Source organism: Epinephelus lanceolatus, chromosome 3, assembly GCF_041903045.1.
Source record: "Epinephelus lanceolatus isolate andai-2023 chromosome 3, ASM4190304v1, whole genome shotgun sequence".
Lineage (NCBI taxonomy): Eukaryota > Metazoa > Chordata > Actinopteri > Perciformes > Serranidae > Epinephelus > Epinephelus lanceolatus.
Window position 1 is genome coordinate 36,323,813 of NC_135736.1, and position 229,806 is coordinate 36,553,618.

Here is a 229,806-nt window from a genome sequence, read left to right on the forward strand (position 1 = left end):
TAGTGGTGTTTATTTATACACAAAAACTTTTGTATGTATTCTGTATTAGTCTAAGAAAGCCTACAACATATCTACACAGAAGATTAGTGGGAGTCATTGTAGTTTACTTAAAGGGAAACATTGACACCTTTAATGTGGATGTGCCAAACAGGTGAATTATGTCTATTGAAGCAATAAAACCCTCAGTGTGTGCTATATTAACTGAAAAATGCTGAGCCATCCTGCTCATGGAGCCATGCTGGCAGTGCCTACATGTACCAGGATTCATTGCGTGTAACCCTCTGGCGCCCATAGCTATTAGCCTATTAGCCTATAGCTATTACTTTGTTAGCCAAAGCAGTGTTTCCAGGGTTTTAAGCTGCAGCTACACTTCTGCCAGTGATCAAATAAAAACACAGAGGCTCTGAACCAGCGTGATTTAAGATGGCAACACTCTTAATTATTATTTTTCACATTGTCCAAGGTGCTGCATTACCACTCCTTTACTTACTTCTTTACCTTTCACAATAAAAGCCCAACTTCACTAACAAAGACCACGCCAATGGAGTTATAGATTGCAATTAGTTTATTACGTATAATGAATGATGGAGATGAAGGATGAGCGATAGAGGGATGAGAGTCAAGAGATGTGGGATGAAGGGATGAGGGTCAAAGGGATGGAAGGATGAGGGGATGTAGAGACAGAGAAGTAAGGAAGGTGGGGGGAATGATGGGAGAAATTAGGGTCGCAGACAGGTGGAGGATAGAATCGATGGCTGTTCGGTGTCGGCTGAAGGGGAAGAGTGCAACAAACCAGGGAAGTTGAGATAGAGTGGGGGAGTTATCTCTTCGGATAGAGACCCCTGGTGAGTCCTGTATTGTGTGAAAAGAGAGAGATAAGGGAGAGATAATAGCGAAAAGAAAAACAAAGGAAAGGGGTTTTGGGGGTGAGGGATGTGAGAATGGAGTCAAAGGTTAGGGAAACAGATAAGGTTTGCTTAAGGTTTGCTTAAATACTTTTGGTGCGGATATGGATGAGATTAAGGCATGGTCTTTGTTCCTGAACGTAGTTATAAACCTTCATGTAAAGAGCATTTTGCTGAGAGGCAACTCAACAAAATAATTTGCAACAGCATTAAGTGACAAAAGTATTCAGTCTGTGGTCACCTGTCCTCTCAACCCAGCTGGTCTTGGTTGTCTCTTCCAGTTTATTTTCGGGCTCCTGAAGAAGGTCTCCAGTTGCCTGATATCAAACAAAACTGTCAACGTGTTACACTCTGTTCCCATCCTCAGTGTGACATTGTGTCCACCCTATCTGATTGACGTGTGGGAAGGGGGTTCAACTCCCTGACCAATCTAGACACCAACTTATAAGGCTGAATCTAACATCATTTTTTAAGTCCACACTGATGCATAGCCATGTCGACATACCAGTCTTGCGAGAGTTTTAAGAGTGAGGCAGAGCGAAACTACGATGTTAGGCAATATTGTGAAGACATTTTTTATTTAGAACAGCCCTGATAGCAGCTGTGGTGACTTTTTAACCAAACAAAATGTCTTAACAGGCCACTGAGGGGCGAACAGGTGAACTTGTTCCGGATGTGTGTTCGGGGCTAAGAATAAACCAATGTCCAGTGCATGTTATCCATCTGGATTTGGCGATCCATTTATTCTCAATACAATATACACATGCTCACAGCAAGTGACAGCATATGTCCATATGTAATAATCATTGCATTCAGCAAATTCATTATAACATGCTAACACTTAAACGTGCAATATGTAATTTTCTGCTGCTAGGGGTCTCAAACCAAAACAATAACAGAAGACGTAGTTGATGTCACGAAGTAGCGTGGGATCATGGGAGTTGTAGTCATATAACAGATACAGATCTGACGTTCCTCACTCTGTGAAACCGAAACCGACTGTGGCAGTTTTTTTGGCAGAGCGAGCTACTTACTTTAGCTGAGCGGTTAGCAATCTGCTAGTTATTTGAGCAAACTGCTAGTTACTTAGCTTTACAGTTAGCGATGGCTTCTCCCTCTCTGCTGCTCTCTCTTGCTCAGTGCGTCTTATGTTTAGCTATTCCTCTGCCTCTTTTATAAATGCAGTTCATTTACCGGCATCAGCTCAGCATTATAGAAACCTATCGTTAGATGTTGTGGTTAGCCAGCCTCCGCTCCACACTGCTCCGCAGCGGAGGCCGCCAGCTGGAGCGCTGGTGCCCCGGCGGGCAGCAGTGCTTGCAATACACTGGTGGAAATGATTAATATTTCAATAACATCAGCCAGATGTTTGCTCACCTGTCTAGTAGAACACACACGAGGCCGGCGTCGAATTGTAGTCCTAGATTTTCACAAAGCTCTCTCCATCTCGGAAAGGTCACACCAATATTTATCCTGGATTTAGCTCTCTTCTTATCCCAAATTCTTCTGGGATCGCTTGGTTGACCTGTACGTTTGCGTTTTACCAGCTTGTTTACCTTCGGTGTCAGAAGGTGCAGCAACCGTCAATGCATAATCATGCTCCATGACGAGTTAGCTTAGCCTAGCAACAGTAACGTTCATTCTCTGACGTCTCATCCGGTCTGCTTCTTCTTCTTCTCCTTCATTTAATGGCTATGGTAACTGGAGTTACGTCGCCATTGACATGCGACCTAATGACACGGTCCGTAACTTTTATTAATATTTAATATTTATCTGGGTCTGAAAAATTGTTGGAAACATTTCTGATAATCAAAGTACACAACTAAACAAAATATATAATATTGGTTTAGTCGTTTTTAGACATTTTTATGTGGAAAAACTACATATTATACCTTTAATTGTTTTTGACATGCTTCCATAAACTGTTTAATAACTGCTTGTGTATATTTATATTTACCTTGTGTTAAGATAAGGATAAAATAAACAAAGACTATATCCTCCAGAGACCCGAACTTTTGTTTGGTTCACATTTTTAATTTCTCCTAGCTATTTGGGACCAGTAGGCTCCTATATGCATAAAAACCTAAACACTGACAACAATAATTAAGCCCTCATGTCCTCAAATGAGATGGCAATAAAGTCCCAGTGTCAGTACTTCCTAATTAACAGCATCTTGTCTTAATTCTGTTGCTAAAATTGGTCAAATTTGTCGCCGTATCAAACAACAAATGTTATTAATCATAAATAAACAAGTTTCAACCGTCAAAATGTGATCAGGTTTTGGACCTTGTCCACTTTCATGTCAGGATCGGCTGCAGACTGACTTAGCAGAGATGGCTGCCATCTTGTTTTTACATGGATTATTGCATTGTGCTCTTACTACCACTAGGTGGCACAAAAAAAGCGTCCACAAATGAGGACAACAGGCCTAAGTGAAGCAGAATGAAGTATAAGGTCCAATAAACCCAACATGTGATGTCCACCTATGAGGACACAGGGTCTCAGGAAGATATTATGGCTCCAACGGCAGCATTTATCTGCTCTCCACTGTTGGTGTTAGTCCTTATTGGTTCCAGCACACCACTTCACTACAGCTTGATAAAGGCGTTACTCCCGCAATTTGCACTGATTGGCTAATCAGTCTTCCCTCTGCTCTCACTGGATCATTTTGTATTGTAAATGAGAAACAGCTGTTTTGTGTCATGATGCTAGACAAATCACTGTAGTTGTTGGAGTGGACGGATTCCTGGCACGTCCAGCACACCTCTGTGAGGAGTAAAATTTTCATGCATAGTAACACACACACTCTCACAGCGTCTGTGATAGCATCCAACAAAAACTGCCCACACTGAAATTCATTGAATAAATGATTTAGTTTCTTTTTGTTGGCATCAGAGGGCAATGTGGGCAAAGGTACCGCCAGTCAGTGTTTGCTCTCGGCAGCTCAGGTTGTCAAGAGTCCCCGCTGTGCAGCCATGGCCTCGAATAAATACAGCTGAACATCCGAGCCAGCTAAAACACTTTCAAACATCCATAAAATCCTTTGCACTCATATTCTAGGATGCCATTTCAATGTTAAAAATGTAGCTAGTTTGCAGTGCAAGTAAGGAGAATAAGGAAATGCTGTTTTTGAGCGACACCTTGAGCACACCCACTGGCTACTGGAGGAAAAATCCAACCTGTAGTCCTTCCTGCTTCCAACTATGTCACTGTCACCACAATTGATGATATAGTAAGCACACTTTGCAGCTGCTGAACTCGCATTAAGGATTTCATCACATTTACCATCAGCACCGACTGGACATCCACATAAAAGGTGGCAAATGTTCCCTTTAAAGTACCAAAGTGGTGTTATTACACTTGGCTTATACATAGCAGCTATTGCTTTCCATTAAGTTCAGCACAGTTTAAAAGTCAACATGCACAGACCTGAACCCAGTGTAATGTATCACTGAATAGTTTTTCCATTATGTGTAACAGAAGTTAGTCAGAAAACACACAATAAGATAACATCAATGTGGTGAAGAGGAGAAATTAGAGTGTGAAATTAAGTTACTTAAGAAGCTGCTGTGGCCAAAGTTTTTTTTTTTCATGTACAGAAATACAGATTCTTATATAAACAGTGACGTGTGCAGCGCTCAGGTGTATTAACGAAACAGGAGTGGAGCGAAAGAGTGTTTAAAAAGGGAGGAGGAGGTGTGAAGGAAGTGGGAGGAGGCAGGAGGGCAGGTACAACAAGCTGGGTAAAACCTATAATTATTATCCTACGGAGTTTACTTAGCCTTTGACTCTCCCTCTGTCGCTAGTGCAGTGTTTGTAGAGACTGATAAGCTGAAGGGGAGAGAGAGAGAGAGAGAGAGAGAGAGAGAGAGACAGACAGAGGGAGGGAGGGAGGGAGGGAAAACAGCCCTGCTACAAGCGTGAAAACACACACAGGGGTGAGAAAGCCTATGTGATTGTGTTACAGAGAGCAGATAGGTGCATGAACACACAGAGAAGGACAGAAAAAAAAAGACTTAGAGAAGAAGATTCAGTCAGACATAGAGAGAAGAGAGAGAAAGAGAAGAAAGGGAGAGAGGTAAAGTCAGAAGGAGGAAGTGTGAGGGGTTTTGCTGCTGTGCTGGGATCATGTCTCTGAATGGGAAGGTGGCTCTGGTGACCGGGGGGGCTCAGGGCATTGGGAGAGCTGTGGTCCAGTCACTGCTTCAGAGCTCAGCCAAGGTCAGTACTGCTCAGTCTGATTACGCAAGTTTACGAGTGTGAGAGGGTTTTTTTTTTGCTTTGCAAGTTTACAAAAGTTTAACAAGAAGAACATGACTATACAGAAGAGATAGAACATAACTTTTTTATTGCTTTGACAGTTGCTTTATCACTTGAGTTACGTCTCCATTATTTATTTATTTATTTTTCTTCAAATTAAATACAAGTGCTTTTGCTTTTGTTTTTTGGCTGAATTCACTGCCACATGCTCTGTGATCCAACTCAAACTCTTGTTTGCTGACATGACTGTTATCTCCACTGCTCAAACACAAGCTGGACTGAACTGCTGTGGTTTAGTGATTCAACTAGGATGGGTTGACTTCACACTTTACTGTGACTGTTTTAACACCATGGAAATGTATGTTAAACATTTTATCTTTACTGTTTTATCACATTTTTTAAAAACGAATCTGTCATTGTTCCTGCACTCCTGCTTTTAGAGTTTTCTAAGGTACATACGTTGAAACAGAGCTAGTGATGACTTGTCTTAGATGATGAGTCTAAAAAGAATAGGGTAATGTTTTGAGATTAGCCAAGAGGCATTGCATGTTTAAACTATTATTTAGACAGTGAAGGAAACATGCATACCTTTTTCTAAGAGGCAAAATAGTTTCTGAGAACTTCCTGAGAACTGAAACTTGGCTATTTGCAGAACAGGGCTGTGTCATCAGTGTAGTATATTGTGACCCATATTTACTGACACTTGTCAAACCACAGACCTAACAGATGTAGCCGTTTACCAAAGTATGATCTACATTGACTCAGCACTCTGTTCTGCAGAGTTGGATTCAATTTTTAGCACCGAACTTCCTCCGCCTCTGCTGTGTGTGTGAATTTAAAAAAGTCCAACTCACAACCAGAGTCTGGTCCCCCAGGTGGCCGTGGTCGACCTGAACAAGACCTGTGGTGAAGAGTGCAAGGCACAGCTGGACGCCGAGTTTGGAGAAGGCAACTGCTGTTTTATCCCGTGTGATGTGTCCAATGGAGAAGCGCTGAGAGGTAAGACTGTCTGTGGGACTGTTGGACAATGCCTGTCCTTACTATTCGTTGAGTGACGCAGTGTGAAGACTTTAGATAAGATCAGGTATTCAGTTATCCAGGTCATTGCATAACACAATAGCCACTTATTATGACTCTTTATGCAGCCTGCAGAACATGGCTGTTCACTACAGGGTTGAACTCATTTTCAGCGTGCACATGATGAATGAGGAAGTGACTTTAAAATAACCTAAAACCTGTAGAGACTATTTCTTGGACAGAGTTGCTGTTCCTGCGCACTGAGGTGATAGCTGCTTTCAGCGCGCTCAGTCAAACAGACATTTGTAAAAACAGCAAAGTCTGCTCACTCAGGTGTATCTCACCACCAGCTGCACTCATGGTCCAGTTAAGACTGAGCTTGCCTGGTCTTGCTTTGTAGTCACACGATCATTTGTTTTAGTCTATTTCAGATTAGATGTCAAAATGCCTGCTCGTAGCTCCACGTGAGCAGAATACTGCTCTGAACTGACTTAACCTTTTGCTTTTCTGCAGATGTTTCAGTGTGTGTGTGTGTGTGTGCGCATGGGCGTGTCTGGGTGAGAAAGAGAAGACGCAGAGAATTAAAGCGTGTGTAAGTGAATAAGTAAGCGGGAAAGAGGAACAAGGTTTCATTGTCTGACATTGAAAAAGTAAATCCCTGCAGGCCTACGGCTGTGGAATGCTGTTTGGTGTTGCTCCTTACTGTGTGATAGTAGTTTGATGTGGACACACACTGTAAGCCTGCGTGGAGCTAATGAAACTGTGTGCCTGTATGTATGTGTGTGTGTGTGTGCAGTAAGAAGGGATTAATTGTGTTTACATGGATGCATGCATCTTTGCAAGTATGCACACTGCGTGCATTTGTTAGCTGTGCATGTTTGCATGTGTGTTTTTTCGTGTAAGCGTCTTCAGAACATGCGACTCATTTGTGCACGTGTGTGTGTGTGTGTGTGTGTGTGTGTGTGTTTGATAGGTAAATTAGTCTGTTAAAAGCAGGTATGTTTACTTCTAATTGTGGGGTATCCAAGTGTGGAATGCGGCAGGCAATGACACATGCCGGCTTTACCACCTCAGGTGTCTCCTTTCAGCTGTTTATCTGTCTGCTCACGTAGGAAAATAAACAACCTGCTAGTGGCTCATTGTGTAAACGCCTAATGTATGGCACCTTCACAGTGTCTCTCTGTGAATATTTAATTAACATATCTGAAGTCAGTTTGGCAACATACACAAAGAAACAAAACAAGCAGGCTGAAACTCTGCAGTGAAGAGATTCCTCATTTGTGTTGACAGAGGAATGGAAAAACACACGTTCTTTCATGCAGACATTTCAGTTGAGATTTTCCTCTCAGGATGTGTATGATGCAATTTTTTGCAAGTTTATCTAGTACTCAAACATCCTAAGAGGAGACTGTCCTCCAAAATGTGTTGTTTGTACAAGCAGCAACTGCGATCCATATTTATATTTATTGATAGGCAGCGACAGCCCTGCGATAGTCTGGCGACCTGTCCAGGGTGTACCCTGCCTCTCGCCCGATGTCAGCTGGGATAGGCTCCAGCCCCCCCGCGACCCTCAAGAGGATGAAGCGGTTAGAAGATGAATGAATGAATGAATGAATGAATGAGGATAGGCAGCGACCTCTAGTGGTCTATAAATATGACGGGAGCAAAGAAGGAAGCCGACGTAGTATGAAGAGCAACAAAGTCTGGTTAGTGTGTGAGGTAACAAACACAGGACTTTCATGCAGAGGACCAGTGTTTGTGTCCTGTGTTGAAGCAAAAGTCTACATTGAGTTATTTTACCAACGTAACATAATGTGTCGAAGTAATGTAACGCCACGTTTCGTTAGTAGTTTTCCGGTGTGGGTGAGCTGAAGCTGAAAGAAGTAATTCACTGATGGCTTTTTGTTTCTGTGGCATAGATGCGTTCCAGAGCACCGTGGACCTGTTTGGTCGTCTGGACATCGTCATCAACAACGCTGGCATCAACAACGAAAAGAACTGGGAGAAGACCATACAAGTCAACCTGGTAAGATGAAACAATGAAGACTTTCAGTCAGGTCAAGTCAGTCGTATTCATAAAGCTGAAAATAATGACTCACAAACGTGTGATTTGTGAGCTTTTCAATCTGTACAACATAAAAATCTTTTGTTCCTTGACCTGGGTATTAGATATGTGGGGAGGAAGGACTGTTTGTACGAGCAGCAGTATCTGCTTTGTATGAGGCTCTCAGTGACTCAAGACCATGTCCCCTGCGGGTAGTAAATGTGTTTGCCCGGCTGTGAGCCTGAAATGATGCCGTAATTGTTGGCTACTGTTTTAAATAGTATTGCCGGTGAAAGTGAAAGCCGGCCCAGGTTCATTCTCATTTCTGAAAGAATTTTGTCCGCTTGGCATTTCGCCTCGCTTCCATTTTTTTCTCTGGTGTGTGCGGGTTTTCGTAGCTTCCTTCTGGATGCGTACTGCTTAAGGTTTGGCACCTGGTCGCTACTTTTTTGTAAAGTCTCGACTTCACCTGTGCACTGTCCCCAAGAACATCCCAAACATGTCAAAATAATAATAAAAGATTTAAAAAAAAATAAGCGCCTTGGAGGGAGCCAGCATCGCCAGCATCATCACAGCCATCACTCATCACCAGTTACAATGAATGACTCATGTCAAATAGTATTTCGTTTTATGCACATTGGCACTGGCCATTTAAATGACATGATCTTATCTGTCTGTCTGTCTGTATTTGTTTGTTTTGGGCTTTGATGACATTCAGAGGAGGATATTCCTCCTCATCAAAAGATGTTATCAGCTGTGCGGGTCCCTCAGGGCGCTAGCATTTTATCTAAGTATCAGAATGATGAGGACTAAACATTTGTATGACTAACCGCATATTACCAAGAGAGCATGTGCAATCAAAAAAGATAAAGTCTGATAAGAATTTACTGCACTAATATATTTCTTCTAACTAATCCAACTAATCTAAAGAGCAAGCTTACATGAAATTTACTTAGCACATTGGTATAGCATCAGTAACTCTAACAGTATCTCCAGTGTAGTGTGTTTTTCTTTGTTCTGTCCAACATCTTTTTTGTATTGTGCAATATAATTGTTGCATTTTAGACCTTTTGTCTTGAGATTTTTGTCATATTCATTTATTTATTTCCTCCATCATCTTTTCCAGTAGCTCTTTTCTTCTCGGTGTGACAGCTTCCAGATAATCCTCCTTGATTAATGTATTTGTCGGTTTGGGTTTGTTTTCCCTCCACAGCACTGCTTCTCTGTCCTTGAACCTTACTGTGGGAGCTTGACCACTATGGAGTGAAGCCCGTCAGATTTTTTTGTTATCAGGCCTTGTACTTTGTTGGCGTCAGCCTGGGCAGCAAGCCTAGTGGATTCTTTTCCTGTGTGATGGGCCCTTTCGATCTCTATCTGAGTAAGGTCAAAATCCAGCTTTTCCCTGAAACTGAAACTTCCCTGGACTGACCCTCAGACTCCACAGAGATGAGAGATTCAGCCAATCTCTTCATGTCCTGGTCAGATGATCTGCAATCTGATGAAAGCCTGCTGCACGCCTTTTTGAGTTGATCTTTCTGTGTTTACTGGAGGCTGCTTTTCATGTTCTACACATCTTTGAAAATACTGTCCAGTCGTCTGATTATGGTGTGAACACAGCTCTTGTAACTGCTGTTGCAAAGATATGGCTTCCATGATGACACAGCAGCAGGCAGTTAGTGGACGCTACATATTATATGTCACTACACAGGGTTTCTCTGTTGGGTTTCCACATAGAGAACTGTCCAAACAGATGCCCTCAGTGAAACACAATGATTACAGCTTTACTTATCAGTATATTGGCACGTTCTTTATAGTTTCATTTCCTGTTTATGTGCTGCTGTGCTTGTCTGCTGTAAAGATTACCACAGTGAACGTGCTGTCTCTTTATCTGTTACAGACCTCTGTGATCAAAGGGACCTACTTGGCCCTGGAGCACATGAGTAAAGAGTACGGCAAGGACGGAGGTACCATTATCAATGTATCCTCTATGGCAGGTAACACGCACACACACACACACACACACACACACATATATACATTCCACTGCAGGGATGATGCTGTGATGCGTTCAAACACCCATACCATCATACTAGTTTGTATGCCACAAAAAGTTTAAGTATTGTGACATAGTATGCCAAATGTAGTGTGTCAAAAACACCAGGATGTCCTACTGCATCCAGTCGCATGTTGCAGTGTGCAAGCCAGCATGTTTTTCTGGCTATTCTGACCCACAATCCTCTGCACAGCACAAGATATGTAACATCAGTTGATCCACAAACAGATGATAGCTCATTAACAGCTGACAGAAGTCGCAGTGACAGATGACAAAGACGCGTTCAAGTGACTGATGATCAGTCAAATAGATAAAAATAATAAGAATGAAAAATAAATGCGATGACTTATCTTTTATCTCCAAAGTAACATTAAAGGATACCTTTAACTGATTTTCAACAAGCTGTATCGTAACAATGTGGGTAGTGTATGTAAATAAATGAACAATGTTAAAATTCCCTTCATCTTACCAGCGCCCAGATCTCCCTGCGCAGCTCTGGCTTCAAGGCAGTGGTTTCCAGCTAATGGGTCATGGGTCCATTCTGAATGGACTGCAAGTGACTCACAAAATTGTCAAGTTTGTAACAAAAAAAACCACATTATTTTGAAGTACAGTGACAGTGATTTCCTGTTGTAGAGTCAGTGACTAACTGACAGCTACTTGACAGAGACGGCAAACTAATTTAACCACATGGCCAAACGCAGGTATGATTTCGAATATATTAAACTATTTGGACCTTGAACTAATGATCAAAAAGAAATCTGGACCCTTTGGCTGGACCAGTTGGGAACCACTGCTCTAGGGCTGTTGTTGAAACTACAGATTGTAGTTCCACATTTTCATACGCCCACCACCACTGACACATGATGTGTAGAAGCAGATCGAAAGCAAGACCCACCCTTCTCTCTTTCTCTCTCCCCTTCAAACTCAGACCAAGCTAATAAACCAAGATTCAGTTACTGTATTGTTTATTTCTCGCTAAAAATGTCTTCCGAAACATGTTTTAGTGCACTGTTTGGCTGTAGTATGAGAATCTGTGAGCAAGAATTGGGCATAATACCGTTTCCTGTATTGAATGGAGGTGGAAAAACTGACATCAAACGGAAGCAGTGCTGATCAAATATGGACCAAGATTCTGTCACTGTGTTGCCTATTACTTGTCTCTGATGTTTTCAGAAACATGTTTTTACTGTAACAAAAGATAGTTTGTCACCAGCCGGCCACAATATTGTTTCCTGTGGACGAAACGACCGAGCTCGCATTATGTCACCCACCAACAGGGGTCTTTTTTATTTTTGTATTAGTCTGATTCAGTGCAGTGCGTTCTAGTAGTTGTAGATGTTTTACTTCTTGAGCAAACATGAATGCCACAGGCCTTTTCCTCTGTTTTCTCTGGTCATGTAGCACCAGTTTCAAAAGTATTTGCCTCTTTCTACTGCATAGAGAGCCCAATGTTATGATAAGAGCATCTTCTTTGGACCAAATATTTCTTTAATAACATTGAAATTTGCTGTGTTCCACATCGCATACTCGTTCTTTTAACTTCAAATTTCATACTACGCACTGCGACAGATGTATGAGCAAAAGGGTCAAAGTTTGTGGCGCATTATGACTAAGTGGTACGTCCAAATGTAAGCATACTCCATGCAACAGTATGTACTTTGAAAGGTCAGCTCTTGTATACGTATTGAAAGTAAAAAGAAAATTTGATTCAGATGGCAGGGATCATGCTGTCACTAGGAATGGTTGAAATGTGGATTATGTAATACTGCAGAGTTCTGAGGAACACAAAGGATGGAGAAAAACATGACTGTAGATTGACCCTGAGGACTGACCTTGTTGGATGGTGGGATGGAAAATGTGCTTTCAATTCTGAGTCAACATCTGGAACCTTGCTGCATTGTGGCCTTTTGAATAGTCTCCAGTCACAGAGTGGAGAATATGAGTCAATCCATCTGATTTAACGTGTGCAATAGATTTGCAAGATAAAAACATCAGCAGAGAAACTGAAATTTCAGTGACACCTCAGTTCAGTTCAGAAGCGTTAAACCCACGGCTCCCCAAACATTCTCCTTTATTTATGTCAGAATGTCACAGATGATGAATATCTCACGTCTCTGAAGGAATGAAAACAGTTCTTCTCTTCCTCCAGTGTGTGTGTGTGTTACAGTAAAGCCACCATGACAGGTTTGCAGAGAGCCCCTAGAACTGAAATCTGGAATTTGGATCATTCTGCGCCTCTGTCTCCGTCATGGAAAAGCTCACACTCCTCCAAAATCCTCTCCTCATCTGTTTGCTCTCTACAAACCCACACCCTCACTCACTTACACACACACACAAACACAGATTTTACAAGTTAATTCCTGCTCTTTTATGGTTTTACATTGTTCTGAAGGGCCAATATATATATCCCAAGCCAGGTTTGTAAAAGCTACAATCTTATTCACACTCAGAAAACACAAATCCTGCAAGAAGCACCCAATGACATCATGTAAACATACCCTGATAAAGCAAACACTGCATGACCTTTTCATGTGACTGGAAGTAGTTATTAATTCGTAGGTAATATGTTCCTAATTAAAGGAGCAGTGAGTGGGACGTAGTGACAGCTAGCGGTGCAACCCGGTCTCACTCCAAAGTCATTGAAATCCAGCGCTTGGGCAGTGACTTGCGGCGTTGGACACAGATGAAAAAGTCGTTCTTTAATGTCAACATGAACACAGCTGGTTGCCATCATAGTCTAACGTTCAGTGGCATTCAGTGGCGTTAGGGAGGAAAGGCAGCGGGGCAAGAACGAAAGTTAATGAGTGATTCCTACTAACTCCACGCCAACTAACATTACTACTGTGACCTAACTTGTTTCATGACTCTGGGATCCAAAGTTAGCTCCTCTCTGAAAACATTTTCCCACCTGGATCAGTTTTCCTTTGTCTTGCTGGTCTTGTTCTCCTGAGAGGCCTCGGCTCTGAGCAGAGAAGGTCCAGCAGGTGTTAGTTTGGGGTCAAGGATCCTCCAACAAGCAGCTGATGGTGCTGCTCCTGTTCTATGGTGTGGTAGTTCCAGTAAAACTGTACATAAAGTGTAGTTTTTATCATGTTTGTGTGTGGACACTGTTCCTCCTGGTTGTGATCCGACATGTAAACTGTATGCAGCTCAGGAAACCAAGGGTTCATCTGTGAAAACAGGTGAAAAAGAAGTTTTGGCAGGTGATAGAATATCATCAAATAGGGGTCCACACTTTGTTATATACCAGTCTTTTCTCAGATGAAAAAAACCAAACTTTTTCACCTGTCGTTAAAGCTACAGTTGGTAACTTTTATGTACATATCTTTGTGTCATATTTTCACACTAAAAACAACCAATCAGAGCTGAAGAGTCTGTAACGCAGCTGTCAATCATGTCAATCACTGCTTAACTGCGGTTAAACTTAGTATCACTGATCAAATGAGCCAGATCTCATTCCGAAGCGGTCGAAATCCGGCACTTGGGCAGTGACTTGCGGCGTTAGAAACCAACGAAAAAAGGCATCCTTTAACATCGGCATGATACACGATTGGCTGCCGTTATAGTAGCATCAGGGGAAACACGGCAGGAAAAGGATGAAAGTCCGACTGGGTAGGTGGGAGTAATGGTGGATGGGTCCAAGTCAAACCCTGTTTGACCCGTCTTTCCTAAACCTAAGCACGTGCTTTTGTTGCCTAAACTCAACCACGTGCGTTAGTTGTTGGAGGGGGAAAAAAACGTCAATTCTCTGACATAGTGTGGTTATTTTGAAATAGACTGCATGCAGACCTGTTGTCCTGTGAAAACAGAAGTGTATTTTGAAAGAAGACAATGCATGTAACAGGCAAAATTTGACACAATGTCCCAGAATGTCAACAACCAACACACATAGGGGTACCTGTCACGTCATGTGTGGACATGGAAAGTCCATGACCAGACGTGTTGATCAAATATGACTCACAAGTCTGTTACTGCACTGCCTATTCCTCACCTCAAATGTTTTAGAAATATGTTTTAGTGCACTGTTCAAATGCAGTAATGCCATTATAAGCACTACAAGGCAACAGAGTAGGCAGAGGAATATGAATGCTCTCAGAGATTATTAATGCTGTGTGAATATTGAGACAGTTCCAGCAAATATGGAAAGGTATTTTCTTATAAAAGTTGCCAACTACAAATTCAAGTGACACACAGAAGAGACGAAACATCTTAGATCAGACTTAATTCACCAGATTTTTTTTTTCTCACTTGCTTTCACAGTCTGTGGTCGTGACAGACATCACAAACCACAGTCAGTGTTTCTCAGGACATGCTGACACACTCAGTCAGTTACAACTTTATGTTACACATATTATAGACTCGCTCCTTATGGCAGAAAAAGTCCACAACCCCCACTCTGAGAAACTCTGAGCTATAAGAGGCAAAAAACATCAGAGTGCATTTTTGACCTCTGAGGGTAACTCACTTAAAGACTGTTTGAATTGGGCTGAGTATGTTTACTTTTCATGTAGGCATTTCTCCGCATCACTCTGCTCCATCTGCTGTTTTGTCTAAACGTGTGTTGTTCTTGTGATGCTAGTAGACCTGAATCTGATTGCAGGCTGCTCTTGTCTGGTCAGTCGACTTTATCTAGTTGAGCCAGAGTTGCCTTTAAATGTAATATTTGGTCAAGTTTATGTGCTTGCATGATTCTTGCAATTTCTGAGTTGCATCCACATGGTTGAACGCACTTACTGTAAGTTGCATGTTTTGTAATGTAATGATAAATGCATGGCGTATGCACTCCAGGTGAGTTTTGTGTCTGTTACGAATGAAGTTTTCTTCTGTTAGTTTCAGCTGTATTCATCGACTCTTTCCACTAAAGTTTGCAGGTTTTTGCAGCTGCATGTTTCCAGATGTTTCTGTATGTTTTAATAAGATTCCAGAGGATGTTCTCGGTGCTTGTAGTCGGACACATCATCTCGTAGATCTCGAACACTTCAGCCTCCAGCAGAGGCAGAGGCGTAGTAATCATTTCTCACTTATCTCACTTGTGATAACATCTATGTGTTGTGTGTGTGTGTGTGTGTGTGTGTGTGGTATGTGTGTGCACTTACCACTGCAAACATAGACTTGTCCAAACATGGTCAAGCATACTACTCCGAGCACATTGTTTTGGGGAGAAAGAATGAAACAGAGTGTGTTAGTGTGTGTGTGTGTGTGTGTGTGTGTGTGTGTGTGTGTGTGTGTGTAGATGTATGTGTTTTTAATGACATCCATTATCGATACCTTCTGAACGTTGATTCAAACCAACTGTTTACAGTTTACTGTTTGTTTTGCTATTATTACTCCTGCTGTAAAAACGTTCATATCTTAAGACTCACATGTTGTGCTGCAGATGCAATTTGGTGTTGCATACATAGGTGTACATTTTGGGGGGGATGCAGGAGACACCCAAAATTTAGAACATGGGCATTTGTTCACCTCAATAAAAAGAATGAAAGTTACAGAGGGCTTTTATTCTGACAAAATCAAAGACATTTCCACCTTAAATTGATGCATAATATTTCACCAGAATTTATAAAATTAGGTGTTTGACAGTCATAATGTCCTGGAGGAGGATCAATAAAGTATTATTCATTGCTCAAAGTGACTTTTTGAAAGAAAGAGAAACAGTATTTTTGATGCTCTTCATTGTGGGAAAATATAAACAGCAGATTGAGACGTTGTGGTGCAGCTGTGAGAAATAAGGGCCGAGCCTTATCTCACTGATCCTGGATCAAGTGACCCTCCAGGGGTTAAAACGAGTAGTTGCTGTTCAGAAGCAGATGCAGCTGTGTTTGGGAGCAGCCCTGATGTGTCCCCCTCAAAGAGCAAACACCCTATTATTCTACTGACATACTGTAGCCTGCATGTTTAAAACTCACCGTATGGAGGGAAGCTCATAGTGAAAACACTGAGTGTAAGTGACACCATGTTTTCACCAACAATGGCAACTCCAAGAATTCGGCTCATGAATGAAAACAGGGTCACTGATTGTTCTGCTGGTAACAAGTTTGTCCTTGTGTCTCCTCTTGTTCTTTGTAATTCAGCCTTTCTGCATTCACCTCATCAGCCTGTCTACACTGCTACTAAACATGGAGTCATTGGCTTCACCAGAGCTATGGCGGTAAGACACACAAGTAAATAAGACAAGCATAAAAGGTTATTTTTATTTATCGTAGAATAGGATGTTCTCACGGTAACTCAAAGCTTGAGATGTGACTCACATGTTCTTGCAGGACGCGTCCTCTCAGGGCGACTACGGTGTCCGTATCAACGTCCTGTGTCCGGCCTTCGTCGACACTCCCCTGCTGCACACGGTGGAACATGAGGACAACATGGGCAAGTTCGTCAAGTTCAAGGATGATTTTAAACTCAGGATGAGCAAGTTTGGAGTTTTACAGTAAGTTAGCTCACACAAGTGTCACCGTTGTCATTAAAATTCTCCTTCTTTGTGAAGCTGATCCATTTATCTGAGATCAGTTTCACATATGCAGCATACAGTGAATTTATTGTTGAGATATGCAAGTGGAAACTAACTTCCTGCAGCTTTTGTGAACATTAATATACACTTCAGGGTGGTTGTGGCTCAGGAGATAGAGCAGGTTGTCTACTAGTTGGACGATCAAGAGTTTGATCCCTGGAAACATCCTTGAGCAAGATACTGAACCTCATATTGCTCGTGACGGCTGTTCCATTAGTGTGTGAGTGTTTTAAAAGCTGTGTAGCAGGTGGCACCTTGTACGGAAGCCTCAGCCACCAGTGTGTGAATGGGTGAACATGACTCGAAGTGTAAAAAGTGCTTTGAGTGGTCAGACGACTAATAAGGCGCGATACAAGTGCAGGTCCATTTAGCATTTTTATTAATATGTTTTTTGAGACAGCAAAGGTTTAAATTATCTTGTAGTAATCAGTCATTTTCATTCTTAGTCCCACGCTCTAGATTCAAGCTCAGGGGTGGTCGTGCTTTTGCTGTGTCTGTCCCCAAACTGTGGAACAGCATCCCCCTCCCAATCAGTGCCGCCCCCAGCACTGACTTGTTTAAGTCCAGGCTCAAAACTTACTTTCATTCATTAGTGTTTGAGTCCCCCTGATGTGGTTTTCTCTGACGCGTGCCTGTGTGTGTTGTGTCTCTAAATGTTGGTGCTGTGTGCCCGACAGTTATGGTGCCTCTCATAGCATTTTATTCCTTTTGTACAGCATTTCAACCTGAGTTGTAAATAAATTTGAGCTGAGTGAGAGCTGAGTTGAGTAAACATGATGAAGTCTAGCACTGGTTCCTGGAAGTGCAGCCTGAGTGTTGATGGTTGGACAGATTATCTCCAGCTGCCAGGAGACATCTGATTGAGGGTAAAACATTTACAAGAAATTGATAAATGTTGGGGTTTACTCTTGAGCAAAGGAGAATGTTTGGAACTTGTAATTCTCAGTTTAATGGATGACACAAAGTTTAAATCAGCCAAAATCATTAAACAAAATCATTAACATTAACTCCTCCCTCTGATGATCGGACTCATTTGGCTATTTATAAAACAAAACACACAATATAATTACTCATTCTTATTTCATTTATAACGCTACAACCATTTCATTGTATATTGTATATATTTCAGATTGTCTACTTTACTATTTTATTATTTATTTTATTTTATTTTAATGTCTACTTTAATATTTTATTTTATTTTATTTTAATGTCTACTTTAATATTTTATTTTATTTATTTCATTGTCTATTTTAGTATCTTATTTATATCTTCATCTTTGTCTCTTGTTTCCATTCATGCTGTATTTCTATTTCTACTTTGCACGGAGCATTGGAACAAAAACAATTTCCCCCCGGGGATTAATAAAGTATTCTGAATCTGAATCTGAATCTGAATTTACAGCTTAGTTGGGCTTAATGTCTTTAATTGAGAAATTTTGTTTGCAGCCAAGCTTCACAATAGTAAGATTAGAATATTTAAGACAATTTTTAGAATTTTTTTAAACACCTGTAAACACCAAACTGAAGCACAGGTAGGTAACGTAGCTTAATGGGATAAACTTGTTTTGAGAAAATGTAAATACTCTTCATGAAACAGGGAGATGTGAAATGTTACTGAGTGCAGATAACACTCTGAATCATAACTGGATACATTCTGTTGTTAGAAAATATTTACAGTTTTTTTCTCATTGCTTAGATACTATCTTTGAAACTGCAAGATCATTTTGAAAAACAAAACACACTAATCTCAAAACGTTACACCATCAAGTCCATTTTTTTTTTTTTAAATGCAGCCCAGATAAGATAGTGTGAAATGATAATGTGAAGGTCTCTTGGGATGAGCTGCTTCTCATGTCATATGGGTTATTAAAAACATACAAACGCAACTGTTTATCTTTCAGTGAGAAAGTACTCAACTTTCCACTGCTCACTAAAGGTGACGTTCCTAGTTGCCTTTGCGCTTATGCTGTAGCAGAAGATATCTGCTGTTAGGTAACTGTTCTGTTTGTGGGTGGTGTTCCCCCTGCGTAGTTCCAACATAGTGTGGCAGGCGTCATATAGTATATTTTGACAGACAAACTGAGGGCCGTTTAAAACACCAAACCAGCAAACCATCTCATGCAAAAGCAAACCATCATTTGAGTAAGCTCATGAAGCAACGAATACGTGTGAACTGTAGAGACAAAACCAAGAAAAAGAATTTAAGAGTTTTGCAAGAACTGTTTGCTTTTGCAAGAGATGTACAATGTCTTGCTGGTTTGCGTTAAGGGTTTGTGGTTAGTGTGTAAGACACAAGCTTCCCTCACTAACATGGTTTGCAAAATTCTGGAGGCTGTCTAAAAGGTTGACATGTTGTAATTTTTGCCATTCATTGCTATATTGCTGACCTTTGTTATCATGAATCATGCACAAAATTAGACTACTTATTTATGATTCATGTATGACGGTGATTCATTGCATTAACCCTTTGAAACCTGGAGCAATATCACTTTTCTTGTGCTGCTTTGAGACACATTTTGCAATTATTTAAACTTTTGAAACCTGAGCAAATTAGTGTGATTCCTTTAAAAAAAAAAAAAACATGGGGGAAAAAAAGCCAGTGAGCAACTTGGGAAGAAATGTCCCACAAATTGCAAAAAATAAAAATAAATAATAATAAAATAATAATAATAATTTAGAAAATTATTTAAAAAATAGGGGGAAAAGAAAAAAGCCAGCGAAAACTTTATTTGTAGTAGTAGTAATAATAATAATAATAATGATAATAGTTATTGTAATTTTTAATCACTCTTTCCAGGTCATTTATTTGTTTGTTTGTTGTTAACTTTTTTTTGTTTTTTTTACTATTTTTTTTTTGTTTTTAATTTTCCCTTTTTACTGATTTCTTGCTATTTTTTGGGGTCATTACCTTCTTCCCACATTTTTAAAAGAAATCAAGCCAGTTTGCTCAGGTTTCAAAGGGTTAGTAAAGATACTGGCATGCTATTTTTGCCATCACCATTATAGTGTGGCATTGCTATATCAGAAACATCACTCACAATAACACAAGTATCAGAAAAAAGGTCTAAGTGGGGCGTCTTCTCGCTCAACAGGTAGAGTTTATGCCACGTAAAGTCCATTTCATGCATGTCATCCCCATTCTCTCTGTCTCTTTCCTGCTGTCCTGTAATAAAGCCCCTGAAAAAATAACCTTAAAAAAAGAAAAGGGTTTGTAAACTTGCAGCTTGAGAGGCTTGCAGTCTCACTTTGAGGCACATTCAGGCGGTTGCCATGTCAACAAAAAATCTCCCTGAAAGCCAAGGTACAGTTTGGACACTGTGCACATGTGTTACACTCAGGAGACGTTGAACAAACTGTTGAGCCGTATCTACTAATGTACTGACAAATGACACTTTCCACTTCATACGTGAGATGTGGTGATTTTCTATTTGTGAAGTGATTTGCCATTTGGCTCTCTCCAAACAGCTACAGTTAAAATGTACGGTGCTGAAAACACTCAGAGCCACTCAGCCTCTTTCTGGCCTGTTTCTGTCTGCGTTCTGATTACATTCTTATTTCATACAAGTGGCCCAGAGTCCACTTGGCAGCTGAATGACACTTTATCTCTCAGGAAACATGACAAGTGTTTATTTGGAGCCGCTCTGAGTGGGACTGAACCAAAGCGCAGACATAAATGCTCTTGTGCTTCACATACCAGGACAGCTATGAAAGATCAGATGTAATGTGCCAACAGGCCCTCCGTCAGCTCACTATGGGGGTTCATTACAGTTAATGATAAGAATCGATCTGAGCTGTTATCGCTCCATCTGATGTCAGAAAACTTTGCAGTTCAGAGACAAGCAGCAGGAGGGAAGTGTTTAGCGTTACAGGAAGTTGAGGCTAGATGACTTCCTGATCACACTCACCACACAAACACACGGCCTCTCTAAGTGAGGGCAGTACAGAAGGTTTATTTTTTATATTTTTAAGATGGTCTGCACAGAAAATACATCACTAATTATCAGCCATCCTCTGAATGTGTGTGAGCGTGTGTCTCTATCTTTTATTTCTCTTATTTCTTTTAATCTCGTCTAATCTGCCATTTCCTCTCTGTGTCAATTATCTCCAGGCCATCCTTGATAGCGGAGGGCATGATGAGGTTGATTACGGACACCAGTCTGCACGGAGCGGTGATGAAGATCACCTGCTCCAAGGGAATCCACTTCCACACCTATGAGCCTCTGTCCGCTTGAGCCTTGTTACACTGAACTGCTTGTGCTGCTGCTGAGGAGGAGAATCATGCAGTGCTTTATCCTGTCTGAAATTAACACACCAGACTCCGGTTCAGGACACGTGGCTGCTGCTGGACTTTGTATCAGAACTGTGTCAGAGCATCATTCAGATTCTACAGGGAAACTGACCTGATTGTGTATATAGGCCTGTCTGAATGAACACATGAATGCTATGTAAATAACAGTAATATTCTAATGTCTGATTAATAAGGGGTGAAGTCAGGTAAATTGGGACAAATAAGGTTTTACATCTCGGGCTCTTTAAATATTAGCGGTAAATCTCGGAACATGTTATTGCATCGTTACAACTAATGTGCTTTCCATGAAACAATCATGTCAACTGGTCTGAGACGGGCACAGCAAAGACTCAAAAAAAAAAAAAAAAGAAAATCACTCGCCCTAAATCTTGCAAGGTGTGACACTATGTGGCATGTTGAGTTTTTGGTAACAAGAGTGCTGCAGCTAAAACAGTATAGCAATGAAAATGTTTGCAGGATGTTGCATTTTATTAATTGTCTGACTTATAATCAGAGGTGGGACCAGTCATTGTTTTGCAGATCGCATGTAATTCTCAAGTCTTTGCACTCAAGTCCCAGTCAAGACTAACAAGTCTCAAGTTCAAAACTTTGAGTTTCAAATCTTAACAAGTCTTAAGTTAAGTCAAAAAAAATTATGCTTATTTTGAATTAGCAAAAAAAAAAAATGACTGGCTTTTATTGTTTTCATGTATTTGCTAAAACGAGTTTGTTAAAAAGTTACTTAGCTGTGAAGCTAATGTTAGCTAAGCATCAGCTTGCTAACTATGTGTCAATCAGGAGAGACTCCTTCTGAGGGAAATTAATATTTATTTACATCTGCACACAAATATGAGAAATGTGAAAAGTCTTTGGTGATTAGACCCCATCTAAAGTTGGTCAATCTTTTTTCAATGAATAGCTAAGTTACATTTATGATTTAATAAATTAATGACTGAACTTAATAAAAATAAAATTTACCAAAAAGTGTCCAAACATACCAGACTTCACCCTGTGTTAGTAATATTATACTAATGATGGTAATTGAAAGTAGAGAGTCTAGTGTTCTCAGTGCTAACCAAATTTACAGGTCTGTCTTTTTCATCAAGCTTTCTATGTGTTACAGGATATAAATAACCGTAAGTGTCATCAAACCTCAGGCACGACTGATATTGCAGCTTATTTGATTAAACAGTGTTATTTCACAACAACTGTAACAATTATTATTTAACAGCTGTTTTATTTGATTTGTGTAAAAATAAAAAATAATGGAATAGTTTAATATGGGAGATATGGAGCTCATTTATTGATACATGAAACTACCTCACGCCATCTTCTGAGGTATGCACATGTTATCTCTCCTACCAAAGTGTATGCACTCAGTCCAAAAATTAGATGTTGTTTACTGTGATTACTTTGTCCAAATACTGTTGCTTTACCACTGTAGCAGGCACAGGTAACAGCCGATCCTCACAAAATGGCACGCCCGTACAAAACATTTAACAAGGTGAGACGTCAACCTCACATTCTCTACTCGGCTAAAGTTTAAGTACACAGTGTGCACTCAGCAGCTGTATACATTCTATGAAATGAAAATAAGTCAACTACGTCTAAAAATGATAAGGCCAAGTTGACCCACATAGAACTTAAACCCTTGTATTCTGGTGAAAGTCTTGTGTGTGACCTATCCTCCCTCTTACATCAGCTTTGTCGCTCTTTATACCATGTCATCTGACTCACTGACAGAAAACCCTGAAGGAAAACTTCTTTCATGTGTGTGTGCAAAAGCAGCTTGGATAAAGAGTTTAGGTTCTAACAAACACCACAGGCTTACAACAATGAGACAGGAATATCATTTACATGTAAATATACATGAATGGGATAAACATGTATTTATGTTTTTAAAAAATGGCCGTCCCGTAATTGGCCGACAAATCTTTGAACGTGGAGTGGACGTCACCGTGTGGCCGTCTGATCACAACCATATGAACTGTCAAATGCCATAAGAAAAGGACACGTCCATTTTCTTCTTTCATAGCAGTAATATGATCAATATTTCCTGTAAAAGAGGGTTTAAATGGATCATTATTGGACATGACGTCACAATCACTACCACTGTTATGATACCTTTCATTGGTAGTTTAATGAATGTCTTGTGGGTGTGGTTTAGGCAGGTGGTAGCTGCTATTAGCTGCACCTGGAGGGAGAGCTGGAGAGGCCTTTGAGCTGAGCGGAGAGGGAGATGCCGTAGGCAGGACATTCTGAAGACAAAGAGACTGAGAAAGCATTTGACATGCCACGCACCAATTATCCATGTAATTACACATTCACTCTGAACAGTGACAAAGACACTGGTCTGACAGCACCTGAAGGGTGTCCAGCAGAATCGTCTGGTCAGAGGGAGCTGGTCACGAGGAGCAAGAGCGGTGGCCTGGTGGTGAGTCAGGGAAATCCAGGCACATTTCTCACATCTCATGCTACACTTAGGGATAGGCCCTAAGTTACAGGCTTGCTAGCCTTAGCTGATGCAGTTTAACGAGCCAGGTTTAGCATAGCAGTGTAACAACCATAAATACTAATTGCAGACGTTTTCAGATGCTCAGCGACACAGTGGTTAGAGTCCAAAGACATGTCACCACACCTCATGGGAACCACCCAAAGTAGGATGTATTTACAAAATAAAAGTCCCAAAATATAGGAGACTCTTAATTATTCTTCTTCCATACACTCTTTGGTCGTAGACGACTACTGCTGCTTGCTTTCACCTACAGAAACCATTCAAATGTCAAAACTTTATGCTCCTTAAGAACAACTTTTTTCTACCTTTAACACGTTTTAAAATACAAACGATATTGTCTTCCTGCCTTTTAATTAATCAATCAATCAATCAGTTTTATTTATAAAGCCCAATATCACAAATCACAATTTGCCTCACAGGGCTTTACAGCATACGACATCCCTCTGTCCTTTGGACCCTCACAGCGGATAAGGAAAAACTCCCCAAAAAAACCCCTTTAACAGGGGAAAAAAACGGTAGAAACCTCAGGAAGAGCAACTGAGGAGGGATCCTTCTTCCAGGACGGACAGACGTGCAATAGATGTTGTACAGAACAGATCAACATAATAAATTAACAGTAAACCGTATGACACAATGAGACAGAAAGAGAGAGAAACAGACAGAAAGAGATGCAGGATAGACGGTAATGGCAGTAGCTTACAACAACATTAATGAAAGTAATAATATTATAATTAATAATAATATATTAATATCTGATAGTATGCATGTGTGACAATAATCATATGTGTATAATAACAGTAGACAGTATCACTCTTGGCACTTAGCTTTCTAACAGTTTAGCTAGACATTTTTCTAGTGATGCATTTAATTTCTTAGCTTCTTTAGGTAATAAAGTTCTGCTTCTGCTTCTGCTGGATTCACTGATTGGTTTCAGTTTCTGAGTTTTTCAGCAGTGCAGTTCAATGCAGTTGGGCTTTAATGTTTTTCAGGCAATGCTTTTCACATTTCTGCATTTTCAGCAGCACTTTATTCAGCTGTCAGCATTCACACACATTTCATTTTTGATGTAAATATGATTTTAAAACAACATGGACAAGTCTTGTATAAATATGCAATGGTTGCTTTATTTCAGTATTTCTTTTTTTTTTTTACAACGATAGAAGAAAGTAGTTCAGATTTATACCCTGTATATACATACTCATATGTTGAGAAGTTGTTAACTGGAGAAAGGAGGGAATAAATTACATGGCGTTCAGTAAGAATCCCCCTTCACAACTGAAGCATGATGATTCTGTTGGCTATAAGTTCTCATCACATAACAGCTAACCAGTATGATTATCTATCATTACTATGAGTGAGTTTGAAACTGAATCATCCTCCGATTCAGAGATGTGTTGTTGTATTGGCTTTTTAAGTTATATAAGGAATACAGTTGGCCAGTTAGCTGGAGCACAGAAATGTTGTTTTCAGTCCAGTTGTCACTTTTCTTCCTTCCTTCCAAACTGTGAACCCTTTGTTTCGTCAATTGGTATGTCCTCTTTGTGTGTGTGTGTGTGTGTGTGTGTGTGTGTGTGTGTGTGTGTGTGCGTGTGTGTGTGCGTGTGTGTGTGTGTTAGAAGGGGTTGATGCGCAGTCCTGTTCCCAGAGGGGAGAAAGGGTTGACCTTTGCCCACATTAAAGCATCATTAAGAGAGATCGCTGATTTACCGTCCTCCAGCAAAAACACTGGACCCTGCACATAAAAAAAGAAAACATGAGAGAAGTCACAAGTTTTTCACGACATATTGGTGGAGATACAAACACACCAATAAAATAAAGAGGCACTCACCTGTATTCTGTGTCCAGTGAAACAGGACAGTTGAACATCTGAGTGGCTCGGCAGGTTGGAGCCTGTCACATAATCAGCACCGCACAAGACTAAAGCAGCTGAGAGAGAAAATATGTTTTACCAGTTAACAACTGCACATAATATGTATTCACTATCATCAGGTTTCATAGAAATAACGGCAACTGTCTCTGACTCCAGCTCCTGGGGCCGGTTGCACAGCGCCTGCACCGGATCCTTAGCTACATTGGTTTGAACTTAGTCTAACATAATATCTACGCTGGTTCGCACCATGTAGGCTTTAGCCTTCGCAATTCACAGTAAGGTCACTGCTCTTGTTGCTACTGATAATGTGAACCACATCCATCTGTGAGACATCACTCTCCCCCGGTGGCTGGTCCATACCAGCACCAACCAAATCAGTAAAAAAAAAAAAGGTGAATCCTTCCCAAAAATAACAACAGTGATGTTATTGATGTTTCAGGGGAGGAACCTGCCAGTTGGATGGATTTTTTCGCAGAAATGTCTCTCTTTGCCTTGCTCAGGGGGTCTTTCCACTTTCCTTCACACTGTTTCACGAGCAAACGCTGATCAACTCTGAACAACTATTGATGGCCTCCGTTATTTCTCTCCAAGTTCACTACTTGTAATGTTTGGGTGCTTGACAGTCTGCATATTGGTGTGCTGGTAGCAGCTCTGTTAACCTTCTTATCTCAATGTCTGTGAAATTGCCTTTTTTTTCCCTCCATAACATTGCTGCAAATTAGAAATGATTAGCATCAGCTACAAATTAGCAAGACAGCAATGATATTGTATCCTAGCAACACACACTGACGTGGCATTCACATAAAGTTTGGCTTAGTTAGGACTAGGTTCAATTTGGCTGATGCAACCGACGTAAAGTCCATTCTAAAGACTGGTCTTAACAAAGACTGCCTTAGCCGTTAGGACCAGACTCTTGATGCTGTTGTCACCCTCAGACCACTACCAGCATCAACACACCTTAGTCTTGGGCTTATGTTGCTGATCTAAAATGGTCTACACCAAAATCTTATATGAGTGGTGTTTTATTTCCATAAACTCTCTGATAAACTATGTCAAGAACCGTTTTTATACCTGAATCTGTTGGCTGGATTCTCCTCTCGAGGATGCTGAACTCTTCCCTTTGACTCTCTGATGGAGGACTGTTGAAAACACAGACAGAGACACAGTTGTGAAGCTGGGTTCATGCACATAAGCAGTGTAGAGGTATTATAGTGATAACAACAGTCACCTGCCAGTGACTTTAAACATATGGTAGTATGAACATGAGTAGATCTATATTTAATGTGTGACTGACATTTTCCCACTCAGAACAAAACATCCAGAGGGTAAGGTGGAGGCAATAATAACTCATACATCTCTGGTTCCATTAATTCAATGGGCAATCCTCAGTGTCAGTGATAATCAACTTACAACCCAGTAGGTGCCGGGGGGCCCACAGAGATATTAAATTGATCCAGACTGGATTTTTTGCATATATGGTGCCATAGTGCATTAAGAAGCATCAAAATAGTAGCCTTGCTTTATTTTCTCTGGCAGATACATCTGCACCCTCTCCTGTTCAAACAGATTTCCAGCCAACCAGGCCCAAAACTGGCCTATCACAGCCGTCTATCTAATACAGGTATGTTCTATATAGTGACTGATAACTGGCAGAGCCTTCACGCTCAAGGTAAACCTTGCAATTTTTAACCAGCTCTGTGTCATCACAGTGTGTGAAAACAACCAAGATGGCTGCAGCTGATGGTGGAACTTTATGTTCAAGTGCTAGTTTTCAATTCTGATGGCAAAGTTGGCAACACTCGTTGGACATATTGATACTACACTATCACAGCTCACCTCTGCACGCTGTAGTCTGTTTCCAGTTGTCTGACTGGTTGTTGGTTTATCCTATTGCATCCAGAGGCATTTGGATCTATGGCTGCTGATGACACCCGTTGGAAATTAAAAGTGAACTGAGAGGTTCCAGTCTGTTTTTCATCCAAAACTTTAGTCCGTTATAAAATTTTTCGGAACAGGTTAGATTTTCTGCATTTTTGGTATCTGTCAGAAGCCTTTAGAGACATTTGCCCAAGAATCAGTGAAGAAAATGTGGCAACAGGACACACATCGGGAACAGTTTGCAAGGTTTCTATGCGTAACGATTTTTCTCGGATGAAAAAAAACCTCAGTGTGCAAAATAACATTAAAAACGCTCAAAATAGAGCCTGTTTATCAAGAAATAAGTGTCAGGGTAGGTTCCCCCAACAGAAGTGCGGGCTAAGTCTCAAGTGTCCTCAAATGCTAAAAACTGGCCCCTGGCTTCCTGTCATTTTTTCAAAAGTGGCCCCTGGGTAAAGCAAGTTGAGCATCCCTGTGCTATACTTCTCTGACTATAGATGTACAGATCAACATTCTTCCTCTTTACCTATTTCAATGTGGCCACTTTTGCAGCAGTGGCGTCTGAACGCAGCCACAATGTTGCTGCCACCCTCTGCCTTATTTGTCTGACATCATATATACAAGGCCTCCAGGCTAACTGAAGTCATCCTACACACAAACCCAATGAAGTCTGATAGTAGTCTGTCAAGATGCTCTAGCTTCTGTGACTTCATTGAATTTAACAAAGCTGTGCAGCACTGTGAGCTCCTCCATGGTGCAGTTACCATGAGGCTCGATACTGTGTCCCTGTGTTGAGGAGTCCCTGACACCTCAGAAACATGTTTATCTTCAGTCACCAGATCTGTCAGTCAGCAGCAACCTAACCGTCTTTGTCATCACTCAGGACAACACATCTCTCTCCCCAGAGGTGATTCAGCTGCTCTTCATGTATCTCAAGTCCCTCCTCTCTTGTGTTGCCTTGGTAACGGGATTCATCGTAGCCTTAGCTTTTAGCTCCACTGGGCAGCTGAGACGAGGCATGATTATAATACTGAGTCATGACTGACAGCCTCCTCAGTGTTCCCATCCTTCACCATCCTCCCTTAAAGCCTCTGATAACACTTGATCTAATTGGTGTTAATTTGTACGCCTTCACAATTTGGTACTTCATAGTGTTATTAATAACATTCAATTAAATTCAATACCATTGTCTTTGTGTGTGTGTGTGTGTACGTGTAACCTACTTGCTGTTACTTTGTGTGCACGCCCGCCAGGCATCCAGCTCCACAGACAGCTGCTCAATCTTCAGAGGAACACACACCTCCCGCCGCTTCAACAACTGACTGGGAAACAGAATGAAGAACATGGCAGTCAGACTGACAGACAAATTGTTAATCCAATTTCAGCCTGATTATTGCAATTATTTATGAAATACAGAATATGCAGCTCGACACCAGGCATCAGATCATCACTGCAAAACACATTATTGCTGTTTACTCCTTTATTTTTCAAAGCACCCCACCTGCTTTACTTTAGTTAAATCCTTAAACTTTGTTAAACATGTTCATGAAGACTCGTGACTTATTTCACAAAATTTAGTAATGATCATGGCGGCACAGTGGTGCAGTGGTTAGCATTATCACGTCACAGGGAGAGAGTTCCAGGTTTGAACTTGGGGTGAAGGTTTGAACCATGGAGTGGGGAGTTTGCATATTCTCCCCATGTCAGCGTGGCTTTTCGCTGGGTACTCCAGCTTCCTCCCACAGTCCAAAGACATGCAGGTTAACTGGTGACTCAAAATTGCTCGTAAGTGTGAAAGTGAGGGTGAATAGTTGTCTGTCTCTATGTGTCTGCCTTGTGATAGTCTAGTGATCTGTCCCAATGTCAGCTGGGATAGGCTCCAGCCCCCCTAGCAACCGCTAACAGGATAAGCAGTTACAGAAAATGAATGATTGAACAGAAATAAGGAGGGAACTGTCAGAGTGTTACACCAAACAGAGCTACAGCCAATCGTAGAGGATAACAAGAAGTAAAATAAAGGTTTAATACTGAGAGTACAGATGTCACTTCATGACGTTAAAAGTTGTCAGGGTGAAAACTGGGTACACCTCAGGTAAATAATCACAGTTGATGAATCAGATAGGAAACTTATGCGTTGGAAATATTTTTAAGCAGCTCCACACCTTTTTGACACATGCAGAACACCACCAAAGTTTTGTTTTTCAAAGATTAAATAAAGAGTTTTTAACACCTGTGCACACACACACACAGAGTTGGTGTCTACCTGGTGTATTCGTAGAGTGCAGGTACAATGCTGGAGTACTGTCTTCTGATGGCCAGCAGACCTCCAATATAACCGCACAGGATCAACAGCTCACTGCGGCCTCTGCACACACACACACACGCACACCTGATTAGTGATCAGTCTGACAATGTATACGAAGTAACACATAATGGAAAATAATTCAAATAATAACTATTAATACTAATGTTGAAGTTAAAAAAATGTCTTACTCAGTCTGCTTGGTCGTGATGATGCAGTCCGTTCTGATGTAACTCATCAGGTCCAGGATTGGCTGAACACTATCCACCGTCCAATCAGATCCAGTCAGCTGTTCTGGTGGGGAGGAAAATTAATAAGGGTTTCTGATTACCGGTAATTAGTGCTCCATAAAGGCATACATTCACTGTGTTTTACACCAAATCAACTGGAAAGTGCAGATTTTAAGGGTCTTCACAAAAGTTGGTTTGGGAACTGGTCATTTATAAATTACACTTATAACTACACTAAACTGTGGGACAACCATGGAATAGCTTATTTTAGTTATGAATGCAGTTTAATGTTGATTTAAAAATATCTAAAATACAGTTTTACAGAATGAAATGGGATAACAGAACTGGAAAAACAATGAAACACGATAAAACTGAGTTGTCAATACCTTTGACGTGCTCTAGCCCGATAGACAGGGCGTTCTCAGGTTCAGAGCTCAGCAGGTGGAACTTAACTGCTAAAAACAAATCTCCTTCAGACATGGCTGCTTCTGCCAAGGCCTTACATTCCTCTAATGAAGGGAGACCGCACTTGAATGACAAACAACACATAATCGTAGTCACTATAATCATCATAAATGTTCATGAGATCATCAGCATCAGATATGGAGCCTTGATTTGGCTTCATCCAAAAACATGTCTTAGATTTAACTTAAAGCTGGGGTAGGCAGTTTTATTTCTGGCCTCTCTGAGCAAAAAACCTATAATAATGTTTGAGCATATTGTAAATCAAGTGGACTGAGGGGAAACTAGTCAGTGATGGGAGACTTTGGCAAATCACAGGTCATTTCAGAGAGAGGGTGTTCCTGTTGGCTGTTTTTCAAATGCAGATGCACATCACGTCAGTGAAAGCCTGATTCAATGGCAGGGAATCCTATACTGCAAAGCAACCAAATAAAGGAAGCTGGACTTATCAAAAAGAGAGTCTGATAATATTCCTTTTACGCCTGTGTCCGTGTGGTGGGAGGGGCTTAGGACAGAGAGATGAGAGCTGCAGGAGGATGGTGTGTTTTCAAATTCTGCCATTTTTTTCCTAGGTTTCTTCCTAAGTCAGCTTTAGTAATTGCTTACTCACCCTTCCATGAAACTGGTTGATCTCATCGGCACTTCCTGGGTAAAATGCACACAGCTTAGCCAGTAAAATGTGGTTGTCAGGGATCATTCGCAGAAGGTCAGCTGAGAGTTCCCTAAAGGTAAAAACGGTAGAGATAAACGTTCTGCTTTGCATGAACTATACCTTACTAGCAGCCAATCTAGGTGTGTGTGTAACTATAGCTCCCTGCCTGTCTACAGTCACTAATATTGATAAATGCAAAGGGGACTTTTGGCTGATTTATAAAGTAAAAACAGTTTGGCAGTATTCGCTACTGGTCGTCTATGTACTGTCTTCAAAACTCAGTGCCCTGCTTCACAGAGGTGAGAGGTGAGAACTAGGGTTTCAGTGCATAACCTTCACAATCAGGGACATGTGTCATGATGGGAAGTGAAACATAAACCATTTTGTTCAAATTTCATTATTGAACACCAAACCAAAAAGCCAAAACTGGGCCAGTGATAGTTTGGATTACTTCTAAGGTTTACAGAAGAATAACAGAGGTTACACTGTCACTGGACGTGTGTGAATGGTGAAATACCATGTGGGTGTTGTCATGTACTTCCTGGCCAAGAGTTCAAGACAGTATGCAGTGCTCTCACTGGCTGCCTCTCCGAGGACGATACCCACACATGCAGCCAACTCCAGCTCATTACCTCGGATTTGGCTCGACATGGCTAACTAAAAACAAACACATACACACACATTTTAGCCAATTTAAATAAGATTTCTTATTCTCATCATTGATCAGTTATAATAAAGGAGAGACATATGAAACTGCATGACATTCTCAGAAAATGCCCATATAAACAAATGAACAAATGCAAACATACTGTATGTTACTCATAATGATATGACTCTGGTGGGTACCTTGATGTTGTCCACAGCTAGGTGGCAGCATGCTGCCAGGACAGAACATCCGTCCTGGAAGTACCACTCAGCAAGTTCCTCACAAACCTTATGGAGGAGACTGGACAGAAAAGGGCAAATAAAGCCAGCAGATTATCATCTGACAAATGTTCTGGGATTAAAGGGTAACTTTAGTATTTACCCTTAATTCACCCAGTTACAGTTGAAAATATGCTGCTCTATACATACTTAAATACTGTTTATTTAAATGGAGTCTTTTGGCTTTGGGTCCAGGATAAACACAACTTGTGCGGTATAAACTAAGTCTCGTTTATCTCGTCATATGATCAGCACTTCCCAAACAGACAGTCTTCTGATGGGAAACTGAACAGAAAGTGGAACTTATCTCTTATCAACTTGTCTCTTCAGCCAGACTCCATTGATAAAAACAGTAATTTTACCTTGCTGAACACTGGAGCTGTTGGGCTATCACTGCCTCTATCTGTAGTTCTTTAGTGCCATTGTGTGAGTTTGGTGAATCCAAACTAACCTTTTAAAGGGCCAGTGTGTAAAATGGGTTGAAAACAGTGACATCAGTGGCCAAATTCTAGATTGCAGGGCTCACTCGCTCACCCCTCCCGTCGGGTAAATGATGGTGGGCTCGTAGGGACAAAAAGCCTTGCGCGCGAGCTTTTCAGGAGCAGGTCTATCTAGCGACGAGGTGAATGTTTATTTAGAAATCTAAACCATGTTACGATATTGTAATGAATCCCTCACGAGCAGGAGACCAGAGGAGCGTTTGGGAAAAAGGCCCGTTTATTTGAGCGCTCCAGAAACTCCGGTAACACTCCACGCCGTCCCAAACTCTGACTCTTCTAGCGTAACAGACACACTTCATAACTTTACACACATACTTGTTTACAATACCAAGTGGGGACCCCCCTCCCCTCTCTGCTCCGCCAATCTCCAGCCCACACACTGACTGACAGCGTAGCTGGTAAACGGTGCTCAGCTGTTTATTTAGCCTAGCAATATCTCCGGACTATAGTAGCTGCAATGGACGACTTTGAACACGATTTTGAAGAGTTTCTTGTAGCGGACACAGACCCAGAGCCATACCTGTTTGAGCCGGAGCATACAGATGAGGAACTCCATGTGTTTGATGCTGAGCGGGTGAGAAGACAGGCTGAATGCACAGAATGGGATTTGGTGCTACTGCTGCCATTGTTGGGGAGATATATCATCAGGAGGAAAAGCGCCGCAGAGAGTGCATCACAAGGAGTGAAGTTGCGTCTTCTTTTCCTCGCAGATGACGGTTCGGGTTCATTCTCTCCTGTTGCGTGGTAAGTGTGGTCCATTCGCAAACTTTATAACTAAAAAAACTTTTCACTACTCTCTATCGACGAACTACTAACACTCTCTGCTGTTTCCTCCTCCTTCTTCCTTCCTTCCGCTGTCTTCGTTGGTTTATTTATACACGCGAAACGCATTCTCTGGCTGGCTGGATTGTCCGCTCGGGCTGCCTTACATACATGGCGGCGCAAGATGGTGACCTCTCTAAAGCAAGGCCCTTGCTATATATATATATTATATAAAAGCATAATTATAAGGCTACGAAAACCAAACGAATTTTATTTTATAGCGATTATACACTTGTATAAACATATTAATGGGTAGAATATTCAGATTCAGATTCAGATTGACAATAAACCATGCCAAATATTACACACTGGCCCTTTAAAACACCAAAGTCACACAATAACAAACACAAACCTAATGATCGAGGCAGCAGTAGATCAGCAGCTCCCGTGTTCAGCAAGGTAAAATTAGTGTTTTTGTCAATGGAGTCTGGCTTTGAGGACGGCATAGATAAGTTTACTTCCAGTTCACATTCCCAGCAGACAGCACTTCCTGTTTGGGAAGTACTGAGCATATGACTGAGGAAATTAGACTTGGATCACTAAAATCAATAACAGCATGTTATCATTGGTGTTTGTTTTACCTCTGGTATTGTTGTCTGTTATCCACATCATTAGTCGTGTGGTTAACTGGAGAGGTTTGAGGTGCACGAATGTTCCCCTCACACGCTCCCTAAAAATAAAGAATATTGTTATGTCTTATTGTCACAACCATCCAATTCATTAGTACTTCCTTACCTCTCTGTCTTTGTCTCCCATTATTTATTTATCCACCCCTTTTCTTAATGCACCCATCTGTAAGCATTTATTCAACATCTACCATTCATGCAGCTCTAAGGAAAGATACTGTTTCCTGTCGTCTCATTACCAGTGTCTTTATCCCCCTCTCTGTACCTGTGCTATTATTAAGGCTTCTAGCAGTTGTCCTCTGCCAGTGAAGAAAGTCACAAGTTTCTTTATGTCTCCTGTGGCGACGCAGTATGGGATGGCATCATCATTATCCTCGGCCATCAGCTGGTCAGCTCTCCTGTAACATATATCAAAATTGGTAAAATTAAGAGGAGAAAATCAATTAGCACCCTTAAAATCAAGCTAAAAAAATTCAGCTCTAAATCATTTGCAGCACACATGTTCTGTGTTGTCTTTTTTTGACATTTACTGATGTATTCTTTCATCTATTCATTATCCGTAACCACTTAACCTTTTCAGGGTCGTCAGGGTACATCCTGGACAGGTCGCCAGACTCACAAGGCTGACACATTTCCTAATTTGCTGCATAATCAGCAGCCGTTTTTGTTATCACCCTCTTTTCCCTTTCGTGCTACAAAGCATATTCTGAGTTGTCCTTGCCACACAAGATCTGTGTTATTTCTTCAGAGCAAACAGAGTCCTGGGGGAACATGTTAATGTGCACAAACAGGAGATTTAGATTTAGATTCAGAATTATGACTGAAAAAAAAATGTGGTGAAAACAAACATAAGCTCTACTAAATTCATGAAGCATGCAGGGGGTGAACGCAATAGACATTTTATCAAATCAGACATGTTTACATGTTATAGCAGGAAAAGAACAGGTGTAAATGATAACATTAATCATAGCTGCAGTCTAGTTAAGTGTGCCAGTTTCAGGGCCCTGGTGTTGTACATGCTGGCTGACTGGCTCTGCTTACTGAACACCAAATGGAACAGAGCCATCATTAGTGTTGTTAATTATTCATTGTAATTAAAAAATGCTTTCCCTGATTATTCCACATTACAGCCTCAGACCCAGTCCATACCCATGGATGTATTGTCCAAGTATTTCTGAAAGTTGTGTTTTTCCGTCCGTCATTTATAAAAGAATATCTGTCCACACATGTACTGTTATAAAAAATCTATGTCATATCAAAATAAATGGAAAATACAATTGAAGCACTGTCAAAAGCATGTCAAACCATCAAGCAGTGATATACCCTAACCCTAAAGCCATGCAAAGAAGAAGAAGAAGGAGGAGATGCTGGTGAAACTGAAGCCTGACATGAAGCAGAAAGCTAACTGAAGCAGTGACCTCCTTAGCACAATCTGACGCCTCTGCTTCTTAATATAGTGAAAGAGTAACCGACATGTATATGTAAACGTGTAAAAAGTCATGTTAACAAGGTTACAACAGGCACTATTTTGGTCACGTCCACCATTGCACAAGATGTTGCTCATCTGTGAAGCCTCACAAAGGAGCTAAAAATCTTCAACCTGTAGTTTTACCAATGATCCATTTTCAGTGATCTAAAATGCAGTTTGCATGTGGACATGAGGCCAGAACACACAGACAGGGCTACATTTTGAAATGCGCTTATATTTTGTCAATTTCTGTTCATATGCATTACTATTTTTCACACACTGATACAGCCACGCCCCCCTCATCAAGACAACTCCACTCACCTGTGCTCATCAGCTCTCCCTGCATATAAGCAGCTGCTGCCTTTCCCTCAGTGCCAGATTGTTCTTCAACTCCATGCAATACATTCCAGCACTCATCCATGGCTTGATTCCCCAGTACCGACCCTGTTTGTTCCTGACCTGTCTACGTTGTCTGTTTGCCGGCAAACTCACCAGCCTTCTGTCCCTGACCACGAATTTCTGACTCTCTCGTCAGCTCTGCTGCTTCGCTGGACTGCTCCCCTAGTTCCGAATCCCTCCCCTCCTCAAACTACACCATCCGTACGCCCCTCTTTATTAACTCTGCCGGCTACCCAACTGAACTGCTCTGCCCAGTCCACTCCCTGGCCCCTGTACCTAAAGACTGTGTGTGAGCTCGGAGCCCTGAAGAATGAATATCTCCCGTCACCTCAAGTTTCTGGTAAATCTGTGTTTAAATAAAGGTCATTACCAACTGTCTGCCTCTGAGTGCTGCATTTGGGTTCAATCACATCTGTGACACGCTGAGACAGCACCTTATTTTCGGGAGCGAACATTTTTAACAATTATCCTAGCAGTTCTTCGCTGAGAAAACAAACTTTAAAGATGGTTTACCTCTGCATGAGTTTCTTCCAGTACTTCATGGAGACTCCTGGTGCCACAGATAATGCTTTCTCCCACTGTAAGAGAGATAATAATGCTCACTTTCCATTGGTTTAAGTTACATTGGCAATATACCCACTGTCTTTCTTTTCATTTCTGTCTTTTTCTGACAACAGAAACAGAGTCATTACAGTAGCTGTGACCAAATATACTTCAAGCTATGAACAGACAGTAGCTTTTGGGCTTTCACCCTGACAAGCAAAGCATTATACTGTTTTCACTGGGTTTATAGATATCAGTGACATTGTGTTTTGATAACACCTAGAAAACTTTGCTTGGTTTAGGTCCTTTGATTTTAGTGTAATAAACTTTGCATTTGACATGGTATAAAAGGATAAAAAAGGACTAAGGTGGAGCCAGCCAATGATTAAAAAAACATGTTGAATACTAAAACCTCCATACCTGTCCCAGCTCCACCATTAATTCACAGTATCGCTGAATCTGTCCCAGTCTCAGATGGATGTCTGCTGCTTCTTTCAGCCTCTCCTCTTTACTGGGAGCTCCAATACCGCCTCCAAATTTAGACATCTTGACAATGGTGAGCTCCTGGGCCTCAGACTGAGAGAAAATAACATATTAAATGGACTTTGGTGAAATTACACAGAGGAAATCTTAAAATAGTGGGGAAATAATTATGACTCATGGTCTGTAAATGAAATAATAAGATAAGGATTAGCTAGTTTATCTGCAGTTGTTGGGTAGGTAGTACAAAACAAGCAGGTTTGAATGATTGTAAATAAAGATCACCTGTGAGAAGTCAGGATATTTATTCTAGTAAAACTGAGCACCGTTAATGTACATCCACTAAAAGCACTTGTTTTTGCCACTGACAGACTCAGATTATTAGTGACTGACAATATTATGGAAAGGATCCCTGCAGCCCCAAAATCACTATCATCAAACCCACCAGACTCCATTTAAATAAACAGCAATTTAATCATTGTAAAACACACTTCATTCAAAGCCAACAGAAAGAAAATAAAACTCAAAGAGCTGCATTGGTTCGTCTCGCCACTGTTCCAACAATCACCAACTCTCGTTTGGTTTATATAAATCCTTAATTCACCCAGTTAGGTGTGAAAATATTCTGCCTCTATCCACACTAAAATAACCGTGTGTGTTTAGAAAAAAAGTGATTTCAGGGCTGTTTCTAGTTAACAAAAAATGATCTCACACCTTGCAATGAGGTCGACCTCTGTTGGGATCCTTTCCATCATATTTACAGACACATGATCATTGTGCTCAGGCATTTTGATGTGTCTAGATCTTTTTATGTGTGTGTTGTTGCAGCTGTTTGTACAGCAAGGAGCTTGTTATTAACTTATTGTTTACAGAGTGCCTATTTCCATATTTAGCAGCAGAAATTACTGTATTTATTTACATCTCCTTAACTGAAGCCCTCATCCAGGCCTCTCTGGGTTCCTGCACACATGGTGACCTTCCTATTCAAACAGTGACTCGGAGAATTACAGATACTCACCGTTTTAAACTTGAGCAGGTGCTTCATGTGCATCACTCCCTTGCTGTAGCTGGCTGGTAGCAGCGAGTCATCCTGGCCGTTAATGACTGATACCAAGTCCCACAGGTTACTGCTGCCTCCTGGAGGCTGGATACAGTACACACACATATATGTTCAGAAACACAGAGACACACATGCAGCATGCAAAAATATGTTCAGTTCAAAATATGTCTGCTGCTGTGTTCTGTGAGGCACAAGTTGAACCTGTTAGGTTGACTCTACATTCTGCAGCCTGTTAAAGGCATTTTAAATTACTTTTAATCTCAACAAAAATAAAAGGTGGGCCTCTCGTTCCATGTTGTTTCAGTAAAGAGAAGCTATATTAAGGTCTTTTTCTAATCTCTGTTTGATTTTCTTGAGTAAACACTGAATAAAGGATGTGCAGGAGAGAGCCTCTTGTTGACTCACCTTCCAACTGTATATCAAAGTCAAACAGTGAAATGAGCCTCATGCAGAATCAACACAGCTACACTCCTGGTTAAAACCGAGGACCTGAGCAGTGTGTGACATCACCTCTCAATGTTTATGGGCACAGTCTATATGAAGATAGTTTGTTCTTAGCTATGAAAGCTCCTCACATGAAAACATAAAGACAGCTGCTCTTCACTGTTACATCAAATACATGTAACCTTTTACAAGCTTTTGTGAATATTGTTGATCCATGACATATATCTGCAAAGTGATTTTTAAATACAAGCCTGAAATAGCACATAAAGGCCAGAGGAGGGAGACAAAACCAGAGCAGGAGCTATGGAAACTACATGGTCTACACTTCAATGCCCCAAATAGTCTTGAATATATGCAATATCACTTGGGCACAGAATATGTAACCAAATCACCAGAATAAATGTTAGCATTTTACGTTTCTGCAAACTACAGATATGTAATATTTGTATGTTATGATGTAGCGGATATGTTGAAGCTTTACATTTCAAGAACGCTGTAGTTCATGTGTGTTTATGTTTAGCCACAAAAACCACTTGGTTATGGTTGGAAAAAGATAATGTTTTGGCTTTAAATACCTGGTTTGGTGGCAAAAGTCCAGGTGGAAACATGTGGCAGAAAACATGTGGTTTCATTGTTTGTTGGTTTCAATCAATGTTCTGAAGTGGTATGCAGCTTAGCAGGCGTCTCCTTTATATTTGGGTTCACACTGCACGCAGAGACACCACAAAGTGTGCAGATTTTCAATAGAGCGCTGTTTGCTTGCTCTCTGTGTCCATGTTAACCGACTGGGCAATTCACACTGCATGCAGCGCGGTGCTGAGCGCCCAGGCAGGCTCGCAATATGTAGTGGTAATTTCAGCGTCTGGTCTATGTTTTCCGCAAGCCGTGAGCTGTGAGTGAATCTAGCAATAAAACACACTGAAAGTGTATTGGAAACGATATAAAGTGTATATTAAATATTCTATAAATAATCTGACAATGATGAATGATAGAATATGAGCCCCATCCTTCCACTTATTTGTCAGTCGTGTCTAAACAGAGAGGCAAAGAGAAGAGCAGAGCCAAACACACACACACACACAAGCAGACAGAGAGCTCTACATGTGATATAAACCGCAGAGAGAAGAATCACTTGCTGATCAGTGCGGAGAAATGTGCCTCTGGTGTGAACGGCCAGGCGACTGCTGACGGGTGGCTGAGCGGCATTACCAAATCGAGGCGATTCAAACACTGTTGGAAACCCAGTATTGTCTCAAATGCTTTTCGCAGCACTATCCTGGCAGGAAAATCAGCAACAGGTTGCTAAAAAACACCCAGATCTTGGGGCTAAAAATCCACTGAAAACACAGTGATGACTCCCTAAAGAAAACTGTTTTGTTTTTTCTTGGTCTCTAACAGTGGTTTGCAGCTTGTCACCCATCTCACATAGGTGTGACACCATCAACCATCCCCTTTACCTCCCATTGATAAAGTCAACTCATATACTATGTCACTGGAAATGTTGGTATGACATGTATGAAACATAAACATGTAGCGTATTCATGACTTGCAGTAATGTTGAATGCCAACATTTCTTCTGGTGACTGGGCTGCACACTGATTTAGGTGCCACATCATCACATATCATCACCAATAATAAATAAGCATTTAGCGTATAACTACCGAAAAGCACTCAGAGAACCAGCGGAGCTTCTTGGCCCTGATGTCACAGCTCAGTTTATCCAACTCCTGCTTGATGTCTCGAGACACTTTACCACAGAGCAGTGGCGGTGAGCCAGGAACCATAGCTGTGTCTGCAGACACACACAACCAGCATGGTTACAGGAGGTTTTAGAACAGAACACCATGAAACAGAGCAGAGCACGAGTCTGTTCCTACCTGTGTTTCCTATTATCTTTTCCCAAGGCTGGTTGGTGAGGATGTTCAGCAGCAGTGGAGAGATGAGCGGCGTGAGAGACCACAGCCTCACCGTGCTGTCTCTGCTACAGCTCGCCATGGTGAACGGACGATTCTGGTGACATGTTAAACCTACAGACACAGTTTATTAATGTCATGATAGAAATGGTGGGGCAGTGCGGTGGTGGTAGAGAGCTTAGCTTTAAAATTCTGTGATCCTAAATCCAATATGTACTTGACACACACATTATGTATCTGCAGTATTAATAGTCTAACAGATTTTTCCACCTATGGTTCAGTCTTACCGTAGACATCAGCTCCGTGGTCATAGACTGTATCCAGACATGTGCCATCTCTTGTGTCCCACACTCTGATTGTATAGTCCCAAGAACCTACAAAATAATACAATATTTTACAATTTAGCCTACTACTTGCAGCAATCGCTCATCTGTCAGCTAAATGGCTGCAGAGATTTTAAACAGGCACGGTTTAAAATCATAGAATGAGCTTCAAATGAACAATGAAAATTTTTCAACATCTAATGCAGAGATTATATTTCATTTGTTGGAAAGGTAAATTACCTTTGTTATCGGTAACATTAGCCATGTAAGCTATTTATTGCTGGTGCAACAGAAGAAATGTCTGCTGACTGAAGCATCACAATGACCAACATTTTACAGACATCAAGACATCCTCTCATTGTGCCTTGTCTCACCATCCATTTCTCAGTTTTTACAGGAGGTAAACACATAATGAAACTCTGAATGTGAGGCCAGTAACTTCATCTTTTGCTGCTAGTTTGAGCACCATGTCACTTGAGTTATTTTGTTCTCAGTACATGTGTGGACTGATGTGTTAAAACCGGGTAAAACAATATAGAAAATATTGTTAAGATATGAAGTTGCAGGTTATCTCAGCAGCACAATATGAGCTGTAAGTAACAAGTGGTAAATCTGAAATTTGTGAGTGAAATTCCAATGTATAATTTGCCAAAAACAGAGGTTTGCAGAGGACACATTTGCTAATGTTGTAGTTTCCTGTCACGGCCACCAGAGGATAGTAAAGAGCCATCATTTACTGTCAGAAACTTAAACATTACTAATGGTGCAAGTAGGGGTCATAATAGTGCAGCTTTTAAATCATTTCATCAACTGCTTGTTTCTCTGTCAATCGTACATGATATTTTATAGAGGTTACAACAGAGTATTTTAAACCTGGATCATTGTGACAAAAATCTTACTAAGTTTCTTGACAGCAAAGCTACTTGCTTACCAGTTGGTACTCCAAAAATAAACCCTCAAACATACTATCAGCATGTCCTCATAAACATGGAGGTCACTGTCCCTCTGCTGTATAACTTAAAATTGTGACAACTGTCATGTCACTAAAGAATCTCAATATATAATTATTTATTGCCATAAAAGTATGCTGGTTATGATTAGACAGTAAGAGGTTTTACATGCTGAGCAGAACAATATGTTGAAATCCAGCAGAAGCCTTTGGGGCTGAAAAATGAAGCCAACACAGAAGTGATGAAAACAGTGTTTACTCAAATGGCCGACTGAGGCTGGCTCCAAGAGCGAGTCAATCCCCATAGACCCCCATGTTAAAGTGCAGAACTTTACAGCAGAAATAAACATGTTTACAGCCTGGTACAAAAACAGTTATGGTGTTTATAGCTTATTTCAACATTCATGGCAACTGTGCAAGGGGTGAATTTGTATTTATCCCACCTATTTAAATGTTATTAAGGCTTAAAGTTATGCATAATTAAGAGCATGGTCGCCTCTAAAAAGTCAGATGTTCCGTTTTTCCAGTGAGTACATTTTATTTTAATGGTTTTAAGGCTGTTTTTCACTAGCGAAAATAGCATTAATATTATCACAGTTAACCACAGCTGTAAATACACCATGCTAAGCATGCTAGCAGCTATCGTTAGGGTTATCTCCACTCTATCATTAGAACATGGTCACTTCTGTCTCCGCAAATCCAAGACGACCACAACAAATCAAACAGTACTTTCAGTGACATTACCTGAAATGAGGAGGTAAGGAACCTCTGTGTTCCACATCAAGCCTCTGACAGGAGCTGTATGACCACTCAGCACATTGATACACGCGTCCTGTGTGTAGTCCCATATCCGAACAGTACTGCACACACAGACACACAGGGGTTTCTTTTATATTCAATGTCAAATGATTACTTAAAGGAACAGTTAACCTCAAAATAAAAACACCTATATTCCCTCTCACTATTTAATGTAATGGAACTAGATGGCACTTGAACTGTGGTCCTTGAAGCACCTTAAAAATACATATTACAGAAATCATGACCTGGTTACTCAAGATAATCCACAGACCTTGTTATGAGCAGCTTCATATAGGACCTATTTTTTCTCTACTGAACTACACCTGCAAATTGTATCACCACGCAGAGAAAGTGTACATCTACTGCTAGCTCACCTAGCACCACTGAGCTAGCTAATGTTACAGCTCAGAGGAGGATGCCATTAATGTTTACATGCTGTCACAAGCACAAGCCTTTCGTCCGTGAGTAGATGCAAACGTCCTTCTGCGCAGTGATACGGTTGGTGAAACTGCTCACAAGAAAGAGACCCTCAGCATCTCACACCAAAACAGTCTAGACTGATAAACAGCACTGCAGGTAAGAGGAAATATGTGTATTTAGTTTTGGAGTGAACTGTCCCATTAAAGGTTCATCTCATCAAAGAAAAACATTTTGAAGCATCGTCATTACCCCTCCCTCTCTGTGTCTGCACTCACCCATCATCTGATCCAGAACACAGTATTCCCTCTCTCAGTGGAGACCAGCGAACATGGAATACTTTAGCTAAGTGCCCTGTGAAGACCTTCAGAGGCTGATCAGAGCTGGTGGCCAGGTAGTACACACGGACATTTTTATCCTCACAGCCTGTTGCTATCATGTCCCTACAAAAAGAGAGAGAAGAGGATGTATGAGGAATAAAACAGCAGATGGCACAACACCTTTCTATGTGACAATATTAATGTGCTAGAACATCACGCTTGAAATGGTTGAAACAACTGACTGACTGACTGACAGTGATTTTGTACTGTCAAATTTAACTGCTTTTTGCTCTGCTGTAGGCTATAAGGTGTTTTCAAATACTGTCTTTCAGGTCCAGTCATATTTAAACTGTTTAAATAAGTGAAAGAAGTAAAGCAGTGATTAGGCCTAATAGGTCTGAATCACAGCCAACTGCAGCGTGACGTGACTCTAATGCATATTGCCTCCCCCACTGAGAACAATGGCAGATGGATCGAGGTCCTACTTGTTGTTCTGGCTCCAGTCACAACCAAACACAGCAGCAGGATGCTTGTACTTATGGAGGATTTTCCCATCGATGGTCCGGATGATACTGTTGTCAAAACAATATAAAACATGTAAGACATATTATGAAGGGCAAATATTTTCACAGTAGAGCAAACTGCTGTCAGAACAGAGGTATCAGGGTGGATGAGGACTTACCAGAATCCATCTCCACTGCAGGTAGCAATCCTCTTGGAGTCCTTATGGCTCCATGATATACAGAATATGCCGTTCTTACCATGCTGGAGGGAGACAAAGAGGCCGTCACTGCAGACACCATCATGCCATACATCATTTTTAATAAGCTGGAGTCACATGTTTCACTTAAGGGTAGTTGGCAGTTGACTAAGATAAGGGACACATTGGTGAGGTGGCTACAGGTATCAGACACTTGAATTTAATGCTTTTTTAAAGCCTTTTAAATACAATTTTTAACAAGTTTTAAGGCTAATTTTGACAAACCATCTTCTTATTCAAGCATTGCACGTAAGTATAAATGTAAGTATAAAATAAATTGTCCTGTGTAGAAGTTGGTTTTAAGTAGGAATAGGACTATTAAAGTGATTTAGGTTCATCTACATTTTGCCAACAGGTGAGTCCGATTATTAACATGAGAAATGTAGAATTCATCCAAAAGAGCTTCACTTATTTTGACAAAAACATATTAAAAGGTGGATCAATGAAATTAGATATTTGTGTCAGTTAAGACCTCACAAATTCACTTTTAAGGCCTCATATTTATAAAACTGAACTTAAGGCATGTAAAGATTTTTCAAGGACCTGCACATACTCTGATTAATGATACACAGATTCATAGTTTTGCACTGAAAGTTAAAGTAACCTCATTAAAGCGAGTGATGATCTTCCCTTTCCTGACGTCCCAGATGAACGCTCCATTACGAGACGTTGCGCCTGCAATGCAGTTCAGGTCTCCTTCAAAACACAAACAGACAGAAAGGTCACAAACTTTCACATGGGCAACAGACGACACACTCTACTGAGATATTGCTGTTGACACAGGAGTTGAACTTGTTTGTTCCATATACCTGACCTCTTTGTATGCACTTGTTGGCCTGGAATGTTTTTAGGGTGTGTTCATGTATGTTTGGATTGCAAGTGATTTTTCAAGTCAGTTTTTCCTGCCTGAGGTTTCACACATAGATTTTTGTTAAAAAAGAAGTAACCATCGTAACATTTCCACTGGCCTTCATGCTGCTTTCTACTGTTTACTAACCCTGTTTACTGGTGCATATGTGACATCAAACCTGAAACACCAGTTAAGACAAAAAAAACACAAAGGTGTACCTATCTACTGCAGAGCTACTGGCAATGGGAAAGGAGTCTTTCACCTATTTCCTGCATTTCAAAAACCTGCATATGTGCGCTAATTTTAGTGGGAAAGGGTATATATGTGTGGAGTTGATCTACCTGGAGCCCAGGACAGGGAGTAGACCACTCCTTCATTGCCAGGGGAGGTGTAAACAGCTGTCAGTGTATTTGTGTCCCAGATTTTGATGGTTCCATCAAAACTAGCTGTGGCCAGCAGGTTGGGATCATCTGGCTTAAACTTACAGTCGAAGATAGTCTCTACATGACCCTGAAAACAACACGAAAACAGAGAGAAAGACCAAATGATTCACAAGTCAAACAACACAGTACAAGGCATGTTGTTTTACTGGTTTGTTCATTCAGTCATGTGTAAGCATTTGTTTACTTTACAAAGGATGTTATAGAATACCAAGTCTCGTAGGAAGTCCCACTTCTTGGCCCCCATGTCATAGAGTCCCACCCCTCCATCCATGAAACAGCACACAGCATGGCCAGGGGGCAGAGAGAAGGACCGGTTCTGTGACAGGGTTGGGGGAGGAACAGCCTCACTGGTGGAACTGGTGTGCTGACTCTTACTGGGAGAACAAGAACTCTGAGCTGTAGAGAAAGTGGAGGAGGTCGGTTAAAGAAGAAAATACCTGTTGTGGTATTCTAGAAATCTTAAACAAGACAATGCTCCCATTTCTTAACAGTCAGACTGAACCAGATTTCAGCGCCAAAGAGCTGTTTATCTCATCAAATGAAGCCTCACAAGAGGAAACATCTACTGCTCAGTGTTTGAACAGCTGCTTTATACCCAGACAGCATAGATTTTAATACATATTATGAGATTTTCATTCTCATCTGTTGTGCTTTGGTGGTTAACACACACACAACTGTCCTCAAGAACCACAATAGTGAAGATGTGTTTTCTGTATAAAACTCTTAAGAATGTAAATTTGGCACAAGGTTTTGATACCAACCTAAAAATATAACCCCTGCAACTTGTAACAGCTGTGGTATATATATATGTATATATATATATACATATATATTATTGAGTTGATACCACATTTATAAGTTCAAAATGGTTTGTTCTGAATGTCACCTTTCTTGGCGAGAGGGGAGTTGAGGACATGCAAAGCATGAAATCCAGTCTTTTTCAGTTTGAAGCTGTCCAAAGGAGTTGAGCGAGACACATTCCACACCCTCAACACTCCGACCTGCGAGTCTGACAGACAGAGGAAAACAAATTAGTCAAAACATGTCAAAGGTCTCTTCCAAAATGCAAATGTGTTGGATGTTTTTGCTTGGTCTGTAAACTTGTCCTCTCATAATGCATGGGCATCTGCTTCCACTTTAATATGCAAAGATTGTTCATTTTGTCAGCTACTGTTTTATGTAGTCTTTACATGTAGATTTATGTAGATTTTATCATATTTAGTTTAGTATTTTTTTAGTATTTTTTGGTCAAGGTGTAGTCTGTGCATTTTAGTTTTATCTCAAACACAGCCATAACTATTTTATTATAGTTTTTGTCAATGAAAACTAATTAGTACTGTTTTAGTATTTTTGATGATGACATTATATCGAATGTTTCAGTTAGTCTGGTCTAGTCTGTCTCCTTGTTTCTTTCTCCCAAGGCCTGTTAGTATCATTGTTAACTTTAACTGAAGTAAATTAATCCGAGTTCTGACTGTAATATTTCATCTCCTCTTTTTTTGTCAACAAAAAAACAGAGGGATTTCAGTAGTTTTTTTTAACCGCAGTGCGGCCTCGTCATTTTTCATCAACACTATTGCATGTTTGTATAGCTACAGATTAACTGATGATGTCATCGTCTCATTGTAGTCTTGCAAAAATTAACAAGAAAGGTTGTTGACGAAATCAGGCTTAATGCTCAGTTCCAATTATTCCCCCAGTTAAAATCTGTCTGCCTGGACCAGGGATGTCAAACTAATTTCAGCTCATGGGCCACACACAGCCTAATGTGATCTCAAATGCACGGACCAGTAAAACCACTTCATTATAACCTGTAAATAAAAACACTTCTAAACGTTTCCCTTTCTTTTAATATGGTACATTCTGAAAACATTTATTGATTTATACATCCAAAGTTTAGGCAGTGCCTTAGCAATATGGTTCCACCAGTGTTGTTTTAAGATGAAAGTCTGACAGAGAATCTTTTGTACTGAAGCTGCTGATTTACAATATTTTGCACAAAGGTTGATATCTTAAAATATCACCACAATATGTATTTATTGTTTTTTTCAGAGAGCTGCATCTCACATTAAGTAGGCTACTCACTGTTTAACTTGCTCCTGAAACCTGACATCTCTAAGCCCTCACAAGTGCATCAATATTAGGTGTGGAAAGTCATCCACTGGGCTGAATAGGACCCTTGGCAGGCTGGTTCAGCCCCTAGGCCATATATTTGACACCCCTGGCCTAGAAGTGTTTGAAGTGACCCATATCTGACATCAGTGTGAACATATCTCTGCCCTGAAACGCCTCACACACAACCAATAACGTCACGCACATGCGCATTGAAACAATAACATAATCATTTGCAAAACAGGCATTTGGGAAAAACGAATAAAACAGTGGTGCACACTAATTAGCAATGTGCTTCAGTTTGGGAGAGGGTCTAGCATATTTTTAGAGAAATGCCCTTTGGAGCAATGGGCGGTTGTTTTCAAGATAACAGGTTGTTGTACAGATGGGCTTTTGGTCTACTGACTCTATTTGCAGCAATTGGTGGTATTTAACGAAGGATAGAGGTGTGGATGTGACCAGGAAAGGAGTCAGGAGTGGGGGGGGGCACAATGTAGAGGGCTTCACATACGAAAGTGGCCCAGGTCTGAGCCTAAAAATTCAGATTTCTGTGTCACATGAGAGCAAAAAACTAAAAGATTTGGGCCACATTTGCTTGTAATGTGAACGCAGCCATAGTCAGACATATTCAGTATGCATAGACAGATGGCCCTGTGGCAACAACTGGCCCATACCAGTTGGTTGGCATGTTGGATCCTACACCTCCCACACAGAATGACACGGTCCTTACCTCCGGTGATAAACATGCCAGGTGCAGAGGGGACCCAGGCCAAACACTGAACTGATGCAGCAGCTGAGGGGAAGCAGAAGGATGTGATGCACGCCAAGGCCTCGCTGTCCACCAGCCTGATGCCATTATGGAGGTTAGACACTGTGATAGAGAGAATGTGTTTATCAGTTTAACATTTGAGACGGCAAATATAGTCACAGAGATTTTTGTGGGGGGTTACATGAATAGACCAGATTAAGTATTTTGATTACAAGCATGATATCTATGGTACTAACTTGTAGTTACTCAGCAAACACAAAAAACCTTCTTTATTTTTCTGTTCTACAGGTATGTGTCTTGTTGTAAGTCTTTTAAATTAAAATCACTTCAGCTAACAAAATCCTGGTGATGTATTTTGTCCAACCTAGTAAATAGTCAGTTGACAAAAGGTCCCATTCCAGGGCACTGACTGGGTCCTCTTCATCCGTCCCTTCTAGTGACTCTGGACGCAACACATGCTTTTGACCTTTACTCCCTAAAGAAGACAGGACAGATGGATTAATGAAGACGTGTGTGCTTACAGACACATGTCTCTGCCTGAGGAACCTGAACAGAAGAGTAAGGTTAGGCATTACAGAAGAACATATGATCACAGGTTCAATGATGAGATTTATTTCACAGTGCATTGGAGAAGAGGTTCACAGCAGCATCTCTTCTAATGATATTGACATTTAGAGTGAGGTTTTATGCCATCACAACAACAGTAGACTATAGTGGTCCATATGGAAATGGAAATCGCTAACTGTCTCAAGACTTCACAGACCTTAATTAGGATATATGCTCAATAGGGTTAGGTACGGAATTCATTACTTTTAAGGGTACCGACCAAATTACGTCAACTACTGATTTACATTAAATCAATTGGTGCTAAATTTCAGTGCCTGAGTGTACAACTGAATGGTGGGTTTACACAGGAGGTGAAAGTGCCGTAGCCCCAAGGGGTCCATGTCATTGGTCCGACAGCCCATTGGTTCGTCATCCCATTAGTCCGACGGTCCGCGGTACTGAACGGCTCCCAGCGGGTGTATTTCTATCTTGATGGTGTGCCGCAACCGGCTCTGGGTCAGCTGGGAAATGCTTGAGGTGGAGCAGGCTCACAGCTTATGTATTTGTCACTTTCTTTTTCATTTTAACCCACACCATGATCTTTTCCTGACCCTAAGCAAGTGGTTTTTGTGCCTAAACCTAACCAGACCTTAACCACAGGGCATCATGATGATTTCGGATCAGACTTCGGAACAATGGGTTTATTATGGTCGGAACAATGGGATGTCGGACCAATGGGCAGTTCCCGCCCCAAGTGCCCCAAAGCTGGGAAGCTCGGAAGCCAAGAAGCTGATCATGAAGTACTGTGGCTGTCAACGGACCTCCGTTGGCTTCCCAGTGAGACAAAACTATCACCAGTAGTTTCAACATCTGTTCTGTTTTCTTTGCTATTGTATTTTAGAAATGGCCCAGTATCACTGCTGCTTGTGATTGTTTTTTTTTAAATGATGTACTTTCTCCAGGTATTTGTCAGTTGAGTCTAAACAGAGAGCGAGAGACACAAGCAGACATGCACGCAAGAAGCGGACAGACAGTGCGTATACTTAGGCAAGATACTGAATCCCAAATTGCTCCCACTGGCTGTTCCATCGGTGTGTGAGTGAGAGTGAATGGTTACTGAGTAACAGGTGGCACTTTGTATGGTAGCCTTGGCCACCAGTGTGTGAATGTGTGTGTGAATGGGTGAATGTGACGTGTAAAGTAAAAGCGCTTTGAGTGGTCAGAAGACAAGAAAAGCGCTATACAAGTGCAGTCTATTTACAGAGGCAGAGCTTGACGTGTAATTACTAAAGAGCAGAGGAGCAGAATCGTTTGTTGACCAGCGCAGAGGAGGCAATAAAGAGAGAGAACGAGACTACGTCACCCGTGCAGCTTGTTAAGAAATTTTATTTTTGTTATTACAGAAAAAATAAGGTGCCAAAAAAGGTACCGTACTGAATCCAAGGTGTCATTCCAGTGTCGGTTCAAATGTGAACCCAACCCTAATGCTAAGAATTTTTAGAAAGGCTGACTACCAGGATGGGAAGTTTACATTAATACATGATTGTTTTTATTGCATTGTAAATGAATGCCTGGCAGAGAAACTGTGACAGTTATCAGCAGTTGGATATGTTGTAAATTAAAACATTATTTCAACTATCACACTGCACAGTATACAGTGTGTTATATTTAGTCTCAGAGTAAAGGCCTCCAGGCAATGAATGTAAGTCAAAGACGCAAATGCATGTGTAAGAATGTGTTTGTGGCCAAGTCCCATGCACACAGCTATTTCTGTAAACAGAATTAAATTGCAAAAACACAATTGGAGCACTGTCAAGAACATGGCAAACCAAGATGGCAATATAACCGTGACCCTAAAGAAAAAGATGTTGGCCTGAAAAAAAGCTATCACCATAAGGTTACATTGGAGCACTGACCTCCATAGTGCATTCTGATGCCTCTGTTCGTCAGAACAGTGGAAGAGTAACTGCACATTAATGTGTAAACATGTAAAACATCTTGTTAGCAAAGTCCGCCTTTGCACAAAATGTCCCCTCATTTGTGATGCCTCACAAAGGAGACAGCAGCGCACACTCTGATGTCTCAGGCCAAATATACATTTTATTTTATATTTTCAGATATACCCTTGTACGTGTGGATAAGGCCTCTATCAAATGTTAAATGAATTGAGGAAAACGTCTGTACCTGGTTGAAAGACAGACAAACTTCCGTCTGTGTGTCCAAACACCAGTTTGCCCTTCTTGGTGGGGTGCCATCTGAAGAGACAGATATCAGACAGGAAGGAGTGGGCTTCTTTATGCACTGTGACCCCAGGGTCAAGACCTCCATACACCCAGATATACAACGGACCACGTTGGGAAACAAACGCCACTCCATCGGCAAAGTTCCAGCACCAACTTACTGACGCAGGGACACCTGGGAAAGAAGAAGAAACGCTGTGATACTTTACGGAGGGGCGGACATTGCAGCACTCTAACCTTAAACACTCCAGTGCGCCAATAAAACCTGGTGTAGATCATCCATCAACCTTTAGTGTTGTCCAGTCGTGCTACGGCCTTTTGTTCTGCTACATTCCACACAATGAGCAGGTTATCAGCAGAGGCTGACGCAAACAGGTCAGGGTTGTCAGGACACCAGCTGATGGCTGTTATGGTCTTCTTGTGCTCGGACATGATGGACCTCAACTTGAATTCATTGTACTGCTGGTCCAGCTGCAACAAGGAGACAGGGAGAAGAACAAGGAATTAAAGAAAAGGGAACTAGCAACTAGCACTTCCAGTGACAACAGATGAAAGTTAAGTTGAAGTGGTGAGTTGAACACAGTTAATAACACTAAAGTAATTGTGTGTGAGAGCTTCTCCTCCAGGTAACTACTAGCACACACTAAAGCCATCTGATTTTTAAACATTCACCACCATCATATGCACACACAAATACATACAAGTAGCTCACCTGGTAGATGTATATAGCCAAAGTAGCACAATAGGCGAAGCGGTCTCCACTGGCAGCACACACATCTTTATTCCAGGGCTGACAGCCTGCTGCCAGCAAGCCCACCTGCTTCACCTTGGCCATTATGACCTGGAGACACAGAAACACATGCAGGCACTAATTATGTTGCATTTAAGTCATTTTACAGATGCAAAGATGAATCTTTTGCACAGCTTTCAGTTTTATGTTCTGTCTATTCTTTATTAAAGGAAATCTTCTGTATTTTTCAACCTGGCCCTTATATTCCTATGTTTTTGTGTCTAGGTGATAAATTGCAACAACAGTTATTGAAACTGGTCGAGTATTGAGAGAGACCGTGGCAACAGCAAAACAGGCTACAATGTAATCCCCACGGATATTATGCACTGTCAATTTATGTCCAGTAAAAGTGCTTGTTTTTACCACTGACAGGCTCAGATTGTTATTATAAAGGTCTGACAGCATTGTAGACAGGATCCCGACAGACAAATGAAACATCTTTCTTTACCTTTCGCTGGTCTCTTGCATCAAAATTTCGAGAGAGGTGACTATAGTTGCAAGAAACACAACAGTGGAAACAATAGTGACTATTGGAGAGAAGGGTATCAGCAAAAGTGTACTGTGTTGTAGTACGGAAAGATTTTCAGTGTCATGGCTGAATGTGAAATATTTAGCTCATTTTGACAATGTAAAAAAATCCACAAGAGACTTCTCTTTGAATGAGACTTGTTACACACACACACACACACACACACACACACACACTAACAAACAGACTGGATCAGTGAAAGGTAAGGAAGAACATTTCATTTCTCTGTTTGGTTCTTTACATAATGTTGTCAAACATTTATAAAAACAATCTGAGCCTGTCAGTGGCAAAAACAAGCACTTTTATTGGACGTATAGACGGTGCACAATTGCCAGCAGGGATTACACAGTAGTCTGTTTCACTGCTGCAGCTGAAACGGTCTCGCTCAATACCAGACCAATTTCAAAAATTGTTCTTTCTATTAGACACAAAAACATGGCAAAATAGGGTCCAGATTCAAAAATACCTAAGTATCCCTTTAAGTGGCCACAAATTAGTAGATAAAAAAGTATTGATCTCAGATGTAAATGAATAAATGAATGGCAGTAATAAGTAAATCTTTTGAATATAACTTACTAATAAATGACCTACCCTGGATCCTCAGTGTCTCTGGTCACAGCATGTACCTTAAACAGTGTCTAAACATCATTTGTCAGCTGAAAGACTATCATCTGCATTTTATTAATGCATTGCATCATTAGGTGTTGTGTTGCTGTGCAGTCCAGTGCAACACCAACCACTCTACTCAGATTTAAATCAACACCTCTGAAACTAATATATCTTAGGGATTATGTTCAGTTCTATCACCCCCAGAGTTACACTCACAACATACTAGATCCACAAGTTTAAGAGGATAAGTTGATTAAAGAGAAACAGACGTGGAGAGAGGATTGAAGTAATCTCTGCTGTGATTGGCTCAGACTGCTGCTGATCCACTGAGTGAATACTGTTAATGTGAGGAACTGACTACAATGTACAGAATGTCTGGATGGTGGGACTGGACTCATTGCAGCAACTGCACATCCTCAAACCACAAGTCCTAAAGGGACTCCTGTGGAAGATAAGATGGGCCAGACATTGAATCAATTCCTTTGTATCTGTGGGGTGTTTCTGAAAAGCATTTTTACTGAAGTGTCTAAGTGACAGTAATTTTAAAATTGGTCTGGTATTGAGAGAGAGAGCACTGAAACCAGCAGTGGCGAAACAAGCTGCAATTCAATCTCTTAAGGCAACTGAGCATTGTAAATTTATGTCCATTAAAAGTGTTTGTTTTTGCCACTGACAGGCTCAGATTGTTATTATGAGTGTCTTACAACATTATGGAAAGGATCCCTACAGAGATAGACCTTTTTGTTTAACCAGACGCAGCCCCCAATTCGCTATCACCAAACCCACCAGACTTAATTTAAATAAATGGTAATTTTATCATCATAAAACACACTTCATTAGAAGTCTAAAGAAACAAAATAAAACACAATAACCATTTTGTTTATTCTCTCCTCTGTTCCAACAATCATCAGCTCTGGTTTGGTTTAAATAAACCCTTAATTTGCTCATTTAGGTATGAAAATATAATGGCTTTATACACGCTTAACTGCTGTTTATTCAGAAGGAGTCTGGTGGGTTCAGCAATGGCTATTTCTGTTTCTGTCTCTGTAGTCTATCTCTGTTGGGATCATTGCCATAATGTTGTCAGACACTTAATAACAATATGAGCCTGTAAGTGGTTAAACCAAGCACTTTTAATGGACATAAACTGACAGTGCTCAGTTGCCCACAGGGATTAATTTGCAGCCAGTTTAGCTGCTGCTGACTGCAGCGCTCACACTCAATACTGGACCAATTTTGAAAATCTTTATTCCCATCAGTCACTTGGACACAAATACATGGGAAAATAGCGTACAGGTTAAAAAATACCAATTGACCCTTTAAGTCCATAAACCTGTAGGAACAGCTGTGGCCTCTTGTACTCGGTATATTTGTTAATTCCATTTAATCTTTTAGACATTTAAAATAAAAAGCACTTTTGAGGCATCATGCGTAATTATCTCTAAGGGGCTGTTCACCCAAACAGGGACTGGTGATTTCCTATCAAAGGTAATCTTCAAAAACCTGTTGACCAGTTATCCTGTAACCTCTTCCTGTCAGGTGCAAATTGGCTGATTTACATATAAATTTCTCATTCTCTTCTTGATTAGATAATGGTGCCCTCATGATCCAAACAGTAATGATGTGCAGTTCTCATAGTAATGACCACATGGCACTTTGATGAAGGAACAGGAGGAAGTCATGCTACAAGTGGACTTTTCTGGATATCCCATAAATACATTTTACTTGTACTTTAAAACATAAAAAGGGTTTTACCTCTACCTCCTCTAATGTTAAAGTGACAGTTCACTAAAAAATCAAGGCACATATTTTTCCTCTTTTTTTGGTGTGAGTTGCCGAGTGTTGGAGATACAGAGATGTCTTCCTCCTTTACAATATAACAGAACTAGATGGCAAGACCCAGTTACTCAAGATAATCCAGGCCCCTTGTTGTGAACAGTTCTATATAGGAACCTTTTCCTTCTAACCAAACCACACCTGCCTACCGTATCACTGCACAGAAGGAAGCATGCATCAACTGCGAGCTCACCTACAGCTCAGCTCAGTCGAGGACGACGCCATTAATGTTTACATCTCGTGCCATCACAAGCACAAGCCTCTCGTCCATGAGTACATGCACACCTCTGTCTGTCTGGTGTTACAGTACACAGAGCGCTGACATCAGGAAGAAAAACCCTGCACACCAGGTCAAAAGTGCATCAGATTCTCTTCAAACTGAACCCTGCACAGTACATTCAGTTTCAGGTGTTAGCATGGTTTCAGCTTCTCTGTCTCATAATGAATTCAGTAATGCTATGTGTAAATAAACCAGCCTGTTAGGTATTCCCCCACAGTCAGCATGTCGGACAGAACTGTGTGTAACCTGGTGTGTGTCAAGGAAACGGCTACTATCTCAGCAAGCAACCAGCAGCCAAGACAGTGGTTTGTATTGAAAATCTGGCGGGCTCAATTATTTTCCTTGTCTGCACAATGACACATTTTTCACAGCAGAGAAAGATAAGCACATATGCCAGCATGCACAAAACAAGGACCCTGGACCTGGCTCACCTAAATGAATGCATCCTGGATGATGGTATTAATTACAGTCTGCCATGAAAAGGGTCTATTAAAATTAAACGTGCCCCTCGGAGACCAATCAAGACATCTCATCTTGAAGGGGGAGTATTCCCTATAGGCCCACAGTAAATTAGCTCAGAATCACTAAGCAATGCAGAATGAAACTGTAAAGATGCAGCCATGAAAAGACATGTTGCTGTTAGATGGCTCTTGAAATTGCTCATATACTCAGATAAGACAATGGTTCTATTTTCCAGTGAGCATGGTCTGTGTCATTTTCCGGTGAAATACTAGGTGTCTAAGGTAACACACTACGTAAATTAGGCTGTGTTGCATGCCTATGTTACATAGACCTAATACTAAGTGATTCAAATGCAAAAAGGGACAGTTCGCCCCAAAATCAAAAATACATATTTTATATTCTTACCTGTACTGCTGTTCATAAATTGTTTTGGTGTGAGTTGCAGAGTGTTGGAGATATCAGCCGTAGAGATGTCTGCCTTCTCTCCAATATAATGGAACTAGATGGCACTCAGCTTGTGGTGCTCAATGCGCCAAAAAAAAAATACATTTGAAAAACTCAACAGCAATGTCTCTTTCCAGAAACTATAACCCGGCTATTCAAGATAATCAATAGACCTCGTTGTGAGCAGATTCATGTAGGAACTATTTTCTTTCAACCAAACTACAGCTGCCAACTGCATCACTGTGTACGGATACGGATACTGCTAGCTCACGTAGCACCACTGAGCTAGCAAACAAGCTGTGGAGGGCGCTTTTAATGTTTACATCTCGCACTGACATTAGCAGGAGTCGAATCGCTCCTACATCTGGATGGTGGGTCGTGGTTGCGCTGCTGCTGTAGTCCTAACTGATGCCTACTACTATTATTGTCACATACATATAGTATCATATATAACATATAACATATATTCTACCAAAATACTATTATTTCTCTGTCTCTCTCTCTATGTCTGTGGATTACTTTACATTTATTATGTTGATCTGTTCTGTACACACAACATCTATTGCATGTTTGCCCCTCCTGGAAGCGGTATCCCTCCTCAGTTGCTTTTCCTGAGGTTTCTACCATTCTACCCCAATTTTTGGGGGGGAGTTTTTCCTTTCCGCTGTGAGGGTCCAAAGGACAGAGGGATGTTGTATGCTGTACAGCCCTCTGAGGCCAATTTTGATATGTGATATTGGACTTTATAAATAAAACTGAATTGAGTGTCTTGTCCATAACTTGATGCACACTTTTTCCTACGCAGTAATAAGGTTGGTGGGGTTGGTTCAGTAAAAAGAAAATAGTTCCTATATGAAACTGCTCACAACAAGGTCTGTGGATTATCTTGAGTAACCAAGTCATGATTTTTGGAACGAGACATTGCTGTTGAGTTTTTCAAATGTATTTTATGCTTGTAATGTATTTAGTGCCATCCAGTTCCACTATAATAGCGAGAAGACTTATATCATTACGGCCAATATCTCCAAAACTTGGGAACTCACACCAAAACAATCTAGACTGATAAAAAACATTTCAGGTAAGAGACAAAATATGTATTTTTGATTTTGAGGTGAAGTGTCCCTTTAACGTTATTTGAACCCGGTTTTAACCCAAATGCCAGACATGTAAACCGTTTTATCTCTGTGTAGGCTAACAGAAGAGGCATTCAATTAGCACGACACTACAAGGCTATTAACACAGCTAACTGGTTTCAGACATGATAACTGTAATGCTCATCTGAACGACCGTTAATCAATAAGCTAACCCTGTGTGTACGCTACTAACTAGCTGTTTTCAAAATTGCTGCCACCACTCGCTAACCAGCTGCTATTTACTGTTTTAATTCAGCCTGTTTCCGGTTATATTTCAGTAATATGTAGATGGCATCAACAGGTTTCAGCAGCACAAACTAATCCGTGTGGAAACTGTGTGTTATTAAGGCACTTGAGTGTCGCAGATGTGGTGGGTCTGTCTGAATATCACACAGCGGCAGCTTGGTGATAACAAAGGCGCGTTCAGCATCATTTTACATCTACGTTACGAGTGTCATCGCCATTGGTTTGTATCATAGCGCTAGCAGGCAGCTGAGGTGTGTCTGTTTGTCCTCTTACCGTCGGTTGTCAGCCGGCTCGTGCACAACGGACAGCTCCTGGGTGCTGAAATGCTCCCTGCTCACTGTCCTCCGCGTGACGAGGGCCGTAACGGCGGCTGTGATTGGTCCGTGGGGATAATCATCCTGATCAGCTATTGGCTGAGCGCAGTGTCAGTGTGACTGTCTCTGCTGTGTAAATCCTCAAGTGTGTGAGTCTCCCCTCATGATGTATGATTATATTAGTGTGATACAGCCAGGGTTCATTTCTATGGGTCAGATCCTGGAGCTTGGATGAGAATAATCTAGATTTCATTTGTTTTTGGCAGTTTAAATGCATTTTGGTGATTGAGGGTCAATTCTAAACAGGAGTAGTACAAGTATTCTACAACAATGGGCGTAGATTTTGAGTGGGATGCAGGGGACATGTCCCTCTCAATGGGCCTCATTCACAAACAGTGCGTACGCACAAATCTGTGCTTAAACTGTGCGTACGATCGTTTGACACACAAATCTGGGATTCATCAATATTTTCTTACCCGAATTTGTTCTTACTCTGCGAACAAATTTAGAACTGCCTCAGACCATGCGTACGCACAAATGAGGATGGCCGAACTGACTTAGAAAATGCAAACACATACCTTTTAAGTACATGCAGAGTCTATAAAACCACATTCATTAAAAAGAGATTTAATTAACATTTTTAAAAATCATTAATTTACTAATATATTGGCCAAATGTATTAAATAACCATGAAATTGACACACGTTCACCCTCATCATTGTGACAATTAAAATATTAACAACAACATGAACAGAAAAAACTATCACTCCATCAACGTGCAGATGATCTGTAATGCCATAAACTGCCATATCCTTAAGGCTGTGGCCCGCTGGCCAGGAGGCACCCACGACTCATTTATTTTGCAAAACAGTACAGTGGGAATGCGTTTGGAGGCAGGGGCTGTGAGAAGTGGATGGCATGTTGGTGAGCATCTTTTGTTCTGGTCTTTTATTTCAATTGCTTTTAGTTAGTATTTTTAGTAAGTCTCTATTTTGTTAATGCTAAAATGTTATATTGTTTGGGTGACCGGGGATATGGCCTTAAAACATGGCTGATGACACCATACGCAAACCCTGAAACCCCTCAAGAGGTGCGCTATAATAACATACATGCCCACACACGCGCCATAGAGCGCACTTTTGGCGTGCTTAAGGGCCGTTGGATGTGTTTGGATCGGATCCAGCCGGTGGCAAACTACTTTATACCCCTGAGAAGGTGTGCAAGATCATCCTGGCATGCTGTGTCCTCCACAATCTTGCAGTGACCCATGGCATTCCTGTATGACCCGGCGCCATCGCTTCTAACAAACTGTGAAATTTACTACTTCTCTCCTCGCGTAACCGCTTCCTTCATTCATGAATCAACTCTAGGCAAGCGGTTTCCTTATATGGAGAAATGGGGGCGTGGTAGTATGCTAATCACAAATTGCGAGCACGCGCCTGTCAATTTAGAATGATTCTGATTCACACACATACGCAAGGTGGTGAGAACAAAATTGGCCGCTGCGCAGGTGTCATGAATCCCACGGTGATTTTTCATACGCACTTATTTTGTGCGCAAAGTAAGAACATTTCCACGCACATATTAGTGAATGAGGCCCATTATCCTCCGAAGACCAGAACTGTTGTTTGGTATGCAGTTTTTAATTTGTCCTAGGCATTTGGGATCATCCATCCATCCGTCTATCCCAGCTGACATTGGGTGAGAGGCAGGGTACTCCCTGGATAGGTCGCCAGACTATCACAGGGCTGACACATAGAGACAGACAACCATTCACGCTCACATTCAAACCAACTATTTAGAGTCACCAATTAACCTGCATGGCTTTGGACTGTGGGAGGAAACTGGGGTACACAGAGAAAACCCAGGCTGACACGAGGAGAACATGCAAACTCCGCACAGATACTTTCTCCTGGGATTGAACCAGGAACCATCTTGCTGTGAGGCGACAGTGCTGACCACTAGTCCACCGTGCCGCCCATTTGGGATCAGTAGGACAGAAATAAGTATAAATGAAAAACATTGTCAACGATAATTAAGTCCCAATGTCCTCCATTTGGATGACAATAAAGTCCCAATGTCCTCAAACAGGAAAATAATTCAGTGCTGATGTCCTCAGACGAGATGACAATAAAGTCCCAATCTCTTCAGAGGAGTACTTCCTAATTAACAGTGTCTTAGCTTTTTATCATTGCTAAATTGGTCAAATTTGTTGTTAAATAAACAAGTTTCAACCCTAAAATGTGATCAGGATTTGGACCTTGTCGATTTTAGTTTCGGGATCGCCTGCAGGCTGACTTGGCAGAGATGGCTGTCATCTTGTTTTTAAATGGATTTGTGTATTGTGCTCTTACTACCACTAGATGGCAAAAAAAGTGTCCATGAACGAGGACAACAGGTCCAAGTTATGTAGAATGAAGCATAAGGGTCAAGTAAACCCAAAATGTGATGTCCATGTATGAGGGCCCAGGGTCTCAGGAGGATATTTAGAATACATGCATTCCAATGAAAACATGAAAGTAGCAGACAGGGGTGTTGCACCAAATTTTGGGCCTGATGCATAAGCACTCTCTGTGTCACATGGTAAGACCATCCTGATGACTGCATGTATCCAGATTCAGCTTTCACAACTAAAGCTGGTTTTGTGAACACTCCCGATGTTCTTGCTGCTCAGGGAAAGACGTTAGAGGTTGTCAGTTCTCAGTATTTGGCTTGATGACTCCCCGTCTTTTAAACCTCAGGTTGACAATCTTCTTGAAAAGCTGAGGCTGAAGTTAGGGTTTTATGTCAGAAGCATAAACATCCTGTTTTTCCCTTGAGGCTAGGAAAAGACTGGTTGCTGCTACGTTTTCACCGGTTTTGGATTATGATGATTTGTTGTACATGAATGCATCTGCACATTGTTTGCACATGTTAGATACTGCATACCATAGTGCACTGAGATTTGTTACAAATTGTAAACCCCTCACTCATCACTGCACACTTTATTCCAGGGCTAGGCGGCCATCTTTGACCTTTTGTAGGCTCAGTCACTGGTATTTGTTCATTCATAAAGCTATACTGGGTAAACTCCCTTCGTACATTTGTACTCTGATTGAAAAGAGATCTGACTGTAGTCTGAGATCTCAAGACCTGTCTGTTCCTAGTGCTTGGACTGAGCTGGGAAGGAAAGCTTTCATGTGCTCTGCTCCTCACACTTGGAATAACCTTCAAAAAGAGTTGAAACTATGTGAACTGGTCTCTCTGCCTGATTTCGAAGCTGTCATAAGTACAGGTGTCAGTCTGGACTCGCTGCCGCCTCAGACACTTTATATGGGCAGGAGTATACGCCATAACAGAGAAACTCCTTCAGCCAGTCAGCGTAACAAAACACTGGGAAACATCTTCTTCATCACCAACAGAGCCCTTGATAAATCAAGCTTTTGCCAAATCCACTGACAGCAGTCACTTACTTGGCTGCGTCTAGAGAGGAATCCAAGTGCAGAGGCCAACTAAACCATTTTGTGCCTCAGAAAATTTCCACTATTTTTTCATACAAAGTTCACTCTTTTAACCAATATACACTGCCAAATTAAAATTTTAATTTAGTTATCGCACTAAAGTGGACTTCTATATCGACAAATTGCTAGACCATAACTCCAAGACGCAACAACATCTCTGGTAAAGTCAGTGGTGGCAGTATACAACCTCAAAATAAATAGTTATCTGCTATAAAATGGAGAGAAGATGAAGCATCTTTGCACGGTTGGATGACATTTCCATCATAAACTGGTGCAAAAAATACACAAATTGGTGCATAAACATTCATCTGAATGCAGGAAATTAAGTGTTAACACTCAAACTTTCTTGGGGGAGGACCCCCTGCTAACATGTGTTCCCGAGGATGTTGAAACGAAAGCTACCCCCATGAATACAGCAATATAAATGTAGCCCTGCATTCAAAATATTACTTATGTAAAAGTAGCAAACAAAAGTTATGTTTTATTCAGTGTTATTCACCACAACACACTGTGTGTGTGGTTGGGGGTCAAACCCATTTTAGTTCATGTGCCACATAAAGCCCAATTTGATCTCAAGTGGGCAGCAACCAATAAATAATAATACCTCCAATTGTTTCCCTTTCTTTTAGTGTAAAGATATTCTGAAAACATCCATCCATTTACATAACAGATGATGCAATTTGGTGCAGTTTCAACTGTTCCAGTTTTCTACATTCAGTCAGTCTGCCACTCCCTGGTGCATTTTTCCATATATGTCTGCTCTTGTTAATGTCACATCAAACTAAAGTGAAAGCATTTGAGGAAGCAGGTTAACTTATCCCCTGCCTTACAAACCACTCACAAATCAAAAGTTTTGTGAGTGTTTTAGCAATAGGGTCCATCCAATTTTGTTTTAAGATTAAAGTCTGACACAGATTCTCTTGTACTGAAGTTGCTAATAGACAATATTTGGCACAATGCTCACTATCTTTTAATGTGATCACATTAAGTATTGATTGTTTTTTCAGGGTGGAAAAGCCTCTGGAGCCGCTTTTTACATGAAGCAGGCCACTGACTGTTTAATCTGCTCATGAAACCGGGCTCCTCTTAGGGGCCTTTCACATCAGAAACTCAGACCCAGATCCCAGTGCACTTGACCTCAAACCCCAGGTCATTCCATTAATGTGTTAATCGTGTACCATACATGGGCACAGTACAGCGATCCAAACTCAAGTCCATTTGTAAAGATGGTCTCATTTACAATTCAGGTGTACTCCGCTACAGGAGGCAGCAGGTGAGAACTCCAACTGTACCAAAACACGAGAGTGGATGCTATTTAACATGACTACAAATTGTTTTTAAACAGTTATGAAACAGTGTCAATTTGATACTGATGCCTCAATATCGGACAGCAGCACAGCCCTGGACAGACCCAAAACTGGTTTTGCTGCCCCCTTTGATTTGCAGTCAAAGCTCTGGTAGAAGGTGGAGAGCTCCACCCCTGACAGATGCTCCATACCTCTGTGCTCCACAGGTCCTGCCCTGTTCTACACTGCAGCATAACAAAAATGTCACAGAACACAATCACTAATGTGAAAACTGAGCGGTGGGGGGTAGGAGAGGGGGAGAATCATAAGCAGACACAGTATGAATCAAATGTACCTGATATGAAACACCTTCAGCCTTCACAAGTGCATCAGTATTAGGGGTGCAAAGTCATCCAGTAGGCCAAATCGGACCTTTTGACTGGCCTCTTCTGGACTGCAGTCTGTATGTTTGACACCCCTGTAGCTCTAACAAATGTGCAGCGTACAGTCCTTTCCAAATAAAACATTTACATAGCCTTTGGCCCATTTTATATCCTTACATGCATACATGTTCTTTGCATGTAGTTGTCTTCCATCCCTGTGCTGATGCACTGCTGTGTATCCTGGGGCTTACTTGTTAATTAGTGCCATAGTGTGACACCATTAGTAGGACTGTGTATCGTGCCACTATTGCGTATAGCTGTCAGATAAAAGTAGTGTAGCAAAAGATAAATAATTTCCCTCTGAAATGGAGTGTATTAGAAATATACAATAGCACAAAATGGACATGAAAATGGACATAAAACCTACTTGGTTACACCCACACCCTTGATTTTAAGATCAGAGAATTCTAATCTATTGGACAAATAATGTTATGTATGTTTTAGGCCAAAGAAAAAAGACAGTAGCTCAGTGTTACCACACGTTAACCAATGCATTTTCAAAAAGTTTCCATAACTTTTCCATAATAATTCACCCAATTTCCATGATTTTAAGTAGTTTAGAATGGGTAGGCCTATATACCGATACAGCACACACACACTTCCCAGGCATTTGTGGATAAGCAGACTGCCATGGCGTGCTAACCCATCACTTGTTAGCCATTCCGCTTTCTAACTACCTGCATGTGCCAACAGACCAGCACATATGGTACTTCACACAACATCAGAAGCGTGCCCTATTTTGGGGGTTAGAAAAACATAAGGTCCTGTGGATGTCAGTGCAATTTGACATGTATTTGGATGTCATTTTAAAAAGTTAGTATGCATTTATTTAATAAAAAAAAGTTTAAAATATTGTTTCCCACTTAAACTAACATTAGTTTTCCATCAGTAGTAACTGTCACCTGCATCATTCAGCTATTTACATTACTAACAGTGAATGTTCACATATTTTATGTGCCTGAAATCTCAGTGTGAAAGCCTTGGTTAACCCACCACGCAACTTTTTTTTCAACATTTCCTGTGTCTCTACTGATGTGCATGATTATTTCCTCAAAAGGGGGCATGGCCTTGGCAATAAGGCGTTGCCGGCTCTGGTCTATGTGTAGGCCTGTCATGTGATAGTGGTAACATTTTAACTGTCAAAGAAAGCAGCACTAGACTTTATATTAATAAAACAAGGAATTGAATTTGCGTCGTGTTAAGACATGTTTGGGGATTTTAATGCACATATTTTAAATGATTGTAAAAGACCGTGGGAACCCTGATAGCTTTATTCCATAACACTCATCCCACAACACAGAGCACACATAAACATATATCACTATAAATGCACAGGAGTTGATTCCCCATGAGAGTAGGCTCTATAAATAGCCACTGAAAGGCCTGCTAACATCAAACCAGGCTGGGCCATGATATGACATGTGACAGCAGTTCTGCCAATTAGCAACTGTGCCAGATTCATTTACTGCTGTTTGAACTAGGGATGTGTCCCACATGATTATACAGTGACTTTTAGTAGGCATACACAGAAATATAAATAATAAAGCCTGGGGTCACTGTATACCATACTACAAACTGAAGAATGAGCGATGTGTGGTATTGTCAGAAACTCTGAGCCATCCTAACTTCTACCATGTTAACAAGCAACAGCTACCCAGTAACAACTTTTAATATTTAGATATTGTTTTGGTGTCTCATGAATTGCATATAAGCATTAGTATTAGTTTGTGGTCTAATGCAGAATAAGGTTATATAGGAATGTTGAATGAGGTTAACCTATGTGGTAATTATGACCACAGAATTTAAATTTAAGCCTGTTTAATGACTCCTAAGGCCTATTTACTTAATAAAGATATTTAAATACCTGCAGACACCCTGACATGTTCCCTATGATACAGAATCCTAAAACATTCCTGCCACTTGAGAATTACTTCCAAAGAGGATTAAAAGATGTCATTCAAAGCACATTAGCATCTTTAAATGTATTGTATCTGAGCTGTTTGTGTAAAGATTTACCTGTATTGAAGTACCACAAAGAAATGCAGTTTTCCTCCTAGGACATTAAACCATTGAGTCCACACTATAATATACAAAATTTTATTACAAAAAAAATTTTTTGTTCTACATCAGTCTTCAAAGTTCCACATTAAAAATGGCTCCAACATTTTTAATCAAACTACAGATAACTCTTGGTAGTAAAATGACAGTGAAGAAACAGCACCACTAAACAGAAAACATATGCAGTGCTTCCAGAAACAATACATTTTTTTTAAAACTTTGCTGATTTGCTGCTGTCCACTGTCTGTACACAAGTTTCAGTCCATTGTATTTTTCACAGGAAATTCATATCTAGCTGCCCATTTAAGTAGCAACGAGGATCGAGATGTAACAAACCCGAGGTCAGCAGAAAACCGTTAAAAAAAAAAATTAGGGGACTAAGTGACAAATAAAAGCTAAATCCCTGAATTTGAAAAGGAATACAGGTCTGGTTTCCTACAGAGGCAGACCGACAGGGACAGCAGACTATAACTTTTGGAATCATCCACACAAAAAAAAGTTAAGCTGAACAATGCATTGGAAAATTCACACCCGTTAACATATAAACTGCTTAGTCATCATCGTCATCATCGTCCTCGTCTTCCTCCTCATCGTCCTCGTCTTCCTCATCATCATCATCGTCGTCGTCATCAACTGGTTCCGCTTTCTTGGCAGTGGGCCGGCCTGGGCCACTCTTCTTACCACCATCACTCTTCCCTGAGACACCTTTAGCTCTGTAAGCAGCAACCTCCTAATAAAAAAAAAAAAAGACAAATTGTTTAACTTCTTGATAGAAATGTCAAAGACATGGTAAATTTCTCAGTTAGGTCCTTTCATTGGTTACGTGAACAATATCAACTGTCCCACTTAGCCTTTAACATTGGTGTTTACGTAAGTGGCACTATGCAAATATATGAACAGGTGGTTACCTTCTCATATTTCTCCTTCAGCTTGGCAGCCTTGGCTTCGTAGGGGGCCTTGTCTTTGGAGCCCTGTGTAGACCACAACTCGCCAAGCTTCTTGGCAGTGTCACCAATGGAGATTCCAGGGCACTCCTCCTTGATTCTGGGACGGTGCTCGGAACAAAAGACGAAAAATGCAGAGCTGGAAAGAAAGGGGGCTGCATTAATGCCAGAACACACCTGCAATGTGAAAAAGCTAAATATGATTTATATGGAAACAGAACAAAACAAGGATCTCCCCTCATGGGGCAGTGCGGTGAAGGGTTAAGGACTTACGGGGGCCTTTTGGGTGCGTTAGGATCCTTCTTCTTCTTGCCCTTGCCCTTGGCACCTTTAGGGGGGATGTAGGTCTTCATCTCTCGGTCATATCGGATCTTGTCGGTCTTTGCCAGCTCCTCGAACTTGGCCTTCTCCTTGGCTGACATGGTCTACAAAACAAACCACACCTCAAAATTCTGATTCTTTCTAAAAAAATATTGTACCACCAAAACTCTAAGTGCAAGATCATCTCCAAAGACCTCTGCATTTGTGCAACATAAAATAAACTGTTCTGCCAAGTACGTCATCCCATATCCTCCCACTACACAGAGGGCAAAAGGCCATGCAGGGGGTGGGCAATATTGGCACATGAGAGCAGCAACAAACAAATCCCACTTCTGGCTATACTTTCAATTATACAATTCAAGCTATACTGTTGTTTTCTGTTGACTAACATCAAACATGTATTACTCAATTCAATAGCTTCACATTTTAGTTTATGAATTGTTCTATTTGTAAAGTTTTACAATATGGCAAATGCCATATACAACCCATGATATTTCATGCATACTAAGCATGTATTTTTTCCCATTACTAATGCCAACTTACCTTCCATCTCTCAGAGCATTTCTTGGAGAACTCTGCAAAGCCTACACTGGTCCCTGGGTGTTTCCTCTTGTGCTCCTCACGACAGTCTGCGATAAAGAAGGCATAGGAGGAGGTCTTTCCTCTCGGCTTATTTGGATCCCTTGTCATCGCTGCGGTTTATCTAACATTTAAAACAAGGCAAAAAAACATCACATGACTCACAAGTAATAACGAACCACCTTTTTTGGCATGGCATCTGGCGTTTTAATGTAGACTTACAGGCCTACTCTGGATTGTATCTGCACTACCACCAAACTAACGTTAAGATGTCTTTTAAGTTTTTATTTGCGAGTGTTGACCAAAGCGTATATTTTAACATTTGACGTCCGTGTGAGTATTTAAAGTAACGTTACTGCAGCACAAATAGTGCCGGCGGACGCCCACGGGTGTTTTAAGGCTCTAATCGGATTTCTGCTTCTCCGGGACAAAAAGACGCGACTCCATTTTGTATCTTCCCGCCTAAACTAAGCTGCGCCAAAAGCTTGCTCAACTATATAAGCTAATAGCCATTGCTGTAATATCACACGATTGGCATTTGGCAGTTAACTACTACACAACTGGCCATGGTGTGAGTGAAAACCAAATGGCGAGCTCAGAGTTTAAGTGTTGGAGCTAACGCCTTGTAGCAGGCTAAGCTACTAAACCAAATGGCGTTTGAACTGCATGTTGCGCACACAGCAATGCACTAAGGCCACCGTTAAACTGCCGTGTCACGGCGTCGAAACAGGCCGAAAACTTCACCGTTTGTCGTTTAGATTAAGCAGAATACAACGGCTTTCAGCAGAAACATTACAGCGAACATTATTACCTTACTACGATAACATATACACGTTTTAATTCCCGAAAAGGCTTTAATTACTTGGTGCGTGTGCAGAAATATGAAATTTGGTCGTCTTGGACATTACAGCAAGCTACTAGGACAATATGGCAGAGTTTAAATAACAAAATGGATTAAACAGAATCGTCATGCAGCGGAATCTTACCTGCTATCTGCAAGAGAAGTTGTTAACGACTGACTAAGGACAAAAGCGGGACTGTTTTGTCACTGCCTATAAGGTCGACCTAACTTAACTAGGAGTACTTAGACGACTCCTCCCGCCCTCGGCGGATTGGTCAGAATTAAGCATTTTCATTTGAACGTGGGGCACAAGAAAGACACGCCGCTGTGATTGGCTGCATGAATTGCATTCGAGCCATCATGTTTGTATGAGCTACTTGGTCGCTGATTGGCTGAGCTGGACTTTTAAACATACGGCGCGAAAACCCCTTTGTGTGATTCGAGTCGAAATATCTTCATCTGTTTATGTGTGGTCGGGGGTTCCTGTGCTCTGTTTTAACCGCTTGTTTTCGAGATGAGACTGACAGCAGCACGAACAACAACGATTCCGTTTCGATTTCGTTTCAAACAACAAGCTGCATCAGAAGGAAATGATTAAAAATTCGAAAAACCAAATTGATCGTTTGTTGTTTTTTTTAACTGGCACAGATCAAACCAGCTTTATTGGCCAAGTATGTGCACACACAAAGAACTTGGCTCTGTTTTGTTGTTGCTCTAATGTACACGAACACAGAATAGACATACAACTTAAACAAGCACAACATGTGGAATAATAATATAAAGCATAAAAATAAATCAGAGTATGTTCCCAATGATTAATGTAAGACAGGGGTGTCAAAATTATTTTAGTTCATGGGCCATATACCAGGACCAGGCCAATAAAACCATTGCATAGTAACCTGTAAATAACAACATCTCCAAATTTTCCCTTTCTTTTAGTGTAAAGAAGCACAAGTACACCCTGAAAACGCTCATTCATGTACAACACAAATGATGAATAGCCTGAGAAGTCTGAAAAATAAGTAAAATAAGTGCTGTCATTACGTTTACGTGCGCAGTTAAGTTTAGCCATGGTTATTATAGCTCGACAAGGCCATCAAATTGGACTACTGTCCTTGTCCTAGTATACAAGCACAGGAGGGGAATCAATTTTTTAATCTAAATATGTCGGACACCGCTATGAAAGATGGTGATACCCCATTTTAACTTGTTAGTATTGGATCTTTTTCCACTTGACATTTATGTCACAGACCAAACAATCGACATTAACTGTGGTTAGCTAACGGCAAACTGGTACCATGGCGGACATCTTTACAGCTCTGTGCATTTTGTTCATCCAAAAATACATGGCTCTCGATGTAGCTATCCTCATGTTGTTTCGCTTGTTATGGCTTCTTCTTCTTCTTCTTCTGTTATGCACTGAAATGCTATTTGACTTTCAGGTCAAACCCAAGGGCGGAAACTGTGGAGCATGCACAGAGCACCAAGGCCAGTTTGGGTCGGATTGGCTGTAATTTTGCATTATCTGGGTTTATCAGTCTGACTTTGAGAAATTCCATTTAGTACATTCGGGCTAACATGTTCACATATATTTTAAAAGTCCGGTTTTAGTTGGACTAATAATAAATTGATTTTCTCTACTGACTGCCATTATGTGCATTTTTTCATACATTTCTACTCCTGTGTACTAATAATGTGTGTAGAAATCTGTGTAACACCAAACTAAAGTGGAAGCTATCGATGAACCAGGTGAAGTTAACTTTAAATACCATCTAAAGTTTGGGCCGTGTAGTAGCAACAGGTTTCCACCAATATGGGTTTAAGATAGAAATCTCATACAGCTGCTGACAATATTTTGCTCTAAGTTCTATATCTTTAAATATGATCACAATAACTATTCACAGATGTTTTAGAGAACTGTATTCTGGTCTGAGTGAGAAGCCTAGTACTGTTTCACATGAAGTAGACTTCTCTCTGTTAAACTTGCTCTTGAAACCTAGCCTTGTCAAGTGCATCACTGTTTGTGCAATGCATAGACTGTAAAAAGTCATCCAGCGGGATGGTAATGGCCCCCGGGCTGTATGTTTGACACCCCTGATGTAAGAGGTTACTTAGTTAAGTTAGCTGGATGTTCCAGTGTAGGCTATACAGAATGCCTGGATAATGTCTGACAGATATTTAAATGTTTAGTGTGTATTTAAACACTAAAAGACACACAAATCGCTACTGTTGTGGCTAGAAAATTAAAGACTACCCTTCATAATAATGACAATAAGGGAAATGTCAAATAACAATTAAATTAATGAACAACTTAAGCTAATAATGAATACACAAAAAACAATAATGAACTGCTATAACTTAGCATTTTGACTGAGTATACCTTAAGTATCAATTAGGCTAGACAGACTACTGGAAAACCAATGAATCAATATCTGGTATGATAAAACATTGTGTGATGTAGGCCTACAAACTAAAACAAATCAAAAAAGCAAACCTTTTTATATTAATTCATAACCTGTTTATGTTCAAGATTCTTAAACCACCAAAATATTAAAACAATGAGTGTGGAAAAAAAGTTCAGTTTTGCCTTACAGCACTTAAAACCCTCTGGGGTCAAGAGTATAATTGGCTGTTTTTGCCTACTTTTGATTTTACCTTTAAATTTCACCTTAAAAACTGTTTACCTTGCCTTGTTTGGTGTCATTTTTTCAGCACAACCTCACATGTGTGACTTTACAGTAATTTTTTCATTTTGACATACTGTATTAACTTATTGGACCTAAAATCACACAAAAAACAAATAATCCGAGTAGGAAAAAGTTTGATTTTTTACTATGAAAACCACAAACATGAGTTAGAACGCAAATATAAATGGTAAATTTAAAAAATGGATGTACAAATTTAGCAAACAACACAGTTATACTCAACTATTTACATTAAAATGCAGGCAATGCCTCAGGCGTTTTTTGTGCAACTATTTACAAAACAATCAGGTGTCACAATAAGATGCCACACAAATTATTTGTGCCACTCCAAAAAACAGTTCCTGTCCAACACGTGACGGACGGGCACATCACATGCCTACTTCCAGGGTGTGTCACTCCTCCTGTTGTCCACCTGGAGGCACATTTACACTTGGCCAGCATCTGTGGCTGTGACAATGGGCGCAGGAACATGAACACCTCTCCTGCTCTAGGGAACACCTGTCTTGTCCATGCCACAAAGCTGACACACCAGCTCCACCATTAAGTCTTTGCACCTACACCTGCTTGGCACTGCTCATCTCACGGTGCAAGATGAAGGCGTTTGCTGTTGCAATGTCCAGTACCAGGTCCTGTACCAGTGACCAGTTTTTCTGTGGGTGGAGTAGTATTGAATGAGCTGGTCCGACAGGTCAACCCCATACATATTCTTGTTGTAGGCCATGATTGGTGTGGGACAAGAAATGTTTCTCACAGCCCAGCATCCACCTCCATCCTTCACCCTTCTCCGCACTGTCTCACCTGCAAATGCAGGACGGATGGTGGAACACAAAGACACCTCCCGTGTGTCCATCCACTTCACAAAAAGGAGTGGGCCCTCTCTGATCCATCTCATGGATCCTCTTCCACATTTTTGGTGAGAGCATTTGCCCTCGCTCTGGGGCATCCTTCTCTGCTCTCCCTGTAGGTGCCACATGCTCCAAACTTCATATTGGCCAGGTACATGAACAGTTTGGGACTGGTGTAAAAATCGTCCATGCAAATATGGCACCCAGTGCCAAGACAGGGTGGCTGAATAAGGTTCATGACCACATCATGAGATAGCCCATGCACACTTGCAGTTATAGTCTTGCCAGTGTATATGCTGCACCTGATGGTGTAGCCACTGCTTGACTCAGCCAATACAAAAATGTTCATAACCAATTTAGTTGGCTTGTCCTTCATGTATTGTGTCATGCCAGTTTTTGCCATAGTTGCTACCATCCTATCATCTACTGCCAGCTCCCTCCTAGGGTGGTAATAAGCCTGGCAGGCACTGAGGATGTCATCATAAAGAGGCCTGACTCTAAACAGTTTGTCATGGCCTGGTGTTCCCTTCTTTCTGTCATTTTGTACATCCTCCTCAGGATCACTGAGGTGGATGTTCCAAAATATGGATCGGAACCTGTCTCTTGTTATCACTTTGGCTGGAAGGGGCACATACAAAATGTGATTCTGTCTCCAGTAGTCTTGGAGACTTGGCAGCGATTTACTGGTCCATCTATGTCCCAACCCTCACCTATGGTCATGAGCTCTGGGTAGTGACAGAAAGAATGAGATCGCAGATACAAGCGGCGGAAATGAGTTTCCTCCGTGGGGCTCAGCCGGAGTAGAGCCACTGCTCCTTCGCGTCGACAGGGGTCAGCTGAGGTGATTCAGGCATCTGACCAGGATGCTTCCTGGGCTCCTCCTGTTAGAGGTGTTGTCCTACTGGTAGGAGGCCCCGGGGCAGACCCAGAACAGGCTGGAGGGATTATTTATCTCATCTGGCCTGGGAATGTCGTGGGGTCCCCCAGGAGGAGCTGGAAAGCATTGCTGGGGAGAGGGATGTCTGGGGTACTTTGCTCAGCCTGCTGCCCCCGTGACCCGGCGGTATGAAAATGAATGGATGGATGGATGTTTATAAATTAAATATAAATTAATTTTTTTATGGGGAAAAGTATGAACCATTTGCACTCTTATATTTTGGCAGTATGCACAGGCCTGATGTTCCTCTTAGGGTTGCAATGGTATGAGATTTTCACAGTGTGATAATTGTCTCAGAAAATATTGCAGTGTCATGGTATTACAGAATTATTAATATTATTATCAGGCAGAATCACCCTTAAAGAAATGAAAATGGAAGGGTTTGTTTAGCTGAACAAATGTTTTATTACCTATAATTAAAATGTTTGGAAATAGCTTAAATAAAGGTGAGATACTCTGCTCAGTTGCATTTTTCCCCCAGTATCATAGCTAAGCCTGTATACCACAATATACGTAGTATGTATACCACTGCAACCCTAGTTCCTTTTTAATCATTTTAGCAGGTCATCCAGCCTCTTTTAACCTTTTTGGTTGACTGATGTCTCATAGTTAATGTTGGGATGTCAGTTGGACTACATGCACTTTCATTTTCTGCGGTTAACACATTTGATAGTTGAAGTGGATTGAGGGTGATCTTTCTGAGCCAGTGGTCACACCTCAAAACCATTATCTTTAGGTCACACATGCATATAGTAGATAGGTTATCTTCCTGAAGGAGCTGGGGGTGGGTGGCATCTACATGTCAAAGGCCAAACATCAGCAAAACGTTTCTCCTTTTGTTGGGGCAAATGGTGGGTTGCAAATTCATTCCCCACTAAGTGAAGCTCTCTGCAACAACCTCAACAACATAGCAGTAGACTATCCTAATGCAGAACCGTGGCCTAGTTGAACCATTCTCTCTCCTGGAGAATGGTTAGTAGGACTTTCCGCAACTTCATCTTATTCAGAATGCTGCTGCTAGGGTCCTGACAAAAACTAGGAAATATAACAGAGCAGGCTGTATTTCCTGAGGAGGCTGGTGTCCTTTAATGTCTGCAGGAGAATGCTGCAGATGTTCTACCAGCCTATGGTATTCAGCACCCTCTTCTATAGGGTGGTGTATAATTACTTTACTTTTTATTCATTTTATTCTCTCTTTACTATTTTCTGTATCCTTTATTATGTTTTGTATTTTATTGTTCTGTAAAGCTCTTTGCATTGCCCTTGTGTATGATATGTGCCATACAAATAAAGCAGCCTCTCCTTGCCCAAACATCCTTACCAACACGAGAAGCTGAAAGTAAGGCTTTGTAAAAGAAATAACTTTTGCAGAATACATTTTCTCCACCAGTGAAGCTTTATATGATGCAAGAAAAGTCTCTGTATCCTTATCCGACACTGGTTTGCAGGCTGTTGAGCTGAATGAGGAAGAGGCCTTGTAGTTAAATATAGGTTCATGCTGAGCCTACACCATGCGCTACACACTCCGGGTCAGTAGGTGGCAATATGCACTTTGCAACCCGTTAATTAACACCGTAGAAGAAGAAGCTGGTCCTTACTTTCTAAATGTAGTACTCAGCAGTTGTGCAGCTGGGTTGTTACAGAGCATCTTTGGCTTTATTGTGGTGACAGCGACAGAAACAGAGGGAGTAAAGCGAGACAGCTTGTGGACACACACTGAGGGATCACTGTAACGTTACATCGGAGGGACATAGAGGGACTGTGTCCACAGTGAGGGACAGTGAGACAGACAGCAGCTGACATGAGTGAATCCACTGTGGACTCGAGCACGCTCTGCCTCTTCGATGTGGACGGCACGCTCACGGCCGCGAGACAGGTAGTGAACTTGTGTCTGTGTATTATACATGTTGAACTACACATGGGTTCATTCATACAAACACCTGACAGTAGTAGGCTACGTTGCGTCAGTGCAACATCCGGCTCCACGTTGTTATTGTAGTTCTTCCGCGTCATGTTGTGTTCCGCAGAAACATGTACTTTGAAATAGGTTCCACCCTAAAACTCCATCTGGTTTGTAGCTGAGCTTATACGAGCTACAGTGTGAACGCTCACTTACATAACATTGAGAAAACCGGTTATTAACGATAATGTACTTATATGAACTTAGGTCAACCGTCACACACCGGAAGTGCGCGGCGGAACGCAACGGCTAGAGGATGTCAGTCGTTTTATAAACGTTTGTTTTAATTTGTTGTAAATATTACAGTTGAAATCGTGACATATGAACACTGTTGTCATCTTGTACATTTTGTAAACATAGCTACTTTTCCTGATCAGTAAATATGCCAATTTTTTCGTTGGGTTCCGCAGTCCTCTAACAAGTCGAACCAGGTGTATCGGATTAACGATTTACCGTGTTAATTGGTGCCAACAGCTGTTAAACAGGAAGTGAATATCTAGCTGTCCCTGTGAATGCCGTAATGATTCGTTTTTTTTAATTTAAATGACAAAATATATCTACCTGAACCCTATTTTTAGTCTTGTTTTAGGCAACGTGTCACAAACTGCGTTTTGCTTGTTGTTACTTGATAACAAGGACACTATAAAAGTTTATATCTGAAGTCCCGTGGAAAAAAAAAAGTTCATTTACGTGACATATGTTTATTTACGTGACATATGTTTACTTAACTAAGCTCCAAAGATGAAAAAGTGTATTTAGGAAATTTATAAGAGATTTTTTTCCCCTACCAAAACACTTTAAATATAACAAAGAGGTATACAACAAATGTCATACGAGAAAACAATGTGCCAGAGGTATTAAAAGTTCATTCACATTAGGTCCTGTCAGAGTTGTATTTGTTTATTCTTTTAAAAATAAGAGTTCAAAGTAAATGTACATACTTTAACATATTGAAAGTCTTTGTAGCGTGTTTGTTCATAACATCTTCAAGTAAAGTAACATAGAAAGTGGATTTTAGTCCCTGAGGGGAGATTCAATTTTTTAACTTTGTTGTTATATACAAACACGTCTGAACTATACACACATGCACAAACAGGACCTATAAATGCATTAGATAGAGGGAAGTCAAAGCAAGGGGCCTGCCCATGGACAGGTGCCCTGAGCAGTTTGGGGTCTGGTGCTTTGCTCTAGGGCAAAGGACAAACTTTATTAACCCCCAAGGTGATTTCACTCTGTTGTTATTTACATGTAACACACACACAGGCCCGAAATACACACAGATGCACAAATAGGACCTACACACATGCATTAAACAGAGAGATGTCAGAGCGAGGGGGCTATCCATGGACAGGTGTCCCGAGCAGTCGGGAGTCTGGTGCCTTGCTCAAAGGTACCTCGGTGGTGCCCAGGGGCAAACTGTCACCTCTCCAGTTACCAGTCCCTACTTCATACATTTGGTGCTGACAGAGACTTAAACTGGTGACCCTTTGGTTCCCAACCCAAGTCCCTATGGACTCAGCTACTGCCGCCTATATTGGCTTAATTCAACATTAAACCTGTTACAGCAGGGTTTGGAGTCAGACCATTTCAATTTATGGACATGGAATATACCAGTAATGATCAGAAGCTATAGGTAATGTTGCTATCCATCCCATAGAACACAAAATATAACATCACATTGACTGCATTAATCTGTACATTAGTATCCAATTTCCTGTATATGAAGTGCATATCTGTTTAAAATGACTCTGAATGATCAAAGTGAAAGAACAAATGAAATATTGTTTCTCTATCTGAAATACAAAAAGCGCACATATAATCTATATTTATCTTAAATCTTTCCAACAGTTTTTTAGCTGGGTAAATTCAGTATAAAAATGTTGATAGGGCAATTTACCGTTTAAAATAGAACAAGGTTTTTTCCCTCTGTAAATCACCCATTACAGAAAACCAAAAGAACTTTGCTGCAGGACGTGTCACACAGTCCGAAGCATTTCTGACGGTTTATTCAGAATTTCCAGTAAAAATATGCTCAGACCTTGTAGTGGCCATTTTCATAAAATTACAATTCTTTAAAAACTGAAGATAACCTGTGGTGGCAGAGTCAAAAATAGTATCATGTTCCTTATACATATTCCAAATAACAAAAACATAATAACTAATAACAACATTTATTAGAGATAGACATTCACTAGTTCTTGCTCTGTCGTCACTACTACAACCGCTGAAAGGCACCAGCTAATGGGGTCACTCGTTAATACGAAACACCCTCTGTCCCTGTAACTTTTTTCTTGATTGACATATGATGGAAATGGCAAAATTATATTGTTTGTCAAAAAAAATCCAAAGCATAATGCAAGTTCAATCAATCAATCTGCAAGTGGGGAGTTGAGAGCATACAGTGACAGGTATGTCTGCACGAAATTGAGGGCTATTTATGAGCCACAATTCATATGTGTGCTAATAAGTTAAATTGAAATGTTGGTCATATCTAGTGGTCTTAAAGTGTCTGCTCCTTTATTTGCATACAGTCATTATTACCACTTTGGGCTTCCTGTTTATTGTCCTTTCATGATGTGTTTTCTGAGTCTGAGCTGTGATTGTGTATTGCCATTAGTGTTTGGACGATGATTGTGAAAAAAACAGAAGGAAATTGTATCATAAGAGGATTTAGCATGTGTTCTTGTGCAACAGATAAAACAGGAAACCTAATGTTCAATCACTGCATAAAGAATTACCATCAAACCAGCAAAGAGAGCAGTACAAAGTTATACACAAAACAATATAAAGCTGATATGAATCCCGACAGCTGATATACAAGCAGATTTTTGATTTAGAAAGTATAGTCTGGTACTAAATGTATGTTATGATAGTGACTGATGACTGTTATATGTAAGTATTAATCTTGTAATTGCTGTGTCTCTCAGCGTGTGACTCCACACATGGCCGAGTTCCTTGAGAAGCTGAGGACTCGGGTTCGAGTCGGAGTGGTCGGAGGGTCGGACCTCAGCAAGATCAAAGAGCAGCTGGGAGATGATGGTGAGACGCACATCTGTACCTCTAGAGTCAACCAATTATATATATCTTTTTTAACTATAGAATTAGTTTGACTCTCTGTTTACGTGTGCAGTGATCCAGAAAGCTGACTACGTGTTTGCTGAGAATGGTCTTGTGGCCTATAAGAATGGAGAGTTGCTCTCTGTACAGGTGAGACTGCTGAACTGTGTCCAAAGCTCACCTTTTGACGCGACTAATTCTCTCTGAGTCTGTGTTTGACAGGTTTAGCCATCCTCATAGCCTGAATATAATGATGTTACCTCATGTAAATGGTCCCAGGAGGTTTATTTTGTCTGCCTGCTGTTGTCAGTCTATCCAGGCCCATATGGGAGAAGAGCTGCTCCAAGACTTCATTAACTTCTGTCTCAACTACATGGCCAAGATCAAACTGCCCAAGAAGAGGTGCAAACATGATTTCATTATCAATATTTCTTAGTTTCTGAGGGGTTAATGGTTGTGTAGTTGTGATGCACTGGGCATTAAGGGTACTGGGAAGCTGTGAAAATGTAAATGATATTACATTATAATGATCTGGTTTACGTGATGGAGACTACATTGTATTGCGTGATGTTTTACAGGGGGACATTTATTGAATTCCGTAATGGCATGTTGAACGTCTCCCCCATTGGACGCAGCTGTTCACAGGAAGAGAGGAATGAGTTCTACGAGCTAGATAAGGTAGCGCACACACACATTTAACACAGGCGTTTAATTAGTTTTATTAGTTTCAGGTCAAAGCATGTGAACATTTCAGCTCTATCGTGGCTACATTTTGGTGGAAGTTGCAAAGTAGTTGCACGTATGACAGATTTGTTATGAATTTTTTAAAGTTTCTAAGTTTAGACGGTTGCTGTAGGGCCACCATCAGGACTTTGAGGCCCCAAATTTTGGTTGAGGAAGTTTGGAATAGGACTGGACTTATGTGCGAAGTTTGTTTTATTTTCATTCATGAGAAGGCAAGTTGCATTGTACAAATAATAATAATAACATTGGCAACAACAAGAGGGACCGACAGCAGAGCCGCCCAGACTTTAATTACAGACTTGATACCACATGCTGGGCTGTGATTATTTTTTAATTTCTTTTTCTCTTTTCAGAAAGAGAAAATTAGAGAGAAGTTTGTGTCCATATTAAGGGAAGAGTTCAAAGGAAAAGGATTGTCTTTTTCAATCGGTGAGTGCATTTATAACTATTATAGTGTTTGTATTTACAGTGAATCTGTTCTTAAAGGCAACACAGCATCAGGAGAACACTATCACAGCCTCGGGCAGTATGAGACATTAGTTTAGCTGTGACTGTTTCTTTGTCAGTGTGATGTAAATTCTCCTCATCATCTCTTCCTGCCTCTCGGTCGTTGTTTCTCTGCAGGAGGGCAGATCAGCTTTGATGTGTTTCCTGACGGCTGGGATAAGAGATACTGTCTGAGCTTTGTGGAGAAGGATAACTTCTCAGCTGTTCACTTCTTTGGAGACAAGACCAAACCTGTGAGTATGAGAACTACAACTGAACCATGCAGGAAGGGCTGAATGGCTGCAGACAGCACATGATACTTTCAAAGGCAGAATATCAATAAAATTTTCATGTAAGACCAGACAGACAACTCATCAAGAGTCCACACTCTGTGAAAAGTGAGCTAAAGAATGGGTTGTTTTGACAACATATTTTATGCAAGTGAGTCTATGTTGTCTAGATGGCACCACAGCTGAGACGTACAGTGTGCTTTCTGAGTTTAACCATTAATCATCCAGGTAACTCTAAACTAACACGCCTAAATTTGAAAAATCAACCCTTTCTCTCAGTTTTTAGTCTTTTTTATCCTTTGTAATTTTAGTGTAGTTTTAGTGAACAAAAATTCGAAATGTTTTAGTCGATGACAGGTCTTGAAATTTTAGTCAACTTTAAGTCATTATGTTTTTTTTATTCTTAAACTAATCCAGTTAGGCTAGTTCATGTATCTGAAATTAGAATCACAGTGACATGTTGTATAAAACTTTCACTCAGACTTTTTTTCTACACTTACAAATAATGTCTAAACACTACAAACTTGCATTTTTCCAGCAGTAGTTGACTTTGTCACAGGAGTTTACCAGCCTGTCACTCATGCAGCATTTTAAGATAATTGCAAGGGTGGAAGCAGTGTTGTGTGGACATGCCCTGCTTTTTAGTGTGGTCACTGAGCTGTTGTCTTATTATTTAGGGCTTTCAGTGTGGATGAAGATCTTTATTAAAACAACTTGAAAACACTAGTGTGGATGGATGTTTCCTTACTTACGCAAACAGTGTAGATTTAGCCAGATTAGTGTGGTTATTGTTAGAGTTTCAGATGATGTGTGGTGTCTTCATTGTGGTTTAAAGGCACTGAATACACTCTTAATCCCCAAGATTTCCTCCCAGCTTTTTGCTGATGTTTAAAAACTATTTAAAATGCGTCTTGATTTCGGGATGTGGTTGGATTGTGTTAAAATAAAATGAGGAAGTGGCTGTAACACCCAATGATGTACAAATATGATGAAAATGTACCAACACCCGAAATGTAATACATTTGCACTTGATCAAAAATGTAATAAAACCAAATAATGTAATAAAATACCCTGACTAATACTGCAAGAGAGAGAGATTGTAGAAGGTCAGCCATCTTTTAATGATGTCTAATTTAAGATCCACTCTGGCCGAACGGATGATCCTTACACAATGACCATTCTAGGTTTGGGTGGGATCATTTCCCATTTGACAGGGATTTTAGTTCAGTGCATCTTTGCCTGATGACAACACACAACTTGCCATCTGTCGTAGATTTCAAATTGTACATGAGGCTTAGAGTTTTCATTTCCAAACATGAAATCAGTGTCAGTGTTTTCAGGAGGCTGACATGATGCTAACTTTAATCACATTTTCAGGAAACTATGGCATCATTGGTCGCTACATGTGCCTAAAGTTTGTGAGTTAAATCCGAGTTCACTGAGAGATGGGGACACTCCATGTAAATAATGGTCTGCATGCTGTGCTGTTGTTGAGGGGGTCACACCAAGTGATGAGCTGCATAGACATAACAAGGCAACACACTGAGCTCCAGCTGACAACCGTCCCCATTCACATACATTTCCCCATTGATCCAGCTCTCACTGAGCAGTTTGCTGCGCATAGCAATCTGGTGACGTTAACACATGTAGCTAAGATTTACTGCCTGCAAACGCTCATGTAAGACAGTCATTGTGTTAGTTTTAGAGATTCAGGCAAACACAAAGAAAGGTCTGTGTTGTGTTTTTATAAAGGCACAGTTTGTATTCAGTTCTGAAATAGCTGTCCCAGGGATGATGGGTTCATTTTATAGCACTTAACTGGTTTTCAATCAGACAAACTGCAGACAGACACAACAACAGCAGGTTTCTTTGCCTCTGGTCCTCATCTAAGTATCACTGTGTATGTGTGTGTTTGTATCAGGGAGGAAACGACTACGAGATCTACAGCGACCCGCGGACCATTGGCCATGAAGTCACCTGTCCAGAGGAAACCGAACAACTTTGTCAGCAGCTTTTCCTCTCATGAGAGAGAAGCAGCAGATGTTACTGTTGCTGTTACTGCTCACGTCTTTTTTAACTAGACAGACAAGAGAGGCTTATTTCTTCATAGAAATAATTCATTTAATGCACAAAGAGCCAGTGTTATAGCGTCTCTAGTGAATTCGAGGAAAAAGAGGGAACACTCGCTGACGAATGAAAGGAGGGATTTCTGGGTATTTTTGATTGGGGTTTAAATGAAAGCTGTCTTGCCTTTAAATGTGATGGTAAAAGTAACGGTTTGATTTTTTATGATGAGATTCTAGCTTGTGTTATTAACATTACCTCATGGGAAACTTTGAGCCATAACAGTTAGCAACAAAATGTTCCTGTTTGCAGAGACTATCGAGGGGCAAAGTCCCTCCCCTTCTGGTTCCCCCCAAAAATACGTACGATAGTTAACGTCAACACGAATCATTTTTGACCCTCTTTGAGTTGTGCCATGAATTACACATATGTTTGTCAATTTAAAAGACACTTTTACAAGTCAAAAAAAGTTGCATTTTGTCATAGTACCATTTAGTTTCCGTGTGTAACCACTCAGGGAACTACGTCTCTTGTCACCAACACCAACATGGCTGTTATCCTAGCACAATATAATATCTGAGTCCATAAGGACATGGGTTGGGAACCAGAGGGTCACCAGTTCAAGTCCCCGTCCGGACCAAATATGGAGTGTGGACTTGTAGCTGGAGAGGTGCCAGCTCACCCCCGGGCACAACCAAGGTGCCCCCGAGCAAGGCACTGAACCCCCAACTGCTCAGGACACCTGTCCATTGGCTCCCCCCTTTGTGCATGTGTGCGTATTTGACAACAGAGTGAAAAAAAATTTAATTTACCCTCGGGGATTAATAAATTTTATCCTCTTCATCTTACCTGATGTGTTTGATCCAGTGACTCCTGGTCTTTTTATCAACGGGGAAGCAAAAGGCAAAGTAAGACTTTGTGCTTGTGTGAGCCATGGATGTGTAAGTGTGTATACATCCTGGTATGAGACACACAGGCATTGTAGCTTTAGCAAGAGAGAAAGCTACGACGTCATATGCAACCTTTGGGTGTGTAGTCTTTCTAATTATGTCTTTTCACACTCATACTCCAACAATTTGCAACTCGCAGTTTCCATGATCACTTCAATATGTACTTGGAATGACTGACTTTTTTGACTTGCAAAATTATCTTTTAAATTGACAAACATATGTGTAATTCAAGACACAGTTCAAATGGGATCCAAAAATCCATTGTCTCTCGCCATAAACTCTCCTACATACATTATTTAATCCATATTTAACCAGGTAAGTCCCATAGAGATTAACAATCTCCTTTACAAGGGAGACCTGGCCAAGACAGCAGCACACAAAAAGTTACAGCCAAACAACACAATAAAAGACATAAAAGATAAACAGTAACGTAGAAATATTAGACCATTTATGCACAATGACAAGGGCCAAACCAGCCAGAAGGAGCGGGGTGAGCCGGGTAGAAATGGGGCACCAGGTTTTCAGCTACCCAGGTACAAGTGAAATAGCCTGCAGGTGGTTAACACAGTGTTGAGAGGACGGAAAGAAATTCAACTAGAGTTAAGTGGATGGTCAGAGGCAGTACAGCTTTTATTGTGCAATAATGGTCCACTATCTTTAATTGTGGAAAGATAACTCAACTAGAAATCAGTTTGCACTGCACGTCAATACGGTCTGATTCTGAATGTGCTTTGAACAGAACTCCCTCGTGACCCGGTGTGCCTCTGACAAGCTGCGTCAGTGACACAGACGTCTCTTTGATTTTCTTCAGATGTGATTTTGTAGCAGTGGGTAGACTTCGAGTTAAACCCGCTGGTCACATGTCACTGTTCATGAAACAATCAGACAATGAATGCTGCTTTTCTTTTCCCAGAGCTAATTTGTCAGTCAAATGTTGTGACCAGGGACCATAAGATCTTCCAAATGTTGAAGTCTTTGCAGGTTTCTTTATTCAGCCATGTTTCATGTCACTGCTCTGTTTTATATGAACAAACTGGAACCATGACACACATCATCTGCTGTGTGCTGTCAGATTTATCTCCTAGATGTTATAGAACAATACATACTGTTTAGTGTCACGGCTGTCAGGAGCAAATTGTACCATTTTTATATGGATCTGAGAAGAAGAGCTTTATACAGTTGTGTGACGGCACTTGAGCTTGAATGAAGTATTTACTTGTTTGAGGATTCTGCTGTAAGATATGTGAACAGTGGGTAATTAAACAAGGATATATAAAGTACAAAGTCAGGTTGTAAAGTATAAATAATGAGGATTTAGAAGTGCAGTTGAGGTTATAAATTATGTTTCGTTATTATAAACTTGAGTTCGACTGGCACTGGAGTTTCTAGGCTGGTATCGAGAGTCACAAAAACACATAATACCTGAAATATAGTGACTAAATTACTGTGACCAGGGTATGTACCCAGCAGAGCATTTTGTAGTTTAAAAATAAACTTGTCTCTGCCCTCTAGTGGACAAAATACATAATGGCACACGTCCTCAGACGTCTTTAGGATCTCTATACTGACACTTTTTGTTTCTTACTACCTGACATGTATAGTGATACCAAGATATCTGCACAATTCTCAAATTAGACTTTAATATTTTCTATGTTGATGTATCATAACTATGATAAATGGAAGTGTACAACAGGGTGGAGCCAGACATCACAAACAGTCATGGCTCAGCCCAAATATTGGGGGGTCCAGGGGCATGACCATTTACAGCAGCTATATGCACAAATTTTGAAGCTATATGGGATAATAGAAAGGCTAAAAATCTGTACGTCACTTAGGAAAAACCTGACAGTTGCAAAGGAAAAAATCAGTGCCAGTTTAGGGAGCCAGCATATGATTGAGAGCCACACACTCTTGAAGTGCCACTAGTGTCCATGCAGCTAGAAGTTGTCATCTCTAAGTACATGCTTGTTAGGGGGGCACAGCTTGATGTTGTCTACAAGTAGTGTATTAAACGTAAGCTTTTGAGAGTGAAAGTATTGAAATGGACCACAAATGATTAAAAGATAATGCGTGCATCTTGTGTCATGTTCGAGAGTTGCACAAAATGTTTCTGAGGGCTGCCACTGGCCTGCAGCCACACACTCCACAGCTGTGGAGCGTACATCTAAGTGTTCTCCAGCTGTCTTCATCATTCTGAAGAAAGATAACACAAATAACAGTAATTAATTTATACTCCTGCTATCTGAAAAGAGGAAAAAGTCAAGTTATGTAACATAGGTAGGGCTGGTGTGAACAGCATCACTAATCTTTAATCCTATTTTTGTTACACTATGCTGAAGTAAAATATAACAATCTGGGCTGCTCTGATTGTGAATCAAGGATCCCCAATGATGCCAAGTAAACGTGGTCTTGAATACTGTGAACTGAATATCTGGCCATCAGAAGAACATTAACAAAATTATTTTAGATTTCTTTAGGAAGAAACATAGATAAAAAAAACACGGGCATATATTATTATGGGACGACATAAAGTTGAAGGTATTGTAAAAACCTAAAAGAGTTGGAGCTGGGGCTTCAGGAGCCACCACCTGCTCCACCTCTGGTGTACAATGAGCTGCTTTTATTAAATATACAAACCTGTATGTTGTGAGGAGCAATGGTCGAATTGAGGGGGGATGAGGGGGATGCCATCCCCTTTGTTAGAAAATTGACCAAAAAGCATCCCCCCTGTTTAACTAGAATCTGTGTGTGCAGGCATGGACGTAATTTGAGGGGGGGGCACAGAGGACATGTCCACGCACTTCCCATAACTGTGCCCTCTGCCCCCCGGCCAGAAAGAAGAAAAAACCTTGCAGTTTCTTCCAAACAAACCGTGTAAGTTGAGTAATGCTGTTGCATGTAGACAATGTTAGCTAAATGATGACTAATTAATAGATGCCAATGTATGAAGTTAAGCTAGTTAACAAGAATACTAATGTTATTGTTACCTATATTGAATCGCTTGCTAGCTAGTTTCATGCTAGGAATAAACCCACTCCTCCTTAATAAGAACTGGTGCTCACTATTGCTTTGCACATATTTTTTTAATCTTTATTGCCACAATAGAAAGAGCAGGGTCAGGGAGGAGACAGTGGACCAGAGGCCAGCAAGGATGATCATGCAGGGTCTTCACAGGTGAGGAGAGATTATAACTGGCTGAGAGAAAATATCTAGAGCATAAAAGTGACTTTGATGTTAATTTCCACAGCTATGTCACTACCATTCTTAATTCTATTTATAAATTTTGCTTTGCACATTTATTATCTACATTATTGCAATAGCTAGAAGAAGGACAGGGAGAAACCAGGCAGGTATCAGGACAGGGACCTGACAGCAGCACCACTTATCAGCCCAAGGCTTCACAAGTAAGGAGAAATTATAACTGGCTAAGGAAATGTCTATAGGATAAGAGTGACTCTAAGATTAATTTTCACAGCTATTTTAGAACTTTCTCTAAAATGTTTTTTTGTCTGTATTGCAATAGCAATACTACTGCATTATTTGTGTTTTTAAAGGCAGCAGGTATAGGTCATGCCATTCTTCATCTTGATTAATTTTGCACATCTGTGCTGTCATATTTGATGATGTGTGCACGCAAAAAAAATCAAAGCTACATTGCATCTCCCTTGTTAAAAATTAACAATTCGACCACTGGTGAGGAGGATCCTTAAATTGAGTTAAACTGATTTTTTTTTTCTGCTCTCAGTTTCTGAATTGTTAAAATGAAAGATGCACTTTAAATTCATATGTTGAAATGTTAAGAACACTCAGCACTAACGTTTCATAGCAATCATCCAAGTGCAAGTCACACCCTGAGCATAAGAGCCCTCAGCCATAAACACATTTGGATTGCACCTGATAGTAAATGAGATTTGTCAAAGTTGGTCATGAAATACACAGGTAAAAATGTGTCTTCCAAATCTTTCAGTGTAATAACAATTAAGAAGCCATGTTGGGATTTTCATGTCATGTTGAATAAGACGTCAGACCCTGTCTGTGTTGTGTTTCTTTCCCTTTAACAGTGCATTTATTGATAAATCATTTACATCAATGGATACAGAACACACACACATACATACACACCACAGGCTACAGTGAAATGTTCAAGTTGAGAGGGAGAGGGGATCTTATAGCTCATTAGATTGAGTCAGTGTCGTCACATTACTGCATGTTGGTGCACCCACCAGGGCCAATGAAATTCAGTTTTAGTCCAACTTAGTGCAGCTGCATGAGCCAAACAGATTTAAAACATTTTGAAAGTATACCAACAATCCTTTTTGTCTTGATTTGGCTGAGTGTCAAGTGTAAACATGATTTTCAAGACGCTGACCTGATGCAGCAACATTCGATCAGATTTCATCTTTATAGTCGTCTCAACAGTCGTTCTTGGGTAAGAGACAATTTTACAAGGGGTTGGGGAAAAAACATCTTGTTTTCACAGTCCACAAATTGTCTAACATAAGTGAATAACATTTTAAATTTGAGGAACTTCAAAAGAATGCATGAATATCGTATAATCAGATTTAGATTATTATATGTTTTAGAGTATTTATGATTGTATTTATTTGTGGGCTAAATAAGTACTATTGGTCCATTGGTCCCAATATACACTATAAAACCCTTGGACGACATTACGTGTTCATCTTCTGAATGGATTACGTACTGCTCTCAGATGCTTTGGCCCTCTGCTGACAGCATTCACAGCATCACAAATGTTCTGCCATGGCGCTAGGTTTTTGACTTAACACATTCACATTTACTTCGTCAAAGTTTATCTAACAGTGCATCAAATCCACAACTGCAGAAGTTCCTCTTCTTGGTACCCTTTTCTTGGTGGCATCACTCCAGTTAGAAGACATTGGTCAGCAGAACACCTGTCCTTATGTAGTGTTTCGGGGGTGTAACCTATGTTAATAACAAAAAATGGGCCATGCACCTCTGATTTATGATCAAGTGGGATTCATTAATCAGCACACCTGGGTAAGAGCAGATTTGGAGTTGACTTATCTTATTGTTTCTTAGAAAATTAGGAAAAAATATATGAGCAATTTAAGAGATTGTTGCTGCATGAGGCCAATTGTTCTTAAAATCTGTGGGCTACGTGACAATATCTGTGCTAACACATTCAGTCTTACAGGTGGTCCTCAGTGAAACACACCAGCTGTTAGCAGCTTTGAGATGTGTTACTCATTGAGCATGTGTCTGTTACAGTCTATCCACCCACATTAAAGATGAACATGGAGCCAGTCATGTTTACCTGGAGCCACAGCAGGTTTTCACTGTCAGCGTTACACTAACATGACAATGTGTTTCAGTAGGTCAGTTCTTAGATACCATACGACCAGACATTGTATATGCTTGTTAAAATACGGAAATCACAGAGAGATCCCTCTGGACAGTGCACAGACCATGAAACAATCTCTCTGGACATTTTCCCACAGAGTTCTTGTTGTTTGTCATTATTCTAAACGGGAATGTAAAAAGTTACAGCTCACCTGAAAGGACACAAACTATAACTTCTTAAGTTCTGAGAACACACATCAGTCAAACACAGTCTATATGAGAGTCGAAGCAGCATCCGACAAACTTCACTGATCTCATGATGTCCACGTCATCATCGGAAGGATTCAGTTGGTCCAAGAATAAATATCATCACATCAGTGTGGATATAGGATGTTGACAGTACACTCAAACATAAAAAATATATGGTTTTAAATAAACATTCATACTTTTGTTCACATTTTGTTCTTGTTGAATCCGATGACCAGTGGTTCAAACTGGCTCCAGAGATCTCCAGACTTCCTGTGACATATTCTCTTCCTTTATGTCCATCACGGCTGTAAGAGCAAACTTATATTTTTAAAAAGAGCATTTGGAGGATTCACATTATTCCATCTAAAGCATCATAGCTTTGAACTCTCTGGTTTCTAAATACTGACCCCTAGTGGCAGATTTTTGTTTTCTGGAGCAATATGCTTTCGGATAAGAAATCATTTAAGACTTGAGTGCTACCGAAGACAAGGTTTCCCTTCAAATTCAGGTCAGGGAAGAAACTGACAGGCCTCCCAGTGTTAAGACTACACAGTTGAATATTTTATATTTTCCCAAGCGGCAACTTTCCAGCTTGATTTCCATTCTTACACTCAGAAATAAAGCTTCAAATGGGACGATGGAGGGCTGATTCAGGGTGAGGCTAAACATGGTCCACGTATGAAAACCCTAATACTCACTGGAAACAATCTGCTTTCCTCTACATGAACTAATATAAGTAAAATTGATGTGCCTTTGAATCAGCTTCTGATCACATCATTACTGTATTTTACTGCACACACATCTGCTTCTTCCAGTGCGTCTAAAGATAAAATGTCTAACTAACTGCCCTGAAAGGAAATACTTTTATGATTACTATCATGATGAATATTATTTTACACTTAAGAAGAGGGAAGACTGTAAATGAATCATTTGGTAAACTGCAAATGATTTTTAGATTTGCTTAAAGAGCGGATGCGTTTGGTGATGAGAAGAAGAGATAAATATACGAGTTAAGCTTTGTGTAGTGAGTGTGTTTGTTCTACTCTCTGAAAGTGTTTCCATCGGGCTGTCACTCTCCCCTCATCGAGCCTGTCGTACATTATTTCAGGCTGATTTCATGTAACGTTGATCCCTCTCACAGTACTAATAGTGCATTCCTTAAACAAGGTACAAATGACAGCAACGAGTCCATCCACGTATAAAAAACAGGCCTTCTTCAACAACAAAATTAAATTTAAAAAAAGTTAAATTAAATGTCTTTCAGTGCCTTCATCAACAAGGTGAACTGAAGAACAGCCGGCGAGGTTTCTTCCTAATTCACTGTGACTCATTTAGACTGAAAGGAATGAGACAATCTACAGTTTGAAACGAGAGATAAAATCCAACTGCCTTTCAGTCAGTAGCCATCTTTACCTCATCGCAGTCTGCCTCCGCTCCCCTCCAGGTGTTTGAATAAATATTTTTGGGGGATCTACTGTAACAGCAGTCATTCCTTTTTTTCAGGGTTCCCTTTTTTCAAGTCAGGCAGTAGTGAAGACAGCCTCGTCCGAGTCCGGGTCCTTGCCGTCGTCCCCACCGCTGGACGAGCGGCTGCTGAGGTCAGCCACACCTGACTCCAGGTCGCTGCAGGTGGAGAGGTCATCAGGGTTGTGACTCTTGAGCTGTGCGTGTACTCGTAGAGGCAGGGTGAGATCAGGGTCCTTGGTCTGAGTCTTCCGGTTGGCTGGTTCAAAGGAGAGGGCGTGGCCGTTGTCCTGTGCAGGGCTGGTGATTGGGTCTGTGTAGGTGGTGGGTGGGTCGGGCCCGCAGTGTTTCTGCCGCAGCTGGCTAGTCCTCCTCCTCGGAACAGTGACCTTCTCCCACGTGATTGGCTTCCCTGTCAGAGCTGCTATCCTCTGCAGAGACAGGAGAACAGGATGGACATTTTCTTAATTAAAGAGCTCTTCCATTTATTTCTCAGCAGTGTTAACAAACTCCTCTCTCACTATGTATGTTGAGTGGGCTAGGAGGTGGGGTATGTGGGTGGCTGAACGTCATTTGGACACCAGTGCTTCGAGACAGAACTCTGTCATGTCATTCTCACTAGGATCATTTCAAATTTATTTGTTGTCTCCTTCAAACTTGACTGAGGATATTGAGCATAGTGTTAGTTCAGGCAGGACACAATGTCAAGCTCAGCTCACCTCCCGGCTACATCAGCTGATCTCAAACAGTCCAATCAACTGATGGAGCAACTGGTTGATGAAGGGAGTCAGCTGATAGATCACATGATTCCTTTTTATGCAACCAATTGGTGAATCTCATTCAGGGCGCCCTATTTAAACTGCTCTGGCCTGCCTACTGTTGCTGCTTTCTCTGCGAGCTGCTTTGCAACCTGCCTCCACCCCAGCTCCTCCTTTTCATGTAGTGTCCGACCTATCAATGTCATTTCTGTTTGTCATTGATGCTGCTCTGTTCTGTTCCCAAGGGGGGTCTTTGCTGCTGCTCTCAATGACTTAGGCTTTCCATGTAGGCACATGGAAGGGCAGGGAGGTTTGCTCTTTGCCTTAGGCTTTCCTTATTTGCACGTGGAAGGGCAGGGAGGTGTGCTCTCTCCGCCTTAGGCTTTCCACGTAGGCATGTGGAAGAGGCTTTCTGCGTAGGCCCAAGAAAAGGCAGAGAGGCCCCAAAACAGAGCCATACCACCAAATATAATACTGCAAATGGAGATTAAGTTTTCTTTGAAGAAAAAGTTCCTGACTGAAGTAAAGTTTTAGTTTTAATTTCTCTAAAGTAAAGCCCCAAATGTGTACCCACTTTTAATTCATCTCCAGTTTGGAGAAATCCTGCCAGATTAGCAGCTTTGGCGTGCCTATATTTCATTTCAAGAGGAAACACTGAGATCCCCCCCAGACATGTTTTAAAGGGACCTCAAAACCAAAAGTACATATTTTTCCTCTCAACTGCAGTGCTATTTATCAGTTTAGATCGTTTTGGTGTGAGTTACTGAGTGTTGGAGATATCAGCCATAGAGATGTCTGCCTTCTCTCGAACATTATGGTACAAGATGGCACTCGGCTAGTGCCAAAAAAATACATTTGAAAAACTTAACAGAATTCATGATGTGGTTACTTTAGATAATCCAGAGAACTTGGTTGGTTAAAAAGTTGCCTGTTTCCAGTTTAAATTCTCATTTAGATGGGCAAAAAAGGGAAGAACTACATGGATTTCTGTTCAGACAGTGAATCTGTTAAATGAACAGATTTTCAGATTCAGTTTGGAGCTACAGATGTTGAATAGGGGGTTATGGTGGTGTCGTATCGGGGGGTGTCTCTGTGTGTTGTATGCCTTGTCTGGAGCCCAGGTGGTGGTGGTGGGCGGTTCCTCCTGGCGGTACCTCCTGGTGATTGGTCAGCTCCTCCTCCAGCTGCTGGGACTCCTCCCTCACAGCAGACAGGAAGTCAGCAGGCGACTGGCGAGGCGGCGTTGATTTCTCCACGTGGTTATAGAGACCCTTCCACATCCTAGAGACAAGACAGAGGAAGAGAAAATAAAGGAAAGACTATTTAGACTGTTTGATGCTCTCTGGAGTAATGCTTGACTTTTTAGAAAATATATAATATAAAGATAGACCATATATTGGATTTTAAGAAGGCAATAAATACACAAACCAGCAGTACTTATTTGGCCATTTCTACAGTCAAATGAAATGACTCAAAACTAAATTTAACCACATTTATTTATCACACCCCTCTGAACCAATAATACATTTAGCTTTCTGAGGCAGAGTGCAGTCATGTGGTGTCAGTGTTGCTGCAGCAGCTCACTTGAAGCAGAAGGGGGTGGTGTTGGGTCTCAGGATGCCCTGACTCTGGCTCAGCTCAGCCTTGTACAGAGGGTTGGCGTACTCGGCTCTGTCCTTCCACAGCTGAGGCCACACAGAATGACTCCGCTCATGAAGCCTGCAGTAACACAACACACACCAACTTTATGATGCTGCACTGAAAAACAGAAAGAGTCTGGAGAGACAAGCGCTTGTTTTCTAAGTATGTATTCTATAGTTTTTTAATGGCTGTATGAAATCATCTATATTTTAGGCGAACACCTTTGCTTTAACATGTCTCTGTCTCTACATATGCTGTATGTGCGTACCTCATATCCCTTCTTTCCTTCTGGCAGTTGCCCAGGAAGGTCCCGTACTGACAGGAGTAGATGTGCGTGTGAATGGCGATGAGGAAGCGCTCGTTGAACTCAAAGGCACATGGGAACTGCTCGGACAGCTGCCACACACACTCCAGAAACTGATCAATGACAGGAGACACCTCCTTGGGATCTCCATCCAGGTGGGCGTACCTGTGGGTATACAGCTCCGTTTTAACTGTCTGTCACCCTACGCACTCTTAAGAAAATCAAGTGTATTTTTTTGTGACCAATTATTCATTAAATATCGAACATACATACAAATAAAACACACACAGATACAGCGTGCCTTCATTCTCTGTTAAGGACACCATTGCTTCACTATATCTTTAAATAGCAAATAGTGGTTTGCTGCTACATTAATGCTCTAAATGTCACACACAGAAACTTCAAGTCACACTTTCACAGTTAATGACCTGTGGGAGAACTTGTGCCCGAAGGAAACCCAGTCTCTCTCTATCAGCATCTAGAAGAGAGGAGAGGAAGAGGTCAGAATATAAAGGAGGCCAGGGCAAAGATGGAAGGAAGGAAGGAAGGAAGGAAGGAAGGGAGGAGAAGGAGAAAGAGGAGGATCAAATCAGAGACAAGGACTGAGATGGTCTTAGAATAAGAATAAGAGATTGTCTGTGTTGTGTGTGTGTGTGTTACCATGAGTCCTTTAATGGTTCTGTAGTGCGGGTCCAACAGTATACTGGCTACAGAGCAGGCCTGGGCCGTCCTGTCCCAGCCATCTGAACAGTGAACCAACACACTGACACCCTCATCAGCAACTGCCTGAAGACAAGAAAGAGAATGAGTGAGCAGTTTAAGAAGAGCAGTGTCCTCAGCAGGCATTCAGACCAAAAACAGCCCGATGCTGAAATCCAAGCAGCTGTGTTTGTGGAGGCTTTCAGTTCAAGTAGTTTAAAAGTTTATCTGTGACAACACCACACACCCTGGCTATGAAGAGCCCAGCATCCAGTATGGCTTTAATATGTTTGAGCCAACCCGAGTTCTCCAGACCGTACAGGAAGTCAGTCATGGACGGAGCTCTCATCTCGCCAACTGAATGGAAAAGAGAGAGACACACACAGATAGGCTATCAGAGGAAGTCTGTGTATTTACTGATATCAGCTCTGTGTGATAACAAATATTTCCTTGTGTTCACTCAACTGTTTCCCTTTCTCCATCTCATACTGCGTCTTTGCTCTAGACACACACACACACACACACACACACACTCTTCTGCTTCTTACCGTCGATGATTTTCTGCTGGCTGCTCCTCATAACGTGAATGTTTTCGATGCCGATGAACTGCAGCTTGATGTTGGTGTAGTGGTCCTCGTTCTCGTAGCCTTTACCTGCTGCTCGATTTGCCATGGCGTTCAGCTGGACTCACACATACACACACAGAGTACTGTATATGACAATATTATATCTCTCAGGGAGGAGGTGTGTGTGTAGGTGGGTGTGGGGGGTTGTTACCTTAGGCCTTGTGTCCACCACATAGATGTAGTCGCTGCCAGGGTTGGACTTCATCACAGATTGGAGCATCATCTCATCCTCTTGACAGCGTCCGCTGAAGCCGGACAGCGGCTGACTACACCGACACACTGCTGCCTGTGTGACAGTGAAACATAATCGTCAGGTATAACTGTTTCAGAGTGTTTTCAGTTCATGGAAGTTAATTCTAAATCCACCGTGCTAACCAAGCTAGCAGCTAGCATTAGGGTTATCTCCACCCTCTCGTCCAAATATGGTCACTTCTTGCTCTAAAAATCTAAGATGACAATGGCCAAAATGCCAAACTTAAGGCTTTTAAAACAAGAGTCTACAAACCAATGACCAGTGATGTCAGTGGGTACATCCATTGTGTTTTACAGTCTGTGTTTCCAACATAACTAACTCTGTTGTCTACCCAACTCTTATTTAAAGGGCGAGTAAACAGTCCAATCCTCCAAAACAAATATTCACACGATTCCTTCTGTGTGTGTGTGTGTGTGTGTGTGTGTGTGTGTGTGTGTTGACGTGCATCAGACTGACCAGTGTGTCCTGGTGGAAGTAGGACAGAGCAGGAAATCGTCCTCGACTCCTAAACCTTGAGCTGCCCACGATGATGGCGGGTGTGGCTGACTTTGGAACAAAGAGCTCTGATGGGTACGTGTCACACACCTGGGAAAGTACACACACACACACACACACACACACACACACAATTTAACATTGGTCACCCCAGGTTTGATACACATTATAAACTGTTACTGAACTATGTTTCTGTCCTCCCTATATGTGAAGAGATAATGCAGATAAAGGATTAAACTGAATACTGCTAAGATCATTCATTAATAAAGTCATTACTATACAGTCCTTGAACAGTCACTCTGCTGCTTAACGTTTTTCCCCTATAACATTGCAATACACAATCACACCTACAGGCAATTTAGAGTCACCCAGAGAGAACCCACACTGTCATGGGGAGTACGTGCAAACCCCACATAGAAGAGCTCCCCCACCCTGGGGTTTGATCCCCACATCAGGAACCCTCTTGCTGTTAAGCGACAATGCTAACCAATGCGCCACAAGAGGAAAAACTGATGGCTGAATCTGCACTGGGTTCCCACGCTTTTTCATGGACAGAATTTCAAAACTTCTCCGTGACTTAACATATCAGGTTCTCCATCATAATTTCAGGATATGCAAAGGAAGAGATGGAACGTGGGGAGAAAATGGAGAAAGACGTGATGGAAAACATAACATCAGATATCGACGTATATTGGAGCAACACTACATTGTCAGCTCTAGAAAGTTAAGAAGATTACTGCAACAATTTAATGACACACAACAACATTCTATGACTTTTCCAAAACTTTGAATGACTTTTATGGATTCTATGGCTTTTCCAGGTTTTCCTTGACTGTGGGAACCCTGTGTGATGTGCAGCTGCAATAACAACACTTAAAAGGAAAAGTTAAACATTTTGGAAAACATGCTTATTAGCTTTTTGCCAAGAGTTAGAATGAAAGATCAATATCACTCTCATGTCTGTAAGCTAAAGATGAAGCTCCTGCCAGCTGCTGCTGAGCTTAGCTTAGCTCAAAGACTAAAAACAAAGGGAGGCAGCTAGCTCAGGTCTGTCCAAAGGCAATGCAATCTACATACCAGCCACTCTACAGCTCACTACTTCACATGTTGTATCTTGTCTAAAAGTAAAAATTTGCTGTTCTACAGTGGGTTATATGCCACTGTTTCAGGACCAGTCACACTTTAAACACTTTGTGGTAAACTACACTGATATTGTGCCATTATAGGACGGTACTCTAAGGTCTTGCTTTGAGAGAGCTGCTGCTGTATGCTGCTCATGTTAGAGAGGTAGCTGCTGATAAGCACTCAGTGCTGAAGCGAGGCTTGTATCTTATCTATGACCTTGTAAATGCCCTGAGTGTGAGGCACATTCACTGCACTTATCAAGAGAAGCATAGAGTACTTCAACCTGCCTTGTTTTATGAGAGAAATATGTTTCATCACTAACACCAGCATAAAGTTACCCTTTGCTCTTAAAAAGTTCGAACTCCCCAACTGACTGGTTGTCTTATTCCTCTTAGAAAACACTTTTATATTTTATTTTTGCTTTTTATTTCTGCACCTTACACATAAATCACAAATAGACTGACCCTGTATTCGCTGTTGGCTGCTGTAGCGACCCACAAGTTATTAGGGACTCCCATCCTCTTGTAGTCGGCCATGAGGTCTATGAAATTCCAGGACTCTTCTCTCTCAACTTTGTTCACATTGGGGTTGAAGGACAGGCAGTACAGCTCACTGTACTTCTCTGAGAGAAGCGGGGACACAAGAATAACCTTAAATCAGTATTATATGCGCTCAACTTACTGTCAAAGCAACACACTAACACACCAGTTCATGACATCCCACTTAGATACATGAATAAACACACCTGGTCGTGATAATCTGACCAACGACGTGTGGACGTCTAGACAATCTCTCTCCTGCGGAATGAGGATCTGGAAGACCCGAAAGTCCTTACAGCGCAGGATCAGCTGACTTCCTGCGGGGATGGTGGGTGGCCTCTCCACACTGCTCACCATACTGTGCAACACCTGAAATGCACACACCACATCTTTCCTATTATGACACGCAAACAAAACACACATCACAAGTTAGTGATGCCAGTAACCACTATTAAAAAAACCTGGCATCAACACGAGTCACACCATTGTGTAATCTGTCTTGTGAGCTAAAATATTCAGGAAAGAATGTCAACATCAGTTTTTGGGGAAGCTCCTGGGCTTTTCTCATAGGAAGTGCATGCCCTGTGGTGAAGAAGAAGAAGTCGACGGTTGCTTTAGCAGTTGTGTTTTTACACAAGCTAATTGGGATCTGTCTTCTTTGTTCCTGCTAATCCAGTAGACACAGTCAGTGCTTGTTGGGTGAAATCTGACACCTCTGGATGCCTGTTTTATCTCATCAGGTCCACAGAGACAGGGCAGTGTCTTTGTGCAGGAGATCTGAAATGGGGAAGGGTGGCATCTTTCCTTCCTGTGTCTGGAAACTCAGCACTCTCACAATTTGTCATCAGAAACAGTGAGGTGGTAATGCCAGCTCTCGCTCTGTCATCATGACATTTCAACCCCTACTACAGAAGAGGAGGAACTGTAGAATGACATAATGCAGCTGCACGACTGAAGGCTTCAGTTCAGTCCTGTGTGTGTCACTGTGATCATTTCATTTATTCAACTGCATAACTTTTATGTGCTTCTCTATTTGTACTGGATGTATTAGCTGATTTTCTCAAGAGTGAATATCTCATGTTGAAGATAACTTTTCATCTAAAATCATTTCCTGAATTTCAATTGGAACATCTGTAGCGGCAACTTGCTCATTTGAACACAGCTTGACGCCGCCATCCTTCAATAGTCAAAGGATAAAAAGATCAACTCTCAGATCTCTCAGTTTAAATCAGCTGCTCACATAACTGAAACAAATACGTTTGACGTCTCGCTTGAAGAAAGTATTTTGATATTTCTGTAACTAACGCGAGGCATAATGAAATGAGCCTGAGTGTCGCTATCCATCAGGTTAACAGTCAAACAAATACATCCCCCCAGATCTTATTTCTGTCACAACAAGTCGTCATATTGCCGTTCACTTTCAGATACAAATCTGTCTCTATGTCTATAGGATGTTGTCTAAAGAACTATCAGTTTCAAACTCTCAGTTTCCCCATCTGCTGCAGATGCCTCAGGGGAGACTGTAAAAATGTTGTTTTTTGTCAGTTCTGGATAATAAACTTCACAACTGCTTGTAGAAATAGGAAGATATTCTGTTTCTTAATGGATGTATGAATCACGGGATATTTGAAAGCAGCTTATTCAGATGCACAGGAGCAGCCAATCCAGAGTCAGACAGGGATATAGGTCAGCAAAGTCTGAAGGAAAGGCTGGATTCACTTAAGACAAGGCTGTTATTATAACTGTTAATTACATGTATCCACCTTGACCATAACGCAGCTCCCTGCTTCATGCTTACCCATGTCTCCTTGCGCGTCTCAGGATTGTTCTCTACGAAGATGGTGTGTGTGGCAGACAGGTAGAGAGTCCCAATGCTGGCCTTTCTCTGTCCTGATGACCAGTCCAGGAGGCGCACATTTTCCACCTACCAAAGGCACATGGAAACATACACTGATCAAACATGACTAATAGTTACAGACAAAAGACATGTCTCATCTCTTACCAGTGTATAAACACAACACAGACCCTTTAAGTGTAACAGCACACAGCCTCTGGCGTGTTCACTGAACTCAAATTAAAGTATGTCTGAATATCAAGGTCATTCAGCAAGTGTTATGTGGATTTGTTAGTGTAATGCATGCATTATAAAAGATTCTGCACACTATGCATGCTTTATTAACTAATGCACATCCGTTATAAACACAGTGATGTGGTGATGAGGAGGATGGGGTCCATGTGAGGCCTTTGTGCCTTTGCCAGGCTGGCTGACATGAGGAAAATGGTGGTGACCAGCACAGTGCTACGTCATGGTACATGGCAGGGCAACAATTAATACATTACATATTCCAGAAGTAATAAAAAAGAAAAGATAAATCGTTGGCAGCAGAAGCACATGAGCATCATAAAAGCAACATGCGGCAGGTGTGCTTGGAGCTACGTCAGGGATTCATGTGATGAATCCATTATCGGACACATGATAATAGCTTAACAGAGATTTTAGGTTTGCTGTGGATACATATTTGTTAAGCATTAAATTAATTTGGCTACACTGTCTGGAGCCCATAAAAAGATGTATGACTCGCATCATGTCCAATTACAGTGTGATTAGAGGACGTCCTCTTGCAGGCTGTCCCATAATCAGACATGCGTCAGTTTTAAGATGCCTCCCAGATATTGATCAACACTGAGCCGAGTAACGGAGGCAGGGGGAAGATGGAGGGATGGAGACAGACAGAAGGACCTGTCACTGAAAGAAAAGGCTAAACCAATGGACACACCAGCAGAGGAGAGACAGGACAGAAGCAGCTACTGGTGCTGAAATGTCGAGTGTTGTTACCTTGGGCGTCCGGATGTGCTCCATCACTGACAACCAAAATGGTGGAGATGGAGAAACAGTGGCCCGACGTGTTCTGTGGTTTTTGCCGTTAGCGGTTATATTCCCTGATTTACGTCATTAAATGAGCGGTATTCTCCGTGGCTGCTGTACCCGCACCGTCCTGGAATATTTCCCATGATTCCCGTCCTCTTGTATCCCGGCTTTGTTCCGTTAAACCGGAGGGAAAAGGACTGTGTACCGCCGCTGCCCGTTGTTAACGGTACCCGAGCTCTGTCTGCCTCCGACCCCGACAGATAGTGACGCTGAAACAGCAGCGGCGTTACTGCGTGACTACAACTCCGTCACGTTAACGACGAAAAAACTACACAGCATCCGGTTGTTCCTTTCAAAATAAAAGTATGTTTATATCCGGCGGAAGTAGCGTTTCAGGGTCATTTCTGTCATCACTTTTGAAAAATAAATGTACAAAAAGATGGACTCTGTTATTTTTTTCTGCCTCATAAGAATGATGATGTGTTTAATTGTGAGGAAAAACATACTGGCCTATCTCAGGCACTCAAATAGTGGCCTACTTCTTCTTGGACTGGCTCACATTGCTTTAAGCTTGTTTGATTAGGGACTGTTCATTACTTATGAGAGGGGAGGGGTGGTGCAAATAGGGGGAGGCATGTCAAATATTTTTTAAGCACAGGGGAGAGACCTGCTTTTTTCCCTAAAATTTGGCTAAAAACAGACATTATCATTGGATTATCAAATTTCCAACCGTCCTAGGACACATCATGTGCAACAAATCTGAGCTTAAAATAGTGATATTTCATTAAAGTCAATTTATTTCACGTGTCACATTTATAATTTGGTCAAAAATGAGCCGTTTGCACTAACCAGTATGCACGACAGGAGTGAAAAACCTGAGGCCTTTTGTATATGGAACAAGGAAAAATATTTATAGCTCATGAGAGGGTCAAATAAAAAAGAATATATATATAAGTCATTTTATTTTATTATTCGTTTTAGTAGTAAATGGATTTTGTACAATATTTAACTTTTTTTTTACAATTTTATTTAAAAAAACAGATAAAGAAAAAAATCTAAAAGTACAGTTCCTCAAAGCTATCAAAAGCTTGTGAATAGGGGCCCAAACATTAAGCAAATTGCATTTTAAAATATGAACACATTCTTAAGATTTAGGAAAACAGCAAACAAAGGTGTTACCACTGACAGAGGTGGGACCCAGTCATTGTTTTGCCAGTCACAAATGAGTCTTAAGCTCTATGTCAAGACAGGCAAGTTCCAAGTGGAGTCCCAAGCAAGCAGCAACCTCTGAGGCTGAGAAACGAAGCCTACGCAAAAGTGCCACAAACTGCAGTTCATCAAATGACCACTTGAGCTTGACTCCAAAACAGAGTCCCCCATAGACCCCCATGTCAAAATGCCTTATTTTACAGCATAAATAAGCATCTGGTTCAAAAAGTAGATTGGGTCTCTACAGCTAATTTCAATATTCATGACAACTGTACAGGGGTGACTTTATTTATTTATTCATTTTACAACACATTCATTTACATTTTATTTAGGCCCAAAGTTATGCATATTTAATGGTAAGGCAGCTTCATTTACAGGCTGTCTGAAAGGCATCATTACCAGCTGCTGATCTACCCATCGCTCCTCCACAGCTCCAGCCTCTCGTTCAAATATGGTCACTTCTGGCTCCAAAAAAACACAAGATGGCGCTGACCAAAATGAATCAAAACTACAGTCCACAAACCAATGGGTGACGGTGGTTATATCCATTATTTATACAATCTATGGTCTCATGTCAAGACTGACTAGTCCCAAGTCAAGTCTCATGTCCTAAACTTTGTTTTTCGAGTCCTAAACAAGTCACAATCCACTCTTTGCCAAATGTAATGCCATTATATTTTATAAAGAGTTTATTGGAAGATGTTGCATATCTGACTGTAACTTTAGACCAGCACATTTTGTATACTGCAATTACATTTTTGTTGACCACTCACAGTTTCTGTAGTGAAGTATCTTTGGTAGACATTTTTCAACTGGCACTCAGTAACGTCACATTTCTTCCTTTTGGTACTCTCCTGCAATTTGATTGGATGCTATTGGACTGGTTCACACAAAGTGGACCTGGGGAATTTTGTGTCAGCTCCTTGGAAATAAATATATTAGTTGGTTCAGATAATGAGGGGAAATTAATTGATTCGTGGCACACTTTTTAATTAACATGCTTTTCAATCTTCGGACTTGAAGGAAGGAATCAAGTATTTACCAAGTCTGAGTTAGGTCACAAATCATTGGCGGTAAAGTCCATGTTGAGTTGCAAGTCTTTTTTGATTTTGTTAAGTCCAGTCTAAAGTCATCAAACTTGTGATTCAAGTCTGACTGGAGTCCACACTTCTGCCAGTTGATGTATCGTACCAGAGTTATCATAAAGCTAACAGAACAGCACTGAACAAACCAGACAGCAGGACAAGACACAATACAAAGCTGATCATTTGAAAATGTTTTACTTCCTGAACTATAACACTGCACTGAGCTGCAAGAGTGTTACATAATTAAGTAAGACTGCCACACTGTTCCATCACAAGACTTTTACACTGTTAACTGATACTTTGGCACCATTTCGACACGAAACTTCAACTCAGACACTGTCTCAGTCTTACACTGTTACTGTCAGACTGGTAATAATACCACACACCAGTCACACTGCTCCAAGTGATTAAATATTTATAAGAACCTTTGATACAGTGTGACTGAATGGAGTCAGGACTGAAGCGCACATCCTGTCAGTCTTCATTTGGGCCACTAGATGGCAGTGTTAGAAATGAAAATGTGCACTGGTGAAGCAGGTGAGGTCATCTGTGCTGTTAGTTCATCTGCAGTAAAAATTGAGCACACTGTGGAAGTTTAGCATCTATTAAAGGACCAAACAAATGATACAGAATAAACACAAATACAGAATGGAGTAAAAAAAAAGCCTCAAAAATGTCGAAAAAAAATGTTTGTAGAGGATAACAATAATATACAATCAGCTTGAGTGACTCATTTTAGCCTATAAAAAGTTGCAACATTGCACTGTGTCAAAGGAAATCTCATAAAAACTATAGTCCCTGAACATGTGAGTAGGCTGGACTGTTGTTATCCACAGGTGAGTGTGTGTGGGCTCCGTCGTGACGCAACTGCTCAGACTCGAGGACTGCAGCTATCACTGATCATCTAGCAGAAATTAATCAATTGCACCATTGCAATTAGGTCCTAAACCATAAGATATCTGTGATGACATTTGGAGAATCTGCGTTAGACATGTAAATGCATTCATGCTGTGGTCGTGTTGCTTCCAGATGAAAGCTTTCAGCTGCGGATTGGAAATTGCTTCCACACACGGGGCTGAAACGGTGAGTGAGTTTAGACACCAATTATCACGTTACACTTTTGTGCATGAGTGACTTTACAGGGTTTGATACCCTTAGCTGTCCTGGTATTTTAGCGACAAGAGGTTTACTAGCTTTAAATATGCCGCTGAGTACAAAGGTAGGTAACGCCAAACTCCATTAAAAATATTGCGGTGTAATGTTTGCTCGCTGACAGGGGCAGGCAGATATCTCTTTAAAAAGGACTTTACACTTTATAGAACTTGACAGACTCTAAAGGAAAATTCGGCATACATTTGATCCAAAAAGCTGCACGAATTTAACTTTAAAATGTACTCATGTTGCTTGATAGTGCCCTCCATGGCGCCGTGGCAGTAGTGTGGTGACTTAAAGGTAAAAACTAATTGTATAAAATAAGATTTCATTGCAATAAGTGCTGCTTTATTGTATTGACTGCATGATGAATCAGAGACTGATCTCTAAATATGGAGAATGGCTTAAATTAAGTGGTCTAACTGTCTATCATAGCCTAGTTTAGGAGCCGGTTGTTGCAAACAAGAACATTAAACTGACAGGTGAGTTTATTTTCTGCCCACATTTCAATGAAAAAGATGACGTCAGTGTTTCTTTTCTATAGCCAGGGACCATAATGACACAATATTTTTGTTTATAAGACTATAAAAGTTGGCCCAATGCAGGTTATTGCATTGTCAACCAGTATTTAATAACTGTTTTCACAGTAATGTGAGGTTTAAATCCCTTCTGCAACACCAGCGTGCCTTCGAAATATGTCAGTATGTCAGCATTTATGTTCACAGAAGCCTTTACTCTCTCAGTGACTTTCAAGGAAATTACCCCATTTGTCTTCTATGGCTGTGCATGTTTGTGTGTGCACAAGTGTACGTGTTGGCTCTTTGGAAAGAATACTCTAAGTAATGTCATCTAGTGCAACTGCATCATGTCTGTGTGTGGTTGCTCAGGCCAAGCACACATGTCCATGGCCATGTGCGGTGGCATTTATGAATGGCATTGTGCAGTAATGCCGCTGCGACTGCTTATGGCATTGTGTGTGTCCATTGTGAGTGTCCGTGCAGCAAAGTGTGTAATGGACATTTCTGCTGCAGCAGCATTCTGAGTGTTACATAACAGGTTGTCCTCTGCATCATCCTGCAGGGCGGCCCAGGATTAAAGAAAGACTCAGTGCTTCTCCTTGGCATGGGGAGGCTTTATGTGTGTGTGTGCAATATGAGCATGCACCTCTACAGCTTTATCACAGCCAGTCCTGATGCATACTCAAGCCCTGTGTTTCAGTGTGTCGAAGGATTATTTATATCCCATAGAACATAAATATTAATGATAACATGGGCCTCTGTGGTTGTTGATTAATAGCAGTAACTTGAAGCTATTACTTAACTGTAAGTGCAGATTTCTGCCTTTCAGAAGTTACTTTCTGACATTGTTTTTTGCTGTTCTTGATGTCTCGATGTGATCTGTTTCAGTCCAGTAGAGGCTGAAACACAACTTGAATTACTAATTAATGTAATGCAGGTTTTCACAGGTTAGACTGCAGGGAGTTTGGAGTTGGTGGAGAAAGTAACTTTAAAAAACAGCATTAAGAATTACTGTAAGTAGTAGTACTTTAATTAAATCCTATCAAACTTGCATATCTAGATGTTCTTAAAGACACACTATGCAGGGTTTTCCTAAGAAACAATATGTAGAATCAAACAAGAGTAATCCCTCTCAATCGTATAAGCCACTAGATGTGTGTGGCAGTGTATGCAAATTTGCATTTCCTAGGATAGCGAAGGAATGAACTGCCCTATTCTCCCATGTGCTCGTTGCCTTGGATGGCTGGATTGGTTAGGTTTAGGGTAAGAATGTCAGGGTAAACCAGTCACAGGCAGAGTAATCAAGAGTAAGACAGGTCAGTCCTCCGCTTTATCCAAGAAAATGCAAATTCCCATTCAGAACATTCCTGGACACAGTGCGCAGGTAAGGTCAGGACTTTATTAAAAGAGAGTGACCAGGTGTGAGAATGTAAGCAGCACACATCCAAGAGGAAGTGACAAAAATTGCTGATGTGGCACAGAAAAAAAATGCAAATATACAAAAACGAGTTTAAATCTAGGGTTGGCTTTCTCTCATGCTCGTGGTGCCGTTTGCAATCAGTAGCCGACAATTCCTGCATTGTATACCTTTAAAGGGGCTCTATGCAAAATTCAGAGTGTAGACTGGACATGGCTCTATATAAGGAGATGGTTGAGCTGGCGGCTACCAGCTAACAGTGATAACTAGGCTTGAGCGGTATCTGTTTTTTCACATCTTTTATATCTTCCTGACATTTCACCCAAGACGGGATATGACTGTATTAGTGTGTGGTGCTACTCAAGTTGGATGTGAACACAAGCTGGTTTCCCTGCAGTCTCTCTGCTGTTGCGAGCACAACATGGGCCGGCTGTTTACATCCTGTACCATTATCCCCACCACTCAGTCAGCTCAGCTACCTGTTGCACCAGAGTGACCTCGGGTGGCATGAAACATGCAAAACATCCTCAGTACAGCCTCTCCAGTATGAGGTCAATAGAAAGATGAGTGGCAGAGCTAACGGTGTTAACCAGTGGGAAATCAGTGGGTGGACATTACACTTCTGTGACAACGGCAACCCCATAATAGCAGTACCCACCGTTATGAGCGCAGTGTAGAAGTGGCGTCAATGAGCTAGTCAGTGGGACAGACACATGCACTAACATGCACACATGGCTGGACTGGTTTACCACAACAAACCACAGAAATGCTCAGATCACAACACACACAGGTAGCGTAACTGTATTCTCTGCTCAGGATGCCATTACTTCCCTATATCTTTACATAGCAAATAGTGGTTTGCTGCTTTATTAATGCCCTGAATGTCGCACACAGAATATTTTACTTCTGTAGCTTACATGCCACTGTTTTGTAGAGGTGTAAGCTAAAATGACACACTCAAATGTTTGTTGATTAAGGCTGATTACACTGGTACAATTCGTGGATAGTGCAGCTTTGAAAATGCAATTGCTGCATATAAAAGTTAACTCTCTCCTGCTTGAGTTAATTTGCAAACAATAGGATTCCTTAGCTCATGTTTTGTTTTGCAGCTAACACATTTCAAATCTTAGCTTTGAGTATTAGCAATAGATTTGGTTCATCTTAACAGATTGATTTTTCTTGTATGTGAAAGTGTTGCAGCCTCTTCTCTTACCACACTGCGTTCGCCTCACTTGGCAGTAGAGCTTAAAATATCACGTGCCAAGTTTGTGCAAGTCTAATCTAGCCACTCCTTGTTCAAGGGTGTGATTGTGCACTCAGATGTGCTGTGCATGTTCGTGTGCATGTAAGTGTGTCTGTGAGAATGTCATTATTTGCATTTTTGTGTGTGAATGTGTGTGAGACAGCTGAAAGCCCTCCTCTGCCCGGACTTGTCGTTGGATTAATACAGTAACCTGTTGTGAATGATGTAGCTCTTATCCACAAGAACAGATTAACAGAGCAACACTTTCCTTTGTGATGTTATTAACCTGTCTAACCCAACTCTAAACCTGCACATCAGTCTAACTTTACCCCAACTATGACCGTTTACTGTCAATCAAGCTGAATCATGATGATTCAAATAAATCAGATCTTAGACCTCCACACCCTGTAGAGTTACTGGATAACAGAACAGGCTGCTGAAGTCTACTGTGAGAATACTTTGACTAACATTGCAGAGCTGATGCTGATGGCAAACCCACTGACTGACCAATCCAGTCTCACTCTGAAGTCGACGAAATCCAGCACTTGGGCAGGGATGTGCGGCGTCAGACACTGACGAAAAAAGCCATCCTTTAACAGGCATGATATGCGGCGGGTCGCCATTATAGTTCAACAGTGCTCGGCGGCATCGGGGGAATTGTGGCAGGACAAGAAGGAAAGTCAAGGCGGTGAAAGAAGACTTTGTTGGACTGACAGAACAAAGTCTGTATGCAAAGTGCTATAGAACAGTATCGTGCAAGGGAGGAAACACTTCAAACCCCACCAAGTACCTTGGTGACAGATGCAAAGACCTCTCCAAAGAGCACAAAACATGACAGGTTAGCAAATAAGCTAGCTGGCCAGCCAGCTGGTAGGAAGATGATGAGCATAGATTTATAATAAGTGGATACCGGACCCCAAGTCTGATGGAATTGCTCATCTATTGCATACGCCAAAAAAGCTTATTTCTCCCGGGTTTACTTCTGCAGTATGTGGCCCATTGAATATGTGCAGTAGTGTTTCAATCACTGGCTCCACCCATGTGTTCCAGTTTGGCCCATAGACTTTACATTGCAATGATATCAGGGATGTTTAAATCACTTTTCACAGCTCAAGGAAAGTTTAAAATATATAAAACCACCATGGATCCAAAATTCATAAAAGAAGAGTCATAATTGACACTGTTTGCAGTTTGAGAGTTTTACAGACGTCTTTATAATGGTGGTTTATGGAGAAAATACTTTCCAGCTCCTCCTGGGAGATTCCGAGGTGTTCCCAGGCCAGATGAGATATATAATCCCTCCAGTGTGTTCTGGGCCTGCCCCAGGGCTTCCTGCCAGTTGGACGTGCCTGGAAAACCTCTAATGGGAGGCGCCCAGGAGGCATCCTGATCAGATGCCTGAAGCACCTCAAGTGGCCCCTTTTGACGCAAAGGCGCTCTACTCCGAGCTCCCTCCGGATGTCTGAGCTACTCACCCTATCTCTAAGGCTGAGCCCAGCCACCCCACAGAGGAAACTCATTTCAGCCTCTTGTATCTGTGACCTCATTCTTTCGGTCACTACCCATAGCTCATGACTATAGGTGAGGATTGGGACGTAGATGGACCGGTAAATCAAAAGCTTTGCCTTCTGGTTCAGCTTCCTCTTCACCATGACAGTCCAGTGCAGCACCCACATCACTGCTGACGCTGCACCAAACCGCCTGTTCATCTCACCATTTCAAGAACATACATGGGTATTGTGCAGAGCAGATGTATAATACAAAATATCTTAACATTTCACCCAATAAATATAACCATATATTAGCAATTTGCCCTGATATGTAGTTAAGATATCATTGTAAATGTATTTTGTGCACTCTGTAGGTCTCATGGTTTTGCAGCGAACTCGTATCAAGGGTTACATTTTTGTATTGTGACAGCACTATAAAACCAGCCTGTATTGGTATGACTCACCAAAATCAATGTTTTATCAGGGACACAGATAAAACTGGTGTCTGTGTTTCATTACTTTGCATGTGTGTTGCTGTAAGACAACTTTATTGTTCTTAACACTTCAGTCTACCTGTTTAATTTGGATTTGTTCCCACTTTGTTTTTAGTTCAGCTGCTGTCAAGTGTGAGGAGAAGACAGCTTTCACACTTCACAGTAACCCTTAGATTTCATAGCTGTCGTTCAGTTGGCACAGCGACACTTTTGGGAGCATAATGTCATTTGTATGTTAAGCACTGGTTGAGATCACTTAATAAATTTGTGGCAGCTACAGTACGCAACAGCAGACGTCAGAATCATATCCAAATCCACCTGAGAAGAACTGCTGTGGTGTCTGAGAGCAGCCAGTGGAGAGGGAGACTGTTTATCACGACAGCCTCACACTTCCTGTGTCAGACGGTCTATTTTAGTCCTGTTTCCAGAAGGACCAGTGGCTGAGAGATTATATTATCTTGTGCCACCATTGTCAGCTTCACAATAGTTTGACTACTACTTTCACGACTATACCACACACGTTGCTGTCTTGGTGGTACAGTTAAAACATGCAATATGTTTTGAGCCGTAACATTATTGATGAGCAGGTGCCTCATATAAACGGCGCCATGGGCTGTCTGAGGTGTTTTCCCCTCACACAAACACTTGGCAGAAATATGTCTGATGTTCTGGTTAATTAAAGTCAGACACACATGTATTGACAGAGATACAGTCTGTGCCCTTCTCAGCCTTACCTGCAAAATAATTTGTGTGTGGTGCATGTTTGTACACACACATATTGTCCCCTGAGCCTTTGCATGCTTCGAAAGCTTAAAAATCCCCACCCCCATGTTAGCTTCACTTCACTTTAAAGATCAAACGTTAATCAGATTATCATGTTGTTAATGAACCCCTGTCTGTGCTGTTAAACAGTCTGAGAGAATGTGGAGAATTTGTCAGATTCATAATTTGTGTTTGGCTTTGGGACAAAGTCACAAGGTTTTGGCTTATAGAGACATTTCAGTTGGAGGCATATAGGAACTGTGGAGCGTCATGAAACACAGTTTTCAAAAAAGCTTTTTTTGTTTAGCTGCAATGCAATTAAACCTGCATTGTACGTACATGTAGTTGAAGGGGTAGTTCTGATCTTGTGAAGTGGGTTTGTATGGGGTAGGAGAAGCGTGGATCAGCAACAACACACATTTTAGCCACCTTTTAAAAAGTCCCACCTAAAAATAGTAGTATCAGTTTAAGCGTACACTATATCTGGATTATTTTCACTGCTTTACCTTGTGGTCAAACAGTGATTTCTGATGTTGAGATGAAACCGTTATATCACTCTTTTAAAAGCCAGACTCCACTGGGAAAAACAGTGATTTAAAATTGCTGAGCAAAGGAGCTTTTGGTCTGCCGCTGCCTCGGTCAGTTTGTTTGTATTATTGTGTGATTTTGTTGAATCCAAACTAACCTGTTAAAAAGCCAAAGTCACACAATAACGCAAACTAACTAAAGGCGAGTTCACATTACACGACTGGCTGACTGGTCTTGAGTCGCGGAGACTATCGTAATCTTATGAGTGTTCATACCTGGTGACGTGTTTCTGTCATCGGGAGTCTCGCCAACTGCGTCATGACCTGTGTGTGCACACCACAAGATTTCTCCACCGAGCCCTCGCTGACAGAGCCCCAGATGACGTAGTGACATCCCCAAACTACATTTTATCACTCGTGAACAAAACAGGACATTATCAAGTTCCCCGGCACTAAACTTGGAGACGACACATCGTAAAGGCATGGATATTCTTCCCAGTGTTGAATCAGATCTGCCTTTGGGGCCTGGGTCCAAACACAACACGCTCCCCATGATCCTGTGGACGCCGCCATTGTTGTTGTTGCTTGCCGCTTGTCCTCCTCACATTTCTTCTGTCCTCCTGCGTGCTGATGTGGGACGTATCTCTCATTGGCTGATGCTCTTTGTCAGTTGTGTCACACCTCTCTAGTTTTCTAGCATGCCAGATATCCAGTCCCAGTCAAAGACGAGGGAGCGACTTGCTCGTAGGCTTGTTCACACATGAGGACTCGTCGTGGCAGACTATCTGCCGACTCACCTCCGACCCAAGGTGGCTCTGCGACATCAAAATCGCGGTGAAAATGGTGTAATGTGAACTAGGCTTAACTGATCAAGGCAGCGATAGACCAATAGCTCCTGGGTTCAGCGAGACAAAATGACTGTTCTTGTCAGTGAAGTCTGGTGGCTTTCACAAGAGCATAGATGGGGAACTGAAGCTGTTAACGCCCTACCCATTGGAACGGCCTGTCTGACGGAAAGGTAAAGTGAAGAAAATACTCTCAACATAGGATACAATTAAACTGTTATAGATGTTTTTAGATAGGACTCGTGTAGGTGCATAAAATACATTATGCACAGCAGTACACTGCTTAGCTTCTGTGTCAGCACTCCTGCCACTTCTCCGAACTGGGGGCCGTGCCAACAGACATCTACTGTATAATACACTGACTATGGATAAGTACCCCATACAACCCCACCTCAAATAATCCGAAGTCTCCCTTCCCTTTAAGCCCACACAGTCACTATTGTCCACTCACATGCATGTTTAAGCTGAAGGTTTTCAGTTTTCTAAGCTGTAGCTCGTGCTGTATATAGTGACTGCTGGGATTAAAGTCACCTCAACATGCTCTGTTGGTTCATGAGGCCTTGCAGCTGTTCTGTCCTCCAAACCCCCTTTTTTTAATTTTGTGTTTGTTTACATCCTCTCAAACACTGGACACTGTGCCACATTTCACACAATGGGCTTTTTTGTGGTAATTTTGATAATCATGGATAAAGTTTGGGGCTGAATCTTTGGTCCCTTTGTCTTGAGCCCCATTATGATGGGATTAACATTACAGGGGGAGGTGGTGAATGAAATATTGACTGTGCTCCTCAGTAGTTCCACTGGTTGAGCTGGAATGCATTTGAACAATCAGGGTATTACAGAATATGATCTGTAACAGACTTTGAGAAAAGGCCAAAAGCCTCTCCCGGGTGGCGCAGGAGGGTTTACAGAGAGACAAAGATAGTGTGTGTTGAGAAATGACACATATATGCACCCCAGATTAGATTAGATTAACTGACCAGAGTTGTTTCCCCAATGTAGGTGTGTAACAAGGAAGGCGATGTCTAATGCTGGTTCTTCCTTGGTCTCTCATCTTTATGTTTGCTCTTCAGTGCCTCCCACTCGCATCATGCTCACCAACGCTGGGTGCACGGGAGTGTAAAACAATGCCTTCTCACTTAGTGAAGTGTTGAGGCTGAGAAGGTGGAGACAGCTCAGGCACATCGCTGGGCCAAGTCTTTTTCTCCCAGCGCACGCCATCATGCCAGCCCACGTGCTGGGTGATAGCAGTGATGGACTGACTTTGTCACTAATGTGTAGAGTTTATTTTTGATTACGGTTTCCACACCAACGAGGAAGAAGCACAAAGCCAGTAATTTTTTTTCCTCCCATTTACATTAAATGTGCCGTAACTGTGCCAGGCACACAGCAGCACAAGACTGGGCTCCCATGTGTGTAACTGGTGATGATTCTGCAGTGGACCCTGGTCACAGGTTTCAACATCGAAATGTGTTATCATTTTCTGGTTACCTTTCACCCACACTGAGGAGGAGGCGGCTGAAAGAGGAGTCTAATTTGTTCCCTCTATTGCCACGTTTAGCCTCTGCCATCAGTTATCTCCGACACTTGTTTGTTGTTATGGTGACATCAAAAATTAGGAAGGAGTACGCTCAGTCTCCAGGGGAGATACACGTTTAGCAGTTTTTCCCATCACTGTGATGGCCTGGACAGGCAGGGGGATCTGACTCTCCCCAGCTTCCACGGGAGGGCTGACAGTCAATTTTTGGAAATTGATAGCCTGACACGTTCGACTCTTCTCCTCGAGAGAGTTGTGTCATTATAGTGTCAAATTTGGTCAACTGGTGCCTAGTCTGTGTGCAAGCAGGGAAATTGCAGTGTTCCTCCCAGATCTCAGTGATGTTTGTTGCATCTCTGCAGGTCTGCTTCACAAAAGTCATGCCTTAGAGGTATTTGCAGCAGTGATTACAGCTTTCTATGGCCACTACAACCCTTTTGCAGCAAGGAGATATCCATTGGGATGTGATCGGCCCAATTGCTAGAAAAAATGTTGGCACTGTACATTTTTTCCAAACCACTGGTTAGGACAGAGATCCAGTTTGGGGTTTAAAAACATGGTTTTGTTGCGAGAATCACAGCTGGAGGAGTCATCAATATCTGGATAAAAAAATCTGCTTTTCATGGCACAATCCTTGGTGGAAAAACAGCAGGAAAACTCCAAAACCAACTGTTTGTTGGTCCTGAACAGTTGTCTGCAGCTTGGCAGGACATCTGACCTGGGTGTCACGCCATCACTCATCATCTCCACCTACCGATGACAAAGTCAGCTCATATACTATGTTGTTTTAGAAACATTGATATGATACATTTGACATGTGCAAATGAAATCACATTTGTGGTTAGCAGAACTGTATAAAACCAACATTTTCTTCTGGTGACTGGGCTGGATGCAATAGTATCTGAGTGTGTACGAGGAGAAATAGTTACCTAGATGTAACTCCACTTCTATGAGTACATGCAGAGCCCTCTAACTGCATGCCCAGCTGACTCAGCCGTCAGTGGCTGAGCCCAAAAGGGAGCAGAGTGACTGGTGCACCACGGTTTTATAGAGCTTGGATGCTACCACCTGATAGGGCAGTGAGTGCAGAGATCCGTCTCAGGGTGCCAAGGTGGAGGGAGGTTAACCAATAGTGAAGCCTGTTACAGTGCACATACGAACTGTAGCTTAATCTAGGTCAATCCAGGACACCTTTCAAGAGGTGATTATGGATGAGTTGTTATGATAAGCTATTATTGGCCACATTACAGAAATTATATTTGTAAAATTTCCTTGTGTAAGTATAGTCTGTTTGACTCTCCTTCACAGATCAGTGTGAATGACATGAAGTCTTCTTATTAGCTTTACTGGGCCAGTGGATTGCTCAGTCACCCGTGTTGGATACAATGATTTTGAAAGGGGGATTTTTGCCGCAGGGTCTCAGTGGTGTGTGAGTGCCAACTTGAATTATGCAATCGGAGTATTGGATCACACTTTGGTGAGTTCATGTAAGTTGGTGATCTGTTGCCACATTTGTAAAGTCTTGTATTTAGTTGCTTTGATCATACACTGTTCTCTTTAAGCTTAAAGGAAATAACTTCTGTTTTACAACCTGGATCTTGTTAGGTATATGTATGGTGTTGTCTGGATTTGGATCTTTATTTAGTATTTTGGCCCATCTCTCTAATTTGACATAATAAAACTTAGTCCCGAACATTTATTACTGAGATTTGGGAACACCGTGACATCACAGAACAGAGTCAAATGGGGCTTCACTACCCCATTAAAAAAAAAAAGTACATTTTGTCCCAACATTTTCATGTTGTTCAAAAGTGGTGACTCAACCATAACACTGTCCAGAGAATTCAGGCTTTTATTGCTCCCTTTCCAGCCTGCACTCAGGTTTGGAACAAAACCTCTTCACCCTCTGGCATTTCAAGACTCTTCCGACTCCTCCATCACCCACACTGACATTTTGAGCTGCTCAGTGATGGAGGCTGGTGCTACAGACAAGCATCCATCGCCTTTTAGCTACAAAGACTACAAAACCTCAAGCATTCCTGATGGGTCAACTTTATGAGCAAGCTTTTTTTGTGTGAGAAGTCTTTGTAAACTTGAATAGATTGGATGGCGAGGGCGTACTGCATCAGTCCTGTAGAACAAAAAGGTTGTGCATTTTTTTATTATCTACTGAATAGTTAATTCACTTCCTGTCACTTGCCTTCTGATTGTCAATTTTCAACATGTTCTCACTCCCATCTTGTCAAATATGGCAGCATGGTCAGTGTCCCTATGCCTCAAACTTAGCATTAGTTTTGGGTGTGTCAGTTCTGCTTGTTACATGCTTCAGTGAGTCAAATAGTGAGTTAAATAAACTTCTGTTTATGTTTAGGCAACAATACTACTTGGTAAGGATTAGAAAAAATATTGTGGTTTAGGTTAAGATAAATATGTTTGTTAGGCATAACTTCACTTACATAAGTAAGTTACAAGTATGTCACATGAGGTAGGTGATGTTGTCCAAAAAACTCAACAACCAGTACGTTTTCATGCAGCTTGAGAAAATCAAATTATTGGCTTAGTTACACTGAAACTGTACTTTTAAAGGCATGTAAACAACTTAGTCCGACTGAAATTGGATTATCTGTAGCTCGACTAACACACCTAGATAATTCGATTGAAAATCAAACCATTGCTGCATGTATCTGCATTTAGTCCGACTGGAGTCGGACTAGGCGTTTGGCGCATGCACCACTTTTTCTTTTGCGGGCATTCACCCCGGAAGAAGACAGAGATGACATAGCAGCAGTGCAGTAACTCCCGGAAATACAAACAAACAAACACCATGGCGACCATGTCTCTCTTAAGTTCAGGAAGTCTCATAAGTCAACCAAACTGATGAAGGTGCCTCTAGGCGATACGATGGTGACATGTCAGATGTTCACATTAGAGTTGGGTGATCGTTCATCACTGATGGCCGTCAGGTATCAACCATTGAGCCAGACATCTTGATTTATAAGCTCCATCCACACCAAGAAGGGGGCACAGGTTTGTGGTGGGACTGATGGCATTCATTGCGTGCTTTAATAGTCACAATTCTGATTTATTTACCAAGTTGTACCTTTTGATGTCTGCTCATCAGCTGGGTTGACAGCATTTTTTTTTTTTTTTTTTTTTTTTTTTTTTTTAATTCACTGGTATAAAAATATCACAGGTTTCAGCGGCCGGGTCAAAATGTGACAGAGCAGGGAGCCAGTTATCAATAATTTAACAAACACTGTGTGCAGTATTTTTTTTATTCCCTTCCTTCCCTTTCCTTTTCTGCCTCTTTCTCAAACACACAGTTCACCTGCAGTGCTCTGTCCTCATCTCAGTCGGGGTAATTGTGCAATGCATAAAGTTGGCCGTGTGCAAGCCCTGTCGGGTTCAGGTGGTTGATTAACGCACATTTTTATGTTGTCCTTCTAAAAACAACATCATCACGTATCACAGTGTTTCACTGTGGACATCGTCATGTGTCAATTAAGCAGACATTTCCCAACTTTAGTTAAAAAAAAAAAAAAAAAAAAAAAAAAACTGTCCCAAAATTGAGCCAAACTTATGCATCCTATTCATTTTAGTTTACAACCATCAGTACTACTCCTTAAATTTGAACAACATGCCCAAAAAAAAGAACCCAACAGGTTCAGGTGCTGGCTCATGTGTGACAGCACCTGCTCTCTGCAGAGTGGGTTCTCCTGACAGTTTCACACTGTTAAAGAGTGACAGAATTAGTACAGGAATCGGGGCCAGTGTGTGTATGCGTGCATGTCAGGATTTCGTCTGTCCTTGTGAAAACTAGTTTGAGTTTTAGGCAGAAAAAGTGAAGATATTTTAGCTGCAGAATGTTGTAGACATCACCCAACCCTAGTTAGAAGTGAAAAAGTTTTCTTCATGAATTTAAGGCAACACACAGTAGGGATAGACCGATACGGATTTTTTAGGGCCGATGCCGATACCGATTTTTTTCCATCACCCTTAGCCGATGACTGATTATGGACTGCTGATTTTCTTGAGCCGATATTTGGGGCCGATACTGCTTTTGCTCCCTCAGTTTACATCAAAAAAATGACACAATGATAACAAATATTACAGGTCTCAAGTTTAAAATAAGAAACATTTATTGAACAGTAAAAAATACTAAAACAAGATGGAAAGTTGAGGTAGAACAGGTAGAATATTATTATTATTATTATTATTATACATTCAAATAAAAAAGAGTTCAGTGCTCTTAAATCTTCCAGTAATGTCTTTATAAAATAAACAAATATTGAAGCTGAAGCATAAATAAAACAACAACTACTGTACACAGTAGGATTCGCTGCATGTGCGCTGCAGGGTCTTCCGGCAACACAGAGCTGCCCGTGGATGCCTGTCTGTAAATCATGCCAGGGAAAAATAAATCTGCGAACCCACGCGTGTATCGGCCGATGCCGATACAAGTAAAAAACTCAAATATTGGCCCGATATATTGGCCGGCCGATGTATCGGTCTCTCCTTAACACACAGTCAGTAGCTGATATGCAAATGGTCATTTTGTGGGTGAAGTATTCCTTTAATGTAGTAGTTTAGTTCTCAGATCAGGTCCTTTGCTAATCCACTGGTTTGGTTATTATTCATTGCACTGGCAGGACATACATGACTGATTTTCTGTAATCTCACTGTTCCTTTCATTGGCTCACCAGTGCATTCTCTACTCCTCCCTCTACTTCTCCTGTTTTCCTCTCCATCAGATACATGGGTTACTTTTCCATTACTCTCATTGCCCCTTTCTCCTTCAGTCCAAACCTCCCTCTCTGTTTCCCCTCAGCCAGTAACAGGGAGGGGGCCCAATGCTGCTTAGCAACAGCCAACCCATCTTCTGGACCGGTCAGTACTGGCCCCTCCTACAGTTTTCAGTGGTGGAGGGTGGACCCTGACCAGGGTTAGGTTACCTGGCACACACACGCACACACACCAGCTCTCTGTAAACATAGACATGGGACTGACTATCCCCTCCCACACTAGACCTTGAGGAAAGTGTGTGTGTGTGTGTTTCTTGTTACTGCAGCACTGAGCAGCTTGCTCGTGTTTCAGAACCAAAAAGGGAGGTGTATCCCTCTCTCACTCTCCTTCTCTGTCCCCTCCCTCCCTCACTCAACCACCGTCAGAGCCTGCGTAGTCTCTTACCTCGTCTGTGCTCACACACGCTTAACACACACAGCAGTGATGGGATAAGATACGACGCAGGAACGTGCAGTCCAGCGCAGTGAGGGGTGTTTGTGGAGGTGGACAGCCAGCCAAGTGCGTGTCAGACTGAAGAGAGGAGTGTGAGCGAGCTTCCATGAATTCTTGCTGGATGTGTTTTTTTGCTGCAGTGTAGCCTGAGGAGAAGAAGACAGAAGAGTAAGTTATGTCTGTGGCAACAGTTATGCATGGGACCAGCACGTGTGTTATGTGTGTTTTCCACTTTGTTATTGCCTGCGTGTGTTCTGGAGCATAGGTCTTTGGAAAAGCAAATGTTCTGTGCACTCTGAGATGTTGACTGCTGCAAAACAAGTCAGTCATTAAACATTAACTTGGGTCAAACTCATTTAATTTATTTTGAATAGTATTAATATTCGTATAATGTTTGAGATGCTTATTTGTTTTTATAAATGTGACTAAATTTTGTCTTATTGATTTTTCAAGTTTTCCCTGTAGCATAGACTCACCATGACTCAGTATGTGCTGAGAAATGCTGCCAGTTTATGTGAAGTCCAGGACAAATTCCTGTACATTTTATCATAATAAGAAAACAGTAATTGCCAAAGAGATCTTGATGTGGCCAAACTGAAGATACAAAGCAGTCCTGTGGTCTTTCCTCTCTGTGGTCTTTGAAGATGAGGGGCTTGATGGTATCCAGATGCTTTGTTGAGATGATTGCACATGTAACTAAATAGCTTCACAATGTACGGTACGTACAGTGGAAGCATTGTTTCACTCAACTGCATGTGGCGGCTTTACAGTTGTCTTTAGTCCAAATGTGATTTAACATAGAGGCCCATGCAGACTTGCATCAAATGCTTCCAGTATGTGTTTGTCAGATCCATAGAACTGATGGAGAGCTGGTCAAGAGAAAAAATGACTTTGTTTAGAGCAGCTAATAGGCATGTATTTAGATCAAAATGTGTTTAAGTTTCATCAAGTTTGAAACATATGAAACCCTTATGGATAGCAGTCATGCAACCCAGTCACCAGAGAAAAAATATTGTCATTGTACTTCTCTGCAAACCATGCACACGTTAATTTGTTTGTTATCATGTAGCATTTATGTTAATACTTAAACAACACTGTGGATTATGTGTGGTTATGTTTACGGGCAAAAACCACTTGGTTATGGTTAGGAAAAGATGTTTTTTGTGGCACAATCCCAGCTGGAAACACAGCGATGGGTCGCTAAAAATGCTGCTGGAAACACAGTGATGAGTCGCTAAAAATGCTGCTGGAAACACAGTGATGTCTCGGTAAAAAAGCTGCTGGAAACACAGTGATGTCTCGGTAAAAAATCTGCTGGAAACACATTGATGGGTTGGTAAAAAATCTGCTGGAAACAGTGATGGGTCGCTAAAAAGCTGCTGGAAAAAAAGTGATGGGTAGCTAAAGGCTGCTGGAAACACAGTGATGGGTCACTAAAAAGCTGATGGAAACACAACAATGGTTAGCTAAACGCTGCTGAAAACGCAGCAGTGGGTCGCTAAAAATGCTGCTGGAAACACCACAATGGGTCGCCAAAAAAAGCTGCTGGAAACACAGTGATGGGTCTCTAAAAAACACCCACATTTGGTGCCTTAAGAGCCATTCGAAAAACAGTGACTCTCTAACTCACAACTGGTTGTTGTTGTTGTTTGTTGTTCTTTTGCCATGGTGCTACACAATTCCCCTCCACCCCAGATGGCAAAGTCAGCTCGTATTTATGTTACTTTAGAGACGATTATATGATGGGTATGAAATGTGCAAATGTAATGTATTCATAGTTTGCAGAAATGTACAAAGCCAACATTTTCCTAGGGCAACTTGGCTGATTCTTGATAAGCTTTAGTAATGTTATAAGACTGTAACATTAACCTACTGAATGCTCTGCTCACTCTGTTAGTTGCTTCAGGTCCCACAGTGAAGCTAACTGTAACCACTTGCTACTATCAAGTGATGATTACTACCTGACATAATCTGCTAATGACGTAGTGCAGCAGCCGGAGCCGAGGCATCAATGTTGCCAGAGCAGGCTCAGTCAGTATAAACAGGGACACACAGCAGAGAGGCCTCGTAGCAGCAGTGTAGACACTTCAAAATGTTCATGATTATTTAAAAAGGTCCAATTTGAAGTTTATATTTCATACAGTGCAGAAACTGTCTTCAGACCAAAATATTTTTGAAAAAATGCCCTCTGGGTTTGAGCACAGGGGGTTTAGTGAGTTCTGCAGTGCATTATCACTTGTATCAGGAATTTCAATTCACATAGTGAAACCACTGTACAGATCAGACTGTGTGGACATTTCTGACCATGTATGGACAGATCACGTGTTCTGGTGCTGCATTTCAATGATGGGAAACACTTCATATTCCCCTTGCAAGCACTACTGCAGTGGAGCAGCACCATTAGCAGACCAGTTTAAACTCTGTTTAGCCTCTGTATTAAAGCAAAAATGTGTAATATAATGAACTCCATATTTATTTTTGTTTTAATGTCATGCCTTTTTAGAGTCATCCCACATGGGAATACAAGACGCAGTTATTTCACAACCATCCTGCAGTCTTGCGTGTACAAAACAAAACAGAACATGTGGAAAAGGAAAGCAAACACAAAGGAAACAATCAAATTAAAGACAAAACAAACAACATACCAAATTAACTGCTCACATGAGAAAATGCCAAACATTTACAGATTTTCTGGATGCAGAGCCCTCTTTCTTTTCTCTACATAACTGGCTAATGTCTATGTTTTAAAAGTTAACAGATGTCTTCTCAGTCCTTTTGAATCTTCTATATTTCCAAAGTCAATATCTATTTTTAACCTCCTAAATAAAGCATGTCACTGTTAACGAAAAACAAAATGATGGGAGAAAATTTCTATATATTTCTATATCATTTTCTATATTGTTTAGACAGCACATTGGACAGATCCGCTTTTCTTCTTCTAGATTAACTTACTGTCCAGTCAAAGGTAAAATACCAGATTTCAGCTGAGCACATAGAGATGAGAGTCAGCACCTCTAAGTCTGAGGCCACGGTTCTCTGCTCTAAAACAGTGGATTGTCCCCTCCAGATTGGGAGTGACTTACTGCCCCAAGCGAGGGAGTTAAAGCATCTCGGGGTCTTGTTCATGAGTGAGGGTAGAATGGAGCGTGACATGGATCAGCGGTTTGGCACAGCATCTGCAGTGACGTGGGCGCTATGCTAGACTGTCGTGGTGAAGAGGGAGCTGAGCCAGAAGGTGAAGCTTTTCGATTTACTAGTCCATCTACGTCCCAGCCCTCACCTATGGTCATGAGCTCTGGGTAGTGACCGAAAAAATGAGTTCACGGATAGAAGCCACCAAAATGAGTTTCCTCCGCAGGGTGGCTGGGCTCAGCCTTAGAGATAGGGTGAGGAGCTCTAGCATCAAGAGGGAGCTCGGAGTTGAGCCACTGCTCCTTCACGTTGAAAGGGGTCAGTTGAGGTGGTTTGGGCATCTGATCTGGATGCCTCCTGGGCACCTCCCATTTGAGGCATTTCAGGCATGTCCCACTGGTAGGAGGCCGCGGTATAGACCCAGAACACACTGGAGGGATTACATATCTCATCTGGCCTGGGAACACCTTGGGGTCCCCCAGGAGGAGCTGGAAAGTGTTGCTGGGGAGAGGGACATCTGGAGTGCTTTGCTGGGCCTGCTGCCCCTGCGACCCAGCCCCACATGAGTGGATGAAAATGAAGTGATGGATGGATGGTAATTTTGGTATTAAATTTTCACTGAGAAAAATATAAAAATCAGGATAAAGTAATTTTTCTGGGGCCTCTACCAAACAGTCCTGTTCCCTTACGTCTGGAATATGATTCGTAGGGTGGGGCATCTATGTAGCATCCCAGTGCTTTTGTTCTCGGCAAACACAGATTGTCTAAACAAAACAATATTGAGCTTTTCATTATTTAGAAAAAGTCATTAGTGATGTAACCTATTAATAAGACGTGGGGTGAATGACAAAATGATCTTGTGTTTGTTATACTTTATTGCAAATGGGCCATTTTTTTCTTTTTTTTGATTGGCATCATTTATATTCTGGGTTAAAGTAACTGGTGTCCTAGTTTATCCAGTTGTTTGTTCACTACTACAGTACATCACTGTTAATGAGGCTGCAGTCCAAATGAGTCCTCATCCACTGCCCTGTATCCAGGTATTGATCTGTTAAGATAGTGGTGGTGTCAGAGCTAGCTGCTTATATAACATCTTGATCCACGCTGTGCTGTGTAACCTCAGGACCATTTCTGATTGGACTGGCAACCAGCCAACCAGCTCTGTTTCACCACATAGTACCTTGTTACTTTCCACGCAGCTCTCCCCTCCGTCAGCATCACTCTCATTACTCTAATGCTGCCTCGTTCTCTTTCAGTAGTGACTCACCGTATTTTATAGTTTCTCTTGATGCTTATTGCATTTTCAGCTGCTTTATAGACGTGTGGGTGTGTCATATAATCTCATTATAGTCAGTAGAGAATACTATATTAATATGACTGTCTTTCACCAGCTCAGCTCTTTTCACATGCTCACTGTGGAATCAAAGGGAGAATCAGTGTGTACATGTATTCTTTATGTCATCTGAACACACACACACCCTGTCAGCAGTGTCACGTTTCCTGACACGACCTCACATGCAGCGTCTGTTACATCAGAATAGAGTTAAATGCATACACACGCACGTTAATGTACACATGCACACCTGAACATGCACCGACACCTCTGCAGTAACTGTAGGTGGGTGTATCTTCATAGCAAAATGACATCAGCTGGTTATAAAGTCACTCACACACAGTCGCATTCATCTTTTCTCAGAGTGACTAAGCAGTCTGTTGATTTCTATGGCAACCACTTTCTCTGTATTGGGGGTGTTTGTGTGTGATGCGGTGATAGGCTGAGTGCACCGAGTCGACTGCTGTCTTTCATACATTGTTTTTTAGCAACCCTGTCTGTGTGTATGTGTGTGAGCGAGTACTGTTTACGTGTCATGCATGTTGTTGGGCTGTGGACATGTGTGTGCAGTGATAGCAGCTCTGTGTCGGTGTGTGTGTCGCTGTAATGTGATGCAGTGGTGACGCTGGCCAAGTATTTCTATGAAGGTAAGGTGAGCCCGCTGCCTCCTGCCTGTTAACGAGCTCCCAGGTTGGCTGTGTGCCCGACTGGAACAAAACACCATCAGCACAGAGCCTGCAGGCTTTTACATCACAAGTTAATGAAGTGGGTTCAGTTTGAGATCAATTCAGGACATTAGCTCGAGTGGAATCTGAAATAACAGGCAGGTTGTTGTGTTGAGAATCATTGGACCAGTTAATTTCCACACTGTTTGCATTTTAAATTGCCTGAATACAGTATAACTGAGCTTGTGTGTGTAATGTAAAACCACTGGTGTTGTGTCTGAGATGTGCTGCTATGGTCCGTCAGGTCGACAGTTTGGAAGCCTGATTGGGTATCACTGCCTCTATCAGCTTACCTGAGTCCCAGGACCTGTCCTTCCTGAAACTGTGTGCATAGAGAGGATGCTGTATGCTTGGGGTATTTCAGATTCAGCTATTCATGTAAACTCATTCTCCTGTCCTCTTCAGTTGATGGTGGCAGTAAGAACAGAGCATCTAAGATAATGCTACTTGAAGTGTAACATCTGTTTTTTCAATGTGGACCCCATTATTCCATGATTTTGTGTCTAAGTGACTAAATGGAATAACAATTTTTGACTTTTGGTCCAGTGTTGAGCAAGAGCACTGCAGCTGGCAGCCACAAAACGAGCTGCAATGTAACCACTCAGGACATGTTTGCACTGTCAGTTTCTGTCCACTAAAAGTGCTCGTTTTTGCCATCAATATGCTGAGATTGTTATTCTAAGGGTCTTAAAATATAATGGATTGGATTCCCACAGACATAGACATTTTGTTGAGGAGTAAGATACCTTTTCTTTGACCAGAAACAGCCTCAAAATCATGATCACTAAACTCATAAGACTTCATTTAAATAAACAGTAATTTTAGGGTGTGTACAGTCAGCATGCTTTCAACATCAAACTAAGTGATTAAGGGTTTATTTAAACCAAAACAGAGTTGATGATTGTTGGAACAGATTCTCTCTTGCCTTTTCTCGGATTCTTACTGCAGCCTCCCCTTTCATCCTGTCATCATAGTGTTTGTATGCATGCACATGTATATGTGATGACCAACAGTCAACTTTATTGTTTTCAGATGATCAATATAGGATTTAGAACCTGGCTCAAGGTTCAGTTAAACACCTAAACTAGTGTCATGCAGCATGGTGTATTGACATACTGTGGGGACTAAATGAAAATACCATCAAGATCATTTTGAGTTTTTGTAATTCAGTCAGGACCACTTTAATCTAAGAAAACTTAATTTCCATTTGCAGTATTATATTTGCCTCTTCCACGCACTTATGTGGAAAGCCTAAGGTGGAGAGAGCAAACCTCCCTGCCCTTCCATGTGCAAACGAGGAAAGCCTGAGGCTGAGCGAGCAAACCTCCCTGCCCTTCCATGCGCCTACATGGAAAACCTAAGGCAGGGAAAGCAGCAGCAAAGACCCCCCCGGGAACAGAACAGAGCAGCATCAATGACAAACAGAAATGACATTGATAGGTCAGACACAGCATGAAAAGGAGGAGCTGGGCTGAAGGCAGGTTGCAAAGCGGCTTGCAGAGGAAGCAGCAACAGTAGGCAGGTCAGAGCAGTTTAAATAGGGCGTCATGAATGAGACTTACCAATTGGTTGCACAGAAATGAATCGTGATCTATCCACTGACTCTCCTCTGTCAATCAGCTGCTCCATTAGTTCACTGGGCTGCTTGAGATCAGCTGATGTAGCTGGGATGTGAGCTGATCCGGACATTGTGTCCTGCCTGAACGAATGCTATGCTCAATGTGTTGCGTTTATTCACAAACAAGAAACGAGCAACACATCATTTTCATTCTTACATTTTTTTTCAGGATACCAGACATAGCAGACAGTGAATGTTGTAAAAGCAAAGTTTAACATGTAGAATGCTGCAGAGCTCAGTGCAGCAGTGCAGAGACATAGCAGCTCCAGTCTGTTAATATTTGAATCTGGTTCAGCACAGCACTTCCTAAAAGAAATTCTAGTCGTGCACCATGAACAACATGAAGGTAGTTCAGTGTAGCATTTTACACATCAATGTACAGTTGTATTAAACTCACTATCATGACATAACTGCAAGTCACTCTCAAAATGAAGTCAATAACTGCTGCTTCTGTCACAAATAGGATGTTGCATCTTTAGTTTTCTTTGACATCACCAAGGACAATGGCTGTTGATAGTCAACAAGACATTTTTCTTCCTACATCACAAACACTGTCAAGACATGAGTCCTGCTTTACTACTGTACTGTATAGGGAGAAAAACACAACTTTTATTTTGACTTAAACACACTGACAGCCCTGACATCTGCAGTCATCAGAACAGTAATTGCTGAAGTGTGAATATTCACTGGGCCATGCAAAGGTCAACACACACACACCTACACATACACACGTTCAGCAGTGGGGAGGCAGTGAATGTACAGATACAGTGGAGGTTAATATTTACCAACAAGAAAGTTTTTAAGTCGGACTTCAGCCCAAGTTTTCAGCCAACGTGTGTTTGTAGATCTTATCCACATTCTTATCAGTATAATCAGTTACAGTGTTTCCTTACTGCTATATACATTTACGTTTTACTACCCAAAGAGACACCAGTGAATGTACATATTTCACAATGTTCAGTCTATAGTCACTGATCATGGACGATGAAGCCAAAACAGTCAAATGAACAGAAGAGAAATGGCAACATGCCTGCAGTATATGAAATAATATAAATTTAAAAACCTGCTTAGTCTGAAATTTGAGAGGAAATGGATATAAAAGAACACGAGGGAGGATGGTATAGAGATGTCAGTGCTGTTTTCAAAATGTCCCCATGAGGACTTCCACAAGCACATTAATCCAGAGTCCTGGTTCCTCCCTTATTGCTCTGGATGTGAAGTAACGACGTGACAGTAGGATTTAATAGTGTCCGAGCACACTGTGATCCCAGTTGTTCTTTCAGCCGTATCAAGTGAACATTTGAAGAGATACAGCTTCAATAAATACTTTAGAGCAAGCCAACATTCCCATCTGTGCCACTGCTTTCACATGTACATTTGGTTCAGTGGAACATACTGAACTTTAACTTCTCTATTGTTAGAACTGGAGGGCAGTGATACCTCTGGTTAACAGCTCAGTTTTTCACCGAGATCCGGTAAAATGAAAGCAGAAACACAACGCTGAACCTTCACAAACTAATGTCACGTAATATCTAGGTTTGAATTAAATATGTTTTAATACACTTTAATAAATACACAATATTCTGTGCTCAGGAACTATTACTTTTGTTTGCAAAGATGTGGCCAAATAAAACAAATCTTTTAAATTTGGTCTTGTTTGTTTTTGAAGCGCTCTATAAATAGAGTTGACCTTGACTTTTGCGTAGGAGCTATTTTGGTGAGAACATTAGAGGGTGACCTTGGTTTTTTCACCCTGGACCCTATTTTCCCATATTTATGTGTGTCTAAATTTCTCGTTGGATTTTTGAAATTAGTCCAGTATTGAGCAAGAGGGCTGGAGCTTCGAAACGGGCTACGATGTAACTGTCAATTGTTTATTCATTTAAGAGGGGATAGTTTACATTAATCTACATCTAAACAAATGTAAATGCACCTAAATTAGCTGGAGAGCTAGTTTTCATCAGTAGTTCCTTTGCCTGATGTTAATAGGTGTCCTAGGATAATAAAAAGAATACAACATGAAGAATACAACATGTACAGTGGTTAAAGATACACAACTTTCAGGTTAAAGGTAGAGGTGGGTGATACAGCCCTAAAATGATTGAAAGATGAAAATCTCTCGTTTCTCAAGTTTGTGAACAACAACAGTAACTCAGAGTGAGATTCAGATTCTGTATGCAATATAAATAGTTCAACAAAATAAAGTCTACCACAAATTGTTTTTTGTCAAGCTGCAAGTAGTCTCGCTCACCAGACCTTTCTCAAGAAAAGAAAGGTCTGGCTGGACCGACTCTCACTTTAAGATTGGAGAAAAAAACGCCCCGGCTGCTTGTATTTCCTTCAACCAATCACAATCGTTCTGGGCGGTGCCACAGCAACGGTGCGCTTGCAAAAATATTGCCCGGGGGAAACGGGTTTTGGTGTAACATGACCACAAAAATATCGCCTACAGGGTGCGAACCATGGCAGAAAAATGGCTACATCCCCACAAGATTGAACACCGCAAAAGTTAGTAAAGGACGTGTTGAAAACGGTTGAAAACTGCTACACAACCGGAGGTGGTAGGGCGGGACTTCAGTGGGTGGCTCGTTCCGCCCAATGAGAGGCTGATCTATGCAGCGAACTTCCGCCCACTCAGCATCATGTAGGTTTACATTACGAAAGGTTTATGACAAAATCCTTTGACGACACCGAATCCCGTGTGCGCACAGCAAGAGAGGAAAGGGAGAGACGCTGTGCTGCTACCAGAGGAGCCACTGACTGAGTTCCCTCTGAGTGGTAACTCGCTAAAAGTCCGGGGCTGTTCATACAACATTCAGGACGCCACAGTTTATTCCACACTACTGAAGTTGCTCCTCTATTCGATAATAATTTCACCTTTAGCCATGCTTGTTGTTGCCATGGGTAACAGTATGACGTCAATATGTCAAGAGTATCACAGTATGAATTTTTCACATCATATTAAAAGTTATTTCAGTATTATCGTGAACAAGATGATATGCCACACCCCTAGTTAAAAGACATACAATACAGTTTAACGTGCAAGTTAAGCATCCTATCCTAGCAACAGTGTAATGCCAGTGGGTATTTCCACACTGCCAATTTCCGTCCACCAAAAGGGAAATCTCAAATATTAGTGTAACTGATACATTTTTCCACCCAAACCTTTATTTAGAGCTTCTGGAGGCTTTGGCAGCCTGATACAAACCTTGTGACTGATAACTTGAGTGATTTTCCTTTGAGAAAGTTCTCGTAAATGAGCCTGAACAGTGATCGAGATACGCAAGACAGGATGGAGGATGATAAGTGATTACGAAGGTTGGAAAAACCAGTTGTTGTGGTTTTCAAAGGTCGTTGGGGAAGAGAAAGTGGTGTTGATTACAGTGTGGAAAGTTAGTGTTAAGAACAGAGGCATGGTGCCTGTACAGATTAAGAGAGACGATGAGAGCGTGCCGAGCATGAGCAAGTGTCAAGGAAAAAGAGGAATGAGTTCTACATGTTGTTGTTTTATTAGTCTCTCTGGGCTCTTCCAGTTTGATGTTTCTTCATGTGTGTATTCTTATGTAACAGTAATAAATGGTGTGGTAAGATGAGCCTCCTCCCCTGGCTGCAGCCACACAGCTTGTTGTTCAAGTCCAGTTGAGAGCGAGGTCCGCCTTCTTCGTGGAACTTTAATTGTTTATCCAGCGATTCTCTTGTTTGAATTAAACTCTGTGTGCAGTGATTAGAGCCAAGCAAAGAAAACGTTACATCATGATCTGTTGGGCTGTCCCCCTGAACAAAACAAACCCCCTCCAGAGCTTCACAGCCTTATGAAGTAATGTGGCATCTGCAGGGGGGTGATTGCATAACACAAGGCAGATGGAAGGAGATGTGTTTTTGGGGAAGTGTGTCACCTTTGAGCCCCTCTGAATATTTCATTCTCCATGGGAATACTGCAAAGACATTTTCATTCATGCTCTTTTTAATGTGTTCAGTCTAAAGACACTGACAGACAGACTCTGAAGACACAGCCTTCTCTTGAAAATGTCACTGAATGCCGTCAACACTATTGTTGTCACGACTTTGGAACGTCTAATTTTGATACAATACCTTGAAAAATATTGATATATTCAATACCATTTTTGAAAACGTGGAGAAAATTGACATTATGGGCATGCAATTTCATTTTTTTTTATTAAAAGATAAATATAACAAGGGTATAACATCACATCAACGACTTTTCCTTCCTTTGTTCGTAGCAAAGAACCGCAGAATGACAGTGGATATCGTTGTATCAATACTGTGGAAAATTAATATTGAAACCGTTTCAGATATTCAGAATTGATATTTATTGTTAAAACTGCATCGTCCACAGTCTTGTACTGTACTCAAACATGTCTAGATTCAATAATAAATCATCATCATGCCTCCGTGCTGGTGATCGCCACGGCCGGAGGCATTATTTTCACGTTGTCCATCTGTACGCACGTCCATCCCATTTTCGTGTGTAAGATATTTCGAAAACTCCTGAAGGGAATCTCTTCAAATTTGGCACAAATGTCCACTTAGAGTTAAAGAAGAAGTTAAAGTTTCGTGGTCAAGGTCAAAGGTCAAGGTCAGTATTACCTCATCTGTCTCATTCCCCTGAACGCGATATCCTCAAGAACTTCTGGAGAGAATTTCTATGTCCAATTAGAGTTAAAGGTAAACTCATTAGAGTTTGGTGGTAAAAGGTCAAGGTCAGTGTTACCTCATCTGTCCCATTCCCCTGAAAGTGATATCTCAAGAAGACCCTAGAGGGAATTTTTTTAAATTTAGCACAGACCTCCACATTGAGATTAGAATTTGGTGGTCAGAGGTCAAAGGTCACTGTGACATCTTCCGTAGTGTTCTTGTGAACGCAGTTTCTCAAGAAGGCCTTGAGGGAGTTTCTTAAATTTGGCACAAACGTCCACTCGGACTCAAGAATAACTGATTTGAATTTGGTGGTAGAAGATCAAAGGTCAAGGTCACTGTGACCTCAGAAAGCATGTTATAGCTCAACAACATTTCACAAAAATCTCTAACAGGATAAAATGATAAAGTTATAACATTTTACATAAAAGGCCAAAGGTGTTGTTAATGTTCTACAAAAACATCGACGTAACGTCGTAACTCAGGAACAGAAGGGGAGACAGTTTGTTAGATACTGAATCAGTAACACTAATCTTGGGTGCCCATCTTGAAACTGTGCTGATGGTATAGATTTTCTGTTTTGTCGGAGGAAAGATATGTGTGAAGCATCCATGTTTTCACAGACATGGATGTAATCTGCATCTGCAACTTGACAGTATTGCAGCGGCATGCAAATGCAAGGTGGTAAATCTAGCTTTAAATAATAAAGACAGTGAGCTTAACCAACTACAACAGTAAAAACCTGCTTTTACATGAATGCATGAGTAATAATAACCTTATGAGAAATGATATAATAATATAACAGTCATAGGGGACTTTATTTGTTTAAGTACTTTTACTTTAATACTTAAAGTACATTTCAGCCCCTTTTCTAAAGGACAGAAAGCCCACTAACACCTGCTAACATCTGGTTTTTGTATTCAATGGGATAGAAAACAATTGGTATTCACTCCCCTGATAAAGTAAATGCAGTAGTCACAGGTATTTTTTGGCCCCAGCTCCGATCTGCTCCAATTGGCAGTCATAGAAACAGGACACTCAGGTTGACACGCTAATTATTGCCCCCTTTGTGGCGTGATGCAATGACACACCGCCACGAATTCCGTCCCTCTCCATCCAAGCAGTGCTTTTAACATTGGTTAAAATTGGTCAGCGCCAAGTTTGAGACAGAGGCTGAATAATAGGAGATATAAAAAAGAAATAACCACTGAAACTTTTTTTACTAGCCTCCATGCCGTTTACTACTGTTTATTAACCCTGTTTTCCGGTTTGTTCGTGACATTAATAGGCAGGCAATAGGAAAGGAGTTTATCACCTATTCTTAGCATGTTTTCCTGCAGTTAATAAACCCACATATATGTGTTGATGTGGATGGGAAAAGGGTGATAAGTAACATTTTCACTGCAGGACTTTAACTTGTATCAGAGTATTTTTTTTATACTCTTGTGTTTGTGCTTTAACCTAAGTAGTGAATCTGAATGCTTCCTCCAGCACTGCGCTTGACAAGCGTGTCTTAATGCATAGCAGGGTCCAGCCACTCAACAATGGTCATTAACTTGTGGATTAGCCCTGTTATTCACTTCAGCTCACTCACACTCAGTAACAGTGAGGCCCCGCAGGCCGATGGTGAAACTGATGCTAACAGGAGTGGATGAGGCGTTTGGTTGGTGGAGGCCAGTTCAAGAGTTTAAGCCAGAGAAAGTCAGTTCAGTTTTGGAGGCTTCATGTCAGAGACAGCGGGCTGCTCACTCTGTCTGAGCGTAATGTAGGATGTTCTTTTCCTCTGTGTCTTTATGTCTTTGTCTTTCAGTCTCTGCATGATGAGAGGAATCTTGTTGGAGTGGGTTTATTGAGTTGGAGCGTTAAAATTAAAGCATCTATACCACAGTCATAGGAACGACAGAAACATGTGCATGTCCACTGACTGTTGAGAGGAAATAACTTCCCTCAAGACACACACAAACAAAATGAAATGACCTTTCATCAGGACGAGAGTTTGAATAGCGATGTTCCTAGACAAATAGCTCAGTGGATGCCAGAGGGCAGCCGCTGTCTTGTTTCCGGACTAAATATTTCTCATAAATGCGACAGACCAACTCACCTGAAAGAAATTCATCACTTCCGTTTTGAAGTGGTAGTCCACAAGCTCCTCAGTTAGTTTGACTATATTTCTGGCACCAGAGGACAAAATGCCGGGTGGACTTGTCGTTTGTATGGTTGCCAGATTTGTTTTAGGTTTTGTTGTGCGAATGTCGCAAGATGTGGGGATGAGGTGTGTGTCTCTGAGCCCCTGCTTGTACATTATGGATAGACTGATTATGGATAGACTGGGATTATGTAGCAGGAAAGAGTCTGACTCTTTCACCGGGCTGTGGCTGCTACAGTTTTCCCCGATTGTTTAAAAACATTTCCTGAAAGCTCAGTTTCTTCAATCTCTTGCCAAATGGAACACTGCACTCAACACCATGTTTTCTCCTTTTAAAAAGGATTCAGTGACCTTATGAATGTTTCTTACAGGGCATCAACTAAACACAGGTGAAACAATTACAAAACTTTACCATCACAGTACTGTTCATATATGTTTTGGCTTCATGAGTTCATGCTACATAGTCAAATATATAAAGCTCCTAGAAAGTGTTTACTTTTCTCCTTTTTTTCAAAGTTTATTTTTTTCTATCAAAATAGTCTGCAGTGCATACAGTGCATATGTGTCTATCCGATGAAACACAAAACACAAATGTTTCCTATTTTGGCAAAACTCACAAAAATTGCACTGGTAAAATGAGCGACACTGAGTGAGACAATGTTTAGACTGGAATGAGGAAATCAGTGCACATATTACTGTAAAAAAGGTAACAAGGGATTCTTCTTTTGCCTCTTATTTTTCCTCCTCTCCCCCTTCGTTTTGTTGTTGTTGTTGTTGTTTTTCTTCTTCTTCCTCTCCCTCCACTTGTTCTTTTTTCCTCTTCCTCTTATTTTGTTGTTGTTATTCTTCCTCGTCTTCTTCCTTCTTCTTCTCTTCCTTTTCTTCCATTTCTTCCTTCTTCTACTTCTTAAACATATTCTTCTTCTTCCTCCTCCTCCTCTTCTTCCTTTTCTTCCTTTCTCTTCTTCATTCTCCTCTTCTTCGTCCTCTTCTTCTTTCTCATCCTCTTCTTCCTTTTCTTCCTCTTTCTCTTCTTTTTGTTGTTGTTGCTCTTCCTCCTTCTTCTTCCTCCTCTTCTTCTCCTTCATCTCCATCTTCTTCCTCCTCCTCGTCTTCTTCTTTGTCTTCTCTTCCTCCTCTCTGTTCTCCATGCCACTCCATCCTCAGAACTTCTGTTTTGTATCATTCAAATTGTGATTTGCTGTGCTTTCAGCCTAATCCCCAGATTAAATGTTGGGATTTTACCTTTCTGCAAACCATGGGTAAGTTACATTTGTACATTATTATGTAGCTGAAACTTAACGATTCTTTACGTTTCAACAACCCTGTGGTTAACGTGTGGTTAGGTATAGGCACAAGAACTTGGTTATGGTTAGGGAAAATATGTTTTGGCTGAAAGCACCCAGGTTTGGTCGCACAAAAGCCGCTGGAAATGCAGTGATGGGTATTAAAAAACACCCACACAGCATTGGGTTGCATGAAAAATGACAAGAAACTATTGAAATTAATGTTGATGTCATCCTCGTTTGCATGGAGAGTAGTTTGTTCCAGGTGACTCTGCCCCTCTATAAATACATGTGGATAAGTAAAAGATTCAGGTGTTTCAGTGAGGTGATGTTGTCTTGAGCAGTCTGAGGCTTTTAACCGTCTGCTTTCTGTCTCTTTTTACCTGGAAGTGAGTCAACTGTGTCTCTCAGGGACCCTGCAGTCATTACTGGATAATGGAGATAGAACACTGTCCTGGATCTGATCGCCTTTATATAGCCGCCCCTCTCTTTTCTCTTGGTCCCTGACCCACATACACACATGCGCACATGCATGGGCACCCGTGTTACATTCAAATGGGTTTCACCTGATCGTGGGGCTTCTGGTTGTGAAAACGAATACGGGTCTAAATCACTGTTCCACAGACAAAGTGTGTTGCTTTCAACAGGACTTTGACTTGCTGTGACTGGACTTCCCGTTGATTTCACAAGGTTTTTAAGGCTGTTCATCAGAAACACCTCCAAGAGTTTGTGACAGTTTGTGTCATATCATTCTTGCAGTTGCAGGCAGCAATGCAGCAAAATCAAAATCTATGACTTCTTGATTTTAGCCTGCAGAGGGCAGCATTTCTCAACCCATCTACCATCAGTGTGCAGACACACGGTAGGGGTAAACTGGGTGTGTGTTCAGCAGTGGGGAAAATAACGCGCATACAAATAATAATTACTAAAATAATAATAATGTTATTAGATCAAGTGTTTTATAAACAGTTAAGATATTTAATATTTGCAACTGATTTTTATTAATTACAGGACTTATAGATCTTATAGAAAAATTAAAACTGCATACTTATATTTAACAAAACTTTAGTGCCACTGAACCTAGCTTTTTGTTTACACATATATATATTAGGGTGTTAATAATGAATCATATAATTTCTCTACTTTAAGAAAATATATTTTCTTTGTACTGTAAATAAGTTATCCATATCTGTCGCCATATTTTTTTCTCTTTGTCTGATTGTTTTATTAATTATTTTCTGTAAAACTATAAATGACAAAAATAAAACTGCTTACTCGAATGTGAGTTTCATACTAAGTGTCTTAAATTAACATGTTTTAATTAATGAAAATATATACAAAATAGGGTAAAATGCAACTATTTTGACAGATATTGTGATTGAGATATGAGTCAGAATTTTTGTGGGAATGGTCACTTTTGCATTTTATTTTCACTAGGAAAAAAAAAAACATGATAAAAATTACTTTAGCTGCGGTCTGTACCAAACAAGTGTAGTCTTTCATGTCTGGAATATGATTTGTAGGCTGGGCATCTCTGTAGCACAACAATGCTTCATTTAAAATGGTATGTTGTGATACATCTTACCTTTATTTAAAACTTGCAGCTCCTGTGATTTGAAAATTGCACTTTGCCATACAGTTTGATTAATTGTGCAGCCCTAGTCATGGGGGATTATGAGACGAGTTGCTCTTGGGCACAGACATGTATGAAAGACACAGAGATTTTGTGGTCGTTGAGCATCTTTTGTGGTTTTGTGTCTCTTTACTTTGTGTCTTCTCGTAGTCGTTGGGTCTTGCTGAAGCAGTTTTGTATCTCATTGAGGTAATTTTACATCTTTTTTGGTTGTTTTTTCTCACTTTGCAGTCATTTTGAGCCTCCTTACTGGTTGGTATGTGTTTGTTTGACACTTTGCCAGTGATGGTCAGAGGGCCCCTTGACACTTTGGTTCCCTTGGCCTGTGCCTGGTAGGTTCGTTCAGTAATGGCCCTGGTTCAGTGTGAACAAAATTATTCATCTGTCCATTGATTTGATTGATACTGTTGCCATTTTGTCAAAATTATAAAACTTTTAACATTTAATGTTCCTTTCTTCTTGCTTTTTCAAATGTTTTCAGCAGCAGAGTCCTGAAAATGTGGAATCTTGTCTTCAAATAACATGCAAGGATCAGCACCCATAAAGTGATACGTCTCTAAATGACAGTTCTGCACTTGACGAGGACACGATGACATACAGGCCTTTTGGAAATACTGCAGCATTTTTGTTCCATGTTTAAATATGAAAGTGGATGGATTAGAAATTAGAAATCCAGAGGAAAAAATTGCAAACACTGCTGCATGGAGAGAATGGATTGGACATTTTATCAAATGTCAGTATAGTGTGTATAAAGAGGATTAAAGCTGTAAAGAGCCCTGTTTGCTGTTTGCAGCAAGAAGAACTACAGAAAAAGCAAATGGGCAAATAAAACTGTGCGTCACAGATCAGAGGAAACTTGTACAGAGTGACTGACCCTCTGCTTTCACGGCCCAGAGATGAGTGTCTCTCAGCCCACTGATGATTTCCCTGTCAGGGGCAAAACTGGATCTACCATGAGGCTCCCTCTCCACAGCGCAGGAGACCACAATGGAAACGCTTTCCCAATTTCCTCTTCCTCCTCCTCCTCCTCTTCATCCTGTCTGGGGGAGTCATCTCCTGAGTCACTGCGGAGCCTGAGCAGCCTCAGCGGGGGCCGGACTGACAGCCCACTGGACTACGACATGTTTGAGGTCACCCTGATGACGACAGTGATGACCAAAACGGACCAAACGACAGATGTTGTCATTTCAAAATGGGTGCCAGAGGAGGAAAATAAACTGGATGATGATGATGATGACGTCTCGGTAGGAAAGATTCAAACAGCAACAGAGCTGACAGAATCCAATGACAACTCTGTGTCTGTTTACCTGGACGCAAACAGCTGTGAATACCGCCAAGACACCTGGAATGATAATGACACCCTGACGCTGGCTCTGTCCCTGACGACAAACAGCGGCAGCCATGACAATAATGATGACCTCAGCAGTGGAAGCAGTCATGGGAGAAGGCATGGCACCTCAACTCCAGACTCGGACGCAACAGAAATCCCTGCTGATGATGATGACGAAGAGGAGGCTCTGTTTCTGTCTGTGAGCTCTGACATGGGGGTGCGAAGAAGCAGCGTGACCCTCACAAGCTCAATCAGTCAATCCAGCGACAGCCAGATGAACCTTGCTGCGACAACTGAGCTACAGACAGAAGGGACTGCTGCTGTGAATGTAGCTGATGATGAGGTGGTGTTAGAAGAGCTTGGAGTCGACTGTCCTCCTGGTCTACCTGTGGAACGCCAGACAGAGCCTCCTGCTTCTGAGGACCTTTGTGAAACCACTCAGATATCTTCCTCTGCTCCATCTTCCACCAATCCAGGTCAAGATGCTGAGGAAGTCACATCTCCTCCACCTGAGGAAGTGAAAAGACGTTCAGTGGATTCCAAACCGTCCCAACCTAACACCAGTCAGCCTGCCAGAGCAGCAAAAACCAAACCAGCTGCTGCTACTTCAGCTGCTTCCAAGACAGCAGCACCCACAGCCATCAAACCATCCAGTGTGGAGGCAAAGAGAGTTTCTAAAGTGGACCTAAAAGATGTTGAGGCCAAAGGTAGATCACGGTCCAACCCGTCTCCACCTAAAACACCAAGCCAGGTACTGTATTGTTACGGAAAAGCCAACCCGTTGTCAAATACTAACACTTTTTCACGCCCCTTGGCATGTGATATCAAGTCAAAGGCACCCTTTTGCATCTTTATGTGAGGCAGTGGATGTTCAGCTAACACAGATGTTAACCCATCTGCAGCAAAACTTGCCTCTGAGTGCAACTGACGTCACATAAAGAGCAAGAAAGTCTGTATGGGCAGGAGGAACGTAAGGTGGATAGATCAAACCAAACAGGACTTTCACCCAGGAGACCATATTTTGTGCCCTGTGTGAAACCAAAAGTCACCGTTGTCTTGACATTTTGTTATGTAATTTACATATGGTCGTCGTGAACTCATGCTTCTTACGTCACACATTCACATCACATTATGCTCTGCTATTGTGACACAACAGTATTTTATTTGAACCCAAAACAGAACATTTTTTCCAAGCCTAACCAAGTGGTTTTGTTGTCTAAACCTAAGTGCAACCTTTTCGCAACATTAAACACATGTTACAAAGTCTTTTAGCTTTGCGTCATATAGAGATATTAAAGGGTGCCTTGTGCGTTGCTATGAGACACTGAGGGGCGTGACAAGCATCTGCATTTAAAGACCTGAGAATGAGAACGGGCTGAAAAAAGCTTACATGTATCAAATATTGTACAGCTGTTTTCTGTCTAACGTCATTTCTCCTCTACTCAACAGAACAAATCTGCTTCAGCCAATGGAAAGAGAGCTGTTCTTAGGAAGGAGGAAGCTCAAACCGGGGACGGGGGTAAAAAGCAAAGGTCATCCGCAGGTCCAGTCAAAGTGGCCGTGTTGCTGAAACCCTTCAGAGGAAAGAGCACTGATCCTAAAACCAACCACAAGCCAGCAGCCAATGACTCTGCTCGGCCAGAGAGGAAGAGTTTGGCTGTCAGTCGAATTCTCTCTACGTCAACCAGCTCTGTGGGGTCTGAGGTGGTTGAGGAAGGACCCCCGGGCTCTCCCAGGAAGGCTGTCCAGGAAGTGCATGATAAACGTGAAACAGGACACGGAGGGGTGGAGAATAAACATCCAAGTGAAGATGCTCATGAAGGTTCTGGAAAGGCTGCTGTGGAGAGACCAAGGAATCCTATTAGGGTGAGTACTATGAGCATGTCCGAGTGTGTTTAGAGGCAAACTTTCCCAATTCTCTACCAGGTCTGTGTCACCGTGGTGTAGGAAGTGTGTGTAGATTAGGAACCTCCTGTGAAAGCAGCACCAGGAACTCTTGCGCTTGTACACCGGCCAAATTCGCTGGATGGTGACTTTTCTCATTGCATGGATGGGGAGTTCCTAGAGCTGTCTGCATAGACTGTATAAAATAATTGACGTAGCTACCTTGACGCCATCAAGCTGCCACCTCTGAGGCAGAGAAAGAAAGCCAATGTGGAAGTGCTGTTCCTTGAATGACCCCTGCAGGCTGGCTCCAAAACAGAGCAAATCCCCATAGACCTCCATGTTAAAATGCCCAACTTTATAGCAGAAATTAACATGTTTATAGCCTGGTACAAAAAAATGATTTTTGTCTCTACAGCTAATTTCAACATTCATGACAACTGTACAGAAGGTGACTTTTTATATAACTAACCCATTTACATGTTATGAAGGCCCAAAGTTATGCATATTTAAGAGCAGGGCCGCTTGAGTGACCGGCTGTGAGGCATCACCACAGTCTATGAGTCAGATCCACCCCTCGCTTCTCCACAGCTCCAGCCTCTTGGCTAAATTTGGTCACTTTTGGCTCCAAAATAACAAAATGGTGACTGAAATGCCACCCTAAAGGCTGCAAAACAGCAGTCTTTAAACCAATTGGTGACCTCATGGTAGCTTCATCCATTATTTATACAGTCTCTGGACGTCGCCAATTGGTTTTACGGACTCCCGTTTTGAAGCCTCGAGGTTAACATTTCGACTATTGCCATCTTGGTTTTTTTGGAGCCAAGATTGACTATATTTGGATGAGAAGGCGGAGCTGTGGAGGCTAACCCTTAACCATCTGTAATTTTAAGCCTTCACAAAATGTAAATGTGTGAGTTATGTAACAAGTCACTCCCCATACAGTTGTCATAAATGTTGAACTTAGCTATAGAGACCAAAATCGTTGTTTGTACCAGGCTGTAAAGATGTTTATTTCTGCTGTAAATCTATGCATTTAAATATGGGAGTTCAAGGGGATCGACTTACCTCTAGAGCCAGCCTCGTGTGGCCATTCGAGGAAGTGCAGTTTTTGACACTTCATGTTGGCTTCATTTTTCAGCCCCGGAGGTTGCGATTAGCTGCCAGTGTTGTATCCAAAGACTGTTTCCCCCTGTCTAAACCTGAACCAACCCCGTTCAGAAAACTTGTTTGATAAGACATCACCAATCCCCTAACCAAACCACCGAGGGGGTGCCATGCATTAACATGAGGGAGACACCATTCCATTCGGGAACAGACTTGAGTGGGGAGAATCCAAACACTGTTCATCTGCACACACCTGCACACAGTGATGACACAGACCTGGTTGTAAACTTGCAAAGTTTCCCTTCAACCTGAGCTCCTCTGTGCGTTCAATCACAGCTGTCGTAATAAAATGATGTCATTTTTCAATCTGATGCCAACAAGGATCCAGACACAGTTCTCGCTTGAGGTGCAGGTTACGCAACACAGCCTTTGTGAAACATATAAGTGCTGCCATCCACTGGAGCACGTCATCTGTGACATAACCCAGTGGTTTAATGTTTCAGGGGAGTCACTGGATCTTTAAGCTAGAGAAAGGATAACTTTACCTGTGTGGATATATATATATAGTAACATACAAAAAGTCTTAAGCATGGTTATTTTTTAATACGAGCGCAGGTTGTGAGAAATCTTTACAATGTTTTATTTTTAAGCTTTGCAGCTCGATGGAAAACAGCAGTCATGGTATGTGCTCGAGCCGGGTATACTGGAGCTTAACCTTGTCATTAACAGTTGCACTCAGAGGATGGCAGGATGCAATTACTGTATGTAAAGTATAATTCAAGACTGGAAAATTAACTAAATAAAAGACCAACACAAAAAAAGGAAGTTAGCTATAGTTGTCTGATCCCTTAAGCTTTGTTGTTGTTGTTTTCATTGTTGTCGTCGAGCATTGTTTACTTCCTCAGGAGAGTCAACGTAGCAGTAGTTTAAAGTGTGTTTTAAATGAAGGAGTGGTGCGTGTACAGTATGTGTGCTCTGTCTCTGGTATGTGTTTTTAAAGATCCAGTGAGCTGGTGACAAGTTTGAAACCTGCCCCAGCGTATTCTCTCATAGGCAGCCTGAGGGGTTGTAACAGTACAGGGTGTGTTGGGAACATGTCAGCTGTGCACGTACGCTAACCTATATGTATATGTATCAGAAGCAAATAAGATGCTTTAGATAACAAGCTGTGTTTTCTGTGCATCAGCCTTTAATGGCTTTGACTATGGTTAAATGTCATATGTCACTAAACTATGCACAGCTTCCATTATTGATGATTTGATGACATTCCCATCCATGTAGTGGCACAAGTTCAGATGTCTTAATGATTAATTAGATGCACTGTACTTTATTTTATTATAATTTTGTCCTTTATTTTATCAATATTCAGAGACATGGTGTTTCACGTGTGCGTAACATTTATGTTTTGCCAAACAGAACATCAGTTAGGCCCAGTCCAGCTGCCAGCTAGCATGTCAACACATGATTTAGTGTGTATTGGTATGCTACAGTAATCCTTGGGCTCAGCCTCTTGGCTCAGCTGGAAAGTCGATGAGGCTATAAGTTACAAGAACACTCTGAAGTGTTTCGTCCCCTCTGAATAAAGCTCTGCTCTGCTTTTTGCATGTTAGGCACATCAGGGATTTTATCTGAGAATTGTTGTGAAGCTGTGAACACTCTTTCGCGTCTTCCTCACTTTCCCTCCCCCCTGACTGCTCTGTTAGGGCAAATGATAAAAGACAAAACAGCTTCTATAAGTTGAGCCTTTCCTTTGAAAAGTCTGAGACAAACGGCAGGCCCTCATCCACAAACTCACTCCATGTGTGCTGGTGTTTATAGAGTCAGAGGGGGAGGAACATGGAGGGACGGGGGTGGGGGTAAGACAGAGAGCGAGAGAGAGAAAAAAATTGGCCTGGTCAGAGCCGGGATTCTCAAAGGGAATGTACAACACAATACCAACTTTTTTTTTTACCCCTCTTGTGGTTGCAGCACACTCCCAATTTTCCCTCCTACCTCTCTTTCCTGCTCTCTTTTCCTCCTCCCCCTCTTGTCTTAACACACTCTCTCCCTCACTCCTCCCCTCTGCTCCTTCCTTGCCTCCCTCACTTCCCCCAGTCCACATTTCTGACTCTGAGCGGGGAATGGCTAACACCATGGTCTCGGTGCGCAGCTCGGAGCTGGGGCCGCTCGGCTGGGACGCTGTCACTAAACGTCACCTCTTCCTACAGAAAGTCTCCTCCAAGCTGGGGCCCAATGCCAGGCAGCAGGGAAGAGGCACCAGAGTGGAGAAGGGGCCCTCGGGGCCGGCTCCACCTCCGGGGTCAGGGACTGGACCTCCAGGACAGGGGAGCCCCGGGCCCAGGCAGAGTGATGGCTCCTTGTTGGGAGAGGGTGAACAGAGCGCCGGGGGTGGATCTCCAACGAGAGTGAGGCAGAGCCAAAGTCAGTGCCAGGGTGAGTCAACACGGTGTCTGAATGTATACAGAGACATAAACATGCGCTATTTCAGTAGAGACACTTTTACTTCATGAAACCTGAAATGTAAACACACAGCGACACACTGCACATGGAGTGTATGTCTGCTCCGCTCGACAGCACGCTCCTCAGCTGTCTGTCAGGGGTATAGACTCGTGTGTCAGTCTGTGTGGAGGAAAGAAAAACTCGTCCCTGCAGCAGACTCAGGAAATGAGCAGGCTGACACTGCAGAGCTGCGAGTTAAAATGCCTTCCACATACCGCTACACCACTCGCACACACACACACACTCACACACACACTCTTTCAGGCCCGAGCACAGACTGTTTTGTGATCTCCACACTTTGTCACATACAGGGAGCAAGTTGCTGACGGACAGGCATGTACTGTTATCGTCTGTCTGTGTGCGTGCAGCTGGTGAATTAGATTCTCTTTAAGTTTCAGCTGCAGTGTGTTGCATAAGAACTCTATTTTTTAGTATCTTGAATCTTTCTGCACTAACACTGCACTTCACAAACTACTGCTGGACACTCGGGCTGTGCGTGTTTGCATGTGTGTGTGTGTGTGCAAACTAATTTTATCCTGCACCTCCCTGTTTTTCTTCAGACAAAGTTAAAGGAACAGTGTGTAAGATTTCTGGAGATTTGGTGGCTTCTAGCAGTGAGTACAGCAACCAGCTGAAACTTCTCCCGATTAGAACTCCTGCGGTGTTCATTGTTCAGGAGGTTTTTACCAGGAGCTGGATTATCTGCAGGGGTGTCTTCTTCTCTAGAAGAAACGGACCAGGTGATTAAAAATGGTAGAAACACTGAATGAAGCAGTTTCATGTCACGAATCAGTTTTTCTCAGACACTATTTGGCACGTTGCAGATGGACTTCTTACCCAGCACCTGCCAAGTGTGCTCACCTTTGTTCTCTGATAACTTAATGTGTGCTCAGCTTAAATTTGATCCAGACGTTCAGGAGGTTTTTAGTGGGAGCCGAATTATCCACAGAGGTCTCTTCCTCTCCAAAACGAACAAACTGAATAAAGCAATTTCACATCACAAATCTGTGTTTCTCCGATGCTGTTTGGCATATCAGAGATGACCACTAGCTCAGCACCTGTTAATGTGTGCACACCTTTTTTCTCTGGTAACTTGAGATCCAGATGTTCAGGAGGTTTTAACTGGGAGCCGGATTATCTGCAGAGGTCTCTTCCTCTCCAAAACAAACAGAGCTAGTGATGAAAACCTGTAAAAACACTGTTAAAGTAAGTGTTTTTCCAACGCGCTCATAGCAGAGGGGCTGCTAACTACAGCGGCTGATGCGGAAACATGAATAGTCCTATCTAGACCCAGTGTTTGGTTTATCTACTCTGGGCTAATGTAGAAACAAACAAACGAAATTCAACTTGGTGATCTTTGACGACAATTTTTATACACTAAAGAAAACATACTTGTTATATCGTATTTTGTTTCTGCCAATATATCCCTTCTAAATCCTACACACTGGACCTTTAAAAAAAACTCATGGGTAACATTTTTTCTCTTACGTACTTCCATTACTTTTCCCCGTCTTCTCCGTCATCCTCTTTTTGTTTTTTCTACTTTATTGTTCCTGAAGGGAATTTCAGGCCGGTGTGTGTTTCCTGTCTGTGGCTTTGTGCGTTCGTGATTTGTGTTGAATGGTGTAATGGAGAAGTCTGTTGGCGTCATGTCAGTCACATCCTGACACTGTAGCCTGCAGTCTATAGTGTGTGTGTGTGTGCTAGTAAATGCTGGTGATGAAACACTGTTGAGACACTCAACTTAAACATGGTGTCCCCTGTCTGGTGTCCAGTGGCCTGTAATTCCACTCCTGTGCTTGTGTGTGTGCGAAACTTGACCCTTGTTTTCCATAATCACTGAGCTGCATTGTGTCATTTACATCACGGAAAACGCTGAAATGTATGTGTGTGTGAATGTGTGTGTGTATGTGTGTGTGAGTGTAAAACCAGATCTTTCTCCTTATAAAGGTCACATTCTGATGGACAAAAGCTGGTTTGTCCTCTTTGCTGATACGCAGGAACAAACGGATGCCTCTTGACCTCAGACTGAAATCACCATCAATGGATTCCTTTGAGTGTGTGTATGTGTGTGTGTCTGCGTCTTTTGAATCTGGTCCTGACTTGATTAATCCATTACAAATCTTTTCCATAATAGGTTTCGCCAGCGTGTTTATGTGCTCAGTGTTTTTATCTGCACTCAGATGTGATAGGCTTCTGTAAACAGATAAATCTGCTTGTAAGATAAAAGAAATTCACCCAAATGAGGGCGAACCGAGCAGTCCACATTTTATCACAGGGTCAGTTTAGGGTCGGGTCTCCTTGGTTCACTCTCTGCAAAGTTAAGTGTGAAAGTTTAACGTGTCCCATGCAGCACATAGTCGTCTTTCCTGTTTGATATGCTGATTTGTGTCTTTACTCTTGAGTGTCAGTGTGGATTTGGTTATGTCACTGAACTGCTGAAGAGCTCCTAAGGCACAACACCCACTATGTTATGTTTAAGCTTATCATCATAGATAAAGCAGGGCTGTTATCTTCAGAGGAGGAGACACATTTAATGACAAGGATTTAGGTCTGAGAAAGACGGCTGAATAAGTTTGTTGCATTTGCTGCTGTGAGTTCTCAAACCAAGCCATCCACAGACATTAAGCCACCAGTTTTCTTTCTGTTATAAACAGGGAATGTAATACACTCTGTGGCTTCTTCCCAAAACATGATGGATTGTAAAAATACTCTGTTAGCAGTTAAAGACCTCGATAAAAATGTTATTTAAAGGTCCAGTGTGCAGGATTTAGAGGGAAGAAATTGAGTATAAGTACGTTTTCTTTGTGTATAATCACCTGGAAATTAGAATCATGTCTTTGTTGCCTTAAATTCGGGAGTGGGTCTTTGTTTATAGAGATCACCATGTTTACTGCCATGTTTCTACAGTAGCCTAGAGCGGACGAACCAAGCACTGACTCTAGATAATGCTTTTTTGCATTTTTGCTTTGGCCAAATGCTTCTGCCATGTGCAGTGTCGAAAAAACACAGATTTTTCAACATGAAACTGCTTGTGAACGTGCATTAGCACTTGGCGGGCAAACCCACGTCTCCAATGTGCCAAACAGCTTCAGAGAAACAGTGGTTTGTAATGTGAAGTTGCTTTATTCAGTGTTTTTACCAATTTCAACCACCGGGTCCTTTTGTTTTGGAGAGGAAGAGACCTCTGCGCATACTTCAGCTCCCGTTAAATCCTCCTGAACAATGAAAACTGAAGGCAATCTAACCAGGAGAAATTTCAGCTGGTTGAAATCTGCAATCCACACTGCTAGATGCCACTAAATCTTACACACTGAACCTTTATGTATGTAAGTAAGTATAGGATTTAGTGGCATCTAGCAGTGAGATTGCAAATTGCAACCAACTAAAACTTCACTCCATGGAAGAGGACCCGCTCCATGTGTAGATAAAAGCAACTCATTCTAAGGAAATGAAAACACAAAGTTCCTTAGTTACATGTGATCATAAATGGACGAAAACATAATTTCGAATATCATATTATCATTTCAGCCAATATATACAACCTAAATCCTACCAATTGGACCTTTAAGTAAAAGTAAAGGTGAGCATGCAGAATCAGTTTAATAAATCAAAATAATTCATATTCCCATTTGAGAAGCTGGGGCCATACACTTGTATATTTTCTAATATTTTGTGTTTAAAAATCTTAATTTGTACAGTCACCAGAAAATAAAGTTATCAAATAATTGTAGTGAAGTAAAAAGTAAAATATTTCTGTCTAAGGTGTAGTGAAGCAAAACTAGAAAGCGGTATGAGATTAATATACTCAAGTGAAGTAAAAGTATCTCAACTTTATAAAACAACAACATGGAGGTGACTGAGCTAGCAGCTAGCAGCTAATGGTGCTAACTCAATGAACTGCGCTAACGATAGCAACAGTGCTGGCAGAGCTAATGATAAACCGGAGGGTGGGTGCTACGCTTGTGCGACAACGTCAGCCTGATATCAGCAGTAACCACCGTAAGAGCACAGTGCAAAGCGGTGGCAATGAGCTAGCCAATACAGCTAAATGTGTGCTAACATGCACGCACAGCCGGACCGTGTACAACAACAAGCCACAGAGAAGCGCTAATTAAACCACCCACAGAGGTAACGTGACTTCTGTCTCTGCTCATGATGCCGTTACTCCACTGTATCTTTACATAGCAAATAGTGTTTTGCTGCTGTGTGTGTGTGTTGTTAGTTCGGAGTTTGGTCTTGGGTTTATGATTAGAATCAGGTAAAAGTCAGGGATTACAGGAGGACTGTGTTCCCTGAGAGGTCTGAACTGGTGTAGTCAGACAATTTTGTGTACATGTGTGTTTTTGTGTATCAACAGTAAGCACGAGGCCGACGTGCAGCGAGCCAGCTCTTACCTAACATTGATTTCTGAGGTAACAGAATCCAGCTGCTTTCCTCTGGCTGGCTTTTCATCAGAACTGAAACCAAATGAAGCCAGATGTTTCCTGCTGGCTTCAGTCACAGTACAAGTTTTACTGCTGCTCTACCTTCGGCCAACAGAGACTCTGTGTGTGTGTGTGTGTGTGTGTGTGTGTGTTAATGTGAGGTAATGTAATTGCGGTGAACACATGTAAACTTTTTTTCCCTCTCTTTATACAAAACCTTTTTTCTTTGTGCCTTTTTGTCTCGCTCTCCCTCCCCTTCGCCAGGCAGAACTTATGTTTGTAGAGACTCAGTGAAAGTTTGAGTTGAAACTTTAATTACCTTAGTGGATGAATGAGGTTCGTGCAGCTTGTAAAAGAGTAGAAACCAGCAGCAAAAATAGGATATAAACAAAAGAGCTAATTGTTAGTTGCAAACATAGAAAACCAACAGTTTTAATTACAATTGTAGAAAGTGAAATGTATTTAGAGCACATGCAGGATGCACAAATTAACAACAGTAACTCTGTTAATGAGGTCATGGAGGAGAAAAACAGGTCAGTAAGAGACTCCATTGAGGCCAAAAAGGGAAGTGGGATAACTCGTATATTAAGTCGTTAGTATGTTAGTGGGACTGTGTTTAAATAGGTGTGAGGGCTGGTACAACCTCACGTCGACTTTGAGAATAGGTGCGGAAAATTCTTCATGTCTAATATTAGATGATACATTTGTACATTCTCATGCTTCAGATAGAGGAGCTGTGATTTAGGGTCTTGTCAGTGTCAACTAATCCACCTTTGGTCTGGTCCTTCAACATTGTTTAAAGGGATAGTTCACCCCAAAATCAAAAATCCCTTCTTCGAAAAAAATCATTACAGAAACCTTGCAGACTGATTCCAATGCGTTTAATTGTTCTGTTCATTGTGAAAATTCACAATCCGTGACGAAATAAAAAGACATTTCCTCCTTTGCCTCTCCACTGGAGTGATCTGTCTGACTGACTGAAAAAACACTGTACCATGGTAGCAGTCCTGATGTAGAGAGGACAAGCAGGACTGCCGGGTCCTCACTGCTTAGCTGGAGATTAGGCTGCAGGTCCTGATTGTCATTGGGAAAAAAAAAAAAAAAGTAATATGCAATGATTATACTTTTTGTGATAACAGCTGCAGACAGGAATAGGATTTAGTGGTGTAGCTGTAGAGTACAAGATGGTTTACTTCATAAAACAGCATCACCACAAAATGTGGGACCTGAGGGACGGTGGATCTGCATCATGGACGCTGGAAATATTTCCATGACTATATTTTCATTGAGAGTGAAACAGAGATTATTTGTCCCCTTGTACTGGCATTTCTTTGTATCACAGTCTTTTGTCTTTACCTCACCCACTCAACCCACTCACTCGTTCAGACACACACACGCACTCACACACACGTACACATGCTCACTCACTTTCTAAGCATCTCGTGTCCGTTGTTTGGTGTGAAGAGGAGGGCGTCATGGCTCTCAGGAGAATTAATTCTTCTTTGGTTTTTGGAAAGAATGTGTGACTCAGTCCTCAAAAATGATGAGAGTTTGAGACGTTGTGCTTCACATTTCCATAACTATAGAACTACAGTCTCTGCGGCAGCACATCCTGGAAACTCCTGTCATCCTCTGGATACCTCATATTATTTTATATGAACATATACTGTATATACTGTTACACACGCATGTACTCGTGGTGTCCAAAATGAAAATCCTATGTAGTTACTCTTCCACTATATTGAGGAACAGAGGTGTCAGAATGTGCTATGGAGGTCACTGCTCCAGGTAGCCTGCCAGTAAGTTTTTCAGGCTGCTGATTGGCCGTCATCTTCCTCTTCTTCTTCGCGTGGCTTTAGGGTTACAGTTACATTGCTGCCTGTGGGTTTGGCAGCTCTTGACAGCGCTTCAATTGTTTTTCCGTTTTCATTTGGACAGAGACTTTTTTTATCACAGAGAGTATAAACGGAATTTTGTTTTGAGAGCAGAGGAGGATAAACCCTGTTTACAAAAATACCCGTCTCCATGTGGACTAGGCCTCGATCAGTTACCAAACCACTACCAGAATTTTGATCATATCAGAATTACCCTGCAGCTCTCCAACTGGTGTCATCTGCGTCTACATAACAATATATTTTATCCCTGTCAGTCAGAAAGGCAGAAAGAAGCAGCACACACAGCTGGTGGCACAGACAAAGAGAGAGACGGTGTGTTTGTGTGTGTAAAGTCAGGTCGTGATAACTGGTTGTTTTGCAGTGTAAACATGAGCTGATATCTATTTAATGTCACAGTGATTTGCCCCTTTTTGTTTCAAAGGGCACTTCGACCTTTTTTTAACCTGTGCATGGCTGCAGCCTTCCTGCTTTTGTTCGTGTAATTCAGAAGCTTAAAGGCAACAAATATCAAGTGCGACATTTAACATCTGTTGCATCTACAACTTATCTGCAAGTTTAGATCCTTGAATGTTCTCTGATCAGTCTCAGTGCGTATCAAAGTACATCAGACTGTGTAAGACCAAAGATTATCTGCAGAGTTAGTTTCAGTATTGTGTCTGTATTGATAAATTCATGGCCTCCCATTTTACTCTCTGTCTACCAGGTATCCCCAAACCTCGCACCACCACAGAGCGAGCATCTGTCTCGGCTGTCCCAGGTCCCGCAACGTCCAACTCCAAACCAACAGCCAATCAGCAACCAGCATCGGGGTCAATCAGACGACCTGCAGCACCTGCCGCTTCCAAACTTCCAGTGAAGGGATTACCCACAAGCCTCAGTTTCTCATCAGTGGGAAGCAATGAGATCAGCGGAGCCACGGGCAAAGGTGAGGCAGTGCGGCGTGTGTGCACACACATTATAGTTGAATCTATTTTTTCCTTTTCTTTTAGTTACATAGATTTATTCTTTTATCACAGCTGCAGTTTTGGACCCTATACTGGGTTTTTATTTGTCACTTTAAGTAGCGTATCTTTGTGGCAAGGATCTGCACATTTTCTCATTAGGCCTCTACAAACCACCACTAAAAACATCCCCACAAAAACAAAGATGAAGACCATTAATTGTGGTCTTAGGCTGATGAGAAAAAGCTAGTAAGTGGAGCTGTCTCAAAGATACTTGTCACATTTCTCCTCCACAACTCCTCTTGTAGTTCGATGTAACCATAAGTAGGACCTCGGTTAACAGCTCTACTCTCTAACCTTTCTCTTCTCGTCTCACTCACACAGTAACACATCACAGTGATGGTTACAGATTGCCAGGTTGTTATGGTTACTAGATTAAATGTGCTAGTTCCCATGGTAATATGCTGGTTCTGTATTTAGTCCTGTCAGAGAGCAGTGTCCGTGTCATACACCCCCACGCAGGTAGTTTTTACATGTTGTGTTATTTCACACCCACACATTCGTAATGACTCATTTATTTACACCTCGTTTCGGCTGTGGACATTCTGTCTCTTGGAAATAAATGAGAGTAACTCTAAGGGCATTATACTATGTGTGTGTTTCAGTCCGATCAGGTCCACCCACAGTCACCTGCCTCAGATATGTTGCACTTTAATTATCCTGATTAAAGAATTGATTAGTGAGACTAACAGAAAATATTAACGTATTTTTTAGTAGAAAATACAGTATTGGTTTTGTATAATTACACACTTAAACAATCTGGCGGTACACATACCTGTTTTATTTGTTTATTTGCAAAGAACATACTATGTCATAATATTCTTTCCCCGCAGGTGTACTGGTTAGAGACTGCATGCACTGTTTGCAAACTTGAGTGCTTGTTTTCTGCTCTGTATGCCGTGCAGTGCCGCAGGAACATTGTTGTTGTTTTTCTGCAAGTCTGAATCAGTTTATAATTGCATAGAAGGATATGAAACATAATCAGAAAACACAGCCCAGAACATAACAGCAGTACTTAGTCACTCATTTCTGCAGTTGTTTGTGAGGTGAAAAATTAAATAAAAACTTCAGTTTCTGTATAAAACCAGATGTACCCTTGGTGTATTTTAGTTGCACTGACACCTCCACTTTTACCTGGTTAATTTATCCTGATAAATCAGATCAGGTGCATCAAGTGAGCGGCAGAACACTAGCAGATTAGGACAGATACAGTCGTATCTGACATGGAAAATGTTGATGTCACCCTAAAATATCTGATTAACATGACAGCGTCTGTATTAATATCTTCTATGAATTAGATGCTGTGAACACTTCAGGCCTGACACATTTACATATTTTTAAAAACAGTTATTTCCCTCTATGTTTAAAAAAAATCTGCCCACTTGACCTTCGTTATACAAAATATTTCTGTCCCTCCGTCTCCCCTCGTCACAAAGGTAGTAACGTGTCCAGGCTAACGTCATCTTTTGAAAAACACTTCCTGGAGATCTCATCCCAGTTGATTCCCGTTTAATTTGGGGGTGGAGGAGCTCACTCGAAGATATGAATGATGCTCTGGACATGCAAAAATTTTCCATCTATTACTCATCAACAACAATCCCACTCTCGAAATCAGTCACACCATCTGCTGGTTCAGCCGTGCCATATCCAAAGCCATCATTTCTGGAGGACTTGAAACTGCATACACTGAGGTCGACCAAAAACACTGGGCACAGAAGACACCTCTGTTTGTCCATGAAGTGGTGCAGCAGTTCTGAGTTTAAGTTTAAAGTAGTCATTAGACGAAGCAGTGCTCACAAAACTTACCAGTAGCCCGCCATTGTTGTTGTTGTTGTTGTTGTAAATCTGCACACAGGAAAGTGTTGTAAAAAATCTTATAATATCCATTTTCAAAAACATCTGTATACGTATGTGTAGACAGGGCCTGAGTCTCCCTCCTTGACACCACAACACAGACGCACCACACATAAGCATCTGATAAAACCCACATGCTTTCATTTTTGCTGTCTTTAGTCCAAATGGAGCGATGACTGCCTCAGAGAGATAACGGTGTTTATGTTTGACAGCCATCGAAGAAGTTTATAACCAGCATCCTGATCTGATCTCTGAATGTTTACAGAATTTCCTGTGGGGCGTAGTTTTACTGAAAGTCATTTGCGCTCGAGTGATAATGTAAAGATTGGTCCATGATTACACAGTCCAGCCTCTCCTTTGTCTTTGTTTACCGATGTTATTTTCTCTGAAGGATATTAAGTTATTATTTACAGGATTCACACCTTGAAATTAAAAAAAAGCTGACACTTTAAACACCCACTCCAAACGTCTGCTCTTCCATTTATATAAAGCAATCTTAATTTTCTTTCCTTCAGCTTCTCCAGCATCTCCAGGAGCTCCACCACCAACAGGGACCAAGCCAGATGAGCAACCCAGCAGAGGCTCATTTCCTGTGGGCAGCCCGAGCACGGCAAAGCCCTTCGTCTCCAGCCCAGCAGCTCCCAGCAGCGCCAATGCTCCCAGTGACACAGTAACCACTGGTGTCACTGCTGCTCCAAAGCCTCCTGCAATGAGGAGCAGAGCTCTGTCACTGCAGGCCAGGAGCACTGCCACAGGTGAGTGTGTATGTGTGTGAGTGACCCAAATCTTTCTCATCAACACACATTTACCTTTTTACTTACTGTTTTCAGTTAGTGATAAGATTCAAATGACAAACTAAGGTTGCTTTTTTTGTTACTCTAAGAATTACAGTAAGATAACATCTATCAGATGCACAATATAATTAAACACTTCAGTCCAGATTCTTGAGCCTCTTTCTCACTCACTTCTCTGTAAATTACTTGGATGAACTTTCAGGCAGTGCTAGTGTTTTTCACTATTCACACATGCACTGCATTCAGGAACATTTCCGTCTTGAGCCTTTTCACACACACTCTGTGACAATGCCGGAATAGATAGGACGAGGGACAAGCAGATGGCACTAATGCATCACTTATGGATGCCAACTGCCATAAAACTCACCAGAAGAAGAGGCAGCGGGCGACGTCTCATATTATTTTCAGGAACATGTCAGGCAAAGAGCTGTTTTTGTCCACGTCAGTGTTCTTGGAAAGTGTTTAATTTCAACAAGTAATATTTTTTCACGATGCTAAACTGAACAAATGGCAGATTCGAATATGTCATCAGTAACTAGGCGTAGGGTTAGTTTTAACATTGGGGGAAACGCCTATAAAACAGGGGACTTTGGGGTCCTCCGTGAATTTCAAGTATCAAATACTTAATTTCTTGCATTCTGGTGAATTCTTATGCACCAATTTGTGAATTTACTGCGCCAATTTTATGGTGTAAATGCCTTACATTTTATCAAAATAAAGTCCTCCTTTACTTTCATGTTCATTGGACACAAATGCACATGTTCTAAATACTGAGGGGGATGTGTCCCCTGCGTCCACACCCCAAAATCTACACCAATGATAAGCAGAGTCTTGGACCTACTGAGAGGTTCATGTGGAAGCCCACAACAGCATTTTGATAAATGGCCCATTCAACGCACTCTTGGGAATCTCTGCTTTGGCAGAATATCATCCTCAAACCCCTCCAAGAATAATATTCTTCTAGCAGTGTGGGTTTATGTAAAAAAAAAAAAAAGTTTATTTAATGCCTTTTCAGCATTTTCAGTGCACTTTTAATCAACACTGGGAAATTTGACAGAAAATATCAAAGTAAAATGTGGAAACAGATTTTTTTAACACTCTATAAATCTTGCTTTTAGATCTAATCTTTGCAAGTAGTTTTTTTAACACATGATTTAGTCGTGAGGCCAATGAACAATTTATTTAATGCCCCATGTAATTTTTTTTCAATATTAGGAAGTGTATGAAGGCTGGTACCATTCTAAATGCGGACCTTTCCTTTTGTCAGTGTGTATAAACCAGAGAGACATTTTTATTAAAGGTGTGAACGACTGCAACTTCCCCTCCACCTGTAACAGAGACTAGTTAGCAGGTTGGTTTTCTAACACACATGACGTGTACTTTTCCTTTGCATTGGAGGAAAGAATCAGACAGCTGTTTCTGTGGCGTAACACATCTGGGTCAGAGGCTGGATGACACATGCAATCCTATTACAAAAAGAGGGACAGTCACAGAGTGTAATAGAGAAACAGTGACTACAGCTGTGATGCTAGCTGTCAGACATTGAGCACTGAGTGAGGGCTGAAGGACAAGAGATAGATGGTGGAAGATACAGGATCAAAAACTTAACTTTTTGCTCATTATCTGGCTTCACTGATTTCAAATCTTCCATTTGAGCTGTTCAACTCTGTGACCCAGCAGCTCTGAGGAGAGAGTGGAAACCCAGATCAGGGTTGACATGTTTTTGCATTTGCAACTATCTCAAAGGAGTTTTTCAGATGCATTATTTGCTGCTAAATCCGAGTGCCATCTAGTTACATTATTCTAGAGAAGGCAGATATCTCTACGGCTGATATCACCAACACTCTGCATCTCACACCAAAACAATCTAGACTGATAAATAGCGCTGCAGGCAAGAGGAAGAATGTGTATTTTTAATTTCGGGGTGAACTGTCCCTTTACCTGCAACAGTGTAGGAGGAAACAAAGCCCAAAGACAAATTCTGCGATGAGATTTAACTGACTCCTGTGTCCTCTTCACAGGTCTGAAGGCCCCAACTGTCACCAACCACAACACGGCCAAGACAGCCGCCGCCAATCAAACATCAGCTAAAACAGCTCCACCTGCCAATCAGGGGCCGACAAAGCAGGCATCCCAGTACCCCTTGCAAAGAAGCGGCTCGGCGAGACTCAGTCGGCTGAACAGCACAGGTAAGGATGTGTGAGAGGCAGTGTGTGTACGTGTGTGTGCAGGGCGTTGGTTGTGTGACTGTCATATTGTGTGTTGGCAAGGTGAGATGTTTGTGTGTAACAGGCAGCGGGTGTGTCAGCGGAGCAAAACCGCAGTAATCTCAAGACTCTTGGCAAAAGCTACACTGGCAAACACTCAGGGTTATCACAGCTACTGTGTGTGATTTGTGTGTGTTGACATGTGTGGGTGCATCTTGAATGATGTTGACGTTAAAGCACCTGAAGCTGTTGACTTGTTTTATCTGGTATTCTGAAGGTTTTTGGCAGAACAACACTCAGCTTTGTGCCAAGTAGTAATGATTAAAACTGTTGCCGTTAACTTTGTACTTTCCGTTTGTGTTGCATTAGAAGTGACTTTGATTTTATTTATACAAAGGTTCAGATAATGTGGCTCTTTAAAAGCCAGTGTTGGTAGGTTTTAGATTGATGCTGTTAATAGTAATGTTTATAGACATTATTTAGCTGCACGAAATACTGGCTGAGTGTTTCCAAAGGGTTGATATCAGTCATCGACAATTTAGACGAAGGGAGAACGAAAAAAAGGACAAATTTAATAGCATCAGTTTCAGACAAAAAGCCTGAAACCACCCGGTTCCGGTTTTCCTCTCACAGATTGTGAGTGGAAATAGGGAGGTGGAGCCGTACACCACCAGAACGACGTGTGTGTTGCTGTAAGACTGGCATACAAAATGAAGGACATATAATTGTGTGCCCTCATACAGCATATCCGTGAGAAATATGGACATGACCCTACTGAACTGAGCTCACTCTCAGTCATGTTACATGCATGTCTTGCAGTACTGGAGCACCAGCAGGCCTCAACTGAATGAAGGGATTCTGTGTTGTTAGGTGTATTCACTTTTAAGGTTTTTACTAATGGGTTTATCTTATGTAGGATTATTTTGTACATTGTTTAGACCCAAATATTTTATTTGTTTGTGTCAACAGAATAACTACTGTAACTAAGATAGCGCTAATGTGCCCTGATGCGTCCCTGATAAAGACCACGTAATCAGTGCAGGACAGGGTGGTTGTTTTTGTCACAGCAAACTAAGGCTCTATAACTTGAGTTGGACAAAATGGTCTGTGACCGTCCATTGTTTTCCCAGCGTAAGGAAATGTGTTGACTTCTTCTGAAAGTGATATTTCCAGCTGTAGTGACACAATCGCTAAAGTGACTAGCGTGCAGCTAGTGTGTGGACATAATAACTGCGCTGGGGCCCTTGACCCCTCTAGCATGATGCAGGCAGCAACGAAATGTGAACAAAGCCAGTCAGCTGGAGACACATGATAGACACAGGCATAGATGACAATGTGTCTCGGCTGTTTATGTGTGTTCAGATCAGTGACAAGCATGTAAACACCAGGTGAGAGTATACCCATGTCGTTTTTAGTAACCTACCCATCTACCTTGTAGTACACCCACCCCATCAACCCACTTCACCATTGGTTGAGAACTGTTAAGAGCCTTTACTCTGCACTCTGCATGTGTCGGTTTGTATGTTGATTATGTTGTGTTTGTGGAAAGTAAATGCTGGGCTTAAGATGCACTAAGAACAGAACATCCAGGTTCCATAAGAGCACATATCCTGAGGCTGTCTGCCTCCTTAACATTACAAACATTGCACTGCAGTACACTCAGCAGGTTAAATAGTTTAATGTGATGATAAATTCACTGTGGGTGCTAATGTTTGGTGCTCTGAAGCATTTGATTCTCATTCATTCATTTTCCATAACTGCTTATCCTGTTGGGGTTGCAGGGGGCCTGCAGCCTATCCCAGCTGACACGGGGTGAGAGGCAGGGTACACCCTGGACAGGTCACCAGACTATCACAGGGCTGACACATAGAGACAGACAACCATTCACACTCACATTCACAGCTACGGGCAATTTAGAGTCACCAATTAACCTGCATGTCTTTGGACTGTGGGAGGAAGCCGGAGTACCTGGAGAAAATCCACACTGACACAGGGAGAACATGCAAACTCCACACTTATCCATTTGTTTTTAGTTTTTATGATCATGTGTATGGATAGAACTGAATCTGTTTTTATTTTTGCCTAATGTGCATAGTGGTTTTACTATATTTGTCTTTCTTCGTCTTTGTTTAAGTCAATCAATTCAATTTTATTCACAAACACAGATTAAGAAAAACACAAGTACAATTCATAAGAAATAATGCTTGAAAATAGGGGCTCAGACATGAAGCAAATTGTATTTTAAAAAGTGTATATGAACACGTTGTCTAGATTTAAGAAAAGGAAGTGCATGTAATAAACAGTAACATTCATAACCTACAGAACTAGACTGTAGACAAAGACTAACCAAAAACCCTAGAGACTAAACTAACCTAATGCTCACGACTAAATGCTCCCAAGACATTTATTCCATCAGTCTAAACATTGGTTCGATAAATAAGACAACATAAATAGGAACACATGGCAAGTGGAAATAACCTTACAGTGTAAATGGATATTAGTCGTTTAGGGTGTTCATGCTTTAACATATTTTTTACAATCTCAATCTCAATCTCATTCCACACCTGGACCTCTACAAACCAAACTAAAGCTCACACATTTAAGTTTACATTTTTTACCCTCTATAAGATGCTTTTTTCAAGTCTCGTGTATGAGAGGATATTCAGTTGGATAAGGTCACAGAGTCTGTTGTTGATCTTAAATACAGCATTATACATTATACCTGATACCATCAGTGACCTCATCGAGACAAGTTCCAGTTAACCATGTTGATATGGCAATAAAGGTATTGAATCTTAAATCAGCAACTTTTAAAAAGTGATATGAGATCATTAAACTATGCTCCTGGATGTTTACAGTTCAGCTGCACACACACCAACACACAGATTTGGGCTGACTGTCGACGTCTCATATCCTGGAAGCTTAAGCAAACATAATTATCATCCCTCTGCAGTCTCTCTGTAATTATTCTCCTGCTCATGACACACACACGCACAGAAATTACGTTCTTTGAATTTAGAGTGGAGCCATATTTGCGTCTGAGCAGTACTTACGTTGGATGTTTTAGTACTGTTTAGTGTGCTGAAACGCTCAGTTTTCAACTAGTAAACACTCATTTGTTCACAGGTTGAATTACGCAAGCAGTCGACAGTCCAACATTTCACACCTTTGATGTCACGTGACACTGAAACTCATTTTAAAGCAGCTTTAGGAACGATTTTGGTACCAAGACAACATCTCAGCAGATACACGTGCACTCACAGACGGTGTCTTAGCATGAAAAACACTGGTCGTATTTTCTGAGGCCCATTTTTTGTGAAGTGCTGCTGGTTTCGCACATGTGGGCCCTGTGAATCCGGGGCCTTTGCTTGCAGCCTCCCCCCAGTGTGGTGACTCTGGTGTGGACCTGGGCGCCTGGCTGCCTCCCCTTTGTGGCCGGGCCTGGAAGTCTCTCTGGGGCCTGTGGGGAGCCACTACTCACAGACATGCTGTCACCCTTGTGATGGCTTCACCACCACACACACACACAGGCAGGCAGCCTCCACTTCATAAACCCCACACATGCATTTGATTCATTCACCTCTCTCTCTCATTGACACACCGCAGCAGCCCTCAGGCGACAGTGGTTAGCAGTGTGGGCTTTTAACACATCCAGTGGCTTTCTTTAGCTCTGTTTGTCTCTATTGGACACACACTTTATTGATTCTTATATACACACACGGGACACTGGTTTTATTGTCCATGAGCTGTGTTGTGCTCTCAGGGGATCATTTATGTGTCACGGTTGAGTTGTAATTTTTTTAAGGATGATTTGAGGTTCATCCTTCTTGTTTTAAAAGCAGTGTACTGTGCACATTTTACCATGCCGAGTTTATGAATAAAGTTTATGAAATGTTGGCTCTAAGTGGCTCAGCATCACGTATACATATATTTAATGTTTAAACATTTGTCAATATGGACATGTTACACATCGTTAGCTTGGTTAGATTCTCTACAATCAAAATATTTATCTCATTCTTCCAAATCCGGCAACATGGGTGTATCATTCTGCCGTGAAAGGTGCTTGTCTGTGTCGGCATCCTCTGCAGAGATCACTGACACAGTGACAGCCTTTGATGAGTTGGGAGTGAGAACAGACTGGAGTCAAATAGTGACACATCAACACTTGGTCAGTGGCCCTCAGTGTCAGATACTGACGCACCGTTTACCATCAGTGTGAGGTGCTGCGGGAGGAGGCATTTTTTGACGCCCCAAGCAACTGCCGTAGTATAAAGACAGAAAGTCCGCAATGGGCAGGTGTGAGGGGAGGTGGGTGTCACTTGAAATTTGTGATCTTTGACATATTAACAAAAGTTCTTATTTTAAGCCAAACCATGATGTTTTTTTCTAAACCTAACATGTTTTTGTTGCCCAAACGAGCAGGCACTGTGCATTTCCTGTGATTTGGAAAGACCGTGATTGTAAACATAAATTGACGCGCCATCCCGAAGTGTCCAAAAGTGATGCTGGGGGGGTACCTAGAGCGTCATAGTTTGACCTGTTAGGTCACTCAGTACCTTCATATGCACAGTTAAGTCCACCTATGGTTATAGCTTGACATAGTCATTTAATTCATCAATTTATTGACTGAAATATACGACTCCAATATGATAGGTGGCGATCTGTCCCCTTTCAGCTTGTTAGTATTTGACCTTTTTCTGGTCGACCTATTTTGTCACAGACCAAACAATCAACAAACAAGTTAGCTTTGGTTAGCTAGTGGCAAACTGTTACCATGGTGGACAACTTTGTACAACTCCGTCCAAAAATGCACGGCTCTGGATGTAAATTTTGCTTCTTCTTCTGTTATGCATTTAATGCTTTTGATTTCCGGGTCAAAGTCCGGGGGCGGAAACTACGGAGCATGCACTGAGCGCCACGGCCAGTTTGGGTCTGATTGACTGTATACATGCAGGAGTAATTCGACTTCCAATTGCATTATCTGTGTGTGTTAGTCCGACTTTGAGAATTTTAATTTATTGTGATTTCAGTCGGACTAACACAATAAATCATTTTTCTCTAATGTCACATAAACGTGCTTCCTGATCAAGCATCAGTATTTAACAAGTTGGGAGTGAAAATGTGCTGACCTGTGCCCATCCATGCCCACCCATAGACCCGACTCGACAGCTGTACTTGATTTGGAAAAAAAAATCGAACTGCCTGTAAATTTACAGCAAATATGGGGAGTAAAAGATAAGAAGCATAAATACATATTGCAAATACACAGTGGCAAAAAAAGAAATATAAGATTTACAGGGCGTGTAATCTGCCTTTGCAGCCAGCAAAAATACATTTTACTTTCCATCTTTGTCTTATTTCTGTCATTTTGAAAACATAGCTGAATTCCATTATTTGAGCAAAAGGCTTAGCTGCATATAAACTGTGTGTGTGTGTGTGTGTGTGTGTGTGTGCTCGCGAAACAAAGACGTCTGTGTTTAGCTGAAGTTTTAATAGAACACCTGCCACTGAGAGATGAAGAGACGCAGCCCGCCTCCCACCCTCAGTGTGTTTCCTCTTTATCGTGGTCCTTTCATCACATTTAACCTTGACATGATTCATCTCTGACATTTTCATCCCTGACATTCAACTGGAGACCGAGAGAGGATGAGAGACCTGAAAAATAATGATAAAGGGAGCAAGGGAGCAAGGGAGGGAGAGAGCGAGTAAGCAGTGGAGACAAATTATTCAAATCCCACCCACTCCCCCTCCCCCTCCTCCCCTGCAGCATCCCTCCCTCTGTGTGTGTGTGACTGTGTGTGTATACTGGCTTCACAGAGCTTTGCAAACAGCAGTAAAATAGAGGGAGTGTGTTGATGCTTGTCTTTGTCCGACCACTCGGCATGTGTGTGTGAAGGAGAGCTACATTCTGTGACAGTAGACACACACACACACACACACACACACACACACACCTCCGTGGCGTGCTTCAGTGGGACGGTCGCTGTGTGTTTTGCGTGTAGCAGCAGCAGCGATGGACTACTAATCATCACCGCATCGAGGATTTTCTCTCCTCCCTCACACACACACACACACGAGTACTACCTCTCTCTCCATCTTTTATCGTTGGATGATTCACTACCACCTGGACGACCGTGAAGCACACAGCTATTTTTGGCGCCATTTTTTCTTCTTTTACTGGCCAGGCTACAGAAACCTTCAGTTTTTATTTTTTTGTTGTGCAGTGGCGACTCCTCGGCTTTGAATGGATGAAGGGCAGCTGGCGGATTAACAGACTCCCTTTTTTTTTCGTCTTTGTTTTTTTTAATGCTTCTGTTACACTCTGTACCCAGTCAAAATTCTGCCCCTTTAAATTCCTGTTTTTGTCCTTTCTCTGATCTCCACGTGGCCGTCGTGGAGAAGCAAGGCACAAATTCCAGCAGCAACAATCTCTAAGTCTTTGCTGTCTTTTTCGTGTGGACTTATTTATTACTTACTTCTCAACTTCAAGACAAAAAGAGGAAGAGTTTTACCAGAGAGTTGGGACTTCAGTTTGAAGCAACTATTGTGCATCGGAAATTAAAAGGCGATAATTTCGTGAAAATAGGTGACAATAGTAAACAGGTCAGACAGGCAACACTGGGAATTTGGACCCCAAGGAGAAAAAAATCTGGGTCAATTTGACCGTCTAGAGGAGCAGAGAAAGTGCTGAAAAGTTCCGACACGAAAAGAAGATCCAACCCAGAAACATCAGTCGAATCTTTAAGAGAGTTGGACAACAAACAGAGACGATGTTATGGTCTCCCAGACTGTCGCTGTCCAACTTCCACGTGAAGCTGACGGCCAAAGGACTTTTCCGAAACCTTCAGCTGCTGTCGGGATGCAGGAAGAACACCATGGTCTTCCACGCAGGTCTGGATACGTACGCCACTCTCCCCCCTCCTCGTCCTCCCATCATCCAACCATCGATTTTTAAATTATTGTAACACATCTGTCTTTCCAAGAGTTGATCAACGCATGTCTCAGGCCAACAGGTTGATCACTGCAGTGTGACAGGAACCTCCAAACCATCTGTGACCCCATCCATCCATCCATCCATCCATCCATTTTCCCGTCATCTCACTCTTTACCATGTGCTCAGAGTGCTAGAAAATCCTCATCCTCCATCAGTTCTTCCTCCACCATTGATGCACATGGCTGGGTGGGGTTATAGGTGGGATGCTACCACACCCTAGCAAGGAGCTAATTGTGTTCAAGACTACTCATATGTTCCTGAAAGTCACTGTTTGAATCTTCATCTTCATTGGCTGCCCCATTTCTGATTAAAACTCGAAGAATCACTGATTTTGAAAGCAGGTGTACCAAAACAAATCCACCTGTCTGTGCATTGTGTTTTATTGTTTATCTTATTTTATTAATATTGTCTACCAATCACCCTTTTTCTTATATTTAACCCCTCATTGCAATCCGTCATCCTCCTCTTAAGCTGACGGGTGAGGTTGCCTTTGAATAGAGCGTAAGGTTCAGCTTTCTTGGCCATTTCTTTTAGCTTAATCTTTAGTCATGGGATGGCAAGCCTGACCCCAGATCAGCCTCAAAGGCCACTTCACCCTCTCTCACCCTCCCCTCCTCCTCCTCCTCCTCCTCCTCTTGGTCCGGCTCCTCCTGTTTTCCTACACGGTGTTGGCAGCCATTGTTGCCTCCCCTCTCTCCACCACCGTGGGGGCTTTCAGTATTGTGCACGCTGGCTACCACAGCCGCCATGGATGTATAGGGTTACAATAGGGCCGTCATTTGTCTCAACACAAGTGTGTATACATGAGTCTGTGTGTGTGTGTGTGTGTGTGTGTGTGTGTGTGTGTGTGTTTGGAAGCTTTCTGCACGAGTGCTTGAGCAGTGGCGTGATGAATAGCCGTGGCTGCGGGCTCCTTTTAGCCGTGATACCCACGCTTAGACGGGCACCAACCACGTGACTCACATACACATACACAAACCTGAAATAGCTGCATCTGGCTTTTAGTTATTCAGCCGTTTAAAGAGTGTGCTCTATTTGTGGCAGAGAGTCCGTCCTCACTGTTAATGGTGTTTGTTTCTTGTATACAGGAGAGAGACAGAGAGGGTGTCTTGTAAAGAACTCTCTTTGGGTTCAGCCTGCCAAGCAAACGAGACGTAATGACCCTCATGTGCCCAGAAATGTTCTTACTTTCCACACAGAATAAGTGTGCATGCAAAATTACCAGTGGATTCATGACACATGCATACCAGCCAATTTTGTTCTCACCACCAAGCGCATATTAGTGAATCAGAATCATTCTGAACTAACAGGTGTGTGCCTGCTATTTGTAATCAGCAAACTGCCACGCCCCCATTTCTCTAAATAAGGAAATATGTTTTCCCCAAGTTGTATCATGGAGAAAATGGTGCCGTTGTCACACCAGCCCAGGTCTGCTTCTCTTCGACCAGTGCTGCTACTCGTAACTGATGTGTTTTTAGTGCATTGAAAACGAGTGATGAATAAATTACCACCCAACTGTATCACAGATAATAGGTTTTAAACTAATTTTTTTCCTTCTTGCTAATTATTTTATGCCTTTGTCACATTGCAGATTATAGTGTAATTAAAAATTTTAATTATCACAATAATTGATGAGGATTCAAGGGCATTAATTTCATAATTGTTCAATAGGCTGCATTTGGCAAATGCATTAGTAAATTAAGGTTTTTAAATACTGTTGTCTGTTGAAGCCTTTTTTTAATGAATGTAGATTTACTATGCTATGCCTTTAGTTAAAAAGTGTGTGTGTAAATTTCCTAAGACAGCCAGGCCTTCATCATTTGTGCATACTCATGGTTTGAGGCAGAATTAAAAGAGTTTTTTATTCAGTGCTGTCACTGTATTGGTCCTGATTCTCCAATGAGAGATTGTTCTTTGTTTGGAGGAGGTTATTTAATTTTTTCAGTCTGTACTATGACTGTTTGACTCTGATGAAGATTGAGTGCGCATCGTAATGTTAGTAGTTCTTGCACCTTATTAAATATTTAAGTGAATGATGTGCTCTAGTATCTTCTGTAGGTGCAGTCCATGTGAAGCAGCCCATTGAACTGTTTATTGCAGTTCTAAATTCGTTTGCAGAGGACGAGCAAATTCAGGTAAAAAGATATTGATGAATCCCAGTACGCAAAATGTTTGTAACCCTGATTTAAAGAAGTATTTCACCCCTGGATAGATGATCTATTTATGAAACTGGGCTGCCTATGTAGTGGAAAGACGTAAATACAGTACAGGCCAAAAGTTTGGACACACCTTCTCATTCAATGCGTTTTCTTTATTTTCATGACTATTTACTTTGTAGATTCTCACTGAAGGCATCAAAACTATGAATGAACACATGTGGAGTTATGTACTTAACAAAAAAAGGTGAAATAACTGAAAACATGTTTTATATTCTAGTTTCTTCAAAATAGCCACCCTTTGCTCTGATTACTGCTTTGCACACTCTTGGCATTCTCTCCATGAGCTTCAAGAGGTAGTCACCTGAAATGGTTTTCTAACAGTCTTGAAGGAGTTCCCAGAGGTGTTTAGCACTTGTTGGCCCCTTTGCCTTCACTCTGCGGTCCAGCTCACCCCAAACCATCTCGATTGGGTTCAGGTCCAGTGACTGTGGAGGCCAGGTCATCTGCCGCAGCACTCCATCACTCTCCTTCTTGGTCAAATAGCCCTTACACAGCCTGGAGGTGTGTTTGGGGTCATTGTCCTGTTGAAAAATAAATGATTGTCCAACTAAACGCAAACCGGATGGGATGGCATGTCGCTGCAGGATGCTGTGGTAGCCATGCTGGTTCAGTGTGCCTTCAATTTTGAATAAATCCCCAACAGTGTCACCAGCAAAACACCCCCACACCATCACACCTCCTCCTCCATGCTTCACAGTGGGAACCAGGCATGTGGAATCCATCCGTTCACCTTTTCTGCGTCTCACAAAGACACGGCGGTTGGAACCAAAGATCTCAAATTTGGACTCATCAGACCAAAGCACAGATTTCCACTGGTCTAAATGTCCATTCCTTGTGTTTCTTGGCCCAAACAAATCTCTTCTGCTTGTTGCCTCTCCTTAGCAGTGGTTTCCTAGCAGCTATTTGACCATGAAGGCCTGATTGGCGCAGTCTCCTCTTAACAGTTGTTCTAGAGATGGGTCTGCTGCTAGAACTCTGTGTGGCATTCATCTGGTCTCTGATCTGAGCTGCTGTTAACTTGCGATTTCTGAGGCTGGTGACTCGGATGAACTTATCCTCAGAAGCAGAGGTGACTCTTGGTCTTCCTTTCCTGGGTCGGTCCTCATGTGTGCCAGTTTCGTTGTAGCGCTTGATGGTTTTTGCGACTCCACTTGGGGACACATTTAAAGTTTTTGCAATTTTCCGGACTGACTGACCTTCATTTCTTAAAGTAATGATGGCCACTCGTTTTTCTTTAGTTAGCTGATTGGTTCTTGCCATAATATGAATTTTAACAGTTGTCCAATAGGGCTGTCGGCTGTGTATTAACCTGACTTCTGCACAACACAACTGATGGTCCCAACCCCATTGATAAAGCAAGAAATTCCACTAATTAACCCTGATAAGGCACACCTGTGAAGTGGAAACCATTTCAGGTGACTACCTCTTGAAGCTCATCGAGAGAATGCCAAGAGTGTGCAAAGCAGTACTCTTGGTGGCTATTTTGAAGAAACTAGAATATAAAACATGTTTTCAGTTATTTCACCTTTTTTTGTTAAGTACATAACTCCACATGTGTTCATTCATAGTTTTGATGCCTTCAGTGAGAATCTACAAAGTAAATAGTCATGAAAATAAAGAAAACGCATTGAATGAGAAGGTGTGTCCAAACTTTTGGCCTGTACTGTACTTTTCATTGGTGCAACATGACCAGAGAAAACAGGAAAGGGCCTGTGGGATACACTTTTGCTCAAGAGGTAGAAACCTACAACTACCAGAATGCACTGCGCCCCACCGGAGCAATAAACGCTCCTGCTGGTGGGTAACACAGTGTAAGTTTTGTCATTTTTCTGCAGGAAACAATATGGTAGGCAGCTGGTATCAAACGAATTAAATTTGTAGTTAAACCGTGAGCTTAAATATGTGTCTGAAAATATTTTAGGTGACAAACAGGCAATGCAGTAACAGAGTCTTGGTTTATATTTGATCGGCACTGGTTAGTTTTACAGTCTGATCTGAGTTTGAGAGAGGGAGACAGTGAGAGAAAAAAGGGGTGGGTCACTCTCTTGATCCACTTCTACACTCTTTGTGTTTACCACAGTTCATTTACACATACTGCCCACATTGTTATGACACAGAGCTGGTTGAAAATCAGCAAACTATCCTTTTAAGCACATATTTGTGTGAACGCACTGTTTGTAAGTGAGGCCCAGTGTTGGCATTATGTTAGAGAGAAGTTTCCTTCTTAGTGTTAGTGTTGCTTTGTCTGCTGTGTTAGCTCTGTGGTCTGAGCTGAACACAAAATAAGGCAGTGAACTAGAGCTGGATATTTAAACACATCAGTTAAGCTGTTAGTGTGTTTTTTTTTATATTACATATGTGCATATGAATGGATTAAAACAAGAAAGAGAATAGCCTTAAATTAAGAGCTGAGATAATAATCCACAAAGACACCAGAGAATTAAACCTTAATGTGTTTTGCTTACTACAAGGAGCAGAGAAGCTAAGCTAATGTTTCTCCAAGTCTGACTTCTTCAGCAGCTTCACGTGGGTTCTGCCTTGTGTGTCTGCCAGTATCATTAGGCCACTGGGCTTACTCTGAAGCATTAATTTCTTTCATGTGTCTTGGCTAAATTACTCACTAATTCTCTCATCATCTTTGACAAATCATCTTTATCCATTTAAACTCTCCAAATGATCTGCATGTTTTTTCATGTTCGGCAGCAAATTATCTACAAATCAGCTCGTGTTCTGCAGACAGTGTTTTTCCTCATTTGAGAACATGCTGCTCCCTTTCCTCCTCCAGCTCTCTTCCTCTCTGGCTTGTACTGTGTGTATCCCTGCTGGCCCATCTGAGCGCGGCAGCACGTGTTTGGCTGCAGTGTGTTTTCTCAGTCTGAGCTCCACAAACCCACTTCCCTGCTGCACTGAAATGTAGGTTAGAGCAGGCTTTAGTCACCACATGTGCGCATCCGCACACACTCAGCAGAGACACTCGAGCACGCTGCACAACGGTTCAGCTGAGGCTGGCTAGTCGTGCAAGCTTTAATCTGATGTGGAGGTTGTTGTTTTTTTCCCTAATGTGGTGGCAGATGAGGACATTAGAGGTTGTATCTGCTAGAGTGGAATATTCCCACAGGCTCAGCAGAGATGTACAGTAGATTTAGGCTGCAGTATTCTTTTATATTTATAAAACTAGGTAGAGATGTTCTCCGTGGAGATCAAGGGCAGCCATGTGCACATCTGGTGCTGCATCTGATCTGGAAACCTCATGTGAAATGACTTACAGTTGTTTTAAACAGTTTTTGCCTCCGAGTCCAAAAACTGCTTTATGTTTCACTCCAAAAACAGCCGGTGGTTGAAGCGGTTAAATTGATCTTTGCATTAATGTCGCAGCAGTTGTTTAACCTCTTCTTTAATGACGAGCAGGGTATTATTTTCAAGCTAGAATGTCTATTTTTGGCCTCTTTTACTTAACATGTGGTTTTTGACTCTTCGGTTTCTCTCAGTGGGATGCATTGCCAATGAAGTGGTTTGGCTTACCTATATGATGATAATCATTCAAAGATCTCTCCTGTGGTTTGCTAGAACTTTAGTTTTATGATCTCTGACTAACTGGTTAGATACTCTCCGCTGCAGTGTTACCAATTCATAAGGTCATGCAGGGCTACTGGATGTTTCTATCCAACTGCCAAACCAAATGTAGAAAACCTTTCAAGTGTCACCAAAAATGTGTTTTTGTTAAGAGTAATAAGAACAAAAAAACGTTTTTAATGGAGCTATATGTGATAGTCAGAGCATTAAAGGGAAAATTCACCTCCAAATTAAAAATACATATTTCTCCTCTTACCTGTAGTGCTATTTATCAATCTAGATTGTTTTGGTGTGAGTTTTCGAGTGTTGGCACTCGGTTTATGGTGCTCAAAGCGCCAAAGAAATACAACAGCAATGTTTGTTCCCAGAAATCATGACCCGGTTACTCAAGATAATTCACAGATTTTGTTGAGAGTAGTTTCAAGTAGGAACTATTTTCACTTTCTAAAGAACTATACTTGCCAACTTTATCACTGCGCAGAAGGAAGTGTGCATCTACTCATGAACGAGAGGCGTGTGCTCGTGACAGTGCGAGATGTAAGCAACGGCGTCCTCAGCTGAGCTGGATGTTTTAACAGTTAAAATCTCCAAATCTGCCTTTGTAAAGGCGAATTCATAGTTGTGTGTAGGCTCTACACAAAGTGTAAGCTGTAGCCTACACAATTGGCCTACGCCGTTCTGAACCTTTATATTTAAGAAGAAGAAGATATACTTTATTAATCCCCAAGGAGAAATTCATTTTTTTTATATTATATACACACAGGCCCAAAAAGGACCTATACATGCATTAAATGGAGAGATGTCAGACTGTGGGGGCTGCCTTTGACAGACACCCTGAGGAGTTGGGGGTTCAGTGCCTTGCTCAGGAGCACCTCGGTAGTGCCCAGTCGGCAAGGTGGCGCCTCTCCAGCTGCCAGTCCACGCTCCATACTTGGTACATACAGGGACTTGTACCGGCGACACTCCGGTTCCCAAGCCAGGTCCCTATGAACTGAGCTACTCTGCCACCAATGGTTGTACAGTGGTATGTTGCAGTTACACCACTAGGTGGTGGTGGAGTTTCTATGCCATGTTGAATTTCTATTGTGTAGTAAAGACTGATAGATTTAACTAACACACCAAAAACGCACATAAAACATGGCTTAATAGCAACAATATCATGCTAACGTAGCAACAATATTATGCTAATGTATTTAGCATAAGCCTGTTCAAATTTCATCTTCTCATATAAAGTCAGGATAAATCACACAAAAGACTTAAATTGCTTATTTGTGGGGGCGTATTGTGATCACAATTTATTGTTTCTTATCTGTAAAACAAAAGTAAATAAAAGCCTTGTTTCAGCTGAAGGCTACAGGGTAGGGTACGCAGCTACACGGTTTCTACCATGTTGAACTGACGATGTACCTACATGGTAGGTACATCGTCAGTTCAACAAATCCCGCATAAACCGTCACTATTATCAATGTTCCTTGTTTTTTTACACCATCGTTTATAGTGACAATAGACAGGTCATTGCCAGAATTGCCAACACTGCCTCTTCAGTGCATTTTCTTTTAAATTCAGTACAAGACAATATGCATAGATATACTTGGATAGAAACCAGTTATCATTGTGCGGTGAAGTCCATCTGTCTGTCAGTTTGTCAGTGGTCAGTGGTGCCTCCGCTGAGGTTTCCCCGTCTCTGCTGCATTCAACATCTTTTTGTACAGCTGAGAAATAACAAGAGCTCTCACGGTTCAGCTGATCTGACACATGTGGACGGAGAGTAAAAACATCAAGCCGTCCGTCTTTCCGTCGTCATGATCGATGACATGATTGTTAGACAGCTGGACAAAATGGACACGTAGGTTGTTGCTAGGTGACCAGATGGTCTAGTTTGCATGTAAATGGGTCAAAAAGTGGACATGATACAAACTGTGACATGTTCTGCCCACTTGTTTCCATGGCAACAGGCATGTGGAAGCTGAATCTCCAGTGTACAGACGATATGGATCTATAATTGTACCTGATGGCTGATCATCAGCACTCTTGATGTCTCTAGCCGTGCAGTCCTCCTTCAATGTGTCAGGAGATAACTGTTGTAAGCTAATTGCTGTGCTTGATGTGGTTGATTATGGGATGCCAATTTAATCTCTAGGAAAATCCAGCCCAGTGAAGTCAAAGTTCAAAATACCCGCCCTAATCAAACCTCTGTTGGAATCTCCCTCTTCATAAAAAGGGATGGATTATATTTCTATCCATTTGAGTGACAGATTAAGGAGATTAGGACTGCTACAACTACATGTAGTGTGTGTACATGGTGAGCCATCCCTCTTCCATGCTTCACTGGCACACTTTTTTTGTCCTGCAAACACACATAGAGAATAATCCAGCACTAATCTGTCTGCGTCTGTGATATTTAATTTGGTCAGCTCCGGGTGGCCGTACAGTAAACTCAGTTTTCTGCCTCAGCTGGTCCAATTTATGGAGGACTTGTCTGAGTTTGTGTTAATGAGGGATCTTATTAAAGATGCGCCCACAACACTAGAGCCTGCTCTGTGTAGGAACAACATTTGTCATCACCACCAATGGGCATGTAATATTCCCTTTCTTCATACCTGAAGTGAACTGTGTCATTGAACACATTTTGTAGCTGTTCCCATGACAGTTATCAGTGAACTGGAGGCCTCCTCTTTGCTTTCAGTTATATTATGTGGCTGAATCTATTCTGCTTTGTCAGACCTACGGAGGACACTCCAGGTGACTGCTGTTACTCTTATTATTGTGTTATATCACTTTATTAAATAACACAAAGGACAACTTGATCGTTTCACTGTTTATTTGTTCACTTCTGCCCCCACATTCACTCAAGTACCAAGTACTTTTGAAACGTCTCCAATCAAATGATGCCTACATTAAGTCCTTGCCCTGAGGGTCTGATCCCGGACTGTGCCGACTCCACGCCAGATGGAGGACGGTCAATTCAGTGTCTGCCCATTTAGCAAGAGCTAACAAATCAGCAGTGACAAACATCCTAACCCAGCTGTTAACAAACTCATACTGACACTGAAACTCGACTCGACTTTGTCATTAAACTAGGACTGTCACTGTGAACGAATTTCCCTTGTGGTGATTAAGGGTGGCTCAACAGGATGATATGCAGTAGCTAACACCAACATTTTTATTGTTTTTGCAAATTACTTAATTTGTTTTGATTTTAGTGCTTCATAAATAAACTCTCAGCTATTATGTTGCTGCTTTTTAAATGAATAAGCTGACACAGTTTTAAAGCAAATTAAATACTTATTCACTGTTTAATGCAGAACAAAGAAGAACAATGAGGCACAATAAGGGACACACTGTATTTTCATTTGAGATGTTGTCATGGACCAAGCAGTCAAAGCACAAAAACACAGATTTAAAGCTCAAAAACAGGTGGGTTTATTTCTCAAAAATAAATTTTACAAAGCAAATGACTAAAGATAACAAAGTTTGAGTTACAGGGCCAAACATAACTCTGCAAAAAAAGGCTAACAAAACTAGACATGAACTCAACAAACAGACCGAACAAAATGAGATGATGGAGCAACATATATAGTCGCGGATCAGACCAACTTAAACATAAAGGGGAGAACTTACACTAACATTAACTGAGACTAACACAAAGAAACCCCTATTCCCCCCATGATGTCATAGCTGTTGTTGCAGTCCATGGGATGGCCTTCTGCATAAAATCAGCCCCATCTTTTGCCCAGCTCCAACCAGGAAGTGACTTTAGATAACTTTTGTGTGTTGCTGTGGGCACGGCCATCACAGAAGATCTCTCTTCTCCGTTGTTGCTTTTGATGTTCAGCAATGTGATGGTTGGTCTTTGGGGTATTTGTCCCACCCCTCCTCCACTGTGATTGGACGGCTGTGTAAAACCACCAAGTGAAGGAGGTTGTTTTTTCCAAGCCAAAGTGAAATAATCTGGCAGGTGGTTGAACACAGTCGCTATTTTAGAGAGAAGACATGACATATTTGTTGTTGTTTTAAAAACAGGTCGACACACAGCCCCCACTGCTTCTCCAGTGTTTTCATTCCTCCACTCCCAAAATCCTCCCCAGTCCCTCACTGGTTTCCCCTCGATTATATTGTGATTAAATGCACAGCAGACAATCCCACTGAGTGATCATGAGACTGGTACAAATGAGATGGCTGACGTGATGGTGATGCCTATCAAACTGATAAAACAGCTTCACAAAGGTATGTGACTGTCAAATTTTTCAGTGCATCTCATCTTTATCATCACATCTTTATTTGTCACACAGCCTTCCAATAATTCATATGATGATCCTCTATCTCATCATATGTTATGAAGGTCATCTTACTGTGTACTGGAGGAGACTCTCATGACACCACAGGGATTGTCCTTTCCTGTCCGCTGTGCTTCTGTAACGTGATGTGCATGCTAACAGTGTTGTTTCTCTCTCAGTCTGGGCTCAGCAGCTCTGCATGACTACCTGGCAGAATCCAGGTACAAAACATCATCTCCAACACACTCACACAAACCCGTCACACATTGCAACAGGAGGCAGACACTCAACATGATATGTGTTGTCTTAGCAACTGCTCCCTTGCACTACAAAATGTTCTCACCTCCCTTCATATTTCTACACCCACAAACATTTTCCACACACTGGAATAATGATTGGAACATTCTGTCTTGCTGATACTGGTGTTATATTCAGATCTTTATGAATATAAATATAAATATGTTAATCGTTGTCTCAAATTTGAGCTGATCAGCTAGACTATAAAAAGTCAGACATACACATCTAATAAGTGTCACCGCTCCTGCTTGTCCTTCAGTGTCTCACTGTAAGACCGCAGCAGCAGGTGGTTGCACTCTCATCAGGATGTTTGCTTCTGTCGTTAGATGCTGCCGACGATGACTCATAGATTAAATTGAGTTTGTGTTTTACAGCTTTTAGCTGTCAGTGTGTGCTAATGATTTCCCCCCAATCGCTCCCATACTCAAGTGTTCAGCAGTCCAATCCATTTCAATTATGTTTGACCTTTCTTGTTCCTCTCCCACACGCTCTGATTAGAAACATTCAAACAGACCAGCATGTTCTGCTCAGTGGCTGCCAGTAGGTGGCAGTATCTTTAAGGAAGTTACCTCAAGTCTATTTGCAGAGTACTGACCTATATGAGTCTAGGAGCATTTGAATTAGATTTTAAAGATAAATTCGGTGCATCATTTTTCACTCAACAAGAATAAAACATCACTTTACCAAACAATCTCATCCATTGAAATCTCACAATACCTTTTGTGACAGTTTCAGCTAAGACCAACTGAATTTGGCTCCTGATGAAACTAAAATTTGAGAGTGAAATTTTCAACTCATTAATCCCAGGATTCAGAAAAAATACTCATTTTCAAAGCATTAAAATTCAGATAACACAACACTCATGGTCCTGCAGGTAGCACTGTATTACTGGCCCAGTGACTGCATGTCTGCACGGAAAACCTATGTGACATCACACCAGAGTCTGCTGGGGAATACTGAATTATTTACAGGCTTTTTGCACCTCACATCTCTGTTGCAAGTGTGATTTGTCACAAGAAGCTGTGCTGTCAGTGGGCGAGGAGAGACTGTCAGATGCATAGACTGTGTAAAATAATGGACATAGCCACCGAGACATCATCCAGTGGTTTGTGGACTCCAGTTTTAAAGACTCCAGTTTGGCACATCTACTTAGCTGCACCAGAGAAGGCCATAAGCTAATTTTCATCTGTAGTGCCTGGGCACGAAACAGAGAATAATTGCTATCTGCTAAAAGACACTATTATGAAAAAAACAAACAGAAAATAAAACCCTGCACTTATAAGATAGAACATATTCATGACACAATGGCTTCAGCAATAACTATAGCAAGGCAAAGGTTATTGGTTTTTCTAGTTGGATAAAAATCAACCTGAGATTAAGATACATATAGTGTTAGAAACAAGAATAGAATCAGCACTCTACCCGTTGAAACCAAGCTATTGCAATTCAGTTTTGCTGTTGGCTGATCTGAGGCATGTGGCTGAAATGGTCGAGGCATTTTTTTTAAATTTCCAGGTTAGAGGCACTAAAGCCAAAATTCTGAGGTTTACCTACTCGTTAAGTGTTTGATTGTGTACAGCCTGTGAAAGCAAATTTCTTCTTTAGAGGACAGTAAAGAATCACTCTGAATCTGGACGAGAGGATGGAGCTGTGGAGGAGCGAGTGTTTGGATCTGACACACAGGCTGTTTGCGAGGCGTAGACCACAGTCTGTCACTCAAAGCAGCCGCTCCCTTAATTATGCCCAACTTTAATCCTTAAAATGGTTGAGTTATATAAAAAGATTAAAGAAGAAGATTAAAATTAGCCATAGAGACCAAAACAGTTTTTGTATCAGGCTGTAAACATGTTTATCGCTACTGTTAGCAGTGCATTTTATGGGGGGGTTCTAAGGGGATTGAGCCAGTCTCAGGTGGCCATTAAAGGAAGTGCAGTTTTTGGCACTTTTAAGGGGGATTTATACTGTGTTGGAGACCCTACGCCGTAGCCTATGCATGTGGCCTACGCCGTTGTGAGCACTTGAGCAGTGGTGTCTGCGTCGCTCTGCAGTTTCACCTCCAAAACTCTAGTTGGCAGCGGCGGTTTCTGTGAAGTGTTGTTAAGTTTAGTTGACACACCTGAAACACGCATTAAACACACATTAAACATGGCTTAATGGAGACAATTTCAAACTCATGTACACAAATCAGCTTCACTATAACTCGCAGCATTCACAGACAAACACTTGTCTTTATCTGGACACATTTTCCCCCACAAATATGACATGCTAATGTTTTTAGCACAAGCCTGTGTCATTTCACATTGTATGAATTAGCCTAGCAGCTAGTGGACCTCTCTCTACTCATATGAGGCCAGGGACAACAGCAACATTTAACAAAGGTGACGTTACAAAATTTGGCTCCATTACAACTCACAAGGTTCACTGACAAAACAACTGTCTCATGCTAAACATGTTTTCCAAACAGATGCTAACATCATTAGCACAAGTCTAAGGCATTTTACATTGTATAAGGTAGCCTGGTGACAAGCGGACATTTCTTCTGCTCTTCCTAAATCCCACTTAGACATTAGCCTCATTTTTTAGCCCCAGAGGTTAAAGCCTGGTCAGATGAGATTGGAGCTCAGTCTAAGTGTGAGTTTTGCAAGTATGTGATTACTGACAGTGGTGTTAGTGTTGCTGGTGACTGTATTAAGGTTTATTTCCCCAGACTGAAGTACGCTGAGCTTTATTTCCAATCAGTATGCAGCTCTGACGGCAGTGGAGCTGACAGACTGCCAATACGTGCAGGGAAGGATGGAGGAGATGAGAGAGAAAGAGAGCAGAGGAGGAGACAGAAAAAACGTGTGTTGATCTCTCTGTCTCTCTCTAATTGCTTTTTCTCTGGTAATGCACTCCTTAATGCACACCCAGGGCCCATCACACACACACACACACACACACACACACACACACACACACACACACACACACACACACACACACACATTTGCCATCATTACCACGCAATCCCATGATGCATCGGTCTCTACAGTCAGCAGGGCGTATTCTCATTTACCAGACCAGAGCAAACGTATGAGACGAGTGTATGTGTATGTGTGTGTGTGTGTGTGTGTGTGGGCTGTGTTTATATGTTTTCTGTGTTTTGATGTTGTGGTGGTCGAGTCCAGACGGGCCACCGTTGTGTGTGTTCATACACTTTCCTCTGTTTTCTTTTACACACATGTATTTGGTTGTTATTGTGTTCAGAGGATGAGTGAGTGTAGTTTTATGTTGTGACCCTGCTGCGCTGTGGGGCTTTACTCTTTGTTAATGGGGCTGAGTGAGTATTCTGCGTGTGTGTGGACACCATGTTGAATGTTGCGCCTGCCACCCGCACACTAAGAAGTCGCCGTTCTCTTGCAGTGGACAAAAACAAGCCCCGGGAGGCACCGGCAAGACCCACAAACACCAACAGCAGCTCGCAAGTAGCAGCTCCTGCAGGAGGGAACAACCAGAAGAAGCAGCAAGCTCCACCTGACCTGGTACGTCCTCTTCTTTTTTAACGTTTTGAGCTTTAGGACGCACATTCAGCTCAGTCGCGGGCAAAATACAGGTATTTTTGAGGTGGATAAAAGTTGATTAAGCAGTCAATTAGCCACAGAGGGTAGGAGCATCCACATTCAACCATAATATAAAGTCATCTTGCTCTTTATATTTGTGTTTCTTGACTACATTTCTTCTTCTCATGTGGACAAGTTGTCGTTCAGCATTTTATAAGTGTGCAGACATGATGATAAATCAAATGTATATGGGTTCATTTGAGGACATTTACTTAAGTTTTTTATGTTTTTCATAAATATATTTCGCTCAAAATCAAGTCCTCTGATTTAATATCTTTATTTAGAATGCTATGTGGTATTTTTTACTCCTAGGTACCGGATGTGGTGAATGGTAATACACCAGTACCAGCAGCTCTCCCAGCGCCTGCCACTGATACCACCAACACTGGGTCAGGCACCACCGGAGCCCCTGCTCTTGGGTCCAAAGCAAAAACTGGGTCACGATCCAGCCCCAAAGCAGTATCCCGCCTGCAGAATGCACCCAAGCCAGCAGCAGCCGGGGCGGCTGTGGCCGAGCGGATGGTCACAGCTAAACAGAACCAGAGCAAAGAGCAGGCGGAGAAGAAGAACCAAGCCATCATCCAGCTGAGGAAGCTACTTGTCCAGGGGAATAAGAGAGTGGAGGCTCTGGCTACAGTCATCCAGCATCTCTTCACTGAGGTACTTCACTTATTTCTGCGCTTACCAAACACTGAAAAAACACTCACATCACCTGCTGTGGAGTGAAAGCTTCAGGCTGTGTGACAAATAAAAATGGCAGTCGTCCAGTGCTGCGGTGCGTGATAATGTTTGGGTAATTAGGAAAGCTCGGAGAAATACTTTAATAGAGATTTTCAGACGTGTTGGCAAGAAAGGCCAAGCAGGAAATCAGCCCAAGCTGCTTGATTTGCATATTGACCACACTGCAGATATGGCCAGGCAGTGTTTTTATTTTATAATGAAATGAACCAGTACAGTTCATACTTTACAGGATAAATGTGAAGTGTAAACTTTTATATACTGAGGGCAATGAGAGACCTTGGTAAAGATGCGACAGTCAGTGCACGTAAACAACAGATTTCACTCAGCTTGTTGTCCAGCTGACATTAATACCAGGACAAGTAATATATATATAAACCTTTATTTAATCAGGTCAATTCTGGTGAGATCGCAATCTCATTTTCACAAGAGACCTGAGTACATTAATAACGACATAAAACAGCCAATTTAAAAAGTCCTTTCTAATAGAAAGAGAAGGATATAGAAAACTATGATGAGTGCTATAGCTGTCTCTAGTTATAAATCTAAGGGCTGAAAGGTGGAGAGCATTTAGGGGCATAAGAGTGTTAATTGCTTCTTTCTACAAGTTAAAGGAAAACAGGACTCAGTGGAGCATATCTGGTTTGCTCACAACGATACACCCTCTGATTTTGTTAGTTAGTGTCTCCAAAATCCTTCAGATCACAACTGTGACCTGCTTTCAAAAATCTAAGAGTAAGTTGGAAGGAAATTTGGGGATTTCATGTTTTTCATTGTGACTTTAACATAATCAGTAGAGGCCAACATTAGTCACCGCCTTATAAACATCATAGCTAGCTTGCAAGGTCTAGCTGTGTTCAGCTTTAATGAGGAGATTCTTCTCAAGTTTCCTGATACAGTAATCACAATAATTTGCAAACCTTGAATACATTACATTTGTATGTTTCATACATATCATATTAACATTTTCAAAGTGACAGTATATGAGCTGACTTTGGCATCGGGAGGAAGAGGGGACAGTGGATGGTGTGACACCTGGGTGAAACGTCTGTCAAGCTGCACACCACTGTTTGAGACCTACAAACAACCCGTTTCTGCTTTTCCTGCAGTAATTATGTCCAAAAAAGCCAAAACATGATCTTTTCCAAACAAAACCAAGTGGTTTTTGTGCCTAAACCTAACCACACGTTGTTGAAGCGTAAAATTTAAGGTGTCCACCATATAATAACATGCAAATGTAACGAATCTGTGGTTTGCAGAAATGTGCAATGCCAACCTTTCATTCTGGTGACTGGATTGTTATGTGTTATTTATGTTATGTCTCACTGGAGCTCCACGGCACCAGTGTGGTAGTTTAAGTCTTTATAATGAGAACATAAAAAATGGTGTCCCTTTCTGTCTACTGTGGCTGTATCGTAGGAAGTTCAGCCTCATTATTGACTTTAGTTTTCTCTAGATGGGATCTTCTGTTTAATGAAAATATTTTTGGATGCAGCCAGTATCGTACCTCCTGTTAGTGAGAGTTCCCCCACAAATAACAATACTGTTTCTGGTAACTATGGTGGCTTTACAGTGTGTCTGGTGCACCACTTTAAAGGCAGATAAGGTAGATGTGTTTGTACATGTAAATACAATACGGTCTAGTGCAGCTCCAAGGGGGCAAATGAGGGGAAACTATCAGTTATCAGCACACCATCCTTCCCCTTTGGCATTTTAGAGCAAAGCACCCACAGCCTGTAATTAAAGCATCACGCACAGTTGTCCGTGATATGACGGTGTTGCTGTTTTTAAGGTGCTGGTTGGGATGCTTGTAGAGGAGGAGCGGAGTAATGGCTGTTTTTAGTAGGAAGCGTTAAGCAGGGAGAGGCTTGTCTGAGTCCACACCCAGCTGCCATTAACAACAACAACACATGATGCCACTGAAACATCCTGCTGCCGTTTGACACTGATGTGCTGATGGATTTGTGAGTGCGTGTGAGCGGTATGAGCCTGTATGACAATTCTCAAGAGGCATGCTCTCTCATGTGTGGCTCTGTGGCGCAAACACTTATGTTGTTTTTACAAACTCTGATTTGATGTTTTTGAATATAACACTCTTATTAATTCCTGGTATAAACACACTTCTTACTCGTCTTCCTTTGGCTGACGCATAAAGTATCTCCACTGAAGTGATGACAGGTACATCCACGAAAAGTGAATTAAATAATTCCAATAAAAGGCGCAGGTATTTGTTGCTCTAGTCTCTAAATACTTCTGTTAAAGGGGTTAAACATCATTGAGTCAGTTTATACTGTAGTGGGCTGGTTCCTCATGAGCTGGAGACTTCTGATTGGTCCGTTCAGGCACCAGGATGTGTCAGTCATACAGTCCCGGACATGGATAGGCTGCTGAGTAAATATTTGCTCTCTGATTACAGGGATTAGTGGTGTCATGTTTGCAGGGCATAATGAATATGAAGTGAAAATTAATGCACACAAACACACATCACTGGGAGTCTTTTTGGTTCAGCCACAATAACTATCATTCAGCTGGGCGCACCTTGTCAAGTGATCCAGTGTGTAAACCCTGTCATTAGACCTGTTTTCTCAGTGTGTGATTGTGTGTGTTTAAACCTATACATGTACATGAACTCAGCACTTTGGATAGAGTTCTGTCACTTTGAACTTTCTTCTCTTCTCGTTCACTCTGCCTGGTTGAACTGTCATGTTGTTCGTGCGGAAGGTGCTGGGGGAGCGAAAGCAGAATAACACAAATGCCTTTAGTCTGTGAGACCTCGGGGGACTTTACAACCACACACACACACACTTGAGTTCATTGTACACACTTGTTTTGTAGCTGCATGTTGTGTAGATTTCTGCCTTTCACTGCAGGAATCAGACTCTGCTTCACTTTCTTCTAACCACTAATTCTCACGATATAAATGATATTAAATTCTTATGAAACCACAGTATTGAAGCAAAATATGAGACTTTAAGGGGACACTTCACCCTAAAATCTTACCTGCTATTTATCGGTTTAGACTGTTTTGGAGTTTGTTTGTTTGTTTATTTAGCACGTATTGAAAAAAAGTCAACATTACAATTCATGTAGGAACTATTTTCTTTCTGCCGAGCTACACCCGCCAACCGTATCGCCGCACAGAAGGAAGCGTGCATCTACTCATGGACAAGAGACTCATGGTTGTGATATGAGATGTAAACATTTATTTTTTTGTTTCTTTATTTAACCCATATTTAACCAGATAAGTCCTGTTGAGATCAACAGTCTATTTTATAAGGGAGACCTGGCCGAGACAGTAGCACACAAAAAGTTACAGCTAAACAACAACACAATAAAAACACATAAAAGATACACAGTAACACGTAGAAATATCAGAGCACCTACACACAATGGCAAGACCCAACCGACTCATTCATCCCTGTACTTTTGAGAGCTTTAAAAATAGGCAGAGGGACCAGGTCGCACAGTTTCAAATATTTTAGGAGGTTATTCCAAGTGAGAGGAGCAGAGCACATGAAAGCTTTCTTACCCAGCTCAGTCCGAGCACTAGGAACAGACAACATGGCACCCTACTCGGCTGAGCTGTTATGTTCAGTAGCACAGTGGTGCTAGGTGAGCTAGCAGTGGATGTACACTTCTTTCTGCACAGTGATATGGTTGGCGGGTGTAGTTTGGTAGAAAGAAAATAGTTCCTACATGAAACTGCTCACAACAAGGTCTGTGGATTATTTTGAGTAACCAGGTCATGACTTCTGGAAAGAGACATTGTTGTTGAGTTTTCCAAATGTACTTTTTCGCACTTTGAGCACCACAAGCTGAGTGCCATCTAGTTCCATTATATTGGAGAGAGGGCAGACATCTCTACGGCCAATATCTCCAATACTCAGCAACTCACACCAAAACAATCTAAACTGATTAATAGCACTACATATAAGAGGAAAATATTAGTAATTTTGATTTTGTGGTGAACTGTCCCTTTAATACTTACCGTGGTAGAATCATTATATCCGTGCTGACAAAGGCAGCAATAACACACACATGCTCGTACAAGGTGAACCTTTACTGATAACACATGCAAATATTTCTAAAGTGGCCTGTGTTCTATTCTTGCTTTGAAGATAATGAAAACGACATAAACCTAAGGCGCACACGCATACACACACGCACGCACTTGTCCTTGGTGTGTGTTAGTGTGAGAGGCTCAGGACAGATATAACTTCCCTGCATGTCTCTCCGAGGGAAAACAGCTCTTTATCTGTTTAATAACCTGCTATCAGCAGTAACAACCAGCTCACGTATGAGTGTGTGTGCGAATGTTAACTGTTACATAACTCTCAGCATGGACTGTTTGAATCGGGACCTGATTAGCATGGTTTTGTGTATTAGGATAATTGCTCCATTTCTGTGGCTGTTTTCCAGCAGCTCATTGTGTAAGCGTGGGACTGTAGCATGTAAAGATCAGCTGTGAGCGAGCTCTTAGAGGTTCACAGGGCAGGAGCCTCCCTGGCTGGGTTATTGATTAGATGGATGGCCTGGTGGAAAGTGGAGGTGAAGGGGGAGTGATGAATAGAGGGGAGGGAGGGGCGGAGGAATGCAGCAGCTGCAGTTTAAGCCCTGGAGCACTTTGATATGCATGTCTGAGATAATGTGTGTTTTATCTGAAGCATGAATACCAATGCTATCTAATCTGGCCTACACACTTAAAAGGTGACTGGTGAGCATAAACTGCACACTTGATGCAGAGCTACTTTCCCCTCAGGGTGGGCTATGGGTGGGGGTGGGGCTGTTTGGTTTAATGAGGCTTTAGTTTTGGTGGGTGGTGCGTGTACTCCACTCTGAAAGACCCACACTGGTGTAATGGTTTCTAGTGTTGCAACACTAGGAGGTTTTCACAGTATGATAACCATCTCACAAAATATCACAGTATCACAGTAGATGGTGTAACATAATTATTTATTATCAGTTATAATGACCCTTAAAGTAATAAAAACAGTAGTGTTCTCGGTTGATCAAAAGATTTGTTATAATTGAAACTTAAAAACATTTTAATGGACGTATGTGTAAAATGAAAATAAAAAAATGAAGGTGAGATTCTTCATCAGGTTGCATTTTTGCCCTTAATACTGTAGACCGGCAAAATGTTAACAGTATGATAACCGTAACTTTTCATATCACGGTAAACCTTAAAACCGATATACCTTTGCAACCCTCATGTTTTCAGTTCGACTTCTTTATTTTGTGCACTTTGTGAGTGTTTCATATGTTGGCAACCGTAAATGTACAAAGGATTTATTACCCAGAAACTCTATGAGAAAGTGTCATTAAAATTTATTCAAAGCTACATTTTTAAAGTTACTGAATGAATTAGCTAAAGATTATTTATTTTTGTTTGTTTTGATTTCTCATTGTCACTTTTCTCTGTCACATTTGAGATGCGACCAAGTCGTTGTTTTGGAAGACACAAATAAGTCTCAAGTATTTGCGCTCATGTCCCAAGTCCTAAAAGTTAAGTTTTGAGTCCTTAACAAATTGCAGTGGCTGTCTTTAGTCTTCATTGTTTTCATCTTTGTTAACTACATTTTAATGATGACAGGAGACTGCTTTACATGTCGGTTCAGTAGCAACGCCAATTAACAAACGGTAAAACAACTGTATTGCTCCACCGTCCTTGTTTATTTTCTCAAACTGAAAGTTTCACAATAAAAGCTTCACTTCCTGTTCTTTTGTCACATATAGACGGTAGCTGCAGAGGAGCAATAAAGATTCACAGAGGTCAAAATATACAGGAACAAAATAACCTCACATATTTAACAACCTCTTCAACATCACACTGAAACATATTTCTCTCTGTTTTGTAGCAAGTCACACCATCTAACAATAAAACTAACTTATAAACTGATGAACAGCGCTTACACAAATCATAATGTCACCAAACTGCCATTTTACATGCAAAAAAAATCATGGATGCTTTTAAAAAATTTGTATTTGTTAAAACAATTGCAACTGAACTTGATCACAAAGAAGCAGTGCTGCTGACTGCACTTTCATAGCATATAAAATTATTAACTAGGACCACAATTCGCTCATCGCAGCCACTTCAGCTCACTATGTTAATATTAGCCTCAACTTATTGTTCTTTGCACAACTTCAAATGTCAAATGAAGTTATGTCTCTGTCTATAATTTGTGACACACATTTTGCATACTGCCAATCATTTGTTGTTGACAACCACATGTTTCTTGTGATCCAATGAAATGATCCTTTGCATCATTTTTCCAACTGCTGCTCGGTAATGTAACGTCAGTTCCTCATGGTTTTTGCCTGCGACTTGATTTCATGCTGTCGGAAGGTTCAAACAAAGTGGATTAACTATCGGCTAACTTGGAGTAATGTGTGTTAACATTAGTTGAGTCGGGAAATGAATTGATCCGTGGCATGCTTTTTAAATAATATGCTTTTTAATCTTCATGCTTGGGGGAAGGTTTTCAGTATTTTAAAGTCCAAGTAAAGTCACAGGTCATTGGTGTTAAAGTCCAGGTCGAGTTGCAAGTCTTTTAGATTTTTGTCACATTGAGTCTAAAGTCATCAAAACTGTGAGTCCAAGTTGTGTGACTCAAGTCCACCCCTCTGGTAGATACTGGTTTGACACCAATATGGATGGACAGTAGAGAATTTGCTTATGTTAAAGTGATTTTTAGAAGTTTTTGAGGACATTTTGATAAATGATACTGCACTCATACCGGGTCACATTTAAAATTAGCTTTAATCCCCTTTTTCAAGTGAACATAACTTTGTTGTTTTTAGTTAATTTAGGTGAACAAATAGACACAGACAGAAACTAAACCATCATGCTTCAGGGATGAGGATTGTTATTCATTGTCCATCATGTTCCCATCAGAAGGAGCTTGTTATTACTCTGCAGCATGCCGTCTTTTCTGTGTTGATGTTTGTGTTGAGACAATGTTGTTATAGAGTGCTGGCAGGGTTTCGTGGTGAACAGGGAAAGATAGATAAGTGCTGCCCTAAATTTAAGAAGTCCCAGCTTGTAATCTTCTCCGCAGTGCTGTAAAACTTAAGTTTGTGCCATAAAGATAAACTGTCTTCACCACAGAGTGAATTTATATGACTGATTTAGTGTGAGTTATTTTTAATGTAAACTTTAAATAGACAGAGAAATATATAAGTAGAAAGTTAGAAAGGACATGAGTAAAGTCAGGAGAGGCATGAGCTAAATGCAGAAACACCAGTTTCCTGCATAAACGACTGGTAGGGAACACGAGAAAGGGAGATAAGAGTAAAGATATAAAAGGAAGGTGGTGCAGAAATAACTTGCATTCCTGCATCATACAGTATCCAGGCAGTGGGAGGAGAAACAGATGGAAGGAGGGTGGAGAACAGGTACAGAGTGGGAGGAGTAGAAGTGGCTGAGTCAGCAGTAGACAGAGAGTGTCTCATTCAGTAGGAGGACCGAGAGAGAGTGTGTGTGTTTGGCAGTGTGTGTTGTCCCTCGGTGACAGAGGGAGGGAATCAGTTAGAGAAGGAGGAAGGACTGGGGACATTCTTTGAAGGGTGTGTGTGTGTGTGTCTTCATTGACTGAGGCATGGGCACCACGGCCAGCAAAGCCCATGCAAAGCCCAGCAAGGCCCTCCCTCATCGGCGCAAGAAGAAACGCAAGGTGTGTGTGTGTGTTTACTGCCACAGATGGGGCTCTGCTTTACTTCAATCTGCTGCTGCTCTTTTCTTTCTCTTCACTTCTGCTGGTCTGTGATCAACACGCTGGAGACGTCAGGGATTATAAAGTCATTTTACAGCTGGGTCACTTTACAGGATTCTAGCCGCATGTGTTTTCTGCCTTGTTTCTCACATTGGTCACATTAGCTGTTGGTTTTTCAGTCCAGACTGTTCAGAAACAACATGATACCGTCTGGTTTGGATCATGAATGTCATGGTTGAGTTATGAAATGTGACATAAAGGCTACAACAGGGCCTGAACGCTTCCTATCACTACTCCAATAATCATATTTCTGAGTTTACGTTTTCACTGTCAGAAAAATGTTGTTATGACAAGCTGTCTTTGTACCTTTCGGCTGTCTATTCCCACCACTGCCTCCGTCTGTGTCTGCTCTTTCACTTTACTGACCCCTCCAACAACAGATGGTCTTTATGACTCTGTGTGCGTGTGTGTGTGTGTGTGTGTGTGTGTGTGTGTGTGTGTGTGTGTGTGTGCGTGCGTGTGTGTGTGTGTTTGAAAGCAAAAATGCAGGAGCACAAACGTTCGCTTTCCATTGTAAATTCCACTACTCCTGTTGTAAAGCTGCTGTTATTTTACGCGTGCGTTCGTGTGTGTGCGGCGGTCGTAGATCATTGGTTTGCATGGGAGAGGAACACCCACTGTTATGATTGGCTTGTGGGGCACAAGAATGGTTATTTAGAGGCTATCCGCTCCTCTAGCATCAATGCACAGCTGCTTCTGGCTCATTCTACTTTTAGTTATTACTTCATCGTAAAGGCACAAAAAATGACAGCAGTGAACCAAGATGAGTTGTATTCTGTTAGGACACAGTCAGTAGTCATCTTGCGAAGGCTGTATGAGGACATGTGGACATTCTTGGTGGCAGTTTAAGGCGGGTTCTGCTTTCAGAATAACAAAAATATTATATTTTAACAAATATTTGAACAAAAATATTGCTGCTGTTCATGCAGGACACCATGTCCACTGATGAAATGAATCACCCTTTTCGGGGGATACAGCCTACAAGCTAGCACTCAACATTTCACTACCAGCATATTAACATCAATAGATGTTGAATGTCTTGCTAGAAGACTGTTCAGATTGCTCAGGCCTATGTCAGTGTTTTTGTGTGTGACATTCAGAGCATTAACGCTGAAAACGCACCAAGCAGCAGCGAAGTAAAGCTTGTCGCAATAATTATATTGATCTGTGTCCAGAAGACATGTTGATATGTTTCAGGTGAGAAGAAATTCTTTGTAACAAAGGTCAACATGTTACAGGACTTTGTTTACTGATTGGCTGCTCATATTTTCTGGCCGCAATTAGTCATTAGAAGTTCACTTACCTCACCTGGTAGAGCAGGCACCCCATGTACAAAGGCTGTGTCCTTGCGCTGCATGTCATCCCCACTCTCTCTCCACCTTTCACGCTAAATCTGTCCCATCAAATAAAGGGGAAAAAAGCCCACATGCCACACTTTGCCACTCCTTGGTGTGTTTTTAGGCATAATAGAGGAGCAAACCTTTATTTGCTATCAGATGTAGTGGGGTTAAGGCATCCTGAGCACAGAATAAAGTCACGCTAACCGTGTGTGTGTGTGTTGCAATCCGAGCTTCTCTGTGGTTTGTTGTGGTAAACTGGTCTGGCTACATGTGGATGTTATTGTGTGTGTGTGTATCCCATTGGCTAACTTATCGTTGCCATATTGTACTGCGCTCATGCGGCAGTTATTGCTGATATCAGGACAGAATCGTCGTGGAAACCTAGCACACATCCCCAGGTTCCCCCGTGGTTAGCACTGTTTGCTCTGTCAGCACTGTTGCTGTTGTTCAGCACTGTTTATGGAGTTAGCTGCTAGCTGCTGGCTCAGCCACCTCCATGTTGAGAACCATGTGGAGACAACTCATACACTCTGAATTTTACATAAAGCCCCATTAATGTCACCAAGCAACTGTTCATTTGCCCCACTTCTTTCCATCTCAGTCATTACTAATGCTTAAATGATTTAAGAATTTGACAAAAGTGAGTATAATCCCACTTAAAACAGAGTGGATAGCCACTGATTTCACAAACAGGACAACACAGCACTCACTAAGTTACTTTGCAAAAAATGGTGGGGGTTGTTCCTGTCATCTGCGACAGGACAGGAGGAGGCGGCTGCAGTCAGATTTCACTGTGTATGCCGGAAAGAGTGAATGTTATGGTAGACTAATTTATTCAGATGTGGGAGTAAAGGATCATAATGTTCTTCTTTGGAGTGCAGCAGTGCACTTTGGTACGCTCATCAGGATCACGTGTGCTGGTCCACATGTTTACAAGTGTGTGTGTGTTGGTGTGGTGTCAGCAGCCTTACAGTGTTAGATGTGAAGAGTGAAATGTATATAAAGTGCTGTATATAACAGGCTTCCCTTGATGTCTCAGAGCATGGTTATAAAAACACTGAGACAGACTTCATAACATCATATCTTATAATTTTTTATTGGAGTTAACCTTTAAAAGCAATTTCTTTACTTTTTCAGGTCAGTTACAGCTGCAGCTGTGAGCAGTATAATGGGTGTTTTCAGCCATGATGGGTGTTTGTTATTTTCTTGATTGTTCTAAGACCAGATAGGATCTGGTCGCCCTTCTTTCAGAAGCTTTCTCTAATGTTTGGTAAACCGCTAGCTCTTTAATCTGTATAATAACATTCCTACTTAAAGTCTTGTCTCTAACCTCACCTGACCTCTACAAAAGTGTCCTGTAGTTATCTTTGAAGTCGCTGATTGCATCACTTAACTGTGATCAGTACAGATTCTAAAACACAGAATGGCAGATATCTTTGCAATCATGCACCGCTCACTTTATAGTTCACTACATGATGTGTTTGCTGTTTTGCGGTGTTGTCCCAAACCTTTTATAGTGTACACTGTACCTGTGTGTGTGTGTGTGTGTGTGTGTGTGTGTGTGTGTGTGTGTGTGTGTGTGTGTGTGCGCGCATTTACCAATTTCTGGTCCTATTTGAGTTTGACTTAAGTCTCTTCATCTTCTCTCCTGTGCAGCGCGAGGAGGCCTTGAAGCAGAAGAAAGGGTTGACGCAGGAGCTGGCAAACCTCCGAGAAGAGCTGGGTAAGAGACGCTTCAGAGAAAACCACTCATGCTACCAAGTGCTAATTCATATCTCTGCACTTCCTCTCTCTGTCTCTCTCGTACATTTGCATGTGGAGCACGTATATGAAGCTTATCAAGGACAGGTCAACTGCCATTCAAAACCTGATGTTGTTTCTGCTGTTATGCTGTAGTGCAGTTGCTCATCACGCTCAGCAAAGGGCTCATAGCAAGAGAATTCTCTACGCAGGCTGTAACCTGTCAACACATCTGTCATCTGCTCAGTGCACCTGTGATTTCATGAGTTTTTTATGTGCATTTGAGGACTAGTAGGTTATACATAACAACACAACATCAATGAGTTTTTAGGATTTTAATTTTCAGGCTAATTAGTTTAATTACTATATTCATATTAAACATCAACAACTGACAGCCTGGAGCATTCTCCATCTTCACATTTTTTTGAGAATGTCTGTGTCACTGGGTTGGATTTGAAATGAAATCTGGTTTGTTGCTTTACAGCACAAACAGAAATAGCCAGGCAAGTATTTAATAGTTTGAAGCTCCAAAGCTTCTTTGATAACACTGGCATTCAAATTCTAAATCAACTTTTTGTTGCATGTCTGTTTATTCTGTTTAAACTGGTATGTCTGCACATTTGCAGATAAACATTGGGCTACACCAATATTAACAGTATTCTACTATTTGTGGAGTCAGGCCCCGATCGCACAGTCAGAGGGTACTCGCTGTAGCTCTGGTTGAGGGTGAGAGGCTGTCAGCAAATAGTTTGTTGGACATAAAGAAACGGAGATCTGTGTGGGCACATGAGACCCTAAAGAGAGGGTGGATCATGGGGAGTACCACCAGTTGGTCCAGGAGCTTCACCTCGATGATGGCTGTTTCCAGACATATTTTAGGACGACTCAGGGGCAGTTTGACAACCTGCTGTCTATCGTCGGGCCGTATAGCACTGGGTATCCAGCAACTGCTGCCGCCAGTTTCTCCTCCATTATTTAGCAACTGTAAACTTATTGTCACAACCACCACAAAAGGCCCGCCTCTCATATCATCCAATCAGAGATAACCTGGGGCGCTTTTCTGTTGAAAAACTTGAGCTTAGAGTGGAGGAGTTCAGAGCGCTCCGGCAAAAACGTCAGCCACCTTGAGCGCAGAAACACGAGGTGCATAGCAACACAAATACAGCAAGCAAAAAGCTTCATTCTCATTAAAAAGAATTTCAAAAAGCCGTCTCCAGCTGCTAAAACGCTTTCTGTGTGGTCGGGACCCTGGACTCCAGAGATGACTGCGTATGTTGTGTGATCCAAACATTTCCAATAACTCCAGAGCATTTTTAAGTCACAAGGAAAAATTTATTGAAAAAGTAAGATGTAATCCATTCCAAAGTTCAAACCATCAAAACAGTGTCTAGCCTTTTAAAGAACAATATTTTCACTGTGGTCAAAAAACTGTTTGCTCTCCCGCTTCCTGCACACAAAAGGAGGCACGCACCTGTATCAACTGAGAGGTGAAGCAGCAGTCTAACAGCACTGTAAATTACATTTATTCATGAAAGAAACTTGGTTAAATTTAAAGAGAACTAACTAATTTAATCTGATTTATCACTTTACTCAAATTGAGGATTTTGTTAGAGAATTTTTAATGTATTTTTTAGGGTGATGGCGTCATAAAAAACGACGACAGACATTCAAAGCTTGTAAACCTAAATAGAAGCTTTAAATGGAAAAAAAATGACATTTGGGACAGCCCTGGAAATAGATTTATGGCACAAAACTAACTGGACTATTTGTCAATTTTAAGTAGATATATGGTTTAAAAGTTTAATGGTTTTCATGTTATTTTGATGAATAATATGAGCACCTTTAAGAGCGACTAGTCTACTAGTATGAGTGTCAGCAGCAGCACATAAAGGCCTCTCTTTATTCCACTCACTTAATAACTGCCCGTCAGAACCATCTCGTCTCACAGTGTAATGTAATGAATGGAAGATAATTGCAGCAGATGAGTAAGACATTAATGACGAGAAGATCCGTCTAAAGAATGCAGAATGTCACCTGGCCCTGCTGGGGAGATTTTGGAAAATGATTAGGAAACAGGTTTCATGTCTTATGTACGTGTGTCTGTTGCTCAGTATCTCCACAGCATTTGGCAGTCAGCCATTTCATCTGTCCTGAAGACAATACACGAGTTCAACCCTGATGGTTACAAACTATGTGTTTACTCAGAAAAGAAGGAAGGCGGAATATTTTGTATCAGTGTTCTCATGGCAGTGGTTGTTAAAGTTATAGTTTGTTTCCAGATGATTGAATCGTCTCTCAAACTAGACAAACATGTCTTCACATATGTGTGGAGAGTGGGGTTAAAGTTTCTGTTTGAGCATCTGAACACAAACATTTAGGTCGCAATATGGAAATATCATTACTGTACAGTTTGTGTCCCAAATACAAAGTGATGCTGGTATGTGTGCACGCAGACAGCTGGGAGTGTGTGTCATGTCAATAACAGCTCTGCCAGTTTGGCTGATACAACAGGATTATATAAGAACACACACACTTAAAGTCACACTAACGCACCATAGTGACACACACTCACTGGAGAGACTTGCACGGTGTGTCTTCACATGCGCTGTATTTACATAGCAACATGAAGGCATGCATATCTGCACACAAGCACGCACAAAGAAATATGCACCCACACTTACTGCTGTATTAAAAATAACCCTGACTGTAATTTAAGTATATACAAGTATTTAAACACACACATTTGCTCTGAATGCCATCTTATATTTGGCTTCATGCACGCTGCACATGCCACACAACGCACACACAGACACACACACGCCTTCTCCTGTTCACCGTCACTTTCCTTTTAAAACACCCCCTCTCTCTGTCAACTTTCCCTCCGTCCATCAGTCTGAGCTCTGACTATAATCTTTTCTTTTACTGCATGTTTGACCCTTGGCTCATCTCTTTACACACAGAGCTGAGGAATGTCAAAAATGTATAGACTCCCGCTGTCAACACACACACACACACATACACACACACACACAGTTGTCTGTTAATCCCTCATAGCCTCCAAGTCAAACTGAATGTGAACAGCCCATTCCTGTCTCACTGGGTAAGGTGATTTTAATAGCTTTCATGTGAAGTTTTACAATGTTGAGTAACTGTAACTAGCTGCTGCAACTATTAGGATCAGGTTAGAGCAGCATTCCTGCTTCCTCTGCTGCCACACAGGTCTCGCTCATCTCACTCATCCTGAAATGCCAACCTGTTTATTTGCTTTAAAGTAAAGTTCCGCAATCAGAATAGATGAAGTGTGTTTTAGAAGCACTGATGTAAAGAGGTTAATGCTCAGGCAGAGTCAAAGATTTAACGGGGAACACCACCTAAATTAAAAAATTCAAGTCACTCAAAGCCAGAAACTAGAGAAATAAAGCAGCATCTGAAATTCCATATTAACATGCGATGCAGCAGGCTTAAACATTATGTGAGATTTGAAATCAGTGGTAAGTGAATTGTATACCATTTCCAGTGAAATACTATAGTATATCCCACAATGCAACGCAGTTGTAGTGGCATTCCCTCTGAATATCAAAAAAGCCACTACTGAGCTGGAGGCACAGTAACTAAAGTTTGATGTGAATGACAGGAGATGTAATCCAGTTTTTAACTGTTAACTGAAAAGTTGAAATTACACTCAGTCACACAGTAGAAAAACGATGTGCTCCCATGCCTAACGCAGCTCTCTGCTCAACTAAGCTGCACATATTGTAAATTATAAGATTAAAGGGCGCGTCCAAATCAAATTTCAACATACCTGCATTTTAGTCCTTTTACATTTTTGTACAGTATCTAAGTTTTATACGGCAGACAGTGACTGAAGCAGCTCTGTAACATCAATACGTATTAAATATCTCTAGAGGTGAATAACTTTGGTCGTGAGTCTGTTGCCTGATGTGTAGTTTAGGAAACACTGTATGAAGTATTGTGGTAAATGGATGTCATGTTACGTAATTACTGAGCTGTTGTATGGGTATAACATAGGTTGGGCTTTTTGTTAGCCGTACAGTGGTGTGGCTTCAGGGATGGCGGTGAGTAGCTCCACTGCTTTGATCCAGACTGAAATATCTCAGAATCAGTGTGGATGCTGTGCCATGAAATTTGGCACACACAAACATTATATCTGCTAAACATCGTTGTTAGCAATCAGGAAAAACTCTTTTTTTTATAGTAAAAAGAATGTTTATTAACATGTGCACATAATAATGAAACATGTGACAAGTGTTTGGCGATGAGACCCCATTGAGATGGTGTGATTTAAGGAGACGCTGACGGTGGTGGAAGAGGTGGTGAAGATGAGATGAGAAGAAGATGAGGAGAGGATGGAGAAGTGCTGATGATCTGGATGAGTAGAGGAATGAGCCTTTGTTGAGCTCATCCTGGATTCTGGATGCGATGGCTGGCGGTGATACAACCGAGAAGGGCGAGACGATTCTGCCTAAAATGACATCTGACAGCAGCAGAGGAGAGAGCAGATTTAAAATGTTGCAGTAGCATCCTAATTGGCTGAGAGAGATTGTGGCGATGTTTGATTGGATAACTAGAAGAGTGAACACCCATAGTCAACTGATTAGAGGAAGCAGTGGGAGTGGGAGGGAGAGAATTGTGAAAGGGTGAGCACATAGAAAGTCTTCCTGATTGAACTTACGCTGAGCTTTATTTAGGTAATTCAAATATTATCTTGTCACAAAGATGCCTGTGATATAACGTTACACAAGTTTGCATTTTCTAACATCAGAAGTAACATTACTCCTACAGACATGATGAAAAAACAAAACTCAGTAGGTTCACTATGCTTGCAGACGCCGGTATAAATGAGGTCAGCACAAAAAATTTGGGAGTGTTGTGTTGTTCAAGATTACTTATTCTTGGACTGTCTGAGACCATAGGAAAAGCATGTATGAGTTCTGAAAAAGGGCGTAGTCTCTTGTTATGTGATCGATGTTTGCATATTTAGAAACTACCCATTCCTGGGGGACATTAAACCCAGAGCTCGTGGCTATATGCAGAAGTCACATTCGGTAAATGTTTTAGTTTATCACCCTGTCAACAGGAGGAAAGCTTTGTAAAAGACTGTACATTATAAAGTAAAATCCTTGTGCCTGCAGCCAACAGTGTATTTATAAAATCTCTGCAGCTGTGTGTCACTCTTCTAAACAAGTTGGTTGCATTACCTTGATCGCAATCGGTTTTCCTTGTTTCACTGACTTCCTGCATTCACTCTCTTGTTTTTATTCATTGGAGCAAGCAGCAATAAAGCCCTCACTTCCCCCCTTACAACCCCAAACACGACCTCCAGGTAGACATCATCACACTGGAGAGAAGAAGAAGGGTCTCTTCTGAAGTGATGTCATTATAATACACCACCACCTGCCAAGCACCTGCTGTCACACACACACACACACACACACACACACACAGATAGTGTTGTCTGGTCTATGATAGAGAGCAGGCTTGTGTTCGAGCTGCCCTCAGCTGTCGTTGGTTTTGTGTCTCCATCACCATGGTGACAGGCGCGTACACTCACACTATAGAGCTCCATTCAGAGGGAGACAGCAACTGTCCCGACTGCAGCCAGTTGTTAGCACACAGTTAGATAAGGTAGAACATTATTATCACAGGCACAGTCAGTGCTGTGTGTACAGGGTGGCTTTTGATAAGTTCACCTCTCAGGTGATGACTTCCAGCTGTTCCTGGTAGATCAGTGGTTCTCCATCTCCAGCACCACCATTAAAAGACAGCAAGGCAGGCCTACTATATTCAGCTGTGGAGTGTTCCCACTACAGGCAGGTTATTTTTAATCAGAGGATCATATAGTGTTGACTGTCGACCACACTGTACAAAGGCTTAGCACCAGAGCTGGCACTTAAACTCTCCTACACAACAGTCATACACTGCACAGGTCGCTGCTTAAGTAGCTACTAGCATTTATGTTTAATGTCCACTTCAGTTTCAGTAGGGCTGCTCTAGATAGTCTCCTCCTGATCTGCACTTCTCCTCTTAATAGTTTCCATTTGGAGGCACCATTGCGGTGTTTTTGAACCATCTGATTAACCTCCACTTTCTATCTCACCATCACACTTAAGCTCGTAACTAATCATGGATGACAGTGCGCGCTGTGTTGAACGTGACTTTGTAACAGGCTGATATCAAATTACATTTCAGGGATCTCATAGTGCAGGGGTCTTCAGCGTTTTTCAGGCTAAGGACCCCTTGGCCCAAAGACAGACAGCAGGGACCCCTACTACATATATTTTTTTAAAAAGAGTTGCACTTGAGATAGTTCTGTAGTTGTAGCATTGCTAGGTGCGTTAGCCTCACCCTCTGCACTTTCAGTGGTGGTTTCTACGGTGGACGGTGTGTCAGAGTCTGTTAAAAAGTTATGAAACAATCCATTGTGGCACACAAGAATGTCTGTACACTTGACATAGGATTACAGCTAACTGGCTAATAAGCAAAAATAATTACAGGTGCCGCACAGTGATGTAGCGTTAGCTAGCTCACATGATTGCATGAAGATTCCTGGGTAACAGTCCGCCTATCAAAAATGTTGTGTACTGTTAACTAATAGGTTTTATGAATAGGCTGATTTACCTTGGCTAATAATATGTTAGATTGGCATTAATGTGGATTTTCAGACACATTTTACGTACTAAACTTTCATTAGTTAAGTAGACTATTTAGAGGTCATTTGGTGGCCTCCCTATAGTAAATCTGAGGACCCCCTAGGGGTCATGAACCCCCTGTTGAAGACCCAGGTCATAATGTATTCTCATTCGAAATGTTGCACCATTACTGTAATTTCATGACGTTGATCTGTTTTGGGCACAACATCTATTTCATGTCTGTCCATCCTGGAGGAAGGACGGACAGCTCCTCAGTTGCTCTTCTACCGTTTTTTACCCATTAAAGCTTATTTGGGGGGAGTTTTTCCGTTATCAGCTGTGAGGGTCGAAAGGACAGAGGGATGTCGTGTGCTGTAAAACCCTCTGAGGCAAATTGTGACACGTGATATTGGACTTTATAAATACAGTTGAACTGAACTGAGTTGGTACCATGGCCATAAATATAGATGGTGCAGGCAGTGCAGTTGCACAGTTACACATACGCGTTAAAATATAAACGCTGCCATCTGCTATATATGCCCTCGAGAAGACAAACCCATCTCTGTCAGTTTCTTTTTTCTTTTGTGAAATAGTCAGTAGAAATTTATAATGTATATTTACATAAACTATAAATAAACTAGAATTATTTCTTATTCTATTTGGTATTTTTACAGATTTGCAGTGGTGATTGGTAATATGTATGTAGATGTCCAACGTCAAGTTTGTATTTGATCATGAGACGATACTATAAAATATACGGTAGCCGTTTCGACGCAAAATCTGGCACAAGGGCCCGTCATAATACTGTGTACTGGGGCCCAGCCTAACGTCTGTATGCCACTGGTTGGTACATAAGAATGTTACCAACATTTTTGGGACATGATGCCAGAGAAAAGCTGCAGGGTTTGGTCATGTGCTGCCGGTTAAGGAATGACTGTATACCCCCACAGAGCCTGAGAGTCTAGTTATTATTTAAGGGTTTTTTCACATTCCAGCTCTAGTGTCTGAATACTCCTAAGAATTAAGATTTGACTGCTCTTGGAAAGGGTGTACTCACAGTATTATCTTCTTATATCATCATACCAGGGGCATAACGTGTCCTAAAATGTTGTTTGTGGGGCAATATATTCTCCACTGAAAGTACTTACCGTGACTCCAATACATAATGCACTGATATTGATATTGATATTGATATTGATATTGATAGATCACTGTCCAAAATCTGTGGTCTGTGTGAATGCCGAGAGAAACGAGTGAGAGGCAGAGATCTCTGGTCGTCCAGGTGTTCTAGATTTTTCCAAATATTTCAGATTAGGAACAGACATAAATCAACATGGCGTGTGACGATAGGTAAAGACAGAGGGAAGCGTGCATGTGCTTGCGAGAGTTGAAATTAGTCATGAGAAGAATGAGTCCTGCTGCATACTTCTGAGCTGACTTGCAGATGTTTCAGGGTTGGATCTCCTGTCTGCTGTAAGAGTAATTAAACTGGAATGTGGTTGTCAGGGAATGCTGACGAACACACACATACAAACATATACACACACACAGAAAATCTGTTTTTCATTACCTGTTGAGACACTGACTGTTCCAGGCATGTCCCACCTCTGTGTAGTCAGGGCTGACATAATGTGATGTGATGAAAGTGTGGGTGTATTTTGAGGATGTGACATTTGATTAACGGTAAAATAATAAACGGTCAAAATAGTAGCTCAGTGATGATGATGATGGCTAACGGGCTCCACATCTGTTCTCAGAGGATTTCTAACTGAAATCTTATGTTGTGTGAGAAACAGCTGATTCAAAACCAGTTCAGTATTTTCTCTCCTTTTTTTATCTTTCCTTTGTTTTGCAACGACCCCAGCCAGCAGGTCAAACCCTGACCCATTTGAACCAGTCAGTGAAGTTAATATAGATATTCTCATGTTATTGAAACATTAATCAATCAATAGATTAATCCAACTTTATTTATATAGATGTTTGTTTGTTTACAATAACTTGCAGGTGCAAAAACTCTGTGCCACGTACGTAAAATGAAACAGCGCTGAGCAAACGCTGCCTTAATTGTTTAGTTTTTAGCCACCTAAAAAAAAATTCAGTATCAGTTTAAGTGTACACTATGTGCAGTACATTTTCACTGCTTCACCTTGGCGTAAGACAGCCTTTTTCGCTTCTTTTAAAGCTGCATTTACAAAAACAGCAATTTTACTTGGCAGACCATGGAAGTTGCAGGTCTACCACTGCCTCGATTAGTTAATGCTGTATGTAAAGCAGTAAAAAATATTTCAAATACAGTGTGCACTTAAAGTGATATTGATTTTTTTTAGGTGGCTAAAATATGTCTTGCAGCAGTACATTGCTTTGCTTCTGTGCTCATAAATTTGGTTTATTAAAGATGAGAGCAAAGCAACACAGAACATAAAATAAGAACAGCAGAAACGTCAGACATGTCAGACCAGTGTTTTATTGTACATCTTTAAATGTTACCGTGACGGCTTAAAGTTTGCCGATTCACATATCTATTTACCTGGCAGTGATCGTTGTTGTCAACGTGATGTCATAATTATTCAGTCTATAGCACCTTTCAAACAAATCAATGCATCTCAAAGTGCTTTACAAGTGATTCACAAAAACAAAAAAATAACAGTAAAATGCTAATAAAAAAATATAATAAAATAAATCGCAATGATCAACAATAATAAAATGAGTATAAATAAATAGTTTAGTTTAATTTTAGTTTATGCTTTTCCAAGATATCAGTAAATTCAGTTCATTTCAGATCCTCTTGAAGCTGTTCCAGCAGCTTGGAGCGAAATAGCTGAAAGCAGCGTTGCCAAATATTTTTGCTCTGCTTTGTGCAACAGCTGAGAGAGAAGAGCTGGATGATCTGAGGGGCCTTACTGGTTCATAAATAAAAGCATTTATGTGAGGTAATCTGGTATACGGCCATGTAGTGCCTCATAGACTAATAAAAAGCATTTTTAAATCAATGCAAGAACAAACAGGTCACAAATGTAAAGGCTTAAAAATATACACGATGTGTGCTCTCCTTCTTGTCTGAGTCACTCAAACATAATCATATCTAAAGAAATGATAATCCTCTACATTTTAAAATGGATAAGATTATTTCCTTCTTCATTTTGAGACTTTTGTTTTCTGGATCTTGTTGCAAAGTGTTAAACAAAACAGTTCATTCTAGGTTAGACTGTGCTCTTTGTGTGCTGCTCATTCATATTAATTCATAATTTCATATGAAACATTGATCCCCAACCAACAAGTCTCAAGGGTCCTTAAAGAGTTTTCAGTGAGAAGTACAAACTAACATTTCCTCTGCTCTTCTTGTCTCCTTGCAGTGGTATCGTCACAATGCTGCGAGCGTCTGGAGAAGGGGAAGGAGGAGGTGCGCGTCAACCTGGAGGAGGCCCTGAACAAGCTGGAGGAGCAGCACAAGGAGGAGCTGGTGCAGCTGGAGGAAAGGTGTGGCATCCACCTCTGCTGATGTGCTCACAGGCAGACACCCAACAGTGTTATCACATTATTATTAGGAAATCAAAGTCTGCATTGATTGTACTGTTCTCTGGGCGTACTTTGTGTCCTTAATTGTATATCTGTGTGTGTGTGTGTGTGTCAGATTGAGGAGTTTCTACCAAACAGAGTGGGACAAAGTTCACCAGACGTACCAGGAGGAGGCTGACAGATACCGCATGCTGATGGAACAGCAGGTCAGAGCGGACACACGCACACATGTTGTTACAGTCACTCCCGTTACATGAGCAACAAGTAGCTGCCTGTTAGACTCATAAAATGTTCTTAGACTCATAAAATGTTCTTCAGCTCCCATAAATCCAAGTCTTATTATGAAATAATGACAGAGTTGAACACGACAGGTGATGAAGACAACATTCCCTCTCACAATGCAGCATGACGTTTGATACATGGATTTTAATCTTCTCATCTACTGCTGAGCTGCAAACATGACTGCAGGAGACAAAAAAAATCAGTGTGTGGTCACTTTGTGTTCATCTGATCATCTCTGAATCCTATTATCTGATGAAAAAAACATCCTCAAAGATGCATTGCATGAGTAAACTCTAAATCCAAAATATAAAATGCAAGTCTCCAATCCAAGGCACACTGTAGAGTTTGTGCAAAAATTAAAATGCCTTTATTTTACATGGCAGTACAGATTAAACAGACCAGCGTGTTGTGACTCACAGGTCGTCATCAGGGTCAACTTTTTTTCATATTTGCTGACACTCTCACTATATTCACACAGAACTAAGAGCGAGACACATAATATGTGGAAAAAAATCACGTTTCTCCTCCTCCTCGTAGTGCACCTGGCAGCATTTGCTAGAATCTATTGCGGCTGAGCAAAAAACATACAATCAGAGCTGAGGAGTCTCTAACGCAGCCGTCAATCATAGCCTCGCGTCACCAGGCTCTTCACGTACGGCGAAGAGCCTGGTTTCCATTCATTCTGAATTTTGTCTGGATTCTGGTTCCAGTCTAGAGAGCAGATCCGGAATTCACCAAATTCACCAAAGTCAAAGTGTTCACCAAAGTAAAACCAAAGATACTGGATTACCACTTTAAATTCTGGCGCACCATCGATTTCCGTCTCCGGTTTAGTACCATATTGTTGTTGTTGCTGTTGTTGTGGTTGATAGAGCATGCTACATGGTGAGCATCACGCAGTTTTCCTCTCTCTTCTCGGGCTGTTGCTGCAGCGGCCCGGGTTCGACTCCAGCCTGTGGCCCTTTGCTGCATGTCACTCCCTCTCTCTTTCTCCCCCTTTCGCACTCGTCTGTCCTATCAATTAAAGGCTAAAATGCCCCCAAAAAAATATCTTAAAGAGAAAAAAAAACTAAACTGTAGCTCTAAACACTGGTGTCACCTCTGGGGACATCCTCTGCCCTCCTCAGACTGAGCTCTGATTGGTTCACAGGAGCTCGGTGTGACTCACAGCTCAGATTCAGCACACACACCATGCAGCTGCTCATAAAAAATCTCTGCCAGAGTTTTATGACCGTCGTCATGGTTACACCTCTGATACAGCTGATTGCTGATTGATGAAATTACTGCAGCTTGCATATGAATGTTAAGCTCGAGCTACTTTATGGTTCAGCACAACTTGATGAGTTATTTAAAATTCTACATTTACTGTGTGTATCTGCTCATTAATTAACAGCCATTTCCTGAGAGCTGATTTAAAAACTCCTCTCAGCTGGGTTTAGTTTGAGCATTAGTTGAGTTATTAGTTATTAGTCATTTGCGCACCACCCTTATTTGTGTCTGCATCCTTCAGGTGGAGGAGCTCAGGAGCCAACAGGAAGCAGAGAGGAAGAACCAGGAAGTGAGTCACAGCCAGAAGATCGAGTCTCTCATACAGCAGTACGAGGCCTCCACAGAAGGTGTGTGTGCAGGTCAAGCATATACAACGTCATTCACAAAACTGAAGACTTTACATACTAAACTGTGTTATTGTTTTAATATATTGAATGATAATTTTTAAGATTATTCACCTCTGATTAGTCAGTGGTTTTGCTCACGTGATTGTTAACGTGTTTCTTTGTGCATTTCAGAGCTGAAGAGGCTCCAGCAGGCCGACCTGGAGAACCTGAAGAAAACACTGAAGGAGACAGAAGCATCTCTCTCTGTAAGAGCCGCTCATATATTAAAGAGATAGTTCGGATCTTTTAAGTGGGGTTTTATGAGGTACTTGCGCGTAGTCAGTGTTTTACCTACAGTAGATGTTAGTTGCTGTGCCCCCAGTTTGAAGAAGCAGACGCGACGGGTCACCTAAACATCCATGTTTGGTGCCCCTGGATAAACAGGAAAGGTCACTAAAACACGACTGGTTTTATTGTTTGTTGGTCTGGAACAGTGTTTCTGCAGCTTGGCAGACGTCTTGCCTAGGTGTCATGCAATCCACCATCCCCTCCACGTACTGATGACAAAGTCAGCTTATATACTACATCACTTTAGAAACATTGATATGATGCATATAAACCGTGCAAATGTAACATATTCATGGTTTACAGAAACGGACAATGCCGACATTTTCTTCTTGCATCAGGGCTGGTTTTGGTCACTGAACAGGTGCTGCATTATTCCAGTTTAGTCAGAAAACAAATTGAGTTCCCTTGCTACCCAAACATGTTTTTCTTCTGCACTTTTTTCCAGGGAAAAATATTCAAATGTCTAAATTCTTCTGTCAGAGTCACAATGATTTATTGTGTATATTCCTGCCATACTCCAACAGTTTGGTGAAATTCTGTAGTTTAGTTGTTGGTTGGAAGCAAAAACAAAACAAAGCTATGATAGGTATGGATACACAAAGTTTAAAAATTTATAATGTAGCATGTCTGGAGTCCTGCAGTCCCACACGCACAAAAAATAAATAAATGCTCCTCATATTGGCAGTGAAGTTTTTTTAATCATGTTTTTTAAATCCCTCTCAGGTTCACAGTGAAGTTGACCTATTACCGTTTTTGACTCTGAAGTGTCCGGCTAACTTTGTAAGGACCAAAGCTCAGTGTTCACTCAGTAATTCCTCTGTCTCTGTCCTCTGTCCCTCTTACCAGGAGAAAATATCTGAGCTGTCGGCAGAGAAGGAGGCTCTGAATGAGAAGCTGAAAGCGGAGGAGGAGAGGAGGAAGCAGATACTCAGTGACAAGAATCTGGTAAAGATGTTTGCATCTGTAATAAGAGCTTTCTGTCACTGTGACTCTCAGCTCAGATAGTATTGGTCTGAATCTGTTTCTTTGCTGAACACAACCTCCCCCTGCTGGTTTTAAGGAGTCACACACTCTAACTTTATTCTGAGCTCCATGAACTGACCTCTCTCTAACCATGAGTGCTCTTAGCTCACAGAAATGACATGATTAGCATGACCACATGGTGCTTTTCCCCACAGAGGGCGTTGAAATGTCATGCGCTCACTTTTTTGTTTGCTTGTTTGTTTGTGCAGAAGGACTCCCACACATTGTACCTGGAGCAGGAGCTGGAGAGTCTAAAGGTGGTGTTGGAGATCAAGAACAATCAGCTGCACCAAAAGGAGAAGAAGCTCATGGAGATGGACAAACTGGTGAGCATCAGGTTTCCTCTGTAGTCTGAATGAGCCGTTTTCATTCTCACAAGAGTCCAATATTCAGAAATAATCGTATTACTTTTAATTTTTTGTGCGATTGAAGATGAGCACAAATCATGCAGTCCAGACATACTGACACAGTTCAGAGGAATATGTGCATGTGTATATAGGAGTTTGCATCAAACTAATATTTTGTGTTAATGACACAGTTGGAGACAAATGTAAAGCTGGAGGAGTGTCTGACGAAGGTCCAACAGGAGAACGAGGACTACAAGGCCAGGATGGACAAACACGCTGCTCTCTCCAAGTACGTACTCTTACGTTCTGTGTGTGTGTGTGTGTGTGTGTGTGTGTGTGTGTGTGTGTGAGATGGTGACTCATCTCTCTGCAGAGGCGTCAGTTTTGCCATCTGCTCTGACAGCAGCATCTATCTGCCTCCTGTTTTCCACTTCACTTCTCTCTCAGCTATCCAGTAAAGCTGTCCATCTCTGCTTCATGACTCCATCAGACCTGTGACAGATATGACTCTGTTGATTTAACCTGCCAGGAATACCAAGTATTGTGAGGTTTAACCAGTGTAAATAGGTTACTGATTACTAGTTACCCTGTTAGAAATGTGATAGATAATGTAACTATTTTAATTACTTCATCCGTGTACAAACAAAAGACTCACATCAAGCATTTCGATGTTGATTTGATGTTGGTTATTTTCACTGCTGCTAAAGAAACTTTACACTTTACAGTAACATTAGAGACATTTTCTGATTTCAGTAGGAATATTGTTTGACTAATGAAAACATGAAAATGTGGACTGTAAAGCAGTTCTCACAGATATTAAAATCTAAGCTCAGTTTTATTCTTTCACATTTTTTTATCTTCATAAACTTTGACTCTTGTAGCATCAGTGTTTCTCCATTCAGCCCACTCAGCTCTCTGTCTCCCCCTGCAGGCAGCTGTCCAACGAACAGGCCAAACTCCAGCAGACGCTACAAAAAGAGTCCAAGGTCAACAAGCGTCTGTCCATGGAGAACGAGGAGCTGCTGTGGAAGCTCCACAACGGTGACCTGCTGGCGAGTCCCCGCCGCCTCTCACCCACCTCTCCCTTCAGCTCACCTCGGAACTCTGCCTCCTTCCCCACAGCGGCGCCCTTATCGCCCAGATAACCCCAACCAGAGCAACCCCTTCCTCTCCTCTGACCTCCTGCTCCTCTTTATAACCTTTACAAGCCTTGCAAAGATGTTCCAAATGCAGAGAGAGACTTCAGTTACATCAGTATTGTTGGATATTATTGATAAACTTGTACATTTGGAATTAACTGCATTGAAGACACTTATTTTGAAAGCAAAGACATTGCAGTGGCACCGATGCACTTAACTTATGGGAGCGGGACTGGCCTTGCTCTTTACCAAACGCCTGGTTCTCCAACAAACCTTTCTTCTTTTTCAGAAGGAAACGTAAATAAGAGGCACACCTCAGGGTCTGTACATGGCGCCTCGCTCTCGTTATGACTATCTTTACCTGTTTTTTTTCTGATATGTTGTACAGTTTAAGTTCAGCTCGTCCTGTTCTTTTATACCGTTTTTTTCTAAAGAGATGGATGAGAAAAAAACCTTGGATTTGTGGCGGATGGAGGTTCGTGGGAACAGACTCAAGTTGTTTGGGTTTGGCAAATCATAAAAGAGACGGGCACGGCATGGATTCTTTTGCCTTTTCCCTTCTTTTAAAGAGGATATTTTTTCCCCAAAGAGCGAAGCTCAATCACGTATCTGCTTTGGACCTCTGGAACAAGTGGATGAACTCGATGTCCTTCAGTGGGCAAACAGGAACAAATACTCAGAGTGTCCACCTGAGGAACTGACCTGTATTACTGACATGAACCTTTGATCCGATGGATATCTGTTCTTCCTTGTAAGCTCCTCACAACCTCTACCTTAATCTACTATGTGGAATGTAATCACCCTTGGATGTTAAATCTGAGCAGGCCAGTTCAGAGAGAAGCAACACACCATCTCAGAGCCAAATATGCAGAAGGAGTGTGTTGGCCAGGACAGTGTTCAACTCCGACCCCTTTACTTTTTCCTTTTAAATCTCTAAATAAAGGCATCGACTCCCCCACATCCTTTAAAGTCACCTTGAGCCCAAACAGAAACAAAGCTGAACTTGTGGCTGATCAGTTAATATCTGTCTTTGCTTTGGGTCGCATATGAAATCACCCGTGATCATTTCCACAGAGAAATCTCCCAGACTCTCCTTCACTGAGCGATAACTGGCCTTTGTGTTACTGAATCCAAATAAAAGTATCACTTTGTTTGTCTGGTGTTTGTCCTGAAAAAACTCAGATGTACCCAAATTGCCTCAGTTCACCGTGTTCTGTTTTATTTTGGACATGGAATAAATTCAGTATGACAGATCAAAGCAACATTGTTTTTTTTTCAATAAATGCTATGGTATGCATTTTTTATAAAGTCAAACAGCAGAGTACAGGCAAGGGTTGAGTTAGATGGCACTGATTTTATCCAGTGTGTACCCTGTTACAGATGTGGATTATTTCCCCAAGTTATTGTGTCTAAAGCCCTATTAACATACCTGTAGTATTACCTGTGGTTCTCTAGTAGGTTGTTGTAATTTCGGAGGTCGTCTGTGATCTTAATTCTTTGCAAATCAGCCATGTCCATAATTTGCCAAGTAAAAATTCCACTGAAAATGACCGATCATAATTCACCATACACAGAGGCCATGTGATAATATAATATTCTAGGGGATTTTGGGTCATATGTAAGTTTTCTGTTTTCTCCATGACTTACAGAGACTTATGGAAACTGTGTTTGCATTTATACACTAAGGTTATGACAGCATTTTTGGTGCTGGAGTCTCATTTGCTACACAGCGTGAAGAACCATTCGCAGAAAAGCAAGCTCAAATTTATCAGAAGAGGGAAATCTCGGTTTAACCCACAGTTTAAAGAAAAAAGGATATTAACACTGTACATCAGTACTTGTGGTGCTTTGTCGTGAAATTACAAATGATTGTGCGCACCATACCTTGGGAATAATGTCAGTAAATTTGAGTAAAGACTTTGCTCATTCCCCCGTGAATGCACCAGACAAAACACAGACGTGGCGGGGTGATTTCTAAATCACATGTAGTCCCCAGGTAAAACTAATCCTGTACGAATAGGGCATAAGTGAATAATGGAGACAACAATTTTTTTAATTGGTCCAGTACTGAGTGAGACCGCTGCAGCTGATTGGAGAAACAGACTGCAATGTAATCCCTACAGGCAACTGTGCAGTCAATTTACAGCGATTGGATGTTTTTGATTCTGCTACCAACAAGTTCATTAGGAGTGTCTAACAACATTACGAAAAGGACCCTACAGAGAAATGAAAAGTTTTACCTTAACTTTCGCTGGTCTGTGTGTTATTGTGTATTTACTGTCTCACTCAAGAAGAAGTCTCGTTCTAAAATCCTGCAAGAGGGGACTTGCGGCACAAAAAATAATAGTGGAAACACTAGTGAGAGTTGAAAAGAAGGAGTGTCGGGAGAGTTTGTTGTTTTGGAGTACAGAAGCATAGCCTACACTTACCTAAAAGATTTTCAACATTACGGCTGAATAAGTAACTGATTTTGACAATTTGTAAAACTCAAAGATTTCAGAACGAGACTTCTCCTTGAAGGAGACTCCAGGACTTAAATGGATGTAAATTGATGGTGCTTTATTGCGTGTAGGAATCACGTTGCAGCCTGTTTGCCTGCTGCTGGCTGCAACCCTCTCTTAATACAGGGCCAGTATCAAAAAGTCACTTAGACACAAAAACATGGTAAAAAATAAAGTCTACGTTCAAATAAAGAGCATTAAAGTTATCATTTAAGTCAAATATGTAAAAAATAGGAGAAGATTTCAGCTCCAGTGAGGAGACACATGTTGCTTCCACACTTGCTCTCAGGCCTTTTGGCCATAAGGAACATCAATGACATCTCCTGGTGCGTTGCTTGAGTCAAATGGTCCCGTTAACGGCGCAATGACTGGCGGCAGATGGTCCAGTTCAGATGCTCGCACCATCATGACCACGGATTTGATGGAGTACCACCAACCGTGCCATGTGTACCACACCACCCCGTCATCCATCATCGCTTGGTACGGTCCTTTGTAGTAGTGACCGTTCAAGTTGCCTGAGTCACACCTGTGATGAGGAGGTAAAAGAAAAACATTGCCAGTTGTAACTACTGTACACTTGTTGCTATTTTGTTTTTTTTTCTCTTTTAATTTCCAAATGTTTTTTTTACAGCTTAACTGAAGGATTTGTGTGTCACCTGCTGAACCACCAGCCTGACTTGCTGTGTCTGATGCACTTGGCCTCACTGTCAGCATTGCCGTCATTCAGCTGGTCGTAGGTGCTGAACTTGATCCCACCTGGACCGGCCCATTTCTGATGTGTAGAGGGGAGGCCATGGGCGTCAGCTAGGGCGTCCCCTGCATTCCCATTGTACTCTCCCAAATGTAACTGGTACTGATCCTTTGGTTTAACAGAGGAGTAAGAGCAAAGAGTTTTCAGTTAATCGTTGACACTGCAAAAGCACTTTGGTATGGAGCCCCTAAAGCGCAGAAAGGTGGTATTTTTTCATTCTGTGTGAACACGATAATAACCTGTTCTCAAAAGCACATAATAAAAAATGTCACCTTTCAATACTTTAGGGGCTTCATACTTTGATATTCTTACATGTTATACTATTATCCAGTTATTACATCAATGACAAACAAACTTTTATTTTAGAAATAGAAAACTTACAATCAAAAGTAAGGACGGCAAGAAATGTTGTATATTTTATATTCAAATCTATGATACTGTGAATTGATGCAGCTTTTTGGATGGGAAGGATGGAGGAAAGAGAAACAGGGTTATAGGGATAAAAGGATAAAAAAGGATGATAGAGATAGAGGTATTGAGAGGAAAGTTAATGAGCAGGTAGAAGCCTGAAGGGAGGAGAAAGAAAAAGGGAAGACAGGAGGATGAATGGAAAGAAATGGAGAACAGCTGGCAGGCCAGGAGCCAGACGTCCTTGCTATTGTTTCTGTAGCAGAGGTAATAAAACACAAAGAACACACATAGTCTAAATAAGACACTTGCTGTTATGGGAAATGAGGAGAGGGTGAGGTTAAAGCCAGAAAAAAGACAGGTGGACAGACAGAGAGGGTTACAAGCTGTTTTTACAAGATAGAAAAATATAGAAAAAATGTTCTGCTGTCATGCAGATGCCACTTGAAGCACTTCACTCATCCAAACACCATTGCAGACCAAGTCCCCCCCTCTTGGCAGTAACACTCCTGGATGGCAGTGCCCCCCTCCAGCAGAACATGCACCATGCCTCACCACAAACAATGCTCAGAAATGGCCTGAGGAACGTGACAAACAGTGCAAGGCATCAACCAGGCCTCCAAATTCCCCAGATCCTAATCTGATCGAGCATCCGTGGGACATGCCAGTGCCCCACCTCACAACCGACAGGTCTCAAAGGATCCACCGCCAGACTCCACAGGACACCCACAGAGGTCTTGTGTCCATGCCTTGACATGTCAGAGCCAAGTCTGATCCAAAAAGGCCCCACAGTGGATCAGGGGTACCTCTGGGGTACTGGCAGATCCCACGAATGCTCTATCAGATTGGGATCTGGGATATTTGGAGGCCAGGTCGATGAGTTGAGCTCTCTGTTGCGTTCTTCAGGCCATTCCTGAGCTGTTTTTGCACTGAGGCATGGTGCATTGTTCTACTTGGTGGCCAATGCCATCAAGGTACATTGTAGAGCAAGACAGCTGCAGCCGGCAGTGGCGAAACAAGCTGCAATGTAATCACTTGGGTCAGGTGCATGCTATCCATTAACATCCACTGAAAATTCTTGTTTTTGCCACTGACAGGCTCAAACGGTTATTGTGAATGTCTCAACAACATTATGGAAAGGACCCTAAAAAGAAATGAAACGCCTTTCTGCGCTTGTTTCGGTTTGTCTTACTAAAGGAAAAGTCTCATTTTGTAATCTCCCAGACTTTTTCCACATTGTTGAAATCTTTAAATATTCAGCCATGACATTAAAAATCTTTTAGATTACGGTAAGATACAGTTTTTGTAACAACAAACTATTACTGGCAACCCTTTCTACAACTCTCACTAACATTTCCACCTTTCTTAAGTGCTTATCGAAGGCGACTAGACGTGCTTGAGTTTCTTGAAGACATCTCATCCAAGAGGCTCCTTCAGTTTGTAGTATCTTAAGTTCCATATGGTATTTGACGTCCTGGGTCTGATATGATCAGTTAGGGGCCCAGGTCAAGGATTGACTGGGGCCCAGGTCAAGAACTGATTAGCTAGGTTGAATGGTTGAATTTTATCTAGAGTGTCTCTTTGTTACATGTTTAATTTTGTCTCAAAGTTCACAAAAACAACCAACCTTTATAAGCAGGGTAGTTGGAGCTGTTATTCAGAGCAGTTCATATTGACTTCGAACCCTCTCTCAGGCAATCCTAGGTGCTTGATTTGATGCTGGACTTCTTGTAATAAACCTTTCTATATACAAGCAAGACGGTGTCAGCAGAGTCTCCTTCATTACCTTCACATCATCGCTAATTAATAAACAACAATTTCTAACGGACTGGTGCGGAGTCGCAGTCTTTATACTCTATGTGGGGGTGAACCCTTACAGATGTGAGCTCTGAGTTTCAGAGTCGTTAAGGTCACATGAGAGTCGTCGGCCTGACCATCCATCATGTGTGTTATTAGGGTCAGATGGGTCCAGGTGTGAATGGGTGTTAAGTTGTCTGGGGAGGGATCCCAAGACTGCATTGTAGGTGGGTGATAAGTGGTGTCGTAGGCCACCTCCTCTGTTTAAGGATGGTCATTCCAATTTGATGTAGATGGCCTCTTTCAAACCATCTGTCTTCTATGGTCAAGATGTGAACTTTGCTATCATCGAAGGAGTGTCTGTTTCCCTCTAAATGTAAATGGACAACCTGAGGAGCTGACTCTCTGTGCTGTGCCATGCACTTGTGGAGTGGTTGTTTGGTTTGCTTTTGCCTGTGTGTTTTGTCCTTAGGGTGAATGAGCTTCTGCCTCAGTGTGTTACTGGATTTGAAGTGCACCGGGATGTGGTGTTTGTTGGAGATCCTCATGAGACAGAATCATCACAAACATTCCACTGTTGTTTTTACTGCAATAAGTCACCTCTCGTGAGATTTCAGAACGAGACTTCTCCTTTAGCGAGACTTAGACACAAAACAGACTAGAACTAGCAAAAGGTACAGAGGACAAGTTTCAATTCTCTGTGGGGTCTTTTCTGCAACGTTGTTGAGACATTCATGCTAACAAGCTGAGCCTTTCAGTGGCAAAAACAAGCACTTTAAATGGACGAAAACTAACCGGGCTCTGTCTGTTTTACCTTTTCATTGTCCACTTTGAAGTTCTTGTACTCTGCATAACGCTGCTTACCCTCAAAGTCCTCCATGTCGATCCGCAGGTCGTAGTTTCCTACAAGACACTGAGTTACACAGGCTGTGATCCTATAATGTTTAAGGAATCATGCAAACACACACATATATGGATAAACTCACCTTGTGAGGTGATAAAGTGTAGAGGTTCATTGCCCAGCCAGAATTCTCCATCAGGGGAGAAGAGGTCTCCAAATCCATGTTTGTACTCCACCCACGCTCTGCACACACACAGCACACACACTCATTATACATACACTTGCAATGTCAAATTTCTTGACACACGCAGAGTTTGAATTCCTGTGTTTATGTGTGAAAAGATGAAACACACACACACACCTGTCAAAGCTCTCTTTGCCGTCTCTCCTCCTCTGGAAGACAGTCCATCCTCCTCCATTATTCATGTCACAGTACACGCTCAGCGCAGTGGGAGAGCCGTCTGGACGAATGACATACAGCCCGCTGGCCACGTTACCGTCTGCAAACACCTCGGAGCAGTCTGAACACACAAAGATATCCGAGGTAAAATCAGACAATTAGCATAGTTTTAACACTGTGCTAAACACTGTGGGAGGACATGTGGTACAGGCAGGGAAGTAGCTAGTGCACTTGTGTATTGATAGCTCTGCAGGTAGAACTGTAAACAGGTAGGTAGTGAAGGCAGATACAATAAACACACATGCATGTATCTCTGATAGAAATCTCTCCCTACCTCTGTAGAGGTTGTCAGGGCCCAGGTGTGAGTTGGGTATGTGCTCCAGCTGCTGAGCTTGGCTGTTGTGGAGCCCCCTGATGTAGCGATGCTGGTCGTCGATCACGTTCTTCAGGCCCTGGATCTCCGCTTCCAGACGGACCACCTTCTCCTCACATGGCACAGGGGCCTGGACAGAGGAAGAAAGACAAGACTAGTAAGTAATACATCACAGCTTACCCTGGACTTTAAGTGTAGTAGGATGGAAACAGTCAGGGCCAGTCAACAACTTGATTTGCTTTTGGATATAAAAAAAAACTGCAACCATTATGCAAAGAATAAATGCTTCATGTTTGACATACTGTGGCTTTGTGTTTTTGTGGTTGTTATGCAACAGTTAACCCTCTAAGTTGAGCTTTTGAAAGTTATGACAAAGATATAGAAAGATAGCTGATAGATGAGTCTTATTCCCAGGTCGTGAAATACTGGTGGTTGGTGGTTCAATCTGACTAACAACCCAAGGTGTCGGTGTTTGACGACCTGGGAATGAGACCCAACTATCAACTATCTTTCTCCAGCGTTACATACACCACCTTTAATATGAACAAAGAGATGAGATGAGAGATGTTTTCTCACACTGTTACAGAGGCACGTTTTATTAATGCTAAACACAGTGTTTTTAAGCACTGTCTCTGGAACCATTAACACATGTAACCAATGCATTTACCAACTGTGCCAAACTGAATTAACGTCCTCTGCTTTAAACACTTTTTTTTATATTATGACACATTTGCAAAACTGTGAACATTGCTCTTTACATTTCTACACTATTTCAACATTTATTGACACATTTGCTGCTTGGCTCAAGAAAACATTAACTGTGATGTAGATGAAGTCCTCTGGCCAGACCCACAAAGACGGCAACATTTAGCCTAATTTTTAACACAAATGTTTTTGATTTCTTCTCCTGCACATCTGCCATTTGAAAAGTGTTAAAACATTTTGTGAGAAAAATTTTTTTTCCCCCTTACAGTGTTTGTATTAATAGTGTGGAATAAACATCCACACTTCACACATTTGGATACCTGTGTGTGTGTGTGTACTGTATTGATGATGTATTGATTTTTTAAAAGAGTTTTGCAAGAATTGTTTACATTCAGTAAAGGTTTTGTGATTAGTGTGTGCAGTTTTTTTTTTCAAAAAGGGGCCTTCAGTTTTAAAATCTGTGCATAAGCAATGAGTAAAAAATGTAATATTTAATTTTATCGGGGGCAAAGCTGCACCAGAGTAGAGCTACATAATGTTTTCATCAGTAATTATGGGTCAGGTGACACCTAATATAAGCAACCTAAGTAGTAAGAACAGGCACCAGTGATCCCCCTCGATCCAAAACCTGAGTCTCATAGAAACAAACTTGAAATGGTAGACAGTAGAGATACACTGTCCTCCTTAATCTGGTTTGTCTTTAGTTATTATTTCAACATCTACAAACTACATTTAACCCCCATATCTGTGGTCATATGAAATGATTACAGTAATATAGTATTTACAGTAGTAGTTTTATATACTGAGAAGGAGTTGGAGTTTCTTACTGCCAGAGAGGCTGCCATGTGAAGAAGAAAGGCCACTGATGTCCTCAGCATTCCCATCATCGGTGATCTGATTGAAGACTGAATCAAACTGCCGTTCTGTCTCGTCTCACTTTGACTATACAGCTTCACTGACGTCCTCTCTCCTCTGCGCTGTTTGGTTTTTTGATGGTGCTCACTGCTCTTTTTCACCATGACTCTGTATGGCTGGAGATTATTAGACTGCACATGGACTGATACTACTGAAAAATGCCATCTGGTGGTTTGATTAAATAGTAACTGTCTCCTACATATACCAAATATCTCATACTGAACCTACAGGGTCAACAGCGTTTTCATTTGGCTATGTATCACCTATTTCATTTGTCCACAGTTTGTTATCCCCAGAAACAATGTAGTAACAATGGAGTAATTACCTGTTTGGATACTATAAAGGTGTCATTTTTGATGTATGTTAAGGAAGACTAAAATGTTTTAATCATCAATGATTTAATCAATCCATAAATCACATCATTATATGTAGATAAATGGTAAAATGAAGACAAAACTGAAATAAATGCATGAATAATCAATCAATGCATCAATTAATGAATCATTAAATAGATTTTCTTAACCACAGTAATAAATGTACAACTAAATTTTGGAAGTTAGGTGGTATTAACCTTACTGTAAGGCAAAAGTGGAGCTGTACCAAATACCTCATTAACGTATAGGCACAGACAGACAGATTTGTAGAAGTAATGTTTATTCATTTCCTAATTAACTACCTATATTTATTTGGCAGGCCTAAAAAGTGACTTATTGGCAACAAATATTTAAGTAAATATGTGGATAAAAGCTTGAATAAATACACTGGTAAATAAATTCATATTTTAAGCTGCTTAATAAATATAATTAACAATAAATACAAGCTGTAAATAATTAATTAAATTAAATTCCTGCATTTTCATATTTTATATTTTAATTGCCAACATTTAAGACATGCTAAGTATGCATATTATTTATTTATATTCGCTTTTATCTATTGTTTCATTTTATAATTAAAATATTTATTAATTGAAAGATTCATGTATTTATTTCAGCATATAATTTTCGTCCTCCATACAATGTGATGACGGGTATTACACTCACACTTGGCAACACACAGCAGACAACATGAGCGCAGATGGAGGTTAGCTACTTGAACAATTGCTGAAAACATTCAGGCGTTAGCTAGCGAAATTTTATGTAAAAGCGATTTAGAGCCAAAAAGACCGCATAAAAGTGTCAGGACGTCTGTAATCCATACAGCAAAGCTATGCAAAAGTGCGACTCCGGTGGGACTCGAACCCACAACCTTTGAATCACTGCTCAAGTGCTTGACTAGAAGTCCAATGCGCTATCCATTGCGCCACGGAGCCACCTGTTGATGAACAACGCACAACCGGAAATAAACTTTATCTCGATACGTTACATTTCGTCATCGATTAAACAGTTTCATATGACTTTATATGACGCTATGTTGTGTCGCTAGCTCCACGGTCATGTACTACAGAGAACAATCTGAAACGTCACTGGGTCAATGACATTAACGGAACAGACGGGATAACGGACTTTAGAGCCACGTCCTCGAGCCTCTCTCTGCTCGGGACTGGTAATGTTCTGTATATGGCGTTTAAGCGTAGGAGCCACTCTCGTACACTTTTTATTAACCATTTACTCGTTTATAAAGAACACAAGTCTTCCAGACGGTTCTGTCTGTTAAAAGCTGCTATTTCTCTGTTTCTGTTCGTCGTAACTACACGACGGGTCGTCATCCTGTTTAACCCATACCTTCCCAGCACTGCACACGAAAAGCTAGGACTTCCGGTTTGGCTGTATGCTTTCAAAATAAAATGGCGACGGCACTAAATCAGAACTACTTTATTATCACCTTAACACGATGGCCCAGAGGGCTAAGCTAAATATTTTAACCCTTTCACGCGTGAATTATGACTACTTCAGTCATGTTTTTCCTAGGTATTCACCTTAAGTCATAGAAAACAAAAATACGACGTTCATTTTTTAAAACATGCATTTTTGAGAAGTTTTTTTTACCCATCCAGTCCAGTGGACAGCCTGCGCTCAAGTTTTCAACTGACCTTAATAAACCAATGAAAAAAAAAAAAGATTAACTATGTGAAACTACAACAAGATATACTTTAATGCTGTTAAACTAGTGTTCACCTATTTAAAGATACTATTCAATGCATAAGCAAAAGCGTTGAACCTTGCCTCTGACTCTTCTGCCTCTTGTACCCCTCCTCCCTCACTCAGCTCTTTGCTCTTGACTCCTCAGCCCCCCACAAACCTCCCCCTGTTAAACTAATTATATTTTTTCAATGAACGTTTTATCAAATACGTCTGCGTAAAAAATATTTTGTTTTTGTCAAACATTACATTCCGATAACACAAATTAAATTATTTACAGCTCAAAGAGTGAATGTAGATAAAGTACAAGGTTGTAGTAATGGTATTTATTGTAGTTAAAATATAGCCAGTGCTGCATGATGTCCAGGTTTAACTGTAGTTTCTTCCCAACATAAAACCAATACTTGGAAATTTTAACAACTGCATTACTTCTTATATGTTACTTGATGTTTTATTTGATAGATTTTAATTACCTGCAAAGGTGTCCCGTTATAGTAGGACTGGCGATAAATTCCTGAGCTGCACAACATCTCTTGCAGTCCTTCGGCCATCTTGGTTTTCAGAGATTTGTGTTGCACTTACAACACCTGGCCAATGGGTGGCAGTGTGCGGCAAGACGCACTTGGATCCACTGCAGTGGCTTACATGCAACTACAGCATCACAATCCATGCATATACAAGAAAATGGCTTTGATGCTATATCTGTCTTATCAAATAAATGCAAAAAGCCCCCAAAATATCTATACAAAGATCAAATAAAAGAATAATACAGTTTGTAAATGATTAAAAAAAATCTTAGTGAATCTAAAACGATTGTACAGTATGTTGATGCAATGAAAGTTTGATTCTTTTTAATTTAATTAAGCATACTCACAGACTGAATGTTTCATTGTTGGCAGTACTAGAGCTCTGTAATGTTATCTTGATAATTTGATGAGCTGTTGGACCACACTGTCAGTTCAGTGTGAATACTGATTCTCAATAATGCTCTCCTCTTGTGCAGTCATCAGAAAACACACTCATAGATTTTGTGGATTTTTTTCCACTTTGATCAGTAATTATCAAAATATTCAAGACCTCAGACTGAGGCAAATTTCATCTCTGTAATATAACTACAAAGTTGTAAAATTTGTTGTAAAGGAAATGTAATCCAATGGGCCCTCTTGAACCAAGGTTAATATCAGGTTACATAAACTGATAAAGTATATAGGTTACTGTATATGCTGATGTAGAATACAGATTGCCACATAAACATATCATTTTGATTAACATTAGCCACTTTCCCAGCCACGTGCTGGAGAAAAGCTCATTGACACCATTGGTTGTGTTGGTGAGGCAACAAGATAGGACAACTATGCAAACAAACGTGTGTATAAAAGAGTGCAGAGTGCAGCCCTGCTGTATTCACCAAGCCAGCTACCAAAACTTAATGTAGGTTCAGATTTGTGTTTATGTGAAATTGGAGCAAAATTAAAAATGCTCTCAATGCAGCATAGTTTAATTTGCAGATGGTCATTAGTAGTATTTTGGTGTTTTGTTCTGCTGACAACAGAGATCTCCAGTCAAATCCCAGGAGAGAAACATCAGAGCAAGTCTGCCGGTGAGTACATTTGACTGGTGAGGCAGTTTGGAGTTAGCAGAGACATCGTTCCTTCAGTTTAGCCTTTTATTCAGGTCTATTCATTAGGAGTTTATCAGAGAAATGACAAGAAGACAGAGTATGACACTACTCAAATACTGAACTGTACTTAGTAACATTAAAAATCATTCTAAGCATGGATTAGTCTTAAAAAAGCATTTGTAAATTAGTTTAAGTATCACATAATTTGTCCTTTTAGAGTGTCTGTTTTTATGAAATTGCTGGATGAATTTTATGTATCCTAAAATACAGAAAATATTTGTGTGACCTATATGTTGAAGGTCTGTCCCATGCCATGCAATGTTTGCTCATAGTTTAAACTCTTGAACCCTACTGCAAAACATGTTATTATGTACTATGACTTTTTTTCATGGCTTTTGAGAACGTACTATACTATAACGTTTTTTTTCATGGTTTTTGACAACATACTATACTATGATGTTTTTTCATGGGTTTTGATGACATACTATACTATGAGTTTTGTTTTTATGATTTTTGACCACATACTATACTATAACTTTTTTTCGTGGTTTTTGATGACATACTATACTATAAATTTTTTTCATGGGTTTTGAGAACATATTATACGATGACGTTTTTTCATGTTTTTTGATGACATACTATACTATGACGTTTTTTCATGGGTTTTGACCACATACGATACTATGACGTTTTTCATGATTTTTGGCGACATCCTATACTATAACGTTTTTTTCATGGTTTTTGACGATATACTATACTTTGAAATTTTTTTCATGGTTTTTGATGATATACTATACAATGATGTTTTTTCATGGTTTTCGACGACATATTATACTTTGACTTTTTTTTAATGGTTCTTGATGACATACAATACTATGACGTTTTTTCATGGTTTTTGATGACATACAATACTATGATGTTTTTTTCATGGTTTTTAACGACATATTATACTTTGACTATTTTAATGGTTCTTGATGACATACAATACTATGACGTTTTTTCATGGTTTTTGATGACATTTTGTACTTTGACTTTTTTAATGGTTTTTGATGACATACCAATACTATGATGTTTTTTCATGGTTTTTGATGACATACCAATACTATGATGTTTTTTAATGGTTTTTGATGACATACTATACTATGACTTTTTTTTCATGGTTTTTGACGACATACTATACTATGACGTTTTTTCATGATTTTTGACGGCATACTATACTACAGAATGAGTGGTCACGAAAAATAAATGAATGAATGAATGAATGAATATATCTGAAAAAATAGAGTTTTAATGAGACTTTTTGCTTTACTCTCATCATTTTATTTTATATATTCTAATTGCGGTTTGGCTTTCATAATTCAGATTCACATTTCTGGCAATAACTCTTGAGTGTTTGCTGACTCCTGATGCAGTATCCTCAGCCTCACTGCCCTTTTGAAACTAAATCAGAGCTTCACTGTCCACCTTCCTCCTCAGTGCCTGAAGATGCTCGGCTGGCCAATGGTGACAGCCTCTGCTCTGGCAGGCTGGAGATGAAGCATCGGGGAGAGTGGAGAGCTCTGAACATTGTGAGGGATGAGGCTTCAGCCATGAACAAAGTCAAGTATGCTCTAGTGGCATGCAGGCAGATGGACTGCGGCACTGTAGTTTCAATAACACAGAGAACCAACAACACCGACAGGCATCCAGCTTGGGAGGTTCAGTTCACCTGTGAAGGCACTGAGTCGACTCTGAAGGAGTGCGAGAGTACCATGACACGTAGAAGAGTGCAGAGGAAAGATAATTCTACCTACAGTGTGGAGGTGATCTGCTCAGGTAATACAGGACAAAAAATGGCACCAGGCAATATTTTCATGTCACATCACAAATAACAGTTTATGAGCGTTTTTTTTTTATATATATATATCAAATCAACTTTTCACATCAAATATTTCTCCAAATGCCTCACGGTCACATCTTATCTGTACTACTTCTTCAAATGTCTGGAGGAAACAGGATACATCAACTAAAATGTTAATTTAAAGGGTAACTAATAAACAAATTTTGCAATTAAATGCACCAAAACTTTAATCACTTAAGTTTTATATAAATAAAATTAAAAATAACTTTTTGTCATATTTTCTGAAACTCTCACTATGTCCACACAGAAGTACAGTAAGCCCCGTTTCCACCAAACACTTTTGGTATGGTACCTTTGGAACTAAAAGTAACCCTTCAGACATGGTACCGGTGACACAGAGGGAAGTCTGCACTCAATTTGTCATCCACAGAAAGAGGCTGCATGCTGACATTTTTAGTATAAAATAAAACAGGCTACAGTGAGAGTCTCTCTCCATGGGATATTTAGAAGTAGCAGGTTTGTGCATTTAGTCCTTTTCAGGCAAGCTCAGGGGTTTAGTGTTGCCGGAGCCCACAGGAACAATGCTCTGAAACACTGTTTTTTTTCTCTGAGTGAGGATTAGAATATATGCAGTTCACATAATAAACACTTGAAGATACACTCATTACTAAAAGTGTATATTTTATTAAAACTCAAGTAATGGTCAAAGTTGTCACAGTGAAATTTAAGGTGTGATGATGGATTCACGTCGTCAACTCATGTATTGAGTCGTGGAAACGGGGCATTTTACAGATAGGCCCCTCCTCCCACTCCTTGTGCTTTAAATGACTTTGCTAGAATCTACCACAGTTCATGGAAAACAACCAATCAAGAGTCTCAAACATAGCTGTCAATCATGTCAACCACTGCTTGTGAACTGCAGTTAAACTGTCAGCACTGATCAAATATGAATCAAGATACTGTTAGTGCATTGTTATTTCTCATCCCAAATATTTTTAGGAACATATTTTAGTGTACTGTTTAGCTGTAAAATGATAACATTTGGGTGGGTGGGCGGTGCCTGGTTTTTGTCTCGACTGTTTCTAACATGGCGGCCAGGTGACAAAGATTCTAAGATTGCAAGATTTGCCATGGATTCCTTTTTAAAGCTTGATCATTCTCTCTGTCTGTTTTTCAGAGACTGTGAGGTTTGTTGGAGCAGCAGAAGTTTGCGGGGGCAACGTGGAGGTGAAGTCCGATCAGGGTTGGGTCTCGGTGTGTGCGGATGGCTTTGATTCTGAGGCTAGAAAGGTGGTCTGCAGGGAGTTAGGCTGGGGGCCTCCAAGCTCTTTTACGTCATCATTTAGAAGAAAAGACATGCCTGTCTTGTCCAAACAATTCAAATGTAAAGGCAACGAGTCTCGTCTTGAGGAGTGCGCCACATCGACCCACAACGACTGCACACATGCCCCTGAATTCAAATGCAACAGTATGTGTACATACTGCATCTTTTTTTTTATTCTAATTTTTGTTGTTGTTCCCCAGCCCATTCTTATTCCGAAGTCATCAAATGCCGTCGCTTTGTCAGCGTCAGACACGTCAAAAGCCATCTGTGGAAGGCAGCAACACTACTGGTAACGACATAATATAAGGAGCCGGAAAGTCCCTATGAGGCGGTCAGGAGCAGTGGTGGATGGATCACCAGGAAGGCCCATGTTTGCTTCCCGTATGAACGTAGAGCTAAACCATGATGTTTTCTAAACCTAACCACATGGTTTTATTGCCTAATCCTTACCATGTGCTTTTGTTGATGTCCTGGCATTGGTTGCAGTGTCCTGGAACATAAACAGCACACAGCTTACCTAGCGTGCAATATATCGTCATGACAAGTGACTGCAAAGTGGCGATGTGAGGATGACTTCAGAATGAGAACGTGGTTGAATGTACTCATTGTAATACTGATTTCACATGGAATCAGGCACAAGATAGATCAAGACCAGATAGACCAGAACTAACTGGATATCATTTTAGTGGACGAGAGCAGGACGGTAAAACTAGTTGAGGCTGGCAGAGTATAACTGTATTGGTAGACGACATTATCGTTCAACTTTTTGTGTCCTCCTGGATAAAATTTACAACCAGATGTTATGTAACTCCTTCACACAAAGAGAAAACACAGGTGATCTGGACAATAAGTAGACATTACTAGTCAGTAGTCACATAAAAATAAACACAAAACAATTGTATTTAGTGTACTATATTCCATTCTTTGTTAACAACTAGTCCATACCCATTGAGTACACAGTTGCCCACGTACAGTTCCACATGGTGTGTGTTTGGGATACAGGTCATAGGAAATAGCAGATTAAATAGTCAACTGAACCCATTAAGAAGAACAATGTATTCAGACAGAGTTTTTGTGAATTTGATAGTACGATTGCTTTATTGAAAGTACAGTAGTACCATTGCCAATAGTGGGATAGTTAGTGGGCTAAAACTGTACATTAGTAGTTGAGGTAGCACGTTGAAAAGCAGATAGTTAAAGTGTTTATATGTTGTATTGACTTAAAAGTGGGGCGCACTGGTACAATGACTGACTGACTTACAGAATGACACACTGACAGTTACCATGATTATGTACAGCATACTGAACCATGACTTAGTCATACCAAAAATTAGAAAAAAAAACCCCAAAACACTCGGCCACAGGGGGAGCCACAGTAATCGGTCGCATTTTAGTCATTTTTAAGCATTTTTCTGTTGTTATAGCGCCACCCAGTTGCCAATTAGAGTTAAATTTCTCTAGTCACCTTGACGCGTCCTGTTCTACATATCTACCAAGTTTAGTAAAAATCGATATGGTGGTTAGGCCTAGATAAGACATTAGCTCTCTAGCGCCCCCATTTTGTTTGATGGGGTCAATAATGGAGGGGTCCCCTCAGATTATGTGTGGTCATATGCCTACAAAGTTGCATGGTGATCGGTGAAACCCTTGAGATGTTATACACCTTTATGTGATGAGCCACGCCCTCCACAATATTCATTGCCTTATAGAAGCTCAGTTTTAGTAAGTTTTCCAACTTTTGCCAAGAGGGAACTTTAGATATTGGTCCCTAGATTATGTTCACCAAGTTTCATGCAGATTGGTCAAACTTCCTAGGAAGAGATTGATTTTAAGTGTTTTTCAAAAAATTCAAAATGCGGCGGAAAATCTATATAACCGGAAGTTATGGGTTCTTGAGGTAAATTTGTCCCTCATGAGGAGAAGCATCTCTGTGCAAAGTTTCATGTCTCTACAACATACGGGGCATGAGATATGCCCATTCAAAGTTTGCTATTTCAATCGGTTGCTATAGCGCCCCCCTTTGGCCAATTGATGTAATATTGCTTCATTCACATCCTCCCATGACCCTCTACCACTGTACCAAATTTCACATGGATTGACGAAGTCAGTGAGGAGAAAAACGTGGAACAGACACACCCACCCACAGACAGACAGAGTTTTCGTCATTATATAGTAAGAAGACATGGCATCACCATTGGGACATATCATGAGGCATGTTTCCTTTTACCATCCCACCATTCTATTGGACTGTTTGTTTGTTTTTCATGTGCTGTGTTGTTTGTCTGCTGTCTACCATCTACCTGATTCCATGTGAATGCAGCACAGGTCACTTTGGATAAAAGCATCAGCTGAATAAATACGATGTAATATAACAACACCCCAGGCTAAAGAAGCGCGGGAGCATTGGAATAGACATACTGTGCGTCTGTCCCTGTCAGCCAAATATGCACAAGAAAAAATGAGATAGTAATAATAGCGATAACAATAATAAGTCATTACTTTTTGAAGCAGTGACAAAACAAAGCTTAGTTAAGCTGACCAAAAAGGTGTAGGCTGAAGCCTTAGCTTATTGCACCTGCCCTTTTTACATTAAGAGTTGTGTGCTGTTCTTTTTAAATTTATACAATGCAAATGACAGTATTTGATTTATTAGTGTTCGAGCCTGCAAATTACTGTTTTAGTAAGTCTCACCACTCTAATAAACCTCGTTTCTGGTCGCAACAGGCGACTGTTTTTGGTAAAATACCTCTGGGAACTCCACCGTACACTACCAAACCGCAGACAGACACAGTTAGCAACTAGCTGGCGGGCATAGTGAAACACTTAAGCAGCTGGCAAGCTCCTCAGAGGTTGATGGAGACCAAAATAGAGCTAAAAGCAGAGTGAATATCAGTTTGTGGTTAATGAAACCACTGAAAATTAAGGAGGGAGGCATCATGTGAGGAAACACACACACACACACACACACACACACACCACAGCCTCTTGGTCCACATCCAGGTTTAATAAAGCTTTCATGTCAGCAGATTGTGATGCAGACCATAGACAGACTACAGACTGAAGTGTGCAATCTTGTCCCCATCCAGGTCCGTATACTTTAAGACTGACAGGAGGAGAAACTCATTGCAAAGGCACACTGGAGGGAAAGCATCATGGAGAGTGGAGGCCCCTGGGTGATATTTGGGGTAACTGGAACTCAGAATACTCTGTGGACGTTTGCAGGCAACTGGACTGTGGAGATGCCATCTCAACATCAGTGGGTCTTCTCCCAGAAAGCCAACCTGTGTGGCGTCTGTCATACAGATCTAAAACCTATGGTTGCACTGCTCCCTTCGCGTGTAAATCATGGGAAGAGAATCATTCAACCAGAGCCATAACTGTGTCTTGTACAGGTAATGCTAAAATGTAGGGGCGTATCTTTCCCTTTTCCATCTCCTGTTGTTAAAGATGACTTCCTTAGTTAGAATGACAAAGCTCAAAACAATACAAGGCGAGCAGAAGTTACCTGAATGTGACTCCAGTTCAATGAATACATGCTATTTTCAGTATGCATGTAACATCCTGAGCCAACAGTGTCTATCTTTACATGCACAAAATATTTCGATTTTTGCCCTTATTCCGAAAGAGACAATGGGCCTCATTTAATAATATGTGCGTAGAAACATTTTTACTCTGTGCATAATAAAGTGTGCATGCAAAATTCCCGCTGGATTGATTCATGACATGTGCACGCTGGCTTATTCTTTTCTTACCACCTTGTGTATGTTAGTGAATCACAATCACTCTAAATTGACAGGTGCCCTGCTATTGGCAAACAGCAAACTGCCATACACTGATTTCTCTATACACGGAAATATGTTTGCCCAGAGGTGTATCATGGAGGAAGCAGTGAAGTTGTTTCACATATTAAGGCCCTGACACTCCAGTGTCGGACCATCAGTGAGTGTCTGCGAATGTAGCGAAAATCAGAAACCGCTGATAAGCCAGTCATCACTCCCTTCACACATGTTTTGAAGGTCATATGTTTTTCATATCCCCTGTATGACTATTAATAGGCTGCCAATTAACCAGTTGGCTACAAATTAACATATGCGGAATTTCTAAAACTTATAAATTAAACTTAAAGGGGAACTAATGTTTTTTCAACCTGGGCCCTGTTTTCCGATCTACTTTTGTCTAAATGAGTGATAGCATGTTCAATATTTGATATTTCTCCAGTACGAAGCTAGGGCTGACCTGTCTGCAGCCCGTGAGCGGGCACTCAGACAGCGTCAAACAACGTCAAAATACGTCCAACTAAAAGAGCATTTTTTTCCCACACAGATAGGCTCGGATTGTTAGTATAATTATCCGACAACATAACGGAAAGGAGGAATGAACGTCTGTGTTTACCTTTAGCTGGATTCGGACATGTTCCTCTGCCTGTTGCTGCTCCCTCTCTCTCCTCGTCCACTCTTCAATTTCAGTGAGCTCTGCGTCCGTGTACTCCGTGTTCAAATAAATATGGGTGGTTATCAAATTTAAATGGCTCATCCAGATCCAGTTGGTCAAAATTGGGCAAAAATTCGGACGTTTGTTGTGGCAAGTCAAAACACTCACTCAGAGAGTGAAAGTCTGGCTCTGAAATCTCACGTCTCGCTAGATTTGAGTTGTTGCAGGAAGTTACCGCTGGAGCGAGCTTACAAACGCGAGGAGTTACTCTGTTTGGAGTAGTCATGGCTGAATTTTTACCTGATTTTGACCAACTGGATCTGGATGAGCCATTTGTATTTGATGACCGCCCATATTTATTTGAACACGGAATACACGGACGTACACTGATGCAGAGCTCATTGAAACTGAAGAGCGGACCAAGAGTGAAAGGGAGCAGCAACAGCCTATATAGGTCTAAATTTGTCCAAAGGGTGTGAAAAAAAGTAAAAACACATTGATGAATCCTGGATTTCTACTAAAACGCTTGGTTTAAGCACAGATTTGTGTGCACATACTGTTTGTGAATGAGGCCTAATATCCCTACCAAGCAGTTTACATGGTAATGAAAATGAATATTCCACTAATATCCCTGTTTACATTAAGCCATGCATACGCTGATTAATGTGCCCTAAATTGTCATTTATTATGTCAGTACATGGAAAAGTGGAATGGCTGGATTCACTTGTTATTTTACTTCTTTGCATCAAAATAGGATTATTTTCAAAGTTCTCCACCAGTGTGCAAACACACCGCCTCTTGTATTCCTTCAACCACCCTCTTACAAAGGTCAGCGTTATGATATTTGCATGTGTCCTTAAACTTGTTGATAGCTGAGTCTTCCATAATGTTCAGAATCACAGCTTTAGTATGATGAGTTATATGTTGCCTCTGTATAATCCAGAATAGGGTCATTTTAGTTGCTGCTTTATTCTAAGACTCTCTCTCCAAACAAACTTTAATTATGTTAAACAACGTGTTCCGACCTCGATCTGAACCAACTGATTATTAATGTGCACCTCCTCCTGTACTGCCTTAATATGCACATTCAGCACATCCAATGCATCAAAACATTGTTTTCTAGTTGGAGCCACGCCTCATTTTCAAACTGTATGGTTTGACTAAAATGAACGACAGCAATATAGTCCACAATGACCAGCACTAAAATCAACCTGCGTAGCTGTCCCTCCATTGTGACATTAGAAAGTGTCTTGAAAGTGTACTCTTCTTCAACGTTTTGTTTACTTCCTGGATTTATCCTGAAATTCTGGGTTATGACCTGTGATTAACCAAAGTCTCCCGTCACCGCATAGATTTTTCCAAAGCCTGAAGACAGAGCCAAGAGGAGGTGCAGAAGTCTTCTCACAGACCAACTGAATTACAATATGCTCAAAGGAAGACACATTTAAACTGCCTACCCAAGCTTTAAAGGCTTAATTATATACATAATGAATTGATTTTAAGGTACTCTCAAAGTTCTCTTTCTGTCTGTTTCTGTCTCTCCAGACGGTGTGAGGATTGCAAAAGATTCCAGCAGATGCTCAGGAAAGCTTGAGGTGAAGTCTGGTCAGTCGTGGGCTCGAGTGTGTTCGGATTACTTCAGCTCCCGGGATGCACTGGTTGCCTGTCGAGATCTTCACTGTGGGCTTCCTGATGATTACCATGGGAGGTGGAATGACAACTATTTTAAAAATACAGGACCCATCTGGCATCCGGTCTTTAAGTGTGAAGGCAACGAGAAGCGTCTTGTGGATTGTCCCACCACAGAAGAGGAACTGAGCGGTTGTCTAAATACTTACCTGGCCTGTATAGGTAATAACCAATAATCACGGGTTATTTTTGGCCCTGTCTACATGTATACAAATATTGTACAAATTGAACGTGGATATTCTCCTCTACATTTTGGCCTCTCGTCCACATGTAAACAGAGTTTTTGTAAAACGCCTTCTAATGTGCAGATTTTTCAAAACTGTCACTCTGTTTCCATGTGAAAATGTTAAATGGAGGGTTAAGAAAATAATGACATTGCTGCTTTTGTCTAATGACCACACACTAGAAACAACAACAATGGCGGACTACCGATTGGTTTACATTCTGTCAGCACTCTTTCATGTAATGATGACTTTTCTTTCTAACTCTCTATTGCTGCACCACTTCATGGTCTAACAGAGGCATCTTCTGTGCCCACTGTTTGGCCCATCTCAGCATCTGAGGTTGTCCATTAGCCAGAAACAATGGTTTTGGATCAGGCGAGAAGATGGTGGTATACTTTCGAGAGGGGGAATATTATTGATGAGGATGGGAGGGAAAACTTTTGCTTGTTAAGAGCAAGTGAGCACCTTCTTCCTCATATCAAACGGGAAACAACGGTGATGAGATCACCAGTAGGTGTTTTGAAAAAGTTAGCGTTAAAGTTCATTCTCACTGCCGCGATGCGGAAATGCGGGACAGATTTGCGGAATATTCGCGCAGCGCTTTTCCGCGTTTAAACCATACACACAGGCGTGCTACGGATGAAGTGCGGAATTTCGCGTTGTTGTATTCCAAGTCCGCGCAGTGTGAACAGATGTGGGTGAATATGGACGAGAGTAGCAGCAGCAGCAGCAGCAGCAGCAGCGACGATGACATTATTGTTATTTATTGCCTGAACAAAAAGAAAAAAAAATTTTGGGTCCATCCGATCCTCCAAGGTCGGTCATAACATGGGGAGTTTTACAGGCTTATCCAGGAGTTGCACTAGCTAGCTAGCTAGCAAGCTAACGATTAACAAGTGTCAACATCAACTTTCTTTAGCGCTTACCACTCTCACCACAGCCACCAAGCTGGACAGTGGAATGCCTGACATTGTCCTTTAATTCATTGTTCATTAAATCCCGTCTTTATCAAAAAGGACGGGGTGCTGTGAAACTATACTATAAACAAACAATTTCATTGGTCCAGCTGTGTAGTTCCGCTGGCCATTTCCGCTAGGGTCAAAGTCTGGGCGGAAACTTTTTTCACCGCATGAAAGTCCTTTAATGTTGACATGATACGCGGCCAATTGCTGTTATAGTTTAACAGTGCTCAGCGGCATTAGGGGAAACATGGCAGGACAGCAATGAAAGTTGGGGTAGGGTGGGAGGGAGGGGTGGTGGATGGGTCCACCAGACTCGACTTTCACCCAGGAGAGCGGTGTTTGTGTCGCGTAAGATTCTAAAGCTAAACATTCTTTTTTCCTAAACCCAACCATGCGCTTTTGTTGTGTTGTTGTACTGAGACAGTGAGAGACTGGATGTAAACGGTAGTTTGAAGTGTATTTTGAAAAAAGACAATGCATGTAATAGGCAGAACTTGACATGGCGTCCCAGAACCAACATCCAACAAACCTGGGTCACATTGTATCTGGATGTGCAAAGTCCGTGACCAAACGTTGATATGTGACCAGGTTGGAGTGAGAATGAGTTGGACAGAGATATTTTGTGAACTGAAGATTGTGTTGACAGATTTTTTTTTTAACTGAGGAAAATATCTGCTTTGAAAAAATATTTTTATACATGTAGACAGGGCCTGAGTTTAGCTATTTTTGTTGCGATAGGCGCAAGGTTTTGTCTTCAAGTTAGATACTAATTTGCTTGTTACAGGAATAAAAGATCTTTGGGTGTGTTATTTTATGCTGTATATTCACATGCCCTTGCAACATTATGTCACAAATTGCCTAGATTTACAACTGTAGAAAATTTTTAAAAATTATTGTAGGTTTGCAAGTTAATTCTTAAAGGACTAGTGTGTAGAATTTAGTGGCATATGGATTACTGAATGGGCCTACTGGGCAGAGGAACAGGGGCCCACAGTGTCAGGGTCCCCTTTGGCCTTCACCTGCAAAATGTCACTGAAATCGACACGTACTGATCAGTCAAAATTACCACCAAAAATAAGAAAAAGACTACAAAGAGATACAAAGGAACTTCAACGAGATGCAAAATAAACACAAAAAGATGCAAAACAATCACAAAGAGACACAAAACAAGAAAAAAAGGGGGGGGCGCCGAGGGATGGTTTTCCCAGGGCGTAAAACTAGCCAGGACAGCCTCTGCCTGTTTGTTTTTCAGGTTAAAGTGGGAAGAAGCAGCGGGTTTGTCGGGCAGCTGAGTGAAGTGGAGCCTGCGGAGGAAACACCGGGACCGTCTGAATGTAATAGTCCATGGAGGTGCTGCGGTGCTCGGCTGCACAGATAGGAAACCCCTTGGCTGACTGGATGTACCACTCACTCACTCCGCTACTTTGTTTCTCTCGTGCATTCCTCGGACTTCCGGTTTCCCTTTTTACGTTATTTCCTCTCACACAGGTGCAGAACATATGTGCTACTTGGCTGTTGGATGTAGTCTTTGTAGTGTGTTCAAATGCATCTGACACAGGGCGACGTGAGGCGACGTAGATGATGCAATAGTTGCCTTTCGTCACCGCTAGTTCTTTGATGTCAGTTTGGTGTGTCTGCACCTTAAGGTTATGAAAACACAACAATTCTTATACTTATGAATGCTATATTACAATTCTTCCAATATATCTCCCTAAATCCTACACACTGGATAAAAAAAGTTTTATTTGCAATATCTCTACCATACGTAACACGTATGGATCCATTTTTCATGCATATGACATAGAAAATGAGTAAACGTTTAACTCTCTTTTTTCTTTACAGATCGCCCACGTGAACCTTCTATCAGCTTGTATACCTCGCAAGGACATGCTTCTGACAATCCCACAAGGATTTTCAAGGGCCAACGCTTTGCCATCACTTGCTCTAAATTTTCAAAATATGATATAGCCTCCTACAGGCTAAGATTTGGTGTTAACAGTGACAACCACACTGAGCAGACCCAGTCACCTGACACAGGGGAAGCCATCTTCACCTTTCCTGCTGCAGAGGATGCCGACCAATTGGTTGTTAAATGTGATTACAACTTGAACGTCAGTTCTGAAATTTACTCCACGTCAAAGACCATCACTCTCACTGTAGAAGGTAAACCTGAGTTTATCAATCCAACAGACAAAGCATGCAGTTCATTTCCAAGTTATAGCTTTTAACATCCTGTCTATAGCTCAACTGAATGTTGGTAACATGTTGTTCTCCAGCTATCAAGATGATATCTCACTATTATGTGCAGTCAGCACTGAGACCAGTGCTAAGCCAAACTATGACTACGTTCACATGACAAGGCTTGATCCTAAATTCCGATTACTTCCCTAGATCCAGTCTGTCTGCCTCGACTGTTTACATTTATGTTTGAAGTGACTCATCAACTGACATCAACGTGAATGGATCTCTGCCCTGAAATGCAACCAATACTATCACAGACATGCACCTTGGAACAACATTTGTGAAACAGATATTTAGGGAAAAACGGCATGGCTTCTTCATGCTGTACACGCCGGGATGTGATGAAGTCGTTGTGCAAGAATGATCGCCATAAGGTCTGATGATGTCATTCTGCACTATAATTGGCCATGTGGTTCTGTTTGGGAAAGTGTGTAGAGTATTTTCCAAGAAAAAAAAACAATTTAGATGATTACAGGCAAATGAGCTGGCTCACGGCTAGAGAGACAGACAAGGAGCGGGGAACAGCGGATGAAGAGAAACACAGGAAAAATAGTGACACAGTCAGGGCAGCAACACTGATGAAAACGCTGTCACGGCATGTAGGCAAGCTGCCTCCACGAGCAAGTGGTCGGGCTCTGTTGGCTGGCCACTGGAGCAGCCTGTCACAGCAGCGGTATGGCTAAGACATATATAGCTGCATCCACATGCTATTTGAAGCGTACTCGACATGTCCATACAAACTGCGCCCACCACCAGCACAAGACAAAGACACCAACATGACGGTGGTTTGATCTGGCTATATATCAGATTTAGGACCACATATGAAAGTGGCCCAGATCTTATTGTAAAAACATCAGATTTCTATGTCCAAACTATTCTGAGAAAAATCTGATCTGTGTCACAGAAGAGCAAAAAACGGATTTGGGACACATTTGCTTGTAATGTGAACGTGGCCTATGTAAAGATCTGGGATTCCATCAGAGCATATTTGAACAGCAGCTCAAGACAGATCTTTAATTGGGACATTTTGAGACATCCCTTGACTAATGAAGTTATATGCTGTATATGTAATATATGGTCAACACTAATATCCTGTACTTTTGACTTCTCATGGGTGTTGGATGGATTGTATATAACTTGTTGATCATGTAATTGCAGAGCCCAATGATGTGAGGTTGGTGAACACAAGAACCCGCTGTGCTGGTAGACTGGAGGTGCAGCATCAGACAGAGTGGAGACCATTGACCTTCCAGCACTCCTGGAGTCTGAAGGAGGCAGCTGTGGTGTGCAGACAGCTCAACTGCGGCTCCACTGTTTCAACCAGGAAAGTAGACAAATTAACACAACCCCTGCCAGCGTGGCGCTTTTACTCTGACTGTGACGGCTCTGAGCAAGCACTGATGGACTGCGGGACAGTGAGACAGTGGCTTTCCTCTGCCACTGTTGAGGTTATCTGCTCAGGTAAGAATAGTAACAGTGCTATTTTTACATTTAGCTGATGATGATTTGAGCACAAGAAAACCTGCCTCATAATTTAAGCTGCAACCAACAAATATTTTTACTGTTGAATGTCGAATGTCAAATGTCTTGTTTTGTCCACAACCCCAAGATATTCAGCGCCAACCCCCTAGTGCCAGGTGTCACAGCAGGCTGGTGGCCAGCGACAGCACTGTGTCTAACCTGTTAGCTGATCCAGCAGGGAGTCAGGGTTGTCTGGCCCCCCTTGAGCTAGGGTTTGCGCTGGCTGGATTCATGTTGCTGTGGCTGCCGACTGGAGGTCTGTCTCCAGAGCTGCTGCTCACTCTTCTCCCAGTCAGGTGGTCTTTTGTGGTAGGGAGTGAAGCCGAGGACACATTGTGATTCAAGGCTCTAGCTAACTTGAGCTACATAGACGTGAACTTGAAGCTGCAGCTGTGAGCCTTTGGCTCCGGTTAGCAGAAGGCTAAACAATTAGCAACATTTTCTTTCCACCTGAAACCTATTTTGTTTATTGTCAGACTCTCTTTTTGTTAAGTTCGTCTTCCTTTGTTGAGTTGCTTTGCAGCAGGCAGTCGTTGTCGATGCTGTAATTGCAACTTCCTTTGCTGGATTCTACAATCAGGCCAAAGAGCATGGAACGCCCCATAGCAACAGACTCGCCCATGGTTTCGTCCTACCGCCGCCATTTTGGACTGTCAGCAGACCGCAGCAGACCCGCTTGCATACAAAAACACACTAGTCTCACCACCAGACAATCAGAGATCTCCGCCTTCTGATAGTCGGGGGACACTCCGCCTTCTGATAGTCGGGGGACACTCCGCCTTCTGATAGTCGGGGGACACTCAGCAAAAGTGCCGGCTCGACAGTGCTGTGTGTGCTCCTGGAGGAAGAACGAGAAGGAATGAAAAAGATTTGTAATAAGTTTAAGCAACTGCACAATGGATTACTCGCTTGTAAACATCCTTCGCAGTATGATGCCTTTGAACATAACGCCAACCTTCTTCTGCTTCTTCTCTGTGTCCCATTACATTGCAATGGTTTCCTGCCGGTTAGCGACACCCACGTAAAGGAGCATTATCATCATCAAGTGGGCTGGAGGGAATAATTTATTACAACCTTTTTTCTTCTCGCTGACTGTAAAACAAACTTGAGAGTCAGACACAGAAGTCACAGAAGCTTGTGCACTTCTACGTTTATAAAGTTGTATTTGCATAAGCTTTGTGTCACATCTCCAGTTTTTGTCTTTGCCTGCAGACATCCTGCCTCGGCCGAAAATTGACATTAACACTATGTCGATTGGGCCCCCTGACAACCAGACGCAGGGTGTGGTGCTGTACAAGGGCCACAGCTTCACTGTCATCTGCTCCGTGGAGCCACAATACCCCAGAGGTCACTTCAGCCTCATCTTCACTGGCTCCAACCAAACCCACAGCTACACCCAGCCTGCTGCCAATAACTCTGCCTACTTCATGATCCATGCTGCAGAAGAGGCTCACCAAGGGAACTGGAGCTGTGTTTATCACAACTTTGTTTTCAATCATAACTTCTCCTCTGAGAGCCAGAGCCTATCAGTCGTTGTCGAAGGTAGGACAGCAGGATTGCATTTCTGCATAGATCACACAGATACCGCAATATAATAATAAATGCTTAGATCTGTCGTCCTACTTATATTAACGTACCTTGGCTTTCTTGTTAATCCCTGGCTAGAGCGTTACGATGTCATGCTGGATGATGGAGTGCTCAGAGATGTCGACATGAAAATCTGTGCCGGCAAACTGTTGGCGAGCCTGGGCTATGAGATGAGACCGCTGAGCACAGAGTCCACAGTCTGGGACCTGAAGCATGCCTCTGTGGTGTGTAGACAGCTGGGCTGTGGTTCTGTTGTTTCAACCAGAGAGATTGATCTTCACAAAAACACAGCTGTGGCGAGATTCTTCTCTGACTGTGATGGATCTGAGTCTGCACTGATGAATTGTGGAACTGTTAATCCGTGGTTTTCCTCCTCTGCTGTTGAGGTGGTCTGCACAGGTTAGGGTAATCAAGATTGATTGATTATTGCATGGAACAGACCTTTGACTTCCTTAGAGCTGGCTGATGTAGAAATCTGTGTTGAATATCAAAAGCTTATACACTGATCTGACAGCTCTAACTGTACTTGGTGAGCGACTGCTTGTGGTCTGAGCTACTTTCACTGCAACAAATCCAAAATTGTAACATTGACTTAAAAACAGCTCTTCGTAGTTTCTTTACAGCAGTCGTGTCTCTCTGTGATGCAGTCATTTATAAAAAGTATTTTCAACTGATGCCTCTAAATAAAAACATATCAATGAGCTGACTGTTGTTTATTGAAGGAGTAGTGGCAGCTGCGGCACACTTTGATGGCTAATCTAGTTAAACGGTCACCAAGACTTCTAAACACAAAAACTGAGCAAGCTCTGGACAGTTATGTCATTAACCACATGTGCTTTTCATGTCAATTTTGGCCAAGGACGTCTGTTTGTAGCTCTTACATTATGAGAAACTGGAATTATATACACTGCTAAAAAAATGAGGGCAACACTTGAGGGATATCAATCTGTCCACGTAGAAAGCACAAGTGATTATGAATCAGTTTTACCTGCTTTGGTGCAAATTTATGTGACAACAGGTGCAACGGAGAGGCAAAAGTCCAGGGAATATATGGTGTCCACAGACAGTTGCTCTCTCCTTATCCTTCCTGACTGATTCTTCTCTAGTTTTGCATTCAGCTAGTGTCCTAATTACTACTGGTAGCATGAGGCAGTACCTGCAGGCCAATCAGGTTGCACAGGCAGTCCAGCTCCTCAATGCCATTGACTGGCCCTCTTGTTCCTCTGACCTAAATCCAATTGAGCACCATTGGGATGTTATGTATTGGTGCATCCAACGCCGCCAAGTACCGCCACAGACTGTCCAGGAGCTCACTGATGCCCTAATCCAGGTCTGGGAGGAGATCCCCCAGGACACCATCCACCAACTCATCAGGAGCATGTCCAGACATTTTCAGGAGTGCAAACAGGTACACAGGGGGCCATACACGCTACTGAGTGACATTGTGAGTCGCTATTGTAAATTTCATGCAAGTTTAATCAGCTTACGATTTCATTTTTTCACTTTGATTTTCAATGTGATTTTGAATACAGCCCTCAGTGGGTTGATGATTGTGGTTTCCACTTTCTGTTGTTTCGTCATTTTGTTCTCAACATGTTATACAATGTACATGAGTCAAGATTTTCAACATGAATAATTTGTTCATCAAGAGCCGATGTGTGATTTAAGTGTTCCCGAAATTTTGTTGAGCAGTGTATGTATCTTATAGCCTGGAAATCCAGACCCAAATCTAGAAAGATTTAGGGTCTGGCTATGAGTAATGCAAATGGCCCAACTCGAGGGGCGGCACCAAGCATGCATTTGAAAATATCACTGCAAGCAATTGGGTAACACTACGACCAATCAGAACAATACTTAGAGCTTAGCTACCAGCGGAGCTAACTGGTAGATTAGACTCTTGCCGTATCTGGTCAGCAAAACATCAAAAACGTCCTTCTTGCAAAGGAAAGATTCGAGCGCCGTCTTCTGTTCCTCTTTTAGAGAAAAAGCCAAGTCTAACTCGTTCATTGTAGCGGCCAAAGCCGTTTCAAACAACTGGTGTTCATCCGTAGTCATCTTGCAATGTTTACTGGCAAATTCTGGACTTCGTCGTCGCAGCGCTGTCGTCATCTGTTTAGCTCGCCTCTGGCCCGCCTATATCAGATACATCGATGTGATTGGTGCAGCTCGGCTCCAACGGCATGGGTAATGAGCATCATTACTGATTGCCAGAGTGACTTGCTAAGCAAATTCAAATTGTGCTCTCGCGAGAACTCTGGATTTCCAGGGTATGTATCTTACATATAATGACAAAAACTCTGTGTCTGCTCCACGTTTTTCTCCTCACTGACTTGGTCAATCCATGTGAAATTTGGCACAGTGGTAGAGGGTCATGGGAGGATGCAAATGAAGCAATATTACATCAATTGGCCAAAGGGGGGTGCTATAGCAATCAATTGAAACTGCAAACTTTGAATGGGCATATCTCATGCCCCGTATGTCATAGAGACATAAAACTTTGCACAGAGATGCCTCTCCTCATGAGGGACAAATTTGCCTCAAGAACCCATAACTTCCGGTTATATAGATTTTCCGCCATTTTGAATTTTTTGAAAAACACTTAAAATCGATCTTTTCCTAGGAAGTTTGACCGATCTGCATGAAACTGGGTGAACATAATCTAGGGACCAATATCTTAAGTTCCCTCTTGGCAAAAAACTTACTAAAACTGAGCTTCTATAAGGCAATGAATATTGTGGAGGGCGTGGCTCATCACATAAAGGTGTATAACATCTCAAGGGTTTCACCGATCACCACGCAACTTTGTAGGCATATGACCACACATAATCTGAGGGGACCCCTCCATTATTGACCCCATCAAACAAAATGGGGGCGCTAGAGAGCTAAATTCTTCACTAGGCCTAATCGCCATATGGATTTTTACTAAACTTGGTAGATATGTAGAACAGGACGCGTCAAGGTGACTGAAGAAATTTAACTCTAATTGGCAACTTGGTGGCACCATAACAACAGAAAAATGCTTAAAAATGGCTAAAATGAGACAGATCGCTGTGGCTTCTCCTGTAGCCGAATGTTGTTTTTTTTCCCTAATTTTTGGTATGACTAAGTCATGGTATGGTATGCTGTACTCAATGGGTATGGACTAGTATGAATATATACACCAATCAACCAAAACATTAAAGGTGAAGTGAATAACTTCGATCTTTGGTTCTGGCATTCATGTTCCCAGATCCCAATCTGCTCAACGATTCTTGTGATGTGCTGGTTCCCCAGATGACCCCCTAACCCAAGGTGGGGCCTCCTCGGATTGGACTTAGCTCTGACCTGCCGAGGCATGGACACAGGATCTCTGGGACTGTCCTGCTGTGTCTGGCACCAGTGCGTTGGCGGCAGATCCTTTTAGTCCAGTGGGTTGTGA

The 229,806-nt window shown here is 41.4% G+C and overlaps 8 protein-coding genes and 1 non-coding gene across 14 annotated transcripts; 4 read left to right on the forward strand and 5 right to left on the reverse strand.

The window, feature by feature from the left end:
• The first annotated feature begins 4,802 nt into the window (after positions 1-4,802).
• Positions 4,803-22,353, forward strand: hpgd (15-hydroxyprostaglandin dehydrogenase). The gene is made up of 7 exons (XM_033623843.2): positions 4,803-5,126; positions 6,041-6,164; positions 8,102-8,208; positions 10,124-10,220; positions 16,354-16,430; positions 16,543-16,706; positions 20,895-22,353. Exons 1-7 carry the CDS (start codon positions 5,034-5,036, stop codon positions 21,016-21,018), a joined length of 786 nt encoding a protein of 261 aa, XP_033479734.1. The 5' UTR covers positions 4,803-5,033; the 3' UTR covers positions 21,019-22,353.
• A 2,335-nt stretch (positions 22,354-24,688) lies between these two features.
• wdr17 (WD repeat domain 17) lies at positions 24,689-57,366 on the reverse strand. The gene is made up of 32 exons (XM_033623821.2): positions 57,292-57,366; positions 51,402-51,530; positions 50,977-51,160; positions 50,634-50,864; positions 48,268-48,378; positions 47,865-48,005; positions 45,909-46,031; positions 45,231-45,418; positions 44,921-45,089; positions 44,334-44,425; positions 43,652-43,734; positions 43,455-43,541; positions 42,928-43,092; positions 42,179-42,294; positions 40,450-40,536; positions 40,127-40,276; positions 39,911-40,041; positions 37,764-37,889; positions 36,686-36,841; positions 36,236-36,300; positions 34,121-34,253; positions 33,811-33,899; positions 31,830-31,929; positions 31,501-31,640; positions 30,942-31,053; positions 30,256-30,397; positions 29,831-29,933; positions 29,601-29,702; positions 28,561-28,659; positions 26,531-26,598; positions 25,418-25,515; positions 24,689-25,321 (listed from the first exon to the last, which is right to left on the reverse strand). The coding sequence occupies exons 2-32, from the start codon at positions 51,522-51,524 to the stop codon at positions 25,202-25,204; spliced, it is 3,834 nt and encodes a 1,277-aa protein (XP_033479712.2). The 5' UTR covers positions 51,525-51,530; positions 57,292-57,366; the 3' UTR covers positions 24,689-25,201.
• Positions 57,367-64,642: 7,276 nt separating this feature from the next.
• hmgb2a (high mobility group box 2a) lies at positions 64,643-67,604 on the reverse strand. The gene is made up of 5 exons (XM_033623848.2): positions 67,450-67,604; positions 66,428-66,587; positions 65,837-65,988; positions 65,528-65,702; positions 64,643-65,349 (listed from the first exon to the last, which is right to left on the reverse strand). The coding sequence occupies exons 2-5, from the start codon at positions 66,572-66,574 to the stop codon at positions 65,170-65,172; spliced, it is 654 nt and encodes a 217-aa protein (XP_033479739.1). The 5' UTR covers positions 66,575-66,587; positions 67,450-67,604; the 3' UTR covers positions 64,643-65,169.
• A 5,766-nt stretch (positions 67,605-73,370) lies between these two features.
• Positions 73,371-85,372, forward strand: pmm2 (phosphomannomutase 2). Its single transcript, XM_033623846.2, has 8 exons — positions 73,371-73,667; positions 76,679-76,790; positions 76,882-76,958; positions 77,119-77,210; positions 77,387-77,486; positions 77,906-77,981; positions 78,177-78,292; positions 80,250-85,372. The coding sequence occupies exons 1-8, from the start codon at positions 73,593-73,595 to the stop codon at positions 80,352-80,354; spliced, it is 753 nt and encodes a 250-aa protein (XP_033479737.2). The 5' UTR covers positions 73,371-73,592; the 3' UTR covers positions 80,355-85,372.
• Positions 85,373-85,380: 8 nt separating this feature from the next.
• On the reverse strand, positions 85,381-98,006 carry mtmr7b (myotubularin related protein 7b). Of its 2 annotated transcripts, none has more exons than XM_033623827.2 (14): positions 97,654-98,006; positions 96,616-96,741; positions 95,024-95,186; positions 94,743-94,900; positions 93,115-93,243; positions 92,557-92,691; positions 92,328-92,460; positions 92,027-92,136; positions 91,741-91,866; positions 91,509-91,558; positions 91,045-91,245; positions 90,720-90,854; positions 90,290-90,416; positions 85,381-88,808 (listed from the first exon to the last, which is right to left on the reverse strand). In XM_033623827.2, the coding sequence occupies exons 1-14, from the start codon at positions 97,675-97,677 to the stop codon at positions 88,434-88,436; spliced, it is 1,992 nt and encodes a 663-aa protein (XP_033479718.2). In that variant the 5' UTR covers positions 97,678-98,006; the 3' UTR covers positions 85,381-88,433. The 2 variants fall into 2 exon arrangements, with proteins under 2 accessions (XP_033479718.2, XP_033479719.2); XM_033623828.2 differs by having other exon boundaries at positions 88,424-88,808; positions 90,241-90,416.
• A 2,870-nt stretch (positions 98,007-100,876) lies between these two features.
• Positions 100,877-199,437, forward strand: LOC117255175 (uncharacterized). Of its 4 annotated transcripts, none has more exons than XM_033623819.2 (18): positions 100,877-101,063; positions 132,211-133,810; positions 134,509-134,925; positions 138,258-138,483; positions 145,575-145,796; positions 148,242-148,481; positions 150,542-150,709; positions 171,490-171,608; positions 171,999-172,346; positions 183,196-183,262; positions 193,283-193,406; positions 193,561-193,651; positions 195,238-195,343; positions 195,515-195,588; positions 196,517-196,615; positions 196,903-197,019; positions 197,232-197,329; positions 197,972-199,437. In XM_033623819.2, the coding sequence occupies exons 2-18, from the start codon at positions 132,626-132,628 to the stop codon at positions 198,183-198,185; spliced, it is 3,915 nt and encodes a 1,304-aa protein (XP_033479710.2). In that variant the 5' UTR covers positions 100,877-101,063; positions 132,211-132,625; the 3' UTR covers positions 198,186-199,437. The 4 variants fall into 4 exon arrangements, with proteins under 4 accessions (XP_033479710.2, XP_033479711.2, XP_033479708.2 ...); XM_033623820.2 differs by having other exon boundaries at positions 132,214-133,810; XM_033623817.2 differs by lacking the exon at positions 100,877-101,063 and adding an exon at positions 115,040-115,368.
• Positions 199,377-209,497, reverse strand: LOC117255189 (fibrinogen-like protein 1). Of its 2 annotated transcripts, none has more exons than XM_033623838.2 (7): positions 209,422-209,497; positions 205,212-205,380; positions 204,839-204,998; positions 204,623-204,720; positions 204,451-204,539; positions 201,337-201,539; positions 199,377-201,206 (listed from the first exon to the last, which is right to left on the reverse strand). In XM_033623838.2, exons 1-7 carry the CDS (start codon positions 209,476-209,478, stop codon positions 200,966-200,968), a joined length of 1,017 nt encoding a protein of 338 aa, XP_033479729.1. In that variant the 5' UTR covers positions 209,479-209,497; the 3' UTR covers positions 199,377-200,965. The 2 variants fall into 2 exon arrangements, with proteins under 2 accessions (XP_033479729.1, XP_033479728.2); XM_033623837.2 differs by lacking the exon at positions 209,422-209,497 and adding an exon at positions 206,783-207,291.
• Positions 208,088-208,179, reverse strand: trnar-ucu (transfer RNA arginine (anticodon UCU)). The gene is given in 2 exon segments: positions 208,088-208,123; positions 208,143-208,179. It is a non-coding gene; the product is annotated as a tRNA-Arg (tRNA).
• Positions 209,498-210,351: 854 nt separating the features above from the next.
• Positions 210,352-227,089, forward strand: LOC117255179 (scavenger receptor cysteine-rich type 1 protein M130-like). The gene is made up of 9 exons (XM_033623825.2): positions 210,352-210,548; positions 212,046-212,384; positions 213,587-213,877; positions 216,820-217,125; positions 219,710-220,015; positions 222,882-223,202; positions 224,439-224,741; positions 226,014-226,343; positions 226,467-227,089. The coding sequence occupies exons 1-9, from the start codon at positions 210,425-210,427 to the stop codon at positions 226,790-226,792; spliced, it is 2,646 nt and encodes an 881-aa protein (XP_033479716.1). The 5' UTR covers positions 210,352-210,424; the 3' UTR covers positions 226,793-227,089.
• Positions 227,090-229,806: the final 2,717 nt, after the last annotated feature.

Excerpts from the sequence above, each read along its gene's own strand:
- LOC117255189 (XM_033623837.2), bottom strand. The coding sequence starts at position 206,974 with ATGGTGAAAAAGAGCAGTGAGCACCATCAAAAAACCAAACAGCGCAGA. Across the intron at positions 205,381-206,782 it reads ACATGGCAGCCTCTCTGGCA|GCCCCTGTGCCATGTGAGGA; the intron begins GTAAGAAACTCC and ends TCCTCTGTCCAG. Across the intron at positions 204,999-205,211 it reads CCCTGACAACCTCTACAGAG|ACTGCTCCGAGGTGTTTGCA; the intron begins GTAGGGAGAGAT and ends TTGTGTGTTCAG.
- pmm2 (XM_033623846.2), top strand. The coding sequence starts at position 73,593 with ATGAGTGAATCCACTGTGGACTCGAGCACGCTCTGCCTCTTCGATGTG. Across the intron at positions 73,668-76,678 it reads CGCTCACGGCCGCGAGACAG|CGTGTGACTCCACACATGGC; the intron begins GTAGTGAACTTG and ends TGTGTCTCTCAG. Across the intron at positions 76,959-77,118 it reads GAGAGTTGCTCTCTGTACAG|TCTATCCAGGCCCATATGGG; the intron begins GTGAGACTGCTG and ends TGCTGTTGTCAG.
- LOC117255179 (XM_033623825.2), top strand. The coding sequence starts at position 210,425 with ATGCTCTCAATGCAGCATAGTTTAATTTGCAGATGGTCATTAGTAGTA. Across the intron at positions 212,385-213,586 it reads TGTGGAGGTGATCTGCTCAG|AGACTGTGAGGTTTGTTGGA; the intron begins GTAATACAGGAC and ends TCTGTTTTTCAG. Across the intron at positions 226,344-226,466 it reads CCTATCAGTCGTTGTCGAAG|AGCGTTACGATGTCATGCTG; the intron begins GTAGGACAGCAG and ends ATCCCTGGCTAG.
- wdr17 (XM_033623821.2), bottom strand. The coding sequence starts at position 51,524 with ATGGCCAAGGTGAAGCAGGTGGGCTTGCTGGCAGCAGGCTGTCAGCCC. Across the intron at positions 34,254-36,235 it reads TGGAAGAAACTCATGCAGAG|GAGAGCTGACCAGCTGATGG; the intron begins GTAAACCATCTT and ends TATATGTTACAG. Across the intron at positions 25,322-25,417 it reads TCACTGGACACAGAATACAG|GGTCCAGTGTTTTTGCTGGA; the intron begins GTGAGTGCCTCT and ends TTTTATGTGCAG.
- hpgd (XM_033623843.2), top strand. The coding sequence starts at position 5,034 with ATGTCTCTGAATGGGAAGGTGGCTCTGGTGACCGGGGGGGCTCAGGGC. Across the intron at positions 8,209-10,123 it reads AGACCATACAAGTCAACCTG|ACCTCTGTGATCAAAGGGAC; the intron begins GTAAGATGAAAC and ends TATCTGTTACAG. Across the intron at positions 10,221-16,353 it reads CAATGTATCCTCTATGGCAG|CCTTTCTGCATTCACCTCAT; the intron begins GTAACACGCACA and ends TTTGTAATTCAG.
- LOC117255175 (XM_033623819.2), top strand. The coding sequence starts at position 132,626 with ATGAGTGTCTCTCAGCCCACTGATGATTTCCCTGTCAGGGGCAAAACT. Across the intron at positions 150,710-171,489 it reads CAGTCGGCTGAACAGCACAG|TGGACAAAAACAAGCCCCGG; the intron begins GTAAGGATGTGT and ends GTTCTCTTGCAG. Across the intron at positions 193,407-193,560 it reads CTGGTGCAGCTGGAGGAAAG|ATTGAGGAGTTTCTACCAAA; the intron begins GTGTGGCATCCA and ends TGTGTGTGTCAG.
- mtmr7b (XM_033623827.2), bottom strand. The coding sequence starts at position 97,677 with ATGGAGCACATCCGGACGCCCAAG. Across the intron at positions 91,867-92,026 it reads CTGGGCTCTTCATAGCCAGG|GCAGTTGCTGATGAGGGTGT; the intron begins GTGTGTGGTGTT and ends TCTTGTCTTCAG. Across the intron at positions 91,246-91,508 it reads GGGCACAAGTTCTCCCACAG|GTACGCCCACCTGGATGGAG; the intron begins GTCATTAACTGT and ends GTATACCCACAG.
- hmgb2a (XM_033623848.2), bottom strand. The coding sequence starts at position 66,574 with ATGACAAGGGATCCAAATAAGCCGAGAGGAAAGACCTCCTCCTATGCC. Across the intron at positions 65,989-66,427 it reads AATGCTCTGAGAGATGGAAG|ACCATGTCAGCCAAGGAGAA; the intron begins GTAAGTTGGCAT and ends TTTGTTTTGTAG. Across the intron at positions 65,703-65,836 it reads AACGCACCCAAAAGGCCCCC|CTCTGCATTTTTCGTCTTTT; the intron begins GTAAGTCCTTAA and ends CTTTCTTTCCAG.